General features: G+C 45.3%; 1 protein-coding gene across 1 annotated transcript; it reads left to right on the forward strand.

The window, feature by feature from the left end:
• Window positions 1-76,762: 76,762 nt before the first annotated feature.
• LOC140479518 (immunoglobulin kappa light chain-like) lies at window positions 76,763-194,501 on the forward strand. Its single transcript, XM_072573336.1, has 4 exons — window positions 76,763-76,868; window positions 94,604-94,898; window positions 95,408-95,442; window positions 193,660-194,501. Exons 1-4 carry the CDS (start codon window positions 76,763-76,765, stop codon window positions 193,986-193,988), a joined length of 765 nt encoding a protein of 254 aa, XP_072429437.1. The 3' UTR covers window positions 193,989-194,501.
• The last annotated feature ends 93,857 nt before the right edge of the window (window positions 194,502-288,358 follow it).

The raw sequence follows: 288,358 nt of genomic DNA on the forward strand, positions 1-288,358 counted from the left end.
ATGTTTACTGATCTCTGTTGGAGGATCAAATCAGAAGTAGGCCAACGTTTACTGCTCTCTCTTGGAGGTTCCAGCAGGAAGGAGCCCATGTTTACTGGTCTCTTCTGGGAACTTCAGTGGGAAGGAGGCCCATGGCTCTCTGTCGAGCAGCCTTGTGAACTGAATTCCATGTTTAGTGGACTCTGTTGGAGAGTCCGGTGCGTCATGAACACATGGTGGGTGTGGGGTCAGTTCCTTTCTGTTGTAACTGTGTCATGCTCTGACCTTTATTCCAGTCAAACAGCCTGATTCAGAGACTGATCATGGAAGGGGAAGGAAAAGGAAAAGGATTGGAACATGTTGTGGATGGACAGGCTGAGTCACTGGGTCAGAAAATGTCCTGTCCCTCCAGCTCACACTGATGGCCTGAGGATCTCTTCTCTCTGCTGGGCCTTCATGGAATGAGGTTTGTATCCAAACCAGTCCCAAGTGAGAATAGGCCAACAGAACAGAACTGCCTTTCATTTGACAAGAATCTGTCCGTCTTCCTGAACGAGGTCACACCCTGGTCAATGTGAGAAATGGGGAGTTACTCCAGGAAAAGACATGCTTCTGGGTCAAGGGTTAACATCCATTAGTGGGGCAGAGCAGAGGGAGATTTATCCTTAATTCAACTGTCACCACCTGAGACACTGTGAGAAAGACAGAGAAGCGAGACAGAGAGAGAGGTAGAGGCAAATTGTGTGTGTGATCAAGCGATAGAGGGAGGGACATCTGAGGCAGTGTGAGATATGTGAAGGGACCGAGAGAGGTAGAGGGAGGTAGAAGTAGTGTGGTTGAGGGACAGAGAGAGAGAGAAACAAGATGTGACTGATAGGGATGGATAGAGAGAAAGAGAAAGGATGGGTGTGACACCAAGAGTGAAGGGAATCAAAAGAGAGTGGGTAGGTTTGAGTGTTTGTGTGTGTGTGTGTGTGTGTGTGTGTGTGTGTGTGTGTGTGTGTGTGTGTGTGTGAGAGAGAGAGAGAGAGAGAGAGAGAGAGAGAGAGAGAGACATGAGTATGATAAGAGACAGAATGACAGAGAGGGAGGAGAGAGACTGCAGATTGGGATGCAGAGAGTGACGGAGAGACAGAGAGAGGAATAGAGAGGGGCAATTAACATTTGGAGGCTTTCAATTGAAGCGAGCGATGGAGCGAGTGATAGTGAGAGAAAAGGATGCAGAAATAGAGATTATGAGACGGAGTGAGGAAGTGTAAGTTGGAGAGAGTGGCTACGAGACAGAGTGCGAGAGAAAGAGAGACAGAGGGGCGGGTCCTGGTCACCACATTCTGGGAAGGATGTGATTGGACTTGAGAGGGAGCAGAGATTTCCCAGGATGCTGCCTGGGATGGAGGGTCAGCTATCAGGAAAGATTGGAAAGGTTGGGGTTGTTTTCCTTGCAGCAGGGGACCTGATAGAGGGGGATAAGATTATTCAGGGCAGTGATAGGGTGAGTAGGAAGGCACTTTTTACAAGAGTCAAGGACTCAATAACCAGGGACAGAGATTGAAGAAAAAACAGACATGGACACATAGAAACTGCTGCAGGAGTAGGCCATTCGGCCCTTTGAGACTGCTCTGTCATTCATTATGATCATGGCTGATCCTCTCTCTTGAAGTCACCTTCCTACTTTCTCCCCAATCCCTTCATGCTGTTAAATTGCAAAACAAATATCTTTCTCTCTTTCTCTTGAATATATTCAGTTCCTTGTCCTCCATAGCCTTCAGTGGAAGATAATTCCACAGATCGACCAACCTCTGAGTGAAGAAATGTTTCCTCATCTCAGTCTGAAATGGTCTACCCCGTATCCCCCTGTGACTGTCCACCTGGTTCCAGACTCCCCAACCAGGGGAAACATCCTCCCTGCCCAGCCCTGTTAGAATATTATACATGTCAATCAGATCCCCTCTTATCCTTCTGTGTCCAGGCCCAATCGAGTTGGAGAGTGAGAGGAGAGTTAGGGAGAAATGTTTTCACCCAGAGGCTGGTGAGAGTCTGGAACTCACTGCCTGAAAGGCTGGTTGAGTCACAAACTCTCGTGACATTGGAGCAGTGTTTAGATATTCCCTTGCGTTGCTATTGGCGCCAGGGTAATGGGCCAAGAGCTGGAGGGTGGGATTAGTGTCATCAGATCTTTGTTTAACAGCACAGAAACAATGGGCCAAATGGCCTCATTCAGTGCTGTTCACATCAATGGTTCTCTGAGACAGAGAGAGAGATAGAGAGAGAGATAGAGAGAGAGAAGAGGAAGTGTGAGGGGCTGACCTGGCTCTCTCTGCCTGATGCCATTTACATACTGAGGAACACCCAGTCAGACTCTCACAGGCTGCAGCTTTATAAAGCAGAGCCCAGTGAAGGGAGAGTTTATCAGGAACCAGGCACAGGGACAGGAGCACACACCATGATTTCACACATCCAGCTGATCTGGCCCCTGGCATTCTGTGTCACAGGTACAAAGACACAGAAGGTGTCTCTCCTTCCACCTCGAATCTTTAGCTGCTCTTCATTTCACTCCAAATCCACTGACTTGTGATTGAAGGGAAAATGCTGAAACCAGAAGAATGCCCTGTCTCTCCAACAATCTCTCATTTGACAGGCTCTTTCTGTGAAAGTTCTGACTTCACTGTGTTCCTCTCTGATCCCTCAGGTAGTGGGGACATCATCATGACCCAGTCGCCCCCGGTGCTGTCAGTGGGACTGGGCCAGACAGCAACCATCACCTGTACGGCCAGTCAAAGCAGTAGCAACTACCTTGCTTGGTAACAGCAGAGAGAAGCTCAGAAACCCTCTCTCCTGATCTACAGTGCACAACTCAATTCACAGAAGTCTCCGAGCGAGTAGACCAGGGACCAGTTTCATCCTGACAATCAGCAACGTTCAGTATTACAGCTGGCCTTACGTTCTAAAAGGAACCAAGCTCAGACTGAGTAACTAAACCTCAATCCTCCATTATTTACCCTTTCAATCTCTAACCACAATTTATAAAACACAAATACTGAATTGTTGAAGTGTTGCAGTGAAGGAAATATTTTCTTGAGGACCACCACGTGCCCCCATACGGAGTACACGTGTATCTATTTCGTCCTATAACCCCGTTAAAAAGCAAGATATAATTCCGTCAGTTTTACTCACCGTGTGGAGGAGCTCTGTCCATTTGCAGCCTGTGGTCCCACTCCTGCAGCATTGGGTGAAATCAGTGAGGAGCCTCCTGCCAGTCTCAGTGTGACAGACACGGGCAGAGTTTGATGTGAGCTCTGGCTCCCTGTCCCAGTCTCTGATCTCACTGACCTCAGCAGCAGCAGCAGCAGCAGCAGCAGCACAGTGAGACACCGAGCTCCCACCTCCCCCAGCTTTAACTCTGCTCAATAATCACAGAATTGTTTCAGTGCACAAGGAGGCCATCTTGCCCATCCCGTCTGGACCAGCTCTCTGAATGAGCAATTCATTGAATGTTATTCTCCTGCCTTATCCCTGTCACCCTGCACATTGTTCCTTTTCAAATAACAGTCTCATTCCCTTCGGAATGTTTCAATTGAAGCTGCCTCCACCACACTCTCAGGCAGTACATTGACCAGGCAGTGAGATCTTGACCACTCGCCGGCCAAAAAAGTTATTTCCCATCTCACTTTTGTTACTTTTCCCAATTACTTTCAATCTGTGGTCTTTCAGTCTCAATCCTTTCTCAATTGGGAACATTTTCTCCTTATTTACTGTATCTAGGCCCCTCCTGATTTTAATTCCTCGAACAAACCTCCTTTCAGTCTTCTCCAAAGAAGACAGTCCCAAATTCTCCAAACTATCTTCATAACTGATGTTCCTCATCCCTGGAATGATCTTCGGGAATATTTTTTGCCATTTCTCCAAAACATTCACCTGCTTTCTGAATGATTCACATTATCTATGTCCCTCAAGATTTAATAAACCTCTATGTTGTCACTCCTCAGACTCTTACAATTGAGGGAAAAAAGTTTCAGCTTTTCCAGCTGCTCATAGTCATGGAGTCATACAGCGTGGAAACAGACATTTCAGTCCAACTTGCCCGTGTTAACCAGATATCCTAAATGACCTCATCCCATTTGCCAGCATTTGGCTTACATCCCTCTCAACCCCTCCTATCTATGTTCCCATCCCAATGTGTTTTAAATGGTGTAATTTTATCCGCCTCCAACACTTTCTCTGGCAGTTCGATCCAGACACACACCACCCTCTGCGTGAAAAGTTACCGCTCAGGTCCCTTTTGATTCTTTTACCTCTCACCTTAAACCTATGCCATCTTGTTTTGGACTCCCCTTACCAAGGAAAAGAGCTTGGATATACACCCTGCCCATGCCCCTCATGATTTTATGCACATCTATAAGGTCACCCCGAGGCCTTAGATGCTGCAGGGAAAATAGGCCCATTTCTTCAGCCTCTCCAAACAGCTGAAAGCCCCCAATTCCTGGCCACTTCCTTGTAAATCTTTTCCGCTGCCTTTTAAGTTTATCAACATCCTTCTTATCTCTGGATGATTAGAATTGTTCACGTTATTCCCAAATGCCTGGCCTCAGCAAATGCTGTACAGCTGCAAAATGATGTCCCAACTCCTATACTCAATGCAGTGGCCAATAAAAGCAAGCATACCCAACACCTTCTTCATCTCCCTGTCTACCTGTGACTCCACTGTAAAGGAATAATGCACCTGCACCTGCACGTTCACCCCTGGGTCTCTGTTCAGCAACACTCCGCAGGGCCCTACCATTAACCGTAAAAGTACTGCCCTAGTTTGGCTTTGCAAAGTACAGCACTCACATTTATCTGAATTAAGCTCCATCTGCTATTCCTCAGCCCACTGGCCCAGTTGGTCAAGAGCCCATTGTACTCTTAGGCAGCCTTCTTCACTGGACACAATGCCACCTGAAAATTCATCTGAACAAACTTTCACAACTCTGGCCCCTCCCTGCCTGTTCCACTGCTACTACCCCAGTCTATATTCAAAAATTAAAGAGCCATTTATAATGACTCTATCACGTTTGCAGGTATCTGTAAATTCCTTGCACTTGTATTCCTCTGCATTCTTCCCACTGGGTGGTGACACGGAAGATTCTGTGGTCCTTGGTGTTCCTCTCTGTTATTCCCCCCTGGCTCCCACAGCCCTGCGAAGTTAGCTTAAACCCTCTCCAACAGCACTAGTAAATCATCCCAAAGGAACTCAGTCCCAGCTCTGTTCAGTAACCACGCTGTCTGGTCTGTCCAGGTCCCATCTCCCCCAGACCCAGTCCCAATGTCCCAGGAATCTAAAGTCCTCCAACCTGGATCCTTTTTCCAGCTTCACTTTTACCTGTGTTATCCTCCTGTTCCTATTTCCACTTGGGTGGAGCACTGGGAGCAATCTGGAGATTCCTACTGTTGAGCTCCCAGTGCTAATTCCCTCCAGAGCACCCTAAAGTCTGACTGCAGGACCACATCCCTTTTCTCCCGCTTTCACTGGCTCCGATGTGGACCACGACTGCTGACTGTTCCTCCTCTCCCCTCAGGGTGCTCTGCAGCCGCTCAGAGACATCCTTGACCCTGGCACCAGGGAGACAACACACCATCCTGGATTCCCATCTGCAGCTGCAGACACATCTATCGATTGTCCTCACTCTCGAATCTCCTCTCACTATCGTTCTTCCAGTCTTACTTGTGCTCCCTGTACAGCTGAACCCTCCACCTTGGTGCCAGGGACTTGGCTCTGGCTGCACTTCAGAGATGAAACATCATTCTCATCAGGATTCTGAACTGAATCCTGCTTGGAGAGTGGGATGCACTCAGGGGATTCCTCTCCGAGCTGCTTGGTCCTCTTGGACTGTGTGGTGCTCCCCCATTCTCTCTTTCCCTGCATACTCCGAAGCTGCAGAGTGACCACATCTAGAAACGTGCCCTCTACAGAGCTCTCAGCCTCACAGACTCTCCGCACTGACACCAGCTGCTGCTCAAGCTCCGAAACCCGGAGCTCCAACTGCTGTCACTGACCACACTTCCTGTACTCTGGTATTCCAGGAGCTTGGAAACATTCTGAAGTTCCCACACTGTCTTCACCCTTTGGTCATCTCTTGGCAAAGTTCTGATAACAAACAGTTACAGCAGGGCTCACAGTCCAGTGGGTTCAATGTTCCAGGCTTTTGGGGAAACTCTCCAGAAGACTTTAAGAAATAGGAGCAGAAATCAGCCATTCAGCCCATTGAATCTGCTCTGCCATTTGATCTTGGCAGATATGCTTCTCAACCCCATTCTCCTGCCTACTCCACAGGAACGTTCGATCCCCTAAACAATCACGAACCTATCTATCTCAGTCTTAAATACACTCAGTGACTTGGCCTCCACTGCCCTCTGTAACAATGAGTTCCACAGATTCACCACCCTCTGGCTGAAGAAATTCCTCCTCATCTCAGCTCAAAAGTGTCGGCCCTTCATTCTAAGGCTGTGCCTTGGTTACCGAGTCACTCCTGTTTTTGGAAACATCTTTTCCACAACCACTCTATCCAGGTTGATCATTATTCAGCAAATTTCAATAAGATCCCTTCTCATCCTTCTAAACTCCATCGAGTACAGACCCAGAGTCCTCAACCACGCCTCACATGACAAGCCCTTCATCCCCAGGATCATTCATGTCAACCCCTCCAATGCCAGCACATCGTTTCTTAGAATATGGGTCCCAAACTGCTCACAATATTCCAAATTCAGTCTGACCAGAGCCTTACTCAGCCTCAGCAATACATCTCTGCCCTTGTATTCTGGCCCGATTGAAATGAATGCTATCATTTCATTTACCTTCCCAAGCACTAACTGAACCTGCCTGTTCACCTGAAGAGAAACCTGAATGAGGTTTGTGCTTTAGATTTCCAAATGCTTTCCTCATTTAGCAAACAGTCTTTGTGTTTCTTCTTCCTCCCAAAGTGCATAACCTCACACTGTAACACATTGCATTCTATCTGCCACTTCTTTGCCCACTCTCCCAGCCTATCCAGGACCTTTTTCAGCCTTCCCACTTCCTCAACACTACCTGTCCCTCCACCTCATGTCGTCTGCAAACTTAGCAACAATTTTTTCACTTTCTTCATGTATGACGTGAATAGTTAAGGTCCCAACATTGACACATGCAGAACTCTACTAGCCACCAGCGCCCATCTTTCCTCATTCTCTGCTTTATGCCAACCTGTCCGTCCTCAGACCAATCCAGTACATTGCCCCTAACACTATGGGCTCTGAACTTATGTCAAAGGCGTTCTGAAAAATCCAAATAGATTACTTCCTCAGACTCTCCTTTGGCTGACTGGTTCATCGCCTCCTCAAAGAATTCTAACAGATTTGCCAGGCATGACCTCCCCTTGATGAAGCCATGTTGATTCAGCCCTATTTTCCCATTGCACTTCCAAGTTCTGCAATTTCATCCTTAAATTGAAGTCTAAAACCTTACCAACAATAGTCCAGGCTAACTGACCTATAATTTCCCATCTTCCAACTCCCTCCCTTCTTAAACAGGGCTGTTATGGGAGCCATTTTCTAATCCCTTGCCCCCACCAAATTCCTCCCCACCCCACCGACAACCCCGACTCCATTGATTCCTGAAAGATCAACACCAATGCCTCCACAATCTCCTCAGCAATCTCCTTCAGAACACAGTGATGAAGTTCATTCAATCTGGGTGGGTTTTCCACATTCAAACCTACCAGCTTCCCATGTACCTCCTCCTTAGTGATGGCCACTACACTCCCCTCTGCCCCCTTACAGTTTTGAAGTACTGGTATGTTGCTGGTGTTTTCCATGGTGCAGACTGATGCAAAATATCTATTTAATTCATTTGCTATTTCTATTATTCTTTCTCCAGCCTCATTTTCCAGTGATCCAATGTCTATTTTTGCCTCCCTCTTCCTTTTTATATATATGATAAAACTATTACAATTTTCATTGGCGCGCTTACCCCCACATTTCACCTTCCCCATCCTTAATGCTTTTTCCGTTGTCCTCTACTAATTTTTAAAGACTTCCTAACATTCTGGCTTCCCACTATTCTCCACCATATTGTATACCTTTTCTTTTGCATTTATGCTGTCCTTGACCTCCCTCATCAGCCATGGTTGAATGTTCTCCCTTTAGTATGTTTCTTCTTTTTTTGGGATGAGTTCCTGCTCTGCTTCCTGAATTACCCCCAGAAACTCTGCTGTTTGCTGCCCCACCATCTTACCTGTTCGGCTCCCCTTCCAATCAACTCTGGCTTGCTCCTTCCTCATGCCTTTGCAGTTACCTTGACTCAACTGAAATACTGTTCCATCTGATTGCAGCTTCTCCCTTTCAAACTATAGTGGGAATTCTATCATATTATGGTCATTTATCCACAGGGATATTTTCACCTTAAACTCACTAATCAAGTTTGCCTCATGAGACATCACTGAATCCAGACCTGCCTGTTCCATAGTGGCTCAACCACATGCTGCTCCAAAAACCATCTCATAGACATTCCATGAAATTCTTTCCTTGAGATGTGCTACCCAGTCCACCTATCCATTGAAGTCTGCCATAACATTTTGGATATGGCTTTTCTGTCACCTAATTGATTTCCTTCCCCACACCCTTGGAGATCTGGACATAACTTGCAACAGATTCTTTATTTCTGGCGGTTCCTCAACTCTACCCACCCAGAGTCTGCACCTCCTGACACTCTATCACTTCTTGCTATTGATTGAATTTTATTTCTTACTAACAAGGCAACTCTTACCCCTCTGCCCATCTGCCTGAACTTTTGATAGGACATGTATCCTTGGATATTTAGTTCCCAGCCCGGATCCCCTTACAGCCATGTCTCTGTGATACCCACAACATCATACCTGCCAGTTTCAATCTGCACTACAAGCTCATTGTGTACACTGTGTGTATGTAAGTACAACACCCTCAGTCCTGCATTGACTGCCCTCCTTCCCATCATTGTTCTCTTATCTGCTGTGCTTTACGTTCGACTCGTGATCCTTTCCACACTCTCTGTCTTTTTACATCTTCTAGAAACTTAAATAATCTCCCCTGAGCCTTCCGCCACTTTAACTCATTTAAATTCCTTGGATTTGTGGCATCACTTTGTCTTTCTTACTCGGAATGCTTCGTGCATTTCGTTACAAACTCTTTAAGTTTGATCTATTATTGATTTTCCCGGCACTTCTTTGGTTGCTTTGATTTTGAAAATTCCATCCCTACCTTTTATTTTCTGGTAACAATCAATCCCATCACTAATCCGCAATCGTACCTTCTTCTTCACCTTCGGTTTTCTCATTTTCCATCAAATTGAACCAAATTACTTTCGCTTTGGGTTACCTTCAGGCATGGTGGCTCAGTGGTGAGCACTGTTAGCTCACAGCATCAAGAACCTCGGTTCAATTCCCGTCCTTGGGGAAACTGTCTGTGTGGTGTTTGCACATTCTTCCTGTGTCTGTGTGGGTTTCCCCCAGGTGCTCTGGTTTACTCCCACTGACCAAAGATGTGCAGGTCAGCTGAATTGGCCGTTCTAAATTGCCTACAGTGTGAGGTGAAATAGTCAGGAGTAAATGTAGGGAATGTTTCTGGGTGGGCTGCTGTTCGGAGGGTTGGTGTGGACTTTTCAGGCTGAACTGCCTGTTTCCACACTGTAGGGAAGCTAATCAGGCCAATATTTATCATTAATCCATCATCATTAATGCTCTTTGATCTCAGTGCTTCTACTTGGATCTTGCTGTGTAGAAACTGGCTGACACGTTCCTGACATTGCAACAGTGACTGCTTGTCAAACAGAACTGTCTGTAAATGACTTTGTAAGAGCCTGAAATTTTAAGGGCTGGATTGATGCCCATATCCCTCGAAACTCTTCCTATTTACATATGCATGCCTTTTAAATGTTGTAATTGTACCAGCCTTCACCACCTCCTCTGGCAGCTCATTCTATACATTTAATACCCTCTGAATGAAAACGTTGCCCCTTTGGTCCCTTTTAAATCTTTCCACTGTCACCTTCAACCTATGCCCTCCAGTTCTGGACTCCCCCACTCTGGAGATAAGATCTTCTCTATTCACCCTATCTATGCCCCTCATGATTTTATAAACCTCTATACGGTCACCCATCAACCTGCAATGATCCAGGGAAAACAGCCGCAGCATATTCAGCCTCACCCTTTTATGCAAACCCTCCAACCTTGGCAACATCATTGTAAATCTTTTCTGAACCATTTTAAGATGCACAACATTTTTCCTCCTGCAGGGAGATCAGAATTGAACACAGTATTCCAAAATTAGTCGAACCGATGTCCTGTACAGCCGCAACACCTTCCACTCCAATATACAATGCACTGACCAATAAAGGAAAGCATACCAAATGACTTCGTCACCTACCTACCTACCTGCAACTCCACTTTCAGGGAACTTTTCTTCATTGTTTTGGATGAACTGGGAGTCTTTCAGTTGTGAAAGATGCCATTCCATGGCACTATTGGATGAAGTGCAGGCCGTTCCCCCTGGTGTCCCTGGTCAATATTTATCCCCCAATCAAAATCACTAAAAATCTATTTCACTCTTAATTATCATACTGTGTTTGGGATCTCACTGTGAACAGTCTGCTGGAAAGAGCCATTGGGACATCCTGAGTTGGGGACAGGTGCTACACAAATTCAAGTTTTTCATTAAGGTTGACGTCTCCTGATCTGGGTCCTCATCCATTGACTGCGCACTCTCACCTTCCAGGGGTCATGGGGTCATTAGGAGCAGTGACCCTGTCTTACCCCAGGATATTGAGACTCTTTGCAGTCTCAGCCTTGACCCTCAGGCCAGCAGTGTGCAGTAAGGTTTGAAATGTAATCTGGAACCTTCTAAACAGACACCCCAATGTGACTCTTTCCCGAAGTGTGTGGATCCGATTCTGCTCCAATGTTCTCGGATACATTTCTCCTGATCTGTGGGTGATCGGAGGTTTGTTAAAGAGGGATCGAGCTCCATCGCACTTTCCAGCTCTTGCTCCATAACTCTGGATGTTTCACTGTTTCAAATGAATATCCAAGTGTTTTTTTCAATATGATGAGGGTTTCTGCCTCTCCCACCCTTTCAGACAGTTAGTCCCACATCCCACCAGCCTCTGGGTGAAACCAAATACCCTCAACTCCCCTCTAATCCTGCCCCCAACTGATTTCACTCTCTCCCCATGGTTATTGCCCTCTGTGCTGGTGGAAATCAGTCCTTCCTACCCTCTCTGTCCAGGCCCCTCATCATTTTACACACCACAATCAAATCTCCCCTCGGCCACCTCTGTTCCAAAGAAAACTCTCCCAGTCAAACCAATCATTCCTCAAAGTTAAAACTCCCCATTCCTGACAAACTCCTCCACTGTCCCCGTCTCTCATGGGATCACATCCTTCCTGTAATGTAGTGACCAGAACCGTACACTGTTCCCTCACTGTGCTCTAACTGGGGTTTTATACAGTTCCAGAATAAACAAACTCCTTGCTTTCACAGTCAACCAATAATGAGATAAGGGAGGTGATGGTCTAATGGGATTATTGCTGAACTGTTAACCCAGTGATCCAGATAATGTTCTAGGCACCAGGGTTAGATTCCAGCAGATGGTGGCATTCAAATTCAATCAAAACAAATCTGCAATTTAGAGTCTAATGATGACCATGAAGCCATTGTTGATTGTCAGGGGAAAGCCATCTGATTCCCTAATGTCCTTTCGGTAAAGAAACTGCCATCCCTATCATGTGACCTCAAACCCACAGCAATGTGGTTGACTCTAAACTTACCACGTTCCTGACCTGCATTAATCACCTTGGCCACATCTTCCACCTCCACACATATTTGACTTCCAGCTTCAAACTGATGACAGACATTTCTTCATTATCTGAGAAACAGATAGAAACATCCAAACCTGGAACAGCAGTAAGCCAGTCGGCTCGTCAAGCATGTTCCACCATTTAATATGATCATGGCTGATCATCCAACACAGTCCCCTGTTCCTGCTTTCTCCTCACATTCTTTGATACCTTTAAACCGAACAACTATATCTAATTCTTTATTGAACACGCCTGCATCTAATTCCCTGATGCTGGTAAATTGGATGAGAATTATTGAGTTGTGGTTTTTTGACCAGTATGGACACAATCGGCCTTTGGGTCTCTCTGACTCTATGACTCTATTATATTATATTATGAATAACTGAGTATCAAGGACTGACACATGTGGTACCCTAAGTTGTAATTACCTGTCATTCAGAAAAAAACTCACTCTTTCTGTCCTGTCTGCCAACCAGTTCCCAATCCATGTCAGTACATGACCCCCAATCCTCTTGTTCATTTGGTCTAGATCTGGGAGTCCCACCCTTACTCATTGTCGGAACAGATTCTGAACAATCTCTGTCTCATCCTTCGAGGGCTCCCACTGCCTTGACACTGATTTCCAATCGTATCGTTGGTTCCAATCCACTTTTACCAAAACACCGCACAGTTTAGTAAAATGAAAACTTTACACTTGCTCCATGGTTCTCCATTTCCATCCCTCCCCTCAATCTCACTGAGTTCTGATCACTGTCATTGAAATGCTCCCCCATTGATATACATTCCAGCTGCCCACATTTATTCTATAAACAATGGTCCAAAACTGACCCTTCTCGCTTTGCTGTTTCACCATCACCTTGTCAGGGGCAATTATGGATGGGTCATAAGTGCTGGCCCTGCCAATCACACTCACATCCCAAGAAGCAATTTGAACAGTGCCTGGTTTTTTTGTTGGGTTTATTCTGTATTGACTACAAATATTTAAAAAGATTGAATGGCCGGTGAATATTGGGAGGTTTGAATTCCCTTCCAGTGGTAGGAATTAAAATTGTTTCTTGTCTTTCAGGTGGTCAAAACTCTCAGCCCAAGCTGACCCTGCTGTCCCCCTCCCCGGAGCAGGTCAATGCCAAGGGCACTGCCACCCTGGTGTGCCTTGCCAATCACTTCTATCCCGATGAGCTGGAGGTGCAGTGGAAGAAGGACGGTGCAGTCATTTCGGACGGGGTTCAGACCAGCAACTACCTGCGAGCTTCGATCAGCACCTACAGTGTCAGCAGCCTGCCGACCCTCTCTGAGTCTGACTGGGAGTCCAACGTTCGCTTCTCCTGTGCCCTCACCCACGTGACCCTCCCCTCTCCCCTCAGCAAGAGCATCAGGAGATCAGAATGTGTGTAGAGTGTTTGAGACAGTCCACAAAGGAGACACAACTTTAAACAGATCAGGGCTGACCTGGCAGGACAAAGGTCATTGTCGGCACTGAATTTCAACTCTCTTCCTTCTCAGGATTGCTCAGAGAAACATCTGAGATTTGGATGTTAAAGCTTGTCATTGGGATAGTGGTGATAGAGCTTTACACTGTGTCAAAACTCATACCATCCTGTGAGTGTTTGATGGGGACAGGATTGCCTTGTGATGTCAGCTGCACAAAACAATGTGAACCTCTGAAGTCTCTGCTTCAGTAAACGAGATCTTCTTCCTGCTCAGCCACCAGTTCCAATTTAAGGTTTTGTCACTGTTTAAAGGGACAGGATTCTCATGTTATTGAGAAAATCTCTCTAAGTGTTTTCCTCAAGGTCTATTGTGGCTGTGAATTTGAGCAGCTTCCTCTGTCTGGGCTGTTAATTCCAGTTGTTTCTTTTTCTGTCAATGTGAATGTGGAAAAGGGAATAAAGGTGAAGATTCAGTCTCTGTCTAAGTGTGCTATGGAAATAACTGACCTCCACCCAACCCCTCAATTGATTGGTTGCATTTCAGCAGATTATTGTCACAATTGTTTACTTGGCCTGTCAATCAATTTCAATCATCAATCATTTTCAAATGATCCCTTTGATCAGAAATTTATGTAGGTTACAAGATTCCAAAAAGAACAGAAACTGAAAGCTGTTAGGACTTAATAAGTACAATCTGATACATTCCCTCTTCACACTTTCGGTCCAGGCCCAGCTGATGGGATCGAACTGTGCAATCTCTGCTGTGTGTCAGACAGCCCCTGAAACAATCATTAGCCATTCACAGACATTGCCGGCTGTGCCTCTCTCAGTGTGTGTTCAATTTTGAAATATTAAAAAAAGTGTGTTCAACTTAATGCTGCTTGTCTGCGTCTCTCTGAGTGTGGTCATGTTACTCAGAGAGACACTCACAGGCAGCGCTGAGTAACGCACCCTCATTCAGAGACACCTGCAGGCAGCACGGAGTGTGAGCATGTTACTCACTGCGGCCTGTCCCTCAGAGTGTGTGTATTCCTTCGCGCAACCTGCAGGTGTCTCTCTCAGTGCGAGTGTGTTACTCTGTGCTGCCTGTAGGTGTCTCCCTGAGGTATGTGTCTCCGAGCGATGGATTGAGAATCGGCTTTTTGCTGGGGATTGCAGATGAGGCTTTAATCTTCTCAAATCATGAATGAAAATCAGTTCAGCTGATTCAGTCTGAGATGGCAGCTCATTCAGATGGCCAAAGTTAAAAATCACACAACACCAGGTTTAGTCAACAGGTTTATTTGAAAGTAAAAGCATTCAGAGCACTGTTCCTTCATCAGGTCGCTGGAATGGCAGGGTCTTTGGACACAGAATTTATAGTAAATTCAGATGACAGCTGAAAAAGGTGAATGCTGAGAGTATAATCTCAGTAAGGGAGGGATTTCAGAGGCAGTGGGCACTGTGCTCCCAAATGTGTTGCCGAATTCCGAGAGGATGTTATGGATCGAGGGTCAGAGCAGTCGTTGTTGCTTGCCCAGCCAATGCAGGCTCCCCATAGTCATATTTCAGTGGTTAATTAACCCAATACTGGGTACAGCAATGTTACCTTCCAGGGAGGGGAGCTGTCTGAGGGTAGGAGCTTGAGTTCTTGCAGCCCCAAGAGAGGTTGTGGTGGATTAATGACAGGTATGACCACCATGAAGGTGCCAACTTCTCTCCCCCTGCCTCAGCTGTGATGACCCTCAGGCTAAAAGTGCGACTGCTCTGTAATGATGACCACGTTCCTGGGTGATGGAGGGAAGGTCAACCTCTTCTCAAAACACTCGTACTGGCCTTGACTTCACTCCAGACTCTGCCTCCACTTCTGTCCTCACCCACTCTGCAACCAAGGCTTAGTCTACATTTCACAGAGTCAGCCCTGTGTCCTACTGCCTCTCTGCTGCCAGCCAGCACTCTCACTCACCCTCCTCACTCATACACCCCCACAGTGCACCCTATCCCTCCACTTCTCCCTCTTCACCTCAACCCCACCTTCCCACTCACCCACCTCACTCCACTAACCACCTCCGCCCCAATCTCCTTTCTCTCCCACATCCATCCTCTTCCATTCCCATTAACCTTGCCCCCTCCCCTCCTTCAGCCATCGTGGACCCCCCGATAACCTCGCCCCCACCCCGGGCCTTGCCCCATATTTACTATCCCCCCACTACCTCGAACCCTCTTAGGCCAAAGGGTCCATTCTGAGGAAAGGGCTCACACTCGTTCCCCACCTCAAAAAATTCCGCATCCACCAGGACGTGGAGTTCTTCTTCCGCCGCCTCTACCTCCATGTTTTCTTCTTTAACAAAAGCTCCCAACATCCCTCTGAGGACCCCTCTCCCACATCCACCCTTCCTCCTCCACTTGTTCACCCCCCCACCTCCCACCATCTGATGTGTACACACCCTAGAGCTCTTCATTGCTGACCACTGATGTGACATCAGCCATCTCAATTTCTCCACCCCTTCATCCTCTCCAACCAACCCCACCCCCTCCGAACGTGCAGCAGTCCACTCTCTCTGTACCAACACCCCATTTACCATCAAACCTGCTGACAAAGGTGGGGTTGTGATAGTCTGGGGAACGGACCTCAATGTCGCAGAGACCAAACCCCAACTCTCTGACACCATGTTCTACCTCCCCTTTGCCCATGACCCCACCGTGACACTTCAGGCCAAAATCACTCGCACTGTCAGTGCCCCCATTGCCTCCAGTGATCTCCCCTCCACTGCCTCCAAAATCATAGTCCCCCAGCCCTCCAAAGCCCAGGTCTATCTGCTCCCCAAGATCCACAAGCCCAACTACCCCGGCCGACCAACCATCTCAACATGTGCCTGCCCCACCGAACCCCTCTCATTCGACCTCAACTCCATCCACTCCTCCTTGGTTCAGGCACATTCCACCTACTTCAGCTACACCAACCATGCCCTCCATCTCTTCGGTGTCCAGTCCGCAGGCCTCCAGCTCTTTACCTTCACTATGGACAGTCCTTATACACGTCCATACCCAATAAGATCAGCCTCCTGGCCCTCTGCTTTTTTCTCTCCAACAGATTCATCCACTCACCCTCCACCAATACATTCCTCCATCTGGCTGAACGAGTCCTCACCCTTAACAACTTTTCCTTTAACTCCTCCCAATTCCTCTAAATCCAGGGGGTGGCTATAAGAACCTGGATGGGCCCCAGCTACCCCTGCCCCTTTATTGACTATGTTGAACAGTTCCTCTTCAGTGCCTACACAGGCACTGTGCCCCAGCTTTTCTACCATTACATTGATGACTGCATTGATGCAGTGAACTGGAGCAGTTCATCATCTTCGCCCACAACTTCCAACCCACCCTCAAATTCACTTGGTCCCCCTTGGACACCTCCCTCCCCTTTATTGACCTCTCCATTCCCATCTTCAGTGACAGTGTTCAGATAGACATTTACTGCAAACTCACAGACTCCCATTATTACCCGGAGTATACTTTCTCCCACCCAGTATCCTGCAAGAACTCCGTCCCACTCTTCCAATTCCTCCGCCTCTGCTCTATCTGCTCAGATGAGGAGACATTCCACTCCCAAGTATTACAGATGCCCACCTATTTCGAACAACGTTCTTTTGCTCCCTCTGTCATCCACCTCTATTTCATGTTCCACTGCTCTAAACCCACCCCCCTCCAAACAGAATAAAGACAGAGTCCCCATTGTCCTCACCTATCACTCGAACCAATCTCTATATCAAACACATCATCCTATTCCGCCAACCCCAACAAGACCCCACCACCAAGAATGCTTTCTTCACGCTACCCCTGTCTGCCTTCCACAAGGACTGTTCCCTTTGACAATTCTTGGTTTGCGTCACTCTCTCCACCATCCTTCCTGATCCACAAGGAACCTTCTCCTGCAAAGGAAACGATGCAAAGCCTGCTGGTACACCACCCCCTCCCCTCCATTCAGGACCCCAAACAGTCCTTCCATGTGAGACAGATGTTCACCTGCCTCTCCTCCAACCTAGTTTACTGCATCAAGTGCCCCCGATGTGTTCTTCTCTACATTGGGAAGACCAAACATGAACTTAGGCAGCGGTTGGTCATGCATCTCAGCTGGGCCTGTAGTGGCCGACCAGAGCTCCCAGTCACCACTCATTTTAATTCCCCTTCTCACTCCCTTTCCAACATGACCATCCTTGGCCTCCTCCATTGCCACAATGAACCAAACCGCAAATTGGAGGAACAATACCTCATCTTCCACCTGATCAGCCGACAGCCCAGAGGATTCAATACTGTGTTCTCCAATTTCAAATACCTCCCTTGTCATCCCCTGACTCCCTCCTCAGCCCCTCCCATCTCTTTCACTCTTCTCTGCCACGAAACAGACTCATTCCTTCCATTGATGAACCAGGTCGTGTCCTCTGCCTGTCTTCATCTATCCCCGTTCACCCCCTTTATCTGCAGCTCTCCCTACACCCACCCTTATTCCTGAAGAAGGGTTACATCCGCGACATCAACTTCTTCACCGCCTAATGCTGCCTGGCTTTCTGTGTTCTTCCAACCTCCTGTCTGTCAACATTGAATGGAACCAGCACGAAAGGGTTAGATAGTCAAGGGTCAGGGCCATCAACAAATGGGAATGGGATATGCTACAGATAGATGCATTGAGTCAGTCAATCACAAAGAGGTGACCAAACTGGAAATGAAACGCTCATACACAGTGGACGGAGTTTAACGTCAGAAAGTGTGAGACCATGCACTTTGTTCAGAATAATCGAAAGGCTGACTAGTATTTACATCGTGAGATATTCCAACAAAGTGCAGTACAGAGAGATCGGGGTAGTATTGTGCATGGGACACTGAAAGTTAGTGCAGTTGCAGCAAGGAATTGAGAAGGCAAATGGATTTTTCACCTTTATTGTCTGGAGTTGGAATTTATAAGTAGAGAAATCTTGTTGAAACTTTACAGGGTGTTAGTGAGCCTGCATTTGAAGTATTGTGTGCAATTGTGGTCCCTGTGTTTAAGAAAGGATGGACAGTCATTGGAGTCCCACTCCTGCTTCAATTTCTCATGTCCTTGTGTGCTACAGTGTCCTTCCCTCACAGTTGAACTGGTTTGTTCCCTGCCGACAGTAGCAGCCTACAGTCTCTCGGTGGTACTGCCATGTGATCTGACTTGCCCAGGCTGTCACAATTCCCACATCACAACAATGCCTGTACTTCGGAAGTATTCAGTTGGCTGTAAAACATTTTCCAACATCCTAAGCTCAAAAACGGCATAATAGAAATATAATTCTCTCTCCTTTTATGTTTTGTCTCCAAGCCTTCCCACCTGTCATCCAACAACATCACATACTTGTGTCAAATCTAGTTTGGATCATGAATCTCTGGGAGAACTTATTTTGTGACAACACTGGGACTAATGAACACATCCTCAGTGAGCTTTGAGTGGGAAGGTCAATCGCAGTCTCATTGGGACTTGATCTGGGTTATCTCCAGTCAGTCGGTGTTATTGTTCTGGGTCCAGACAGTACTGACCAACCTGAGACCCCTGTGATCTGATTGAGATGAAGGGTGAGCTGTGCAGGGCTTTCACACATGGCTCACACACACAGTGAAGCAGGGATTCCTCGTTTCAGAAGAGTAAATGGAACGAACAAGCTGGGTAGATGCGACACCCCCACCCTGTCGCCAAGAGAGTGGAGACAGGAACAGTCATATTCTCACACAGAAAGGATGGTAAAACTTGTAACTCACAGAGAGAGAGGGGATAGGAAACGCAATGCTCCCTAACGACAGAGGACAGTATCTGTCTGTTCCCCACATTCTTGTTGTGTTGTGACCTTAGGAAATTGACTTAGCTTATATTTTCTCAGTTGTATTTAGGTTTGATGAGGTGATGCAGTAACAAGGATTCCAATTGCATATTTCCTGTAGCAGCTGATCCATTGAAGATCACAATTTCATTTGGAGTTTGCCTAGGATTCTGTTCAGGCTGATACAGCATGATCTGCCAGTGCTGCTCCTATTGGGCTAAACCATCACACACCAGGGAATCTGACGGGCACTTTCTCTTTGTGCTGGCATAGGGAGAGATTTAGTTTTACTGCGATGGTGCCCAGAGAAATTAGTCAGTAGATGTAGTTACAGCTGAACAGAATGTTCTGTTGTTCATGATGGGATTAACCTCGACAGTTCCCACTTGCCTTTACACGGACAGTGGAACAGGAAGTCACCAAGCAGTGGTCTCCTGGTTCACAATGAGAAACCAAGTTAATGGTAAAACTGCAGAGAGCAAGACAATGGCTTGGACTCACCGAACAACCAGAGGCTTCAGCCAACAACTGGGTCACAGGCAAATGGCGTGTTGTATATACTCTCAGTATCTCAGCGAACATTCATTGACAAACATAACTAAAATATGGAACAGGATATTGTTTATGAAAATTGGCAATGCAAAAATAAAATCCAAACACATTATTTATAATCTCATTTCAAAGACTACAGCATTTTCTTTGGAAACTGGACGATAATCAGATGAGAAATCAAACACCCATCCACTCCGTCACACGGTGTTGAAGACGCACTGCCGTCATCATAACAGGTTTGCAAGCATCTGAATAACAGGTAAGGGGAGAGAAGCATTGCAAACTGTATTATCACGAGAGAAGATCGATTAAAACCGAGAACCATGATGTTAAATGCTCACTGCCATAAACAACACTGATGCATTCACATCATTGGAATGTTAAGTAATTTAAATCTCAAGAGGCATTGATGATTTTTTTCCAGTTCCATGGCAGGGAAGCAGCAGCTGATATATGAACTTGAACAAAATGATAACAGGCACTGAATACAGAGCTGGCTCCTGAGAGAGAATAAATCAACAGCAGATTACTTACAGTGTGGGAAAAGGCCCTTCGGCCCAACAAGTCCACACTGACCCGCCGAATCACAACCCACCCATACCCCTAACCTCACACTCCAGGCAACTTAGCATCGCCAATTCACCTGGCCTGCACATCTTTGGACTGTAGAAGGAAACCAGAGCACCCAGAGGAAACTCACACAGACAATGAGCAAACTCCACAGAGTCATTCACTCTGAGACGGGAATTGAACGCGGGTCTCTGGTGCTGCGAGGCAGCAGTGCTAACCACTGGGCCACCGTGTTTTAAGCAAGACACCAGGTTTCCGGTTAGTTACTGCAGCTTGAAATCTCCAATACAGTCAGAAAGAGAAAAATGACAATGTGTAGACTGTTGAACAGGTCCCTACACCTGGTTCTGAGGCAGGAGCCCAAGTTCCAACACAATGGCCTCACTTCACACCAACCTTCACACAGTGTGGGGTAATGAACTCCAGCCATCAATTCCTCTGGGACCGGGACGGAGTGAGGGAAAAGGGACAATTGTAGAAGAGTCAACAGGGAGTAAAGCAAGATGGAGAGGGTGTTTTGGAAAGGGGTTAGAGGAGAAAATATAATTTGTGCCACTCAGTACTGACATTGTCGACGTATTTCACAGGAGGAAAGAAACAGCACACTGTCAAGACAAACAAAAGTGATATTCGGGGAGAATATCAAATTAAAACAAGTTCCCTCATAGAAGACCGAGATAAGCTGTCACATCAAAGTACTTTTCTTATCACAGGGGATATTTTCATTATGGTGCCCTCAGTACCCTACATCTGAAGCTGCACTGGCTCTCGATGTGTCTCCACAGATTGAGCCTGTTAGCTCCAAGCAGGGCCCCAGTTTATTTTTAACTGATCAGGGACAATGAAGCAGCTGCCCTCTACTGGCGAGAGAGCGCTTGCACGGCTGCTGAGGATTATGGGTAAAGTCCCCTTCCATTCGCGCCCACACAAACCAGCAGCCACTTCAGCTGCTTTGTTGAAAACCACAAGCTTTCAAGGCGCTGATCTTTCAACGGTGGAACTGGACACATGATCATACGAATTAGGGGCAGAGGAAGGAGATTCATCCTCTTGAGCCTGCTCCCCATGGCTGACCTGATTATTCCATATTCGTGCCTTACTCTGATAGATTCTTGAAAGCAATGGCGATCTACTTCTTCACTACAAGCATTGAGAGATTTCATTTCTATGTTTGAAGAAAAGTTCCAAAGACATTATGCAAGAATTTAAAAAATCTGCTTATCTCGGTCTTCTATGAGGGAACTTGTTTTAATTTGATATTCTCCCCGAAAAGGAAACATGGTTTTCACATCCACACTGTATTCTATGTTCATATTGATATAGCATCTGCTTTAATCAGCTGCGCTCTCATGAGAACAGCTGCCTATCCTGCCACCTTCAGTGACTGATGCACATAAACATCCAGGTCCTACTGCTCCTACACCCACCCCATACTTGTACCCTTTAGTTTGTTTTGTCTTTCCACGTTTTCTTCCAAAATGAATCAGTGACGTCTCTTTTCATTAAATTGTTTCTACAGCCATCTGCTTATTCCATTAACTTAGCTACATCCTTTTTGAAGTCCGATACTATCTTCTTCATCAGCTGTAATACACCCAAGTTTCATACCATCAGCAAATTTTGAAATTATGCCTTGTACACTCAGGTTACCATAGATTTAAATATTTAAAACATTTTTTTTAAAATTTGAACTATTTTATAAACTATTGTAAATTAAACCTCAAATTTATTGCCCATCTCTAGTTCCTCGGACTGAGTTCTAAGCCAGATCCTGGGGCCGTTAAGAATGAATCATGTCACTGTGGGACTGGAGTCACAGACCGGGTGGTGACTGGGTTCCCTTGTCCAAACTACATTCATAAACATGACATTGAGCTTCATGGGTTTTTTTGTTCAGATCCCAGCGCCTTCCTTCCCAGATATTACATGGCTCACTACCACCCTCTCCAGGACAATTAGGGAAGGGCAACAAATAGAAGCCACTTTTGTGCCTGCCCATCCCAGGAGAAATCAAAATGAATGAAATACTCTCCAAATGATCAAAGTGGTGAGGCTTGAATTCATCTCTTTGAAAAACTGGAGTCTCGGCTAAAAGTAGAGCCATGACATGGGTGACCCTGGTTTGTCAGACTGAAAGGTGGAGTGTCCTCTGGATTAACACTGGGATCAGGCACAAAATGAATTACACTCAAAGACCGAACAAACGGTTATCAAAGCGTGTCACCAAACTGTAAAGAGCATCAATATATCTGGGAGAACTCAACAGGTATCAGTGGGTGCAAGAGCATGAGGCAGGCAAGTGTCAGATATTGTTGAATACACCAGAAACACAGTCACACAGAAAGGGAAGCTATTGGGATAGAGCAGGGAAACGAGAATAACTGAATTTCTCCACTGAGACCTGGAAGGGGTTTTCTCAATTGTAACTCCTCTGAGAATGATAAAGGTTGAAGGACTGTTTATATTATAAACAACACTGCAGCGCGCAAGAAAGGATGTTGAGTGACATATCTCCTTTAAATTGGAAACAACATCAGAAGTAAAGGTCAATGTGATTTTGGATTGAATATTGAGAGTGAGGCGATGGAGGGGAGAGTGACCATGGCAGCTGTCCTGAAGAATGGTTAGGTCATGGCTAGAATATGGTGTACAGTTAGGGGCTGCTTTGAGGGACAATACAGAATCGGACAGGGACAGGGGATCAAGGGTCACAAGAGATGTGCACGATAGCAAATGTAAAAAGCCATGGAAAATACATGGTTACAGGGATAAGGTAGGGGAGGTGTGGGTCTGGGTGGGATGGTCTTCAAGATTCAGTACAAGCTTGCTGGGCTGTGTGGCCTGCTTTCACCCTGTAGGGATTCCTCGATTCGATGATTCTGTGAAGGCCAGAACATGATCTCAAAATTGGAGGGAGGGAATTCTGATGTTCAAAAATTCTTCAACAAATAAACACAGTAAATGTAGATTTATCATCAGTGCAGACAAAGTGCAAGGCAAAATGACTTATTTTCCAGTCATATGCCAGGTTCAGAAAAGGTATCAGGAAAAATATTTTGATGCAGTTATTGGAACTTAATGATGAATTATGATAAACATAGTGCTCCATTCAAAAAAAGACAGAATTACTTCTTAGAATTTCAACAAGCCTGAATCAAAAAAGGAAATCAGGATCAAATACTCACTTGAGAATATAGTACTTGAGTGAGACAAAATCCTTCTTGTGAAATCATTTCATTTTGCCTTGCTTTCTCTCCATGGATATTGCCTGACTCGTTGGGGTCTCCAGAGTTTTGCTGTGCGATTTCTTACAAATTGTCTTGTTGTGTGCAAGACAAAAGTTTTGACAAAATGTCTTTTTTTTCAGCAACTCTTGAATTTGCATCAGTTTGGCGAGAAAACAGGGCCATGGAAACATCTTTCCCTGCAGGGAGGGAGGGAGTGTGTGTGGAATCTCCCATGGGCAGGGTTCTCCTGGCTGTCACCACATCAGGAAGGCTGGAGCTTGATGATCGAGCTGAATGGACAGGGCTCACTCTCACAGTCCTCAGGGCCATGGAGCCTCTTGTGATGGGAGCATCTGCTTGGTGTCAGGGCAGACAATGACATTGCAGTGGGATTGGAAATGGGACAACTCCACAATGGATGCTGCACAATGGCTGCACTGCCTCTTCCTCTATGCCTGATCCCTCCCCACACACAGCAGAAGCTGCATTCGGAGCATGTTCTAAAGGGCTACAACACACTGCAGCACTCCCGACCTGCAAAGAGAAGACCATTTCTACAAAGACTTTGCCAGGAACAGATATTCCTGCAACTTCATCCACAGATGCCGAACAGACAAAAAACGCGATGGGGACATGCCACGACCTAACTCACTACCCACACTATCTTATATAAAAACATCACAGAATTGACAGCTAGACTTCACCAACCACTCATAAACTGCCCAAAAACTGACAGCCATACTCAGACAACAACTCATGAGAACAAAAGGCCCAATACTCACCGTGTGAAAGACAGATGTAATTTACAAGATTCCATGCAAAGCCTGCACAAAACACCTCGGACACACAGAAATACAACTAGCCATCCACATCCATGAGCACCAATGAGCCACTAAACCCCATGTGCAGCTATCCCGAGTAGCTATACACACAGAAGACAAGGACCACAAATTCGATTGGGCCAATACTATGATCATAGGACATGTTCAACAGAGGGCAGCCAGAGAATTCCGAGAGGCGTGACACTTTTCCATGGGCTCCATCAATAAACACATTGACCTAGACCCAGTATACTGACCACTGCAACGAACATCAGGAACCAGGAACTAGAAACAGCAGGAATGGAACCAAATAAATTCCAGAAGACACAGCACAACAGCGCTTCACAGGAAGAACCAAAGCTCTGAAGATGTCACCTAGACAGAGGACAAAATGTCTACAAATCAACTTCCCAGCTCGGCGAGCATACCCACAACTAGAGCAAGAGTGAGGGGTTTTCCTGTCCTACAGTGCTCTCCAAATCCTTACCTGCCATGTTCATAGTCATACCCTCCTTCCCCTTCCTACACATGGAATTGGACTGCCTGTACCTGAGGCTTATAAGTTCCTTCTGGAAAAAAGTCGCCAGGTATCTCTGCACCTCCCTGATGTGTCACCAATACTTTCAACTCAGCCTCCAATCCAAACACCCTGTGTGGGGGTTGTTGTAGATTTATCCATTCACTACAGATGTGTTTACTCTGAGTCACTTTAACTCAATAAAGAAATGTTGATCCCATTTACAAACGAAAGATGTCTATTCCTCTATCAAACCAGTAATTGTCTTCAGTATCTGAATTAAAGTTTTTGTGCTTTCCATTTATTGACCCTCCTGAATGGGGGTGTCCCGAAGCAGTACAAGAGGACATGAGGATGTCGACGGGCTGGACGGTCAGATGGGCTGATCAGTAACGAGTGGAATTCATTCAGATAAATGTGAGTCGCGTGAGGTGAGGGCAGAGTGACAGCCCTTGACATCAAGGCCTCTTTGATGGTTTGTGGAATCAAGGAGCACGAGCAATGCAGCAGTTTTTCACCTGCTATTCCAGGGAAGGGATCAACATCTGGATCCCTCGGAGCAACTCCTCAGAGTTCTGTCATTCTGAAGGGACACGTTCTCCTCCTCAACTGTGTAAAGACCCACTGCCAGTCCATCAGCAATGAGCCAATCTGCTCTGAATACTCCCTGAGTGAGCTTACTCCATTATGTTCAGATGCACTGCCAGAGAACCCATTCTTCCACTCCAGGGTTTTGATAGCCCTCCCATCACAGAGTCCCCCCATGAACCCCTTCAGTTTGTTCTCCACTGGAGGGGGCTGATCCCAGTGGTTTTGATGGGAGCATCTGTGTGTGAGATGGAAACAGGCTCTTCCCCATTCATCGTACACCATCAGGCACAGGTATTCAGGATGGGTACTGCCCCTTCATAGAACAGAACATAGAACAAAGAACAATACAGCACAGAACAGGCCCTTCGGCCCACGATTTTGTGCCGAACATCTATCCTAGATTAAGCACCCATCCATGTACCTATCCAAATGCCGCTTAAAGGTCGCCAATGATTCTGACTCTACCACTCCCACGGGCAGCGCATTCCATGCCCCCACCACTCTCTGGTTAAAGAACCCACCCCTGACATCTCCCCTATACCTTCCACCATTCACCTTAAATTTATGTCCCCTTGTAACACTGTGCTGTACCCGGGGGAAAAGTTTCTGACTGTCTACTCTATCTATTCCTCTGATCATCTTATAAACTTCTATCAAGTCACCCCTCATCCTTCGCTGTTTCAACGAGAAAAGGCTGAGAACTCTCAACCTATCCTCGTACGACCTATTCTCCATTCCAGGCAACATCCTGGTAAATCTTCTCTGCACCCTCTCCAAAGCTTCCATATCTTTCCTAAAGTGAGGCGACCAGAACTGCACACAGTACTCCAAATGTGGCCTAACCAAAGTCCTGTACAGCTGCAAAATCACTTCACGACTCTTGAATTCAATCCCTCTGCTAATGGTGTTTCAGAGCACCACCATGGTGGATGGGGGTGGGGTGGGGTTATGGATTGAAAGATACCCTCCCCACTTTGGGTATGGGCCTTTCCCATCTACTCTCTGAGTTCAGCTCACTCTCAGCATCATTCTTCAATCTTTCTGAACTCCAACATACCTTTCTTCTCTTCCCCAGTTATTGGGGAAAATTTTCTCAGTGCCCTGTATTCCTGCTGAAAGTGCCCCCTCTGTCCCTAACTGTAGTATTGCCCTCCTCCCACCGGGACCCCATTGCCCTCTCTATTCTCTCCCTCATTTTCCGTACCCTGATGGTGGAGGGTGTCACTTCACACACCTTTCCACTAGTCTTCAGCTCGGGCCATTTCCAAAGCACACACGGGACAGAGACTGAGACAGAGACTGAATCTTCTTCATCTTTATTCCCATTTTCAGATTGACATTGACAGAAAACAGACAGCAATTAACAGCCCACACAGAGGATGCTGCACAAATTCACATCTACAATGTAGCTTGAGGAAAACACTTGTGGAGATTTTCCCAATAACATGAGAATCCCGTCCCTTTAAACAATGACAAAACCTTAAGGTGGAACTGGCGGCTAAGCAGGAAGGAGGTCTGATTTACTGAAGCAGAGACTTCTGAGATTCACATTGTTTTTGTACAGCTGACAGTCTTCAATACCTTTGAAAGATTATGCTTGTTATTACAAGTCAACATTGTCCCCAACAAACAGTCTCCTGGACAGGAACAGAACAGGGTTAGATACAGAGTAAAGCTCTTTCCATCCTGTTCCCACCAAAGACACCCAGGACAGGGACAGAATAAGATACAGAATAAAGCTCTTTCCACACTGACAGGAACAGCACTGGCTGGGAACAGAGTGAATCTCTCTCTACAGTGTCACAGTTACCCGCCTTAACCCTTGAAAATCTGAGTGTCCGAGAGGCCAGTCTCAAGAAAGAAGAGAGTTGAAATTCAGTGCTGACAATGACCTTTGTCCTGCCAGCTCAGCCCTGTTCTATTTAAAGTTGTGTCTCATCTGTGGACTTTCGCAAACACTCTACACACATTCTGATCTCAAGATTCTCTTGCTCAGGGGAGAGGAGAGTGTCACGTGGGTGAGGGCACAGGAGAAGCGAGCGTTAGACTGGCAAAAGTATCATTTTGAATATTTGTATCCAATACCCAACAAACCCGATGTTTTTTAAATTCCTTTTTATTGTGGATATTAAAGTCGCCCAACCAGAGTACATGCTGCGCCCTCACCACCCTCAGAGCTTCCTCCAAGTGCTGTTCAACATCGAGGAGAGACTGATTTATCAGCCGAGGGAGGACAGTACGTGGTCATCAGCCAGAGGTTTCTCAGAATCAGAGAATCATACAGTGTAGGAGAGGTCCCTCATCCGATCATGTCTGTCCCACCAAGGCATAACTAAATCTACTCTCCATCCACTTTCCAGAACTGGGCCCAAGGTATTGAATGTTCGGATATTTCAGGTGCTCATCCAGGTATTTTTTAAAAGGTATATTTTATGGGGATCTGCTCTGCTCATCTAATAGAGTCATGGCATCTTCTACTGGCCGCTGAGTGGGCAGACATCAGAACATCCCATCTGAAAGATGGTCCATGAGAACTGAACCTCTGACAGAGTTGCACTCCCTCAGTATTGACACACCAGCAGTGCAGCTCTCCTTCATCATTAACTATCTGACAGTGCAGGACTCCCACAGTATTGACTTTCTGATATTGCGGCATTCCCTCAGTACTCACACTCTGACAGTGTGGTACAGTCGAAGTACTCACCCTCTGACAGTGCAACCCTCCCTCAGTACTCACCCTTTGACAGTGCAGCACTCCCTCAGTACTGACCCACCATTAGTGCAACACTCCCTCAGTACTGACCCTTCAATAGTGTGGCACTCCCTCAAGACTATCCCTCCGACAGTGTGGCAGTCCCTCAGTACTGACCTTCTGACAGTGCTGCACTGCACTCTCAGCCTGGATAATTTTATTCAGTGATAGAATCTTGTAATTATGGAATCTGTACAATGTTGAAGCAGGACATTCACTCCAATGAGTTCACACCAATCCCCTGAAGAGCATCCCACCCAGATCCAAACCACTGCACTAACCCTGTAACCCTGCGTTTCCCAAAGCTCATCACCCAGTCTGCGACACTGTGAGTGTAAGGGGAGAGTCCTCCCCACTGAGACCAGGCTGACACCTCCCGGTCCAATAGCCTGCCTTGCTTCCCAATCCCAGTCCACATTTGGAGGAATGAGACCACCTGCAGAGGCTAGAGATGTTTCCCAGCCAGAGATAGTGCCTTAAGCAGAGAGATGGTGAACAGATGATCGGGGCAGGGGGCAGTGGGATCAGTTGTCTTGAGGTGGGGTGTAGGACAAATTGAAGCAGGCGTTGGCAGGTGCTGAGCCCTTTCCCCAGAAGACTTTGTAGGTCAATGGGTGAAAGTGGGAGGGGCACTAGAGTAACACCTTTGTTGCTGCTGAAACGCTTGCTGTCTGCTCAGTCACGTCTGAGAGACACACAGACACATCAGACACACAGGAGGCAGCTTTCTGTGGATGTTCTCCTGGGGCAGTCCTCATCAATCACGGAGCTATGGTCAGTAACAGTGTAAGCTGTGCGGCCCTGAAAGCCTGAGCCTGCAACTCAGCTCGGAAAGACCTCAGCTCATTCGTCAAAACTGGTTCTGTCCCTCTGCAGCCTAGCTGGTCTGCCTGGGCCTTTCCACCACTCCCAGGTTTTTCCTTGTGCCACAGCTCATTCTCCTGAGGGACAGCTGTATTCATGCCCAGCACATGATCTTGTCCCACTGTCAGATCCTCTTCGAGAAACTTATGGCTCACCACCGCCCTCTCCAGGATAGTTAGGGAAGGGCAATAAATAGCAGACATATCAATGTCCTTCCCATCCCAGGAGAAATCAAAATAACTGATGAGCAATTCAAACAATCAAACTGGTGGAAAGTGGTTAAATCATTCCAGTGACTACATTTCACCTGATAATTCCTGTCTTAAGTTCAAGGTGAAACTCTCCTGGTGTCTGCTGAATTTAGACCAATTTTCATTGTTAACTTAATACATTTCCATCTTTATTCTTTCTCTCCTAACTGATCCTAATTTGAATGTTTCGAAAAACAAAACATTTTGTTGAAGCTTTTTGCCTTGCATGCATCAGGACAATTTACAAGAAATGCCACAGCGAAGGGAACAATATTTAAACTGGTATGTTCATAGTGACAACACCTCAGCCTGTCAGCACTTTCCTGATATCCAATATAAATGTCATGCTTTTCGCCTTTGATTGGTTCTTTTACAATTATCCTGATGAGGGCAAAATGAAAAGCTTCCAAAAAACGAGCATTTTTCAGGCCAGTTCAATATTCTCAAATGACTATTTGATCCTAATTTGCTCTTTTGCTTCAGACCTGTTCAAATTCCAAGAAGTAATTCTGGCCCATTTTGAATGGAGGACCCAGTTTACCAGCACTCACTAAATTCCAATTTCTAGAACAAAATATTTTTCCTGATCTCCTTCCTGTTCCTGTTGTATGACCAGAGAATGTGTCATTTTGCTTTTCTGTTTGTCGATATTGACAGTAAATCTACATTAACTGTGTCGATTTTATAAAGACGTTTTGTTATCAGAATACCCTTCCTCCCTCCTCGAGATCCTGTTCTGGCATTTCCTTGTAACCTTGTTCCTCTATCCCCGATCCCATTCTGCATTGCTCCTCGTGGAAGCGCCTAACTGTACACCATATCCCAGTTGAGACCTAACCATTCTTCAGTACAGCTGTCCTGGCCACTCTCCCCTCCATCTCCTCACTCTCAATGTTCATTCCAAAATCCCATTGGCCTTTCCCCTTTCTTTTATACGACTTTCTTTCCCAATTTTAAGCATTTATGTTGCTCAACATCCTTTCTTGCCCACTGCAGTACATTGTTTACAATATTGCCCTGCAATATCCCAACAGCTTTAGTGCTTTCAATGACATCTGACCCTTGTCTGTCTTACCCTCTTACACCCACTCTTTCTCTTGAGTTCTTCCTGACAAATTGATTAGATTAGTAACAGCGTGGAAAGAGGACCTTCAGGCCTACAAGTCCACACCGACGTGCCGAAGCATAACCCACCCAGACCCATTCCCCTACATTTACCCCTACACCTAACACTACGGGTAATTTAGCATGACCAATTCACCTAACCTGCACATTTTTGGATTGTGGGAGGAAACCGGAGCACCCGGAGGAAACCCACGCAGACGCGGGGAGAATGTGCAAACTCCACACAGAGAGTCGCCTGAGGCGGGAATTGAACCCAGGTCTCTGGCGCAGTGAGGCAGCGGTGCTAACCACTGTGCCACCGTGCCACCCGTAAAGTTGCAGTTTGGTGACACACCTTGGTAGCCTATTGTTCGGTCTTTGTGTCATTCATTTTGTGCCTGATCCGTAGGGCACTCCACCTTGCAATTTGAAAATGCAGGTTCACCCATGTCATGGCCGAGGCTCCAGTCTTTCAAAGAGATGAATCTAAACCTCCCCAGTTTAATCATTTGAATTGTACGTCATTTATTTTGATTTCTGCTGGGATGGGGCAAGCTTTGATTTGCCTGCTATTTGTTGTTCTTCCCTAATCGTCCGGGAGAGGGCGGTGGTGAGCAATGTTATATCTAGAACATGGAACAGAGACCATGACAGCGCAGTACAGTCCCTTTAACCCTCGATGTTGCACCGTCCTATGGAACCATTCTGAAGCCCATCTATCCTACACTATTCCATTTTCACCTATACGTTTATCCTGTGACCATTTAAATGCCCTTAGTGTTGGCGAGTCTGCTGCTGTTACCGGCTGTGCATTCCATGCCCCAACTAGTCTCTGAGTAAAGAAACTACTTCTGACATCTCTCCTGTATCTATCACCCATCAATTTAAACCTATATCCCCACAGCATCTGAGGAGAAAGGCTCTCACTGTCCACCCTATCTAACCTTGTGATTATCTTAGTATGTCTCAATTTACACAACTCTCAACCTTCTTGTCTCGAATGAAAACAGCCACAAGTCCCTCATCCTTTCCTCATAAGGCCTTCCCTCCATGCCATGCAAAATCCTCGTATATGTCCTTTGAACCCTTAAGTTTTCACATTCTTTTTGTATTGCGGTGACCACAACTGTATGCAATACTCCAATTGCAGCCAAACCAGAGTTTTGTACAGGTTCAGCATGAGCTCATGACTCCTAAGCCCAATCTCTCTATCAATAAAAATTGACCCACCATAAGCCTTCTTCACCACCCTATCAAACTGGGTTGAAAATGTGTTGGTGGAAAAGCGCAGCAGTTCAGGCAGCATCCATGGAGCAGGAGAATCGACGTTTCAGGAATGAAGAAGGGCTTATGCCCGAAACGTCGATTCTCCTGCTCCTTGGATGCTGCCTGACCTGCTTCACTTTTCCATCAACACATTTTCAGCTCTGATCTCCAGCATCTGCAGTCCTCACTTTCTCCTATCAAACTTTCAAGGATCTGTGTACATGAATACCGAGATCTCTCTGCTCATCTACACAACTAAGAATCTTACCATTAGCCCAGTGCTCTTTATTCCTGTTGCTCCTTCCAAAGTGAATCACCTCACACTTTTCTGCATTAATCTCTGCATTTGCCACCTCTCAGCCCAGCTCTGCAGCTTATCCATGTCCCTGTGTAACCTGTAATATCCTTCAGCGCTATACACAACTCCACAAACCTCAGTGTCATCTGCAAATTTACTAACCCATCTTTCGATGCCCTCATTCAGGTCATTTATAAAAATGGCAAACAGCAGTGACCCCAAAAGAGATGCTTGCAGTACACCGCTAGTCACTGAACTCCAGGATGAACATTATCTATCAAAAACCACGCTCTGTCTTCTTTCAGATAGCCAACTTCTGATCCAAACGGCTAAATTACCCTTAATCCCATGCCTTGGTATTTTGTGCAGAACCTTATCAAATGCCTTACTGAAGTGCATATCCACCACATCAACCGCTTTATCCTCATGCACCTGTTCGATCACCTTCTCAACGATCTCAATAAGGTTTGTGAGGCCGGAGCTACCGTGTTGACTATCCCTAATTAACTTATTCCTTTCTAGATGATTATAAATCCTATCTCTTCTAACCTTTTGCAACACTCTGCCCACAACCGAAGTAAGGCTCACTGGTCTATAATTACTAGGGTTGTCGTTATTCCCCTTCATGAACAAGGGGACTTCATTTGCTATCCTCTAGTATTCTGGCACTGTTCCTCTCAACAATGATGACATTAAGATCAAAGCCAAAGCCTCGGAAATCTCCTCCCTGGCTTCCCAGAGAATCCTTGGATAAATCCCATCCGGTCTAGGGAACTTAAATATTTTCACGCATTCCAGAATTGCTAACTCCTCCTCCTTAGGAGGGAAATCAGGATGGCAAAAAGGGAACATTAGATAGCTTTGCTTAATTGGGCTAAGGAGAATCCAAAGGGAGTTTATAAATGCATTAAGGATAAAAGAATAACAATTAACAGAATAGGGCCCCTCAAAGTTCAACAAGGCAGCCCATGTGTGGAACTGCAGGAGATTGGGCAGATACTAAACAAGTACTTTGTGTCAGTGTTTACTGTGGAGAAAGACACAGCAGATATAAAATTTGGGGAAATTGATGGTGACATCTTGAAAACTGTCCATATTACAGAGGAGGAAGTGCAGTATGTCTTAAAATGCATAGAAATAGATAAATCACTGAGACCTGATCAGGTGCACCCCAGAACTCAGTGGGAAGCTAGGGAAGTGATTACTGGGCCACTTGCTGAAATATTTATATCATCGATGGTCACAGGTGAGGTGCTGGAAGACCGGAGTTTATATAACGTGGTAAGGAAAAATCAGGAACCGGTGAGCCTGACATAGTTGGTGGGCAAATTGTTGGAGAGAATCCTGAGGGGCAGGATTTACATGACTTTGGAAAGACAAGGACTGATTCAGGATAGTCAACATGGCTTTGTACCTGGGAAATCATGACTCACTAACCTGATTGAAATTTTTGAAGAAGTAACAAAGATGATTGATTATGTCAGAGCAGTAGAAGTGATCTGTATGCACTTCAGTGAGGCATTCAACAAGTTTCCTTGTGGTGGATTGGTTTGCAAGGTTAGAGCACATGGAAAAACAGAGAGACTAGCTATTTGGGTACAGAAATGGCTTGAAGGGAGAAGACAGAGAGTGATGGAGGAGGGTTGCTTTTCAGACTGGAGGCCTGTGATCAGTGGTGTGCCACAAGGATCAGTGCTCGGTCCACTGTTTTTTGTCATTGACATAATGATTTAGATGTGAAAATAGGAGGTACAGTTAGTAAGTTTGCAGATGACAACAAATTGGAGATGTAGTGGGCAGTGAGGAAGGTTACCGCAGAGCACAATGGGCCGATGAGTGACAGATGGAGTTTAATTTAGATAAATGCGAGGTGCTGTATTTTGGAAAGTCAAATCAGGCCAGGATTTAGATGCTTAATCATGGAATTACTACAGTATGGAAACAGGCTATTTGTCCCAACAAGTCCACAGCGACCCTCTGAAGAGCAACCCATCCAGATCCATTCCCCTACCCTGGTCCTCTACATTTAACCCTGACTAATGAGCCTAACGTATATATGCCTGAACATTTGACAATTCAGCATGTCGAATTCCCCAAACTGCACATCTTTCGACTATGGGAGGTAACCCACGCAGATACATGGAGAATGTACAAATTCTGCACAGACAGTCACCCGAGGCTGGAACTGAACCAGGGCTCTGGCACTGTGAGACTGCAGTGTTAATCACTGAGGCACTGAGCCACTGTGCCTTAATGGTGAGGTACTGGGGATTGTTGCTGAACAAAAAGACCTTGGAGTGCAGGTTCATAGTTCTTTGAAATTAGAGTCACAGGTTGAAAAGAGAGTGAATATGGCATTTAGTATGCTTTCCATTATCAGTCAGAATTGAATACAAGTGTTGGGAGGTCAGGACATTGTGGATGCACAGGACATTGGTTTGGCCACATTTGGAATGTTGTGTGTAAATCTGGTCTCCCTTCTATCGGAAAGAAGTTGTGAATCTTGAAAGGGGTCAGAAAAGATTGACAAGAATGTTATCAGTGTTGCTTTTTTTTTAAGCAATGGGGTGAGGCTGAACAGGCTGGGGATGTTTTCCCTGGAATGTCGGAGGCTGAGGGGTGACCTTATAGAGGTTTATAAAACCATGAGCGCCACGGATAGGGTAAAAAGACAATGTGTTTTCCCTGGGGTGGGGGAGTCCAGAACCAGAGGGCATAGGTTTAGGGTGAGAGGGGGAAGATTTGAAAGGGACTTATGGGGCAACTTTTGCACACAGAGGGTGGTGCGTGTATGGAATGAGCTGCCAGAGGAAGTGGTGCAGGTTGGTATAGTTACAACATTTAAAGGACATTTGGATGGGTGTATGAATAGGAAGGGTTTGGAGGGATGTGGGCCGAGTGCTGGCAAATAGGTATAGATTAGTTTCATACATCTGGTCGATATGGGCGAGTTGGACCGAAGGGTCTGTTTCCGTGCTGTCCATCCCCTATGATTCTGAGACTCTATGAAATGCAGGAAAGCTAACACAAATACACAGACATTAACTGGGTAACAGTCACACCCACACTCAGGGACACACACCAACAGACAGTACTGGGTAGCTGTAACACCCACACTCAGGGACACACAACCTACAGACAGTACTGGGTAGCAGTAACACCCACACTCAGGGACACACAACCTACAGACAGTACTGGGTAGCAGTAACACCCACACTCAGGGACACACACCTACAGACAGTACTGGGTAGCAGTCACACCCACACTCATAGACACACACCTACAAACAGTACTGGGTAGCAGTCACACCCACACTCAGGGACACACAACCTACAGACAGTACTGGGTAGCAGTCACACCCACACTCAGGGACACACACCAACAGACAATCATGTATGATGGAAGATTCTGACTGATCCTCTTTCTGAGCTAAGTTGTCACTCAGTTCAGCTTTGAGCTGTCACTGTGAGGAACAGGCTAGGGTGGGAGAAATGAATGTAATGACTGAACCCTCCAGTGTCTGTGATTGGCCTCAGCTCATTTGAAATGTGACTCAGCAGCAGCAAAGTGGGCATCGTGCGATCCCACCAGCTGGGTCTGGACCAACAGAGTGAAGAGGGAATGCGTCAGATTGGAATGATTGGGTCCCAGCAGATTTCAGTTTCTGTTCTGTTTAGAATCTTGTCAACTTGACAGATTCCAGATCGAAGGGATCTCTTGAAAATGATCAAAGATTGGCTCAAATCCAGTCTTTAGCTGATGTGTCATTGATTGACCATCCAAGCAGCCAACCATGACACCCATTTGCTAAAACGTAGCCAATCAACTGAGGCTGGAGCAGTCTATCTACAAAGCACTCAGAGACAGAGACTGAATCTTCTTCATCTTTATTCCATTTTCCAGATTGACATTGACAGAAAACAGACTGCAATTAACAGCCCAGACAGAGGAAGCTGCACAAATTCGCAGCCACAATGGAGCTTGAGGAAAACACTTGTGGAGATTTTGTCAAAAAAAAGAGAATCCTGTCATTTTAAACAGTGAAGGAACCTGAAATTGGAACTGGCGGCTGAGCAGGAAGGAGATCTGGTTTACTGAAGCAGAGACTTCTGAGGTTCACGTTGATTTTGTACAGCTGACAGTCTTCAGTATCGAGGAGTTTTACTTGACATCACAAGTCAATGCTGTCCCCAACAAACACTCCCAGAACAGGAGTAGTACGGGATTAGATACAAATTAAATGTCCTTTACACTGTCCCAATGACCTGCCTTAACCGCGGAAACTTAGAAGTGTCTCTGAGCCAGTTCCAAGAAGGAAGAGAATTGAAATTCAGTGCTGACAATGATCTTTGCCCTGTCAGCTCAGCCCTGTTCTATTTAAAGTTGTGTCTCCTCTGTGGACTGTCTCAAACACTCGACACACATTCTGATCTCCTGATACTCTTGCTGAGGGGAGAGGGGAGGGTCACGTGGGTGAGGGCACAGGAGAAGCGAGCGTTGGACTCCCAGTCAGACCCAGAGAGGGTCAGCAGGCTGCTGACACTGTAGGTGCTGTCCGAAGCTCGCAGGTAGTTGCTTGTCTGAACCCCGTCCGAAATGACTGCACCGTCCTTCTTCCACTGCACCTCCAGCTCATCGGGATAGAAGTGATTGGCAAGGCACACCAGGGTGGCAGTGCCCTTGGCATTGACCTGCTCCAGGGAGGGGGGCAGCAGTGTCAACTTGGGCTGAGAGTTCTCATGGCCTGAAAGACAAGAGAAACAATTTTAATCTCTGCCATTCAAAGGGATTTCAACTCTATGAACATGAACTGGCAAAACAATCCATTTTGAACATTTGTATCCAACCCCTATCAAACCTCATAAAAGAACAGGCGTTGTTCAAATTGCTTCTTGGGATGTGGGTGTCACTGGCCATTATTGTCCATCCCTAATTGCCCCTGAGAAGGTGATGTGAAATGAGAAGGGACAGTTTTAGACCATCGTTTAAGGAATGAATTTGAGCAGCTGAAAGGGCTCTCAATGGGGGAGCATTTCAGTGACAGTGATCAGAACTCAGTAAGATTGAGAGAAGGGATGGAAATGGAGAACCATGGGGCAAGTGTAAAAGTTTTCATTTGGGAACAAACCATTTTACTAAACTGGGCAGTGACTTGGTAAAACTTTTCTGAAAGACAAAATGCAGGGGTGAAATTAACCAGGACATGAGGAAAGCAAAGATCTGACAGGATGAAATGTATACAAATGAAGTCAGGGAAATCCCAGTGATGTTAATAATCACAGAAAGAACAAGAAGAGAATGAAGGAATGTATGAGGCCCATTCGAGAGGAGGAAGGGAACTTGTGCGGAGGTGGAAGATGGAACAATGGTTCCTCAAGAAAACTTTCCATCTATTTTAACAAAACAGAGGGACAAAGCAGAAACTGTAGTTCAGGAGGAAGCCTGTGCAATATTGGAACGGCATCTTTCACATCTGAAAGACTCCCTGTTCATCCAAAGAAAAGAAAGATTCATGCTGTCCCCAAGACATTTGCAGACAGTGTGAGACTTGTTTGAAATGTGGTCACTGTTGTCATGAAGGAAATGTGGAAGCCAGATTGTACACAACAAGATCTCACAAGCAACAATGAACCAAGGAACATTTTGAGTGATGTTTGTTCAGGGATAAATATCAGTCTGAATATGATTCAAAGAGAAAATAACTGGAACAGTTGGATGGAAAATGAGAAAATGGATGGCAAAGGAGAATGTCGGATTACTGGGTAGTGATGGGATTGATTGTTACCAGGAAATAAAAGGAAAGGACAGAATATTGTGAATGTCATATTATACGAAGGAAACATAAAAGTGCAGGGAAGCTCAACAAAAGAACAAACGTAAAAGTTTTGTCTTTTAACACACGAACCATTTGGAATAAAGTAGACAAAGTGGTACCACACAATCCAAGGTAAATAAGGAAGATAGGGGCTCATGAGAATTTATGAAAGCATCCAGACCATGTAATAGAATGGAGAGTATGGAAAGGATCAGGAATTGAAGTTGATGCCTAGCAGGGTGGAATGGTGGATCAGTGGTTAGCACTGCTGTCTCACAGCTCCTGAGACACAGACTCAATTCCAACTGACTGTCTGTGTGGAGTTTACACATTCTCCCCGTGTCTACTTGGGTTTCCTCCCATTGTCACAAAGATGTGTAGGTTCGGAGGATTATCTATGGGAATTGTAGGGTTGATGGGATACTTTTTGGAGGGTCAGGCTGGGCTGAATGTTCTGCTTCAACACTGTACGGTTTCTATGATTTCTGACGGAGATAACTATGAGAAGGAGGCAGTCAGTGCATGACTGACGGTGTTGTACTTAGATGCATCGAGTATATGAAACAAGGTAAATGAGCCTGTAGTGCAGGGACATGGCTGGAAGGGGATCAGGGCTGGGAACTAAATATCCAGGGATGCACATCCTATTGAAAGGAAATGCCAGGGGATAGAGGGTCAAGTGTGAAGGAGGAACTGAAGATAATCCTTATAAGTTGGGATGTGGTATTGTGGAGACTGACGGTATCAAAATTTGTAATTCCCCAGGGTCTGATGCTCTGCAACTCAGAGTCCTTAAGAAAGTGGGTGTAGAAATTGTGGACACTTTAGTGAACATTTTGCAGCATTCTGTAGACTTTGACAGAGTTCCAATGGACTGGACAGTATCCTATATAACTCCACTTTTTAATAAAAGGAGGGAGAGTGAAAATGAGGAATTATACATGAGGAAAACACTGGAGTCAGTTATTAAAGATACAATAACTGAGCATTTGGAAAGCAGTGACAGGATTGGTCCAAGTCAGTATGGATTTACTAAAGGGAAATCAGGCCTGACACATCTTCTGGAAGGTTTTGAGGATGTGATCTGTTGAGAGTGGACAAGGCTGAATCAGTGGACAACAAAAACAAAAAAATGATGAAAAAGTTCAGCAGGTTTGGCAGCATCTGTGGAGAGAAACTGAAGTTAGCGTTTTGGATTGAGTGACCCTCCCTCAGGACCCAAAGGATGTTGTGTGTATCTGAACTTTCAAAAGGCTTTTGACAAAGTCCCATACAAGAGATAAGCCAGTTTCATTAAACCTCATGGTATTGGAGGTAATGTATTGACATGGAGAGAGAACTCGTTGCCAGATAGAAAGCAGAGAGTTGGAATAAATGGGTTCTTCTCAGAGTGACAGGCAGTGATGAGTGGTGTACCGCAGGGTTCAGTGCTAGGACCCCAGCTGTTCACAATATACATAAATGATATCGACAAAGGAATTGAATGCAATCTCTACAAACTTGCAGATGACATGAAGCTGGGTGACAACGTATGCTGTGAGGAGGATGCTAAGAGGCTGCAGGGTGACGTGGACAGGCTGACTGAGTGGACATATACTTGGCAAGTACAACATAATGTGGATAAATGTGGGATGATCCACTTTGGTGGTAAACAGATTATGAATAAATGGTGTAAGTTTAGGAAAAGGTGAGGTGCACTGAGAGCTGGGTGTTATTGAAAGGGTGCATACAGGTGCAGCAGGCAGTGAGGAAAGCTAATGGCATGATGGCCTTCACAGTGAGAGGATTTGTGTATTGGAGTAAGGATGTCTTGCAGAATTAAACAGGGCCTTCGTGAGGCCTCACCTTGAGTATTGTGTGCAGTTTTGGTCTCCGAGTCCGAGGAAGGACATTCTTGCTCTTGAGGGAGTCCAGTGAAGGTTCACCAGACTGATTCCTGGGACGGCGAGACTGACATATGAGGAAAGATTGGATCGAATGGGCTTGTACTCACTGGGATTTAGAAGAATGAGAGGAATCTCTCAGAAACATATTAGATCCTAATGGGATTTGACAGGGTTGATGCTGGAAGAATGTTCCCAACATTAGGAAAGTCCAGAACCAGGAGTCACTGTCTAAGATTAAAGGTTAAGTTACTCAGATGTTGTGAAACTGTGGAATTCTCTAACACAGAAAGCTGGTGTGGCCAGTTTGTTCGATACATATCAAGAGGGACGTGGTCCTTGAGGATGAAGGGCTTTATGGGAATAGGGGGAGAGTGGGAATGGGAAACTGATATTACATAATCAGCCATGATCATATTGAACGGTGGTGCAGGCTCAAAGGGCTGAATGGCCTGTTCCTGCAGCTATTTTCTATGTTTCTATGTTTCTAATGATCGGTAGATGTGTGAGGGGTGTGAGGGTGGGGCATGGGAGGAGACGGTTTACCCTGTCAGGAAGAACTGAAATTATATCGGCAGCAAGAGGAAATATCGAGTGCGAATGCAGAGAATGCAGTTAGTCAACTTAAGAAACCACAAAGGAACAAAAACCCTGATGGGAGTTATATACCAGCCTCCTCGTAGTCGTCAGGATGTGGATCAGAAAATAAATCAGGAGATAGAAAAGGCATGTAAGAAAGGGATTATTAAAATAATCATGGGGACTGCAATGTGCAGGTGGACTGGGAAAGTCAGTTTGGGAATGGATCTCAAGGAAAAGAATTCATGGAATGTCTGTAAGATGCTTGTTTTGGAGCAGCTTGTGGGACAATACAAGGAAACAGGTAATTCTGGGCTTGTTAATGTGTAATGAGGCAGCTCTGATTGGGGAGCTGAAGGTGAGTGAACCCTGAGGGGGCAGTGACCACAATATGATAGAATTCACCCTGCAGTTTGAGAGGGAGAAGCTGGAATTCTAAGTAATAAGAGGAGTTTATGAGCAAGTTAGACAAAGGAGAGCCAATGGACATGATCTTTTTGGGTTTCCAGAAGGTCTTTGACAGGTTGCCACACAAGAGGCTGCTAAATAACGTAAGAGCCCATGGGGTTTGGCGGCCGGTACTGACATGGATAGAGATTGGGAATAAATGGGTATTTTGCAAGATGGCAGCTGGTGCCTCGTGCAGTTAAGCAGGGGGCTGTGTTGGGACCTCAGCTATTCATGTAACAATTAATTATATATTAACGATCTGGGAAAAGGAACTGAGGGCATTGTTCCTAAATTTGCTGATGACACAAAGATGAGGTGAGGGACAGGGAGAGTTGAGGAAGTAGGGAGGCTTCAGAAGGACTTGGAAAGGCACAGTGACTTGGCAAAGGAGTAGCAGATGAAATACAATATGGGAATGTGTGAGGTTATGCACCTTGGTTGGAAGAATAGAGGCTCAAACTGTTTTCTAAACGGTGAAATTTGGAATATTCTGAAACACAAAGTGGCTTGGGAGTCCTCTTTCAGGTTTCTCTTAAAGTTAGCATGTATGTTCAGTTGGCAATTATGAAGATAAATGCAATATTAGCATTCATTTCAACTGATTTAGAATACAAGAGCAGTGTGTACTGCTGAGGCTGTTTGAGACTCTGGTCAGACTGCATTTGGAATATTGTGAACAGTTTTGGGACCTGTATCTAAGGAGGGATGTGCTTGCATTGGGGGAGATCCAGAGGAGGTTTATAAGAATGACCTTGGGGGTGACAGCCTGGTCTGATGAGGAGCAGTTGAGATATCTGGATGTGTACTTGATGGAGTTCAGAAGGACATGGGAGGATCACATTGACACTTACAGAACACTGAGAGGCCTAGATAGAGGGGACATGGAGAAGATGTTTCCACTAGTAATAGAAACTCGGACCAATGGGCACAGCCACAGAGTTAAGGCATAACTCATTCGGACTGAGATGAGGAGGAATTTCTTCTGCCAGAGGGTGGTTAATCTGTGGAACTCATTGCTGTGGAGGTGAAGTCATTGAGTGTATTTAGTACAGAAATTGATAGATTCCTGATTGGGAAGGTGATCAAACATAATGGGAAGAAGGCAGGAGAATGGTCTTGAGAAACACATGACCAAAGAGCACAGCAGAGTTGATGGGGCGAATGGCCTAATTCTGATGTCTTTTGAAGAGAGTCTGCAAAACCCCAGAACACTGAAAGCTCTGGATTGTGAGTCCTGCTGGAGCTGTTTGTCATCAGAACTTTGCGAAGTGGAGAGAGTGTGCATCCTGTTCCTTGTGGGAACTTCGGAATGCTTCCTAGCTCCTGGAATACCATGAAGTACAGGAAGTGTGGTCAGTGACAGCAGTTGGAGGTCCGGGTTTCGGAGCTTGAGCGGCAGCTGGTGTCAGTGCGCAGAGTCTGTGAGGCTGAGAGCTCCGTGGAGAGCACGTTTCTGGATGTGGTCACTCTGCAGCTTTAGAGTATGCAGGGAGAGAGGGAATGGGGGAGCAGCAGACAGTCCAAATCTATGCCCATTATGATTTTTGAAATCTCTAAAATGTCACCCTGCAGACTCTGAGCTTCCAAGGCAACTAACACTGCCTAACCAGCCTCTCCTTATAACTCAAACCCTCCAATCTCGGTGACATCCTTGTCATCCTTTTAACACTGTTTCCATTTGAATGTTATCCTTCCAATAGCAGGGTGATTGGAAACATGTCCAATATCTTGTGGAACTGTAACATAATGTCCCAACTCCCATACCCGATGAAGGCAAGTGCACCAAATGCTTTCTTCACCACCCTGTCTACACGTGACACCAGGTTCAATCCTCTATGTGCCTCCACCCCTTGGTCTCCCTGTTTGACAACACTCCCCATGGCCCCATAATTAACTGTGTAAGCCCTGGCCTGGTTTTTGTACCAAAATGCAACACCTCGCTATTATCTCAATACATAATGTAAATGTACTCTCAAATAGCCTTCTTCACTGACCATATTGAAGGGCCGTGGGAACCAGGAAGTAATACCAGGGAGGAACATCAAGGATCACAGAATCCTGGAAAAAATTGTTAGCATCAGAGTAAGGAATCGTAACTTCTTAGGCAGGGTCAGATTGAGAGAGAGCCAGCAATAAATTCTAAATCTGGTTGATTGTGCATGTATGGGACTGCACGGCGGGTGGGAATAAGATTGGGGAGTTACAGGCGCAGATTACCAAATGGAAATCTGATGTTGTTGCTTTAACAGATGAGGTTCAAATGAGGACAGGACTGCTTGTTAAATATTCCTGGATCCAAGGTGTTCAGGAAAGATAGGAAAGGGGGGAAAGGGTGAGAGGTGTGGGATTGATTAAGGAGATCGGTGCAGAGCTGGAGAAAGAAGGTGTCTCAAAGGTGTCAAGGACAGAATTGATTTGGTTCAAGATAAAGAACAAAAAGGTGCAATCGGGTTGCTCAGTGCAGTCTGTCGGTCACCGACTCGAGGGAAGGATGTACAGGAATAAACCTGCAAGGAATTTACAGAGAGATGCAAACATTAGGTGATTTTAATTGTCAGAATATCAACTGAGGCAGTAACTGGATCTTGGGAATGAGGAGGTCCAAGTGGATCAAGTGTCAGTGAGAGGACATTTAGGGAAGAGTGATCATTGTATCATAAGGTTTAGGGGGACAGTGGAAAAAGACAATACAGTGCTCCTCAATCAACCATTTCATTCCTTGCAGCTCCCCACTAACACTTTCAACAATTCAGCATTTGTGTTTTAGCAAGTTTTGTATTAAAAGGGTTTACTTACTCAGTCTGAGCTTGGTTCCTTTACCGAACGTTAACCACAGTGAGAACACCCAGTGCAGAGGCCGGACAAAAATCTCTGCTCTCTGCTTCCCTCTGTCACTCTCACCCGCTCCCTACCTGTCTCTGTCTCTCACTTCCTCTCAACTTCTCTTTGTCATTCATGTTTTTCTATTTTTCTCATTCTGTTTTTTTCTCTCCCTCTTTCTCCCTCTCTCTCTCTCTCTCACACACACACACACATACACGCAATCTTTCTCTCTCTCTCTCTGTCTCTCTGGGTTGAGTCCAGCAGAGTTCAGGAGGTTTGTGAACTTTTTATTTTGATGTTAATTCTTGCAGTTGCTCTTCACATGTGACCATGGAATGTAAGAGGGAAACTTGAGGCCTTCAGTGAGCGGTGGACACCACAGGGACTGGAGTGTGTAGTGGACAGTGACAATCCCTGCATGGGGTAATTTGCTCAGTTCCATTTATCTATAACTGTGGACTTGTCAATATAGATGGTGTATGTGTGTGTTCTCTATTATATATTAAATATATACAATTGTGGGAGGTGTCAGTACAGGAGGTGGGACTGTGTGTCCATTATTATATATTATATATAGCAGTGGGATGTGTCAGTACAGGCAGTGGTGCTGTGTGTATTGAGGTTTTTGTATAGCTGTGTGTCACTGTGCCAAGGCAGGCTCTCACTCTGCTGACAGTAATAATCAGCGACATCCTCCTTCTGAACGTTGCTGATTGTCAGGGTGAAGTGTGTGCTGGATACTTGTGTCCCGGTGAATCTGCTGGAGACTCCTGTGTATCGAGCTGTTGCATCGTGGATCAGGAGAGAGGGTTTCTGTCCTTCCCGCTGCTGGAACCATTCAACATCACCACTGGCACTCTGACTGGATTTACAGGTGATGGTTGCAGTCTGGCCCAGTCCCACAGACAGCACCGGGGGAGACTGGGTCATGATGATGTACCCACTGATACCTGAGGGGTCAGAGAGAAACACAGTGAAGTCAGAACTGTCACAGAATGAGTTGAAAAATGAGAGATTGTCAGAGACACTGAGCATTCCTCTGGTTTCAGCATTTTCCCTTCAATCACAAGTCAGTGGAAGTTGAGTGAAATGGAGAGCTGCTAAAGATTCAAGGTGGAAGGAGAGAGATTTGTACCTGCGACACAGAATGCCAGCGGCCAGATCAGCTGGATGTGTGAAATCATGGTGTGTGCTCCTGTCCCTGTGCCTGGTTCCTGATAAACTCTCCCTTCACTGGGCTCTGCTTTATAAAGCTGCAGCCTGTGAAAGTCTAACTGGGTGTTCCTCAGTATGTAAATGGCATCAGGCAGAGAGACAGGTCAGTTCCTCACACTTCCTGTTTTTAATCTCTCTGTCTTACCCTTCCCTGGTTCCTCCCACCCTTTTCCCTTCTATCTCTTTTTCACCTTTTGCTTGAATATAATCCTGTTGTTGATTGACTTACTACCTCTTTTTCTTTTGATCTCCCTTTCCTTCTGTGTTGGTTGGCCTGTCTTTCTCTCTCTCTCTCTTATCATCCATTTCTCTCCATCACAACTTGTTTCTTCACTCATAGAACATAGAACATACAAGAATACAGCGCAGTACAGGCCCTTCGGCCCTCGATGTTGCGCCGATCAAAGCCCACCTAACCTACACTAACCCACTATCCTCCATAAACCTATCCAATGCCCGCTTAAATACCCAAAAGGAGGGAGAGTCCACTACTGCTACTGGCAGGGCATTCCATGAACTTACGACTCGCTGAGTGAAGAACCTACCCCGAACATCAGTCCTATATCTACCCCCCACCCTTAATTTAAAGCTCTGCCCCCTTGTAATCGCTGACTCCATACGTGGAAAAAGGTTCTCACTGTAAACCCTAGCTAACCCCCTAATCATCTTGTACACCTCTATCAAGTCACTCCTAAACCTTCTTTTCTCCAATGAAAACAACCCCAAGTGCCTCAGCCTTTCCTCATAGGATCTTCCTACTATACCAGGCAACATCCTGGTAAACTTCCTCTGCACCCGTTCCAGTGCCTCCACATCCTTCCGATAGTATGGCGACCAAAATTGCACATAATATTCCAGATGCGGCCGCACCAGAGTCTGAGACAACTGCAGCATGACCTCAGGACTCCGGAACTCAATTCCTCTACCAATAAAAGCCAATACACCATATGCCTTCTTCACTGCACTATTTTCCTGGGTGGCAACTTTCAGAGATCTGTGTACATGGACACCAAGATCCCTCTGCTCTTCCACACTACCAAGTATCCGACCATTCGCCCAGTACCCCATCTTTTTGTTACTCTTACCAAAGTGAATCACCTCACACTTAGCTACATTGTACTCCATTTGCCACCTTTCTGCTCAGCTCTGCAGCTTCTCTATATCCCGCTGTAACCTGCCACATCATTCCTAACTGTCTATAACTCCTCCGACTTTCGTATCATCCGCAAACTTGCACACCCAACCTTCTAACCCTTCCTCCAGGTCATTTATAAAAATGACAAACAGCAATGGTCCCAAAACAGATCCTTGCGGAACACCGCTAGTGACGGCACTCCAAGATGAACCTTTGCCATCAACTACTACCCTCTGTCTTCTTCCAGCCAGCCAATTCCTAATCCAAACCTCCAACTCACCCTCAATGCCATATCTCTGTATTGTCTGCAGTAGCCTACCATGGGGGATCTTATCAAACGCCGAACTAAAATCCATATATTCCACATCTACCGCTTTCCCCTCATCTACCTCCTTAGTTACCTTCTCAAAGAATTCAATAAGGTTTGTGAGGCACGACCTGCCCTTCACAAAACCGTGCTGACTATCCTTGATCACATTATTCTTATCCAGATGTGCATAAATCCAAACCGTTACAATTCTCTCGAAGACTTTGCCCACAACAGAAGTGAGACTCACTGGCCTATAGTTACTAGGATTATCCCTACTCCCCTTCTTGAACAATGGAACCACGTTTGCTAGCCTCCAGTCCTCTGGCACTACTCCTGTAGACAAAGAGGCCAATGGTTCTGCAATCTCCTCCCTTGCTTCCCAGAGAATCCTAGGATAAATGCCATCAGCCCAGGGGACTTATCTATTTTCACCCTTGCCAGTATTTCCAACACCTCTTCTCTACATATCTCAAAGCCATCCATTCTACTCGTCCCCTCAATCTCTCATTGCCTCACTCCATCTTTGTCTCTCTCCCTCCAGTTACTCTCTAACTAATCTCTACAGCAGGCGTTATTCCAGGACATTGGAACACTGAGTCCTGGGGCAGCAGTTAAATGCCTCGACTTCTCTGACTCGAATCCACAACGTGCACTTGCTCTCTCTCTCTCTCTCTCTCTCTCTCTCTCTCTCTCTCTCTCTCTCTCTCTCTCTCTGTCTTCTGCCTATCTCTTAATCAGAAGCTCAATGACATGAACAGCTTTTAACGACTTGTACAAATCATCATCGATAATCCCACCTTGGCATTGAGGGAGAGGATCAGCCAGGATCATAGTGAATGACAGAGCAGCCTCACAGGACCAAACCCAAACCCTAACCCTAACCCGAACACTAACCCTCACCCGCACCCTAACCAGAACTTTACTCCTGCTCCCTATTTCTATCTTTGTGTGTCTGTGTTATCTTCAATCTCTGCCTCTGGGTATTGATTCCTCTACTCATGGAAAATATACCTTCCGGTCCACTCTATCTCTGCTCCTCATAATATTATAGCCCTTTATGAGGTCCCCTCTCAACCTCACTCCTCCAAGATAAACAACCCCAGCCTTTCCAATCCTTCCTCACAGCTCAGACCCTCCAGGCCAGGAAGCATCCTGAGAAAGCTCTGCACCCCCTCGACTACAGTCATATTCTTCTCATAATGTGGTGTCCAGAACCTGCCTATCTCTCTCTCTCTCTCTCTCTTTTACTAGGTTCCCTTTACTCCTAGTCTGAAACCTACTCTGCATCTTTCTCTCTCTCTCTTCTCTCCCTCAGTCACACTGTTTCATACTCTATCTCATTCTCTCTCTCTCTTTCTCTCTCTCTCTATTATTCAACCCCACCATCTCTACCTCCCTCTAACTCTCTCTAACTTTGCTCATCTTACATTTCCTCAGACTCACTCTACCTCTCTCTCATTCATACCCTGTCCTTCTCTCTCTCTCCCTCTCTCTCTCTCTCCAACTGTTTCCTCTCCCTCTCTCTCTCTTTCTCTCTCTGTCTTACTCTATCTCCCTCTCTCTTTCTTTCCCACAACATCCCAGGTGGGAACAGTAAAATACAGGGTAAATCTCCCTCTGCTCTGTCCCACCAATAGATGTTAACCCTTGACCCTGGAAGCATGTCTTCTCCAGATGGAAGGTCACAGTTCCCACATTGACCAGGCTTTGGTATCTCTCAGGAACACAGACATATTCTTGCCAAATAAAGAGCAGTTCCGTGCTGTTGGCCTATTCTCACTGAGGACTGGTTTGGACACAAACCTCATTCCATGAAGGCCCAGCAGAGAGAAGAGATCTTCAGGCCATCAGTGTGAGCTGGAGGGACAGGACAGACTCTGACCCACTGACCCATCCTGTCCATTCACAATATATTCCAATCCCTTCTCTCCTTCCCCTTCCATGGTCAAGCTCCAGTTTTACTGTCAAGGGCAGAACCTCCCTGGTCCTCACCTTACACCCCACTGACCTTCGTATACATTGCATCATCCTCCATTATTTCCACCACCTATAAACAGACTCCAGCAACAGAGATATATTTCCCTTCCCATCCCTATGCGCTTTCCATAAAGACCATTCCCTCCGTGACTCCCTCGTCAGGTCCACACCCCCCCCCCCACCAATCCATCGTCCCCAGCTGGCACTTCCCCTGCCATCACAGGAACCTGAGCCCACAACTCACCCCTCACCTCTGACCAAAATTCCAAAGGAGCCTTCCACATCCATCAAAGTTTCGCCTTCACGTCCACACATGTCATTTATGGTGTCCGTTGCTCCCAATGCAGTCTCTTCTACATTGAGAAGACAGGACATCTTTTAGCAGAGTGCTTCAGAGAACATTTCTGGGACACTCGCACCAACCAACCTCACCGCCCCCGGCCAAACACTTCAACTCTGCCTCCCACTCTGCCAAGGACATGTAGGTCATGGGCCTCCTACATCACCAGTTCCGAGCCACCCGACACCTGAAGGAAGAACGTTTCATCTTCCGCCTCAGGACCTTCCAACCCCACGGCATTAATATGAATTTCACCAGGTTTCTCGGTTCCCCCTCCCCATCCTGTCCCGATTTCAACCTTTCAACTTGGCACTGTCCCATCTGTCCCTTCATGACCTGTCCCATCTGTCAATCTTCCTTCCCACCTATCCTCTCTACCCTCCTCTCTGACCTATCACCATTACCCGTACCTCCATCTACCTATCACAAGGTCAGCTTCCTTCCATCCAACTTTGGAATGAGGAGCAGGAAGAGATAATTCAGTCCTTCAAGCCCTGATCTTATCCTCATCTCCACTTTCCAGACTGCTCCCTATTGCCCCCTGTCCTGCTTTTCATCAGAAAGATATCTGGTTCTTTATTGAATCTGTTGATTGATTCTGCCTCCACTGCGGTCTGGGGGCAGTGATTTCCACAGATTCTCAACTGACTGAGAGAACAAGTTACAATAGAACAGAATCCATTCAGTCTGGAAACAGGTCATTTGGCCCAACAAGTCCATAGCGGCCCTTCAAAGACCATTTCATCCAGACCCATCCCCTTACCCTTTCCCTATACCCCAACATTTCCCATGACTGACGAACCTAACCTTCACATCCCAGAACACAATGGGAAATTTAGCATAGTCAATCCTCCTAGTACATACATCTTGCGACTGTGAGAGCAGCACCCAGATAAAACACCCACAGATAGGGGGAGAATCTACAAACTCCACACAGCTGCCCAAGGGTGGAATCAAACCCAGCTCCCTGAACTGTGAGGCAGTAGTGCTAACACTGCACCACCGTGCCATTGTAGTTTATCCTCATCGCAGTTTGAACCTACCTCACCCACTTTATGTCTATGACCTATTTTTCACGACTGTCCCGCAGGAGGGAACAACTGTTCCATGTCTGACTTATCAATCCCCTTTAGCACCGTATATACCTCTCTCAGATCCCCCCTCATGTGACTGAATTCCAGTGAGTAAAAGCCCAAGCTATTCAATCATTCCTCATATTACAGCCCTTTCATCCCGGGAATCAGCCTGGTGAACATCCTCTGAACTGCATCCAGTGCCACCATATCCTTCATCAAGTAAGGAGACCAAAACTGGACACAATGCTTCAGATGTGATCTCACCAATGCCACACAGAATTGTAACAATATTTCTTTATTTCTGTAATCCAGTCCTTTTATAATAAATACCAAGATTCCAACTGCTGCAAGAAATGCCAACATTCCAATTCCATGGGACTCAATTGGAACCTCCAACAGAGATCTGTAAATATGGGCCTCCTTCCATCTGGACTCCAACAGACACCAATAAACCTGGATCTCATTCCCACTGGGCCATCCAACAGAGATCAGTAACCATGGGCCTCTATTCCACTGGAATGTCTAATGGACAGCAATGAGCACAGGCCTCTTTCCCACTGGACGCGCCATATTGGAACTTCAAACCCCACATCCTCTCCATCACGAGGTCTTTTATTTCAATCTCCACAAGATTGATCATCTATGCACTACGTCAGCCCCTTGGCTACATAAATCTTTATTCCTGCTCATCCCACATCCCAACTCTCCCAGCTTAGAGTCATAAAGTTAGAGAGATATACAACACGGAAACAGACCCTTTGGTCCAACCCATCCATGCCGACCAGGTATCCCAACCTCATCTCGTCCCACCTGCCAGCACCCGGCCCATATCCCTCCAAACCCTTCCTATTCACATGCCCATCCAGATATATTTGAAATGTTGTAATTGTACCAGCCTCCACCACTTCCTCTGGCAGCCCATTCCATACACGTACCACCCGATGCGTGAAAAAGCTGCCCCTCAATACTCTTTTATATCTTTCCCCTCTCACCATAAACGTACGCTCTCTAGTTCTGGACTCCTCTACCCCAGGGAAAAGACTTTGTCTATCTACCCTATCCATGCCCCTCATGATTTTGTGAACCCCAAAAAGGCCATTCCTCAGCCTACAACGTTCCAAGGAATACAGCCCGAGCCTATTCAACCTCTCCCGATAGCTCAAATCCTCCAACCCTGGCAACACCCTTTTAAATCTTTCCTTAACCTTTTCAAGTTTCACAACATCCTTCTGAAAGGAAGGAGATCAGAACTGCATAGAATATTCCAAAATTAGTCTAAGCAATGTCCTGTTCAGCCATAACATGACCTCCCAACTCCTGCACTCAATACTCTGACCAATAAAGGAAAGCATACCAAACTCCTTCTTCACTATCCTATCTACCTGCGATTCTACTTTCAAGGAGCTATGAACCTGCACTCCAAGGTTTCTTTGTTCAGCAAAACTCCATAAAACCTTACCATTAAGTGTATAAGTCCTGCTAAGATTTGCTTTCCTGAAATACAGCATTTATCTCTATCAAACTCCATCTGCCACTCCTCAGCCCATTGGCTCATCTGATCAAGATCCCATTGTAATCTGAGGTAACCTACTTCACTGTCCACGACACCTCCAATTTTGGTGTCATCTGCAAACTTACTAACTCTACCTCTTAAGAACACATCCAAAACATTTTATAAATGATGAAAAGTAGCAATGATCGTTGTGCCACTCCACTGGTCACATGCCTCCAATCTGCAAAACAACCCTCCACCACCACCCTCCGTCTTCGACCTTTGAGCCATTTCTGTATCCAAATGGCCAGTTCTCCGTGTATTCGGTGAGATCTAACCTTGCTAACCTGTCTCCCATGGGGAATTTTGTTGAACGCCTTACTGAAGTCCATATAGATCATGTCTACCATTCTGCCCTCATCAATCCTCTTTGTTATTTCTTCAAAAAACTCAATCAAGTTTGTGAGACTTGATTTCCCAGTCAGAAAGCCATGTCGACTATCCCTAATCAGTCCTTGCCTTTCCAAATACAGGTACATCCAGTCCCTCAGAATTCCCTCCAACAACTTGCCCACCAAGACGTCAGGCTCACTGGTCTATAGTTCCCTGGTTTCTCCTTAACACCTTTCTTAAGCAGTGGCACGACATTAGCCAACTTCCAGACTTCCAGCACCTCACCTGTGACTATTGATGATACAAATATCTCAGCAAGAGGCCCATCAATCACTTCCCTAGCTTCCCACAGAGTGATACATGACACCTGATCAGATCCTGAGGATTTATTCATTTTTATGCGTTTCAAGACATCCAGCACTTCCTCCATTGATATGTGAACATTTTTCAAGGCGTCACCATCTATTTCCCTCCATTCTATATCACCCATTTCCTTTTCCACAAATAACTTGCTCAGTATCTCCCCCATCTCCTGCAGCTCCAAACAAAGCTGATCTTTGAGCGGCGCTAATCTCTCCCTAGTTACCCTTTTGTCCTTAATGTATTTGTAATGTCCCTTTGGATCTTCCTCAACCTTTGCTCTGTAAATTCCAAATTGTCTGCAACAGACTAGTCCCTTCCCTGTCTCACACCAAGGAGGAGATTCTCCATCAATAATGATTAAAAGGGTTATGAGAGTTGGGGTGGTCAGAATTGATCAAACAGATGATAGCTTTTACAGTTGAATATCCTGCTGGCAGGCTCCAGCCTTTTACACACAGAATGGGGAAGTGTGCATTGTCGGGCTCCTTGGAACTATCCCTCATCATCAAGTGTCCCTCAGGAGGGGGGAGAGAATGTTCAGGGTCCTGAGCTCCATTTCCCAGCCCAGGCAGTTTGTCTCCCAGTGAATGAATGAGATACCAATTTGGAGCCCAGGTTAGGGACAGTCTCTGCTGTGGACCCAGGTCGACAAGAGGCAACTAGAGATCGAGCTAAAAAGGAAAGATTTACTGAGTTATGGGGAGAGAGAGGGCAGTGAGACTAATTGGATCACTCACAGACATGATGGGCTGAATGGTCTCCTCCTGTGCGAGGGGGAGCAGATTTAGGACTGAATTGAGATGGAACTTCTTCACCCAGAGGATTGTGAATCGTTGGAATTCCCCGCCCAGTGAAGTGGTTGAGGTTTCCTCAGTAAATGATTTTCAAGTTAAGGCAGGTAATTTTTTGAACAATAAATGAATCAAGGGTTTTGGTGAAAAGGTGGGTAAGGGGGAGCTGAGGCCATGAAAAGATCAGCCATGATCTTACTGAATGGCAGAGCAGCCCAATGGGCCAGAGAGCCTGCTCCCGCTCCAAATTTTAATATTCTTATGTGCTGTCAAATTCCAGGGAGTTTAGATGGTTCACAGTTTTCTCCCGTCTCAGTAACAAACGTCCAGCTGCTCCGAGCTCCTTCTTTCACTTCCTCTCTTGGTAAAGTTTCAACCTTGCGATCTGACAGTCTTTGCAGTTATTTTTTACACTGGGGCTTTCTGCTGTGGTCAGAATCTCTAATAATAAGTGTCCAATCAGTGACAATCTCAGCAGCTTAGAGCAGTCTGGACTGAGGAGCCAGGCTCACTGGGAAACACATTGGGAAGATCAAAGCCATCCTCTTCAGCTCCCGGCACGAACTCCATCCCGCTCCCTCAGCACTGTCTGCTGCTCAACCAGACTCTTTGTAAAAACAGAATACCTCAACAGGTCTGGTTATATCTGGTGAAATAAATCAGCGTTAACATTTCGGGTGCCGTGACCTTTCCTCAGAACAGTTCTGCAGAAGGTTCACTTGTCCCAAAATGTTATCTGCTTTCTCTCCACAGATGGTGCCAGACCTACTGAGCCTTTCCAGCAATTTCAGTTTTTGTTCCTCATTTACAACAACCACAGCTTTTTCAGCTTTTATTTAGTATCAAATTCCTTCCAATCCTGGCCTCATCATTGAGGCTGATCTGAGCCCCCAAAACCCTCCAAATCACAGAGATCACTCACTGAAAATCTCAGCCGTTGCTTTGGGATTCCAAACATGATCATTCTAATGTTATACTGGGCCACATCACAGCCACTGCCCTCTGTAAACTTCAGCTCATCCCAAACTCTGCTGCCTGTATCCGAACTCGCACCAAGTCCCATCCCCATCCTCCACTGTCCTCACTGAGCAACATTGGCTCCCGGTCCAACAACACCTCGATTTTCAAATTCTCATCCTTGTTCTGAAGTCCCTCCTTGTCCATCCACCCCCCCCATCTCTGTAACCTCCTCCTAGCTGCCTCACTCAGTGTGGTCAGCAATCTTGGACAGATGACTCTCTGTTTCTTCATCCAAGTCATTGAGAAATATCGTGAAATGCTGTGGTCCCAGCACAGATCCCTGGGGACACCACTTTTCACCTCTTGCTCATTGGAGGACACATACGTTATCCCTCCACTCTGTCTCCTTTCTCCAAATTAATTCCTGACCAAAGGCAAGTGCTTTTCTCTAACTCAATATGTTTCCACGTTAATGAACAGTCTCTCAAACAGTGAAACTAGGAGCAGGAGTAGGCCATTCAGCCCTTCGAGACTGTTCCAATTTTCAATATGATCATGGCTGATCATCCAACTCAGTCGCATGTTCCTGCTTTCTCCCCGTAACCTTTGATCCCTTTCATCCGAAGAACTATGCGTAGCTTTTTCTGGAAAACATTAATTGGTTTGGCTTCTTTCAGTGACAGAAACTTCCATAGGCTTCCCACTCACTGAATGAAAAACCTTTCTCTCCATCTCAGCCCTAAATGGCCTTTCCCGTATCCTTAAATTGTAGTCCTTGATTCTGGACTCCCCAGTCATCAGGAAGATTTGTCCTGTTAGGATTTTAGAGTTTTCAATGTGACTCCCCTCAATCTTCTAACCTCCAGTTAATATAATCCTAATTGATCCAGTTTCTCATCAGATCTAAGTGCTGTCATCCCAGGAATCAGTCTGGTAAACCGTCACTGCCCTCCCCCCGACAGCCAGGACATCCTTCCTCAGATAACGAGACCAAAACTGCACACAATACAATCATAAAATCACACAGTACAGAAGGGGCCCTTCGGCCCATTGAACCTTGACCAGCCAAACTACTCTAAACCTGCATTCATCCAACTTTGCAACACAAGGGCCTTAGCTTTAAATGTTATGATATTTCAAGGGGTCATCCAAGTACTTTTTAAAGATTGTGAGATTTTCCACCTCAACTACTATCCCAGGCAGTACAAACCAGACCCCCACAACCCTCTGAGTGAAAACCTGCTCTTCAAATGCCCTCTAAAGCTCCTATCTTTCACAGTGAATGTGTGCCGACTCCGAATTAGGGGAACAATCCAGTTAGATCCTCCTGTAGCCGAAGACCTTCTTCCTCATTGTCAACCATTTGCCAAACCTCGTGTCATCTACAAACTCAGTCATCATCCACTCACCCCCACCCCTCACCTCTCACATTCTCATCTTCATTGTTTCAATACATCCTGAACAATAAGGGACCCAGCACTGATCCCTGTGGTATCCCACTGCACACTGGGCCCAGTCACACAAACAACTGTTTGCCTCCACCCTCTGTCTCCTGTCACTGAATTAGTTTGGGTTTGAATATTTCAGGTGTGGTCTCACTAAGCCCCCATACAATTACACCAAGACATCCCTGTTCCTGCACTCAAATCCTTTCACTATAAAGGTAACATATCATTTATCTTCTTCACTGCCTGCTGCACCTGCACGCTGACTTTCAGTGACTGGTATACACAGTCACCCAGATCTTATTGCACCTCCCCATTCGCAATCTATCACCATTCAGATAATAATCTGCCTTCCAATTTTTGCTATTAAACTGGGTAACCTCACATTTAACATCATTGTATTTCATCTGCCATCACTTAACATCTCCAAAAATCACACTGATGTATCTCTGCATCCTCCTACACAGCTCCCCCTCCCACCCAGCTTTGTGTCATCTGCAAACTTGGTGATATTACTCTTAAGTTCCCTCATCTTAACCATGAACAAATATTGTGAATAGCTGGATCCAGGCCTGTGGTACCCTTTCAGACAAATTCCAGTTTATTTTTACTCTTTGTTTCCTGCCTGCCAACCAGTTCTCTATCCATGTCAGTCACTGTCCCCAGTCCCATGAATCTTAATATTTTATACTCTCTTCTGTGGGATTTCTTAAAATACTTTTGAAAGTTCCAAATATACCACATCAATTGCCTCCTTCTTGTCAAATTCGCTCTTTCCATACTCAAACAATTCCAGTCAATTTGTTAAGCATGATTTCCCTTTCCACAAACCATGCTGACTCTGTCTAATCCTGTCACTGTCTTCCACGTGCTCAGTGATTAAATCTTTCATAACAGACTTGAGTATTTTCAGGCTGAATGGTCTAAGATGTCCAGTTTCTCTCTCCCTCCCATTTTAAATAGTGATGTTACATTAGCAACTCTCCAGTCAGTGGAAATTATTCCAGAATGTAGAGAATCTTGAAAATCAATGTTTCCAAATATTTTGGGCATTTTCTGAAGTAATCTGAGATGTAGATTATTGGATCCTGTGGCTTTATCAGAATTTAATCCCACAAATTTCCAAAAACATTTCCCTAATAAAGCAAGTTTTCTTCAGTTCTGCTTTCAGTCTATACCCTGTCATCCCAAAATGTTTAGAATGTATTTGAGTTTTCCATTGTATACAAAGATCCAGAATGCAGCACAGGCAGAAATTTCCTTTGCTCTTGTTGTCAGTTTTACTTTTAACAAATCAATTTTGGATACGAATGACACAGTACCTACCCAATCAATGCAATCTCCTGTCCTGGGAAAAGGGTAAAAATCCAACTTTGTGGCAACATTCACGTTCCTACTGTCTACACAGGATCGAATTGAAACATTTAGTTTCAGAACCAACACTACAAGAGAACTCCAATTACTCTTACAGTTCAATCAGGGTACCCTGTCTAGTTTATGATCAGTAATTTGCTGATTTTTAGATGATTTGAATCAACCCCAGATCCATGGTTCTGCCACTGGATTTATTTAAAAATGGCAAATGAAGAAGGCAGTAGATGGGTGTTTCAGGGCAAAAGAATTTCTGCATTTATTCAATACAAAAGGTAAGTTTAATACAGGAGCAAATGCAAATGTAATAATCAGTGAAATTAACAGTATCCATTATACAGAGAACATTTAATTAAATATACTACCAAATTAAACACTGGTTATACACTATTAGAAGCTAGAGTGGAAAAGTGTGGCACTGGAAAAGCACAGCAGCATCTGATGGACAGGAGAATTGATGATTCAGGCATAATCTCTTCATCAGGAAGGATGGGGGAGTGGAAAGGGGGCTGAGCAATAAATAGGAGGGTGGGCGGGGGGTGGAGAAGAATAGCTGGGAAGGGGTTAGATCGATGCAGGTGGTGGTGGAGGTGGTTGTGATAGTTCAGAAGGGATGGTGGAGCAGATAGGTGGGATGGATGATGGATAGATAGGAAAGTTCAAGAGGGTGGTGTCTAGTTGGAGGATTGGAAATTCCTTGGTGGGTGGGGGGGGAGATAATGAAACTAGTGAAAACAAAATTGATGCCGTGTGATTGGGAGGTCCCAAGGTGGAAAATGAGGCATTCTTCCTCCAGACATGGTGGCTCAGTGGTTAGCACTGCTGCCTCACAGCACTAGGGACCCAGGTTCGATTCCAGCCTTGGGCGAATGTCTGTGTGGAGGTTGCACATTCTCCCCATGTGCGGGTTTCCTCCGGGTGCTCCGGTTTCCTCCCACAGTCCAAAGATGTGAAGGTCATGTGAATAGGCCATTGTAAATTGCCCGCAGTGTTAGGTACATTAGTCAGAGGGAACTGGGTCTGGGTGGGTTACTCTTCAGAGGGTCGGTGCGGACTGGTTGGGTCGAAAGGCCTGTTTCCAACTTCTAGGGAACCTAATCTCATCAAAATGAATATGTTAGCTGAACTGGCCATACTACATTGCTCATAGTGTTATGTGCTTTAGTCAGGGCTAAATACAGGGTAAGGGAATGAGGCTGGGTGGGTTATTCTTCGGAGGGTTGGAATGGACATGTTGGGATGATGCGCCTGTTTCCATACTGTAGGGAATCTAATCTAATCCAATCAGACTTCGAATGGCTTGGAGTTGGCAGTGGAGGAGGCCCAGGACTTGCATGTCCTTGGCAGAGTTGGAGGGGGATTTGAAGTGTCCGGCCACAGGGTGGTGGGGTTGTTTGGCGCATGTGTCCCAGAAATGTTCCGCAAGTCGTCCTTCCCAACATTCCTGATGAAGGGCTTCTGCCCAAAACATCGATTCTCCTGCACCTCAGATGCTGTCTGACCTGCTGCGCTTTTCCAGCGCCTCACGTTCCGAATCTGATCTCCAGCATCTGCAGTCCTCACTTTCTACTATTCAAAGCAAAACAGTTTGAATCACACAATCTTTAATCAGGCTCCCTCCCCTTGGGGTCCCAATGCACTATCACCAGCCACCATCTCCTCCCTGCGAGCTCAGATGAAAACTTTGGGGTCTCAGGATTTTCAGCTCAGCACCAAGGAAAATACAGGTTTAAAATGTGTCCTGTTGGTGAGGTTCTCACTGTCGATTCGCTTGGCTCGGGACAGGTCTGTGAGAAAGTGAGGACTGCAGATGCTGGAGATCAGTGTTGAGAGTGTTGTGCTGGAAAAGCACAGCAGGTCAGGCAGCATCCGAGGAGCAGGAGAATCAACGTTTCGGGCATAAGCCCTTCATCAAGAATAAGACCTGGGCTGGGGGCTGAGAGATAAATGGAATGGGGGAAAGACTGGGGCGAAGGAATCGGGGAATGTGTTCGGAGCAGGCCTGTCTCTGGAAGGTCTTGTTCAGAAAGCGTTTGGTTGGTGTTTCTGCTCTCGGGTGTCCTTTGTTGCGATGATGCTCTTGGTTTGGTTCCTGGATGCAGCTTCTCTGTTCGGCCTCTTTGGTTCTTGGTTCTGAAGCTGATTGTTGGGGCTTACTGAAGCTGTTCCTGCAGAAACTTGTTGTTGAAAAGGCTCACCTTCAGATTAGGGCTGTCTGTAACACAGACTGTGTGCCCCGTTATCTCCCCTCAGATCGGTGTTGGTCAATGTGTTTCTGGTGTTCCCTTTGGGGTCAGTTGACATCCTGACAGTTTCGAGTATTTGTGAATGTATCTTGATTGATGTTGACTGCCCAATATCTCTGTGTTAAATATTGATATTGTTGAATGTTCAGTATCTGTACAGGTTCCAAAATGTCTGTGTTAGTAGGCTGAGGTGGAAAAGTGAGGTTCAGTCTGGAGAATGAGGTCTGGTTGGTGTCTCTTTAAGGGTTGAGGTGTGAACTGGAATTCCAGGCAGAACAATCGTTCCAGGCAGCCATCTCCGTGTCTCTGTGTTTTCCCAGAGCTCAGCCCAGCTGCCTCTTTATTTTTAAAACGTTGTTAAAAATCTAGGGTTTTAGATGATTGGGATATTTGCTCAATTCCAACATGGGAGAACTCCAATTACTCTGACAAATCAATCAATTGATTCACAAATAAACATTGAGCTTCCTTTGTTACTTTGGCCAGTTTCTCTGGTTTTAACCAAAATGGCTTTTCTTTTATTGGGTCTGAATTACCTACCTCCACATCATGTTCAATTAATGTGGGACACACAAGTGTATCTTTTAAAGACCATGTATCAGTGCAGAATGTGGCCATTCAGCCCATCAAGTCCACTCTGCCATTCGATCAGAGTTGATTTGTTTGTCAACCCCATTCTCCTGCCTTCTCTCTTACCCTTGATTGGTTTACCAATCAAGAACCTATCTATCTGTCTTAAATACACTCCACAGCACTCTGCAGCAATGATCAATCCACAGATTAACCACTCTCTGGATGAAGAATCTCCTCCTCATCTCACTTCCAAAGGATGGCCCCTTCTGAGGCTGTGCCCTCAGGTCCCAGTCTCTCTGCCAAGTGGAAACATCTTCTCCATGTCTACTCTATCCAGGCCTCTCAGTATACTGTATGTTTCACTGAGATTCCCCCAATCCTTCTAAACTCCATCGATACAGACCGAATACAGGCCTCAACCATTCCTCATACAAACATCTTTGTATTCTCTGAGCAATCTCATTCTGTCCCCCTGTTGGTCTTTCTCCAGATACAAAAATAGTGCCTGAATTCTGTAATATCTCTGAGTTTGTTCACCTCACAGAAGGGAGTTCACTTTGGGAATTGACCAATTCTCTTTGGCTCTCACACTTTTTCTCATCCCCTTTCTGCTGCACTCAGTGCTGGACACACCTCGACACAACTGAATGATTCTTCAAAGACTGGGAGAGGAATTAAGGATGCTGCTTTCATCATATGTGGAGGTTTACCTACAACTTGACAAGTTTTTTTTTAAATGTATTCACTTTGTGGAATGTGAGCATCGCTGGCTGGCCAGCATTTATTGCTCATCCCTAGTTGCCCTTGAGAAGGCTTTTGGTGAGCTGCCTTCTTGAACTGCTGCAGTACACCTGCTGTGGGTTGACCGACAATACCATTAGGGAGGTAATTTCAGGATCTGGAGACAGCAACAGCGAAGGGACACAATACATTTCAAATCAAGATGGCTTGGAGGGGAACGTGAAGGTGATGGTGTTCTCATATATCTGGTGCCCTTGTCCTTCTAGATGGAAATGGTTGTGTTTGGAAGGTGCTGTCTGAGGATCTTTGGTGAATTTCTGCAGTGCATCTTGTAGATAGTGCACACTGCTGCTGCTGAATGTCGGTGGTAGAGGGGATGGTTACAAGTGGATGCAGTGCCTATCAAGCGGCTGCTTTGCCCTGGATGGTGTTCAGCTTCTGAGTGTTGTTGGGGGATTCACCCATCCAGGCAAGTGAGGAGTATTCCATCAGATTCCTGACTTGTGCCTTGTAGATTGTGGCCAGGCTTTCAGAAGACAAGAGGTGAGGTACTTGCTGCAGTATTCTTAGTCTCTGACCTGCTTTTGTAGCCACTGTGTTTATTTGGTGAGTTCAGCTGGCTATCAACTCCCAGGATATTGATCGTTGGGGACACGTTGATGGTAACACCACTGAATGTCAAGGGACACTGGTTAGATTGTCTCTTATTGGTGACAGTCAGAGTTTAGCATTTGTATAACATGAAAGTTACTTATCACTTGTCAGCCCGAGCCTGGATATTATCCAGATCTTATTGCATTTGAACATGGATTGCTCCAATCTCTGAGGAGTTGGAAATGGTGCTGAACATCGTGCAATCATCAGTGAACATCACCCCTTCTGACCTTGTGGAGGGAAGGTCATTGATGATACAGCTGAGGGTAGTTGGGCGAAGGAGACTACCCTGAGGAGCTCCTCCAGAGATGTCTTGGAGCTGAGATGACTGACCTCTTACAACCATGACCATCTTCCTATGTGTCAGGTATGGCTCTAAATACCAAAGAGTTTGCCAATGATATCCAGTGATTCCAGTTTTTTTAGGACCTCGAACCGTTTGTTGACATCATGTGGAGTGAATCGAATTGGCTGAAGACTTTTATCTGTAATGCTGTAGACCACTGGAGGATCATCCACTTGGCACCTCTGGTTGAAGATTGCTGCGAAAGCTTCAGCTTTATCTTTTGCACTGCTGTGCTGGGCTCTTCCATCATTAAGGATGGGGATATTTGTGGAGACTCCTCCTCCTCCAGTGAGATGTTTAATCATCCAACACCACTCATGACAAGATGTTTCAGGACTGCAGAACTTAGACTGGATCCGTTGGTTTTGGAATTCTTTAATTCTGTCTATCATTTGCTGCCTATTCTGTTTGGTATGCAAGGAGTCTTCTTTACTGGCTTCGCCAGGTTAACACCTCATCTTAATGCATGCCTCGTGCTGATCCTGGCATGCCCTCCTGAATTCTCCATTGTTGATCCCCTGGTTTGATGGTAATTGTTGAGTGGGGGATACGCCGGGCCATTATGTTTCAGATTGTGCTGGAGCAGAATTCTGCTGCTGTTGATGGCCCACAGTGCCTCATGAATGCCCAGTCATGAGTTGTGAGATCGGTTGTAAGTCTGTCCCAGTTAGCGTGGTGATAGTGTCACACAACATGATGGATGCTATTCTCAGTGAAATGCAGGAGTTGGCCTTCAAAAAGACTGTGCGACGCTCACTCTGAATGACACTGTATAGGACAGATGCATCTGCAGCTGGCAGATTGGTAAGGATGAAGTCAAGTATGACATTGTTTAAAACTGCACAACATATTTAAACAATTTTTGAACAGTAAAACACTTGATTCTGGATGCCTGTGTTTTCCAAATCCCCATGTTCCTGTCATGGAAATCTGATGTACTCTCCACAATATCTCCCTATGATAGCTGGGTGGGACCACTAGCCAATGTGTAACTGACCATTCTTTATCTGGGAGTCTATGAGGGGGGGTCTTCACTTCCTCATCAGTATGAACTGACTGAGCTCATTTATTTCATTCAGGATCTGCTTTTTGGATCTGCTGTAATTAGGGACATCATACCAAACACTGCAGCTGGATTATCTTCACCCTTTCGGAAAGTTTCAGCGATCCTTTCGCCTGCTTTGGTGTCACATCAACTCTTATTGATGGATTTTGTTTAACCATGGCCCTGGTTACCTGACACAAAGGAGAGAGACCAGGAACCTGTTCCTGTCATTGTTCTGTATCGTGGACCTCCTTTGGGCATTCTGTAATTATCGGGGAAGCTCCTGCCTTTAGTCCTGACAATCATTCCCCAGAAGGAAATCGACTCCCTCAACAAGGAATGGTTTCCCCACTCCGACAATCACAGGCAACATCCTGTTGAATCTCCTCTACACCCTCTCCAGTCCAATCACAACCATCTGACAGTGTCATGAACAGCATGATACACAGTATTTCAAATATGACCTAATCAATGCTGTATAAAGTAACAACGAGACTTCCTTGCTCCTATATTCTACACCCTGGCTAGTGATGGCAAGCATCCCATATGCCTCCTTCACCACCCTGCCTAGCCGTGCTGATACCTTCCGGGATTGATGGACTTGTACACCAAGGTCCCTTTTTACCTCACTATTCCCAAGGCACATAAGAACAGAAGAACTAGGAGCAGGAGTAGGCCTTCTGGCCCTTCAAGCCTGCTCTGCCATTCAATAAGATCATGGCTCATCTTTTCATGGATTCAGCTCCCCTTACCCACGATCTCACTGTATCTCTTAACTCCTTTACTGATCAAAAAAAATCTTAGCTTTGAAAACGTTTACTGAAGTAGCATCGACTACTTCATTGGACAAGGAATTCCAGAGATTTATGACCGTCTGGGTGAAGATGTTCCTTCTAAATTTGGTCCTAAAACTGCTCTCCCTAATTTTGAGGCTCTGCCTCCTGTTTTAGTTTACCTACTCGTCGAAACGTGCTATGTCTTATCTATTCTCTTCATAATTTTATATGTTTCTATAAGATCCCCCACCCCCTCATTCTTCTAATTTCAAATGAATGTATCCCAGTCTACTCAGTTTGTCCTCTCACAGGTCAACCCTCTCAAGCCCTGAATCAACCTAGTGAACCTTCTCTGCACCCCTTTGTGTGCCAATACATCCTTTCTCAAGTAAGGAGACTAAAACAGCACACAGTACTCCAGGTGTAACCTCACCAGCACCCTGTACAGCTGCAACATAACCTCCCTGCTTTTTAAACTCAATCCCTTTTGCAATGAAGGACAAAATTCCATTTGCCTTCCTAATTCCTTATTGTACCTGCAGATCAGCCCTCTGTGATCCATACACAAGGACACCCAACGCATTTACCTTTCATTGTGTATATCCCTCCCTTATTAGACCTCCCAAATTGGATCACCTCGCACTTATCAAGATTAAATTCCATCTGCCATTGATCTGCCCAATTTACCACCTGATCAATATCAGACTGTAGCCTGAGACCCGGTAATCCAAGATGGCAGCAGAGTAGGACTCTTCAGACCGAGTTCACCTGCTCCATCTGTTTCCTTTCCTTGTTTTTCTTCCATTTTTTTTCTTTTCTTTTCTGTTTTTCTTTTGTCCTTCTTTCATCTTTTCTCTCCCAGCCACTGACTCGCAGCCTCAGACACCTGGTCACCGACCAATGCAGGCCCAGTGATACGGCCTCTCAGCTTTGTGTGGCAGTGTCCTGGCCTGGCAGGGAGACCTCCCAGCCCAGAAAGGCAGACTCTCGGTCTGACATGGTGGCCTCTCATTTTAATGTGGATGGCCTCTCAGTCCAGCATGCTGGACTGTCAGCCCAGTGTGATGGACTCTCAGCCTATCATGGCCATCTCTCATTGGCCCAGTGTGGTTGTCTCTCAGCCCACAGGGTGATCTTTTGCTGTATTTAGTGGTTTCTCAGCCCAGCACGGCCACAGCATGGACTTCCGGTTTCAGGGTAACAACTCACAGTATGATCCCATGGTAGCAAAGTGCTTAGGAATGACTAATGATTGAACTTTCAGATTTGTTACTTTATTGTCTTCTTAAACCTAATCTGTACTGGGTATATTTTAACTTTATTCTTTCTTTCTATCTTGTTCTTAAGATTCTGTACCTAGGTCCTTGGACATAAGATGGCACCTTGTGAGGCGACATTACATACTTTTCACTGCACTCCTATACTTTGTACTTGAGTACTTATGACAATAAAATAAAAATCAAATCAATATCAACAACACCACCAATTTATGTGGCAGCTGAAATCTTTCTAATTATACAATCACAGTCAATTTGTTAATGTACATTACAAACAGAAAGGGTCCCAGCTCCAATCCCTGTCACACACCACTGGTCACAAGCTTCCAATCACAAAGACAACCCTCCACCATCACTCTTTGCCTCATATTTGGAAGCCAATTTTAGATCAAATTTGCCAACTTGCCTTGGATCCCATGGGCCCTGACCATCTGGACCAGCCTTCCATGTGGGGCCTTTGTTGACACAATCAATACTGGCATCCCTACCTCTCCAAGTATTGCTTAATACTGTACTTCAGGATTTTTTCTAATAATTGCCCTCACACTGACATCAGACTAACTGGACTGTAATTGCCTGGCCTATCCCTGCTGCCCCTCGTGAACAAAGGAAACACATTGACCATCCTCCACTCTGGCACTTCACCTGTGGCCAGCGAAGTATTAATCAAGGAAAAGGCAATCAAACTTTAAAGGCAATGAAATGAAAAATACAGTGAAGTTAAACCGAAAGATGTGATAGAGAAATGGACCCCTTCTCCCTGTTATTTGAGTACTGGAAAGAAATAATGTTAGATTAGAAAGGATTTTAATTTGCCATTAGTTTTGAAATCTTTTGTATTTGTGTTTTCTGTCTGTATGTTTCATCTTCATTTCTTCTGTCTAAGGCGGTATTATTATTACATCTAAATCATTGTGTGCTTATGCTCCACAGATGCTGCAGACCAGCTGCATTTCTTCAGCAGTTTCTGTTTGTGTTTCAGTCTGAGATCTGTGTTGTCCAATAATACTAGCAGTTGGGATGGGAATAATTGGCTAGCATAATGATTTTCACTCTAATTAGAAATTGGCACTTCATATTTGATTAATCCAACAAACCTTTCCACTGTTTTCACATCTGTCAGTCACCACATCACTGCCACCGCTCCTACCTTTCCAGAATCCAGGCAAATCCTTTTGCTCTCAGTATGTGACTTATGTCCTTAACTTAGGCATCTTTAATTGCAAACTTTCTTGATCAGCTTAATGACTCTTTCTTTCTTCTTCAGCTCCTGACAAGCTACACCCAGCAGACCACTGGATGATTATTGTGGTCAGCAATGCTTTGTATATAGAATAGCCCACTTTCTCCCAATATCCTTCTCACTCAAACTCTCAACTGATTACCTGGGCATCGCGGCAGGTTGCCGTGTTTGAGGAGAAATTGAATCAACTGTTGATATTTCATGTGGATATTCAATTAAACAACAAGTATGCTTACATTGAAATTCATACATTATAAATGTATAATAATTGAACAGACTAATGTCTTAAACTTTGTGGCATTTGAGGGATATAACTTTTGCCAGTTTGTCAAGAGTGCAAGTTCATAAGGTGCAGGTTACAACAAAATTTGCTGCCCATCTTTTATAATGGACTCCAGTATTTCTCCCACTACTGATGTCAAGCTAACCGGTCTCTGTCTCCCTTCTTAAATAGTGGGGTTATGTTAGCCACCCTCCAATCCATAGGAACTGCTCCAGCGTCTAGAATTCTGAAAGATGACCACAAGTGCATCTATTCTTTCTAGTGCCATTTTTTTAAGCATTCTTGGGTGAGGGGATCAGGTTGCCAAAGATATTTCATGGCTCCACTTTGCCCTCCTATTTTTTAAGCACCTCCCCACACTTTCTCTCCTCCTGAAGGGCCTCCCTTGTTTTTGATGCTCTGTCACTGACAAAGGTTTCCTCCTTTTCATTTCCCAAACTATCCATATTCCTTGACATCCAGGATCCCAGGAGTTGCTGACCTTGCCTTCCTTTCTGAGCTGTCCCTGAATTCTCACTGTTTCACATTAAAAAGCTTCCCACTTTCCAAATGTAGACTGACCTGCAAGTAGCTGCTCCCAGTCTATATTTGCCAGATCCTGTCTCATGACATTGAAATTGGCCTTGCCTCACTTTTGATACTTACCTTTCTGCACTACCCTTATTTCTTTCCATAATAACTATGAAACTTATGGACTTATGTTCAATATCGGCAGAATGCTCACCCACTGACTCTTCAACTATTTTACCGGTTTCATTACCCAGGATTGAGTCCAGCACTGCCCATGTATAGAAGGACTATCTACCACTGGCACCAAAAGCTCTCCTGGATGGACTTTAAACATTCCACCATTCACACAAAGGCAATGCCAGTTCATATTAGAGAAGTTGAAACTCCATACTAACATAACCCTATTCCTCTCACACCTCTCTGTGATTTGCCAACAGATCTACTCCTCTCTCTCCATCTGACTATTGGGACGTCTATAGTACAATCCCAGCAAAGTGATTGTTCTTTTTGTATTTTTAGCTTCACTCAGATGGCCTGGTTTGAAATGCCTTCCAAGGAATGCTCCTTAAATCCAGCAGTGATGGTCTCCTTTATCAATAATGCAATACACCCACCTCTCCTGCATTCCCTCTATCCCACCTGAGACTTCTCTAACCTGGAATGTTGAGCTGCCAGTCCTATCTTTGTTCAATCATGTCTCAGCATTTGCAGCAATACGATATTCCCACGTGCTGGTCAATGCTCTCAGTTCAACCACCTTACTCATCAAGCTCATTACACTAAAATAGATACAGTTCAGCTTTCTGGTCCTCCTGTATTCCTGATCCTGTCCTAGTGGTTACCCAGTGGTTTTCTGTGTCGCTCTTATTCTCCCAAGAAGGGAAACATCCAGCATTTCCCCTGTCAAGCCCCTTCAGAATTCTATACATTTCGATGAGATTCCCTCTCATTTTTCTGAACTCCAGGGATCAGATTCCAAACCTGTTTGACCTTTGCCCATAAGAGAATCGCTCTACACCAGGAGTCAGTCAAGGGAACTATCTCTGAACTACATCTAATGCAGCTCCTGTCCTTCTTGAATAAGGAGCCTGGTACTGGACACCATACTCCAGATGTGCTCTCACCAAGCCCCTAACCCGAACCCCTGTACTGCTGCAGTAAAATGTCCCTGCTTTTTGATTGCATTCCCTTTACAAGGGGCACCAACACTCCATCTGCCTCCGGATTCATTTGCTGTAGCTGCGTACTAACTTTGTGATTCTTGTCCCGCACATCACACTCCATCTGCCCAATATTTCCCCAAAGCCCAGCTGTATCTAATATTCAACAGGATGGACCCCTTCACTGGGAAATAGTTGTTTGTGACTAGAATAATGACACATCTCTGAGAATCACATTAATAACTGTTTTATCGATGCTTTTATTTCCTACCCACCATATCACAGCCCTGAATAATCTTATACCCCTCAATGAGGTTCTTTCTCAACCTTCACTGCTCCATGCAAAACAGCCTCAACCTTTTCAATCTTTCCTCATAACTGACTCTCTATTGCAGGCAGCATCCTGGTAAATCTCTGCATCCTCTCAAGTACAATCACATCCTTCCCATAATGTGGTGACCACGACCTGTCCACCTCTCTCTCTCTATCTCCCTTTTTGACTCAAATCTGCCACTTCTTTCTCTCTACCTCTATCTCTCTCTCCCACTTTTAATCTCTTTCATATTCTCTCTCTCTCTCTCCCTCTCTCATAGCCACTCTCTCCAACCCACTCACGGTTCCTCACTCCGCCAGATAATCTCTATTTCTCCATCTCTCTCTGTCTCCATCACTCGCTCCATCACTCGCTTCAATTGAAAGCCTCCAAATTTTATCTGTCCCTCTCTATTCCTCCCTCTGTCTCTCTGCCTCCCTCTCTGCATCCCAATCTACAGTCTCACTCCCTCCCTCTCTGTAATTCTGTCTCTAAACATACTCATGTCTCTCTCTCTCTCTCACACACACTCAACCTGACCCTCTCTCTCCCGATTCCCTTCACTCTTGGTATCACACCCATCCTGCCTCTTTCTCTCTCTCCATCCCTTTCCATCACATGTTGTTTCTCTCTCTCTCTCTCTCTCTCTCTCTCTCTCTCTCCATCAACCACACCATTTCTACCTCCCTCTACATCTCTCGGTCCCCTCACATATCTCACACTGTCTCAGATGCTCATCCCTCTATCCCTGAATTACACACACACTCTCCCTCTAACTCTCTCTTTCTGTCTCGTTTCTCTCCCTTTCTCACAGTGTCCCAGGTGATGACAGTTGAATGCAGAATAAATCTCCCTCTGCTCTACCCCAATAATGGATGTTAAACTTTGACCCCAGAAGCATGTTTTTTTTTCCCTGGAGTAAGGCCCGATTTCCCACAGTGAATGAGGAAGATGGACAGATTCTTGTAAAATGAAGGGCAGTTCTGTGCTGATGGCCTCTTCTCACTGGGGAGTGGTTTGGACAGAAACCTCATTCCATGAAGGCCTAGCAGAGAGATGAGATCCTCAGGCCATCAGTGTGAGCTGGAGGGACGGGGCAGGACATGTTCTGACCCAGTGACCCATCCTGTCCATTCACAACATGTTCCAATCCCTTCCCCTCTCCTTCCCATTCCATGATCAGTCTCTGAGTCAAGGTGTTTCACTGGGATGACGTTCAGAGCATCACAGTTAGAACAGAAGGGAACTTGCCCCACACCAACCGTGGCATCCATGATGTAATGGACACTCCAACAGAGTCCAACAAACATGGAATTCAGCTCACGGGGCTGCCCAATGGAGTGACATGGACCTCCTTCCCACTGAACCTCCCAATTGAGACCAGGAAACATGGGCCTCCTAATCACTGGACTTTACAATGGAGATGAGTGGATGGCTGAGTTTTTGAAGGAGTAAGGAAGAAGGTAGACAAAGGTAGAGCAGTACACTCTGTCTACATGAACTTTAGCAAGGCCTTTGAAAGGATCCCCCCGCCATGGCAGACTGCTCAGTAAGATTATATCACATAGGATCCAGGGAGAGCGAGCCAATTGGATATAAAATTGGCCTGATGGTAGGAGGCAGAGGCTGGTGAGAGGGGGTTGTTCTTCAGACAAGAGGCTAGTGACCAGCTGTCTGCCACAAAAATTGATTCTGGATCCACTGTTGTTCATCATTTATATGAACAATGTGGATGAGAAAATAGCAGGAATGGTCAGTAAGTTTGTGGCTGACATTAAAATTTTTGGCATCGTCAACAGGGAAGAAGGTTATCCAAGAGTGCAATGTCATCTTGATCAACTGGGCCAGTGGGTCAACAAAGCCAGATGGAGTTTAATTTCGACAAATGGAAGGAGTTACCTTTTGGTAAGACAAACTTGGGCAGGAATTACACAATTAATGGTTGAGCCATAGGGAGTGTTGTTGAACAGAGAGACTGAGGGGTACAGGTACATAGTTCCTTGGAAGTGATATCACAGGTAGACAGGGTGAAGAAGGTATTTGACACGTTCACCTTCACTGGTCAAAGCAGGTAGTACAGGAGCTGGGACATCATGTGACAGCTGTATAAGACATTGATCAGGCCACATTTGGACACTGTGCACATTTCTGCTCACCCTGCTATAGGAAGGAAGTTATTACACTGGTTTGGATAAAATAAAGATTAACAGGGATATTACCAAGATTGGAGGGTTTGAATTTTCAGGCAAGGATGGATAGGCCGAGATGTTCTTCCAGGGAATGCAGAAGATTGAGGGGTGACCAGAGAGAGGTTTATATAATCATGAGGGTTATTGATAAGATGAATAGTCAAAGTCTTTTCCCCAGGGTAGGAGCGTCCAGTACTAGAAGGAATAGATTTAAGTTGAGAAGGGAAAGAATTAGAAGGGACCTGAGAGGCAACCTTTTCACACAGAGGATGGTGTGTTTGTGCAATGAGCTGCCAGAGGAAGTGGTAGGGGTGAGTACAATTACGACATTTCCAGGACATTTTTACAGGAACATGGATAGGAAGGATTTGGAGAGATTTGGGCCAAACACAGGCAAATGGGACGAGTTCAGGTTTGGAAACTTGGTCGACATGGATGAGTAGAGCTGAAGGGCCTGATGCCATGCTGTAAACCTCCATAACTCGATGATGATGTCTACATGGTCCATCTTCCCATAGGACCATTAAACATGGACCTCCTTCACACTGGAACCTCCAATAGGCACCAATAAACAACGGACCTCCTTCCCACTGGATGCTTCAGAAGAGACCAGTAAACATGGGCCTCCTTCCCTCGGGACAGTCCAGTACCTGAGCTGCAAACCCCACATACTCTCCATCACGTCGGTCTCTTATTTCAGTCTTAATTACATTGTCCGTTTCTGCACTACCTCAGCCCCTTGACCACAGAAACCCTAATTCCTGTTTGTCCCGCCTTCTAACTCTATGATTCCAATGCCCTCTCCCAGCTTCCTGAAGCCAAATTCCATAACTGCCAGCTTATCTGATATGGCGTGGTCTCTTCCCTGTCTTTCCATGTGTTGTTCCATAATGACCCCTGACCTCACTGCCAGCCAATTGCCTCCATGGCTTTTCTCCTCCCTCACTCTGTGCCCTGCTGCAGACTCACATTCCCTCCCTCCCCCTTCCATCTTCTCTCGCTGGTCTCCTGCCCATTGCTGCTTCCTCCATCCCACCATTGACAGCAGAGCCTTCAGACCCCTAGAGCATGCTCTCTGACCTCGTGCCCTTCATCCCTCCCCCTCTCAATTGTTGTGCTATTGAATATACTGGTGAGTGCCATTACGTTTGGTTCACTGTTCCCTTGCCATTTATTTGCTGATCTAGTCTGGCCTGTTCCCTGAGTTGGTTCAAGAACGTTTTCCTTGAGAAAAGACTCTTCTGTAAACTGGGTTGTCTTTTTCTCCAAGTCTTTGTGTAAAGGTGAGACTAAGTGTGTGTAAGCTCTTATACAGCACAGACAGAGGTCATTGGGCCTCTCGTGACTGTTAGTCAAATGAGTCCAATGAGTACCATTTACCCAGCCCTTCCTGTGTAACCCTGCAATTGTTTCCTTTTAAGATATTTCTCTAAATGCCCTTTTGAAAGTTGCTGTTGAATCCACTTCCACTCACCTTTCACACAATCATCATGAACTCGCTGAATAAAAATGTTCGTATCTTCTCTCTTGTCCTTCAGATCCTTTCTGAAATGTGTGCCTTCTGGTGACTGACCCTCCTGCCTGGAGAAACAATTTGTCCTGTATTTAATGCATCCAAACTCTTTAACTGTGAACCCCTCATTGAGTGAGACCTATTTCCAGCACAGGGGGAGAACATTCAGCCTGTCAGGGAAATGCTGTCATTTCATGGAGCAATCCAGTCAGTCCCACCCCCTCCCCTACTCGACCCCCAGGGCCTTGCAGGTTTATTTCCATCAAGAGCCCATCCAATCTGTCATTGTAATCACTGAGTGTCTTCACCTGCCTCACCTGAATGGGCACTAATTTCCAAGTCATTGCCAATTGCTGCTAAAAACAAAGTTCTTCCTGACATCGTGTATACATTCCCCAAAAAAATGTAACATAATCTCAATGTGAAGATGGGATTTTGTCTCCACACGGACTGTGCGGTGGTCACTCTTACTGATACTGTCATGGACAGATACACTAGCAGCAGGCAGATTGATGAGGATGATAGTGAGTATGTTTTTCCCTCTTGTTGGTTCCATCACCATCTGCCCCAGGTCCAGTCTAGCAGCTGAATCAGTTGGAACGTGACCAGCTTGCTCAGTAGTGATGCTTCTGAGCAGCTCTTGATGGTGGTATTTGAAGTCCCTTACTCAGGGTATATCCTGCATCCTTCCCACCCTCAGTGCTCCCTCCAAGTGTTGTTCAACATGGAGGACTGACTGCACAGTTGAGGTGGAGGGGTGGGCGGTGCTATGTGGTAATCAGCAGGAGGTTTCCTTCCCCATGTTTGACCTGTGGTCATGAGGCTTCATGGGTTCCATAGTTAATGGTGAGGACTCCCAGGGCAACTCCCTTCTGACTGTACACACCACTGTGTTGCCTCCCCTATTTGGTCTATCCTGCCAGTTAAAAACTGAATGAGGGAACAATTCTGTGCAGGTTTCACAGCTTGGAGACAGAGCTGCTGCTGGATTCTGCTTCAGATCTCCGAGTGCAGGCGTGTGTGGTTGTCAGAGAGTGCCTGACACTGTTTCCTTCACTGTGCTGTTTCTGCAAAACAAATCCCAGAACCAGCCTCCTGTGTTTCAGATTCCAAGGAGTGCAGATTTTTCACAGTCACAAACCATCTCAGTAACAAACGTCCAGCTGCTCCGAGCTCCTTCTTTCACTTCCTCTATTGGTTAAGTTTCAACCTTGCGATCTGAGAGTCTTTGCAATTATTTTTTACACTGGGGCTTTCTGCTGTGGTCAGAATCTCTAACAATAACTGTCTAATCAGTGACAATCACAGCAGCTAAGAGCAGTCAGGACTGTGGAGCCAGGCTCAACGTGAAAAATATTGGGAAGATCAAAGCCATCCTCTTCAGATCTTGGTGCAAACTCCATCCCTCTCCCTGAGCACTGTCTGCTGCTCAAACAGACTCTTTACAAACTGGGTCTTCTCTTTGAGAAAATTCTGAGCCCGATATCCTTCATATCACAAAGATGACGGTAGTACAGTGGTTAGCACTGCTGCCTTACACCGCCAGAGATCTGGTTTCAATTCCCACCTCAGGCAACTGACTGTGTGGAGTTTGCACATTCTCCCTGTGTCTGCATAGGTTTCCTCCGGGTACTTCAGTTTCCTCCCACACTCCAGTCATGTGAAGGTTATGTGAATTGGCCATGCTAAATCGCCTGTAGTGTTGGGTGAATGTACGGGAATGGGTCTGGGTGGGTTGTGCTTCGGCAGGTCGATGTGGACTTGGTCGGCCGAAGGACCTGTTTCCACACTGTAAGTAATCTAATCAGCCACTGAAAATCTCAGCTATGTTTATGGGACTCCAAACATGACTCTTCCAATGTTGTGGCTGACACACATCGCAGCCACTGCCCTCCGTATCCTTCAGCTCATCCAAACTTCTGCTGCTCCTATCCAAACTTGCACCAAGTCCCGGTCCCGCAACCACCTGCACCCCATGCCTATATTGGCTCCTGGTCTAGCAACACCTCGATTTTGAAATTCTAATCCTTGTTCTCAAATCCCTCTCTGCCCTCCACCCTCCCTATCTCTGTAACCTCCTCCAAGCTGCCTCACTTCGTGTGGTCAGCAATCTTGGATAATTGCTTCTCTATTCATTCATCCAAGTCATTGAGAAATATCGTGAAATACTGAAGTCCCTGCACAAATCCCTGGAGACACCACTATTCACATCTTGTTCATTGGAGAGAGCACACATTGTCCCTCTTTTCTGTCTCCTACCTCCTTTTCTATCACTGGCTTGATGGTAGGAAGCAGAGGGCAATATTGGAAGGATGCTTGTCAGACTGGAGGCCTATGTGGAGTGGAGTGCTTCAGGGCTCAGTGCTTGCCCCATTATTGTTTGTTATCAATATTAATGCTTTGGATGAGAATCTGTAAGGCATGATTAGTAAGTTTGATGTGCAGGTCAGGTGAATTGGCCATGTTAAACTGGCCGTAGTGTTAGGTACATTAGTAAAAGGGAACTGAGTCGACGTGGGTTACTCTTCAGAGGGTCGGTGTGGACTGGTTGGGCCGAAGACCTGTTTCCACCCTGTAGGGAATCTAATGTCTAATCTTGTACAGTATGTCCGTGAGGTCGCACTTGGAATATTGTATTCAGTTTGGTCACCTTGTTAAAGGAAGGATATTACTAAACCAGAAAGTACAGAAAAAAATACAAGGATGTTGCCTGGACTCAACAATATGAGTTAGAGGGAAAGGTTAGGCAAGTTAGGACTTTTTTCTTAGAACACAGGAGACTGGTTAGGGAACTTTTAGAAGTATACAAGATCATGAGAGACATGGATAGGGTTGGGGAATTGAGGATGAGAGGGCATCAGTTGAGTGTTAGAGTGGAAAGATAAAAGGGAACCTGAGGGGCAACATTTTTACACAAAGGGTGGCACGCATGTGGAATGAGCTGCCAGCTGAAGTGATTGAGGTGGATACATTAACAACATTTAAAAGACATTTGGAAAAATACATAGAAAAGAAAGCATTTGAAGGATATGGGACAAGAGCTGGGAAATGGGTGAGCATGGATGGACATTTTGGTCAGCACGGTCCAGTTTGGGCCAAAAGGCCTGTCTCTGTGCTGAAGAACTCGATGACTCGATAACTCTATAACTCTATAATTCCATATGTTTCCATGTTTATGGACAGTCTCTCAAACATAGAAACAAAGGAACTAGGAGCAGGAGGAAGCCATTCAGCCCTTCGAGTTGGCTCTGCCATTCAATATGACCATGGCTGATCATCCAACTTAGTCCTGTGCTCCCATTTTTTCTCCATAAACATTAATCTCTTTAGTCCTAAGAACTATACTTATCCTCTCTTGAAAATATTGAGTGTTTTCGGCTCAACTGCTTTCTGTGACAGAATATTCCACCAGCTCCCCACTCTCTGACTAAAGAAATGTCTCATCATCTCAGTCTGAAATGGCCTTTCCCTTTTCTTTAAATCATAACTCATAGTTCTGGATTCCCCAGTCATCAGGAACATCCTCCCTGTGTTGTTCTGGTCTTGTCCTGTTCGGATTTTCAAGGTTTCAATGTGATTCCTCTCAATCTTCCAAGCACCAATGAATAAAATCCTAACTGATCCAGTTTCTGGTCAGACATTAGTGCTGTCATCCCAGGAATCAGTCTGGTAAACCTTTCTTTCCCTCCCTCCTCATCGAGAACATGCTTCCTCAGATAAGGAGCCCGAAACTACACACAGCTGAATCATAAAATCACACAGTACAGAGGAGGCCCTTCAGCCCATTAACTGTATACCAGCAAAACTACACTAATCCTATACTAGTCCCATTTTCCAACATGAGACCCACAGCTTGAATGTTATGACATTTCAACTGCTCACCCAAGTACATTTTAAAGTCTGTGAGTTTTCCCACCTCAACTACCCTCCCAAGGCTGTGAATGCCAGACCCACACTATCGTCTGGATGAAAAACATTTTCCTCAAAACATCTTGAAACCTCCTATCTTTCACATTGAATGTGAGCCAACTTGTTAGTGACCCTCCCATGAAGGAGAACAGCTGCTTTCTACCCACCCTGTCCATTCCCCTCATAACCTTATACACCTCGATCAGGTCCGCCCTCCACCTTCTCTGCTCTGAAGTAAACACATCGAGCTGATCCAATTTATCTTCATCACTCAGAAGTTCCATCCCACACAACATCCTGGTGATTCCCCTCTGCACCCCATCCAGTGCGATCACATCCTTCCTACAGTGTGGTGACCTGAACTGCACACAGTACTCCAGCTGTGGCCGAACCAATGTTCTGCTTAACTGCAATATATCCTTCTGCTTTTATAACCAATATCTGACATAACAAAGGCAAGTGTCCCATATGCCTTCACGCTGCTCTGTTAGCCTGTCTTGTCACATTCAGGGTTCAGTGTCCAAGCACCCCAAGATCACTCTGTTCCTTTGAGCTTCCTCAGTTCAAAGAACAAAGAGCAAAGAAAATTACAGCACAAGAACTGGCCCTTCGGCCCTACAAGCCTGCGCTGGTCCATATCCTCCATCTAAAACTGTCATCAATTTTCCAAGGGTCTGTCTCCCTTTGCTCCTTGCCCATCCATGTATCTATCTAGATATATCTTAAATGATGCTATTGTGCCCGCCTCTACCACCTCCACTGGCAACGTGTTCCAGGACCAATCACTCTCTGTGTGAACAACTTTCCACACGTATCTCCCTTAAATGTTTCTACTCTCACTTTGAACTCATGACCCCGAGTAATTGATTCCCCCACTCTGGGAAAAAATGTTCTTGCTATTCACCCTGTCTACACCTCTCATGATTTTGTAGACGTCAATCAGGTCCCACCTCAATGTTCGACTTTCTAATGAAAATAATCCTAATATACTCAACCTCTCTTCATAGCTAGTGCCCTCCATACCAGACAATCCTTGTTAACCTCCTCTGCACCCTCTCCAAAGCATCCACATCCTTCTGGTAATGTGGTGACCAGAACTGTACGCAGTATTCCAAATGTGACCAAGCCAAAGTCCGATATAATTCTAACATGACCTGCCAACTCTTGTAATGAATACCACGTCTGATGAAGGAAAGTACACGATAAATCTTCTTGACGATTCTATCGACTTGTGTTGCCACCTCCAGAGTACAATGGACCGGAACACACAGGTCTCTCTTGCCATGAATATTCCCAGGGCGTTCCATTCACCGTACAGTTTACTCCAGATTTGGATCTTCCAAAATTCATCAGTTTGCATTTGCATGGATTGAACTCCATCTGTCCCATTCTCTGCCCAACTCTTCAATCTATCTATATTCTGCTGTATTCTCTGCCAGTCCCCTTCACTATCTGCTACTCCACCAATCTGAGTGTCATCTGCAAACTTGCTCATCAGACAACCTATACCTTCCTCCAGAACATTTATGTGTATCAAAAACAAGAGTGGTACCAGCACAGATTCCTGTTCTCCATTTTGAGAAACTCCCTTCCAATAATACTGTCTGTCTTCAGTTGCCCACTCCGTTCTCTATCCATCTAGTGAGTACACCCTGCACTTCATGCGAGTTTAATTTCTTTATCAGGGTACCATGGGGAACTTCATCAAACGCATTCCTGAAATTCGTGTGTATGACATCCACAGCCCTTCCGTCATCAATCAACTTCATCACTTCTTCATAAACTTCTATAAAGTTGGTAAGACACGACATTCCCTGCACAAATTCATGCTGCCTATAACTGATAAGTCAATTTTCTTCCAAATGTAAATAGATTCTATCCCTCAGTATCTTCACTAGCAGCTTCCCTGCCAATGACATCAGGGTCACTTGTTGATAGTTACCTGGATTATCTTGGCTACCCTTCTTAAACATTAGCAATTCTCCAGTCCTCTGGGACCTCATCCATGTTCAAGGTTGCGACAAAGATACCTGTTCAGGACCCAGCTATTTCCTCTCTTGTTTCCCTCAGTAAGCTAGGATCGATCCCATCCCGACCTGGGGACTTGTCCACCTTGATGCCTTTAAAAATACCCAACACTTCCTCCCTCCTTAATCTGACTTGACCCGGATTTATCAAACATCTATCCCCCAACTTCACCATCTGTCCCTTCCCTCTCCTTGGTGAATACCGACGTAAAGCACTCATCATGAATCTCATCCATTTTCTCTGAGTCCACACAGAACTTTCCTCCTTTGTCCTTGAGTGGGCCAACCCTTTCACTCGTCATCCACTTGCTCCTTATATATGAATAAAATGCTTTGGGATTTTCCTTAACCCTGTTTGTTGATGATATTTCGTGACCCCTTTTAGCCCTTTTAATTCCTCATTTCAGATTGGTCCTACTTTCCTGATATTCTTTGAAAGCTTTGTCTGTTTTCAGCCACCTAGACCTTATGTATCCATCCTTTTTCCTCTTAGCTAGTCTCAATTTCATCTGTCATTCAGCGTTCCCTAATCCTGCCATTTCCATCAATTATTTTCACAGGGACATGTCTGTCCTGCACTCGAGTCAACATCTCTTTAAAAGCCTCCCACATATCAAATGTGGATTTCCCTTCAAACAGCTGCTCCCAATCTGCATTCCCCACTTCCTGCCAAATTTTGCTACAGTTGGCCTTCCCCCAGTTGAGCCGTCTTCCTTTGGGACCACTCTCGTCTTTGCCCATGAGCATTCTAAAACTTACGGAATTGTCGTCACTGTTACCAAAGTAATCCCCTACTGAAATTTCAAACACCTGGCCGGGCTCATTCCCCAACACCAGGTCCAGTATGGCCCCTTCCTGAGTTCGACTATTTCCACATTACTCTGTAAAATCCTCCTGGATGCTCCTTACAATTTCTGTTCCATCTTAACTTCGAACATTAAGTGAATCCCAGTCAATGTTGGGAAAATTAAAATCTCCATTACCATCACCTTGTTACTCCTATCTCTTTCCATAACCTGTTTACATATTTGTACCTCTATCCCACGTTCACTGTTAGGAGGCTTGTAGGATAGCACCAACATCTACCTTTCCTGTTTCTGAGCTCTGTCCATATTGCCCCACTGCTCCAGTCCTCCATAGTGCCCTCCTTCTGCACACCTGTGATATCCTCTCTGACCAGTAATGCAACTCCTCCATCCCTTTTACCTCCCTCTCTTTATCTGGCTGATGCATCTATATCCTGGGATATTTAGTTGCCAATCTTGCCCTTCCCTCAACCAAGTCTCAGTAATAGTAATAACATCGTACTCCCAGATACTAATCCAAGCCCTAAATTCCTCTGCCTTACCTACTACTCTTCTCACATTAAAACAAATGCACGTCAGACCATCTGTCCCTTTGCGTTCATCATCTGCTCCCTACCTACTCTTAACCTTAGCCATGCTTACTTCAATATCTAGTTCCTTACAGGCTTTAGTTACTCCCTCCTTATTGTCCACTAACCTCCTCAGTTGGTTCCCATCCCTCTGCTACACTATTTTGAACCCTCCCCAAGAGCGTGATCAAACATATCCCACAGGACATTGGTTCCAGTCCTGCCCAGGTGTAGACTGCTCGATTTGTAATTGTCCCACCGCTCCAGGAACCAGTCTCAATGTCCCAAAAATCTGAAGCCCTCCCTCCTGCACCATCTCTCAAGCCACGCATTCATCCTGCCTATACTTTCATTTCGACTCTGACTAGCACATGGCACTGGTAGCAATCCTGAGATTACTACCTCTGAGATCCTACATTATAATATGGTTCCTAACTCCCCAAAGTCTGCTTGTAGGACCTCATCCCATTTATTACCGATATCATTGATAATACATGAACCATCACAGCTAGCTGTTCACCCACCCTTTCAGAGTGTCCTGCAGCCTATCTGAGGCATCCCTGACCCGTGCAACTGGGAGGCAACATTCTATTCGTGAGTCTCGCTTTTAACCACAGAACCACCTATCTACTCCACTTACAAAGTCCAAGTAAACCATATCCACGATCCCCCCTTAACAACTCCACTCACTCCATCCTCAAACAATTCCAGTCAATTTGTTAAGCATGATTTCCCTTTCGACAATCCATGCTGACTCTGTCCAGTTCTGTTCCTGTTTTCAAAGTGCTAAACTATAAAATATTTTACAATGGACTTGAGCATTTTCTCCACTGCTGATTTCCGGCTAATTGGTCAAAAATTTCTTATTTTCCCTCTTTCTCTCTCTCTCTCTCTCTCTTTTTCATTAGACATGTCAAATTAGCTCCCTCCACTATGTAGGACCTATTCCACAGTCGAGAAACAGATAACCATCAACGTTTCTAATATTTTACAACCACTTCCTGAAGCACTCCTGGAAATAGATTATTTGGCCCTGCTGATTTAACACATTTTAATTTTCCCAGAACCATTTTCCTCCAACAACTGATTTCCTTCAGTTCCTTCCTCTGATAAAACTCCAAGTTCACCAACATGTCTGAGATTTATTTGAGAATTCATTTGTGCAGAAAGATCCAGAATATGTTTATCTGTCATCTCTTTGTTACAACTATAACACAATGACACTTGTGTGGAATGTCCTTGAATGTCATCTGGACGTCCATATAAACAACACATTCCCTTAGCTCACACATTAGTGACCTCGTTAAAACATGTAACCAGGTTAGTTAAAGATGTCTGACCCTTTTTAAATTCATCCTGACTTACTCTGATCAGTTCATATTTGTCAGACATTCTGTCTCTAAAACCAGATTCAATTACTTCTCAACAATAGACATTCAACGGAGACGTTATTGTGAGTGAGGTTAGTAAACACTGACACGAGGGGCTGAACAGCCTCCTCCTAGAGTTATAGAGATGTACAGCATGGGAACAGACCCTTCGGTCCATGCCGACCAGACATCCCAACACAATCTAGTCCCGCCTGCCAACTCCTGGCCCAGATCCTTCCAAACCCTTCCTATTCATATACCCATTCAGAAACCTTTAAAATGTTGCAATTGTACCAGCCTCCACCACTTCCTCTGACAGCCCATTCCACACTCGCACCACCCTGTGCTTGAAAATGTTGCTCCTCAAGTCTCTTTTATATCTTTCCCCTCTTACCCTAAACCTATGCCCTCTAGTATTGGGCTCCACCACCTCAGGGAAAAGACTTGGTCTCTTTGCCCTATCCATGCCCCTCATGATTTTATAAACCTCTGTAAGGTCATCCCTCAGACTCCGACACTCCAAGGAAAACATCCCCAGCCTATTTAACCTCTCACTATAGCTTAAATCCTCCAACCCTGGGAACATCCTTGTAAATCTTTCCTGAACCCTTTCAAGTTTCACAACATCTTTCTGATAGGAAGGAGACCAGAATTGAACGCAATACTCCAAAAGTGGCCTAGGTGACCTCCCAACTCCTATACTGAATACTCTGACCAATAAAGGAAAGCATACCGAATGTCTTCTTCATTATCCTATCTACCTATGACTCTACTTTCAAGGAGCTATGGACCTGCACTCCAAGGTCTCTTTGTTCAGCAACACTCCCGAAGACCTTGCCATTAAGTGTATAAGTCCTGATAAGATTTGATTTCCCAACTGCCGCACCTTGCATTTATCTAAATTAAACTCCATCTGCCATTCCTCAGCCCAATGGCCAATCGGATCAAGATCCATTTGTAATCTGAGGTAACTTTCTTCGCTGTCCACTACACCTCCAACTTTGGTGTCATTTGCAAACTTACTAACTCTACCTCCAATGTTCATATCCAAATCATTTATGTAAATGACAAAAAGTAGTTGACCCAGCACCAATCCTTATGACACTCCACTGGTTATAGGCCTCCAGTCTGAAAAACATCCCTCCACCACCACCCTCTGTCTTCTACCTTTGAGCCAGTTCTGTATCCAATGGCTGGTTCTCCTGTATTCCATGAGATCTAACCTTGCTAACCTGTCTCCCATGGGGAACCTTGTCAAATGCCTTACTGAAGTCCATACACATCCTGTCTAATGCTGTTCCCCCATCAATTCTTTCTGTTACTTCTTCAAAAAACTCAATCAAGTTTGTGAGACATGATTTCCCATGCACAAAAACCTGCTGACTATCCCTAATCAGTCTTTGCCTTTCCAAATATATGGACAATCTGGATTCCTTCCAACAACTTCCTCACAACCGACGTCTGGCTCACTGGTCTACAGTTCCCTTACTACCTTTCTTAAATAGTGGCACCAATTAGTGAACCTCCAGTCTTCTGGCACATCATCTGTGACTATTGAGGATACAAATATCACAGTAAGACGATCAGCAATCACTTCCGTAGCTTCCCACAGAGTCCTCAGGTACATCTAATTAGGTCCTGGGGATTTATTCACTTTTACGCATTTCAAGACACCTAGCACCTCCTCATCTGTAATATGAACATTTTCCAAGATGTCACCATCTATTTCCCAACATTGTATATCTTCAATATCCCTTTCCACCGGGAAACTGAAGCAAAATACTCGTTTGGTATCTGCCCCATCTCCTGTGGCTCCACACAAAGGTCGCCTTGCTGATCTTTGAGTGGCCCTATTCTCTCCTTAGTTACCCTCTTGTCCTTAATATATTCATAAAACCCCTCTGGATTCTCCTGAACCCTATTTGCCAAAGTTATCTCATGTTGTTGCCCTCCTGATTTCCCTCTTTAGTATACTCTTACTGCCTTTGTATCCCTCTAAGGATTCACTCGATCTATCCTGTACATACCTGACATATGCTTCATTCTTTTTCTTAACCAAACCCTTGTCATCCAATCTTCCCTATACCTGCCAGCCTTTCCTTTCTCCCTAACTAAAATATACTTTCTCTGGACTCAAGTTATCTCATTTCTGAAGGCTTCCCTTTTCCAGCTGTCCCTTTACCTGCGAGCAACTGCCCCCAATCAGCTTTTCAGAGTTTTAGATTAGATTACTAACTGTGTAAACAGGCCCTCCAGCCCAACAAGTCCACATCGACCCTCCGAAGAGCAACCCACCCAGACCCATTCCTCTACATTTACCCCTACACCTAACACTATGGACAATTTAGCATGTCCAATTCACCTAACCTGCACATTTTTGGACTGTGGGAGGAAACCGGAGCTCCAGGAGAAAACCCACGCAGACTCAGGGAGAATGTGCACATTCCACACAGACAATTGCCTGAGTGGGAATTGAACCCGGGCCTCTGGCACTGTGATGCAACAGTGCTAACCACTGTGCCACCGTGCCTGATACAGGCAAAATTAACCTTCCTCCAATTTTGAACTTCAACTTCTGGATCTGGTCTATCCTTTTCCTTCACAATTTAAAAATGAATAGAATTATGGTCACTGACCAAAAGTGCTCCTCCACTGATACCACAGCCACTTGCCCTGTCTTATTACCCAAGAGTAGGTCTAGTTTTGCACCTTCTCTAGTTGGTGCATCCACATACTGAATCAGAAAATTGTCTTGTACACACTTAACAAATTCCTCTCCATCTAAACCCTTAACACTATTGCAGTCCCAGTCTATGTTTGGAAAGTTAAAATCCCCGACTATAACCACCCCATTATTCTGACTGATAACTGAAATCTCCTTCCAAATTTGTTTCTCAATTTCCCGCTGACTACTGGAGGGGAGCTATCATATAATCCCAACAATGTGATCATCCCCTTCTTTTTTCTCAGTTCCACCCAAATAACTTCCCTGGATGTATTTCCGGGAATATCCTACCTAAGTCCAGCTGTAATGCTATCCCTTATCAAAAATGCCACTCTCCCTCCTCCTGTGCCTCCCTTTCTGTCCTTCCTGTAGCATTTGTATCCTAGAACATTAAATGGCCAGTCCTGCCCATCCCTGAGCCATGTTTCCGTAATTGTTATGATGTCCCAGTCCCATTTTCCTCACAACGCCCTAGGTTCATCTTCCTTCCCTGTTCGGCCTCTTGCATTGAAATAAATGCAGTTTAATTTATCAGTCCTACATCGTTCTTTGCTTTGTCCCTGCCTGCCCTGACTGTTTGACTTGCCTTTGTTCTCAATTGTACCAATCTCAGAATGAAATCTTTCCTCACTATCTCCCTCGGTCGCACCCATGCATCTTACTAGTTTAAATCCTTCCGAGCAGCTCTAGCAAATGTTCCTGCCAGTTTATTAGTCCCCTTCCAATTTCGGTGTAATCCGTCCTTCTTGTACAGGTCACTTCTACCTCAAAACAGCTTCCAAAAGTCCAAAAATGTGAATCCTTCTCCTGAACACCAGCTCCTCAGCAATGCATTCATCTGCTCTCTCTTATTTCTGCCCTCACCAGCTCATAGCACCGGGAGTAATTCAGATATTACTACTCTCGAGGATCACCTTTTTAAATTCCTGCCTAAGTCTCAGCAAACTCCCTTTAGAATCTCAACGTTTTCCCTTCCGATATGGTTCCAATGTGTACAAAGACCTCCTGCTGATTCCTCTCCACCTTGAGAACATTCTGCACCCTCTCTGAGACATCCCTGATCCTGACACCAGGGAAGCAACACACCATTCTGATTTTTCACTGCAGCCACAGAAACGTCTGTCTGTACCTCGGGCTAGAGAGTCCCCTAACACAGTCGAACGTTTGGAACCCGACGTTCCTCTCATTGCATTAGAGCCAGTGTCAATACCAGAAACATGGCTGCTTACGCTCAGTACCCCTGAGTTTCCATCATCCCCTACAGTTTCCAAAACAGCATACTTGCTTGATATGGGTATAGCCGCAGAAGACTCCTACAGTACTTGCCTACCTCTCTTGCCTTTCCTGGAGTTATGGTAAGAGCCCATGGGATCCAAGGCATTTTGGCAAATTGGATCCAAATATGAGGCAAAGAGTGATGGTGGAGGGTTGTCTTTGTGATTGGAAGCCTGTGAACAGTGGTGTAAGACAGGGATTGGGGCTGGGACCTTTGCTGTTTGTAATGTACATTAACAAATTGACTGTGATTGTATAATTAGAAAGCTTTCAGAGGCCACATAAATTGGTGTTGTTATTGATATTGATTTGATTTTTATTTTAGTTTATTGTCACAAGTACTCGAGTAAAAAAGCATTGGAGTACAGTGAAAAGTATGTAATGTCGCCTCACAAGGTGCCATCTTCGGTACAAGGACTTCAATACAGAATCGTAAGAACAAGGTAGAAAGAACGAATCAAGTTCAAAGTTACACGTTGCAGATCTTTTTAGTTTCAAGTAGAAAATGAAGAAATAAAGCTGAAAGTTCAAGCATTAAAGCCTTTCTTAAGAACTTACCTCCCATGGGATCATACTTTAAGGAATCATTTCGAGACCAGAAGTCCGCGCTGAGGCCTTCCCGGGTGGAGAGACCACCATATACAGAAAGGACCACTCTGTGGGCTGAGAGATAGCCACGCTGGTCCACTCAGAGAACACCACACTCGGCCGAGTGACCATCATGCTGGGCTGACAGGCCACCACATCGAACTGAGAGGCCACCATGTTGGACCAAGTGTCTGTCTCGTCGGGCTGGAAGGTCTCCCTGCCAGGCCAGGAGATTGCCACACCAAGCCAAGAGACCACATCGTTCGGTCTGCACTGGGTCAGAGGCCTGGCGACAGAGGCTAGAGGTCCGTGCCTGGGAGACGAAATAAGGGAGAAGGACAAAACAAAAAAAACAAAAGAAAAGGAAAAGAGAAGTGGAATAGAAATTAGAAAAGGAAACAGATGGGGCAAATGAACTCGGTCTGAAGTGTCCTACTCTGCTGCCATCTTGGATTACTGGGTCTCAGGCTGCAGTCTGATATTGGTCAGCTGGTATTTGGGCAGAGCAATGACAGATGGAATTGAATCTTGATACCTCTGAGTTGATCCAACTTGGGAGGTCTAATAAGGGAATGATATACACAATGAAAGGCATGTGCCTTGAGTGTCCTTATGCATGAATCACAGAGGGTTGGTCTGCAGGGACAACAAGCAATTAGGAAGGCAAATGAAATTTTGTCCTTCATTGCTAAAGGGATTGAGTTTAAAAAGCAGGAAGGTTATGTTGCAGCTGTACAGGGTGCTGGCGAGGCCATACCTGGAGTATCGTGTGCGGTAATGGTCTCCTTACTTGAAAAAGCCTGTACTGGCACTCGAAGGGGTGCAGAGTAAGTTCACTGGGCTGATTCTGTGGTGGAGCGGGTTGGCTTATGAAGGGAGACTGCGTAGACTGGGATATATTCATTGGAACTTTGAAGAATGAGGGGAATATTATGGAATCAAATACAATTATAAAGAGAATAGATAAGACAGAGGAAGAAGGGTGTTCCCACTGGCAGGTGAAATTAAAACAAGAGGGTATAGCCTCAAAATTAAGGGGAGCAGATTTAGGACTGAACTGAGAAGGACCTTCTTCACCCAGAGGGTCACAAATCTATGAAATTCCTTGCTCAATGAAGAAATTGATGCTACTTCAGTAAGACAGATTTTTTTTAACAATAAAGGAATTAAGAGATACAGTGAGAGCAAATGCCAGGTCTTGCACTATAGAAAAAAGACTACAGGCATGGTCTATTTTTTAAACGGTGAGAAAAGTCATAAAGTCAAAGTACAAAGTGATCTGGGAATGCTAGTCCCAGATTCTCTAAAGGTTAACTTACAGATCGAATCTGTGGTTAAGAAAGCAAATATCATGTTGTCATTTATCTCAAGAGCAGAATAATGTGTTGCTGGAAAAGCGCAGCAAGTCAGGCAGCATCCAAGGAGCAGAAGAATCGACGTTTCGGGCATAAGCCCTTCTTCAGGAATGCCCGAAACGTTGATTCTCCTGCTCCTTGGATGCTGCCTGACTTGCTGCGCATTTCCAACAACACAGTTTTCAGCTGATCCCCAGCATCTGCAGTCCTCACTTTCTCCTAATTTATCTCAAGAGGGTTGGAATGTAAAATGAGATGTGCTACTGAGACTTTATAAAGCTCTGGATAGGTCCCATTTCGTCCAGTTTTTGGCCCCACAACTCAGGAAGGACATATTGACACTGGACCGTGTCCAGTGGAGATTCACACGGATGAGCCCTAGAATGGTAAGCCTAATATATGATGAACGGCTGAGGATACTGGGATTGTATTCATTCCAGTTTAGAAGGGGAGATCTAATTGAAACTTACAAGATAATGCATGGCTTAGAAAGGTGGATGCTGGGAAATTGTTTACATTAGGTGGGGATACTAGGACCCGTGGGCACAACCTTAGAGTTAGAGGGGATCAGTTTAAAACAGAACTGAGGAGACATTTCTTCAGCTAGAGAGTGATGGGCCTTTGGAATCCATTGCCACAGAGCACAGTGTCGGCTGAGATATTAAATGTCTTCAAGGCAGAGATTGATAAATTCTTAATCTTGCAATGAATTATGGGTGACAGGAAGATGTGGGTAACTGTCGTTAAATGCCCATCACCCATGATTGAATGGCGGAGTGGACTCGATGGGCCAAATGGCCTTACTTCCACTCCTATGTCTTCAGGTCTTATGTGGAGCTCAGTCCATAAAAAGATCAGCCATGATCTTATTGAATGGCAGAGCAGGGTTGAAGGGCCAGATGGCCTACTCCTGCTCCTAGTTCTTATGATCTTATGTTCCTTCGGAGTAGTGAGGAACGGAAGGGACCTTGGTGTACAACTCCATCAATCCCGGAAGGTATCAGCACAGCTAGACAGGGTGGTGAAGAAGGCATATGGGATGCTTGCCATCATTAGCCAGGGTGTAGCATATAGGAGCAAGGAAGTCTTGTTGTTACCTGACACAGCCCTGGTTAGGTCGTGACTGGAATATTGTGCACAGTTCTGATCGTGACACTGTTGGAAGAATGTGATTGAACTGGAGATGTTCCCTGGGATGGAAAGTGTTAGATATGAGGAGAGACTGGATATACTGGGTTTGTTTTCTCTTGGGGGAATCTGATTGAGGTATACAAAAATATGAAAGCCATAGACAAAGTCAATTGTGAGAATCTTTTCCCCATGTTAGACATGACTATGATCAGAGGGAATAAGCTTACCGTGTGAAAAAGTGTGAAATGGAGGGGATTTGAGTTCTTTTTTTTTGCAGAGGGTGGTAGAAATATGGAATGTGCTGCTTAAGAAGGTGGTGTAGGCAGCTACTCTCATAACATTTAAGAAACATCCAGATGAGCACATAAAATGCCAGGGCATGGAAGGTTATGGACCAAGTGCAGGTAAATGGAGTTTGGTGATTACTGATTGGCATCGACATGTCGACAAATAGAAGGGCCCGTTTGTTTGCTGTATGACTCTATAACTATGAAGAGATGGATGTGAATGCATTTTTCATGTTGTTTCAGAGGATAGCAACACAAGCGAGGTTGGACCTTGCCCATGAAAAAAATGAACTTGGGAAGTACAAGACGTTTCTGCATCACTGTCAGAAGAATGTTCTCAGGATTACGAGAAGGTGAAAATGGCTATTCTAAGCACACATGAGTTGGTCCCAGAATCATACAGACAGATGTTTCAGAACTTACAGAAACAGACTGGACAAACCTCTACTGAGTTTAAGAGAGTCCAACAAAATAATGTTGACAGATGGAAAAGAGCATTAACAGCTGAGAATAGTTACAATGCTCTCAAAGAAGTTATCCTTGGAGAAGAATTTAAAACTTCCTTCCCTTCTAGAATCAGAATTCATGTAGAAGCCCAAAGGGAAATGACAGTAAGACGAGCAGCTAGAATGGCTAATGATTATAGACTTTGTTAAAACCAAAACCCTTTGATGCTGGAATCCAAAGTAGACAAACAGGAGTCTGGAAGAGCACAACAAGCCAAGCAGCATCAAGAGGCGGAGAAATCACCTGATGGGAGATTAATCCAGAAATCCTATTCCCATCAGGTCCAGAAATGGGAGAAAAATAAAAATTGGGAGTGTGTGAGGAAGGCAGGTAGCCAGGGGAGAGAATGGACAGTAGGAAACAGCCGGAGAACTCCTGGAAAACATTGGAATGGTCACATTTGGAGTCACAAAGACATGGTTGAGAGTTTCAGTGGCTAATAATTGTGATGTGGAAGATTTGGGCCTCAAATCAGCCCCAAAGAAGAGGCCAAAGTTGCAAAGAGTCTGGTTGAACAGCTTACAGTGGTCAGGGAGAGGGATGGAGTTTGTACCGGGAGTTGAAGAGAATTGCTTTGAACTTCCCAATGTGTTTCACATTGAGCCTGGCTCCTCAGTCCTGACTGCTCTGAGCTGCTGTGATTGTCACTGATTGGACACTTATTATTAGAGATTCTGACCACAGCAGAAAGCCCCAGTGTAAAAAATAACTGCAAAGACTGTCAGATCGCAAGGTTGAAACTTCACCAATAGAGGAAGTGAAAGAAGGAGCTCACAGCAGCTGGACGTTTGTTACTGAGATGGGAGAAGACTGTGAAGCGTTTGCACTCCCTGGAATCTGACAGGACAGGAGGAGGCCATTCAGCCCATCATGCCTTTGAATGACCCAGTTAGTCCCACTGCTCCCTTCTGTCTCCCCATAACCCAGCAAATCATTCCTTTCTAGCTCAATCTCCAATTCCCTCTTACAGATCTCATGTCCACAGAGTGAGACTGCCCTGAACCTGGGTTTCAAATTGGCATCTTATTCATTCATTGGGCGACAAACTGTCTGGGCTGGGAAATGGAGCTCAGGGTCCTGAACATTCCCTCTCCCCTCCTGAGGGATACTTCATTAGGTTTTGCATATTCACTTGTGGGAAGTGGGCTTCAAAGGCTGGGCCAACATTTTTTACCCTGTCCCTCGTTGCCCTGGAGTAGGTGGTAGGAAGCTGCCATCTTGAATTGTTATTGTCCACAAGCTGTAAGTTGACCCACAATGCTTTTGGGGAGGGAATGCCAGCATTTTAACCCAGCAAGGCTGAGGGATCAGCGACATATTTCCAAGTAAGGATGCTAAGCTTTTTCGAGGGGAACTTGCAGCTCACAGTGTTCCCATGTATCTGTTGCTCTTGTTCTAAATGGAAGTGAACATGGGTTTGGAAGGAAACCAAAGTAACGGCAGATGCTGTAAATCCGAGACAAAAATAGAAAGTGCTGAAAAAGCTCTGCAGGTCTGGCAGCATCTGTGAAGAGATATCAGAGTTAATAGTTCATGCTCAACCCGAAATGTTAACTCTGATTTTTCTACAAGATGCTGCCAGACCTTCAGATCTTTTCCTGCAATTTCTAGTTTTGTCCATGGGTTTGGAAGGTGCTATCTGACGATCTGTGATGAATTTCTGCAGTGCAACCTATTGATAATACACATCGCTGCTATGGAGCGTCAGTGACGGTGAGTTGGATGCTTTGAGAATGCGATGACAATCAAGTTGTTTGCTTTGCTCTTTATGGTATCGAGCTTTTTGAGTGGATAAGAAAGACATAGGATACAATAGACATAGATAGGAAATATTTCAAGGGATATGTGTGAAATGCAGGCAAAAAAGATGAGTTCACTTCAGAAAACCTTGGTCAGCATGTAGAAGTTTGGCTTAAGGGTTTGTTTCTGTACTGTATGACTTGTTGACGCTATCAATCTATGAATATTGTTGGAGCTGCACCTGTCCAAGCAAGTGGGGAGTATTCGATCACACTCCTGACCTGGTTGACAGGTTTTGGGGGGATCAGGAGTTGAGTTACTCGATCCAGTATTCCTGGCCTCTAACTTGCTCTTGTAACCACTGTGTTTCTTTTGTAAATCCAGTTGTGTTTCTGGTCAATGGCACCTCAAGAATGTTGACAGTGGGGATTCAGTGATGGTAATAGCATTGATTGTCAAGGGGCGATGTTTAGATTGTCTCTTATTGGTGATGGTGATTGGTCGGTTTTTGCATGGCACCAATGGGAAATGTTACTTCTCAGACAAAACCTCGATATTGTCCAGATACTGTTGCATTTGCACGTGGACTGCTTCAGTATCTGAGGAGTTGAGAATAGTGCTGAGCATTGTGCAATCTTTGGCAATCATCCCCATTTATGACCTTGTCTTATGTTGCAATATCTGTTTGGAGTCTGTCCTGTTTAACAAGGTGATCGTACCACACAACGCAATGGAGGGGATTCTCAATGTGAAGGTCAGACTTAGTTTCTACAAGGACTGTGTGATGGTCACTCTTACCAATACTGTCAAGGACAGATGCATCTACAGCCACAAGATTGGTGAGGATGGGGTTTTTCCATCTTTTTGGTTCCTTCACCACCAGCTGCAGAGCCAGTCCCTAAGCTCCGTCTATTAGGAAGCAAGCAGCTCGATCTGTCGTGCTACTGCTGAGCCACTCTCAGTTGTGGACATTGAAATCCAACACCCTGAACACACTCTGTGCTGTCACCACCCTCAGTGCTTCCTCCAAGTGCTGTCCAACATGGAGGGGAGACTGATTCATCAGCCGAGGGAGCAAGATATCTTGTAATCACCAGGAGGTTTCCTCGCCCATGTTTAAGCTGGTGTCATGAGTCTTCATGGGGTTCAGAGCCAATTTTGAGGCTTCCCAGGGTAACTCCCTCTTGGCTGTAGACCACTGTGTCATCAGCTCTGCTGGGTCTGCCTTTCTGTTGGGACAGGCCACATGCAGGGTCCTGCATTGTCTGTAACGTATGGTTCTGTGATTATGACTGTGTCAGGCTGTTGCGTGACTAGTGTGTGAGACAGCTCTCCTGAATTTGGCACTAGCTCCCAGATGTCAGTAAGAAGGATGGAGCAGGGTCGACAGGGCTGTTTATGTCTTTGTCTTTTCCGTGTCTCGATCGATGCCTGTGGCCTGTCCGGTCTCATTTCTTTGTTGAAACGTTGTCATAAGTGATACAACTGAGAGCCTTGCTCGTCCATTTCAGAGGGCAATACAGAGTCAACCACATTGCTAGCTGACAGTGCCATGTACCCCGGCAGTCCATTCCGACCTCCCCCACTTCCCCATTCTGTATATGGAAGGCTGAAGCCTCTCAGCAGGATATTCAACCACAGGAGCTATCACAGCCCGTGCGCAATTCTGTCCCCACATTAAATCCACGCAAATCTTGAATTCACATAGCGCCTTCAATGCGCAAAGCATTCCAAGAATGTTCATAAAGTTACAGTAAGAGGGATGGGGGAGGGGTAGGGGGAACATAAGAACTAGGAGCAGGAGCAGGCACTTCAGCCCCTCGAGGTAAAAACAATGACTGCAGATGCTGGAAATCAGATTCTGGATTAGTGGTGCTGGAAGAGCACAGCAGTTCAGGCAGCATCCAAGGAGCTTCGAAATCGATGTTTCGGGCAAAAGCCCTTCATCAGGAATAAAGGCATTGAGCCTGAAGCCTGGAGAGATAAGCTCGAGGAGGGTTGGGGTGGTGAGAAAGGAGAATAGGCTACAATGGGTGAGTGGGGGAGGGGATGAAGGTGATAGGTCAGGGAGGAGAGGGTGGAGTGGATCGGTGGAAAATGAGATAGGCAGGTAGGACATGTCATGGGGACAGTGCTGAGCTGGAAGTTTAGAACTAGGGTGAGGTGGGGGAAGGGGAAATGAGGAAACTGTTGAAGTCCACATTGATGCCCTGGGGTTGAAGTGTTCCGAGGTGGAAGATGAGGCGTTCTTCCTCCAGGCGTCTGGTGGTGAGGGAGCGGCGGTGAAGGAGGCCCAGGACCTCCATGTCCTCGGCAGAGTGGGAGGGGGAGTTGAAATGTTGGGCCACGGGGTGGTGTGGTTGATTGGTGTGGGTGTCCCGGAGCTGTTCCTTAAAGCACTCTGCTGGGAGGCGCCCAGTCTCCGCAATGTAGAGGAGAGCGCAACAGAATTCAGTCCCTCGAGTCTGCTCCACAATTTAACACAAAAATGGCTGATCCCATCTCAGACTCAACTCCATTTTCCTGCTCACTCTCCATCATCCTTTAACCCATTACTCATTAAAAATCTGTCCCATCTCCTCCTTGGTGTGAGACAGGGGAGGGACCACTCCATTTCAGAAAAGACTGAGCATGCATAGGGAAGGAGAGAGGTAAGGATTGGAACATGTTGTGAATGGACAGGATGGGTCACTGGGTCAGAACCAGTCCTGTCCCTCCAGCTCACACTGATGGCCTGAGGAACTCCTCTCTCTGCTGGGCCTTCATGGAATGAGGTTTGTGTCCAAACCAGTCCTCAGTGAGAATGGGCCAACAGCAAAGAACAGCACAGAACTCTCCTTCATTTGATAAGAATCTGTCCATCTTCTTGAGAGAGGCCAAACCCTGGTTGACGTGGAAATAGGGCCTTCCTCCAGGAGAAGACAGGGGTCAACGGTTAACATCCATTAGTGGGGCAGAGCAGGGGAAGATTTATCGTGCATTCAACTATCACTATCTAGGACACTGTCAGAAAGAGAGAGAAGCGAGACAGAGAGAGAGAGATGGAGGAAGAAAGAGTTTGTATGTGTGTGTGAGAGAGAGAGAGAGAAAGAAAGTGAGAGAGAGAGAGAGAGAGAGAAGGACGAGCATCTGATACGGTGTAAGGTATGTGAGTGGACCAAGAGAGAGGTAGAGGGAGGTAGAAATTGTGAGGTTGAGGGATAGAGAGAGAAATAAGATGCAAGACAGTGTGACTGAAAGAGACAGACAAAGAGACAAGTAGAGAGAGAGAGAAAGAGACAGGATGGGTGTGAGACCAAGCATGAAGAGAGTTGAGAGGGAGAGTAGGGTTGAGTGAGAGAGAAAGAGAGAGAGAGAGAGAGACATGAGAATGGGTAGATTTAGAATGACAGAGAGAGAGAGGGAGAAAGACTGTAAATTGGGGGGAAGAGAGGGAAGGAGAGAGAAAGAGGGAGGAATAGAGTGTGACAAGTAACAATTGGAGGCTTTTAATTGAAGTGAGAGAGGGAGCGAGTAATAGAGACAGTGAGAGATGGAGAAACAGATGATGAGACGGAGAGAGAAAGCATCAGTGAGTTGGAGAGAGTGACGATGAGACAATGTGAGAGAAGGAGAGAACATGAAAGAGATTAACAGTGGGAGAGACAGAAACAGGTAGAGAGAAAGAAGTGGCAGGTGTGGGTCAAAGAGAGAGAGGGACAAGTCCTGGTCACCACTTTCTGGGAAGAATGAGATTGTACTTGAAAGGGCGCAGAGATTTCCCAGGATGCTGCCTGATTGTGAGCTTTGAGAAAAGATTGGAAAGGTTAGGGTTGTTTTCCTTGGAGCAGTGAAGGCTTAAAAGGGACCTGATAGAGAGGGATAAGATTATTCAGGTGGGTTGGATGGCACTTTTTATATGAGTAAAGGACTTAAAAACCTGGGACAGAGATTGAAGGTAATACAGACATGAACACATAGAAATTTGTGGCAGCAGTAGGCCATTCGGCCCTTTGAGTCTGCTCTGTCATTCAGTATGATCATGGCTGTTTCAATGTTTGAATGTCATCATTTCTTCGAGGGTCGGTGTGGGCTTGACGGGCCAAAAGGCCTGTTTCCACACTGTAGGCATTCTATGATCTATGGCTGATCCTCTCTCTCAAAGCCATATTCCTGCCTTCTCCCCATTCTCTTCAAGCTGTTTAAATGCAAAACAATTATCTCTGGCTTTTTCTTGAATATATTCAGTTCCTTTCTGCCACAGTCTTCAGTGGTAGAGAATTCCACAGGTTGACCACCCTCTGAGTGAAGAAATGTTTCCTCATCTCAGTCCGAAATGGTCTACCCCCTGTCCCCCTGAGATTGTGACCCCTCGTTCCAGACTCCCCAACCAGGGGAAACCTCCTCCCTGCCCCATCCTGTTACAATTTTATATGTTCCAATCAGATCCCCTCATTCTTCTGAACACGAGTGATTGCATGGCCAGGTGAGTTGGAGAGTTGGAGAGTGAGAGGAGTGTTGAGGAGAAATGTTTTCACCCAGAGGGTGGTGGGAATCTCGAGCTCACTGCCTGAAAGGCTGGTTGAGTCACAAACTCTCATGACATTGGAGCAGTACTTAGATATTCCCTTGTGTTGCTGCAGCCTCCAGAATGGGATTAGTGTCATCAGATCGCTGTTTACCAGCACAGACACAATTGGCCAAATGGCCTCATTCAGTGCTGTTCACATCAATGACTCTCTCAGACAGAGAGAGCGCGAGAGAGAGAGAGAGAAAGAGTGAAGAGGAAGTGTGGGGGGCTGATGTGGCTCTCTGCCTGATGTCATTTACATACTGAGGAACACCCAGTCAGACTCTCACAGGCTGCAGCTTTATAAAGCAGAGCCCTGTGAAGGGAGAGTTTATCAGGAACCAGGCCCAGAGACAGGAGCACACACCATGATTTCACACATCCAGCTGATCTGGCCCCTGGCATTCTGTGTCGCAGGTACAAATCTCTCTCCTTCCACCTTGAATCTTTAGCTGCTCTCCATTTCACTCCAATTCCACTGACTTGTGATTGAAGGGAAAATGTTAAAACCAGAGGAATGCTCAGTGTCTCCAACAATCTCTCATTTGACAGGCTCTTTCTGTGACAGTTCTGACTTCACTGTGTTTCTCTTTGACCCCTCAGGTATCAATGGGGACATCATCATGAGCCAGTCTCCCCCAGTGCTGTCAGTGGGACTGGGCCAGACCGCAACACTCACCTGTACGGCCAGTCAAAGCATTAGCAGCAACCTTGCTTGGTACCAGCAGCGAGAAGGTCAAAAGACCTCTCTTCTGATCTACAATGCAGCAACTCGATTCACAGGAGTCTCCGATCGATTCACCGGCAGTGGATCAGGGACCAGTTACACCCTGACAATCAGCAACGTTCAGAATGAAGATGTCGCTGACTATTACTGTATGCAGGAATACAGCTACCCTCGACACAGTGGCACAGAGCTGTACAAAAACCTCAATACATAAAGCACTACCTCCTGTACTGACACATCCATGGTTATATAAAATGCATAATAATGGACACACAGTCCCACCGCCTGAACTGACATATCCCACAGTTAGATCGAAATGAAACTGAACAAATTACCCCATGCTGGGATTGTCAATGTCCACGACACACTCCAGTCCCTGTGGTGTCTCAACGCTAACTGAAGGCCTCAAGTTTCCTTCTTACACTCCATTGCCACATGTGAAGTGCAGCTGCAAGATTTAACATCGAAAAATAAGTTTCACAAACCTCCCGAGCCCAGCTGGAAACAACCCAGAGAGACAGATAGAGAAAGACACATGAATGATGGAGAGACAGAGAGGGGTAGGGAGACGGTGAGAGTGAGTGAGAGACAGCCAGTGACAGAGAGAGGTTGACAGTGATAAGAGGGAAGCAGAGAGCAGAGGTTTTTGTACAGCCGCTGCACTGGGAGCTCTCACTGTGGTACACGTTCGGTCCAGGAACCAAGCTCAGACTGAGTAAGTAAACCTCAATCCTCCGTTATTAACCCTGTCAATACTGAAACACACTTTCTAAAATACAGTTGCTGAATTGTTGAAGGTGTAAGTGGGAAGCTGCAGTGAATGAAATGGTTGATTGAGGAGCACTGTGTCTAACAGGGTGTCCAGCTGTATTTCTTTAGTTCCATTACCCCCTTTAAACAGCAAGATATAAGTCAGTCTGTTTTACTCACCGTGTGGAGGAGCTCTATCCATTTGCAGCCTGTGGTCCCATTCCTGCAGCATGGAGTGAAATCAATGAGTAGTCTCCTGCAAGTCTCAGTGTGACAGACACGGGCAGAGTTGATGTGAGCTCTGGCTCCCTGTCCCAGTCTCTGATCTCACTGACCTCAGCAGCAGCAGCAGTAGCACAGTGAGACACCGAGCTCCCACCTCCCCCAGCTTTAACTCTGCTCAATCACACAATCACAGAATTGTTACAGCGCACACGGAGGCCATTCTGCCCATCCTGCCTATACTGGCTCTCTGAATGAGCAATTCACTGAGTGTCATTCTCCTGCCTTCTCCCTGTCACCCTGCACATTGTTCCTTTTCAAATAACAGACTTATTCCCTTCACAATGTTTCAATTGAAGCTGCCTCCACCACACTCTCAGGCAGTGCATTCTATACTCTAACCACTCACTGGCTGAACATGTTTTTCCTTATTTGACTTTTGCTTCTTTTACCAATCACTTCCAATCTGTGGCCTCTCGCTCTCAATCCTTTCAAGAGTTGGAACATTTTTTCCCCGTTTGCTCTGATCAAACCCGTCCTGATTTTGAATTCCTCGAACAAATCCCCTCTCAGCCATCTCTTCTCCAGTCTATCACATAACTGAGGTTTCTCATTCTTGGAACAATCTTTGGGAGTGTTTTCTACCCTCTCTACAAAACATTGACATCCTCCTGAATTATTTACATTATCTCACCCCATCAGGATTTCACAAACCTTTATCTGGTCACCCCTCAGCTTCCTGCACTTCAGGGTCCAGCCTCTCATAGTCATTGAGTTGTATGGCAGTGAAATAGACCCTTTGGTCCAATTCGTCTGCGCCTACCAGATATCCTAAACTGATTGAGTCCCCTTTGCCAGTATTTGGCCCATATCCCTCAAAATGCTTCGTAGTCATGTGTACATCCAAATGTCTTTTAAATGCTGTAATTGTATGCGCCACATTCACTTCCTCTGGCAGCTTGTTCTATATATGCACCTCCCTCTGCATGAAAATGTTACTCCTCGGACCCCTTTTGAATCTTCCGCTCTCCTCTTAAACCTATGCCTCCAGATGTGGACTCGTCCATCTTAGGGAAAAGACCTTAGCTGTTTACCACATCTGTGCCCCTCATGGTTTTTTAAATCTCTGTAAGGTCACCTCTGAGCCCCAGACTATTCAGTCTCTCCCTCTTGCTCAAACCCTCCACTCCTGGCAAAATCCTTGTAAATACTTTCTGCACCTTTTCCTGTTTAATAACATCCTTCCTGTGCATCCGAACTGCTAGGACTCTGTTCGACAACACTCCCCAGGGTCCTATTATTAATCCCCAGGGTCCTACCATTAATCCCCAGGACCCTACCATTAATCCCCAGAGTCCTACCATTAATCCCCAGGCCCTACCATTAACTGTGTAAGTCCTGCCTTTCCAAAATGCAACATCTTGCACTTATCAAAATTGAACACCATCTGTCACTCCTCAGCCATTGGCCGAACTGATCAAGGTCCTGCTGTACTGTGAGATAATCTTCATTATCCACTTCACCACCAATTTTGATGTAATCTGCAAACTTACTAAACTTACCTACTATATTCACATCAAGATCATTTATTTAAATCATGAAAATAGTAGACCCAGCACTGATATTTATGGCACATCGCTGGTCACAGACTTCCAGTCCAAAAGGCAGCCGTCTACCACCACCCTTTGTCTCCTACCTCAAGTCATTTTTTTATCCAAATGACGAGCTCACCCTGGAAATCATGTGATCTAACCTTCCTACTCAGTCCAGCATGGCTAACCTTGTCAAATACTTTGTTAAAATCCAGGTGGACAATGTCAATTGCTCTGCCTTCATCAATCTTCTTTGTTTCCTCTTCAGAAAAACTCAATCAAGTTAGTGAGAAAGGATTTCCAATCCACAAAATCACATTGACTATCCCTTTATGTACTCCAGTTTCCTCCCGCAGTCCAAAGATGTCTAAGTTAGATGGATTGGTCATGCTAAATTGCCCAAAGTGTACAGGAATGTGCAGGCTAAGTGAATTAGCCACCTTTAAGGGGACCTAGTCACTCCCTAGTTACACTTTTGCCCTTTTCTTATTTACAATATTTCGACCCCATCTGTCTCAAAACAGCCAGGAATTGAGTGCCACTCCACGAATATACCTCGACTGTCCCTGAACTTCGAGTTTATTATTCACTTCAGGACTTTGCTGCAAGCTTTAGCCCCAGTTCATTCACTCTGATGTGTTCTTACCCAACGGAAGTCTGTGTTTTCCCAAGTGAATCATTTCGAAACTGGATTCCTTTTCCATGGTCACCCTCAACCTTATGATACAATGATCACTCTTCCCTTAATTTCCTCTCACTGACACTTGGTTTACTTGCGCCTCCTCACTCCCAAGATCCAGGTGTAACCGAGTCTCCTTTCTCATTGGACTGGAAACACACGGCTGGAGAAAGTTCACCTGAGGACACTCTCACAACACTGGACCCTCTCTGCCCTTCACAATGATGCTATCCCAGTCTATGAGGATAATTAAAGCTCTTCCCCTCCCCAACCCCACCACCACCCCCCTCCCCAGCCCCACCCCATTTATAACAACTCTCTGTCGTGATTTGACAGACCCTGTAAATTCCTTGCACATTTGTTCTTCTACTTTCCACTTGATGGTGATCTTTGGACTACACTGAGGATTCTGTGAACCTTGGTGTTTCTCTCTGATATTCCCCCATGGCTCCCACAGCCCTACCAAGTCAGTTTAAACTCTCTCCAACAGCAGCAACAAATCACCCAATAAGGAACTCAGTCCCAGCTCTGTTCAGGAGCATCCCATTCAGTCTGTACAGGTAACATCTCGCCCACAGCCAGTCCCAATGCCCTAAGAATCTAAAGCCTTCCCTGCTAGACTCTCTTTCCAGCCTCTTATTCATCCGTCTTATCTTGCTGTTTTTATTCTCACTTATTTAGGACACTGGGAATAATGTGCACATGCCTACTTTTCAGCTCCTGCTCTGAACTCCCTCCCGATGTCACGAAATTCTGACTGCAGGACCACATCCCTTTTCTGCCTCTGTCACAGGGACCGATGTGGACCCCGACTGCTGCCTGTTCCCCCTCTCCCCTCAGGGTGCTCTGCAGCCGCTCAGTGACATCATTGACCCTGGCACCAGGGAGACAACCCACCATCCTGGATTCCCATCTGCAGCTGCAGAAACACCTATCGATTGCACTCACTCTCGAATCTCCTCTCACTATCGCTCTTCCGGTCTTCCTTGTGACCCCCTGTACAGCTGAGCCCTCCACATGGTGCCATGGACTTATATCTGGTTGCACTCCCCAGATGAACCATCATTCTCATCAGGATTCTGAACTGAATCCTGGTTGGAGAGTGGGATGCACTCAGGGATTCCTGTACGAGCTGCCTGATCCTTTTGGACTGTCTGCTGCTCCCCCATTCCCTCTGTCCCTGCATACTCAGAAGCTGCAGAGTGACCACATCTAGAACCGTGCTCTCCACGGAGCTCTCAGCCTCACGGACTCTCCGCACTGACACCAGCTGCTGCTCAAACTCCGAAACCCGGAGCTCCAACTGCTGTCACTGACCACACTTCCTACACTCATGGTATTCCAGGAGCTGGGAAGTGTCCTAAAATTCCCACATAGGTGCAAATTCTCTCCACTCATTGGTCATCTCTTGGCAAAGTTCTGATGATAAACAGGTCCAGAAGGGCTCACAGTCCAGTGGGTTCAGTGTTCCAGGGTTTTGGGGAAACTCTCCAGAAGACTTTAAGAAATAGGAGCAGAAATCAGCCATTCAGCCCATTGAATCTGCTCTGCCATTTGATCTTTGCAGATATGCCTCTTACCCCCTTTCTCCTTCCTACTCCACAGGAACGTTCAATCCCCTTAATAATCACAAACCGATCTATCTCTGTCTTAAATACACTCAGTGACTTGTCCTCCACTGCCCTCTGTAGCAGTAAGTTCCACATATTCACCACCCTTTGGCTGAAGAAATTCCTCCTCACCTCAGCTCTAAAGGGTCGGCCCTTCATTCTGAGGCTGTGCCTTGGTTACTTAGTCTCTCCTGTTTTCGGAAACATTTCCACATACACTCTTTCCAGGCTGATCAGTATTCCGTAAATTTCAATAAGGTCCATCCTCATCCTTCTAAACTCCATTGAGTACAGACCCAGAGTCCTCAACCACGCCTCATATGACAAGCCCTTCATCCCCAGGATCATTCTTGTCAATCCCTCCAATGCCAGCACATTGTTTCTTAGAATATGGGTCCCAAATCTGTTCACAATATTCCAAATTCAGTCTGACCAGAACATGACACAGCCTCAGCAGTACATATCTGCCCTTGTATTCCGGCCCAACTGAAAGGAATGCTATCATTTCATTTACCTTCCCAAGCACAAACTGAACCTGCCTGTTCACCTTCAGAGAAACCTGAATGAGTTTTGTGCTTTAGATTTCCAAAGGCTTTCCTCATTTAGAAAACAGCCTTTGCATCTCTTCTTCCTACCAACGTGCATAACCTCACACTGTAACACACTGTATTCTATCTGCCACTTCTTTGCCCACTCTCTGAGCCTGTCCAGGACATTTTATAGCCTTCCCACTTCCTCAACACTACCTGTCCCTCCACCTACCTCATGTCGTCTGCAAACTTTGCAACAATATCTTCACTTCCTTCATTCAGATTGTCAACGCATGACATGAATAGTTATGTTTCCAACATTAACACCTGCAGAACTCTGTTAGTCACCAGCTGCCATTTTTCCTCACCCTCTGCTTTATATCAACCTACCAGTCCTCAGTCCATGCCAGTACCTTGCCCCTAACTCTATTGGCTCGTACCTTATCTCAAAGGCCATCTGGAAATCCAAATAGATTACATCTTCAGACTCTCCTTTGTCTGACTGGCTGGGAGCTGTTGCGGCTGTACAGGACATTGGTTCAGCCACTTTTGGAAAACTGTGTGTAGTTCTGGTTGCCCTGCTGTAGTAAAAATGTTGTGAACCTTAAAATGCTTCAGAAAAGATTTACAAGAATTTTGCCAAGGTTGGAGGTTTTCAGCTACTGGGAGAGGTTGAATAGGATCTAATTTCCCTGGATTGTTGGAGGCTGAGCGGTGACCATTTTGTGGTTTATAGAATCATGAGGGGCATTGAAAGGGTGAGTAAAGAAGGTATTATTTTCAGAGTTGGGGAGTCCAGTTCTAGAGGCATACGTTGAAGGCGACGGGGTAAAGATTTGAAAGGGGCTGAAGGGGCAACGTTTTCACGTGGTGGGTGGTGTGTGTATTGAATGAGCTGCCAGAGGAAGAGGTGGAGGAGGGTGTGATTACAACATCTAAGAGGATTGGTACATGAATAGGGAGGGTTTAGAGGGATATGCGCAAAATGCTGGAAAATGGGACTAGCTTAATTGGAGGTTTGTTAAAGAGATATCGAGCTCCATCCCACTTTCCAGTTCTTGCTCCATAAGCCTGCGGGTTCACTGTTTCAAATGAATATCCAAGTGTTTTTTTTTTCAATATGATGAGGGTTTCTGCCTCTCCAACCCTTTGAGACAGTGGGTCCCAGATCCCACCAGCCTCTGGCTGAAAACAATTACTCCACAATTCCCCTCGAACTCTGTCTCCAATTAATTTCAATCTCTCCCCATGGTTATTGCCCTCTGTGCTGATGGAAATCAGTCCTTCCCACCCACTCTATCCAGGCCCCTCATCATTTTCTATACCTCGATCAAATCTCCCATCAGCCTCCTTGTTCCAAAGAATACAATCCCAGCCAAACCAATCATTCCTCAAAGCTAAAACTCCCCATTTTTGACAAAATCCTCCTCTGTCCCCATCACAAGTGGGATCACATCCTTCCTGTAATGTGGTGACCATAACTGTACACTGTTCTCTCACTGTGCTCTAACTGGGGTTTTATACAGTTCCAGAATAAACAAACTCCTTGCTTTCACTGTCAACCAATAATGAGATAAGGGAGGCAATGGTCTCATGATATAATTACTGAACTCTTAATCCAGAGATCTAGATAATGTTCTGTGAACCAGGGTTAGAATCCTGCCACAGCTGATGGTGGAATGTAAATTCAATAAAAAAAATCTGGAATTAAGAGTCCAATGATGACCATCGTTGATTGTCAGGAAAAAGCCATCTGATTTACTAATGACCTTTAGGGAACGAAACGGTCATCGTTACCATGTGACCCCAGACCCACAGCAATGTGGTTGACTCTAAACTACCCTCTGGGCGATTATGGATGGGCAATAAATGCTGCCGATACAGCAATGCCCTCATTCCATCAAGGGAAAAAGAAAAACAGTTTATCCCATGTGTCTTCTTAACCACCTTACTGACCCGCATTCATTAATCACCATGGCCACATCTTCCACCTCCACTCACATGTGACTTCCAGGTTCAAATTGACAAAAAACATTCCGTCGATATCTGAGAAACATATAGAAACATCAACATAGGAGGCCATTCAGCCCCTCAAGCCTTCTCCACCATTCAATATGATCATGGCCAAACATCCAACATAGTCTCCGTTCCTGCTTTCTCCCCACATTCTTTGATCGTTGAAATATATCTAACTCCTTCTTGAACACATACTGCATCTAATTCCCTCATGCTGGAAAAATGGATGAGAATTATTGGGTTGTTGTTTTTTGACCAATGTGGACACAATGGGCTAATGGCCTTTTATGTCTCTCTGACTCTATGACTCTATTATATTATGAATAACTGGGTACCAATGACTGGCCCCTGTGGTACCCCAACTGGTAACTACCCCAATCCTCTTGTTCGTTAGGATTTCCCTGATTCACTTGGACATATTTCATCCTTACAGCTCTTTGCCTTCCTCAGGTCCTGTTCAATTTTAATCCTGCATTTTCTATCCTCCTCTCAGCTTTCTGCAGGTTTGAACTCCAGATAACCAACATCACCTTCCCTGTTTGGTCTTCCCTGCACTGGTTGCCTTTTGACATCCCAGGCTAAGAGTTTAGATTTGGGTTTCCCACCCTTACTCTTTGTGGGAACAGATTCTGAATGATCTCTGTCTTGTTACTTGAGGGCTCCCACTGCCCTGACACTGATTTCCCATCAAGTCACTGGTTCCAGTCCACTTTTACTAAATTACCGAAACATTCAGTAAAATAAAACCTTTTACACTTGCTCCATGGTTCTCCATTTCGATCCCTAATTTCAATCTCACTGAGTTCTGATCACTGTCACTGAAATGATCGCCATCTTTTAGTTCTCCCAGCTGCCCACATTCATTCCCCAAACGACGGTCCAAAACTGTCCCTTCTCTTTCACCACCACCTTCTCAGGGGCAATTAGGGACGAGAAATAAATTCTGCTCCTGCTAGTGACACTCATATCCCAAGAATCAATTTTAAAAATGTAAATTCTTTTGTCTGGTTTATAAGGTATTGGAGACAAATATTCAAACATTTGATCAGTGAATATTCTGAGAATTAAAATCCCTTTCAATGGCAGGGATTAAAATTGTTTCTCTCTTAAAATTGTTTTTCAGGCCGTGACAACTCTCAGCCCAAGCTGACCCTGCTGCCCCCCTCCCACGAGCAGGTAGATGCCAAGGGCACTGCCACCCTGGTGTGCCTTGCCAATCACTTCTATCCCGATGAGCTAGAGGTGCAGTGGAAGAAGGATGGTGCAGTCATTTCGGACGGGGTTCAGACCAGCAACTACTTGCGAGCTTCGGACAGCACCTACAGTGTCAGCAGCCTGCTGACCCTCTCTGGGTCTGACTGGGAGTCCAACGCTCGCTTCTCCTGTGCCCTCACCCACGTGACCCTCCCTTCACCCCTCAGCAAGAGCATCAGGAGATCAGAATGTGTGTAGAGTGTTTGAGACAGTCCACAGAGGAGACACAACTTTAAACAGAACAAGGCTCAGCTCGCAGGACAAAGATCATTGTCAGCACTGAATTTCAACACTCTTCCTTCTCACGACTGGCTCAGAGACACTTCTGAGGTTCAGGAGTAAAGGTAGTTCATTGGGACAGTGTAGATAGAGCTTTACGCTGTGTCAAACCCCATGCTCTCCCTGTTCTGGGACTGTTTGATTGGGACAGGGTTGATTTGTGATACCAAGTAAAATCTCTTGAAGTTGCTGAAGGCTGTCAGCTGTAAAAAACAATGTGAACCTTCGAAATGTCTGCTTCAATAAAACAGATCTCCTTCCTGCTCAGCAGCCAGTTCCAATTTAAGGTTTTTGTCACTATTTGAAGGGCAGGATTCTCATGTTATTGAGAAAATCTCCACAAGTCTTTTCCTCAAAAGCCATTGTATCTGTGAATTTGTGCAGCTTCCTCTGTCTGGCTGTTAATTGCAGTCTGTTTTCTGTCAATGTCAGTCTAGAAAAGGGAATAAAGTTGATGAAGATTCAGTCTCTGTCTCTGTGGGCTTTGGAAATGGACCACTCCATTCAGCGGATTAGCTGCATGTCAGCATGACATTGTCACAATTGGCTACATGGCCTGTCAATCCGTGGTAGATGATACTGACAGCCAATCAGCAATCAGTTTCAAATAATCCAGTTGGTCTGGAATCTGTGGAGGTTACAAGATTCCAAACAGAATAGAAACTGAAAGCTGTTCGGATTCAATAATTACAATCTGAGGCATTCAGTGTTCACTCTCTGGTCTAAACTCAGGTGCTGGGATCGCACTGTGCACTCTCTGCTGCATGCTGTGTTATACGTGAAATGATCTGAGGCCAATCACTGACACTGCAGGCTGTGTGTCTCTCTGAGTGAGTGTAGTACATAATGCTGCCTGTAGGTGTCACTCTGAGTGTGGGTGTGTTATTCAAAGAGACACCTCCAGGCAGCTCGGGTTGTGTGCATGTTACTCAGTGCTGCCTGATTCTGTGTGTATGTGTGTGTGTGTGTGTGTTAACTCAGTGTTGCCTGTAGGTGTGTCTGAGTGATGGATAGAGAATAGACTTTGTGATGGGGAATAAAGATTAGGCCTTAATCTTCTCAAATCTCAGATGAAGAACAGTTTAGCCTGAGATGGCAGCTCATTGAGATGGACAAAGTTAAAAATCACACAACACCAGATTAGAGTCCAACTGGTTTCTTTGGAAGTACAAGCTTTCGGAGTACAGCTCCTTCATCAGGTGGCGAGTGGGGCAGGATCATAGGACACAGAATTTGTCATGAAATTGAAATGGCAGGTAAGAAAGGTGAATACTGAGAGTGTATTCTCAGGAAGGGAGGGATTTCAGAGGCAGTGCGCACTGTGCTCCATATTGTGCTCCCCAATTACAAGGAGCCGGTGTCATTGCAGTTGTGGTTGTCTGCTCAGCCAGTGCTGGCTAGCCATAGTCATATTTCAAACTCAATTAGCCCTAAACCAGGTGCAGCAATATTACCTTCCAGGGAGGGAGCTGTCTGAGTGAGGGAGGTTGAATTCTTGCAGCCCTGAGAGTGATTGCAGTGGATTAATTAAGGGTGCTACCACCATGAAGGTGTGACCTTCTCTCCCTCTGCCTCAGCTGTGATGACCCTCAGGGTTAAACTAACCACCAGTCATTTCTGTTTGTAATGAGCGAGTGGGGGGAAGGGGAAAGTGAGGACTGAAGATGCTGGAGATCAGAGTTGAGAGTGTGTTGCTGGGAAACCACAGCAGGTCAGGCAGCTTCGAGGAGCAGTATAATCAATATTTTGGGCATAAGCTCTTCATCAGGAATGGAGGGAACGTCAACCTCTCCCAAAGGCAGCACAGGCTGGATCGACAGGGCCACAAGAGTAAGCTTGGGGAGATTGAGGATGACAGAAGGAGGGGGTTGGTTGGAAGGTTGTTATTCAGAGTCAGGTACCAGAGTATCAGTCCTTCTGACACTCCCCTTTTTATCTATCAGCCAGGACTCCCTGATTGGACACGGTTAACAGCTCATCAGGGAACTCATATTATCAGAAAAAATGAAACATTTATCGAACAAGGAGTGCAAGAACTAAACGACACGAGACAAAATAAGTGGTTTGAAAGATTTCATTACAGACATCACCAATTTGGCCCAACAAGTCCACACCGACCCACTGAAGAGAAACTCCCTAAGACTCATTCACCTGCCCTTTCACTCGAAATTTCCCCTGACCGACACATTCCTGAACACTGTGATAATTGTAACATGGCCAATTCACCTAACCTGCACATATTTGGATTGTGGGAGGAAACTTGGAGCACATGGAGGAAATCCACACAGACACAGGGGGAGCGTGCAAATTCCACAAAGACCTGGGGCTGGAATCGAACCTGGGTCCCTGGTGCTGTGAGTTAGCCATGCTAACCACTGAGCCACCATGCCACAAATTTAAAAAAATGCCTAATGAGTTGAGCTTTCGTTAAGCTCCGTGAGCCTGACGTGATATAAACTATAAACATGCAACCCTCTGTCAGGGAAGGTAGTGCAGGGTGGAAAACTTGCAACCTTTAAATATCATGACATTCAAGGATCTGGGATAAGTGCAGGAAATTGGGATGAGAGTGCCTTTGGTGGTAGTTATGTTGGTACAGAATCAATGGGACAAAGGACCATTTCTGCTCTGTATCAATCTGTGCTCCATGTTGAGAGGGCAGTGCAGGTTAATGGTGACTAGGTGAGGCAGTTCTAAGATGGCAAATACATGATCAAGGGTCAGAGGAAATGGCTCAAGCTTCAGTGAAGGCCCAAGTAAGTGCTTGGGAGGAGGGTCAAGGCTAATGGAGACAATGTCAATGGAGTCTGAATGAGGGCACAGGGTGCTGGCTGGCATCTCATTGTGTTGCAGTGAGGCATGTGGGGACAAGAGGGGATCGTGTAGGGAGGGAGTGCAGTTTCAGTTAAAATGTAACCTTTGTCAGCAGCAGCATGACCTTCAGCACCAGGGGGTGTCCCTGACTGTGTCAGGCTCACTGGCTGCTCTCTGTGTGATTCCACACAGCCACCCATGTGGTCACCACTCAAGGTCTTGTTGTGTCTACACTACCATTTACACCACCGTCTGCACCACCGTCTGTACCCACTGTCTGAATCCAGCATCCACAGCCACTGTCTAGTCCCTCTGTTTGCACCCACTACCTACACCCACTGTCTACACCGCTGTCTGCACTCTCCAGCTACACCTCCCATCTTTCTGCTGTTGTACGATTGTATCCAATGATTCCATTGAGATTACTGCACCCGAAGCCTGAATTTTAGAACCGGCAATGATTGTCTTCTAACCCTGACCTACAAAGTCTGTGTTCTACATTGGGCTGATTAATATTAATTACTGGATGGTATTTGATTTCTGTGATGGCAGGCCTGACGTATAAGGAGAGGTTGAGTTGGTGAGGATTGTGTTCACTGGAGTTTAGAAGATTGAAGGAAGGGAATCTTGGAGAAATCTATAAAATTGGAACAGGACGAGACAAGTTAGATGGAGAAAGGCTGTTCCCAATGGTGGGGAAGTCCAGACCCAGGGCACATGGTTTAAGGTTAAGGGGTAAACTCTATAGGACAGAGATGAGGAAAAATGTTTTCACCCAGAGAATGGTGAGCCTGTGGAATTCTCTGTCACAGAAAGTGGTTGAGACCAAAACATGATGTTATCAGGAAAGCTCTTGTGGCTAAAGAATCAAGGGATATGGGGTAGGGATGGATTACAGTAATGTGCTCCATGACCAGCTTCAATCATATCGAATGGCATAGCAGGCTGGAGGGGCCAAATGGCCTACTCCTGCTCCTATCCTCTATGTTTCCACATCATGTAAAATAGATTGCCAGGTGGAGGGCACTCTGTCAGATGGGTAAGTATCCATTCACAGATTCCACCCACACCACTCCCCTTCCATTTTAATTGGGTCCACTCCCTCTCTTCCTATGTCTTTGTTATCTAACCAGTGACCACACCTCCCCTTCACCACTCCGGCAGGGAGCTGTGCTAATAAACCATCGTTTGTTTTAATTTGCTAACTGAGTGATGTGATGGTGGGGTTTTCAAAAACAGGAAGAGCCGAATTCTTATCATCTTTTGTGCTGATTTTTTTGTGTGCCTCCCTCAATATGGGTGACACAGCACTGCTGCCTCACAGAGCCAGGGACCCAGGTTCTAGAGTCACACAGCATAGAGATAGGCCCTTCGGTTCACCATGTCAATGCTGACCAACAGACACTCAACTACACTAATCCCATTTACCTGCAGTCGTCTGTAGCCACCATGCCCTGGTAATAGAAGTGCTCATCCAAATGTTTTTAAAGGTTGTGTAATTTTCAGCCTGCACCACACTCTCAGGCAGCATATTCCATATATCTACCACACACAGGGTCAAAAATACTTCCACCTTAATCTTATAACCTCTGGTCTGAAATAGGTCTGGGTGAGGAGCGGAGGCTGCAGAACAGTGTGAGAGGTCAGGAGTGGAGAGAGGGAGAACAGTGTGAGGGTGAGGAGTGGAGGCTGGAGCAGGAAGACACTTGTGTTCTGGAAAGCAGCACAAATAGGGGAGAGATCCAAGAGCTGATCGGAATAGTCTCCATGCTTCCTAACAGTAGCTTTATGGTGGGAAAGAGAATAAATCAGGAGATAATTAGGGCCTGTAACAAAGGCTGCTCATTCATTACAAATGACTGTTATCCTTGTTGATTATGAATAGTCAAATCTTTCTTTTTCATTCATTGACAGGATGAGGGTGTCACTGCCTAGGACAGCATTTATTGCCCACCCCTAATTGCCCCAGAGGGCAGTTAACAGTCATCCACATTGCTGTGGGATCGGATTTCCATGAAGGCCAGGCCAGGTAAGGATAGCAGTTCCCATCCCTAAAGGACGTTTATAAACCAGATGGGATTTCCTGACAATCCACATGGATTAATGGTCGTTGTTAGACTCGTAATTGCAGACTTTTTAATTGAATTTAAATTCTCCCATCTGCCTTGGTGGGATTTGAGCCTGTCTCCCCAGTACCATATCTGGGTCTCTGTGCATTAATCTCAGAAGGTTAGTATGTAGGTATAGCAAGTCATCAGGAAAGCTCAAAGAACATTATGGTTCAGTGTGAGGGGAAACTGAATGCAAGACTTCATTGAAACAAGCAAGATCCTGAGGGTCCTTGACCAGGTGGATGTGGAAAGGATGTTTCCTCTTGTGGGAGAATCCAGAACCAGGGATCCCTGTTTAAAATTAAGGGAGAATCCATTCAAAACAGAGATTCAGAAACATGTTTTTCTCTCAGAGATTGTTAGTCTTTGGAATTCCCCTCCTTAAAAGGCAGTGGATGCAGAATTTAGAATCCACCCAGTGTGGAAACAGGCCCTTCAGCCCAACAAGGCCACACAAACCCTCCGAAGAGTAACTAATCCAGACCCATTTCCCGACCCTATATTTACCCTAGGAAGAGGTAGATAGATTCTTGATGACTGAAGGGATGGAACATTATCAGAGAATGTGGAGTTGAGGTTAAAATCAAATCAACCACGATCCTATTGAATGGGGGATCAGGTTCAAAGGGCCGAGTGGCCAACTTTTGTTCCTTGCCCATATGTTGCCTCACACACCTTCGCAGATTAAGCTGCTTGTGCAATCGGCCTCATTTGCACAGTGTTTTCTCCAGCCTTTGACTGTGATGTTAAAGATAATGGTCGCATAATCAGTCCATTAACTCTATGAGTTGGTTTATTTAAAACAATAAAATAAATTACAAGTCATGAAACAGACATTACAGTAAGCAATAATAGGCAGCACGATGGCTCAGTGGTTAGCACTGCTGCCTCACCATGTCAGGGAACCGCCTCAGGTGGGTCTGTGTGGAGTATGCACATTCTCTCTGTGTCTGCGTGGCCTTCCCCCAGATGCCCTGGCTTCCTCCCACAGTCTAACGATCTGCAGGCTCGATAAATTGGCCACGTTAAATTGCCCAGAGTGTACATGGATGCGCAGGCTTGGTGGAGTAGCCATTGGAACAAACAGAGATAGGATAGGGGTCGAGATAGAATGACCTTCGGAGGGGCGGTATGGAGTCAATGGGCTGAATGGCCACCGCCACACTATAGGGATTCTGTGTTAAAAATGCAAGTTCCTTCTTTCCATTCTTGCCCTGAAGCATGTGGTTCTGTCTCATATCCACTCAAGAGATGGCAACCCTTTGAAGACAGGAGCAGTCTCTATTATTTAGGAAAGTACTTCTTCCACTCTGTGTTCTTCACAGCCTTGTAGACATCAACAATGAGATCGGGAAATAACCCAAAGCTATAATCTTCTGGACTCTTCATTAAACTGTGGAACCTGAAAAATACAATTAATGTCCAAGTCAATGAAGATATTTCTCAGCAATCCCGAAATGCTGCGTTTTAGTACTCAGCAGGCCCCAGGAGTCAAAATAACTGAGTAGATCATTGCTCTGAATTACTCATAAATGTCACCTTCACATTTCTGGAGGCTTTGATCATAAAGGTTGCTTACTCCTCTTCAAAATACAGCTTAAAATCAGCTCAAACTCCCAACCATCCAGCTGAGAGCAGTGCCCTGTACAAACTGGAACCTGGTCAGTGGGAGCACTGTCACCTCTGTCTCAGATGTTTTGGGGAGTCTATTTTGATCATAGAGTCCTTCAGCACTGGAGCTTGTTCAGGGGATGTTCCCCAGACTGATCCTAGGAATGAAAGGGCTGTCCCACGAGGAGCAGTTCAATAGCTTGGGCTTGTCCTCACTGGAGTTCAAAAGAATGAGCAGGGATCTGATTGAGGGATAGAAAATGTGAAAGGGGATTGAGACGGTGGATGTTGAATAGATGCTCCCCCTTGTAGGACAGTCTGGAACAAGTGGTCATCGATATCGAGTGAAAGGAGGTCGGTTCAAAACTGAGCTGAGGAGAAACGACATCTCCCAGAGGGTTGTGAATCTGTGAAAGTCAATGCACCACAGTGCAGTGGAAGCAGAATCAATCCACAGGTTCAAGAAAGATGTGTTTCTGATGAAAAGTGAGGTAAAGAGCGATGGGGAACAGGCAGGAGAGTGGAGTTGAGACCAGGATAAGATCAGCCATGGTCCTGTTAAATGGCAGAGCGGGCTCGAAGGGCTGAATTGCCTCCTCCTGCTCCTGATTCCGATGTTGAACACACAGTCAAGGCTGACACTGCAAAACTGAGGGAGCTGTTGTCTTTCAGTGAGATACAAAACAAGGGTCCTGCCACTTTATATCGAACTGTACTATCTCCCCCAGTGACAAGTGCTGGAATTTAAATTCAAATCACAAAGCAAGCCTCATTAATGGTGACCACGATAATGATCCCTGATTGCTGTCCAGCGTCAGCCTTACCCAGTCTGGACTTCATGTGACTCCAGCCCCACAGCAATCTGGTTAACTCTTTGGGTGCTTTCTGAGAGGCCACAGCAAGGCCAGCAGTTCAAGGGCAATTAGTCTTGGGTAACAAATACTGATCTATGCCAGTGACAGCCACCTCCCAGAAAACAGAATGCAACAGAGATTGGTGTCAGCCAAAATTGTCAGATCAGACTCTCAATGAGATGGGGAGATGGTTAAAAATGAATTCCGCTCAGTACGGAACAGGTCCCCACTTGTTAACACATCGTCGCTGACCAAATAAGTGAGAGAAAACAGAAAACTAAAGGTGAGAGCACTCAAATGAGGGAATGTCAGTGAAAATTCAGGCAACTGAAGGAAGATATGAAGAACTGCAAAGGAAGACAAAAAGGAGGCAAGAGCTACAGAAAGTGATGGAGAAAGAGACCTATAAGTGGTCACAAGAATAACACAAATGCTTTACATGAAATTTAGAAAATCAAGCGGGCTCCAGTCCAATGTGAGCCCTTTAAAAACAAACTGGAAATTCCATGAATGAGACTAAGGGAATGGCCGATATGTCCAATAATTAGTTGCGTCAGTCTTCACAGTCAAGGAACGGGATAATGCAGCTTCGATTCCAGGGAGGTTAGGGATGAATGGAAGACTGGAATTCATGAAACTTGATATATGCCAGAAAGCAGCATTGGAGAGTGAGCAGCTCTAAAGGCTGACAGATCTCCAGGACCTCAGGGTTTTAAAGGAAGGGGGAGGGGGGAGAAATTTCAGAAGCTTTTCCCATCAGCTTCCAAAGCAGCAACCATTCATTTAATTTGGAAAGTGTCTTGCTCTAACTCCACGGGATCAAGAAAGAAGAGAGAGGGAACCGAGGAAATTATATACTGGTCAATCTAACATCTCTTTTGAGGGTTTCATTGGAATTTATCATTAGCAGCAAAAAGAATGGACACGTGGAGAATTGGAAATAGCCCACATAGATTTGTGACGGGTCGATTCTGACGAACAAATCAAATGCATTGACCAAAATAGTCGATTGGGCAAAAAGTCTCATCAACTTTCAGAAGTACTCGATAATTTCCCACAATACAGTCTGCTGATCAAAGTTAAAACCCATGGGAGTGAAAATGAATGTTTGACTTGGTTATGAGGCTGGTTTTGTGATATACGACAGAGAAAGAAAGAGACGAGTGGTGTTCCACAAGGATTCTGTGGTGAGGCCTTATCTACTTACTGTATGTATTAATGAGAATCATAGTTCCAAATTGACACAAAGACTGATGGAATAGTAAACAGTGCAGATGGTCTTTTTGTTTAAAACTCACTCTAAGCACATGGGTGTTGCTGTCTAGGCCAGTATTTACTACACATTCTGTGTTGCCATTGTGACTCATGGAATCATCATACAGTGTAGAAGCAGGCCATTCAGCCCATCAAATCCACACCAACCCACCGAACAACATCCCATCTGGACTGACCCCATTCCTGTACGGCAGCATTTCCTATGGTCAACCCACCCAGCCAACACATCCCTCGACACTATTTGCAATTTGGCATGACGAATCCACCGAACCAACACATCTATGGACTGTGTGGAGGAAACCCACACAGACATGGGGAAAAGGTGCATCCTCCACACAGACAATTGTTCCTCGGTGAAATTGAACCCAGGTCCCTAGTGCTGTGAGGTAGCAGCACTAACCACTGAGCCACAATTCTGCCATTTGCAAGGTGATGGTGAGCTGCCTTCTTGAACCACCGCAGTCCATGTGCTGTAGATAAACCCACAATGCCCACAGGGAGGGAATTTCAAGATTTTCATCCAGCGACACTGGAGGAGCAGTCATATATTTTCAAATCAAGATTCTATGTGGATTGGAGGGGAACTTGTTTTTGGTAGTATTCTGTGTCCTTCTACATGGAAATGATTGTGGATTTGGAAGGTGCTGTCTCAAGAGACTTGGTATGAATTCCTGCAGTGCATCTTGTAGATGGTGCACACGGCTGTTACTGAGCATCAGTGGAGGAGGGAGTGTATGTTTATCGATGTGGTGCCAAACAAGCAGGCTGCTTTGGACTGGATGATGTCAAGCTTCTTGATTGTTTTTGGAGCTGCACCCATCCAGGCAAGTGGGAAGTAACCCATCACAGTTCTATCCAAAACTTGACTGATGTTTTCTTAATTCATTTACTGGATTGGGCATCACTTGCTATGTCAGCATTTATTGCCCAGAATCAAGTGGGCTGGCACAGCACTGGGACAAGGTTTAATTTCACCCTCGGGCAACTGACTGTGTGGAGTTTGCACGTTCTCCCTGTGTCTGCCTGGGTTCCCTCCAGGTGATCTGATTTCCTTCCACAGTCCACAAACGTGCAGGTTAGGTGGAATGGCCATGGGAAATGCAAGGTAATAGGGGAGTGGGTCTGGGTGAGATGATCTTTGGAGAGGCGGTTTGGGCTGAATGGCCTGTTTCCACATTGTAGGGATTCTGTGAATTTCTTCACTCAGAGGGTTTTGAATCTTTGGGATACTCATCAATAATTAGGCAGTTGAATAAATGCAAGATAGAGATAATACACATGTGGGGAGGCAATGAGTTAATGGTATCATCACTAGATTCTTAATCACATGAGCCAAGTAATGTTCTGGGGGATCTAGGATCACCGTAGGGCCGCACGGTGGTACAGTGGTTAGCACTGCTGTCTCACAGCACCAGAATCCCAGGTGACTGCCTTTTATGGAGTTTGCACATTCTCCCTGTGTCTGCATGGGTTTCCTCCGGATGCTCTGGTCTCCTCTCATAATCCAAAGATGTACTGGCTAGGTTAATTGGTCACGCTAAATTGCCCATAGTCAGGTGTGAATATGGGGAATGAGTCTGGGTGGTTTACTCTTCGGAGGGTCGGTGTGGACTTGTTGGGCCAAAGGGCCTGTTTCCATACGAGAGGGAATCTAATCTAAATCCTGGCACTGTATGGAGTGGAATTTTAAATTCAAAAAGATTCTGCAGATTAAGAGACCAATGACAACCATTGTTGCGGGAGAACCCTGTCGGGCCCACTAATGTCCATCAGATTGTTGTCCTTGCCCATACTGACTGACATATGACTCCAGACCCAGAGCAACATAGAATCATAAAATCCCTACTGTGTGGAAGAACACCATTCAGCCCATCAAGTACAAGCAGCATCTCACCCAGAACCAGCCCCCTCTCCTAACCCTACACTTCCATGGCCAATCCACCTAACCTGCACATCTCTGGACTGAGAGAGGAAACTGAGTCACCCAGAGGAAACCCATTCAGACACAGGGAGAAAATACAAATTCAACACAGATAGTTGCCTGAAGGTGGAATCAAACTCAGGTCCCTGGCACTGTAAGGAAATGGCGCCAGCCACTGTGCCACCCATTCCTCATCTCTGATCTAAATGCCTAACCCCTTATTCCCAGACTGGGACTCTGCTTTAGAATCCCCAGGTAGGGCTTCATCCTTCCAAAATGTACCCTGTCAGGGCCCTGGAGAATTTGAAATGTTTCAATGAAATCTCATCCCAGCCTTCTGAATTCTAGGGAATCCTGACCCAGTCCCCTCTTGCAATCATTAGACAATCCCTCAGCCTGTCAAATGAAGTGTGGCTGGGTTTGATCATCTCAGTAAGAGTTTCAAGGGGGGGGGGAAGGAGAAAGAAAGACTCTTTCTGCTTTGAATCGATGCTAAAAACTGAAAAAGCAGGAAAATATTGTCACTAAATATTGTTCATATACTCTTACTTTTCATCACAGTGCTGGGTGAGGTTTCTTATGAATTTCAGGAGGTCACTGGTGACGTCCTTATATTCTTTATTCTTGCCTTGTCCCTTGTTCATGTCATTGAGGAGAACGGAGTCAACTGAGAAGGAAATGAACAGCAGAGTTTGTTTTTTCTGTTGATTAAATTCACCTTGCTTGCTCCTCTGAGCACCTGAAGAGAGGGCGGGGCTCTGAAAGATTATGTTTCCGACTATAATCTGATTTTTGACCTTGTCCTCTGATCACATTCAGGTTATTCCTACGGGCACTGTATGTTCTTGCTTCTCCAGGCCAGGAGGTGGCGATCTTGACAATGGATTTCACAGTGGTCTCCATCAGACAGGACCCACAAATCAGGGACAGGAATCAGAGATTACAGGCTCCTCAGTCCCAGACCCGAGCACAACGGGCCCCCTGGCATCCCAGGTACCGCTTGTTGCGTCCCGGACCCTGTACATAATGCAAATAGTGCAACTGATCCTTCTGATTTTTCCCAACCTCATCACGTCTCCACAATCATTGAGATTCGTTAAATGCAGCCTTTGCCAATCAAGGACCCTGACGGGAAACAGACTGAAATGGGTCAATAATACAGTGTTGGGGAGTTACAGACACAGATTGCCAAGTGGAACACTGATGCTGTGGGTCTAACAGAGATCGGGCAGGTCTGGGGATTTCTGGATACAAGGTGTTCAGTAAATATAGGAAAGAGGGAAAACTGCGAGAAGTGGTGGGATTCTTCTGGGCCCAGACAGAACTGACCAACCTTAGGCCCTGAGATATGATGGAGATGAAGGGTGAACTGAGCCGGGCTTTAACTCACTGTTACCAGGGAGAAACAGGGATTATCCATTTCACAAGAGAGTAAATGGAACTAACAACCAGGTGCATGTGAAACACCCACCCTGCCCCTGGGAGAGGGGAGACAAAAACAGGGACATTCTCAGACAGAAAGGATACTAAAAATGTTATCACACCGAGAGTGAAGGGTGGGGTGGGGATAGTGACAGCGACACCCCCCAGAGAATGGGGAACAGAGAACATAGAACATAGAAAAATACAGCGCAGTACAGGCCCTTCGACACTCGATGTTGCGCCGACCGAAGCCCTCCTAACCTACACTAGCCCAATAACCTCCATATGCTTGTCCAATGCCCGCTTAAATGACCATAAAGAGGGAGAGTCCACCACTGCTACTGGCAGGGCATTCCATGAACTCAAAACCTGCCGAGTAAAAAATCTACCCCTAACAACTGTCCTATACCTACCACCCCTTAACTTAAAGCTATGTCCCCTAGTAACAGCTGACTTCATTAGCGGAAAAAGGTTCTCACTGTCAACCCTATCTAAACCCCTAATCATCTTGTACACCTCTATCAAATCTCCCCTAAACCTTCTTTTCACCAATGAGAAAAACCCCAAGTGCCTCAGCCTTTCCTCATACGATCTTCTGACCATGCCAGGCAACATCCTGGTAAACCTCCTCTGCACCCGTTCCAATGCCTCCACATCCTTCCTATAGTATGGCGAACAAAACTGCACACAATAGTCCAGATGAGGCCGCACCAGAGTCTTATATAACTGCAACATGACCACAGGACTCCGGAACTCAATTCCTCTAACAATAAAGCCCAGTACACCATATGCCTTCTTCACAGCACTATTTACCTGGGTGGCAACTTTCAAAGATCTGTGTACATGGACACCAAGATCCCTCTGCTCATCCACACTACCAAGTAGTCTACCATTAGCCCAGTAATCCATCTTCTTGTTACTCCTACCAAAGTGAATGACTTCACACTTAGCTCCATTGAATTCCATTTGCCACCTTACTGCCCAGCTCTGCAACTTATCTATATCCCGCTGTAACCTGCCACATCCTTCTTCGCTGTCCACAACTCCACCAACTTTCGTGTCATCCGCAAACTTGCTCACCCAGACTTCAAGCCCCTCCTCCAGGTCATTTATAAAAATGACAAACAGCAATGGTCCCAAAACAGATCCTTGTGGAACACCGCTAGTAACTGCACTCCAAGAGGAACCCATACCATCAACTACTACCCTCTGTCTCCTTCCAGCCAGCCAATTCCTAATCCAAACCTCTAATGTACCCTCAATGCCATACCTCCGTAGTTTTTGCATTAGCCTGCCATGCGGTACTTTATCGAACGCCTTGCTAAAATCCATATACACCACATCTACTGCTTTACCCTCATCCACTTCCTTGGTCTCCTTCTCAAAGAACTCAATAAGGTTTGTGAGGCACGACCTGCCCGTCACAAAACCAAGCTGACTATCCTTGATCACATTATTCCTATCCAGATGTTCATAAATCCTATCCCTTCCAATTCTCTCTAAGACTTTGCCCACAACAGAAGTGCGACTCACTGGCCTATAGTTACTCGGACTATCCCTGCTCCCCTTCTTGAACAAGGGGAACACATTCGCTATCCTCCAGTCTTCTGGCACTATTCCCATAGACAACGACGACATACAAATCAAGGCCAATGGCTCCGCTATCTCCTCCCTAGCTTCCCAGAGGATCCTAGGATAAATGCCATCAGGCCCAGGCGACATAACTATTTTCATCCTTTCCAGTATTCCCCAGACCTCTTCCCTACGTACCTGAAGGCCATCCATTCTAATCAATTGTGACTCAATATTCACATCAGCAACAGTGTCCTGTTCCTGTGTGAATACTGACGAAAAGTATTGATTTAGTGTCTCTCCAATCTCCTCCGCCTCCACGCACAACTTCCCACTACTATCCTTGACTGGACCGATACCTACCCTCGTCATCCTTTTATTCCTGACATACCTATAGAAAGCCTTTGGGTTTTCCCTCATCCTACCAACTAAGGACTTTTCATGTCCCCTTCTCGCTGCTCTTAGCTCTCCCTTTAGATCCTTCCTGGTGACCTTATAACTCTCAATCACCCCAACTGAACCTTCACGCCTCATTTTTACATAGGGCACCCTCTTCCCTTTCACAAGGGATTCCAATTCCTTATTAAACCACGGCTCCCTCACAAGACCCTTTCCTCCCTGCCTGACTGGTACATACTTATCAAGGACACCCGTCAGCTGTTCCTTGAACAATCTCCACATATCATTTGTCTTCTTCCTTGAAGCCTATTTTTCCAAACCACGCATCCTAAGTCATGCCTGACCACATCATAATTTCCCTGCCTCCAGCTATAACTGTTGCCCTGCAGTGCACACTTATCCCTCTCCATCACTAGAGCAAAAGTCACCGAGTTGTGGTCACTGCCCCCGAAGTGCTCACCTACCTACAAATCTAACACCTGGCCTGGTTCATTACCTAGAACCAAATCCAGTATAGCCTCACCTCTTGTTGGCCTTTCTACATGTTGTGTCAGGAAACCCTCCTGCACACATTGGACAAACACCGACCCATCTAACGAACTCGAGCCATAGCTTTCCCAGTCAATATCTGGGAAGTTAAAGTCCCCCATAACAACCACCCTGCTACTTTCACTCTTCTCCTGAATCATCCTCGCAATACTTTCCTCTACTTCTCTCGAACTATTAGGAGACCTGTAGAAAACCCCTAACAGGGTGACCTCACCTTTCCTATTTCCAACCTCCGCCCAAACTACCTCAGATGGCAAGTCTTCCTCCATCACCCTTTCTACTGCTGTAATACTATCCTTGACAAGCAATGCCACACCTCCCCCTCTTTTACCCCCATCTCTGACCCTACTAAAATATTTAAACCCTGGAACCTGCAACAGCCATTCCTGTCCCTGTTCTACCCACGTCTCTGTAATGGCCACAACATCGAAGTCCCAGGTACCAATCCATGCTGCAAGCTCGCCTACCTTATTTTTTATACTTCTGGCATTGACCTATACACACTTCAAACCACCTTCCTGTTTACAGGCACTCTCCTTCGAGATCGATGCTATGTTCCTAACCTCCCTACACTCAAGGTCCAGTACCCTAAATCTACTGTCAAGGTTCCCATGCCCTTGCAGAGTTAGTTTAAACCCTCCCAAAGAGTACTAGCAAACCTCCCCCCAAGGATACTATTGCCCCTCAGGTTCAGGTGGAGACCATCCTGTTTATAAAGGTCCCACATTCCTCAGAAAGAACCCCAGTTGTCCAGAAACCGGAATCCCTCCCTCCTGCACCATCCCTGTGGCCACGCATTTAACTCTTTTCTTTCCCTTTTGCTCAACTCTCTATCACGTGGCACGGGTAACAAACCAGAGACAACAACTCTGTTCGTTCTAGCTCTGAGTTTCCAACCGAGCTCCCTAAAAGCCTGTCTAACATCCTCACCCCTCTTCCTACCTGGAAAGTAGCACTGACACATTAAAAACTGTATTATCACAAGTGAGAATTCAAAGAGCCACCTACTCCATCACACGGTGTTGAAGATGCACTTTCCTCATCAAAACGCGTTTGCAAACCTCTTCATAACACGTCAGGTGAGAGAAACATTGAAAACTGTATTATCACGAGTTAGGGTCCATTAAATCTTGGATCATAATGTGAAATGTTCCGAGCCATAAAAAACACTGGTGTATTGACGTCATTATTCTGGATTAGTGGTGCTGGAAGAGCACAGCAGCTCAGGCAGCATCCGAGGAGCAGTAAAATCGATTTTCGGTCAAAAGCCCTTCATCAGGCATAAAGGCAGAGAACCTGAAGCGTCGAGAGATAAGCTAGAAGAGGATGGGGGTGGGAGAAAGTAGTATCGAGACAATGGGTGAGTGGGGGAGGGATGAAGGTGATAGATCGGGGGCAGGGGAGGGTGAGGTGGATAGGTGGAAACTATGATAGGCAGGTAGGACAAGTCAGGACAAGTCATGGGGACAGTGCTGAGCTGGAAGTTTGGAACGAGGATATGGTGGGGGAAGGGCAAATGAAGAAACTGTTCAAGTCCACATTGATAACCTGGCGTTGAAGTGTTCCTTGGTGTAAGATGAGGCGTTCGTCCTCCAGGTGGTGAGGGAGCGGCAGTGAAGGAGGCCCAGGACCTCCATGCCCTCAGCTGAGTGGGAGGGGGAGTTGAAATGTTGGGCCACAGGGCGGTGGGGTTGATTGGTGCGGGTGTTACGGAGATGTTCCCAAAAACGCTCTGCTGGAGGCGTCCAGTCTCCCCAATGTAGAGGAGACCGCATCGGGAGCAACGGATACAATAAATGATATTAGTGGATGTGCAGGTAAAACCTTGATGGATGTGGAAGGCTCCTTTAGGGCCTTGGATAGAGGTGAGGGAGGAGGTGTGGGCACAGGTTTTACAGTTTTTGTGGTGCCAGGACGGGGGGGGGTAGGTTGAAGGGGGGGCGTGGACCTGACCGGGTAGTCATGGAGGGAACGGTCTAAGCGGAAGGAGGAAAGGGTTGGGGAGGGAAATATATCCCTGGTGGTGGGGTCTTTTTGGAAGTGGCGGAAATGTCGGTGGATGACTTGGTTTATACGAAGGTTGGTGGGTGGCAGGTGAGCACCAGGGGTGTTCTGTCCTTGTTACGGTTGGAGGGGTGGGGTCTGAGGGCGGAGGGGCGGGGTGTGGACGAGATGCGTTGGATGGCATCTTTAACCATGTATTGACGTTATTATCTTATTAAACAATATTAAAACCTCTGCCAAGCATTTTCCTGCAGATTTTTTAAAATATCAAGAGACTTTCCGCATTGTTGGTTTGATCAGTGACGTAGCAAGGAAGCAGCAGCTGCCCCATGAACTCCAACAAAAGAATGAGAACAGGCTCTTCATACGGAGATGGCTCCCGAGAATCCAATTCAACAGCAGGGATTAAAGAACAAGGAACAATACAGCACAGGATCGGGCCCTTCGGCCCTCCAAGTCTGTGCTGACACATTTTGCCCTTCCTCACTGAAACTGTCTTCACCTACAGGATTCAAATCCCTCTATTCCCTTCCTATTCATGCAATAGTGAAGGTATTTCTTGAATGGTTCTATTGTGTCTCCTTCCACCCCCTCCTCTGGCAGTGTGTTCCAGGCACTCAACTCCCTTTGTATGAAATACTTGCCTCGCACATCTCTTTTAAATTCCCCTGCCCCTTGAACCTCTGTTCCCCAAAAATTGACCCCTCCACCCTGGGGATAAAAAGCCTCATATTCTCCACTCTACATATCCCATTCACAACTTTATAAACTTCTAACAGGACACGCCTCATTTTTCTGCGTTCCAGTGAAAACAAACTCAGTCTATCCAACCTTTCTTCAGGACTACTATCCGCCATACCAGACAATATCCTGATAAACATTTTCTGCACCATCTTCAAAACATACACATCCTTCTGATAATGTGGTGACCAAGTGTGGCCAAACTAATGTTCGATAAAGCTGCAGCATAACTTGTCTATCCTTACACTAAATGCACCTTCCAATGAAGGCAAGAAGGCCATAAGCCTTTTTTACTGCCTTACCTCCCTGTGCTGCCACCTTCAGTGATCTGTGAACATGCACACCCAGATCCCTCTGCATATCAATACTCCAAAGGATTCTGCCATTCACTGTAAAATTCCCACCTGTCCATCACCTTTCAAAATGCATCACCTCACATTTGGCTGGATTAAACTACATCTGCCATTTTTCTGTCCATGCATCCAACTGATAGAATATCCTGCTGTATCCTCCGACAATCGTTCTCATTATCTGCAACTCTACCAATCTTTGTCTCAACCGTAAACTTACTCATTGGATCAGCAACGCTTTGCTACAAATCATTTATGGAGATCATGAACACCACTGATCCCTGTGGAACATCACTCGTCACAGCCCTCCATTCTCAAAACTGCTCTTCCATCGCTACCCTTTGTCTCCTGTGACTAACCTAGTTCTGTGCCCAATGCTGGGATCATTGCAGACAAGACAACTTGTTGCCAGCTCGTTACTGCAACTTGATCCAGTTCATTCAGAAAGAGAAAAAGGAGAATGTGCAGATTGTTGAACAGGTCCCTACACCTGGGCCTGAGGCAGGAGCCCAAGCTCCAACACATTGGCCTCACTTCACACCAACCTTCACACAGTGTGGGGTCATGAACTCCAGCCATCAATCCCTCTGGGACCGGGATGGAGTGAGGTAACAGGGACAATTGTAGAACAGTCAATAAGGAGTAAAACAAGATGGAGAGGGTGTTTGGAAAGGGGTTAGAGAAGAAAATATACTTTGTCCCACTCAGTACTGACATGCCTACGTGAATCACAGAATGAACACTGTGAAAACAAACAAAAGTCACACCAAAATACATTTCTTATCACACGGGACATTTTCATTGTGGTGCTTCTGAAACTGTGCTCTCTCTCTATGGGTCTGTAGAGATGGAGCCTGTTAGCTTCAAGCAGAGACCCAGTTTATTTTTTACTGATCAGGGACAGTGAAGCAGCTGCCCTCTAGTGGCAATCCTCTTGCCCTGCTGCTGAGGATTGTGGGTAAATTCCCCTCCCATTCGCGCCCACACAAACCAGCAGCCACTTCAGCTGCTTTATTGAATATCACAAGCTTTTAAGGCGCTGATCTTACAATGGAAGAATTGGACACACAATCAAACGAATTAGGGACAGATGAAGGAGATTCAGCCTCTTGAGCCGGTTACCCATGGCTGACCTGATTATTCCACATTCTTGCCTCACTCTGATAGATGTTTGATCAGCAATGGCTATCTACTTCTTCACTACAAACATTCAGTGGTTTCATTTCTATGTTTGACGAAGAGTTCCAAAGATCTATGACTTTATGCAAGAAGAAAACAACCCTGCTTATCTTGGTCTTAAATGAGTGAACTTGTTTTAGTTTTCTATTCTCCCTGAAAAGGAAGCATTCTTTTCACATCCACGCTGTATTCTATGTTCATGTTGATATGGCATCTGCTTTAATCAGCTGCTCTCTCATGAGAACAGCTGCCTATTCTGCCAACTTCAGTGACTGATGCTCATAAACATCCAGGTCCTACTGCCCCTACACCCACCCATACTTGTACCCTTTAGCTTGTTTTGTCTCTCCACGTTTTCCCTCCAAAATGATTCAGTGACATCTCTTTCCATTAAATTGTATCTGCAAACATCTGCTCATTCCATTAACTTACCGACATGCTTTTTGAAGTTCGACACTATCTTCTTCATGAGCCATAATATATCCAAGCTTCATACCATCAGCAAATTTTGAAATTATGCCTCGTGCACTCAGGTTAACATAGATTTAACTATTTTAGATATTTTTAAAAAATAAACAATTTTATAAATTATTTTAAATCAAGCCTAAAATTTATTGCCCAACTCTAGTTGCTCGGGCTGAGTTCTGAGCCAGATGATGGGGCCCTGAAGAATGTATCATGTCACTGTGGGACTGGAGTCACAGACCGGGTGATGACTGGGTTCCCTTGTCCAAACTACATTCATGAACATGACATTGAGTTTCATGGGGTTTTATTTGTTCAGATCCCAGCGCCTTCCTTCCCAGATATTACATGGCTCACCACCGCCCTCTCCAGGACAATTACGGAAGGGCAAAAAATAACAGCCACTTTTGTGCCCGTCCATCACAGGAGAAATCAAAATAATTAAGATACACTTCAAATGATCAAACGGGAGAAGCTTGAATTCATCTCTTTGAATGACTGGAGGCTTGGCTAGAAGTAGAGCCATGACATGGGTGAACCTGGTTTGTCAGACTGAAAGGTGGAGTGTCCTTCGGATTGTCACTCGGACCAGGTACAAAATGAATTCCACTCAAAGACCGAACAAACGGTTATCAAACCGCAGAGAACAGTAATTTATCCAGGGGAACTCAACAGGCATCAGTGGGTGTAAGATCATTAGGCAGGCAAGTGTCAGATATTGTTGAATACACCAGAAACACAGTCACACATTAGGAGAAACTATTGGGATAGAGCAGGGAAACGGGAATAATTGAAATCTCTGCTGAGAGATAGAAGGGGTTTTCTCGGTTGTAACGCCTCTGAGAACGAGAAAGCTTGAAGGGCCATTTATATTATAGACAACATTGCAGCGCGTTGAACTGCTGCCTTCCTGAACCCGCTGCAGCCATGTGCTGTAGGTAGATCCAGAATGCCCTGAGGGAGAGAATTCCTGATTTTAACACAGTGACAGTGAAGGAAAAGGGATTTATTTCTAAGTCAGGATGATGAATGGTTTGTGAGAAATCTTGCAGATGGAAGTGTTCCCATGTGTGTACTATTTTAAAAGGGGTTTAATAACCTGAAAAAGAGGAATAATAAAGGGAAAGTAATGCTAGAAAGCATTCAACTGGATGTTGATGGATTAATTATTGGGGTGACCTTTTGGGCAGAGTTGGCTGTTCTTGTCCAGCAGCAACATTCTCCATGGTAACGCTTCATTGTGTTCCAAAAGAATACGTTTAAAATTCAAAGCTCTGACCTGAAACAAAGACAGTGTTAATTATTAACAGGTTTTACGACTTTTTAAAAAGTTTCAGCCTTGGCTAAGTTGGTAGAACTCCTTCCATGGAATCAGAAAGGTTTGGGTTCAGTCCACTCTAAGGTGGGTCAACAACGATCTCACCCATCAGTGACAGAACTGCTGGGGAGCTCCTTCTGGTTCATGGGGAGGGCCCCAGTGAGAAACGAGCAGAGCAATGCTTGTTGGAGGCAAGGGCTCTCACTGGAGACCTTGGCTTATTATGGAATCCCAGACCAAATGCAACTAAAGCCAGGTGTGGGTCATGGGAGAGGTGGCAGTTTAACATGAGGACACCATCTGAAGCAAGGTCCCTTGATTGGACACATTGTGGGAAAGCCAAGCTGATTTAATCCCTGAGCTGCCATTAAATCAGGATAGTTTCAGGAATTTAGGGGTCAATTTACTCATCAGTCTAGTTGATATCGTCTGATGGTGGCTGGGAATTCCAGTTCACTACTTCTGTCCTAATGTTCATTGGGAGAACTTTAAGCTGCATTGGGGATATTGAAATGGGCTACTTGAGCGATTAAATGTGCCTGGAGTCATGTTTCCAACTCTATTAAATCTAGCTCAAAGCGTAAACATCAAACCTGATATTTCATTTGCAAAACTGAGTGAAGATGTGCAGGTGAGGTGGTTGGCTGTGCTAAATTACTCATTATGTCCATAGGATATGCAGGCTAGCAAATGGAAAATGCACAGTTACAGGGATAGGGTAGGGGAGGTGTGGGTCTGGGTGGAATGGTCTTCAAAGTGTCGATGTGGCCTTGATTTGCTGAATGGCCTCCTTCCACACTGAGGAAAACCCTCGATTCTATGATTCTATGAAGGCCAGAACAGGACCTCGACAGTGGAGGGAGGGAATTCTGATGTTCAAAAATTCCTAAACAAAGAAACACAGTAAATGTAGATTTACCAGCAACGCTGACAAACTAAAAGGCAAATTGACACATTCTCCAGTCATATACCAGGTACAGAAAGGAGATCAGGAAAAATATTTTGATGCAGTTATTGGAATTTAATGATTATAGACTCAGTGCATTGTTCAAAAAAGGACAAAATTACTTTTTAGAAGTTCAACAGTTCTGAAGCAAAAGAGTAAATCAGGATCAAATAGTCAGTTTGTGCTATTTCTTGCAGATTGTCCTGATGTGTGCAAGACAGAATTTTTGACAAAATGTCCCTTTTTTTAGCAACACTCAAATTCAGATCAGTTTGAAGAGAAAGCAGAGCCAGGAATCATCTTTCCCTGCAGGGAGGGAGGGAGTGTGTGTGGAATCTCCCATGGGCAGGGTTCTCCTGGCTGTCACCACATCAGGAAGGCTGGAGCTTGATGATCGAGCTGAATGGACAGCGCTCACTCTCACAGTCCTCAGGGCCATGGAGCCTCTTGTGATGGGAGCATCTGCTTGGTGTCAGGACAGACAATGACATTGCAGTGGGATTGGAAATGGGACAACTCGACACTGGATGCTGCACAGTGGCTGCACTGCCTCTTCCTCTCTGCATGATTCCCTTCAGGAGTGAACGTGGATGTACAGAATGGCTGGAGACCTTGGTTTTTGAAGAAGGCATGTGCAATGGAGAACTTTTCACCAGCTGACACTCACCAGCTTGGTGCTGGTAAAGGTTCCTTTATCCATTGAGCTTAGAGCCTTGCTCCTCACCCAGCAGATTGGTGTTGAATGGAGTTTCAGGAGATAAAGAGAGACTGAGAAGGGAATGAATGAGCAAGTGAATAAATCTACTTCTCAATCTTCCCAGCAAGATTGAGAGCTCAGGGTTAAGACATGAAGGAGGAAGGGTGGAGAGTTGAAGAATGTTTTTCTCACAGACCGTGTGCATGATTGGTTACAAAAGAAAGAACATTCAATTGGTTTGAACTTAAAAATTAGAGACTGAATTAGGCATTTCCATCATTGAAGACTTCTCTACCTTTCAGTAGGAGCATGGCTGATGTGTTTGTGTCTCCAATTCCACATTCCCATCCATAGAGTCATAGAGTCATAGAGTCATAGAGATGTACAGGATGGAGATAGACCCTTTGGTCCAACCTGTCCACGCTGAGCAGATATCCCAACCCAATCTACTCCCACCTGCCAGCAATTGGTACATATCCCTCCAAACACTTGCTATTCATATACCCATCCAAATGCCTCCTAAATATTGTAATTGTACCATCCTCCACGTCTTCCTCTGGCAGCTCATTCCATACACATACCACCCTTTGCATGAAAAGGTTGCCCCTTAGGTCTCTTTTATATTATTACCATCTCACCCTAAACCTATGCCCTCCAGTATGGACTCCCCGACCCCAAGGAAAAAACTTTGTCTATTTATCCTATCCATGCCCCTCATAATTTTGTACACCTCTGTAAGGTCACCCCTCAGCCTCCGAAACTCCAGGAAAAACAGCCCCAGCCTGTTCAGTCTCTCCCTATAGCTCAAATCCTCCAACCCTGGCAACATCCTTGTAAATCTTTTCTGAACCCTTTCAAGTTTTACAACATCTTTCTGATGGGAAGGAGACCAGAATTGCATGCAATATTCCGACAGTGGTCTAACCAATGTCCTGTACAGCTGCAACATGACCTCCCAACTCCTGTACTCGATACTTTGACCAATAAAGAAAAGCATCCCAAATGCCTTCTTCACTATCTTATCTATCAGCGACTCCACGTTCAAGGAGGTATGAACCTGCACCCCAACGTCTCTTTGTTCAGCAACACTCCCTCGTACCTTACCATTAAGTGAATAAGGCCTACGAAGATTTCATTTCCCAAAATGCAGCACCTCGCATGTATCTGAATTAAACTCCATGTGCCACATCTCAGCCCATTGGCCCATCTGGTCCAGATCCTGTTGTAATCTGAGGTGACCCTCTTCACTGTCCACTACACCTCCAATTTTGGTGTCAATTGCAAACTTACTAACTGTACCTCTTATGCTCGCATCCAAATCATTTATGTAAATGACAAAAAGTCGAGGACCCTCGTCAGTCCTTGACTTTCCAAATACATAGACATCCTGTCCCTCAGGATTCCGTCCAACAACTTGCCCACCACTGAGATCAGGCTCACCAGTCTACAGTTCCCTGGCTTGACTTTATGGCCCTTCTTAAACAGTGGCACCACATTAGCCAACCTCCAGTCTTCAGGCACCTGAACTGTGACTATAGATGATACAAATATCTCAGCAAGAGGCCCAGCAAACACTTCTCTAGCTTGCCGCAGAGTTTTCGGGTACACCTGATCGGATCCTGGGGATTTATCCACCTTTAACCGTTTCAAGACATCCAGCACTCCCTCCTCTGTAATCTGGACATTTTACAAGATGTCACCATCTATTTCCTTGTAGTCTGTATCTTCCATATCCTTTCCCACAGTAAATACTGATGCAAAATATTCATTTAGTATCTCCCGCATTTTCTGTGGCTCCACAAAATGGCTGCCTTGCTGATCTTTAACTCTTGTAATTTTGTGCAATAAAAGTCTGCTACCTCCACTTTTAATATATTCAAATTGTTGAACTTTTGAAACAGTTCTCTCTGAAGGAAATATCCTTTAGAAAGACTGGCAGCCCAGCAGGAAACAGGATCCTGAGAGAAGCCCTTTCAGGTTGCCTGCATGTGCTTAGTGTATCCCATAGCGCTCAATACTGGGTCCACAGCTGTCAATGTCTCTCACTGCCTTCAGTGAGGGAATAAATGGCATGGGGGCAATACTTACAGAGTGTTCAGAGAAAAGGAGGAAAGCATGTTGTTAAGATGACATGACAGGAGACAGACCGATAGGGCTCGGTTCACTGGGGAGACAGAAATCAAGCAGATGGTGTATAATTTGGGAAAATGTGAAGTTGTTCACTTTGACAGGAAGAATCAAAATGTTGTGTATTATTGCAGTGGAGAATGACTGAGGAGTTACACACACAGTGATGTATGAGTAATTACTGGACCTTGGTGAGACCAAATCTCAAACACTGTATGCAGTTATGGTCTCCTTCTTGAAAGTAGAATATAAATGTATTGGAGGTGCTTCAGAGGAGTTTTACCCAATCGATGCCTGGAATGAGTGGGCTGTGTGATGAGGAAAGATTGGAATGGCTGGCCTTGTCCTCACTGAAGTAGAGAAGAGAGAGGGGTTCAAGGTTGGTACATCAGGTGCTGGTTGGCATGGTTGTTGGTGTGTTCGCCGAGCTGGGAAGTTGATTTGCAGACGTTTCATCCCCTGTTTAGGGCTTTGGAGCCTCCTGTGAAGCGCTGTTGCAAAGACTAGAAGAAACAGCCATCCCACAAATCCAACCCAAATTCTGGATAAAATTCTTGGACGACACTTTTATGATAATAAAGAGAACAGAGATGGATAACACACACGGGATTATCAACACCATGTTCTCAGGGGTCAGATTTACGAAAGAGGAAGAAATAACAACAAAATCCCACTTATGGAAATGATGGTAGAAAGAGCACAGAATGGTGAATTCACAACAAAAAAGTGGACAGAAAAGCCAGAAACTGAACTACAACAGCAACCACCCAAACACACACAGGAGAAGCTGCATTAGGCCCCTTTTCCTAAGGGCTACAACACACTGCATCACTCCCGACTTGCGAAGAGAAGAACACTTCTACAAAGACTTTGCCAAGAATGGATAATCCCACAACTTCATCCACAGATGCCTAACAGACAAACAACGTGATGAGGACAAGCCACGACCTAACTCACTAGCCATGCTACCTTATATAAAAACATCACAGAACTGACAGCGAGACTCCTCCAACCACTCATAAACTGCCCGGAAACTGACAGCCACGCTCCAACAACGACTCAAGAGATCGAAAGTTCCAAACCCACCGTCTGAACGACAAATGTAGTTTACAAGATTCCATGCAATGTTTGCACGAAACACCTCGGACAAACAGGAAGACAACTAGCCATCCACATCCATGAGCACCAAAGAGCCACTAAACCCCATGAGCAGCTGTCCCGAGTAGCTGTACACACAGAAGACAAGGACCACAAATTCGATTGGGCCAACACTATGATCATAGGACAAGCTCAACAGAGGGCAGCCAGAGAATTTCTAGAGGCATGACACTCATCCATGGGCTCCATCAATAAACACATTGACTGAGACCCAATATACCGACCACTGCAACGACCATCAGGAACCAGTAAATGGAAACAGCAGGAATGGAAGAAAATACATTCCAGAAGACACAGCACATCAGCACTTCACAGGAGGCCCAGTGCACTGAAGATGTCACTTAGACAAGGGACAAAATGTCTGCATATCAACTTCCCAGTTTGGTGAGCATACCCAAGGCTACAGCAAGAGGGAGGGGTTTTCCTGTCCTACAGTGCTCTCCAAATCCTTACCTGCCCTCCCCATTGTCATGCCCCTGCCCCTTACTCCACGTGGAATTGAAATGCCCCGTCCTGAGGCTTATAATTTCCTTCTGGAACACCTCCCTGATGTGACCACCAATTATTTCAACTTAGCCTCCAATCCAAACACCCTGTATGGGATTTGTTGTCGATTTATACATTCAACGCAGATGTAGTTAACCTGAGTCACTTTAATTTAATTTAATTTAATTGGAATCCTTGTTCCCAACTCACCTCATCAAACCTAAATACAATTGAGAATATATAAACCAAACCTATTTCCCAAGGACATATGTCACAACAGGGAAGTCGGGAGCAGACAGTTCCTGTTCATCTGTCTCTGGGGAGCGTCGCTTTACCTGTCTCCTCTTTCTTTGTGGGATATCATTTTAACCATCCTTTCTGTCTGAGAATATTACTGTTCCTGTGCCCACTCTCTTTAGGGAGCAGGGTGGGGGTGTCACATCCATCCAGTTTGATAGTTCCATTTACTCTCATGAAATGTGTAATCCCTGCTTCACTATGTGTATGAACCATGTGTGAAAGCCCAGCACAGCTAACCCTTCACTTCAATCAGATCACAAGGTCTGAGGTTGGTCCGTAATATCTGGACCCAGAAAAAACACTGACTGACTGGATCACAATCAAGATAACCCAAATCAAGTCCCAATGAGACTGCTATTGACATTCACCCTCAAAGCCCACTGGTGAGGTGGTCAATAGTCCCAGTGTTGTCTGAGATTAAGTTCTCCCAGAGATTCATAATTCATTCTAGACTTTTCATAAGTGTGTGATGTTGTCAGGTGACAGCGGGGAAGACATGGAGATAAACTATAAAATGTGTTATACATTCCTTGAACTTAGGATGTTTGGAAATGTTTTACAGCCAATGGAATACTTCCAAAGTCCAGACATTATTGTAATGTGAGAGCTGTGACAGTCTGGTCAAGGCAGATCTTTTGGCAGCACCACCCAGAGACTGGAGGCTCCTACTGCAGGCATGATCCAACCAGCTCTGATGTGAGAGAAGGATATTGGAGCACACAAGGACATGGGAAATAGGAGCAGGAGGAAGCCTCCAACTGCTGTCCATCCTTTCTTAAATACAGGGACCAAAATTGCACACAATACGCCAAATGCAGGCTCAGTAACAACCTCGATAGTTTTAACAGGACTTCTCTACTTTTAAATCCAACCCACAACAATAAAGGTGAAAAATTCTTTCGCCTTCTCAATTACTTGCTGTACCTGCACTAACTTTCTGTGTTTCATGCACAATACGACCTGGATCACTCTGTACTGCACTTTGTTGGAATCTCTCACAAATTAAATAGTAGTCGGCCTTTAGATTATTCTGACCCAAGTGCATGGTCTCACACTTTCTGACATTAAATTCCGTCCACTGTGGATTAGTCTTTCATTTCCAGTTTGGTCTTCTCTTTGTGATTTACCATCTCAATGCATCTGTCTGTAGCATGCCCCATTCCCATTTGTTGATGGCCCTGACATTTGATGATCTAACCCTTTCCTGCTGGTTCCATTCAGTGACAGGCAGGTGGTTCGAAGATCACAGCAAGTCAGGCAGCATCAGGAGGTGAGAAATTTGATGTTTCAGGTGTAGCCCTTCTTCAGGAATGGGGTGGGATGTAGAGGAAGCTGCAGATAAAGGGGGTAGTGGGGACAGGATGATGAAGTGGGAATTGGTGATGACAGGTAGATGGTACAAATTGGTTGGTCAATGGGAAGAATGAATCTGGTAGGTGACAGGGAGGAGTGGAAGGGAGGGATAGGTTTGGGAAAGGAGTCGAGGGAAGGGAAGAGTGGTTATTTGAAATTGGAGAACTTAATGTTGAGTCATCTGAGCTGTAGGCTGCCCAGACTGAAGATGAGATATTGTTCCTCCAATTTGTGGTTTGGTTCATGATGGCAATGGAGGAGGCTGATGATGGTCATATCGGAAAGGGAATGGGAAGGGGAATTGAAATGGGCGGTGACTGAGAGGTCTGGTCGGCCCCTACAGGCCTGGCTGAGATGCTCGGTGAAATGTTCCCCAAGTTTATGTTTGGACTTTCCAATGTAGAGAAGACCACATCGCAGGCACCTGATGCAGTGAACTAGTTAGGAATGGCAGAAGAGTTGGGGCACAGTGCCTGTATAGTCGCTGAAGAGGGACTGTCGGACATAGCTCAACCGGGTGCCCATGGCCACCCCCTGGACCAGTTTGGCAAGGCGGAGGAACGTATTGGTGGAGGGGGACTGGATGGGTCTGTTGCACAGGAAAAGGTGTCGGTCATGGAGGCCATCCTTGTGGGCTATGGACATATATAAGGACTTCACATCCATAGTGGAGACAAAGCACTTAGAGCTGAAGAACTGGACGTTACTGAAGAGATGGGGGGCATGGTTGGTGGCATGGATGTAGGTGGGCAGTGCCTGAACAAAGGAGGAGAGTTGAGGTAGCCCGAGATGAGTTCGGTGGGGCAGGGGCATGCTGAGATGATGGGTCAGTCGAATAGTTGGGCTTGTGAATCTTGGGGAGCAAGTAGAATTGGGCAATGCAGGGCTGGGGAACTATGAGATTGAAGACAGTGGAGGGGAGATCACTGGAGGCAATGGGGGCACTGACAGTGCGAGTGATTTTAGCCTGATGGGTCACCGCGGGGTTATGAGCAAGTGGGAGTAGATCGTGGTGTCTGAGAGTTGGGGTTCGGCCTCTGTGACATTTAGGTCTGTTCTCCAGACTAACAGCACCCCACCTTTGTCAGTCGGTTTGATGGTGAACAAGGTTTTGGCGCAGAGAGAGTGGAGTGCTCGATCGGAGTGGGTGTGGTTGGAGTGGGTGAGGGGAGAAATGGAGGCGGCTGATGGCACATCAACAATCAGCAATGAAGAGGTCTCAGGTGTATACACAGGTGCTGGTGGGGGGTGGGGGTGCGGTGACCAAATGGAGGAGGAAGGTTGGAGGTGGGAGTAGGGGTCCTCAGAGGGAGGTTGGGAGTTTTAGTGAAAGAAGGATATACAGAGGTAGAGGCAGCGGAAGAAGAGTTCCGTGTCGTGGTGGGTGCAGGTTTCGTTGAGGTGGGGTCGGGCGGGAATGACTGTGAGCTCTTTCCTTAGGATAGACCTTTTGGCCTCAGAAAGTTCGAGGTCAGGGAGGATAGTAAATATTGGGCAAGGCTCAGGGGTGAGGTTTTCGGGGGGGCAAGTTGGCTGAAGGAGGGGAGGGGGGAAGGTTGATGGCATGTGGTGAGTGAGTGTTGGTTGAGATGTAGCACGGGGGAATGGGTGTGGGAGAGAAAGGAGACTGGGACAGATGTGGGTTGTGGAGTGAGGTGGGGAGTGGGAAGATGGGGATGAGGTGAAGAGGGAAAAGTGGAGGGAAAGGGTGCAATGTGGGGGTGGATGTGTGAGGGGGGAGGGCGGGTGTGCTGGCTGGCTGCAGATAGGCAGTTGGACTCAGGGTGACTCTGGGAAATGTAGTCGGAGTCTTGGTTGCAGAGTGGGTGGGGCCAGAAGTGCAGGCAGAGGCTAGAGCGAAGTCAAGACCAGTCCGAGAGTTTTGACCCAGGTTCAATTCCAGCCTCAGGCAACTGTATGTGTGGAGTTTGCACATTCTCCAAGTGTTTATGTAGGTTTCCTCTGGGTGCTCTGGGTTTCCTTCCACAGTCTAAAGTCGTGCGGCTTATGCGAATTGGCTGTGCTAAGTTGCCCATAGTGATCAGAGATGTGTAGATTAGGTTCATCAGTCAGGGCAAAAGTAGAGGTAATGGGATAGGGGATTGGGTCTTGAGTGGGTTACTCTTCCAAGGATCAGTGTGGACTTGTTGGGCCAAATGGCCTGTTTCCTCACAGTAGGGATTCTATGACAGTCCATTCCAGATTCCCACCACCCGCTGAGTGAAAACAGTCTTCCCCAAATCTGATTTGCGGTGTCCATGAGGAAACCTTTCAAACCATTCATTTTGTCTAGTGTCGTTTAGCACTTGAGCTCCTTGTTCAATAAATGTTTTATTCTTTTTGATAAAATATGAGTTCCCTGACAGGAACAGTTAACTTTGTCCAGTCAGGGAATCCTGGCTGACAGATAAAAAGGGGAGTGTCAGAAGGACTGATACTCTGGGACCTGACTCTGAATAACAACCTCCCAACCAACCTCCCCCCTTCTGTCACCCTCAATCTCCCCATGCTTACTCTTGATGCCCCTTCGATCCAGCCTGTGCTGCCTTTGGGAGAGGTTGGCCTTCCCTCCATCACCCAGGAACATGGTCATCATCCCAGAGCAGTCACACTTTTAACTTGAGGGTCATTACATCTGAGGCAGGGGGAGAGAAGGTGGCACCTTCATGGTGGTCACACCTGTAATTAATCCACCGCAACCTCTTTTGGGGCTGCAAGAATTCAACCTCCCACCCTCAGACAGCTCCCCTCCCTGGAAGGTAATATTGCTGTACCTAGTTTTGGGTTAATTAACCACTGAAATATGACTATGGGGAGCCTGCATTGGCTGGGCAGGCAACCACGACTGCTCTGACCCTGGATCCATAAAATCCTTTCGGAATTCGGCAACACATTTGGGAGCACAGTGCCCACTACCTCTTAAATCCCTCTCTTACTGAGAATATACTCTCAGTATTCACCTTTTTCAGCAACCATCTGAATTTACTATAAATTCTGTGTCCAAAGATCCTGCCATTCCAACGACCTGATGAAGGAACAGTGCTCCGAATGCTTTTACTTCCAAATAAACCTGTTGACTATAACCTGGTGTTGTGTGTTTTTTTAACTTTGGCCATCTGAATGAGCTGCCATCTCAGACTGAATCAGCTGAACTGTTTTTATTCATGATTTGAGAAGATTAAAGCCTCATCTTCAATCCCCAGCACAAAGCCCATTCTCAATCCATCGCTCGGAGACACATACCTCAGGGAGACACGTGCAGACAGCACAGAGTAACACACTCGCACTGAGAGAGACACCTCCAGGCAGCACTAAGTAACACATGCACACTGAGAGAGACACCTACAGGCAGCACAGAGTAACACACGCACACTGAGAGAGACACCTAGAGGTTGCACTAAGTAATACACACACTCTGAGAGACAGGCCGCGGTGAGTAACACACTCACACTCCATGCTGCCTGCAGGTGTCTCTGAATGTGGGTGCGTTACTGAGCGCTGCCTGTGAGTGTCTCTCTGAGTAACATGCCCACACTCAGAGAGACACCGACAGGCAGCATGAAGTTGAACACGCTTTTTTTAATATTTCAAAATTGAACACACATTGAGAGAGGCACAGCCGGCAATGTCTGTGAATGGCTAATGATTGTTTCAGGGGCTGTCTGACATACAGCAGAAATTGCACAGTTCGATCCCATCAGCTGGGCCTGGACCAAAAGTGTGAAGAGGGAATGCATCAGATTGTACTTATTGAGTCCTAACAGCTTTTAGTTTCTGTTCTTTTTGGAATCTTGTAACCTACGTAAATTCCTGATCAAAGGGATCATTTGAAAATTATTGATGATTGAAATTGATTGACAGGCCAAGTAACCAATTGTGACAATGATCTGCTGAAATGCAACTAATCAACTGAGGGGTTGGGTGGAGGTCAGTTATTTCCAAAGCACACTGAGACAGAGACTGAATCTTCACCTTTATTCCCTTTTCCACTTACACATTGCCAGAAAAAGAAACAACTGGAATTAACAGCGCAGACAGAGGAAGCTGCTCAAATTCACAGCCACAATGGAGCTTGAGGAAAACACGTGGAGAGATTTTCTCAATAACATGAGAATCCTGTCCCTTTAAACAGTGACAAAACCTTAAATTGGAACTGGTGGCTTAGCAGGAAGAAGATCTCATTCACTGAAGCAGAGACTTCTGAGGTTTACATTGTTTTGTGCAGCTGACATCACAAGCCAATCCTGTCCCCATCAAACACTCCCAGGACAGTACGAGATTTGACCACTATCCCAATGACAAGCTTTAACATCCAAACCTCAGATGTTTCTCTGAGCAAACCTGAGAAGGAAGAGAGTTGAAATTCAGTGCTGACAATGACCTTTGTCCTGTCAGCTCAGCCCTGTTCTGTTTAAAGTTGTGTCTCCTCTGTGGACGGTCTGAAACACTCTACACACATTCTGATCTCCTGATGCTCTTGCTGAGGGGAGAGGGGAGGGTCACGTGGGTGATGGCACAGGAGAAGCGAGCGTTGGACTCCCAGTCAGACTCAGAGAGGGTCAGCAGGCTGCTGACACTGTAGGTGATGTCCGAAGCTCGCAGGTGGTTGCTGGTCTGAACCCCGTCCGAAATGACTGCACCATCCTTCTTCCACTGCACCTCCAGCTCATCGGGATAGAAGTGATTGGCAAGGCAGACCAGGGTGGCAGTGCCCTTGGCATTGACCTGCTCCGGGGAGGGGGGCAGCAGGGTCAGCTTGGGCTGAGAGTTTTGACTACCTGAAAGACAAGGAACAATTTTAATTCCTGCCACTGGAAGGGAATTCAAACCTCCCAATATTCACTGGCCATTCAATCTTTTTGAACATTTGTAGTCAATACAGAATAAACCCAACAAAAAACCAGGCATTGTTCAAATTGCTTCTTGGGATGTGAGTGTGATTGGCAGGGCCAGAACTAATGACCCATCCCTAATTGCCCCTGAGAAGGTGATGGTGAAACAGCAGAGAGAGAGGGGACAGTTTTGGACCATTGTTTATAGACTAAATGTGGGCAGCTGGAAAGGATATCAATGGGGGAGCATTTCAATGACAGTGATCAGAACTCAGTGAGATTGAGAGTAGGGATGAAAATGGAGAACCATGGAGCAAGTGGAAAAGTTTTCATTTTACTAAACTGTGTGGTGTTTTGGTAAAAGTGGATTGGAACCAACGACACGATCAGAAATCAGTATCAAGGCAGTGGGAGCCCTCGAAGGACGAGACAGAGATCGTTCAGAATCTGTTCCCACAATGAGTAAGGGTGGGACTCCCAGATCTAGACCAAATGAACAAGAGGATTGGGGGTCATGTACTGACATGGATTGGGAACTAGTTGGCAGACAGGACAGGAAGAGTGAGTTTTTATCTGAATGACAGGTAATTACAACTTAGGGTACCACATGCGTCAGTCCTTGGAACTCAGTTATTCATAATATCATATAATAGAGTCATAGAGTCAGAGAGACCCAAAGGCCGATTGTGTCCATACTGGTCAAAAAACCACAACTAAATAATTCTCATCTATTTAACCAGCATCAGGGAATTAGATGCAGGATGTGTTCAATAAAGAATTAGATATAGTTGTTCAGATTAAAGGGATCAAAGAATGTGGGGAGAAAGCAGGAACAGGGGACTGTGTTGGATCATCAGCCATGATCATATTGAATGGTGGAACATGCTTGACGGGCCGAATGGCTTACTGCTGCTGTAGGTTTGGATGTTCCTATCTGTTTCTCAGATAATGAAGAAATGTCTCTCATCAGTTTGAAGCTGGAAGTCAAATGTGTGTGGAGGTGGAAGATGCGGCCATGGTGATTAATGCAGGTCAGTAAAGTGGTAAGTTTAGAGTCAACCACATTGCTGTGGGTTTGAGGTCACATGATACGGATGGCAGTTTCTTTACTGAAAGGACATTAGGGAATCAGATGGCTTTTCCCTGACAATCAACAATGGTTTCATGGTCATCATTAGACACTAAATTGCAGATCTTTTTGATTGAATTTGAATGCCACCATCTGCTGGATTCTAACCCTGGTCCTGAGAACATTATCTGGATCTCTGGGTTAACAGTTCAGCAATAACACCATTAGACCATCACCTCCCTTATCTCATTATTGGTTGACTGTGAAAGCAAGGAGTTTGTTTATTCTGGAACTGTATAAAACCCCAGTTAGAGCACAGTGAGGGAACTGTGTACGGTTCTCGTCACCACATTACAGGAGGGATGTGATCCCATTAGAGATGGGGACAGAGGAGGAGTTTGTCTGGAATGGGGACTTTGGGCTTTGAGGAATGATTGGTTTGGCTGGGAGTGTTTTCTTTGGAACAGAGGCGGCTGAGGGGAGATTTGATTGTGGTGTGTAAAATGATGAGGGGCCTGTACAGAGTGGGTGGGAAGGACTGATTTCCACCAGCACAGAGGGCAATAACCATGGGGAGAGATTGAAATCAGTTGGGGGCAGGATTAGAGGGGAGTTGAGGGTATTTGTTTTCACCCAGAGGTTGATGGGATCTGGGACTCACTGTCTGAAAGGGTGGGAGAGGCAGAAACACTCATCACATTGAGAAAACACTTGGATATTCATTTGAAACAGTGAAACCTCCAGAGTTATGGAGCAAGGGCTGGAAAGTGGGATGGAGCTCGATCCCTCTTTAACAAACCTCCGATCACCCACAGATCAGGAGAGCTTTATCCAAGATCATTGGAGCAGATTTTGATCCAAACATTTCAGGAAGGAGTCACATTGGGGTGTCTGTTTAGAAGGTTCCAGAATACATTTCAAACCGAACTGCACACTGCTGGGCTGAGGGTCAAGGGGGAGACTGCAAAGAGTCTCAATATCGTGGGGTCAGACAGGGTCACTGCTCCTAACGACCCCTTGACCCCTGGTAGGTGAGAGTGCGCAGTCAATGGATGAGGACCCGGATCACGAGACGTCAACCTTAAAGAAAAACTTGCATTTGTGTAGCACCTGTCCCCAACTCAGGATGTCCCAATGGCTCTTTCCAGCAGACTGTTCACAGTGAGATCCCAAACACAGTATGATAATTAGCAGTGAAATAGATTTTTAGTGATTTTGATTGGGGGATAAATATTGACCAGGGACACCAGGGGGAACTGCCTGCACTTCATCCAATAGTGCCATGGACTCCCAGTTCATCCAAAACAATGAAGAAAAGTTCCCTGAAAGTGGAGTTGCAGGTAGGTAGGTAGGTGACGAAGTCATTTGGTATGCTTTCCTTTATTGGTCAGTGCATTGTATATTGGAGTTGGAAGCTGTTGCAGCTGTCCAGGACGTTGGTTAGGGCACTTTTGGAATACTGTGTGCAATTCTGGTCTCCCTGCTGTAGGAAAAAAGTTGTAAATCATAAAATGGTTCAGAAATGATTTACAAGGATGTTGCCAAGGTTGGAGGGTTTGCACAAAAGGGTGAGGCTGAATATGCTGAGACTGTTTTCCCTGGATCATTGCAGGTTGATGGCTGACCGTATAGAGGTTTATAAAATCATGAGCAGCATAGATAGGGTGAATAGAGACGATATTTTTTCCAGAGTGGGGGAGTCCAGAACTGGAGGGCATAGATTGAAGGTGACAGGGGAAAGATTGAAAAGGGACCAAAGGGGCAACGTTTTCATTCAGAGGGTGTTAAATGTATAGGATGAGCTGCCAGAGGAGGTGGTGAAGGCTGGTACAATTACAACATTTAAAAGGCATGCATATGTAAATAGGAAGAGTTTCGAGGGATATGGGCATCAATCCAACCCTTAATATTTCAGGCTCTTCCAAAGACATTTACAGACAGTTTTGTTTGACAAGCAGTCACAGTTGCAATGTCAGGAACGTGGCAGCCAGTTTCTACACAGCAAGATCCAAGAAGAAGCACTGAGATCAAAGAGCATGAATGATGATGGATTAATGATAAATATTGGCCTGATTAGATTCCCTCCAGTGTGGAAACAGGCAGTTCAGACTGACAAGTCCACACCAACCCTCCGAACAGCAGCCGACCCAGAAACATTCCCTACATTTACTCCTGACTATTTCACCTCACACTACGGGCAATTTAGAACGGCCAATTCACCTGACCTGCACATCTTTGGACAGTGGGAGTAAACCAGAGCACCTGGGGGAAACATACACAGACACAGGGAGAATGTGCAAACACCACACAGACAGTTTCCCAAGGACAGGAATTGAACCCAGGTCTTTGATGCTGTAAGGTAACAGTGCTCACCACTGAGCCACCATGCCTGAAGGTAACCCAAAGAGAATGTAATTTGGTTCAGTTTGATGGAAAATGAGAAACCGAAGGTGAAGAAGAAGGTACGATTGCGGATTAGTGATGGGATTGATTGTTACCAGAAAATAAAAGGTAGAGATGGAAATTTCAAAATCAAAGGATCCAAAGAAGTGCCGGGAAAATCAATAATAGATCAAAATTAAAGAGTTTGTAACGAAATGCACGAAGCATTCCGAGTAAGATCGACAAAGTGATGCCACAAATCCAGGTAAATTGAGTTTCCAAGGAATTTAAACGAGTTAAAGTGGAGGAGGGCTCAGGGTAGATTATTTAAGTTTCTAGAAGATGTCAAAAGACAGAGAGTGTGGAAAGGATCTGGAGTCGAACGTAAAGCACAGCAGATAAGAGAACAATGATGGGAAGGAGGGCAGTCAATGCAGGGCTGAGGGTGTTGTATTAAATACACACAGGATACATAATGGGCTTGTAGTGCAGATTGAAACTGGCAGGTACGATGTTGTGGGTATCACAGAGACATGGCTGTAAGGGGATCCCGGCTGGGAGCTAAATATCCAAGGATACATGTCCTATCAAAAGGACAGGCAGATGGGCAGAGGGGCAAGAGTTGCCTTGTCAGTCAGAAATAAAATTCAATCAATAGCAAGAAGTGATAGAGAGTCAGTAGGTGTAGACTCTGGGTGGGTAGAGTTGAGGAACCTCAAGAAATAAAGAATCTGATGCAAGTTATGTCCAGATCTCCAAGGGTGTGGGGAAGGAAATCAATCAGGAGACAGAAAAGCCATATCTAAAATGTTATGGCAGACTTCAATGGATAGGTGGACTGGGTAGCACATCACAAGGAAAGAATTTCATGGAATGTCTGTCAGATGGTTTTTGGAGCAGCTTGTTATTGAGCCACTATGGAACAAGCAGGTCTGGATTCAGTGATGTGTAATGAGGCAAACTTGATTAGTGAGTTTAAGGTGAAAGTATCCCTGTGGATAAATGACCATAATATGATAGAATTCCCCCGATAGTTTGAAAGGGAGAAGCTGCAATCAGATGGATAAGTATTTCAGTTGAGTCAAGTTAACTGCAAAGGCATGAGGAAGGAGCTGGCCAGAGTTAATTGGAAGGGGAGCCGAACAGGTAAGATGGTGGGGCAGCAAACAGCAGAGTTTCTAGGGGTAATTCAGGAAGCAGAGCAGGAACTCATCCCAAAAAAAGAAGAAACATACGAAAGGGAGAACATTCAACCATGGCTGATGAGGGAGGTCAAGGACAGCATAAAAGCAAAAGAAAAGGTATACAATATGGTGGAGAATAGTGGGAAGCCAGAAGGTTAGGTAGTCTTTAAAAACCTGGAGAGGACAACGAAAAAAGCATTAAGGATGGGGAAGGTGAAATGTGGGTGTAAGCACACCAGTAATACAAAGAAAATTGTAATAGTTTTATCAGATATATAAAAAGGAAGAGGGAGACAAAAATAGGCATTGGATCACTGGAAAATGAGGCTGGAGAAAGAATAATAGAAATAGCAAAGGAATTAAATAGATATTTTGCATCAGTCTGCACCATGGAAAACACCAGCAGCATACCAGTACTTCACGACTGTAAGGGGGCAGAGGGGAGTGTAGTGGCCATCACTAAGGAGGAGGTACTGGGGAAGATGGAATGTTTGAATGTGGATAACTCACCCAGATTGGATAAACATCATCACTGTGTTCTGAAGGAGATCGCTGAGGAGATTGTGGAGGCATTGGTGATGATCTTTCAGGAATCAATGGATTCGGGGTTGTCGGTGGGGTGGGGAGGAATTTGGTGCGGGCAAGGGAATAGAAAATGGCTCCCAAAGCAGCCCTGTTTAAGAAGGGAGGGAGTTGGAAGATGGGAAATTATAGGTCAGTTAGCCTGGACTATTGTTGGTAAGGTTTTAGACTTCAATTTAAGGATGAAATTGCAGAACTTGGAAGTGCAATGGGAAAATAGGGCTGATTCAACATGGCTTCATCAAGGGGAAGTCATGCCTGGCAAATCTGTTAGAATTCTTTGAGGAGGCAATGAGCCAGTCAGCCAAAGGTGAGTCTGAGGAAGTAATCTATTTGGATTTTCCAGAACGCCTTTGACATACGTTAAGAGCCCATAGTGTCAGGGGCAATGTACTGGCATGGACTGAGGACGGACAGGTTGGCATAAAGCAGAGAATGAGGAAAAATGGCCGCTGGTGACCAGTAGAGTTCTGCATGTGTCAATGTTGGGACCATAACTATTCACGTCATACATGAAGAAAGTGAAGACATTGTTGCTAAGTTTGCAGACGACATGAGGTGGAGGGACAGGGAGTGTTGAGGACGTGGGAAGGCTGAAAAAGGTCCTGGATAGTCTGGGAGAGTGGGCAAAGAAGTTTCTGACAGAATGCAATGTGTTACAGTGTGAGGTTATGCACTTTGGGAGGAAGAAGAAACACAAAGACTGTTTGCTAAATGAGGAAAGCCTTTGGAAATCTAAAGCACAAACCTCATTCAGGTGTCTCTTCAGGTTAACTTGCAGGTCCAGTTTGTGCTTGGGAAGGTAAATGAAATGATAGCATTCATTTCAATAGGGCCAGAATAGAAGGGCAGAGATGTATTGCTGAGGCTGAATAAGGGTCTGGTCAGACTGTATTTGGAATATTGTGAGCAGTTTGGGACCCATATTCTAAGAAACGATGTGCTGGCATTGGAGGGGTTTACATGAATGATCCTGGGGATGAAGGGCTTGTCATGTGAGGCGTGGTTGAGGACTCTGGGTCTGCACTCGATGGAGTTTAGAAGGATGAGGAGGGATCTTATTGAAATTTTCTGAATAATGATCAACCTGGAGAGAGTGGTTGTGGAAAAGATGTTTCCAAAATCAGGAGAGACTCGGTAACCAAGGCACAGCCTCAGAATGAAGGGCCAACACTTTTGAGCTGAGATGAGGAGGAATTTCTTCAGGCAGAGGGCGGTGAATCTGTGGAACTCATTGTTACAGAGGGCACTGGAGGCCAATTCACTGAGTGTATTTAAGACAGAGATAGATAGGTTCGTGACAGTTAAGGGGATTGAACGTTCCAGTGGAGTAGGCAGGAGAATGGGGGTGAGAAGCATATCTGCCAAGATCAAATGGCAGAGCAGATTCAATGGGCTAAATGGCTGATTTCTGCTCCTTTTTCTTAAAGTCTTCTGGAGAGTTTCCCCAAAATCCTGGAATACTGAACCCACTGGACTGTGAGCCCTGCTGTAGCTGTTTACTATCAGAACATTGTCAACAAATAACCAAAGAGTGGAGAGAGTGTGCATTTAGGTGGGTACTTCAGAATGTTTCCCAGCTCCTGGAATACCAAGAGTGTAGGAAGTGTGGTCAGTGACAGCAGTTGGAGCTCCGGGTTTCGGTGCTTGAGCAGCAGCTGGTGTCAGTGCGGAGAGTCCGTGAGGCTGAGAGCTCCGTGGAGAGCACGTTTCTAGATGTGGTCACTCTGCAGCTTCAGAGTATGCAGTAAAGAGGGAATGGGGGAGAAGCAGACAGACCAAAAGGCCTAGGCAGCTCGAAGAGGAATCCCCTGAGTGTATCCTACTCTCCAACCGGGATTCAGTTCAGAGTCCTGATGAGAATGATGGTTCATCTCTGAAGTGCAGCCAGAGCCAAGTCCCTGGCACCAAGGTGGAGGGTTCTGCTGTACACGGGGCACAAGTAAGACTGGAAGAACGATAGTGAGAGGAGATTCGAGAGTGAGGACAATCGATAGGTGTGTCTGCAGCTGCAGATGGGAATCCAGGATGGTGTGTTGTCTCCCTGGTGCCAGGGTCAAGGATGTCTCTGAGCGGCTGCAGAGCACCCTGAGGGGAGAAGAGGAACAGTCCGCAGTCATGGTCCACATCGGACTCAGTGACAGCGGGAGAAAAGGGATGTGGTCCTGCAGTCAGACTTTAGGGGGCTCTGGAGGGAATTAGCACTGGGAGCTCAACAGTAGGAATCTCCGGATTGCTCCCAGTGCCCCACCCAAGTGGAAATAGGAACAGGAGGATAACACAGGTGGATGTGAAGCTGGATAAAGGATCCAGGTTGGAGGACTTTAGATTCTTGGGACATTGGGAGTGGGTCTGGGGTAGATGGGACCTGGACAGACCAGACAGCGTTGTTCCTGAACAGAGCTGGGACTGAGTTCCTTTGGGATGATTTAATGGTGCTGTTGGAGAGGGTTTAAGCTAACTTCGCAGGGCTGTGGGAGCCAGGGGGAAATAACAGAGAGGAACACCAAGGACCACAGAATCTTCCGTGCAGTCAATAAGTTACTACCCAGTGAGAAGGATGCAGAGGAATACAAGTGCAAGGAATTTACAGATACCTGCAAACGTGATAGAGTCATTATAAATGGCTCTTTAATTTTTGAATGTAGACTGGGGTAGCAGCAGTGTAACAGGCAGGGAGGGGCCAGAGTTGTGAAAGTCTGTTCAGATGAATTTTCAGGTGGTGTCCAGTGAAGAAGGCTGTCTCAGAGTACAATGGGCTCTTGACCAACTGGGCCAGTGGCCTGAGGAATAGCAGATGGAGCTTAATTCAGATAAATGTGATTGCTGTACTTTGCAAAGCCAAACCAGGGCAGGACTTTTACGGTTAATGGTAGGACCCTGCGGAGTGTTGCTGAACAGAGACCCAGGGGTGAACGTGCAGGTGCAGGTGCACTATACCTTTACAGTGGAGTCACAGGAAGACAGGGAGATGAAGAAGGTGTTGGGTATGCTTGCTTTTATTGGTCACTGCATTGAGTGCAGGAGTTGGGACATCATTTTGCAGCTGGACGGCAGTTGCTGAGGCCAGGCATTTGGGAATAATGTGAACAATTAGATCATCCTGAGATAGGAAGGATGTTGTTAAACTTAAAAGGCAGCGGAAAAGATTTACAAGGAGGTGGCCAGGAATTGGGGGGTTTCAGCTGTTGGGAGAGGCTGAAGAAATGGGCCTATTTTCCTTGCAGCATCTAAGGCCTCGGGGTGACCTTATAGATGTGCATAAAATCATGAGGGGCATGGACAGGGTGTATATCCAAGCTCTTTTCCTCGGTAAGGGGAGTCCAAAACAAGATGGCATAGGTTTAAAGTGAGAGACAAAAGAGTCAAAAGGGACCTGAGCGGTAACTTGTCACGCAGAGGGTGGTGTGTGTCTGGATCGAGCTGCCAGACAAAGTGTTGGAGGCGAATAAAATTACACCATTTAAAACACATTGGGATGGGGACATAGATAGGAGGGGTTGAGAGGGATGTAAGCCAAATGCTGGCAAATGGGATGAGGTCATTTAGGATATCTAGTGAACACGGGCAAGTTGGACTGAAATGTCTGTTTCCACGCTGTATCACTCCATGACTTTGAGCAGCTGGAAAAGCTGAGACATTTTTCCCTCAAGTGTAAGAGTTTGAGGAGTGACAACATAGAGGTTTATTAAATCATGAGGGACATAGATAATGTGAATCATTCAGAAAGCAGGTGAAATTTTGTAGAAATGGCAAGAAATATTCCCAAAGATCATTCGAGGGATGAGGAACATCAGTTATGAAGATAGTTTGGAGAATTTGAGACTGTCTTCTTTGGAGAAGGCTGAAAGGAGGTTTGTTCGACGAATTAAAATCAGGAGGGGCCTAGATACAGTAAATAGGGAGGAAATGTTCCCAAATGAGAAAGGATTGAGACTGAAAGACCACAGATTGAAAGATTGAAAGTAATTGGGAAAAGTAACAAAAGTGAGATGGGGAACAACATTTTTGGCCAACAAGTGTTCAACATCTGGAATGCACTGCCTGAGAGTGTGGTGGAGGCAGCTTCAATTGAAACATTCCGAAGGGAATGAGACTGTTATTTGAAAAGGAACAATGTGCAGTGTGACAGGGAGAAGGTAGGAGAATTACATTCAGTGAATTTCTCATTCAGAGAGCTGGTCCAGACAGGATGGGCAGAATGGCCTCCTTGTGCACTGTAACAATTCTGTAATTGTGTGATTGAGCTGAGTTAAAGCTGGGGGAGGTAGGATTTCGGTGTCTCACTGTGCTGCTGCTGCTGCTGCTGAGGTCAGTGAGGTCAGAGACTGGGACAGGGAGCCAGAGCTCACATCAAACTCTGTCCGTGTCTGTCACACTGAGACTGACAGGAGGCTACTCACTGATTTCACTCCACGCTGCAGGAATGGGACCACAGGCTGCAAATGGACAGAGCTCCTCCACACGGTGAGTAAAACTGACTGACTTATATCTTGCTGCTTAAAGGGAGCAATGGGACTAAAGAAAAATTGGTGTACTCCGTATGGGGGGACGTGGTGTTCCTCAATAAAATATTTCCTTCACTGCAACACTTCAACAATTCAGTATTTGTGTTTTATAAATGGTGGTTAGAGATTGAAAGGGTTAATAATGGGGGATTGAGGTTTACTTACTCAGTCTGAGCTTGGTTCCTTAACAGAACGTAAGCCACTGTGAGAGCTCCCAGTGCAGAGGCTGTCCAAAAACCTCTGCTCTCTGCTTCCCTCTGTCACTCTCAACCTCTCCCTGCCTCTCTCTCTCTGTCTCTTACTCAGTCTCACCCTCTCACTGCCCTCCCTCTGTCTCTCTAGGTAGTGTCCAGCTGGGCTTGTGCAGTTTGTGAACTTTATTTTTCGATGTTAAATCTTGCAGCTGCTCTTCACGTGTGGCCATGGAGTGCAAGAGGGAAACCTGAGGCCTTCAGTGAATGGTGGTCACCACAGGTACTGGAGTGTGTCGTGGACAGTGAGAATCCCAGTATGGGGTAATTTCTTCAAGTTCATTTACATTTAACTGTGGATGTATCAGTGCAGGAGGTGGGACAGTGTGTATGTCACAATAATGTGGAATGTGTTAGTCCAGGTGGTGGTGCCATGCACATTGTGATTTTTGTACGGCTCTGTATCACCGTGAAGGCCAGCTGTAAGACTGAACGTTGCTGATTGTCAGGGTGAAACTGGTCCCTGGTCCACTCGCTCGGAGACTCCTGTGAATCGAGTTGTGCACTGTAGATCAGGAGAGACGGTTTCTGACCTCGCTGCTGGTACCAAGCAAGGTAGTTGCTACTGTTTTGACTGGCCGTACAGGTGATGGTTGCGGTCTGGCCCAGTCCCACTGACAGCACCAGGGGAGACTGGGTCATGATGATGTCCCCACTGATACCTGAGGGGTCAGAGAGGATCACAGTGAAGTCATAACCTTCACAGAAAGAGCCTGTCAAATGAGAGATTGTTGGAGACACTGAGCATTCCTCTGGTTTCAGCATTTTCCCTTCAATCACAAGTCAGTGGAATTGGAGTGAAATGGAGAGCAGCTAAAGATTCAAGGTGGAAGGAGAGAGATTTGTACCTATGACACAGAATGCCAGGGGCCAGATCAGCTGGATGTGTGAAATCATGGTGTGTGCTCCTGTCCCTGGGCCTGGTTCCTGATAAACTCTCCCTTCACTGGGCTCTGCTTTATAAAGCTGCAGCCTGTGAGTGTCTGACTAGGTGTTCCTCAGTATGTAAATGGCATCAGGCAGAGAGAGCCACGTCAGCCCCTCACACTTCCTCTTCTCTCGCTCTCCGCCTCATTCTCTCTCTTTGTCTCAGTGAGTCATTGATGTGAACAGCACTGAATGAGGCCATTTGGCCCATTGTGTCTGTGCTGGTAAACAGCGATCTGATCACACTAACCCAATCTTCCAGTTCTTGGCCCATTACCCTGGAGCCTACAGCAACACAAGGGAATATCTAAACACTGCTCCAATGTCATGAGAGTTTTTGACTCAAACAGCCTTTCAGGCAGTGAATTCCAGACTCCCACCACCCTCTGGGTGAAAACATTTCTCCCTCATTCTCCTCACTCTCCAACTCGATTGGGCCTGGACTCAGAAGGATAAGAGGGGATCTGATTGAAATGTATAATATTCTAACAGGGCTGGGCAGGGAGGAGGTTTCCCCAGGTTGGGGATTCTGGAACCAGGTGGACAGTCTCAGGGTGATACGGGGTAGACCATTTCAGACTGAGATGAGGAAACATTTCTTCACTCAGAGGTTGGTCGATCTGTGGAATTATCTTCCACTGAAGGCTATGGAGGACAAGGAACTGAATGTGTTCAAGAGAAAGAGAGAGAGATATTTGTTTTGCATTTTAACAGCATGAAGGAAATGGGGAGAAAGTAGGAAGGTGACTTCAAGAGAGAGGATCAGCCATGATCATAATGAATGACAGAGCAGTCTCAAAGGGCCGAATGGCCTACTCCTGCAGCAGTTTCTATGTGTCCATGTCTGTTTTTCCTTCAATCTCTGTCCCTGGTTATTGAGTCCTTGACTCTTATAAAAATTGCCTTCGTACTCACCCTATCACTGCCCTGAATAATCTTATCCCCCGCTATCAGGTCCCCTGCTGCAAGGAAAACAACCCCAACCTTTCCAATCTTTCCTCACAGCTGACCCTCCATCCCAGGCAGCTTCCTGGGAAATGTCTGCACCCTCTCAAGTACAATCACATCCTTCCCAGAATGTGGTGGCCAGGACCTGCCCCTCTGCCTCTCTCTTTCTCTCTCACTGTCACTCACTCCATCGCTCGCTTCAATTGAAAGCCTCCAAATGTTAATTGCCCCTCACTATTCCTCTCTCTGTCTCTCCCTCCCTCTCTGCATCCCAATCTACAGTCTCTCTCCTCCCTCTCTGTCATTCTGTCTCTTACCATACTCATGTCTCTCTGTCTCTCTCTCTCTCTTTCACACTCAAACCTACCCACTCTCCCTTGATTCCCTTCACTCTTGGTTTCACACCCATCCTATCTCTTTATCTCCATCCATCCCTATCAGTCACATCTTGTTTCTCTCTGTCTATATCCCTCAACCACACCACTTCTACCTCCCTCTACCTCTCTCGGTCCCTTCACATACTTCACACTGTCTCAGATGCCCCTCCCTCTATCGCTCGATCACACACACAATTTGCATCTGCCTCTCTCTCTGACTCGCTTCTCTGTCTTTCTCACAGTGTCCCAGGTGGTTACAGTTGAATTCAGGATAAATCTCCCTCTGCTCGGCCCCACTAATGGATGTTAACTCTTGACCCAGAAGCATGTCTTTTCCTGGAGTAACTCCCCATTTCTCACATTGACCAGGGTTTGACCTCATTCAGGAAGATGGACAGATTCTTGTCAAATGAAAGGCAGTTATGTTCTGTTGTAGTGCACAGCAGTTCAGGCAGCATCCAAGTAGCTTTGAAATCGACGTTTCGGGCAAAAGCCCTTCATCAGGAAGAAAGACAGTGAGCCTGAAGCGTGGAGAGATTCCTGATGAAGAGCTTTTGCCCGAAACGTCGATTTCAAAGCTACTTGGATGCTGCCTGAACTGCTGTGCTCTTCCAGCACCACTAATCCAGAATCTGGTTTCCAGCATCTGCCGTCATTGTTTTTACCTCGTTATGTTCTGTTGGCCTGTTCTCACTGGGGACTGGTTTGGATACAAGCCTCATTCCATGAAGGCCCAGCAGAGAGAGGAGATCCTCAGGCCATCAGTGTGAGTTGGAGGGACAGGACATTTTCTGACCCAGTGATCCAGCCTGTCCATCCACAACATGTTCCAATCCTTTTCCCTTTCCTTCCCCTTCCATGATCAGTCTCTGAATCAGGCTGTTTGACTGGGATAAAGGTCAGAGCATCATACAGTTACAACAGAAAGAAACTGACCCCACACCCACCATGTGTTCATGACGCACCGGACTCTCCAACAGTGTCCACTAAACATGGAATTCAGTTCACAAGGCTGCTCGATAGAGAGACTTTGGCCTCCTTCCCACTGAAGTTCCCAGAAGAGACCAGTAAACATGGGTTCTTCCTGTTGGAACCTCCAAGAGAGACCAGTAGACATTGGCCTACTTCTGATTTGATCCTCCAAGAGAGATCAGTAAACATAGGCCTCCTATTCATTGGACTTTCCGATTCAGACAAGTAGATGACTGAGTTTTTGAAAAGGTAATCATGAAGATAGATAAAAGAAGCGCAGTACCATCTGTCTACTTGGACTTTAGCAATGCCTTAGACAAGGTTCCTCATGGTAGATTGCTCAGTAAGATTATATCATATAGGATCCAAGGAGAGCGAACCAATTGGATATAAACTTGGACTGATGATAGGAGGCAAAGGCTGGTGAGAGAGGGTTGTTCTTGAGACTGGAGGCGAGTGACCGGCCATCTGCCACAAGAATCAATCCTGGATCCACTGTTGTTCATCATTTATATGAACAATTTGGAGAGAAAATAGTAGGAATGGTCAGGACGTTTGTGGCTGACATTAAAATTGTTGGCATCGTGGACAGGGAAGAAGGTTATCCAAGAGTGCAATGTCATCTTGATCAACTGGGCCAGTGGGTCAACAAATCCAGATGGAAATTTTGATAAATGCAAGGAGTTACATTTTGGTAAGACAAACCAGGGCAGGAATTACACAATTAATGGTAGAGCCATGGGGAGTGTTGTTGAACAGAGAGACCAAGGGGTGCAGGTACATACTTCCTTGAAAATAGTGTCACAGGTAGACAGGGTGAAGAAGGTTTTTGGCACGCTCACCTTCACTGGTCAAAGCAGGGAGTACAGGAGCTGGGACATCATGTTTGAGATGTACAAGGCATTGGGAAGGCCAAATTTGGTCACCGTGTACACTTCTGCTCACGATATAATAGGAAGGAAGTTATTACACTGGTTTGAATAAAAGAAGGATTAACAGGGATGTTACCAAGATTGGAGGGCTTCAATTATAAGGCGAGGATGGATATGCAAAGATGTTTTTTCAGGGAATGCAGGAGATTGAGGGGTGACCTTATAGAGGTTTACAGAATCATGAGGCTCATAGATAAGGTGAATAGCCCAAGTCTTTTCCCCAGGGTAGGAGAGTCCAGAACTAGAAGGAATAGGTTTAAGTTGAGGGGGTGAAAGAATTAGAAGGGACCTGAGAGGCAACCTTTTCATACAGAGGTTGGTGTGGATGTGTAATGAGCTGCCAGAGGAAGTGGTAGAGGGGAGTACAGTTACTACATTTCAAGGAGGTTTTTCCAGCAACATGGATAGGAAGGATTCAGAGAGATTTGGGCCAAACACAGGCAAATGGGATTACTTCAGTTTTGGAAACTTGGTCGGAATGGATGAGCTGAGCTGAAGGGCCTGATGCCATGCTGTAAACCTCTATCACTCTATGATGATGTATACATGGGCCACCTTCCCACAAGACCAGTAAACATGGATCTCCTTCCCACTGGAACCTCCAATAGACACCAATAAACATAGACCTCCTTCCTACTGGAACCTCCAACAGACACCAATAAACATAGACCTCCTTCCCACTGGAACCTCCAATAGACACCAATAAACATAGACCTCCTTCCTACTGGAACCTCCAACAGACACCAATAAACATAGACCTCCTTCCCACTGGAATCTCCAATAGACACCAATAAACATGAACCTCCTCCTCACTGGTTGCTTCAGGAGAGACCAGTAAACATGGGCCTCCTTCCCACTGGACTGTCCAGTACTTGAGCTGCAAACCCCACATCCACTCCATCATGAAGGTCTCTTCTTTCAATCTCAGAGACTGTCTGTCTCTGCACGACTTCAGTCCCCTAGCCACAGAAACCCTAATTCCTGCTTGTCCCACCTCCTAACTATTGATTCCAATGTCGTCTCCCAGCTTCCTGAAGTCACATTCCATAAACCCTAACTTGTCTGATATGGAGTGGTCCCTTCCTTGTCTGGCATCTGAAGTTCTTCAAGAATGGCCCCCGAACTCACTGCCAGCCAATTGCCTCCATGGTCTCCCTCCTCCCTCAATCTGTGTCCAGCTGCAGACTCACACTCCCTCCCTCCCCCTTCCATCTTCTGTCTCTGGTCTCCTGCCCATTGCTGCTTCCTCCATCCCACCATTGACAGCAGAACCTTCAGGCCCCGACAGCGAGCTCTCTGACCTCCTGCCCTTAATCCCTCCCACTCTCAATTGTTGTGCTATTGAATATACTGGTGAGTGCCATAACCTTTGATTCACTGTCTCCTTGCCATTGATTTGCTGATGTAGTCCAGTAAATCTAGTCTGGCCTGTTCCCTGAGTTGGTTCAAGTGTGTTTTCCTTGAGAAAAGACTCTTCTGTAAACTGGGTTGTCTGTTTCTCCCAGTCTTTGTGTAAAGGTGAGACTAAGTGTGTGTAAGCTCTTATACAGCACAGACAGAGGTCACTGGGCCGAATTGTGACTGCTCGTCACATGAGTCCAATGAGTCCCATTTACCCAGCCCTTCCTGTATAACCCTGCATTTTTTTCCTTTTCAGCTGTTTCTCCAAATGCCCTTTTGAAAGTTGCTGTTGAATCCACTTCCACTCACCTGGCAAACAGTCATCATGAACTCGCTGGATAAAAATGTTCCTATCTTCTCCCTTGTCCTTCAGACCCTTTCTGAAATGTGTGCCCTCTGGTTACTGACCTTCCTGCCTGGAGAAACAATTTGTCCTGTATTTACTGCATCCAAACTCTCTAATTGTGAACCCCCCATTGAGTGAGACCTATTTCCAGCACATGGGGAGAACATTCAGCCTGTCAGGGAAATGCTGTCATTTCATGGAGCAATCCAGTCAGTCCCAGCCCCTCCCCTACTCGACCCCCAGGGCCTTGCAGGTTTATTTCCATCAAGAGCCCATCCAATCTGTAATTGTAATCACTGAGTGTCTTCACCTGCCTCACCTGAATGGGCACTCATTTCCACGTCATTACCAATTGCTCCTAAAAACAAAGTTCTTCCTGACATCCCGTATCCCTTGCCCAACAAAATGTAAGGTAATCTCAATGTGAAGATGGGATTTTGTCTCTACACAGACTGTGCGGTGGTCACTCTTACTGATACTGTCATGGACAGATACACCAGCAGCAGGCAGATTGGTGAGGGTGATAGTGAGGATGTTTTTCCCTCTTGTTGGTTCCCTCACCACCCACCCCAGGTCCAGTCTCGCAGCTGAATCAGGTGGATCGTGACCAGTTTGCTCAGTACTGATGCTTCTGAGCAGCTCTTGATGGTGGACTTTTAAGTCCCTTACTCAGGGTATATCCTTTATCCTTCCCACCCTCAGTGCTCCCTCCAAGTGTTGTTCAACATGGGGAGGACTGACTGCTCAGTTGAGGTTGGAGGGGATTCAGGTGCTATGTGGAAATCAGCAGGAGGTTTCCTTCCCCATGTTTGACCTGCTATGATGAGGCTTCATGGGTTCCATAGTTAATGTTGAGGACTCCCAGGGCAACTCCCTTCCGACTGTACACAACACTGTGTTGCCACCCCTGCTTGGTCTATCCTGCCAGTTAAAAACTGAATGAGGGAACAATTCTGTGCAGGTTTCACAGCTTGGAGACAGAGCTGCTGCTGGATTCTGTTTCTGATCTCCGAGTGCAGGCATGTGTGTTTGTGAGAGAGTGACTGACACTGTTTCCATCACTGTGCTCTTTCTGCAACACAAATCCCAAAACCAGCCTCCTGTGCTGTCAGATTCCAGGGAGTGCAGACACAGTTTTCTCCCGTCTCAGTAACAAACATCCAGCTGCTCCGAGCTCCTTCTTTCACTTCCTCTTTTGGTGAAGTTTCAACTTTGCGATCTGACAGTCTTTGCAGTTATTTTTCACACTGGGGCTTTTTGCTGTGGTCAGAATCTCTAATAATAAGTGTCCAATCAGTGACAATCACAGCAGCTAAGAGCAGTCAGGACTGAGGAGCCTGCACTCACTGTGAAACATATTGGGAAGATCAAAACCATCCTCTTCATCTCCTGGTGCAAACTCCATCTCTCTCCCTGGGGTTCTGCTGCACAACCAGACACTTTACAAATATGGCCACATCTCTGAGAATAATCTGAGCCCAATATTCGCCATATTAAACAGACCAGCCACTGAGAATCTCAGTCATGCCAGTGGGACTCTAAACATGACCATTCCAATGTTGTTCTGGCACACATCACAGCAATCGCCCTCTGTAACCTTCAGTTCATCCCAAATTCGGCTGCCTGTATCCAAACTTGCATCAAGTCCTGTTCCCCCAACCCCCGCACCCTGTGTCTACATCAGCTCCTCTCCAGCAACACCTTGAATTTCAAGTTCTCATCCTTGTTCGCAAATCCCTCTGTGCCCTTCACCCTCCCTATGTCTGTAACCTCCTCCAAGCTGCCTCAGTAGTGTGATCAGCCATTTTGGATGTATGGCTCTCTGTCTCTGCATCCAAGTCATTGAGAAATATCATAAAAAGCTGAAATAGTCAAACAGAGTGATCTTGGATTTCAGCTGCATGGTTCTCTGGAAGTTGAGTCAATGTTCGAAAGGGCGGTGAGGAAGGCTTTTGACACACTGGCCTTCCTCTGTCAGGGCATTGAGTATAGAAGTTGAGCAGTTATTTTACAATTGTACAGAACGTTGGTGAGGTCGCACTTGGAGTATTTGGTCACCTTGTTATAGGATGGACATTATTGAACTGGAAAAAGTTCAGAGGAAATGTACAAGCATGTTGCCAGGACTCGACAATCTGAATTTTTGTGAGAGGTTGGACAAGCTAGGATTTTTTTCTGAGAGTGTAGGAGAATGAGGGTTTTTTTTAGAAGTGTATAAGACCTTGAGAGACATTGATAGGGTGAGTGCCCTCAGTCTCTTTCCCAGGGTTGGGGAATTGAGGATGAGAGAGCATCAGTTTTCGGTTAGAGGGGAAAGAATAAAACGGAACCTGAGGGGCAACTTGTTTACACAGAGGGTGGCACACATATGGAGTTAGCGCTGAGTGGAAGTGATTGAGGCGGGTATATTAACAACTTTTAAAAAGGCATGTGGACAAATACATGGATAGGAAAGGCTCCAAAGGATATTTGCCAAATGCAGGGAAATGGGGTTAGCATGGATGGACATTTTGGTCAGCATGGACCAGTGTGGACCAAAAAGCCTGTCTCTGTGCTGCAGGACTCAATGACTCTTTGACTCTATAATTCCATATGTTTCCATGTTTATCGACATTCACTCAAACACAGAAACAAAGGAACTAGGAGCAGGAGTAGGCCATTCAGCCCTTCGAGTGGGCTCTGCCATTCAATATGACCATGGCTGATCATCCAAACAAGTCCCTTGTTCCCACTTTTTCCCCATAACCTTAATCCCTTTAGTCCTAAGTCCCTTTGGACATATCTCCTTCTTGAAAACTTTTAATGTTTTGGTCTCAACCGCTTTCTGTTATAGAATATTCCACAAGCTTCCCACTCTCTGGCTCAGGAAAAGTCTCCTCATCTCAGTCTGAAATAAGCTTCCCCTTTTCTTTAAAATGTAACTCCTGGTTCTGGATTCTCCAGTGATCAGGAACATACTTCCTGTGTTTTTCTGGTCTTGTCCTGTTAGGGTTTTAAAGGGTCCAATGTGATTCCTCTCAACCTTCTTATCTCCAGTGAATATAATCCTAACTGATCCAGTTTCTCATCATATCTGAGTGCTGTCATCCCAGGAATCAGTCTGGTAAACCTTCACTGTCCTCCCTCCACAGCCAGAACATCCTTCCTCAGATAAGGAGACCAAAACTGCACTTAATACAATCATAAAATCACACAGTACAGAAGAGGCCCTTCAGCCCATTAACTGTGGTCCAGCCAAACTACACTAAACTTACACCAGTCCCACTTTCCAACATGAGGCCCATGGCTTGAATGTTATGACATTTCATCTGCTCACCCAAGTAGTTTTTAAAGTTTGTGAGTTTCCCACATCAAATACCCTCCTAGGCTGTGCGTTCCAGACCCCCACCACCCTCTGGGTTAAAAACACTTTCCACAAAGCATCTTGAAACCTCCTATCTTTCATATTGAATGTGAGTCAACTTGTTAGTGACCCTCCCATGAAGGAGAACAACTGCTTTCTCTCCTTCCTGTCCATTCCCCTCATAACCTTATACACCTCGATCAGGTCCCCCCTCCACCTTCTCTGCTCTGAAGAAAACAACCCGAGCTGATCCAATTTCTCTTCATCACTGAGAGGTTCCATCCCACGCAACATCCTGGTGATTCCCCTCTGCACCCCATCCAGTGCAATCACAACCTTCCTACAGTGTGGTCACCTCATCTGCACACAGTACTCCAGCTGTGGCCTAACCAATGTTCTGCTTAACTGCAACATATCCTCCTGCTTTTATAGCCAATACCTGAAATGACAAAGGCAAGTGTCGCCTATGCCTTCCTAAGTGGTCTGTTAACCTGTCTTGCCACATTCAGGGATCAGTGGACAAGTACCCCTAGATTACGCTGTTCCTTTGAGCTTTCTCAGGTCCAAGAACAAGGGACAAAGAAAATTACTAAACAGGAACAGGGCCTTCGGCCCTCCAAGCCTGCCCTGATCCACACCTTCTGTCTAGACCTATCATCAATTTTCCAAGGATCGGCATCCCGCTGCTCCCTGCCCATTCATGCATCTATCTCGATACATCTTTAATGATGCTGTCATGCCCACCTCTACCACTTCCGCTTCCAACTTCTGCGTAAAGAACTTTCCACACATACCTCCCTCAAGCTTTTCTCCTCTCACCTTGAACCCATGGTCCCTAGTAATTGAGCCCCTCACTCTGGGAAAAATCCTCTTGCTATCCACCCTGTTTATGGCTCTCATGATTTTGTAGACCTCTAGCAGGTCCTCCATCAATCTTCAACTTTCTATTGAAAATAATGCTAATCTACTTAACCTCTCTTCAGAGCTCATGCCCTCCATATGAGACAATTCTGGTTAACCTCCTTTGCACCCTCTCCAAGCATCCACATCCTTCTGGTAATGTCGTGACCAGAACTGTATGCAGTATTCCAAATGTGGCTATGCCAAAGTCCGATACAATTCTGACATGACTTGCCTACTCTTGTACCCCAACCGATGAAGGAAAGCATGCCATCTGCCTCTTTGACCACTCTATCAACCTGCATTACCACCTTCAGGGTACAATGGATCCGAACATCCAGATCTCTCTGTGCATCAATTTCCCCCCGGGCTTTCCATTCACCGTATAGTTTACTCCAGAATTGGAACTTCCAAAATTCATCAGATCACATTTCCTCAGATTGAACTCCATCTGTCCGTTTCTCTGCCCAGCTCTCCAATCTATCTATATTCTGCTCCGTTCTCTGATAGTCCCCTGCTACTCCACTAATCTTAGTGTCATCTGCAAACTTGTTAATCAGACCACCTATACCTTCTTCCAGATCATTTATATATATATATCATAAATAAGAGTGGTCTCAGCACGGATTCCTGTTCTTCATTTTGAGAAACTCCCTTCCACTACTGCTCTCTGTCTCCTGTTGCCCAGCCTGTTCTCTATCCATCTAGCTAGTACACCCTGGACCCCATGCGACTTTAATTTCTCCATCAGGCTACATTGTGAACGTTATCAAACACCTTACTGAAGTCCATGTGTATGACATCTACAGCTCTTCCCTAATCTATCAACTTTGTCATTTCTTCAAAACCTTCTATAACGTAGGTAAGACATGACAATTCCTGCACAAAATCATGCTTCCTATCACGGATACATCCATTTTCTTTCAAATCAGTATCTGTTCCAGCAGCTTCCCTTCCACTGACGTCAGGCTCACCGCTTGATAATTACCTGCATTATCCTTGCTACTCTTCTTATACAAGGAGACAACATTAGCTCTTCTCCAGTCCTCTGGGACCTCACCCATGTTCAGGATTGCTATTAAGATAGCTCTTAAGGCCCCAGCTATCTCCTCTCTTGCTTCCCAAAGTACCCAGGGACAGATTCCATCCTGACATTGGGATTTGTCCACCTTAATGCCTTTTAGAATACTCAACGCTTTCTCCCTCCTTAAACCAACTTGACCAAGAGTGATCAAACATCTATTGCCAACTTCAACATCCATCTTTTCCCTCTCCTTGGTGAATACCAAACCAAACCACTCATTAAGATTCTCTCCCATTTTCCGTGACTCCATGCATAATTTTCCTCTGTCCTTGAGTGGGTCAACCCTTTCTCTAGTCACCCTCTTGCTCCTTATATATGAATGAAAGGCTTTGGGATTTTCCTTAACCTATTTTGCTAATGATGTTTTTTGACCCCTTTTAGCCCTTTTAATTCCTCATTTCAGATCGGTCCTAGTTTCCCAATATTCTTCCAAAGCTTTGCCTGTTGTCAGCCACCCAGACCTTATGTATGCTTCCTTTTTCCTCTAAGCGAGTCTCACAATTTCACCTGTCATCCAGGGTTCCCTAATTTTGCCACTTCAATCCCTCATTTCCACGAGGACATGTCTGTCCTGAATTCTAATCAACCTCTCTTTAAAAGCCTCCCACATACCAAATGTGGATTTACCCTCAAACAGCTGCTCCCAATCCACTTTCCCAGCTTCTGCCGAATTTTGCTATCGATGGCCTTCCCCCAGTTTAGCCCATTTTCTTTCAGAACACTGTCATCTTTATCCATTAGCGCTTGCTGTTGGGAGGCCTGTAGTACAGCCCCAGCATTGTTGCTGTACCCTTCCTGTTTCTGAGGTCTGCCCAAATTGCCCCACTGCTCAAGTCCTCCATTGTGCCTTCATTCAATACAGCTGTGATATCCCTTCTGACCAATAACGCCACTCCTCTACCCCTTTTACCTCCCTCTCAAACCCATCTGATACATCTGTATCCTGGGGTATTTAGTTGCCAATCTTGCCTTTCCGTCAACCAAGTCTCAGTAATAGCAATAACATCATACGACCAGGTACAAATCCAAGCCCTGAATTCCTCTGCCTTACCTACTACACTTTTTGCATTAAAACAAATGCACCTCAGACCACCTGTCCCTTTGCGTTCATCATCGACCTATTCTTACCCTTAGTCACACTGATTTCATTACCTAGTTCCTCACAGGCTTTAGTTCCTACCTCCTTACTGTCCACTAACCTCCTCATTTGGTTCCCATCCCTCTGCTACATTATTTTGAACCGTCCCCAAGAACGTGAGCAAAAGTAGCCTGGAGGACATTGGTTCCAGTCCTGCCCAGGTGCAGACTGTCTGATTTGTAATAGTCCCACCTCCCCCAGAACCAGTCCCAATGTCCCAAAAATCTGACCCCCACCCCACTCACTGCACCATCTCTCAAGTTACTCCTTCATCCTGCCTATTCTTCCATGTCTATTCTGACTAGTACGTGACACTGTTTGCAATCCTGAGATTACGACCCCTGATGTCCTTATTTTTAATGTGGCTCCTGACTCCCTAAATTATGCATGTTGGATCTCATCCCATTTATTACGTATATCATTGCGGCCTACATGCACCATCACAGCTCGCTGTTCACCCTCCCCCTTCAGAGCTATTCAGGAGACTTGTTTTTGACCACAGAACCACGGATCTATTCCCCTTACAAAGTCCAAATAAACCGCATCAGCTGGCTCCCCCTTATCAAATCCACTCACTACATCCTCAAACAATTCCAGTCGATTTGTTAAGCATGATTTTTCTTTTGACAATCCATGCTGACTCTGCCCGAATCTGTCACTGTTTTCTCACTGCTAAGCTATAAAATATTTTGGAATGAATTTGAGCTTTTTCTCCACGACAGATATCCGGATAATTTGTCTACAATTCCCTAAAGTTAATGCTCAATGTTTCCCTTCATGGGAAAGTAAGGGCTACACAGAAAATCACTGAGTGACCAATAGGACAGGATCCAGAACACAGGAGGATCAGAAAGCTGAACTGTAGCTATTTTAATGTAAGGAGCTTGACCAGTAATGTGGTTGACCTGAGAGCATTGAACAGCACGTGGGGATATAGAGTCATCGAGACATAGAGATGTACCGCATGGAAACAAACCCTTTGGTCCAACCTGTCCATGCCGACCAGATGTCCCAACCCAATCTAGTCCCACTTGCCAGCACCCGGTCCACATCCCTCCAAACCCTTTTTATTCATGTGTACATCCAAATGCCTTTTAAATGTTGCAATTGTACCAGCCTCCACCACTTCCTCTGGCAGCCCATTCCATATACGTACCACCCTTTGAGTGAAAACGTTGCCCCTTACGTCTCTTCGTTATCTTTCCCCTCTCAACCTAAACCTATGCCCTCGAGTTCTGGACTCCCCGTCCCCAGGGAAAAGACTTTGTCTATTTATCCTGTCTATGCCCCTCATAATTTTGTAAATCTCTATAAGGTCACCCCTCAGCCTCCGACGGTCCAGGGAAAACAGCCCCAACCTTTTCAGCCTCTCCCTTTAGCTCAAATCCTCCAACCCTGGCAACATCCTAGTAAATCTTTTTAGAACACTTTCATGTTTCACAACATCTTTCCGAAAGGAAGGAGACCACAATATTTCAACAGTGGCCTAACCAAGTTCATATACAGCCGTAACATGACCTCCCAACTCCTGTACTCGATACTCTGACCAATAAAGGAAAGCATAGCAAACACCTTCTTCACTATCCTATCTACCTGTGACTCCACTTTCAAGGAGCTATGAACCTGCACTCCAAGGTCTCTTTGTTCAGCAACACTCTCTCGGGCCTTACCATTTAGTGTATAAGTCCGAGTAACGATTGCTTTCCCAAAAAGCAGCTCTCGCATTTATCTGAACAAAACTCCATCTGCCACTTCTCAGCCCATTGGCCCATCTGATGAAGGTCCTGTTGTAATCTTAGGTAACCTTCTTTGCTTAAAATAAATCCCTGAAGAAGGGCTTATGCCCGAAACGTCGATTCTCCTGCTCCTTTGATGCTGCCTGACCTACTGCGCTTTTCCAGCAACACATTTTTAAGCTCTGATCTCCAGCATCTACAGTCGTCACTTTCTCCTAACCTTTTTTGCTGTCCACTACACCTTCAGTTTTGGTGTAATCTGCAAACTTACTAACAATACCTCTTATGCTATTTCATTTGTTGTTGCATTGTCTTTTTGGAATATCATATTGTTGCAATTGCTGAGACATGATTGAACAAAGATAGGACTGGCCGCTCAACATTCCAGGGTAGACAAGTCTCAGGTGGGATAGACAGGGTGCAAGAGAGGTGGGTGTGTTGCATTATTGATAAAAGAAACCATGACTGCAGTGTTGCTACTGAAGGAGCATTTCTTGGAAGGGTCTTCACATGATGCCGTCTGGGTAGAGCTAGACAAAAGGACAATCACTTTGCTGGGATTATCCTATAGACTCCCCAATAGTCAAATGGAGAGAGAGGAGCAGATATGTGGGCAAATCACAGAGAGCTGTGAGAGGATTGGGGCGATATTAGCAAGGAATTTCAACTTCTCTAACATAAACTTTATGTTTGACTTCACGTGAATGGAATTTTTAAAGTCCAACCTGGAGAACATTTGGTGCCAGTACGTACATAGTCCCACTAGACATGGGCAGTGCTGGGCTCAGTCTGAGGTAATGTCAAATTGTTGAAGAGTCAATGGGTGAGCATTTTGGAGATAGTGAACATAACTCCGTATGTTTCCTAATTATTATAGAAAGGAATAAGGGTAGCGCAGAAGTTGTGTCTAAAGTGAGGCAAGGCCAATTTCAATTTCATTAGAAAGAATATGGCAAATACAGACTGGGAGCAATTACTTGGAGGTCAGTCGATATTTGGAAAGTAGGGATGTTTTCATGTAGTTCAGGGCCAGCTCAGAAAGAAAGGCAAGGACAGCAGCTCCTGGGATCCTGGATGTCAAAGGACATGGATAGTTTGAGAAAGAAAAAGGAATAAGCATATGCCAAGTACAGAGCATCAGAAAGAGGGAGGCCCTTAAGGAGGAGAGAAAGTGGGGGGAGGTGCTTAAAAAATAGGAGGACAAAGAGGAGCCAGAAAATATCTTTGGCAGCCTGATCCCCTCACCCCAGAATACTTAGGAAAGTGGTATTAGAATGAATAGATGCACTCGTCGTCATCTTTCAGAATTCTAGACTCAGGAGCAGTTCCTATGGACTGAAACGTCGTAAACATAACCCCACTATTTAAGAAGGAAGACAGGGAGAACACAGTGGGTTTTGTAGACCGGTTAGCTTGACGTCAGTAGTGGGAGAAATACTGAAGTCCATTATAAAAGATGGGCAGCAAAGTTTGTTGTAACCTATACATTATGAACCGGCACTCTTGAGAAGCCGGCACAAGCTAAAACACTCAAATGCTGCAAAGTTTAATTTATCATTCTGTCCAATTATTATACATTCATAATTTATTAACTTCAGTGTAAATATACTTGTTTTTCAACTGAATGGCCACATGAAATACCAACAGTTGATTCACTTTCGAGTCAATTTCTCCTCAAATGCAGTGACCTGCCGCGATGCCCAAGTAATCAGTTGAGAGTGTGAGTGAGGAGGATATGGGGAGAAAGTGGGCTATTCGAGATACAAAGCATTGCTGACCACAATCATCATCTAGTGGCCTGCTGGGTGTAGCTTATCAGGAACTGAACAAAAAGAAAGAGTCATTAAGCTGAACAAGAAAGTTTGCAATTAAAGATGCCCAAGTTAAGGACATTCGTCACATACTGAGAGTAAAAGGATTTGCCTGGATTCTGGAAAGGTCGGAGCGGTAGCAGTGATGTGGTGACTGACAGATGTGAAAACAGTGTAAGGGTTTGTTGGATTCATCAAATATGAAGTGCCAATTTCTTATTAGAGTGACTGTCATGATGCTAGCCAACTATTCCCATCCCAACTGCTGGTATTATTGGACAACACAGATCTCAGACTGCAACACAAACAGAAACTGCTGAAGAAATGCAGTTGGTCTGCAGCATCTATGGAGCATAATAACGCAATGCTGATGATTTAGATTGAATAATAAGACCTCAGTACACAAAAGAAATGAAGATAAAATAAAACATACTGACAGAAAACACAATTTCAGTAGATTTCAAAACACGGCTAAATAAAATCATTTCTATTCTAACATTTTTGCTTTATTGTACTTAAATAACAGGGCAAAGGGGTTCATTTCTCTCACGCGTCTTTAGGTTTAACTTAACTGTATTTTTCATTTCATTGTATTGGAAGTTTGATTGCCTTTCCCTTGATTAATACTTCACTGGCCACAGGTGAGGTGCCAGACTGGAGGATTGTCAATGTGGTTCCTTTGTTCAAGAGGGCAGCAGGGATAGGCCAGGCAATTCCAGACCAGTTAGTCCGATGTCAGTGTCAGGGAACTTATTAGAAAAAGTCCTGAAGTACAGGATTAAGCAATACTTGGAGAGGTAGGGATGCTGGTGTTGATTTGTTTGACAAAGACCCCACATGGAAGGCTGGTCCAGATGGTCAGAGCCCATGGGATCCAAGGCAAGTTGACAATTGATGGTGAAGGGTTGTCTTAGTAATTGGAAGCCTGTGACCAGTGGTGTATGACAGGAATTGGGGCTGCGTCCTTTCTGTTTGTAATGTACCTGAATGAATTGACTGTGATTGTACAATTAGAAAGTTTTCAGTTACCACAGTAAGTGGTGGTGTTGTTGAAGATGGTTTTATTTTTATTTTATTGTTAGATGGACTTAAGTACAAAAGTATTGGAGTACAGTGAAAAGTATGTGATGTCACCTTGTAAGGAGCCATCTTAGGTACAAGGACCAAGGTTCAGAATCTTAAGAAGAAGTTAGAAAGAAAGACTAAATTAAAAAGTTACACGTTACAGACTTCTTGACCTTTTTAGTTTTTGGAAGAAAATAAAGAAATAAATCTGGAAGTTCATTCATTACAGTCTTTCTTAAGTGCTTAGCTACCGTGGGATCATATTTTGAAACATCAGTTCGAGACCGGAAGGCAAACTGAGGCTGTGCTGGGCTGAAAGACCACATTATACAGCAAAAGACCACCCTGCGGGTCTAGAGACAACCACGCTGGGCCACTGAGAGAGCACCATGCTAGGCCGAGAGTCCATCATGCTGGAATGATAATTGAACATACTGAGCCGAGAGGCCACCACTTTAAACTGAGAGCTCAACACGTCAGACCGAGAGTCTGTCTCAACGAGCTGGGAAGTCTCTCTGCCAGGTCAGGACTCTGGAAAACCAAGTCAAGAGGCCGCAACACTGGGACTGCACTGGTCAGAGGCCTAGCAAGTGAGGCTGGGAGTCCGTGGCAGGGAGAGAAAAGAAGAGAGAACGACAAAAGAAAAACACAAAAGAAAATAAAAGCCAGTGGAAGAAAAAGCAGAAAAGGAAACAGACGGAGCAGATGAATTCAATCTGAAGAGTCCTACTCTGCTGCCATCTTGGATTACTGGGTCTCAGGCTACAGTCTAATGTTGATCAGCTGGTAATTGTGCAGAACAATTGCAGATAGAATTTAATCCTGACAAATGTAATGTGATCCGATTTGGGAGGTCTGATAAGGGAAGGATATACACAATGAAAGTTATGTGCCTTGGGTGTCCTTGTGCATGAATCACAGAGGGTTGGTCTGCAGGTACAACAAGCAATTCGGAAGGGAAATGGAATTTTACACTTCATTGCTGAAGGGATTGAGTTTAAAAAGCAGAGAGGTTATGTTGCATCTGTACAGGGTGCTAGTGAGGCCACACCTGGAGTACTTTGTGCAGTTTTGGTCTCCTTACTTGAGAAAGGATGTACTGGCAATGGAAGGGGTGCAGAGTAGGTTAATTCCAGGGTTGAAGGGGTTGGCTTATGAGGAGAGACTGAGTAGATTGGGATATTTTTATTGGAACCTAGAAGAATGAGGGGATCTTATAGAAACATATAAAATTATGAAGAGCATAGATAAAAAAGAAGTAGAGAGAATATTTCCACTGGCAGGTGAAACTTGGACAAGAGGGCATCGCCTCAAAATTAAGGAGAGCAGATTTAGAATTGAGAAGGAACTTCTTCACCCAGAGAGTCGTAAATCTATGAAATTTCTTGCCCAGTGAAGTAGTTGACGCTACTTCAGAAAACATTTTTAAACATTTAAAGGAATTAAGAGATAAGATGAGAGCGCCGGTAAGTGGAGTTGAGTCCAGGAAAAGATCAGCCATGATCTTATTGCACAGTGGAGCAGGTTCGAACGGCCAGACAGCCTACTCCTGCTCCTAGTTCTTATTTTCCTATGTTCCTTGGGAGTAGTGAGGAACAAAGGGACCTTGGTGTTCAACTCCATCGATCCTGGAAGGTATCAGCACAGCCAGACATGGTGGTGAAGAAAGCATATGGGATGCTTGCCATCACTAGCCAGGGTGTAGAATATTGGAGTAAGGAAGTCTCGTTGTTAATTTATAGAGCATTGGTTCGGCCGTTTCTGGAACACTAGACAGTTCTGGTCATAACACTGTTGGAAGAACATGATTGGACTGGAGAGTGTGTAGAGGAGATTCACTAGGATGTTGCTTGGGATGAAAAGTATTAGTTATGAGGACAGAGACTGGATCGACTGGGTTTGTTTCTTCTGGAGCAGAGGAACCATGGGGACGGGAGGTGGGGTGGGGTAGTGAATCTGATTAAGGTATACAAAATTCTGACAGACATAGACAAAGTCAATCGTGATCATCTTTTCCCCACGGCAGACATGTCTATGACCGGAGGGAATAAGCTTAATGTGATGAAAAGGTGGTTTAGAGTGGAATTGAGGATTGTTTTCTTTCCCCAGAGGGTGGTAGAAATATGAAATGTGCTGCTTGAGAAGGTGGTGGAGGCAGCTCGTCTCACAATATTTAAGATACATCCAGACGAGCACAGAAAATGCCAGGGCAGGGAAGGCTATGGACCAAGTGCAGGTAAATGGGATTAGTGCAGTTTGGTGTTTACTCATCGGCATTTACATGGTGGGCAGAACGGCCTGTTTGTTTGCTGTATGATTCTGTGACTATGAAGAGAAGGAGGCATTTTTCATGTCTTTTGAGAAGATATTTAAACAAGTGAGGTGAGGAAAAACAATGGAGCTTGCCCATGCAAAATGAACTTGGGAAGCACAAGACGTTTCTATATCCCTGCGAGAGGAACATTCTCAGGATCACGAGGAAGTTAAATGGTGAAAAGCGCATATGCATTGATCCCAGAAACATACAGACAGATGTTTCAGAACTTACAGAAACAGTCTCCACAAACTTCGACTGAGTTTGAGAGAATTCAGCAAAATAATGTTGACAGGTGGATAAGAGCATTAAAGGCTGAGAATACTTACAATGTTGTTGGAGAAATTATTCTCTGAGAAGGATTTAAAACTACTTTCCCTTCTAGAATCAGAATTGATGAAGAGGAACAACAGCATGACAAGCAGCTAGAATGGCGAATGATTATCGACTTCATTAAAGCCGAAACCCTGCAGATGCTGGAATCCAAAGTAGACAAACAGGAGGCTGGAAGAGCACAACAAGCCAAGCAGCATCAGGAGGTGGAGAAGTCACATGATGGGAGATCAATCCAGAAACCTAATTCCCATCAGGCCCAAAATGGCAGAAAAATAAAAATTGGGAGAGTGTGTGGAAGGCAGGTCGCCAGAGTAGAGAATGGACAGTAGGGAACAGCCCGAGAACTACTCTTCAGATTGAGAAATTGCTGTGGGTGGAAGTGATGATCAGAAGTTTAAATGATTCTCTTGGAATAAGGTGAGCCATATGCATATGGAATGTTGCAAGCTGTGAGGTAGACCCAGGAGATTTATGGGAGTTATTTAAAATGAGTCAAAGGAGGGAATGCAAACAGATAATCCCATGGAGCAGGTTGTAGCTGTAACTATAACAAAAAGGCTGGAGGTGAATTCTGTCATTCGTAAAGGAAGTTGGAACTTAGATGAGAGGTGGACAGGACTTTTATCAAAAAGAATGGTGACTCCTTTTTCTTCAGCTAAACCCAGAATCAAACTGAGAGATACAGGGGCAAAACAATCACTTTTACTAGAGAAAGAATTGATTTTCCCTCTAGAGAGCTCGATGGATTCTAAGGTGTTCATCAATGGGATTGGTGGAGAATGTATTCCACTTCCACTTGAAAAGTACAACTGGAATGTGATTTGTTATCAGGAGACGTAATTGTCGGAGTGGAGAAAACATTCCCTGTTGAGGGAGTTGATTTCCTTCTGGGGAATGTTTTGTCAGGATTAAAGGCAGTATCTTCCCCGAATGATTGCAGTATGTCCAAAGGAGGGCCAAGAAACAGATTAATGATAGGAACAGGTTCCTGTTCTCTCTCCATCGTGTGAGGTAACCAGGGCAATGGTTAAACAAAATCCATCAATAAGGGCTGATGTGACATTACAGCAAGTAAAACGATCGCTGAAACTTTCCGAAAGGGTGAAGATAATCCAGGTGGAGTGTTTGGCATGATGTCCCTAATCACAGCAGATCCAAAAAGCAGATCCCGAATGAAATAAATGAGCACTGTCAGTTCATACTGAGGTCGAGGCTGGAGGGGTTTCAGAATGCTATTATCTTCAGAATGGAGCACTGATGAGAAAGTGGAGACACTCCCGCGCCCCGCCCCCTCCATGGACCCCCAGATGAAGAATAGTTGGTTAGACATTGGCTAGTGGTACCACCCAGCTATCATAAGGAGCACATCAGATTTCCATGACTGGGCCATGGGGATTTGGAAATTTTCCAATTGTCCACAGGCATCCATTATCAGGTGTTTTATAGACCAACAATTATATAAAGATGTGGCGCAGTTTTATAAATGTATCATACTTGAACTCATCTTTACCAATCTGCCAGCTACAGATGCATCTGTCCACGAAAGTATCAGTAAGGGTGACCACCGCACAGTCCTTGTGAAGACCAACACCCACCTTCACATTGAGAATAGCCTCCATCGTGTTGTGTGGCACTATCACCGTTCTAACTGGGACAGACTTACAACCGATCTCACAACTCATGACTGGGCATCCATGAGGTACTGTGGGCCATCAACAGCAGCGGAATTGTGCTCCAGCCCCGACTCGACCATTATCATCAAACCAGGGGATCAGCACTAGTTCAATGGAGAATTCAGGGGGGCATACCAGGAGCAGCACCAGTCATTCACCAAGATGAGGTATTCCTGTATACCTGATGAAGGGTTTTTGCCCATAATTTCGATTTTACTGCTCCTCGGATGCTGCCTGAACTGCTGTGCTTTTCCAGCACCACTCTAATCTAGACTCTGGTTTCCAGCATCTGTAGTCATTGTTTTTACCAAGATGAGGTATTTACCTGTGAAACCACCAAACAGGACTACTTGCATGCCAAGCAGCACAAGCAGCAATTGACAGACAGTATTAGACAACCCACAACCAATGGATCGGGTCAAAGCTCTGCAGTCCTGTCACGTCCAGTCATGAGTACTGGTGGATGATTAAACATCTCACTGGATGAGCAGGCTCCACAAATATCCCCATCCTCAATGATGGAAGAGTCCAACACATCAGTGCAAACGATAAGGCTGAAGCTTTTGCAGAAACCTTCAGCCACAAGTCCTGAGTGGATGATCCATCTTGGCCTCCTCCAGTGGTCCTCAGCATTAAAGATAACCGACTTCAGTCAATTCAATTCACTCCACGTGTTATCAAGAAATGGTGGGGGCACTGGGTACAGCAAAGGCTATGGGCCCTGACAACATTCTGGCAATAATACTGAAGAGTTGTGCTCCAGAACTTGCCACTTCCCTCGCCAAGCTGTTCCAGGACAGCTATAACACTGGCATCTGCCCAACAATGTGGAAAATTGCGCAACTATGTCCTGTACATAAAAAGCAGGACAAATCCAAGCCAGCCAGTTACCGCCCCATCAGTCTGCTCTCAATCATCAGGAAAGTGATGGAATGTGTCATCAACAGTGCTATCAATCAGCACCTGCTCAGCAATAACCTGCTCAAGTGATTCCCAGTTTGGATTCCACCAGGGTCACTCAGCTCCTGGCTTCATTACAGATTGGTTCAAACATGGACAAAAGAGTTTAATTAGGGATGAGCAATGAATGCTGGCCTTGGGCAACTGGGGATAAGCAACAAATGGCAGTGATGCTCACATTACTCAAAATGAATAAATTTTTTAAAGCACGTGTCAAGTTAAATGTAAACCTCAACATGTGATTGAAACAACATCCTTAATTCCTCTCCCAGTTTTTGAGTGACCATTCAGTCATGTATACATGTGTCAAGTAGTGAGTATAATGGAAGAGGGGATGAGAAAAAGCATGAGATCCAAAGACAATTGGACAATTTCCAAAGTGAACTTCCTTCTATGAGGTGAACAAATTCAGGGATATTAGAGAATTCAAAAACTGTATTTTTGCATCTGGAGGAAGATCAACAGAGGGACAGAGTGAGATTGCTCAGAGAATACAAAGAAGTTTGTGTGAGGAGTGATTGGGGCCTGTATTCGGTCTGTACTCGATGGAGTTTGGAAGGATGAGGGGAAATCTCAGTAAAACATACAGTATACTGAGAGGCCTGGATAGAGTAGACATGGAGAAGATGTTTCCACTTGGCAGAGAGACTGAGGGCACAGCCTCAGAGTGAAGGGACCATCCGTTGGAACTGAGATGAGGAAGAGATTTTACATCCAGAGAGTGGTTAATCTGTGGAATAATCATTGCCGCAGAATGCTGTGGAGGCCAAGTCATTGAGTATATTTAAGACAGAGACAGATGGATTCTTAATTGGTAAAGGGATCAAGGGAAATGCAGAGAAGGCAGAAGAATGGGGTTGACAAACAAATCAATTATGATAGAATGGCAGAGCAGACGTGATAGGCTGAATGGCCTAGCTCTGCACTGATACATGGTCTTTAAAAGATACACTTAGGTGTCCCAGATTAAATCGAACATGATGTGGATGTAGGTTATTCAGACCCAATAAAACAAAACCCATTTTAGTTAAAACCAGAGAAACAAGTCAAAGTAACAAATGAAGCTCAAGACTTGTTGGAGAATCAATTGATTGAACTGTCAGAGTAATTGAGTTTTCTTGAGTAGGATTGAGCAAAAGTCACTATCATCAAAAACCCGAATTTTTTTGTAAAACATGGCTGCCTGGAACTATTGTTCTGCCTGGAATTCCAATTCACACCTCAACTCTGAAAGGGACACCAACCAGAACACATTCTCTTGGCTGAAACTAAATTTTACAACTTGGACTACTAACACACACTACCAACAAGCAGCTTTAGAACCAAGAAACACAGAGGCCGAACACAGAATCTGAATCCAGACACCAAACCAAGAGCATCATTGTAACAAAGGACACCCGAGAGCGGGAACACAAACCAAACGCTCTCTGAACAAGACCTTCCACACACAGGCTTGTTCTGAGCCAAGAGAACCGACGGTGAGAACCTCAGCAACAGGACACATGTTAAACCTGTACTTTCCTCAGTGGTGAGCTGAAAATTCTGAGACCCGAAGGTTTCCCTCTGAGCTCGCAGGGAGGGGATGGTGGGTGGTAACAGTACATTCGGACCCCATGGGTAGGAAGCCTGATTAAAGTTTCTGTGATTAAAATTGTTTCGCTTGTAATTGTAGAAAGTGAGGACTGCATATGCTGGAGATCAGAGTTGGAAAGTGTGGCACTGGAAAAGCACAGCAGGTCTGACAAACAGGAGAAATGACTTTTTGGGCATAAGCCCTTCATCAGGGATGTGGTGAGGGGGACAGTGGAGGACACAGAATGTTTTGGAGAACGTCTCTGGGACACACGCACTAACTAACCCCACTGCCCTGTGACCGGCCACTTCAACTCCCACTCTCACTCTGCCAAAGACATGCAAAGACATGCTGGACCTCCTCCACTGCCAAATCCAAGCTATCCAATGACTGGAGGAAGAATGACTTATCTTTTGCCTTGGGAACCTTTAATCATATGGCATCAACATCGACCTCACCAGTCTCCTCATCTCACCTTCCTCCACCTCAACCCACATCCAACCCTCCAATCAGCCTTCCCACCTATCCACTCCACCCTCCCCTCTATAACTATCACCTCTCACCTGTATCTGCCTATCACCTTCCAAGCTACCTTCCCTCCATCCCGACCCCCACCCTCCTATTTGTCTCTCAGCCCCCATCCCACAGCCTCAACATTCCTGATGAAGGGTTTATGCCCAAAACATCAATTCTTGTTTTCCTCAAATGCTGCCTGACCTGCTGTGCTTTTCCAGCACCACACTTTTTAACTCAAACTTCTAATAGTATTTAACCAGTGTTTAATTTTATCCTGCATTTAATTACTGTCCTGTGTGTAAATTAGTAACACTTCTACAAGTGTTTACTTTGACAGTGTATTTCATTATTGTCGTCAGTATCATTGATCGTTTTAATTTCACTGTTTATTACATTTGCATTTGTTCTTGTATTATACTTATCTTTTGTATTGAATAAATGAACCTGGCTACTGCCTTCTTTATTTCACATTTTAAAATAAGTCGATTTGCAGAACTCGGGATGTGGGGATGATTCAAACCACCTAAAAATCAGCAAATTACTGATCACAAACGAGAGAGGGTTCCCTGATTGAATTGTAAGAGTAATTGGAGTTCTCTTGTTTGGTTCCTCAGCCAGATGTTTCAATTTGATTCTGTGTACACCGTAGGAAAGTGAATGTAGTCACAAAGATGGATTTGTATCCTATTGCCAGGTCAGAAGATTGCATTGAAATGGTGGGTGGTGCGTCGTTCCTATCGAAAATTGATTTGATGAAAGTATATTGACAAGTACCGCTGACAAGAGCCAAGGAAATTTCTGCCTTTTCTGCATTCTGGATCTTTGTACACAATGGAAAACTCAAATACATTTGAAACATGTTGGGAAGACAGGATATAAACTGAGAGCAGTACTGAAGAAAATTAGTTGTATTCGGGAAATGGTTTTGGAAAATTTATGGGCTTAAAGTTTGATAAATCCGCAGGGACCAATAACCTACATTTCAGATTATTTTAGGAATTGCCCAAAAAGTTTGGAACCATTGATGTTCAAGATTATATAGATTCTGGAACAGTTCCCAGTGACTTGCGAATGTAACATCACTGTTTAAAATGGGAGGGAGAGAGAATACTGGGCATCTGAGACCCGTCAGCCTGACATTGGTATTGGGGAAAAAATTCAAGTCCGTTGTGAAAGGCTTAATCACTGAGCACATCGAAAATGGTGACAGGATTAGACAGAGTCAACATGGTTTGTGAAATGGAAATCTTGCTTGACAAATTGACTGGAATTGTTTGAGGATGAATTGAGCGGATTTGACAAGGGGGAGCCAATGGATGTGGTTTATCTGGAACATTCAGAAGGTTTTCTTAAGTCCCACAGTAGAAACTAGCGTATGAAAGTAAGACTCATGGGACTGGGGGCAGTGTACTGAGATGGATAGAGAATTGGTTGGCAGGCAAGAAACAAAGAGTAAAAGAAAAACAGGCCTTTTTCTGAAAGGGTACCACAGGCCTGTATCCAGCTAGTCACAACATTTGTTCATGGTTTAGATGAAGGAGCGTCAGAGTAATATCTCCAAGTTTGCAGATGACACAAAGCTGGGTGGGAGGGGGAGCTGTGAAGAAGATTCAGAGATGCCTGTGTCCATGTATACCAGTCACTGAAAGTCAGCATGCAGGTCCAGCAGGCAGTGCAGAAGGTAAATGATATGTTACCTTTATAGTGAGAGGATTTTAGTACAGGAACAGGGATGTCTTGGTGTAATTGTATGGGCCTTAGTGAGACCACACCTGAAATATTCAAAACAAAACTGGTTCAGTGACAGGAGACAGAGGGTGGAGGCAGAAAGTTGTTTGTGTGACTGGGCCCAGTGTGCAGTGGGATACCACAGGGATCAGTGCTGGGTACCTTATTGTTCAGGATGTATTGAAACAAGAAAAAAGAGATTGTGAGAGGTGAGGGGTGGGGGTGAGTGGATGATGACTGAGTTTGTAGATGATACGAGGTTTGGCAGATGGTTGACAGTGAGGAAGAAGGTCTTAGGTTACAGGAGGATCTAACTGGATTGGTCAAATGGGCAGATCAGAGTCAGATGGAACTAACCCCTGATAAATGTGAGGTGATGAACTTTGGAAGATGTAACAGGTAAATAAAGTATTTATGAAGGTAGACAGAACACTTACCTTTATCATTTCAGGTACAGATGAGAAGACCAGGTCAGATATGTTGGAGCTATACAGAACTTTGGTTAGGCCACAGCTGGAGTACTGTGTGCAGTTCTGGTCACCACGCGATCAGAAGGATGGCATTGTACTGGAAGGGTTGCAGAGGATATTCACAAGGATGTTGCTTGGGATGAAGCATTTCAGTGATGAAGAGAGGTTGGATAAACTTGGGTTGTTTTCTTTGAAGCAGAGATGGTTGAAGGGGACCTGATAGAGGTATGAGGGAAATGGACAGAATGAATAGAAAGCAGTTGTTCCCCTTACTCAGAGTTGGCACACATTCAATGTGAAAGACAGGAGCTTCAGCGGGGATTTGAAGAGGAGATTTTCACCCAGAGGGTGATGGAGGTCTGATATGCATTGTCTGGGCTGGTAGTTGAGGTGACGTTTAAAAAGTACTTGGATGAACCCTTGAAATATCATAACGTTTAAAGCTATGGGCCTTGTGTTGGAAAGTTGGATGATTGCAGGTTTAGTGTGGTTTGAATGGTACACGGACAATGGGCCGAAGGGCCTGTTCCGTGCTGTGTGATTTTATGATTGTATTGTGTGCAGTTTTGGTCTCCTTATCTGAGGAATGATGTTCTGGCTGTGGGGGCTGGGCAGTGAAGGTTTATCAGACTGATTCCTGGGATGACAGCACTTAGATCTGATGAGAAACTGGATCAGTTCGGATTATATTCACTGGAGGTTAGAAGATTGAGGGGAGTCACACTGAAAACTCGAAAATCCTAACAGGACAAGTCAGGATGTTCCTGATGACGAGGGAGTCCAGAATCAAGTATTCAAGTTTAAGGATACGGGAAAGGACATTTAGGGCTGATATGGAGAGAAATGTTTTCATTCTACAGGAAGCTTGGAGGAGTTTCTGTCACTGAAAGTAGTTCAGCTCAAATCTCAGAATGTTTTCCAGAAAGGGCACGATACAGTTCTTAGAATGAAAGGGATCAAAGGGTATGGGGAGGAAGCAGGAACAGGCAACTGATTTGGATACTCAGCCATGATCATATTGAATGGCAGAACAGGCTCGAAGGGCTGAATGGCCTATTCCTGCTCCGACTTTCACTGTTTCAGAGACTGTTCATCAACGGGGAAACATATTGAATTAGAGAAAACCATTTGCCTTGAGTTAGGAATTAGTTTGGAGATAGGAGACAGAGTGAGGGAATAATGTGTGTGTCTTCCAGTGAGCAAGAGGTGAATAGTGGAGTGCCCAGGGATCCATCTTGGGACTTTAGCATTTCACAATATTTCTCAATGACTTGGATGAAGGAACAGAGAGCCATATATCCAAGATTGCTGACCACACTGAGTGAGGCAGCTAGGAGGAGGTTACAGAGATGGGGAGGGTGGATGGACAAGGAGGGACTTCAGAACAAGGACGAGAATTTGTAAATCGAGGTGTTGTTGGACCGGGAGCCAGCCTAGGTCAGTGAGGACAGTGGGGGATAGAGATGGGATTTGTTGCGAGCTCGGATACGACCAGCAGAGTTTGGGATGAGCTGACGTTTACAGAGGGCAGTGGCCGTGATGTGGCCCAGGACATTAGTATGATCACGTTTGGAGTCCCAAAGAAATGACCAAGATTTGCAGTGAGTGATCTCTGTGATGGGGAGGATTTGGGGCTCAGATCAGCCTCAAAGATGAGGCCAAGATTGTAAGGAATCTGGTACTAAATAAAAGCTGAAAAAGCTGCAGATGCTGCAAATGAGGAACAAAAACAGAAATTGGAGGAAAAGCTCAGCAGGTCTGGCACCATCTGTGGAGAGAAAGCAGAGTTAACATTTTGGGACAAGTGAATCTTCTCAGAACTGTTCTGAAGAAGGGTCATTTGACCCAAAAGGTTAACTCTGATTTCTTACCCCAGATGCGACCTGATCTGCTGAGGTATTCTGTTTTTGTAAAGAGTCTGGTTGAGCAGCAGACAGTGCTCAGGGAGAGGGATGGAGTTTGTACCGGGAGCTGAAGAGGATGGTTTTGGTCTTCCCAATGTGTTTCCCAGTGAGCCTGGCTCCTCAGTGATGACTGCTCTGAGCTGCTGTGATTGTCACTGATTGGACACTTATTCTTAGAGATTCTGACCACAGCAGAAATCCCCAGTGTAAAAAATAACTGCAAAGACTGTCAGATCGCAAGTTTGAAACTTCACCAAGAGAGGAAGTGAAAGAAGGAGCTCGGAGCAGCTGGACATTTGTTACTGAGATGGGGAAAAACTGTGAACTGTCTGCACTCTCTGGAATCGGACAGCACATAAGAACATTAAAACTAGGAGCAGGAGCAGGCTCTCTGGCCTCTCGGGCTGCTCTGCCATTCAGTAAGATCATGGCTGATCTTTTCGTGGCCTCAGCTCCCCCTTACCCACCTTTTCACCAAAACCCTTGATTCGTTTACTGTTCAAAAAATGACCTGCCTTCGCTTGAAAATCATTTAATGAGGAAACCTCAACCACTTCACTGGGCGGGTACCTCCATCGATTCACAACCCTCTGGGTGAAGAAGTTCCTTCTCTATTCAGTCCTAAATCTGCTCCCCCTCGCCCACGAGGAGGCCATTCAGCCCATCGTGTCTGTGAGTGATCCAATTATTCCCACTGCCACCCTCTCTCCCAATAACACAGCAAATCTTTCCTTTTCAGCTCGATCTCCAGCTGCCCCTTGTAGACCTGGGTCCACAGCAGAGACTGCCCCTAACCTGGGCTCCAAACTGGCACCTCATTCATTCACTGGGAGGCAAACTGCCTGGGCTGGGAAATGGCGCTCAGGACCCTGAACATTCTCTCTCCCCTCCTGAGGGACATCTGATGCTGAGGTTTAGTTCTGTGGAGCTGTACAATATATTCCTACCATACACACTTCTCCATTCTGTGTGCAAAAGGCTCGAGCCTGCCAGCAGTATATTCAACTGCAGGAGCCGTCATCAATTTGACCAATTCTGACCACACCCACTCTCCGTTAACTTTCAACTAATTTACTAATATCAAATCTGTCCATCTCCTCCTTGGTGTGAGACAGGGAAGGGGCCACTACATTTCAGACCATTTGGAATTTGTGGAGCACAGATGGAGTAAGCTGAGAGAGGACATCAGAATGATGGAGTTTGAAGGTGGGATGAGCAGGAATAAGAGTTTCTGTGGTCAAGGGGCTGATGCAGACCAGAGAAGGACAATGTTGTGGAGTTTGAAATAAGAGACCTATGTGATGGAGAGGATGTGGGATTTGAAGCTCCAATACTGAAGGGTCCGGTGGGAAAGAGGCCCAGGCTTATTGATGTCCATTGGACATTCCAGTGGGATGGAAGCACATGTTCCCTTATCTTTGTTGGAGGTTCCAATTGAGTACCATGGAATTGGAATGTTGGCATTTCTTGCAGCAATTGGAATCTTGGTATTTAATATAAAAGGACTGGATTCCAGAAATAAAGAAATATTGTTCCAATTCTATGAGGCATTGGTGAGACCACATCTGAAGCATTGTGTCCAGTTGTGGTCTCCTTCCTTGGTGAAGGATATGGTGGCACTGGAGGCAGTTCAGAGGATGTTCACCAGACTGATCCTTGGGATGAAAGGGCTGTCATTTGAGGAATGGTTGAATAGCTAGCTTTTGTACTCACTGGAATTCAGTCGTATGAAGGGAGAATCTGAGTGAAGTATATAAGATGCTAAAGGGGATTGATTGGTCAGGCATGGAACAGGTGTTCCCTCTTGTGGGCCAGTCTTGAACAATAGGCCATAGATATAGAGTGAGAGGAGGTATGTTTAAAACTGGGATGAGGAGAAACTACAGGTGGCACAGTGGTGCAGTGGTGAGCACTGCTGTCTCACAGTGCCAGGAACCCAGTTTCGATTCCACCCTTGGGCAACTGTATGGAGTTTGTACATTCTCCCCCGTCTGTGTGAGTTTTATCTGTGTGCTCCGATTTCCCATCCACAGTCGAATGATGTACACATTCGGAGGATTGGCCATGCTAATTTAGCCATAGTGATCAGGAAAGTGTAGGTTAGATTCATTAGTCATGGGAAATGTAGGGTTACAGGGAAAGGGTTCCGGAATGGCTCTGAGTGGAATGCTCTTTGAAGGTTCGGTGTGGGCTTGTTGGGTTGAATGGCCTGGTTCCAGACTGTATGGAATCTGTTCCATTCCAACTCCTTCTCTCAGAGGGTTGCGAATCTGTTGAAGTCAGTGCGCAACACCCACCCCCCAGCTCTCCCATCCCCCTCTTCCTCAAGTACAGTAGAGGCAGAATCAATCAACAGATTCAAGAAAGAAACAGATATCTTTCTGATGAAAAGCAGGCTAGAGGGCAATTGGGAGCAGTCTGGAAAGTGGAGAGGAGGTTAAGATCAGCCATGATCATGTTAAATAGCAAACGGGCTTGAAGTGCTGAATTATCTATTCCTGCTCCTCATTCCGAAGTTCAATCTTGCTAAGGCAATGAGATCCTTCTTGTTTACTGGTCTGTATTGGAGGATCCAATTTGAAGCTGGTCCATATTTACTGATCTGTACTGGAGAGTTCAAAGAAATGGAGGCCTTTCTCTCCTGGTTTTTATTGGAGGGCCCAGCAGGAATAAGGTCCATGTTAACTAGTCTCTTCTGGAGTATTCAGTGGGAAATAGACCCATTTTTACTGGTCTCCATTGGAGGCTCCAGTGGCAAAGAGGCCTATGTTTAATGGTCTCTACTGGAGAGTTCAGTGGGAATAAATTCCATGCTTACTGGTCTCCACTGGACAGTCCAGTGGGACATGAATACCGGAGTAAGTGTGGGCCCCATTTCCTTTCCGAAGTAACTGTGTGATGGTCCAATCCTTATACCAGTAAAACTGGAGCTTGACCATGGAAGGGGAAGGTGAGGGGAAAGGATTGGAATATGTTGTGAATGGACAGGATGGGTCAATGGGTCAGAGCCTGTCCTATCCCTCCAGCTCACCGTGATGGCCTGAGGATCTCCTCTCTCTGCTGGCCTTCACGGAATGAGGTTTGTGTACAAACGAGTCCCCAGTAAGAATAGGCCAACAGCACAGAATTGCCGTTCATTTCACAAGAATCTGACCATCTTCCTGAGAGAGGCCAAACCCTGGTCAATGTGGGAAATGGGGCTTTATTCTAGGGGTAGACATACTCCTGGTGTCAAGAGTTAACATCCATTAGTGGGGTAGAGCTGGAGCAGATTTACCCTGTATTTAACTTTGACCATTTGGGACATTGTTAGAAAGGCAGAGAGAGTGAGACAGAGTGAGTGAGAGGGAGAGAGAGAGAGAGATTGTTGGCGAGAGGCATAGAAGGACAGGGTGTGCAAGTGAGAGAGAGCGGGATAAAGAGTCTCAGGCAAGGTAAGATGAGTAAAAGGGGGAGAGAGAGTGGTAGAGAGAGGCAGAGATGGTGGGGTTGAAGAATAGAGATAGAGCAAGATAGAGTATGAGACAGTGAGACTCAGAGAGATGGGACAGAGAGAGAGAGACAGAGAGAGAGACGTAGTAGGTGTGAGACAAAGAGTAAAGGCAATCCAGTGAAAGAGAGAGACAGACATGCAGACAGGTCCTGGTCACCACATTATGAGAAGGATATGACTGTACTCGAGAGGGTGCAAAGATTTCCCAGGAGGGTGTGAGCTATGAGGAAGGATTGGAAAGGCCAGGATTGTTTTTCTTGGAGCAGTGAAGGTTGAGAGGGAACCTGCTGAAGGGCAAAAAGATTATGAGGGGCAGGGATAGAGTGGACAGGAAGGCAACTTTTTCCATGAATAGAGGGATCAATATCCAGGGGCAGAGATTAGAGATTACACAGACATACAGAGATAGAAACAGATAGTAGGAGTAGGGTTAGGGTTAGGGTTAGGGTTAGGGTTAGGGATTGGCCCTGTGAGTCTGCTCTGTTATTCAATATGACCATGGCTGATCCTCTCCCTCAATGCCAAGCTGGGATTGATGTTGCTAGAGCATTGATGACCAGTACAGACTTATTAAATGCTATTCACGTCATTGAACTTCTGATGGAGAGAGAAACAGAAGATATATGAGAGAGAGAGAGAGAGAGAGAGAGAGAGAGACCGCAAGTGTACATTGTGAGATTGAGTGAGAGAGGGCGAGGCATGTAATTGCTGCCCCAGGACTCACTGCTCCAATGTCCTGGAATAACGCCTGTTATAGAGATCAGTTAGAGAGCGACCGGAGGGAGGGAGACAGACAAAGAGAGAGTGAGGCAATTAGAGATTGAGGGTATAAGGAGAGAATGAGTGAGGAAATAGTTAGTTATATAAGTGAAGGAGAAAAATGAATGATAAGAAAGAGAGAGAGAGAGAGAGAGAGAGAGAGAGAGAGAGAGAGAGAGAGAGAGAGAGAGAGAGAGAGAGTGACCAACCAACACAGAAGGAAAGGGAGATAAACAGAGTGTCAAGCATACATGGAAAAAGGGAAAAATATAAATGGTTATATAATTGGGAGAGGACAGAGCCGGAGACGGAAATAGAAAAAGAGGGAGAAAGTCAACGAATAACTGGAAATTATCCAAGAGAAAGATGAGAAAGAGAAAAAAGGGAAAAGGGAGAAAGGAAGGATGAAAAGGAAGGATGAAAGAGAGAGAGAGAGAGAGAGAGAGAAGAGGAAGTGTGAGGGGCTGACGTGGCTCTCTCTGCCTGATGCCATTTACATACTGAGGAACACCCAGTCAGACTCTCACAGGCTGCAGCTTTATAAAGCAGAGCCCAGTGAAGGGAGAGTTTATCAGGAACCAGGCACAGGGACAGGAGCACACACCATGATTTCACACATCCAGCTGATCTGGCCCCTGGCATTCTGTGTCGCAGGTACAAAACTCTCCCCTTATACTTGAATCTTTAGCTGCTCTCCATTTCACTCCAGTTCCACTGACTTGTGATTGAAGGGAAAATGTTCAAACCGGAGGAATGCTCAGTGTCTCCAACAATCTCTCATTTGACCGGCTCTTTCTGTGACCGTTCTGACTTTACTGTGTTTCTCTCTGACCCCACAGGTATCAATGGGGACATCACCATGACCCAGTCTCCCCCGGTGCTGTCAGTGGGACTGGGCCAGACCGCAACCATCACCTGTACGGCCAGTCAAAGTATTAGCAATGTCCTTGCTTGGTACCAGCAGCGAGAAGGTCAGAAACCCTCTCTTCTGATCTATGCTGCAACATCTCGATACACAGGAGTCTCCGACCGATTCACCGGCAGTGGATCAGGGACCAGTTTCGCCCTGACAATCAATAATGTTCAGAATGAGGATGTCGCTGACTATTATTGTCAGAACTACTATAGCAGCTCCACTCTCCACAGTGATACAAAGCCATTCAAAAACCTCAAGACACACAGCACTACCTTGCACTGACACATGAATCACTTATATAAAGTGTATAATAATGGACACACAGTCCGAACTGACACGTCCACAATTAGATATAAATGAAACTGAACAAATTACCCCATGCTGGGATTGTCACTGTCCACGACACACTCCAGTCCCTGTGCTGTCCACCACTCACTTGAAGGCCTCAAGTTTCCCTCTTACACTCCATGGCCACGCGTGAAGATCAGCTTCAAGATTTAATATCGAAAAATAAATTTCACAAAGCTCCCAAGCCCACCTGGACACAGAGAGAGACAGAGACAGAAAGATACATGAATGAGGGAGAGACAGAGAGGGGCAGAAAGAAGCTGAGAGTGAACGAGAGACTGGGAGACAGGGAGAGGTTGAGAGTGACGGGGGGAAGCAGAGAGTAGAGGTTTTTGTACAGGCTCTGCACTGGGAGCTCTCACTGTGGTTCACGTTCGGTAAAGGAACCAAGCTCAGACTGAGTAAGTAAACTTCAATCCTCTGTTACTAACCCTGTCAATACTGAAACACACTTTCTAAAATACATTTGCTGAATTGTTGAAGGTGTTAGTGAGAAGCTGCAGTGAATGAAATGGTTGATTGAGGAGCACTGTGTCTAACAGGGTATCCAGCTGTATTTCTTTAGTCCCATTGCCCCCTTTAAGCAGCAAGATATAAGTCAGTCAGTTTTACTCACCCTGTGGAGGAGCTCTGTCCATTTGCAGCCTGTGGTCCCATTCCAGCAGCACGGAGTGAAATCAGTGAGTAGCATCCTGTCAGTCTCAGTGTGACAGACACGGGCAGAGTTTGATGTGAGCTCTGGCTCCCTGTCCCAGTCTCTGGTCTCACTGACCTCAGCAGCAGCAGCAGCACAGTGAGACACCGAGCTCCCACCTCCCCCAGCTTTAACTCTGCTCAATCACACAATCACAGAATTGTTACAGCGCACAAGGAGGCCATTCCACCCATCCTGTCTGTACTGATTCTCTGAATGAGCAATTCACTGAGTGTCATTCTCCTGCCTTCTCCCCGTCACCCTGCACATTGTTCCTTTTCAAATAACAGTCTCATTCCCTTTGGAATGTTTCAATTGAAGCTGCCTCCACCACACTCTCAGGCAGTGCATTCCACACCTTAACCAACTCACTGGCTGAACATGTTGTTCCCCATCTCACTTTTGTTACTTTCACTATTTACTTTCAAACTGTGGTTTCTCGGTCTCAATCCTTTCTCAATTGGATACATTTTCTCCCTATTTACTCTGTCCAGGCCCCTCCTGGTTTTAATTCCTCAAACAAATCTCCTCTCAGCCTTCTCCTAAGACGACAGTCCCAAATTCTCCATTCAATCTGTATAACTGATGTTCCTCATCCCTGGAATGATCTTCAGGAATATTTTTTGCCATTCCTCCAAAACTTCACCTCCTTCCTGAATTATTCACATTTTCTATGGCCCTCATGATTTTCTAAACATCTATAAGTTCACTTCTCAGACTCTTATGCGTCAGAATAAAAAGTCTCATCTTTTCCAGCCTCTCATCGTCATGGAGTCAACAGACCTTTCAGTTCAACTTGTCCATGATAACCAGATATCCTAAACTGACCTCATCCTATTAACCAGCATTTGGCTTACATCCCTCAAAACCATTCCTATTAATGTACCCATCCCAATGTGTTTTAAATGCTGTAATAGTATCTGCCTCCAATACTTTCTCTGGCAGCTCGATCCAGACACACACCACCCTCTGTGTGACAAGTTACCCCTCAGGTCCCTTTTGAATATTTTGCCTCTCACCTTAAATCTATGCCATCTTGTTTTGGACTCCCTTTCCCAAGGAAAAGGCCTTGGATATAACCCTGTCCATGCCCCTCATGATTGTATAAACATTTATATGGTCACCCCGAAGCCTTAGATGCTGCAGGAAAAATAGGCCCCGTTTCTTCATCCTTTCCCTATAACTCAAACCCTCCAATTCCTGGCCATGTTCTTGTAAGTATTTTCTGCAGCTTTTTAAGGTTAACAGCATCGTTACTATTGCGAGGTGATCAGGATTGTTCACATTATTTCCAAAGTGGCCTCACTAATCTCCTGTATAGCTGCAACATGATGTCCCAACTCCTATACTCAAATCAATGACCAATAAAGGCAAGTGTACCCAACAACTTCTTCATCACCCTGTCGACCTGTGACCCCACTTTCAAGTAATAACGCACTTGCATCTTCACTCTGAGGTCTCTTTGTTCAGCAAAACCCCACAGGGCCCGACCACTGTATAAGTTCTGCCCTGGGTTGCCTTTCCAAAATGCAACATCCCACAGGCATCTAAACTGAACTCCATTTGGCACACCTCTGCCCATTGCCCCATCTGATGAAGGTCCCGCTGTACCCTGAGATGAATTTCTTTACTATCCACTATCTCACCAATTTTAATATCATCTACAAACTTTACTGAGACTCCTATATTCACATCCAAATCATTTCTTTAAATGATAAAAGTAGTGAACCCAGCACCAATGTTAGTGGCACACAGCTATTCACAGATCTCCAGTCTGAAAAGCAACCTTTTACCACCACTCTCTGTCTCCTCTCTTCAATCTAATTTTTTTTATCCCAATGGCTCACTCCCCCTGTATCCCATGTGTTCTAACCTTACTAACCGGTCTATCATGTGGAACCTTGTCAAACACTTTGCTAAAGTCCATATAGATTATGTCTACTGTTCTGTCTTCATCAATCTTCTTTGTCACCTCCTCAATCAAATTCAGGAGACATGATTTCCTATGCCTAAAACTACATCGATTATCCAAAGAATGTAAATGCTATCCTACAGAATCCACTCCAACATCTTACCCAGCACTGACATCAGGCTCACTGGTCTATAGTTCCTCTGGCTTTTCCTTAGAGTCTTTCTTAAATAATGGCATAACATTAGCCAACCTCTCTGGCTCTCCAGCACCTTACCTATAGTTGTCGGTGATAGACATTTCTCAGCAAGGGGCCCAACAATCTCTTCCCTAGTTTCCCACAATGTTCTGGGATACACATGATCAGGTCCTAGGGTTTACCTACTACCTTTATGTGTTTTCAGATCTTGACCGTCTCCTCTTTTGTGTGTGACCTCTTTTCAAGACATCACTATTTTTCCAAATTCCCGAGCTTTCTCCACAATAAATACTGACCTGAAATATTTGTTTGGGATCTCACCCATCTCTTGTGTCTTACCAAAATACAGCACTCACATTTATCTGAATTAAACTCCATCTGCCATTCCTCAGCCCACTGGCCCAGTTGCTCAAGATTCCATTGTATTCTTAGACAGCCTTCTTCGCTGCCAATAATTAGATTAGAGTCTCTACAGTGTGGAAACAGGCCCTTCGGCCCAACGAGTCCACACCGATCCTCCGAAGAGTAACCCACCCAGACCCAGTTCCCTATTAGTAATGCATCTAACACTATGGGCAATTTAGCATGGCTAATTCACCTGACCTGCACATCTTTTGACCATGGGAGGAAACCAGATCACCCGAAGGAAACCCATGCGGACACAGGGAGAATGTGCAAACTCCACACAGACAGTCATCCAAGGCTGGAATCGAACCTGTGACCCTATCACTGTGAGGCTGCAGTACTAACCACTGAGCCATCGTGCTGCCCCACCTGAGCCACCACTGAGCCACCGATGCCACCTGAAAATTCACCTGAACACACTCTCACAACTCTGGGCTCTCCCTGCCCATTACACTGCTACTATCCCAGTCTATATTCAGAAACTAAAGACCCCCCCGCCCATTTATAACAACTCTATCATATTTGCAGGTCTCTGTAAATTCATGCATTTGTATTCCTCCACATCCTTCCCACTGGGAGGTGACTTGTTGACTGCACTGAGGATTCTGTGTTTCTTTGTGTTCCTCTCTGACATTCCCTCCTGGCTCCCACAGCTCTGCCAAGTTCGTTTAAACCCTCTCTAACAGCACTAGTAAACCACCTCACAAGAGTATAATGCACTCCCTCAGGGATCCTCTTTCCAGCCCCGCAGTCACCTGTGTTCACCTCCTGATTCTATTCTCAGCTGCGTGTGGCACTGGGAGTAATCTGGAGATTCCTACTTTTGAGTTCCTGCTGCTTATTCCCTCCAGAGCTCCCGATCTTCTGACTGCAGGACCATGTTCCTTTTTTCTCCATCCATCACTGGGACCAATGTGGTCTACGACTGCTGCCTGTTCCCCGTCTCCCCTCAGGGTGCTCTGCAGCCGCTCAGTGACATCCTTGACCCTGGCACCAGGGAGACAACACACCATCCTGGATTCCCATCTGCAGCTGCAGAAACACCTATCGATTGTCCTCACTCTCGAATATCCTCTCAGTATCACTCTTCCAGTCTTCCTTGTGCCCTCCTGTACAGCTGAGCACCCCACTGTGGTGCTCGGGACTTGGCTCTGGCTGCACTCCCCAGATGAACCATCATTCTCATCAGGATTCTAAACTGAATCCTGGTTGGAGATTGGGATACAATCGGGGATTCATGTAATAGCTGCCTAGTCCTTTTGGACTATCTGCTGCTCCCCCATTCCCTCTCTCCCTGCATACTCTGAAGCTGCAGAGTGACCACATCTAGAAACGTGCTCTCCACGGAGCTCTCAGCCTCACAGACTCTCCGCACTGTCACCAGCTGCTACTCAAGCACCGAAACCCGGAGCTCCAACTGCTGTCACTGACCATACTTCCTGCTCTTATTGCATTCTAGGAGCTGGGAAGCATTCTGAAGTTCCCACCTAAATGCACACTCTCTCCACTCTTTGGTTATCTGTTGACAATGTTCTGATGATAAACAGCTACAGCAGGGCTCACAGTCCAATGGGTTCAGTGTTCCAGGGTTTTGGGGAAACTCTCCAGAAGACTTTAAGAAATAGGAGCAGAAATCAGCCATTCAGCCCATTGAATCTGCTCTGCCATTTGATCTTGGCAGATATGCTTCTCAACCCCATTCTCCTGCCTGCTCCACAGGAACTTTCCATCCCCTTAACAATCACGAACCTATCTATCTCTGCCTTAAATACACTCAGTGACTTGGCCTCCACTTCCCTCTGTAACAATGAGTTCCACAGATTCACCACCCTCTGGCTGAAGAAATTCCTCCTCATCTCAGCTCGAAAGAGTCGGCCCTTCATTCTGCGGCTGTGCCTTGGTTACCGAGTCTCTCCTGTTTTTGGAAACATCTTCTCTGCATCCACTCTATCCAGGCCGATCAGAATTCAGTAAATTTCAATAAGATCCCTCCTCATCCTTCTAAACTCCATTGAGTACAGACCCAGAGTCATCAAACACGCCTCATATGACAAGCCCTTCATCCCCAGGATCATTCTTGTAAACCCCTCCAATGCCAGCACATTGTTTCTTATAATTTGGGTCCCAAAAAATGCCCACAATATTACAAATGCAGTTTGACCAGAACCTTACACAGCTTCAGCAGTACATCTCTGCTTTTGTATTCTGGCCATATTGAAATGAATGCTAGCATTTCATTTCCCTTCCCAAGCAAAAACTGGACATGCCAGTTAACCTGAAGAGAAACCTGAATGAGGTGTCTGCTTTAGATTTCCAAAGGCTTTCCTCATTTAGCAAACAGTCTTTGCATCTCTTCTTCCTCCCACAGTGCATACCCTTACACTGTAACACATTGTATTCTATCTTCCCCTTCTTTGCCAACTCTCAGAGCCTCTCCCGGACCTTTTTCAGCCTTCCCACTTCCTCAACACTACCTGTCCCTCCACCTATCTCATGTCACCTGCAAACTTAGCAACAATGTCTTCACTTTTTTCATCCAGATTGTTAATGTATAACGTGAATAGTTATGGTCCCAACATTGATGCCTGCAGAACTCTACTCGTCACCAGCTGCCATCTTTCCTCACTCTCTGCTTTATACCAACCTGCCAGTCCTACTCCTCAGTCCATGCCAGTACATTGCCCCTAAAACTATGGGTCCTTATCTTACGTCAAACACCTTCTGGAAATCCAAATATATTACTTCCTCGGACTCTCCTTTGACTGGCTCATTGCCTCCTCAAAGAATTCTAACAGATTTGCCAGGCATGTCCTCCCCTTGATGAAAGCGTGTTGACTCAGCCCTATTTTCCCATTGCACTTCCAAGTCCTCTGCAATTTTATCCCTAAATTGAATTCTAAAATCTTACCAACAACTGAGTCCAGGCTAAGTGGCCTATAATGTACCATCTTCTACCTCCCTCCCTTCTTAAACTGGGTTGGTATGTGAGCCATTTCGTTATCCCTTACCCCCACCAAATCTCCACCTCCACACCCTGACTCCATTGATTCCTTAAAGATCATCACTAATGCCTCCACACTCTCCTCAGTGATCTCCTTCAGAACACATGGGTGTTGTTCATCCATTCTGGGTGAGTTATCCATATTCAGACCTTTCAGCTTACCCAGTACCTCCTCCTTAGTAATGGACACTACACTCCCCTCTGCCCCCTGACAGTCTTGAAGTATTGGAATGCTGCTGGTGTTTTTCATGGTGCAGACTGATGCAAAGTACCGATTCAATTCCTCGGCTATTCCATCATTTCCTACTATTCTTTCTCCAACCTCATTTTCCAGTGATCCAATGTCTATTTTTGCCTCCCCCTTCCTTTTTATATATCTGCTAAAATTCTTGCAATCTTCTTTTATATTACTGGCGAGCATACCCCCACATTTCACCTTCTCCACCCTTAATGCTTTTTTCGTTATCCTCTATAGGTTTTTAAAGACTTCCTAATTCTCTGACTTCCCACGATTCTCCACCACATTGGATGCCTTTTCTTTTGCTTTTATGCTGTCCTAGACCTCCCTCATCAGCCGTGATTGCTTTGTCGTCCCCTGAGTATGTTTTTTTTTATTTTTTGGGATGAATTCCACTCTAATTCCTGAATTACTCCCAGAAGCTCTGCTGTTTACTGCCCAACCATCTTACCTGCTCGGCTCCCCTTCCAATCAACTCTGGCCAGCTCCTTCCTCATGTCTTTGTAGTTCTGTTTACTCAACTGAAATACTGTTCCATCTGCTTGTAGCTTCTCCCTCTCAAGCTACAGGGGGAATTCCATCATATTATGGTCCCTTATCCACAGGGATACTTTCACCTTAAACTCACTAATCAGGTTTGCCTCATTAGACATCACTGAATGCAGACCTGCCTGTTCCATAGTGGCTCAACCACAAGCTGCTCCAAAAACCATCTCGTAGATATTCCTTGAAATCCTTTTCTTTAGACCACTCCCCATGCCATCCATCCATTGAGGTCTACCCTGACATTTAGTTTATGCCTTTTCTGTACCCTGATTGATTTTATTCCCCACACCCTGATTACTGCTTGGAGAACTGAACATAACCTACATCAGATTCTTTATTGCGGTTCCTCAACTCTACCCACATAGATTCTACACCTTCTGACTCTCTATCACTTCTTGCTATTGATTGAATTTTATTTCACACTAACAAGGCAACTCTTCCCCCTCTGACCATCTGCCTGTCCTTTTGATAGGACATATATCCTTGGATATTTAGTTCCCAGCCCGGATCCCCTTACAGTCATGTCTCTGTGATACCCACAACATTGTACCTGCCAGTTGCAATCTGCACTCCCAGCTCATTGTGTATACTGTGTGTATTTAAGTACAACACCCTCAGTCCAGCATTGACTGTCCTCATTCCCATCACTGTCCTCTTATCTGCTGGGCTTGATGTTCGACTCTTGTTCCTTTCTGTACTCTCTGTCCTTGTACGTCTTCTAGAAACTTGAATAACCTCTCCTGAGCCCTCCTCCACTTCAACTAGTTTAAATTCCTTGGACACTCAATTTACCTTGATTTATGGCATAACTTTGTCTACCTTACTCGGAATGCTTCGTGTATTTAGATACAAACCCATTAAGTTTGTTCTGTTATTGATTTTCCCTGCACTTCTTTAGTTCCTTTGATATTGAAAAAATCCATCCCTATCTTTTATTTTCTGGTAACAATCAATCCCATCGCTAACCAGCAATCGTACTTTCTCCATCACCTTCTGTTTTCTCATTTTCCATCCAAGTGAAACAAATTACTTTATCGTTGTGTTGACTTCAGGCATGGTGGCTCAGTGGGTAGCACTGCTACCTCACAGCACCAAGGACCCTCTTTAATTCCTGCCTTGGGAAACTGTGTGTGTGGTGTTTGCACATTCTCCCTGTGTCTGTGTGGGTTTCCCCCAGGTGCTCTGGTTTACTTCCACTGTCCAAAGACGTGCAGATCAGGTGAATTGGCCGTTCTAAATTGCCTATAGTGTTCGGTGAAATAGTCAGGAGTAAATGTACGGAAAGTTTCTCATTGGGCTGCTGTTCGGAGGGTTGATGTGGACTTGTCAGGCTGAACTACTATTTCCACACTGTAGGGAATCTAACCAGGCCAATATTTATCATTAATTCAACATCATTAAAGCTCTTTGATCTCATTGCTTCTAGTTGGATCTTGCTGTGTAGAAACTGTCTGCCATGTTCCTGACATTGCAACTGTGACTGCTTGTCAAACAAAACTGTCTGGAAATATCTTTGGAAGAGCCTGAAATGTTAAGGGCTGGATTAATGCCCATATCCCTCTAAACTCTTCCTATTTACATATGCATGCCTTTTAAATGTTGTAATTGTACCAGCCTTCACCACTTCTTCTGGCAGCTCATTCCACACATTTAACAGCCTCTGAATGAAAACGTTGCCCCTTAGGTCCCTTTTAAATCTTTCCCCTGTCACGTTCAGCTTATGCCCTCCAGTTCTGGACTCCCCCACTCTGGAGAAAAGATCTTCTCTATTCACCCTATCTGTACCCCTCATGATTTTGTAAACCTCTATACGGTCACCCATCAACCTGCAATGATCCAGGGAAAACAGCGTCAGCATATTCAGCCTCTCCCAAGAGCTCAAACCCTCCAACCTTGGCAGCATCCTTGTAAATCTTTTCTGAACCATTTTAAGATTCACAACATTTTCCCTACAGCAGGGAGACCAGAATTGCACACAGTATTCCAAAAGTGCCCTAACCAATGTCCAGTACAGCCGCAGCAGCTCCCAACTCCAATACTCAATGCACTGACCAATAAAGGAAAGCAAACAAATGACACTTTGTCACTCCCCCCACCTCCGCCCCCCACCACCCCCTCCCCCCCCCCCCCCCCCCACCGACCTGCAACTTCACTTTCAGTGAACTATTCTTTTTTTTGGATGAACTTTCAGTCTTTCAGTTGTGAAAGATGCCATTCCATGGCACTGTTGGATGAAGAGCAGGCAGTTCTCCCTGGTGTCCCTGATCAATATTTATCCCCAAATCAAAATCAGTGAAAATCTATTTCTCTGCTATTTATCATACTGTGTTTGGGATCTTTCTGTGCACAGTCTGCTGGAAAGATCCATTGGGACATCTTGAGTTGGGGACAGGTGCTACACAAATGCAAGTCTTTCTTTAAGATTGAAGTCTCCTGATCCGGACATTCACCCATTGTCTGTGCACTCTCACCTTCCGGTGGCATGGGGTCATTAGGAGCAGTGACCCAAAGGACACTGAGACTCTTTGCAGTCTCACCCTTGAACTCAGCCCAGCAGTGTGCAGTAAGGTTTGAAATGTAATCTAGAACATAGAACATAGAACATAGAACATAGAAACATACAGCGCAGGACAGGCCCTTCGGCCCTCGATGTTGCGCCGACCGAAGCCTACCTCACCTACACTAGCCCAATAACCTCCATATGCTTGTCCAATGCCCGCTTAAATGACCATAAAGAGGGAGAGTCCACCACTGATACTGGCAGGGCATTCCAGGAACTCACAACCCGCTGAGTAAAAAATCTACCCCTAACATCTGTCCTATACCTACCACCCCTTAATTTAAAGCTGTGTCCCCTAGTAACAGCTGACTCCATACGCGGAAAAAGGTTCTCACTGTCAACCCTATCTAAACCCCTAATCATCTTGTACACCTCTATCAAATCTCCCCTAAACCTTCTTTTCTCCAATGAGAAAAGTCCCAAGTGCCTCAGCCTTTCCTCATACGATCTTCCGACCATGCCAGGCAACATCCTGGTAAACCTCCTCTGCACTCGTTCCAATGCCTCCACAACCTTCCTATAGTATGGCGACCAAAACTGCACACAATACTCCAGATGCGGCCGCACCAGAGTCTTATACAACTGCAACTTGACCTCAGGACTCCGGAACTCAATTCCTCTACCAGGAAAGCCCAGTAAACCATATGCCTTCTTCACAGCACTATTTACCTGGGTGGCAACTTTCAAAGATCTGTGTACATGGACACCAAGATCCCTCTGCTCATCCACACTACCAAGTAGTCTACCATTAGCCCAGTAATCCATCTTCTTGTTACTCCTACCAAAGTGAATGACTTCACACTTAGCTACATTGAATTCGATTTGCCACCTTACTGCCCAGCTCTGCAACTTATGTATATCGCGCTGTAACCTGCCACATCCTTCTTCGCTGTCCACAACTCCACCTACTTTCGTGTCATCCGCAAACTTGCTCACTCAGCCTTCAAGCCCCTCCTCCAGGTCATTTATAAAAATGACAAACAGCAATGGTCCCAAAACAGATCCTTGTGGAACACCGCTAGTAACTGCGCTCCAAGATGAACCTATACCATCAACTGCTACCCTCTGTCTCCTTCCAGCCAGCCAATTCCTAATCCAAACTTCTCATGTACCCTCAATGCCATACCTCCGTAGTTTTTGCATTAGCCTGCCATGGGGTACCTTATCGAACGCCTTGCTAAAATCCATATACACCACATCTACTGCTTTACCTTCGTCCACTTCCTTGGTCACCTTCTCAAAGAATTAAATAAGGTTTGTGAGGCACGACTTGCCCTTCACAAAACCATGCTGACTATCCTTGGTCACATTATTCCTATCCAGATGTTCATAAATCCTATCACTTACAATTCTCTCTAAGACTTTGCCCACAACAGAAGTGAGACTCACTGGCCTATAGTTACTCGGGCTATCCCTGCTCCCCTTCTTGAACAAGCGGACCACATTCGCTATCCTCCAGTCTTCTGGCACTATTCCCGTAGACAACGACGACATAAAAATCAAGGCCAATGCCTCCGCTATCTCCTCACTAGCTTCCCAGAGGATCCTATGATAAATGCCATCAGGCCCAGGGGACTTATCTATTTTCAGCCTTTCCAGTATTCCCCAAACCTCTTCCCTACGTACCTCAAGGCCATCCATTCTAATCACTTGTGACTCAATATTCACATCAGCAACAGTGTCCTGTTCCTGAGTGAATACTGACGAAAAGTATTGATTGAGTGTCTCACCAATCTCCCCCGCCTCCACACACAACTTCCCACTACTATCCTTGACTGGACCGATACCTACCCTAGTCATCCTTTTATTCCTGACATACCTATAGAAAGCCTTTGGGTTTTCCCTAATCCTACCAACCAAGGAATTTTCATGTCCCCTTCTCGCTGATCTTCTACACAGACACCCCAATGTGACTCTTTCCCAAAGTGTGTGGATCCGATTCTGCTCCATTGTTCTCGGTTAAATTTCTCCTGATCTGTGGGTGATCGGAGGTTTGTGAAAGAGGTATCGAGCTCCATTCCACTTTCCAGCTCTTGCTCCATAACTCCTGAGGTTTCACTGTTTGAAGTGAATATCCAGGTGTTTTCGCAATGTGATGAGTGTTTCTGCCTCTCCCACCCTTTCAGACAGTGAGTCCCACATCCCACCGGCCTCTGGGTCAAAACAAATACCCTCAACTCCCCTCTAGTCCTGCCCCCAACTGATTTCAATCTCTCCCCATGGTTATTGCCCTCTGTGCTGGTGGAAATCAGTCCTTCCTACCCTCTCTGTCCAGGCCCCTCATCATTTTACACACCACAATTAAATCTCCCCTCAGCCTCCTCTGTTCCAAAGAAAACACTCCCAGCCTAACCAATCATTCCTCAAAGCCCAAAGTCCCCATTCCAGACAAACTCCTCGTCTGTCCCCATCTCTAATGGAATCCCATCCTTCCTGTAATGTGGTGACCAGAACCATACACTGTTCTCTCACTGTGCTCTAACTGGGGTTTTATACAGTTCCAGAATAAACAAACTCCTTGCTTTCGCTGTCAACCAATAATGAGATAAGGGAGGTGATGGCCTCATGGTACTATTGCTGAGCTGTTAATCCAGAGATCGAGATAATGTTCTGGGGACCGGAGTTAGAATCCAGCAGATGGTGGCATTCAAATTCAATCAAAGAAAATCTAGAATTAAGAGTCTAATGACGACCATGAAACCATCACTGATTGTCAGGAAAAAGCCATCTGATTCCCTAATGTCCTTTAGGGAAGGAAACTGCCATCCTTACCATGTGACCCCAGACCCACAGCAATATGGTTGTTTCTAAACTGCCCTCTGGGTGATTAGCGATGGGCAATAAATGCTGCCAATCCAGCAATGCCCTCATTCCATCAAGGGAAAATGAAGAACAGTTTATCCCATGTGTCTTCTTACCACCTTACTGACCTGCATTAATCACCATGGCCACATCTTCCACCTCCACAAACATTTGACTTGCAGCTTCAAATTGACAAGAGACATTCCTTCATTATCTGAGAAAGAGATAGAAACATCCAAACCAGGAGCAGCAGTAGGCCATTCGGCCCCCAAACCTGCTCCACCATTCAATATGATCATGGATGATCATCCAACACTGTCCCCTGTTCCTGCTTTCTCCCCACATTATTTGTTCCCTTTAATCCGAAGAACTATATCTAATTCTTTATTGAACACAGCCTGCATCTAATTCCCTGATGTGAGTAAAATGGATGAGAATTATTGGGTTGTTGTTTTATGATCAGAATGGACACAATGGGCTGATGGGCCTTTTGGGCCTCTCTGACTCGATGATTCTATTATTATACTTTATGAATAACTGAGTACCAATGGCTGACCCCTGTGGCACCCTAAGTTGTGATTACCTGACATTCAGAAAAAGACTCCTTCTTTCTGTCCTGTCTGCCAGCCAGTTCCCCATCCATATCAGTACATGACTCCCAATCCTCTTGTTCATTTGGTCTAGATCTGGGAGACACACCCTTACTCATTGTGGGAACAGATTCTGAACAATCTCTGTCTCGTCCTACGAGGGCTCCCACTGCCTTGACACTGATTTCCCACAATGCCGCTTGTTCCGATCCACTTTTACCAAAACACCACACAGTTGAGTAAAATGAAATCTTTTTACACCTGCTCCATGGTTCTCCATTTCCATTCCTACTCTCAATCTCACTGAGTTCTGAGCACTGTCACGAAAATGCTCCCCCATTGACAGCCCTTCCAGCTGCCCACATTCATTTTATATACAATGGTCCAAATCTGCCCATTCTCTCTCTGCTGCTTCAGCATCACTTTCTCTGGAGCAGTTAGGGATGGGTAATAAATGCTGGCCCTGCCAGTGACACTCACATCCCAAGAAGCAATTTGAACAATGCCTGGTCATTTGCTGGGTTTATTTTGTATTAACGACAAATGTTCAAAAATATTGTATGGAGAGTGAAGGGTTGAATTCCCATCCAGTGGCAGGAATTCGAATTGTTTCTCTTGTCTTTCAGGCCGTGAGAACTCTCAGCCCAAGCTGACCCTGCTGCCCCCCTCCCCGGAGCAGGTCAATGCCAAGGGCACTGCCACCCTGGTGTGCCTTGCCAATCACTTCTATCCCGATGAGCTGGAGGTGCAGTGGAAGAAGGACGGTGCAGTCATTTCGGACGGGGTTCAGACCAGCAACTACCTGCGAGCTTCGGACAGCACCTACAGTGTCAGCAGCCTGCTGACCCTCTCTGGGTCTGACTGGGAGTCCAACGCTCGCTTCTCCTGTGCCCTCACCCACGTGACCCTCCCCTCTCCCCTCAGCAAGAGCATCAGGAGATCAGAATGTGTGTAGAGTGTTTGAGACAGTCCACAGAGGAGACACAACTTTAAATAGAACAGGGCTGAGCTGGCAGGACAAAGGTCATTGTCAGCACTGAATTTCAACTCTCTTCCTTCTTGGGACTGGCTCAGAGACACTTCTGAGGTTTGGATGTTAAAGCAGATCATTGTGGTAGCGGCAAGAGAGCTTTACACTGTGTCAAATCTCATCCTGTCCTTGTCCTGGGAGTGTTTGATGGGGACAGGATTGCCTTGTGATGTCAGCTGTACAAAACAATGTGAACCTCAGAAGTCTCTGCTTCAGTAAACCAGATCTCCTTCCTGCTCAGCTGCGAATTACAATTTAAGGTTTTATCACTGATTAAAGGGACAGGATTCTCATGTTATTGAGAAAATCTCTCCAAGTGTTTTCCTCAAGGTCTATTGTGGCTGTGAATTTGAGCAGCTTCCTCTGTCTGGACTGTTAATTGCAGTTGTTTCTTTCTGTCAATGTGAATGTGGAAAAGGGAATAAAGGTGAAGATTCAGTCTCTGTCTCTGCGTGCTTTGGAAATAACTGACCTCCACCTCCCGACCCCACCCCACCCCACCTCGGAGTTGATTGGCTGTATTTCAGCAGGTCATTGTCACAATTGGTTACTTGGCCCGTCAATCAATTTCAATTCTCAATCATCAGTCATTTTCAAACGATCCCTTTAATCAGGAATTTATGTAGATTCCAAAAAGAACAGAAACTGAAAATTGTTAGGACTCAGTAAGTACAATCAGATGTATTCCCTCTTCACTCTGATGGTCCAGGACCAGCTGATGGGATCGAACTGTGCAATCTCTGCTGTATGTCGGATAGCCCCTGAAATAATCTTCGGCTAATCACAGACATTGTTGGCTTCGTGTGTCTCTCTGAGTGTGAGTATTTAACCTCATACTGCCTGCAGATGTCTCTCTGAGTGTGGGTGTGTTACGCAGAGAGACACCCACAGACAGCATTCAGTTATACACCCACATTCGGCGAGACACCTATTCGGAGTATGGAGTGTGAGTGTGTTACTCAGTACTGCCTGTCTCACAGAGTGCATGTGTTGCTTAGTGCTGCCTGGAGGTGTCTCTCTCAGTTTGAGTGTGTTACTCTCTTAAAAATCACACAACGCCAGGTTATAGTCCAACAGGTTTAATTGGAAGCACACTAGCTTTCGGAGCAACGCTCCTTCATCGGGTGATAGTGGAGGGTTCGATTGTAACACAGATTTTGTCACGATCTGTGTAACGATCATAATTCTGTATTACAATCGAGCCCTCCACTATCACCTGATGAAGGGGCGTTGCTCCAAAAGCTAGTGAACTTCCAATTAAACCTGTTGGACTATAACCTGGTGTTGTGTGATTTTTAACTTTGCACCCCAGTCCAACACCGGCATCTCCAAATCCTGTCTCACAGAGTGCATGTGTTACTTAGTGCAGCCTGCAGGGGTCTCTCTCAGTGTGAGTGTGTTACTCTGTGCTGCCTGTAGGTGTCTCTCTCAGTGTGCGTGTGTTACTCTGTGCTGCCTGTAGGTGTCTCTCTCAGTGTGCGTGTGTTACTCTGTGCTGCCTGTAGGTGTCTCTCTCAGTGTGCGTGTGTTACTCTGTGCTGCCTGTAGGTGTCTCTCTCAGTGTGCGTGTGTTACTCTGTGCTGACTGCAGATATCTCTCTCAGGGCGAGTATGTTACTCTGTGCTGCCTGTAGGTGTCTCTTTGAGATATGTGTCTCCGAGCGATGGATTGGGAACGGGCTTCGTGCTGGGGATTGAAGATTAGGTTTTAATCTTCTCAAATCATGAATGAAAAACAGTTCAACTGATTCAGTCTGAGATGGCAGTTCATTCAGATGGCCAAAGTTAAAAATCACACAACACCAGGTTATAGTCCAACGGGGTTTATTTGGAAGTAGAAGCTTCCAGAGCGCTGCTCCTTCATTAGGTATCTGGAGGGCAGGATTATTGGACACAGAATTTGCAGTGAAATTGAGATGGCAGTTGAAAAAGGTGAATATTGAGAGTGTATTCTCAGTAAGGGAGGGATTTCAGAGGCAGTGGGCACTGTGCTCCCCAATGTGTTGCTCAATTACAAGTGGATTTTCTGAATCCAGAGTCAGAGCAGTCATGACTGCCTGCCAAGCCAATGCTGGCTCCCCATAGTCATATTTCAGTGGTTAATTAACCCAAACCTAGGTACAGCAATATTACCTTCCAGGGAGGGCAGCTGTCTGAGTGAGGGAGGGAGGTTGAATTCTTGAAACCCCGAGAATTCTCTCCCCCTGCCCCAGCTGTGATGACCATGTGGGACTATGCTCCTCTGGGATGATGACCACGTTCCTGGGTGATGGAGGGAAGGTCAACTCCTCCCAAAGGCAGCATAAGCTGGATCAAAGGGGCATCAAGAGTAAGCATGTGGAGATTGAGGGTGACAAAAGGAGGTGGTTGGTTGGCAGGTTGTTAGTCAGAGTCAGGTACCAGATTATCAGTTCTTCTGACAGTCCCCTGTTTATCTGTCAGTTAGGGCTCCCTGATTGGACAAAAGTTAACTGTCCCTGTCAGGGAACTCATATTTTATCAAAAAGAAGAAAACATTTATTGAACAAGGAACACAAGAGCTCAATGACACTAGACAAAATGAATGGTTTGAAAGATTTCATTTGGACATCGCAAACGAGATTTGAAAAAGGACTTTTTCACTCGGGAATCTGGAATGGATGTCATAGAATCCCTACAATGAGGAAACAGGCCATTTGGCCCAACAAGTCCACACTGATCCTTCGAAGAGTTACCCACCCAAGACGTTTTATCGTATTACTCTACTTTTCCCCTGATTAATGAACCTAACCTAACCCATCAGGCCAAAATCAATTGTGGGCAGCACGGTGGCACAGTGGTTAGCACTGCTGCCTCACAGTGCCAGAGACCTGGGGTTCAATTCCCGCCTCAGGCGACTCTCTGTGTGGAGTTTGCAAATTTTCCCCGAGTCTGTGTGGGTTTCCTCCGGGTGCTCTGGTTTCCTCCTTCAATCCAAAGCACCGGTTAGATGAATTGGCCTAGCTAAATTGCCTGTAGTGTGAGTTGAATGGGTAAATGTAGGGGAATGGGTCTGGGTGGGTGGCGGGTCTGCGTGGACTTGTTGGGCCGAAGCACCTGTTTTCACACTGTAAGTAATCTAATTTACAAATCCCTGATCACTGTGGGCAATTTAGCATGGCCTATTCATCTAACCTGCATGTCTTTAGATTGTGGGAGGAAAACAGAATACCCAGAGGAAATCCACGCAGACATGGGTAGGACATGCTCACTCCACACAGACATTTGCCTGAAGCTGGAATCGAACCTGGGTTAAAACACTTGGATTAGCCTTGACTTCACTCCAGCCTCTGCCTCCACTTCTGGCCCCACCCACTTTGCAACCAAGACTCAGACTACATTTCCCAGAGTCACTCTGAGTCCAACTGCCTACCTGCAGCCAGCCCGCACACTCGCTCTCCTTCCTCATCCATCCACCCCCAAGGTGCACCCTATCCCTCCACTTTTCCCTCTTCACCTTATCCCCACCTTCCCACTCCCCCACCTCACTCCACAACCCATCTCTGCCCCAATCTCCTTTCTCTTCCACACCCATTCCCCATGCTATACCACACCACATGTCATCAACCTACCCTCCTACCCTCCTTCAACCAACTTGGGCCCACCCGAAAACCTCACCCCTGAGCCTTGCCCCATATTTACTGTCCCGCCCCGAACTCGAACTCTCTGAGGCCAAAATGTCCATCCTCAGGAAAGGGCTCACAGTCATTCCCGCCCGACCCCACTTCAACGAAACCCGCACCCGCCACGAAGCGGAGCTCTTCATCCACCGCCTCTACTTCCGTGTCTTCTTCTTTAACAAAAACTCCCAACCTCCCTCTGAGGACCCCTCCTCCCACCTCCAACCTTCCTCCTCCCCTTGGTCACCCCTCCAGATGTGTACACATACCTAGACCTCTTCATTGCTGACCAGCCACCTCAATTTCTCCACCCTCCCCCCCCCCACCCCCACCCTCTCCAACCACAACCCCGCTGAAGGTGCAGTGCTCCACTCACTCTGCACCAACCCTCGGTTCACCATCAAACCCGCTGACAAAGGCAGGAGCGGTGGTAGTCTGGAGAATGGAACTTGATGTGCCTGTGGCCAATCACCAACTCTCCAACACCACGTGCTACCTCCTCCTTGCCCATGACCACATCGCGTCCCATCAGGCCAAAATCACTCGCACTGTCAGTGCCCTCATTAACTCCAGGGATCTCCCCTCCACTGCCTCTAATCTCATAGTCCCCCAGCCCCGCAATGCCCAGTTCCACCTGCTCCCCAAGACCACAAACCCAACTACCCCGGCTGACCGATCATCCCAGCATGCTCCTGCCCCACTGACCTCCTCTCATCCTACCTGGACTCCACCCTCTCCTCCTTGGTTCAGGCACTTCCCACCTATATCAGCTACACCAACCACACCCTCCATCTCTTCAGTAACCTTCAGTTTTCTGGCCCTGAGTGTTTTATATTCACGATGGATGTGCAGACGTTACATATGTCCATACCCAATAAGGATGGCGTCCAATCCTTCCACCTCTTCCTCTCCAACAAACCCATCCAGTCCACCTCCACCAATACCCTCCTCAGCCTCGCTGAACTGGTACTCACGATCAATAACGTTCCCTTTAAGTCTTCTTCCTTCCTCCAAATCCAGCGAGTGGCCATGGGCACCCGCCCGCCTCTTTATCAGCTAAATCGAACAGTCCCTCTTTAGTGCCTACACAGGCACAGTGCCCCAACTCTTCTGCCATTACATTGATGACTGCATGATGGAGTGACCTGCACCCAGGCTGAACTGGAGCAGTTCATCGACTTCGCTCACAACTTTCACCCCACCCTCAAATTGACTTGGTCCATCTCGGACACCTTCCTTCCCTTTCTTGACCTCTCCATTCCCATCTCTGGTGACAGTGTTCAGACAGACATTTACGACAAACCAACAGACTCCCATTACTACCTGGAATCCACCTCCACCCACCGAGTATCCTGCAAGAACTTCATCCCATTCTCCCAATTCCTCTGCTTCTGCCCAATCTGCTCGGATGAGGAGACATTCCAGTGATCACAGACGTCCACCTATTTTGAACAACGTGCTTTTCCTTCTTCTGTCATCCACTGCACCATTGCCATTTCCCATTCCATTGCTCTCAAACCACCACCTCCAAACACAATAAAGACAGAGTCCCCATTGTCCTCACCTATCACCCCACCAATCTCCGTATCCAACGCATCATCCTTAAACACTTCTGCTAACTCCAACTAGACCACACCACCAAGTACATCTTTCTCTCCCCACCCCTGGCTGCTTTCCACAAGGACCATTCCGTTTGACAATTTTTGGTTTGTGTCACTCTCCCACCAACCCTCCCGAATCCCGTGATACCTTTCCCTGCAACCCAAAAGGAAGTAAAGCCTGCTGGTACATCAACACCTCACCCCCATCCAGTACCCCAAACAGTCCTTCCAGGTGAGACAGAGGTTCACCTGCCTCTCCTCCAACCTAGTTTACTGCATTAGGAGCTCCTGATGTGGTGTCTCTCCATCTGGAAGACCAAATGTAAACTTAAGGAATGGTTCATCAAGAATCTTATCTGGGCCTGCAGGGGCTGACCAGACCTCCCAGTCACCACCTATTTTAATTCCCCTTCCCATTCCCTTTCTGACATGACCATCCTTGGCCTCCTCCATTGCCACAACGAACCAAACCGCAAATTGGAGACTGAATCCCCCATCTTCCACCTGGGCGCCTGACAGCCCGGAGGGCTCAACATTGACTTCTCCAATTTCATATAACCACCCTTCCCATCCCATGTCTCCCTTCCCAAACCCTCTCCCTCCACTCCACTCCTTCCTGCCAGGTACTAGATTTATTCCTCCCATTGACCAACCAGGTCATAACCTCTACCTGTCTCCACCAATCACCACTTCATCATCCGATCCCTGCCACCCCTTTTATCTTCAGCTCCCTCTACACCCACCTCCATTCCTGAAAAAGGGTTACACCCGAAACGTCAACTAGGGTGGCACGGTGGCTCAGTGTTTATCATGGCTGCCTCACAACACCAGGGACCTGGGTTCAATTCCCGCCGCCTGTGTGAAGTTTGCACATTCTCCCATGTCTGCTTGGGTTTCCTCCAGGTGCTCTGGTTTCCTCCCATAATCCAAAAATGTGCAGGTCAGGTGAATTGGCTGTGCTAAATTACCCATAGTTTTAGGTGTGTTAGTCAGGGGTAAATATAGGGTAGAGAAATAGGTTTGTGTGGGTTATACTTCAGAGGGGTTGTGCAGACTTGTTGGGCTGAAGGGCCTGTTTCCACACTGTAGAGAAGGGGGCAGCATGGTGGCTCAGTGGTTAGCACTGCTGCCTCAGAGAGCCAGGGACCCAGGTTTGATTCCATCCTCAGACGACTGACTGTGTGGAGTTTGCACATTCTCCCCGCGTCTGCATGGGTTTTCCCCACGTGCTCCAGTTTCCGCCCACAGTCTAAAAATGTGCCAATCAGGTGAATTGGCCATACTAAATTTCCCATAGTGTTAGGTGCATTAGTCAGAGGGGAAATGGGTCTGGGTGGGTTAATCTTTGGGGTCAGTGTGGACTGGTTGGGCCGAAGGGCCTGTTTCCACACTGAAGGGAATCTAATCTAATCTACTCCGCTGCCTGGCTTGCTGTGTTCTTCCAGCCTCCTGTCTGTCTACATTGAATGGAAACAGCAGAAAAGGGTTGGACAATCAAGTATCAGGGCCATAAAAAATGGGACATGCAACAGATAGATGCATTGAGGTGGTCATTCACAAAGAGAAAACCAAACTGGAAATGAAACATTCAGACACAAAGGACTGAATTTAACATCAGAAAGTGTGAGACCATGCATTTTGCTCAGAATAATCTAAAGGCCGACTAGTATTTAAATTGTGAGAGATTCCAACAAAGTGCAGTACAGAGTGATCTGGGTGTTCTTGTGCATGGGACACTGAAAGTACGTGCAGGTGCAGCAAGTAATTGAGAAGTTCAATGGAATTTTCAACTTTATTACTGGGGGTTGGAATTTAAAAGTAGCGATAGCCTGTTCAAACTGTACAGTGTGTTATTGAGCCTGCATTTGGATTATTGTGTGCAATTTTGGTCCCTGTTTTTAAGAAAGAATGGACAGCCATTGGATTCTCTCTCCTGCTCCTATTTCCCATGTTCTTGTGTGCTCCAGTGTCCTTCCCAACAATGGAGCTGTTTGGAGCCTGCCTGCAGTAACAGCCTCCAGTCTCTGGGTCGTGCTGCCAAAAGATCTGCCTTGCTGTCACAGTTCCCACATTACAACAATGTCTGGACTTCAGAAGTATTCCATTGGCTGTAAAACATTTCCAAACATCCTAAGTTCAAGGATGGTATAACAGAAATATAATTCTCTCTCTTTTTATATTTTATCTCCATGCCTTCCCACCTATTACCGAACAGCATTCCACACTTGTGTCAAGTCTGGAATGAATCATGAATCTCTGGGAGGACTTAATCTATGACAACACTTGGATTAATGACCACCTCCTCAGTGGGCTTTGAGGGTGAAGGTCAATAGCAGTCTCCTTGTGACTTGATCTGAGTTGGTCTGAGTCAGTAAGTGTTATTGTTCTGGGTAGAGACAGTACTGACCAACCTCAGACCCTGTCATCTGATTGAGATGAAGGGTTAGCTGTGCAGTGCTTTCACACATAGCTCATAAACATAGTGAAGCAGAGGTTCCCCATTTTGCGTGAGTAAGTGGAACTAACAAAATGGGTGGGTGTGACACCCGCACACTATCCCCAAGTGAGTGGGGATAGGAACAATAATATTCTCAGACAGAAAGGATGGTAGAAATGGTACCCCAGAGAGAGAGAGAGAGAGAGAGAGAGAGAGAGAGAGAGAGAGAGAGAGATGGCAGGAAGCATGACTCTCCCCAGAGACAGGCGAACAGTAACTGTCTGCTCCCCACTTTCTTCTTGTGACATATATCCTTGGGAAATGGGTTTGGTTTATATTTTCTCAATTGTATTTAGGTTTGATGATGTGATTCGGGAACAAGGATTCCAATTCCATATTTTGTGTGGCAGCAGATCCACTGAAGGTCATGCTTTCATTTGGAGTTTGCCCAGGATTCTGTCCAGGCTGATACAGCATGGTCTACCAGTGCTGCTCCTATTGGGCTAATCCATCACAAATGAGGGAATCTGACAGACACTTTCTCTTTGTGCTAGCAAAGGGAGAGATTTGTTTACACTGTAATTGCGGCCAAAGAAATTAGTCAGTGGATGTAATTCCAGCTGAATATAATGTTCTGATGTTCATGATGGGATTAACCTTGACAGTTCCCACTTGCCTTTACACCGACAGTGGGGCAGGAAGTCACCACGCAGTGGTCTCCTGGCTCACACTGAGAAACCAAGTTGATGGTACAACTGCACAGAGCAAGACAATGGCTTGGACTCACTGAACAACCAGAGATTTCAGCCAACAACTGGGTCACAGGCAAATGGCCTGTTGTGCAAACTCTCAGTATCTCAGGGAACAAGCACAATTACTGAGCTATAAACTTGTACAGGATTTTTTATGAAAATTGGCATTCCAAAAATAAAATCCAAACACAATATGTATAAAAACTGATTGCAATCTCATTACAAAGACTACAGCATTTCCTTTGAAAGCTGGACGATAATGAGATGAGAATTCTAACAACTACCCACTCTATCCCAAGGTGTTCTCATCATTATACTTTGCAAGCCTCTTAAAAACACGGAAGGAGACAGAAACATTATAAACTATATTACCACGAGTGAGGACCCATTAAAAACTAGGACCATGATGTTATATGCTCCCAGCCAGAAATAACACAGATGCATTCACATCATTAGTTTGTTAAATGATGTTAAAAAGTCTGCCAACCACTTTCATGAAGATGGAGTATTTAAATCTCAAGACGCGTTGATGACTAATTTCCAGTATCATAGCAAGGAAGCAGCAGCTGACATGTGAACTCTAACAAACTAATGATAACAGGCACTGAATACAGAGCAGGCTCCTGAGAGAGAAAAAAAAATCGACAGCCGAGGTCTGTCCAGTGCTGGGAGAATTTTAGACAAGACACCGTGTTGCCAGCAAGTTACTGCAGCTTAAAAATTCCAGTACGATCAAAAAGAGAAAAAAAGACAATGTGCAGATTGTTGAACAGGTCCCTACACCTGGGCCTGAGGCAGGAGCCCAAGCTCCAACACACTGGCCTCACTTCACACCAACCTTCACACAGTGCGGGGTCATGAACTCCAGGCATCAATCCCTCTGGGACGGGGATGGAGTGAGGGAACAGGGACAATTGTAAAAGACTCAATAAGGAGTAAAGCAAGATGGAGAGGGTGTTTTTGAAAGGGGTTAGAAGAGGAAGTATACTTTGTGTCACTCAGTACTGACATCATCGACATGTATCACAGAATGAACATAACAGCACACTGTGAAGACAAGCAAAAGTCACACTGAAGTACTTTTCTTATCATAAGGACATTTTCATTGTGGTGTGATAAGTACCCTACTTCTGAAGCTGTGCTTTCTCTCTATGGGTCTGTGCAGATTGACCGTGTTCGCTCCAAGCAGGGCCCCAGTTTATGTTTTACTGATCAGGGACAGTGAAGCAGCTGCCCTCTAGTGGCAAAAGAGCGCTTGTACTGCTGCTGAGGATTATGGGTAAAGTCCCCTTCCATTCGCGCCCACACAAACCAGCAGCCACGTCAGCTGCTTTATTGAACACCACACGCTTTAAGGCGCTGATCTTTCAACGGTGGAACTGGCCACACGATCATACGAATTAGGGACAAAAATGAAGGAGATTCATCCTCTTGAGCCTGCGCCCCATGGCTGACCTGATTATTCCACATTCTTGCCTCACTCTGATAGATTTTTGATAAGCAATGGCTATCTACTTCTTCACGACAAGCATTCAGAGGTTTCATTTCTATGTTTGAAGAAGAGTTCCAAAGATCTATGACCTTATGCAAGAAAACAAATCTCTGCTTATCTTGGTCTTAAATGAGGGAACTTGTTTTAGTTTTATATTCTCCCTGAAAAGGAAGCATTCTTTTCACATCCACACTGTATTCTATGTTCATGTTGATATAGCATCTGCTTTAATCAGCTGCTCTCCCATGAGAACAGCTTCCTCTCCTGCCACCTTCAATGGCTGATGCACATAAATATCCAGGTCCTATTGCCCCTACAACCACGCATACTTGTACCCTTTAGTTTGTTTTATCTTTCCACGTTTTCCATCCAAAATGAATCAGTGACTTCTCTTTCCATTAAATTCTACCTGCGACCAACTGCTCATTCCATTAACTTACCTGTATCTTTTTTGAAGATCGACACGATCTTCTTCATGAGCCATAAAACATCCAAGTTTCATACCATCAGCAAATTTTAAAACTATGCCTTTTACACGCACGTTAACATAGATTTAAATATTTTAAATAATTTTTAAAATAAACAATTTTATAAACTATTGTAAATCAAGCAACAAATTTATTGCCCATCTGTAGTTCCTCGGACTGAGTTCTGAGCCAGATTATGGGGCTGTTAAGAATGAATCGCGTCACTGTGGGACTGGAGTGACAGACCGGGTGGTGACTGAATCCCTTGTCCAAATTACATTCATGAACATTATATTGAGCTTCAATGGTTTTTTTGTTCAGATCCCAGAGCCTTCCTTCACAGATATTACATGGCTCACCACCGCCCTCTCCAGGACAATTAGGGTAGAGCCACTTTTGTGCCCGCCCATCCCAGGAGAAATCAAAATGAATGATACATTTCAAATGATCAAACTGGTGAGGCTTGAATTCATCTCTTTGAAAGACTGGAGCCTAGCCTAGAAATAGAGCCATGACATGGGTGAACCTGGTTTGTCAGACTGAAAGGTGCCGTGTCCTTCGGATTGACACTGGGATCAGGTACAAAATGAATTACACTCAAAGACCGAATAAACGGCTATCAAAGCGGGTCACCACACTGCAAAGAGCAGCAATTTATCTGGGAGAACTCAACAGGTATCAGCGGGTGTAAGAGCATTAGGCAGACAAGTGTCAGATATTGTTGAACACACCAGAAACACAGTCACACAGAATTGGAAGCTATTGGGATAGAGCAGGGAAATGGGAATGACTGAAGTTCTCCACTGAGACCTGGAAGGGGTTTTCTCAGTTGTAACTCCTCTGAGAATGATAAAGGTTGAAGGATTGTTTATATTATAAACAACACTGCAGCGCTCAAGAAAGGATGCCGAGTGACAGATCTCCTTTAAATTGGAAACAATATCAGAAATAAAGGTCAATGTGATTTTGGATTGAATATTGAGAGTGAGGAGATGGAGGGGAGAATGACCATGGCAGCTGCCCTGAAGAATGGTTCAGTCACGTCTAGAATATGGTGTACAGTTAGGGGCTGCTTTGAGGAACAATACAGAATGGGGCAGGGTCAGGGGATCAAGGGTCACAAGAAATGTGCAGGATAGCAAATGGAAAATGCCATGGAAATGCATGGTTACAGGGATAGGGTAGGGGAGGTGTGGGTCTGGGTGGGATGGTCTTCAAAGGGTCAATACGAGCTTGCTGGGCTGGGTGGCCTGCCTCCACCTGTAGGGATTCCTCGATTCGATGATTCTGTGAAGGCCAGAACAGGATCTCAACATTGGAGGGAGGGAATTCTGATGTTCAAAAATTCTTAAACAAAGAAACACAGTAAATGTAGATTTACTATCAGTGCAGACAAACTGAAAGGAAAAATGACTGATTCTCCAGTCATATACCAGGTACAGAAAAGAGATCAGGAAAAATATTTTGATGCAGTCATTGGAACTTAATGATGAATGATGATCAACATAGTGCTCCATTAAAAAAAAGACAGAATTACTTTTTAGAATTTCAACAGCCCTGAAGCAAAAGAGGAACCAGGATCAAATAGTCATTTGAGAATATAGTACTTGAGTGAGACAAGATCCTTCTTGTGAAAACATTTCACTTTGCCTTGCTTTCTCTCCATGGATACTGCCTGACCCGCTGGGATCTCCAGAGTTTTGCTGTGCTATTTCTTACAAATTGTCTTGTTGTGTGCAAGACAAACGTTTTGACAAAATGTCTTTTTTTTCAGCAACTCTTGAATTTGGATCAGTTTGGAGAGAAAGCTGGGCCATGGAATCATCTTTCCCTGCAGGGAGGGAGGGAGTGTGGAATCTCCCATGGGCAGGGTTGTCCTGGCTGTCACCACATTTGGAAGGCTGGAGCTTGATGATCGAGCTGAATGGACAGGGCTCACTCTCACAGTCCTCAGGGCCATGGAGCCTCTTGTGATGGGAGCATCTGTTTGGTGTCAGGGCAGACAATGACATTGCAGTGGGATTGGAAATGGGACAACTCGACAATGGATTTTGCACAATGGCTGTCCTGCCTCTTCCTCTATGCCTGATCCCTCCCCATACACAGCAGAAACTGCATTAGGAACCTGTTCTAAAGGGCTACAGCACACTGTAGCACTCCCAACCTGCAAAGAGAAGAACATTTCTACAAAGACTTTGCCAAGAACGGATATCCCGCAACTTCATCCACAGATGCCTAACGGAAAAACAACGCGATGAGGACAAGTCACGACCTAACTCACTACCCACACTACCTTATATAAAAACATCACAGAATTGACAGCTAGACTTCTCCAACCACTCATAATCTGCCCAAAAACTGACAGCCATACTCAGACAACAACTCACAAGACCAAAAGGCCCAATACTCACCGTGTGAAAGACAGATGTAATTTACAAGAATCCATGCAAAGCCTGTACAAAACACCTCGGACACACAGGCAGACAACTAGCCATCCACATGCATGAGCACTAAAGAACCACTAAACCCCATGAGCAGCTGTCCCGAGTAGCTATACACACAGATGACAAGGACCACAAATTCGATTGGGCCAATACTATGATCATAGGACAAGCTCAACAGAGGGCAGCCAGAGAATTCCGAGAGGCGTGACACTAATCGATGGGCTCCATCAATAAACACATTGACCTAGACCCAGTATACTGACCACTGCAACGAACATCAGGAACCAGTAACTGGAAACAGCAGGAACGGAACCAAATAAAGTCCAGAAGACACAGCACAACAGCGCTTCACAGGAAGCTCCAAAGCTCTGAAGATGTCACCTAGAGAGAGGACAACATGTCTACAAATCAACTTCCCAGCTCGGCGAGCATACCCACAACTACAGCAAAAGTGAGGCGTTTTCCTGCCCTACAGTGCTCTCCAAATCCTTACCTGCCATCTTCATAGTCATACCCTCCTGCCCCTTCCTACATATGGAATTGGACTGCCTGGACCTGAGGCATATAAGTTACTTCTGGAACAAAGTCTACAGGTATCTCTGCACCTCCCTGATGTGTCACCAATACTTTCAACTCAGCCTCCAGTCCAAACACCCTGTGTGGGGGTTGTTGTAGATTTATCCATTCACTACAGATGTGTTTAATCTGAGTCAATTTAACTCAATAAAGAAATGTTGATCCCATTTACAAAAGAAAGATGTCTATTCCTCAATCAAACCAGTAAATGTCTTCAGTATCTGAATTAAAGTTTTAGTGCTTTCCATTTATTGACTCTCCCGAATGGGGGTGTCCCGAAGCAGTACAAGACGACATGAGGATATAGATGGGCTGGAGGGTCAGATGGGCTGATCAGTAACAAGTGGAATTCATTCAGATAAATGTGAGTCAGTGGACTGAGGTCTCCCTGACCTTCCGAGTGAGGTGAGGGCAGAGTGACAGCCCTTGACATCAAGGCCTCTTTGATGGTGTGTGGCATCAAGGAGCCTGAGCAATGCAGCAGTTTTTCACCTGCTATTCCAGGGAAGGGATCAACATCTGGATCCCTCGGAGCAACTCCTCAGAGTTCTGTCATTCTGAAGGGACACGTTCTCCTCCTCAGTTCAAACAAACAGCAGCAAGTCGCCACACACAGTGTCCAAACTGTTTGGGGGAGCTGACCTTAACTCTCACAGCCCTTGTGCCATGCTCTGCTGGAAGATGGAGGGACTATTGGGGAACCCTTGGGGCAGACAGCTCCATCAATATTGTTGGTCTTTAAACGTGAAGGTGAACTTGTCCTGGTCCTCAGCCCTCCCTGACTCGATATGGACCAGAACACGTTCAAAATGACTAACTGTGTAATGACTCACTGCCAGTCCGACAGCAATGATCCAATCTGCTCTGAACACTCCCTGAGATTGCTCACTCCATTATGTTCAGAGACACTGCCATTGAGTGCCCAGCGAGCCCACCCTTCCACCCCAGGGTTTTGATAGCCCTCCCATCACAGAGTCCCCTCATGAACCCCTTCAGTTAGTTCTCCACTGGAAAGGCTGGTCCCAGGGGTTTCGGTGGATGGATGAGATATAACGGGGTCTACTCGATATGTTCCTTGAGCCCCACCCACACACGTATGGACACCGGCTCTTCCCCATTCATCGTACACAATCAGGCACAGGTATTCAGGATGGGTACTGCCACTTCAGAGGACCACCATGGTGGATGGGGGGTTATGGAGTGAAAGGTACCCTCCCCACTCTGGGTTGGATCTTCCCCATCTACACTCTGAGTTCAGCTTTCGCTCGGCATCATTCTTCAATTTTTCTGAACTCCAGAATACCTTTCTTTTTTTCCTTATTTATTGGGGATGATTTTCTCAGGCTCTGCATTCCTGCTGAAAGTGCCCCTTCTGTCCATAAAGTGCCCTCCTGCTCCAGGGACCCCATGGCCCTCTCTATTCTCCCCCTCGTGTTCCGAGCCTTGAGGGTGGATGGTTTCACTTCGTACACCCTTTCCCTGAGGCTTCAGCTCGGGCCATTTCCAAAGCACACACGAGACAGAGACTGAATCTTCTTCATCTTTATTCCCGTTTCCAGATTGACATTGACAGGAAACAGACTGCAATTAACAGCCCAGACAGAGGAAGCTGCACAAATTCACAGCTACAATGGAGCTTGAGGAAAACACTTATGGAGATTTTCTCAATAACCTGAGAATATGTCCCTTTAAACAGTGACAGAACCTAAAGGTGGAACTGGTGGCTGAGCAGGAAGGAGATCTTGTTTGCTGAAGCAGAGACTTCTGAGGTTCACATTGTTTTGTACAGCTGACAGTCTTCAATATCTTTGAAAGGTTCTGCTTAGTCTTACAAGTCAGCACTGTCCCCAACAAACAGTCTCCTGGACAGGGACAGAATAGGGTAATATACAGAGTAAAGCTCTTTCCATATTGTTCCCACCAAAGACACCCAGGACAGGGGCAGGATAAGATACAGAATAAAGCTGTCTCCACACTGTCCTCTTCAAATACTCCCAGGACAAGGATAGCACTAGGTTGGGTACAGAGTGAAGCTCTCTCTACAGTGTCACAGTAACCTGCCTTAACCTCTGTCCTGCCAGCTCAGCCCTGTTCTATTTAAAATTGTGTCTCCTCTGTGGATTGTCTCCAACACTCTACACACATTCTGATCTCCTGATGCTCTTGCTGAGGGGAGAGGAGAGGGTTACGTGGGTGAGGGCACAGGAGGAGCGAGCGTTGGACTCCCAGTCAGACCCAGAGAGGGTCAGCAGGCTGCTGACACTGTAGGTGCTGTCCGAAGCTCGCAGGTTGTTGCTGGTCTGAACCCCGTCCGAAATGACTGCACCGTCCTTCTTCCACTGCACCTCCAGCTCATCGGGATAGAAGTGATTGGCAAGGCACACCAGGGTGGCAGTGCCCTTGGCATTGACCTGCTCCGGGGAGGGGGGCAGCAGGGTCAGCTTGGGCTGAGAGTTCTCACAGCCTGAAAAACAAGAGAAATAATTTTAATCCCTACCATTTGAAGGGATTTCAACTCTTCAGACATTAACTGACAAAAGCATCATTTTGAACCTTTATATCCAATAACTAGCAAACCCAACAAAAGAATGGACATTTATCAAAATTCATTTTTAATGTTGGACATTGAAGTCCCCCACCCAGAGTACATTCTGTGCCCTCACCACCCTCAGAGATTCCTCCAAGTGCTGTTCAACATGGAGGAAGAACTGATTCATCAGCCGAGGGAGGACAGTATGTGGTCATCAGGCAGAAGTTTCACAGAATCAGAGAATCATACAGTGTAGAAGAGGTCCCTCATCTGATCATGTCTGACCCACCAAGGCAAAACTAAATCTACTCTCCATCCACTTTCCAGAACTGGGCCCCAAGCATTGAATGTTCAGATATTTCAGGTGCTCATCCAGGTATTTTTTAAACGGTTGTGAGGTTTCCCACCTCAACTTCCCTCCCAGGCGGTACATTCCAGACTCCCACATTCTGGGGGAAAAAGGTTTTCCTCAACTCCTCTCTAAAGCTCCTGTCTTTCACATTGAATGTGCCCCAACTCATTATTGACACTCCACCTAATGGGAGTAGCTACTTTCCATTCCCCCTGTCCATCCCCCACATTACCTTATACACCTCTGTCAGAGCCCCACTCAACCATCTCTGTTCCAAAGAAAACAACCTGAGCGTCTCTTCACATTTGCGATGGTCCATCCCAGGCAACTTGGTCTGCACCCCATCCAGTGTAATCACATCCTTCCTATAGTGTGGGGACTGGAACTGCACACAGTACTCCAGCTGTGCCATAACCAGTTTTGACCAGCACCAACATATCCTCCTTTATCCTGCAATTCGTGCATGAAATGATAAAGACTGCACCACCACCTCTGCTGGATCTGTCCTGTTGATATGCCCAGGACAGATCCAGGGATGGTGATGGTGGTGTCTCCGACATTGTCTGTAAGATATGATTCTGTGAGTATGACTGTGTCAGGTTGTTGCTTGGGTAGTCTGTGAGCTCTCCTGAATTTGGCACCAGCCCCCAGATGTTAGTAAGGAGGATGTAACAGGGTAGACAGGGTTGTGTTTGATGTTGTTTCCGGTGCCAAGATCGATGCCATGAGGCCCATCAGGTTTCATTCTGTTTCTGAGACTTCCCAGCGATTGTTAGAATGGAGGGCCTTGCTCAGCCATTACTGAAGGTGGGTAACAGTTAACCTCATTGCTGTGGGTCTAGAGTCACGTGTAGGCCAGACCAGGTAAGGACAGTAGATTTTCTTCCCTAAAGGACATCAGTCCTTTACCTCAATATCTCCTTAACAAACCCCCAATCACTCACAGATCAGGAGAACTTCATCCGAGAACATTGTAACAGACTGGGATCAACACACTCCTGGAAGGAGTCATGTTGAGTGTCCATGTCGAAGGTTCCACTGGGCTGAGGTCAAGGGTGAGGCTGCTCTTCATGACCCCATGACCCCTGGAAGATGGCAGTTCTCTGACAATGGGCGATGGTCAGGATCTGAAGACTGCAATCTAAAAGAAGGACTTGCATTTGTGTAGCACCTATTGCTACCTTAGAATGACGAATGCCCCACACTTCTGATTGTACACAGCAAGATCCCAGCATGCAGTCTGACAATGAGTAGAGAATCAGGTTTTCGCTGATGTTGATTGGGAGATAAATATTGACCAGGACACCAGGGGGATGTGCCCTGCTCTTCTAATATGCAGTGGCATCTTCCACTGCCCTCGAGATGGCAGACATCAGAACATCCCATCTGAACACGGTCCCTCAGTGCTGAACCTCTGACAATGCTACACTTCCTCCGTATTGACACACCAACAGTGCAACACCCCCTCAGTATGAACTGTCAGGCAGTGCAGCACTCCCTTCGTACTGAACCGTCTGATAGTCCGGCAATCCCTCAGTGCTGAGACTCAGATTGTGCTGCACTCCCTCAGTACTGTCCCCCTGACAGTGTGGCACTCCCTCAGTACTGACCCCCTGACAGTGCCGCAGTCTCTCAGCTCTGACCATCTGACAATGTTGCACTTCCTCAGTACTGACCCCCTGACAGTGCTGCACTCCCTCAGCACTGCATTGCACTCTCGGCCTGGATAATTTGCTTGGTGTTAGAATCATGTAATGATGGAATCTGAACAATGTCTTAGCAGGCCATTCACCCCAATGAGTTCACACCCATCCTCCGAAGAGCATCCCACCCAGATCCAACCAATGACTCTATCCCTGTAACCCTGCATTTTCCAATGGCTCATCCACCCAATCGGCAACATTGTAAGGGGGAGGGGAGAGTGCTCCCCACTGAGACCAGGCTGACACCTCCCGGTCCCGGCTGACACCTTCCCCATCCCAGCTCACACTTGGAGGAACGAGACCACCTGGGGAGGCTGGAGCTGTTTCCCAACCAGAGATAGTGCCTTCGGGAAAGAGATGGTGAACAGATGATGATTATGTGTGTGTGTGTGTGTGTGTGTGTGTGTGTGTGTATTGGGTGTGGGGGTGGGTTGGGGGGGTGGGATATTGAAGCAGGCGTTGCCAGGTCCTGAGCCCTTTCCCCAGAAGAGTTTGTAGGTCGATGGGTGAAAGTGGGAGGGGCACTAGAGTAACACCTTTGTTGCTGCTGAAACCCTTGCTGCCTGCTCAGTCACGTCTGAGAGACACACAGACACATCAGACACACAGGAGGCAGCTTTCTGTGGATGTTCTCCTGGGGCAGGCCTCATCAATCATGGAGCTGTGGTCAGTAACAGTGTAAGCTGTTCTGCCAAGAGGTGGGCACTGTGGAGTGTGGAGTGTTTTATTTCCCACTAACTCTATTTTGATTCACTCCCTGCCCTCCCCTTCACCTTTTGATCACGTAGCATTGGCTTTTGATGTGAAGGACACTGCTTGTCACTGGCCACTCAGGTATTCCCTTTCTTCCTGGAGGTGGAAAATGAATAAAGAACATAGAACATAGAAAAATACAGCGCAGTACTGGCCCTTCGGCCCTCGATGTTGCGCCGATTGAAGCCTACCTAAACTACACTAGCCCAATAACCTCCATGTCCTTGTCCAATGCCCGCTTAAATGACCATAAAGAGGGAGAGTCCACCACTGCTACTGGCAGGGCATTCCATGAACTCACAACCCGCTGAGTAAAAAATCTACCCCGAACATCTGTCTTATACCTACCACCCCTTAATTTAAAGCTGTGTCCCCTGGTAACAGCTGACTTCATTAGCGGAAAAAGGTTCTCACTGTCAACCTTATCTAAACCCCAATCATCTTGTAGACCTCTAACAAATCTCCCCTAAACCTTCTTTTCTCCAATGAGAACAGCCCCAAGTGCCTCAGGCTTTCCTCATACGATCTTCCTACCATGCCAGGCAACATTCTGGTAAACCTCCTCTGCACTCGTACCAATGCCTCCACAACCTTCCAGAATATGGCGACCAAAACTGCACACAATACTCCAGATGCGGCCGCACCAGAGTCTTATAGAACTGCAACATGACCTAAGGACTCCGGAACTCAATTCCTCTACCAATAAAGCCCAGTACACCATATGCCTTCTTCACAGCACTATTTACCTGGGTGGCAACTTTCAAAGATCTGTGTACATGGACACCAAGATCCCTCTGCTCATCCACACTACCAGGTAGTCTACCATTAGCCCAGTAATCCATCTTCTTGTTACTCCTACCAAAGTGAATGACTTCACACTTAGCTACATTGAGTTCCATTTGCCACCTTACTGCCCAGCTCTGCAACTTATCTATATCCCGCTGTAACCTGCCACATCCTTCTTCGCTGTCCACAACTCCATCGACTTTCGTGTCATCCGCAAACTTGCTCACAAAGCCTTCAAGCCACTCCTCCAGGTCATTTATAAAAATGACAAACAGCAATGGTCCCAAAACAGATCCTTGTGGAACACCGCTAGTAACCGCGCTCCAAGGTGAACCTATACCATCAACTACTACCCTCTGTCTACTTCCAGCCAGCCAATTCCTAATCCAAATCTCTAATGCACCCTCAATGCCATACCTCCGTAGTTTTTGCATTAGCCTGCCATGGGATAGCTTATCGAACGCCTTGCTAAAATCCATACACACCACATCTACTGCTTTACCCTCGTCCACTTCCTTGGTCACCTTCTCAAAGAATTCAATAAGGTTTGTGAGGCACGACCTGCAATTCACAAAACCATTCTGACTATCCTTGATCACATTATTCACATCCAGATGTTCATAAATCCTATCCCTTACAATTCCCTCTAAGACTTTGCCCACAACAGAAGTGAGACTCACTGGCCTTTAGTTACTCAGGCTATCCCTGCTCCCCTTCTTGAAGAAGGGGACCACATTCGCTATCCTCCAGTCTTCTGGCACTATTCCCGTAGACAACGACGACATAAAAATCAAGGCCAATGCCTCCGCTATCTCCTCCCTAGCTTCCCAGAGGATCCTAGGATAAATGTCATCAGGCCCAGGGGACTTGTCTATTTTCATCCTTTCCAGAATTTCCAACACCTCTTCCCTACATACCTCAAAACCGTCCATTCTAATTAATTGTGACTCAGTATTCACATCGGCAACAATGTCCTGTTCCTGAGTGAATACTGACGAAAAGTATTGATTTAGTGTCTCACCGATCTCCTCCGCCTCCACACACAACTTCCCACTACTATCCTTGACTGGACCGATACCTACCCTAGTCATCCCTTTCTTCCTGACATGTCCAAGAGAAAGCCTTTGGGTTTTCCCTAAGCCTACCAACTAAGGACTTCTCATGACCCTATCTCGCTGTTCTTAGCTCTCTCTTTAGATCCTTCCTGGCTACCTTATAACTCTCAATCACCCCAACTGAACCTTCACGCCTCATCTTTACATAGGCCGCCCTCTTCCCTTTCACAAGGGATTCCAATTCCTAGTTAAACCACGGCTCCCTCACAAGACCCTTTAATCCCTGCCTCACTGGTACATACTTATCAAGGACACCCATTAGCTGTTCCTTGAACAATCCCCACATATCATTTGTGTTCTTCCCTTGAAGCCTATTTTTCCAATCCACGCGTCCTAAGTCATGCCTCACCGCATCATAATTTCCCTGCACCCAGCTATAACTGTTGCCCTGCAGTGCACACTTATCCCTCTCCATCACTGGAGTAAAATTCACCGAGTTGTGGTCACTGTCCCCGAAGTGCTCACCTACCTCCAAGTCTAACACCTGGCCTGGTTCATTACCTCGAACCAAATCCAGTATAGCCTCACCTCTTGTTGGCCTGTCTACATATTGTGTCAGGAAACCCTCCTGCACACATTGGACAAACACCGACCCATCGAACGAACTCGAGCTATAGCTTTACCAGTCAATATCTGGGAAGTTAAAGTCCCCCATAACAACCACCCTATTACTTTCACTCTTCTCCTGAATCATCCTCGCAATACTTTCCTCTAATTCTCTCGGACTATTAGGAGGCCTGTAGAAAACTCCTAACAGTGTGACCTCACCTTTCCTATTTCTAATCTCCGCCCAAACTACCTCAGATGGCAAGTCTTCCTCCATCACAATTTCTACTGCTGTAATACTATCCTTGACAAGCAATGCCACATCTCCCCCTTTTTTACCCCCATCTCTGACCCTACTAAAAGATTTAAACCCTGGAACGTGCAATAGCCATTCCTGTCCCTGTTCTACCCACGTCTCTGTAACGGCCATAACATCGAAGTCCCAAGTACCAACCCATGCTGCAAGCACACCTACCTTATTTCTTATACTTCTGGCATTGAAGTATACACACTTCAAGCCACATTCCTCTTTACAGGCACCCTCCTTCGAGATCGATGCCATGTTCCTAACCTCCCTACACTCAAGGTCCTGTACCCTAAAGCTACACTCCAGGTTCCCATGCCCCTGCAGAGTTAGTTTAAACCCTCCCAAAGAGTACAAGCAAACCTCCCCACAAGGATACTGGTGCCCCTCAGGTTCAGTTGTAGACCATCCTGTTTATAGAGGTCCCACCTTCCCCAGTAAGAACCCCAGTTATCCAAATACCGGAATTCCTCCCTCCTGCACCACCCCTGTAGCCACGCATTTAACTCCTCTCTATCCCTATTCCTTGACTCTCTATCATGTGGCACGGGTAACAAACCAGAGACAACAACTCTGTTCGTTCTAGCTCTGAGCTTCCAACCTTATCCAACGAAAAGTACGTACCTATCAGGCAGAGAGGAAAGGGTCGTGTGAGGGAGCCGTGGTTTAATAAGGAGTTGGAATCCCTTGTTAAATGGAAGAGGGCGGCCTTTGTAAAGATGAGGCGTGAAGGTTCAATAGGGGCGATTGAGAGTTATAAGGTAGCCCGGAAGGACCTGAAGAGAGAGCTAAGAGCAGCAAGGAGGGGACATGAAAGGTCCTTAGTTGGTAGGATTAGGGAAAACCCTAAGGCTTTCTATAGGTATGTTAGGAATAAAAGAATGACTAGGGAAGGAATAGGTCCAATCAAGGATAGTAATGGGAAGTTGCGTGTGAAGGCTGAAGAGATTGGGGAGGCGCTGAATGAGTACTTTTCGTCAGTATTCACTCAGGAACAGGACATTGTTGTCGATATGAATACTGAGACACGAATAAGTCGAATGGATGGCTTTGAGATATGTAGAGAAGAGGTGTTGGAAATTCTGGCAAGGGTGAAAATAGATAAGTTCCCTGGGCCTGATGGCATTTATCCTAGGATTCTCTGGGAAGCAAGGGAGGAGATTGCAGAGCCATTGGCCTTGATTTTTGTGTCCTCTTTGTCGACAGGAGTAGTGCCAGAGGACTGGAGGCTAGCAAACGTGGTTCCCTTGTTCAAGAAGGGGAGTAGGGATAATCCTAGTAACTATAGGCCAGTGAGTCTCACTTCTGTTGTGGGCAAAGTCTTAGAGAGAATTGTAAGGGATAGGATTTATGCACATCTGGATAAGAATGATGTGATCAAGGATAGTCAGCATGGTTTTGTGAAGGGCAGGTCGTGCCTCACAAACCTTATTGAATTCTTTGAGAATGTGACTAAGGAGGTAGATGAGGGGAAAGCGGTAGATGTGGTATATATGGATTTTAGTAAGGCGTTTGATAAGGTCCCCCATGGTAGGCGACTGCAGAAAATACAGAGATATGGTATTGTGGGTGAGTTGGAGGTTTGGATCAGGAATTGGCTCTCTGGAAGAAGACAGAGGGTAGTAGTTGATGGCAAAGGTTCATCTTGGAGTGCCGTCACTAGCGGTGTTCCGCAAGGATCTGTTTTGGGACCATTGCTGTTTGTCATTTTTATAAATGACCTGGAGGAAGGGTTAGAAGGTTGGGTGAGCAAGTTTGCGGATGATACGAAAGTCGGAGGAGTTGTAGACAGTGAGGAAGGATATGGCAGGTTACAGCAGGATATAGAGAAGCTGCAGAGCTGGGCAGAAAGGTGGCAAATGGAGTTCAATGTAGCTAAGTGTGAAGTGATTCACTTTGGTAAGAGTAATAAAAAGATGGATTACTGGGCTAATGGTAGACTACTTGGTAGTGTGGAAGAGCAGAGGGATCTTGGTCTCCATGTACACAGATCTCTGAAAGTTGCCACCCAGGTAAATAGTGCAGTGAAGAAGGCATATGGCATACTGGCTTTTATTGGTAGAGGAATTGAGTTCCGGAGTCCTGAGGTCATGCTGCAGTAGTATAAGACTCTGGTGCGGCCGCATCTGGAATATTGTGTGCAGTTTTGGTCGCCATACTATAGGAAGGATGTGGAGGCGCTGGAACGGGTGGAGAGGAAGTTTACCAGGATGTTGCCTGGTATGGTAGGAAGATCCTATGAGGAAAGGCTGAGGCACTTGGGGTTGTTTTCATTGGAGAAAAGAAGGTTTAGGGGTGATTTGATAGAGGTGTACAAGATGATTAGGGGGTTAGATAGGGTTGACAGTGAGAACCTTTTTCCACGTATGGAGTCAGCTATTACAAGGGGGCATAACTTTAAATTAATGGGGGGTAGATATAGGACTGATGTGAGGGGTAGGTTCTTCACTCAGTGAGTCGTAAGTTCATGGAATGCCCTGCCAGTAGCAGTAGTGGACTCTCCCTCTTTATGGGTATTTAAGCGGGCATTGGATACGTCTATGGAGGATAGTGGGTTAGTGTAGGTTAGGTGGGCTTTGAACAGCGCAACATCGAGGGCCGAAGGGCCTGTACTGCGCTGTATTCTTCTATGTTCTATGTTCTATGTTCTTTCTCCACCTTTCCCTTCTGTGCAACGGGGACAGGCTCCGTGCCAGAGGCCTGAACCTTGTTGCCTACCCCTGGTAAGTCCTCCCCTCCACAAGTATCCAAAACGGTATACTTGTTCTTGAGGGGAATGACCGCAGGGGGTCCCTGCACTGGCTGCTTCCTCCCACTCCCCCTCACTGTCACCCATCTCTCTATAACTTTCGGAGTAACTACTTCCCTAAAGCTCTGATCTATGACCACCTCTGCCTCCCGAATGATCCGCAGTTCATCCAACTCCAGCTTCAGTTTCCGACCACGGTCTTGGAGGAGCTGGAGATGGGTGCACTTCTTGCAAGTGTAATCAGGAGGGACGCTAATGGCTTCTCTCACCTCATACATGTTGCAAGAGGAACATTGTACTGCCTTCGCTGCCATCCCTCTAAAAGGTAAACTTTAAAAACTAGATCTAAAGAAACAAACAAGCAAAATGCAGCACTTACCTGCTTATCACAACGGGTCGTATTGTTAGGTTAGAGGTTGAGGGAGGGTGGGAGGCTCTACCCCTGTAGTGCCTCGGGTTCCTTGCCTGCGCGCTTTTATAAGAAAAAAGACCTTCCCAGGTAAGCTAGCGCGACACCAGCTTCCGGGTCCGCAAGGCGCTTAAAAACAACTTTAAATTTTAGCCGTTAAAAAAACAATAACTGGACGAAACCGTGACTTAAAAAAAACACCTCCAGACAGCCGTTACCTGCTCTGCTGAGAGAGTGAGCTCTGCGCTTGTCATTTTTCACTGTGTCTCACACCTGCACACACACAATGTGGGTGCTGGGGAAAAATTATGCACCACCATTTTTAGGCAGCTTTGTGGGGGTTTTAGAAAAGTAGAAAAAAATAAAAACTGTGCTGCCCTGAAAGCCTGAGTCTGCATCTCAGCTCGGAAGGATATCAGCTCATTCATCAAAATTGGTCCTGCCCCTCCGCAGCCTAGTCAGGCTGCCTGTGCCTTTCCATCTTCCCAGGTTTTCCCTTGTGTCACAGCTCATTCTCCTGAGAGTTGGCTGTACTCAGGCCCAGCAGCACATGATCTTGTCCCACTGTCAGATCCTCTTCGATAAACTCATGGCTCACCACTGCCATCTCCTGGGCAATTGGAGAAAGGTAATAAATAGCAGACAGGTCAACACATTCCCCATTCCAAGAGAAATCAAAGTTAATGATGTAGAATTCAAATGATCAAACTGGTGGAAGATGGAGTGGATCAGCTCCGTGATTACATTTCACCTGATAATTGCTGTATTAAGTTCAAGGTGAACTTAAGGCGGTCTCTGCTGAATTCAGATCAATTTTCATGGTTAACTTTCTCTCCAAACTGATTCTAATTTGAGTGTTGCTGAAAAACAAAACATTTTGTTGGAGCTTTTTGTCGTGCACGCATCAGGACAATTTGCAAGAAATGCCACAGCGAAGGGAAACAATATTTAAACTGGTGTGTTCATGGTAACCTGTCAGCACTTTCCTCTCATGCAATATAAATGTGATTTTCTCTTTCGATTGGTGTTTTTGCAATTGCCCTGATGAGGGAAAACCGAAAAGCTTCCACAATATTCTCAAATAACTATTTGATCATAATTTACTCTTTTGCTTCAGACCTGTTCAATTTCCAAGGAGTAATTCTGTCCCATTTTGGATGGTGGACTCAGTTTATCAGCACTCACTAAATTCCAATATCTGCATCAAAATATTTTCCTGATCTCCTTCCTGTACCTGGTGTTTGACTGCAGAATGTGTCATTTTGCCTTTCTGTTTGCCATCATTGACAGAAAATCGACATTTACTGTGTTGATTTCATTAAGGAATTTTGAATATCAGAATTCCCTCCCTCCCTCCTCGAGATCCTGTTCTGGTGTTTCCTTGTAACCTAGATCCCCTATCCCTGCACCATTCTGCATTGCCCCTCATAGAAGCCCCTAACTGTCCACCATATTCCAGATGTGACCTAACCATTCTTCAGTACACCTGTCCTGGCCACACTCTCCTCCATCTCCACACTCTCAATATTCATTCCAAAATCCCAGTGGCCTTTCCCCTGTCTTATTCTGAAAATTTTCCCAACTTTAAGCATTTATGTCACTCGCCATCCTTTCTTACCCGCTGCAGTACATTGTTTACAATATGAGCTGCACTTCATCATTTATCGTTCTGAGTCATTACAAGCAGGAACGCTTCTTGCCAACTCTCAGTAGAGAAACTCAATTGATCCCATTGCCCTGCTCTATCCCAATCGCTTTAAATTGTATTTCTGGTGTATTCAACAACATCTGCATTACAGACTTACGCCCACTAATGGCTTTCTGTTGTCTCTTGAGTTCTTCATGATAAACTGTTAATTTTTTGCAGTTTGGTGACATTGTTTTTGTACCCGTTTGTTAGACCTTTGCAATTCATATTGTGCCTGATCCCAGTGCCAATCGTTGGGGCACTCCAACTTGTAATCTGAAAAAGCAGGCTCCAGTCTTTCAAAGAGTTTAATTCAAGCCTCCCCCAGGTTAATCATTTGAATTGTCCCTCATTTATTTTGATTTCTCCTGGGATGGGGCAAGCGTTGATGTGTCTGCGATTGGTTGCCTTTCCCTAATTGTCCTGGAGAGGGCGGTGGTGAGCAATTTAATATCCGGGAAGGACGGCGCAGGGATATGTCCAAACAAAAACCATGAAACTCAATGTCATTTTATGTATGTTCTTTAGGCAAGGGAATCCAGTCATCACCCAGACTGTGACTCCAGTCCCACAGTGACATGATTCATCCTTAACGGACCCATGATCTGGCTCAGCAAAGAACTCAGTCCGAACTGCTGGAGATGGGCCATAAATATGAGGCTTGCCAATGATATTAACACCCTGAGAAGGAATAATGCTGCTCTTTGCTGTCTGCCTTTTAGCTTCTGAGCCACCACACTCTCACTGTTAAGGGTCTCTAATCCTCTCACATTAATATATTCAATGATGGCAATATGTGAAGAGCTTTTATTTTGAATTGTCAGTTCTCATTTCCCATGCCTCTCTCCTCTTCAAGGGGGAGGGAGGGAAAACAGCTTTTGAACTAGGATGCTTATCACACCCCAATGAAATGTCACCTGTGATATGATTATCTTCACATTGTGTTGTTTTGTTCATTCTGTAATACACGTAGACAATGTCAGTATTAAGTGGGACAAAGTATATTTCCTCCTTGAACCCCTTTCCAACACACCTTCTCCAACTTGCTTTACTCCTTATTGACTCATATACAATTGTCCCTGTTCCCTCACTCCATCCGGGTCCCAGAGGGATTGATGGCCGGAGTTCATGACCCCGCACTGTGTGAAGGTTGGTGTGAAGTGAGGCCAGTGTGTTGGAGCTTGGGCTCCTGCCTCAGGCCCAGGTGTAGGGGCCTGTTCAACAATCTGCACATTGTCCTTTTTCTCTTTCTGAATGAACTGGATCAAGTTGCAGTAACGATCTGGCAACAAGGTGTCTTGTCTAAAATGTTCCCAGCACTGGGCACAGAGCTTCATTCACCTAGACCCCATAGTTTCTGTTTTTAAACAGTCTGCCATGGGATCTCTCGTCAAATCCAAGTAATTCACATGCAGTTACAGGTTAGTGCCTCCGACCGACAGTCAGATTAATTACACACGATCTTCCTTGACCAAATCCAGACCGACTGTCCTGGAGTCCCTGGGACTTCCTCAGTGACCGTTTATTCACTCTCAGAGTTCCAGCCTCGACCTATTCACTCAGTCCCTTGCTCCACAGTAAACAAAGTTGCAGTATTAGCCATTTTCCTGTCCTCCAGCATCATTGCTGCATCCAGTGAGGATTGGATAATGTCGGTAAATATAAGGCAGGGGATTTTCCCTGCTCCTTTTAACAGTCTGGAACATTGTGTTACCCCTTTTTTGAGGATTTTCATCTCCTGTATAATTCTCCACTCCAAGTTTGTTGCTCCCAATATTTCATCCCTGTTTTGATTCAGACAGACAGAGGCCAAAACCATCTTATGATATGGTCAAGTATCATTTTCATCTGGTTTCATGGAGGGTTACTCTCCACCAGGTGAAGTGCATTTTCTCATGATACGATCACCAATCTGCCTCATTAACTACTCTCCCTGCCCACGTGGTCTTCCTCTCATCTGATACTCACACAATGATTTTTCCCCTTCGTCATAACAGCTGCCCTCTGACTGGATATCCCAGAATGCACCGGCCTCCCTGTTTCCAGTAGCCATGTTTAAAAAGTCATTTTACTCTTGAATTGTGAACCCGAAACTGGCCTGGACATGGCAGAGGGGGTAAAACTGGGCTCCCCATTGTGGACAAGACCCTGGTCCTGGTGTATGACATGGTGCATGAAAGGGACATTATCTTCCTCCAAGGCTGGCAGGGGAAGCTATGACACCAGACCCTTCCAGCTTGGTCCGAGGCTGACCCCTGGGTCAGTGTGATTCCAGCCTTCTGGGTGAATGCCCAGCAGTGTAGGAAGGAGGTCAGTGACCTTTTCCCCTCTACCAGGGTAAGTGGCATCATCTCCACTTCTCCCACCCTCAGTGAATGCAGCACCTTCTCTCAGTCTCTCTCTAATCTCTTCTCTGCCCCTCTGCCCAACTCTGCCTGGTGTCTGTGCTGCCAACTCCCTCAGTCAGAACACCTCGACAACTTTCCCCCAACTGTCCCAGCACTAACAACTGTACCAACCACTTCCATTTCACGAATCCTACTTGGTAATTCTCACATTCCGGAAGGAACTATCCCACACTAGGGCACAAAGAGCTAAGAGGGATATGGGGCAGCCTAACATTCATCTCCTCACCCCCTCACAGGGGAAGAATCCTGACCCCACCAACCATGAGAGGCTGACAGACCATGCCCAAGCTCCCGAACTGGGATCTGAGGCTCCCCCTGACTCCCTGTGCTGGGCACAGTGACTGACTGTGGACAATGAAGTCAAGCTTCCTGGTTTTTGTATCTGCTAACACCAAGACAATACAGCAGACAGGTCAGCCTGGTAGCTGTGGCTGAGGGGAAACGCTGCAAAAGGAAGGGTAAAGCAAGGCAATAATTTTGTGAGCATTGAAGTCAGTTCAAAGTGAGTGTGTACAAACACGGAGTGAGCAGCCCAGAGGGACAGTCCATGAGCTGGGTCCCTGCGCACAGTGTCCTTGCAGCAGCATTACAATGTGAGTTGTCAGCGCGCCCTGAGCTGCAGCATTGAAGTAGAGAAGCGTGGTATCAGTGAGTCAGAGATGTGCTGGGATGGCATGGTGAGGCCGGCATGTGTCAGATGCCAGCATTGGTGGGTGTGGAGTACATGCAGCTTCTGTCAGTGCAGTTTCCCCCGAGACGTTGGTATCCAAGAAAAAATGACGCAGGAGCGAGGGTCAAGATGGCGTCACCAGGTACCAGCTCAGACATTCATGTCAAATTCTCAATATTGAGTTTCCCCACGGTGGGGTAGGATGTGAAGCTACAAGTTAATGAGGGGAGGGATCCACAATAATAAGGCTGTTGGTAATCAGTAATCATTCAGTGAGCATCTCGCCACTCCCGGGCTCAGATCTTGTCATAAAGAACGGTCCAGCTCAGGAACAGGCCCTTCAGCCCAGCAGGCCCGCACTGACACATGATGCCATTCTAAAGTTAAAACAAAAGTTTTTGCTCCAATACCTCTATGTCATTCTATTCCCTACTTACTCATACATGTGCCAAGATCCCTCTTAAACCTTGCTATATTGGCTTCTTCCCCTCTATCCGTGCATTCCAGGCACTTTCACATTCTGTCTGGAACAGCAAAAAAAAATACCTATCACATCTCCTGAACTTTCTCCCTTTTACCTAAAACCTACGGTCCTGTGTAGTTGATATTTCTACTCTGGGGGGTGGGCGGGGGGGGAGGGGGGGGGGGAACTGTCCTTCTATCTATACCTCTGATAATTTTCTTAATCTCTATCAGGTAGCCCCATAGTGAATGATGCCCAGGTGCACACGAACCATGTTTGTTCAATTTCTCCTTCAGGCTAATACCCTCCAAATCAGACAACATGCTGGTAAAACTTTTCCATACCCTTTCCAACACTTCAACATCGTTCCGCTGGTGTGGCAACCAGTACTGTACACAGTATTCTAAATGTGCCCGAACTAAGTTTCTCTGCAGCTGCAATATGACCTGCTAACTTTCATACTGCATGCTCTGATGCCTGTCTGCAAGTTTGCCATCAGTCTTCTTGATCACCCTATCCACCCGTGTTAACACTTTCAGGGAACTGTCGAGCTGTAAATCTAGGTCCCTTCGGATATTGATGCAGCCAGTAGTTTTCCCATCCACTTTATACTTCTGTCCTGCATTAGACCTTCTAAAACACATCACATCGCAACTGCCCAGATAAAGTTACATCTGTATTTTCTCAGTCCAAGACTGCAGCTGACAGTGGGAGGTGTGTCGGTCGGTGATGGTAACTGTACAGTGCGAGGTATGTCGGGGTGTGATGGTTACTGTACAGTGGGAGGTATGTCGGGCCGTGATGGTTACTGTACAGTGGGAGGTATGTCGGGCCGTGATGGTTACTGTACAGTGGGAGGTATGTCGGGCCGTGATGGTTATTGTACAGTGGGAGGTATGTCGGGCCGTGATGGTTACTGCACAGTTGGTGTGAAGTTGCATACTGTATGCGCTGTACGGGGTATGATTCTGCTGCTGATGGCCCTCTGCCCCTCATGGCCGCATCATCATTAATTATTCAATCTGTTTAAATTCTGTCCCATTCAGTCCTCAAGGGGCTACATATCATGGTGAGGAGGGTCTGCCAAATGTGAAGGTCCCCCTTGCTCCCCATTGTGCAGTGACCGTTCTTACTGATATTTGAGATGGAGAGATGTATCTGCAGCAGGCAGATCGGTGATGATGTGATCAATTATATGTTTCCCTTTTATTGATTCCACCATAACCTGCTGCAGAGCAGTCTAGCAACCACAGGATCCAGCACTATCATTAGATTTGATCCCTTTCAGGATGGGCACAGGCCTTTCAGCTCAACCAGTCCACACCGACCTTCCAAAGAGCAACGCACACATCTCTGACTAATGCACTGAACATTATGGGCAGTTTAACATGACCAATTCAACTGAGGTGCATATCTTTGGACCGTGGGAGGAAGCCCACGCAGACAGAGGGAGAATTTGCAAACTCCACACAGGCATTTGCCCGAGGCTGGAATCGAACCTGGGACCCTGATGGTGTGAGGCAGCAGTGCTAGCCACTGAGCCACCACGCCACCACACCACCACACCACCACACCACACTATATTGACTGCATACCAATGAGCAGTCCCCCCTTTGCCTGGCTGTCTCCTGTCAGTGGGACAGAACCTTCCAGAGAGGGTGGTGATGTTGCCTGGGACATAGTCCTGTTCACAGAATCCTGCTTTACAGACAATATCTGACTGTTGCTTGATTAGTCCATGGGAAATATATACCTGGTCTCTTTCACATATTCTGTAATGAAGAGTTAATATCACTTTATTTCTTATATATTTTAAAATAAACCAACCATCATTGTTTTTCAGTGGAAAACAATTGAAGTGAACAATAATTGAAATACCAGAGCGCACACCTAACTATTACACAATTCAGTAACTATAGTAAACAGCCGATTCATGTACAGATCAGTGAACACACCATCTTACAGGCAGCAAAGCTGTTGAAATGTCTTTGATGAAAAGCCTGAATTCAGATACAGTGTTATTGGGTCTCACCAGGACCTCCAAAACACTTGCCATCTCCAAAATCTGACAAAGAGCGTCCAAACTGGAGCTGGGCAGTTGCACACACACTCCCTCAGAATAGACTGGTTAGAGGTACACCTGAACAACAGGGAGATGTCTGTGGTTCAGACTGGTCAATGGACTAGCACATGGCACTGGTCCAGATGCAGTTCAATATTTATAACAATGACCTATAAACAGCCATATCTTGCAAGTATATCTCTTCTTGCGTGCCACCTAAACTCTGTAATTCTGCTCCTTGGACCCGATCCTGAATGAATGTGTTATAAAGGTGATGGGCTCCTGCAGCACATGGCATCTTACATTGAATCCCTCATAAACCATATCCAGTGTATGTTAGCCCTACATTGTCAGTGTCTAAACAGAATTGTGCAGTCCCATTGATGGCCAGCGTGATCCCAGCCCAACAACCTTGTGTGTGACTTGAGCTGGAAATCTCTGTGTAAATGTTTGCAGCATTGTTCTAAACATTAACAGCAAAGTCTCTTTACTAAAGGTCCGATATCCTTTCATAATTCCAACTTATAGTTTGTCCAACAAGCACAAAATCCACCCATTTATTCAGTACACTGTTATAACAACAATATGATGAAAACTCACAGTAAGCAGCATTGAAATGATGAGTCTCATTGCCACACCCAAGAACAAATTATAATCAAGTACAAGAACTTTGGAAATATACGATTATTTTCCCTTGTATTAATATTGTTAACTAATAGTCGATTCTCCTGCTCCTCAGATGCTGCCTGAACGTCTGAGTTTTTTTTTCAGAATCACATTTTTTGACTCTGATCTCCAGCATCTGCAGTCCTCACTTTCTCCCTGCTAATATTCACTCATAATAATTTTCGTGGCAACAATATCACTGTGTGTTTAAACAGTTCCAGTCAGATATGAGTATTTTTCAGTTGCTTTTGTCTATCTCAAAGCTCAATAATGTGGGATGAGAATGCCAGTGTCTGTGTGATGTTCGGTATGTAGGCCATGACTCTGAGAGACTGACAGATTGTTTCAAACAGCATATCCCTTCTGCTGTTCACAACATGCAAGGTACTGCCTGGACCAACTCGCCTGAGCTTACAAAACCCAAAACACAGTGTCCAGTATTGAACAGGTTGAGTCAAAGTTTTTCTGTTAATTTATTCATGAAATGTGATTTGCACGGCATTTATTGATAGATAGGGAACTTAAAACAGTGACACTGAAGGATCAGCAATATACTTCCCAATCAGAATGGTAGATGGCTTGGAACAGAACGCGAACATGGTGGGGGTCCCGTGTATCTGCTTCCCTTGTCCTTCTCGATGGTCGGGGGTTTCAGAGGTACGTTGTAAGGAGCCGTGGTAAATTTCTGCAGAGCACTGAGTAGATGGCAGTTATTGCTGCTACTGATCGTCAGTGGATGAGGGGTGAAGCTGCACTCACACAGGCAATTGGAAGTATTTAATCACACACACACATTCAACATGTGTCTTAGCAATAGGTGACAGGCTTTTGGAAATTTCGGAAATTTTGAGGTGAGCTATTCCTGCAGTCTAGTCCCTGACATATTCTTGTAGCCAATGAGCGTCAAAAAGTGGCGCTGGAAAATCAAAACAGTTCAGGCAGCATCTGAGGTACAGGAGAAGTCAATGTTTTAGCATAAGCCCTTCACAGGAATAGGTAATGAAATCATATTGTCAGTCCAGTTCAGGTTAATGATAATCCCCGCGATATTGTTTGGTGTGTGTTCAGTGATGGTGGTGGAATTGAACGTTAGAGGATGTGGTTCAATTTTCCATTGATATCAGTAATCGTTGTCTGGCACATGTGCAATGGAAATGAAATTATCATTGTTAAGCACAAACCTGCATGTCTCCAGGTTCTGTTACATTTGGACAAGGACTGCTTCAGTATCTGAGTAAATCATGAATGGTGTTGAATACTGTCCAATCATTGGCAAACATCCTCACTTGTGATTTTACAGTCATTTATGAAGCAGCTGAAAATTATCGGGCCTAGGGCAGAGAGCACTCTTATAGCTCACTAATACTGTCCCTCTCTCTGAGCTCGGAAGCTGGCTTCTCGTTCCACCTGCTCTAAAGGTGTTTACCAACATATCTTAATGGAATAATATTACAATATCTATCACACAGAGTTGCGTGAGGATTTGGTTAGCTCAATCAGTTGGATGGTGGGTTTATAATGCAGATTAATGCTAGCAGTGTGGGTTCAATTCCTTGGGTGACTAAAGGACTGTCCGAATCAATCTCTCTCTTACTTGAGGTATGATAACTGTCCAGATCAACTGCCGCCAGTTGCCTCTATCATCCTGTAGGAGTATGGTGTCCTACCTTTAAATTTTGATCTACAGGCATACCCAGAAACCCACGTCCCTGGGGAACTGCGGTGAAGCTGAGATGGCTGCTCTCCACCAACCCCAGCCACCTTCCTTTGTACCAGGTATAACTCATGCCAGTGCAGACGAATCCTATTTGCTCCAGGTTTGCCATTAATCCTGGATATGACATTTGGTCAAATACAGTTATGATCATGTAAAAAGTGCAGTAACTGTCATCTCACCTCTCGAATTCAGCTATGTTCTCTTGTTGTATATCATTAAACGAAGGCTTCAATGAGCCCAAGGGATGAGAGCCCAAACTGAGCTTTAGTACTAACCGAGCAGGTTAGTAGTGAGGAAGTGCTGCTTGATCCCACTGTAGATGACATCTGCCATTCCTTTATTAATGACAGGGATTAGAGCAATGGGGAAGTCACTGATTGTCCGATGTTTTGTCTGTGTATCTACAGAACACACCCGGATAGTTTCCAACATTGTCATGTAGGTCCCAGTGCTGTATCCCAGCAGGAACAGCCGAAATGGAATGTTATCATGGCCCATAGCCTTTGCATTCTCCAATCCCTCCAGCTGTTTGTAGATGCCACACAAAGTGAGTCGGATTAGCTGAAGACTGCCATCTGGAGGAGACTAAAATAGATCATCCCATCGATATTTCTGTCTGAACATTGCTATGAATGTTTCAGCCTTAGATTTCTATTGTTGTGCTAAGCCCTTCCATCATTCAGGAAGGTGGTATTGGTGGATACTTCTCCTCCAGTGAGTTGTGTGATTGTCCACCACTGCTCACCCGGATTGTAGAGATTAGGTCTGATTCACTGGTTACATCTGTGTCTCATTTGCTATTTATACCATGTGATGAGTATGTGGCCCAATTTAGTAACTTCATCTCATTCTGAGGTGTATTTGGTGCTACTACAGTCAGGCCTTCCTGTTTTCTCCATTTATCAAGGGTGTATCCCTGGCTTGACGGCCAGGATAACGTGAAGTATATGCCAGGCAGTGATAGTGAAAATTATACTGGAGTACAATTCTGCTGCTGTTGGTAATGACCCGAACCACCTCACTCAGGCCAGTGCAAAATTCCAAAATCTATTGTAAATCTGCCCTGTTGAGCACAGTGATGGTGTCACATATACACAGGGGTCGTCACAATGTAAAAGTGGAAAATGTCTCCGTAAATACTGAGTGCGGTAGTTCACCATTCCCAATACAGTCATTGAACAATGTGTTTGCAGCCGGTAGGTTGGTGATGGTGAGGTCAAGGATGTTTCTCCCTATCAGTCGTTCCCCCTGACCCGGTGCAGACGCAGTGAAGCAGTTGTGTCCTTTTGAAATCGACCACCTCGATCAGTAATGCTGCTGCTGAGCTCCTCTTGGTGGTGGTTTTGAAATGGCCCACACAGTATACATCCACCAGCTCTGTCAGTCTCTGTGCTTCCACCAAGTGTTGTTCAATATAGAGGGACACTGAGGCAGGGGAGGCAGCAGGAGGTTTCCGTGTCAGTGTTTGATCTGACACCGTGAGGTCCGTGTCAGTGTTTGATCTGACACCGTGAGGCTGAGGGCGGGGAGTCAGCAGGAGGTTTCTGTGTCAGTGTTTGATCTGACACCGTGAGGCTGAGGGAGGGGGGTCAGCAGGAGGTTTCTGTGTCAGTGTTTGATCTGACACCGTGAGGCTGAGGGAGGGGGGTCACCAGGAGGTTTCTGTGTCAGTGTTTGATCTGACACCGTGAGGCTGAGGGAGGGGGGTCAGCAGGAGGTTTCTGTGTCAGTGTTTGATCTGACACCGTGAGGCTGAGGGAGGGGGGGGGTCAGCAGGAGGTTTCTGTGTCAATGTTTGATCTGACACCGTGAGGCTGAGGGGGGGGTAAGCAGGAGGTTTCTGTGTCAGTGTTTGATCTGACACCGTGAGGCTGAGGGAGGGGAGTCAGCAGGAGGTTTCTGTGTCAGTGTTTGACCGAACACCGTGAGGCTGAGGGAGGGGGGGTGTCAGCAGGAGGTTTCTGTGTCAGTGTTTGATCTGACACCGTGAGACTGAGGGCGGGGCGTCAGCAGGAGGTTTCTGTGTCAGTGTTTGATCTGACACCGTGAGGCTGAGGGAGGGGGGGGTCAGCAGGAGGTTTCTGTGTCAGTGTTTGATCTGACACCGTGAGGCTGAGGGCGGGGAGTCAGCAGGAGGTTTCTGTGTCAGTGTTTGATCTGACACCGTGAGGCTGAGGGAGGGGAGTCAGCAGGAGGTTTCTGTGTCAGTGTTTGATCTGACACCGTGAGGCTGAGGGCGGGGAGTCAGCCGGGGGTTTCTGTGTCAGTATTTGATCTGACACCGTGAGGCTGAGGGAGGGGGGAGTCAGCAGGAGGTTTCTGTGTCAGTGTTTGATCTGACACCGTGAGGCTGAGGGGGGGGGGGGTAAGCAGGAGGTTTCTGTGTCAGTGTTTGATCTGACACCGTGAGGCTGAGGGAGGGGAGTCAGCAGGAGGTTTCTGTGTCAGTGTTTGACCGAACACCGTGAGGCTGAGGGAGGGTGGGGTGTCAGCAGGAGGTTTCTGTGTCAGTGTTTGATCTCTCACCGTGAGGCTGAGGGAGGGGGGTCAGCAGGAGGTTTCTGTGTCAGTGTTTGATCTGACACCGTGAGGCTGAGGGAGGGGGGGGTCAGCAGGAGGTTTCTGTGTCAGTGTTTGATCTGACACCGTGAGGCTGAGGGCGGGGAGTCAGCAGGAGGTTTCTGTGTCAGTGTTTGATCTGACACCGTGAGGCTGAGGGAGGGGGGGGTCAGCAGGAGGTTTCTGTGTCAGTGTTTGATCTGACACCGTGAGGCTGAGGGGGGGGGGTAAGCAGGAGGTTTCTGTGTCAGTGTTTGATCTGACACCGTGAGGCTGAGGGAGGGGAGTCAGCAGGAGGTTTCTGTGTCAGTGTTTGACCGAACACCGTGAGGCTGAGGGAGGGGGGGGTGTCAGCAGGAGGTTTCTGTGTCAGTGTTTGATCTCTCACCGTGAGGCTGAGGGAGGGGGGTCAGCAGGAGGTTTCTGTGTCAGTGTTTGATCTGACACCGTGAGGCTGAGGGGGGGGGGTCAGCAGGAGGTTTCTGTGTCAGTGTTTGATCTGACACCGTGAGGCTGAGGGGGGGGAGGGGTCAGCAGGAGGTTTCTGTGTCAGTGTTTGATCTGACACCGTGAGGCTGAGGGCGGGGAGTCAGCAGGAGGTTTCTGTGTCAGTGTTTGATCTGACACCGTGAGGCTGAGGGAGGGGGGGGTCAGCAGGAGGTTTCTGTGTCAGTGTTTGATCTGACACCGTGAGGCTGAGGGCGGGGAGTCAGCAGGAGGTTTCTGTGTCAGTGTTTGATCTGACACCGTGAGGCTGAGGGAGGGGAGTCAGCAGGAGGTTTCTGTGTCAGTGTTTGATCTGACACCGTGAGGCTGAGGGCGGGGAGTCAGCAGGGGGTTTCTGTGTCAGTGTTTGATCTGACCCCGTGAGGCTGAGGGAGGGGAGTCAGCAGGAGGTTTCTGTGTCAGTGTTTGATCTGACCCCGTGAGGTTGAGGGAGGGAGGGGGGTCAGCAGGAGGTTTCTGTGTCAGTGTTTGATCTGACACCGTGAGGCTGAGGGCGGGGAGTCAGCAGGAGGTTTCTGTGTCAGTGTTTGATCTGACACCGTGAGGCTGAGGGAGGGGATTCAGCAGGAGGTTTCTGTGTCAGTGTTTGATCTGACCCCGTGAGGCTGAGGGAGGGGGGTCAGCAGGAGGTTTCTGTGTCAGTGTTTGATCTGACACCGTGAGGCTGAGGGAGGGGGGTCAGCAGGAGGTTTCTGTGTCAGTGTTTGATCTGACCCCGTGAGGCTGAGGGAGGGGGGGGTCAGCAGGAGGTTTCTGTGTCAGAGTTTGATCTGACACCGTGAGGCTGAGGGAGGGGAGTCAGCAGGAGGTTTCTGTGTCAGTGTTTGATCTGACACCGTGAGGATGAGGGAGGGGAGTCAGCAGGAGGTTTCTGTGTCAGTTTTTGATCTGACATAACGAGATTCAAACCTCCTCCATACCTACCCCCTTCGCTATCTCTCTTTCCTTCCCCAAACCCTACGTTCCTCTCTATCTCTATAACCTCCTCCAAACCTTCCACCCATCCCATCTATATAACTTCCTCCAGCCCCTACTGCCTTTGCTATCTCTATAACACCCTCCATGCACTGTACCCCTTTTATATCTCTCTAACTTCCTTCAAACCCGACACCCCTCCCTATCTCCTTAACCCTTTCCAAATACTGCACCCTTTCTTAGCTCTCTAAACTCCTCCAATCACTACTCCCTTCCCTATCTCTTCAACCAACTCTAGCCCCTGCACCACACTCTATCTCCTTAACCAATTCTAAACCCTGCTCTCCTCCATATATTTCTGAACCCTCTAAACCCTTTACTTCTCCCTACTTACTGAACCCCACCAAACCCTTTCCCTATCTATCTAATCACATCCAATCCCTACACCTTTCCCTATCTCACTAACCAGTTCCAAACCCTATGCTACTCCGTATCTCTCTCAAACCCTGCACGCCTCCCAATCTCTCTAACCCCTCCAAACCTACACATTTCCCTATCCGTTTAACCCCTTCCAATCCGTAACCCTTCTCTATCTCTCTAACCTCCTTCAAACCCTATACTACTCCATAACTCTCTGAAACCCTGCACACCTCCCTATCCCTCTAATCCACTCCAAACCCAACACCCCTCCCTATATCTCTATTACCCTCCCAAATCATATACTACTCCCTATCTCTCTCAACCCGCTCATACTACCGCTAATGTTTTATCACGCCTCATATTTACGCTTCTACTTCTGTTTTAAGTTTAGCCTTACACATATGGTAGTTCCCTCCATTGACCTGCTCAATTTGTACCTGCGTTAAGCTTCTCTTTCCGATTTAATCCCCTTCTTCCTGCAGCAACTGACTCCATAATGACTAATAATGCATCACCACCTCATCCTTTACCCCTCTCCTGTGCTGCCTATCGTTCTTGCACCGCAGAATATTGAGTTGTCAGCCCTGACCTCCCTCAAGCACATCTCTGTAATCGCAACAATGTCACAATTCCACGTGTCAGCTCGTTCCCTTATCACATCTGTCTGTCCGATAACATACCCAACCTTAAGGGAAAGCACATCCAGGCTGGAAGATATCACCTAGAATACTCTGTACTTCAGCATTCTTCAGTCATTGACTGCTCGTTATCAAGCTGCCTAATTCATGAACCAAAACTGTAACTCTGGGACTGAATGAATATTTGCTGAATAGTAATTTCGTTTTCAGTAAATGTATTCATCAAATGCAACTTTCCAGAACTGAACGGTCAGCTCTAAATACAGCGAGTTTCTGCTGATTAATTGCCTGCTTAGTGTGCAGAGGAGACAGCCCTTTGTAATGAAGGAAGTGAGACCTGGAGACGCTGGTGATCAGAGTCGAAAAGTGTGGCGCTGGAAAAGCACAACCAGTCAGGCGACATTTCAGGAGCAGGAGTGTCAAAGCTTTGGGCATCAGCCTTTCATCAGGAAGGCATTGGCGCCTTCCCATGTTTTCCATTCCATGATTAACAGGTTATGAGCGACCATATGTGTTCAGGAAAGCAGCACTGTATAGAGCCCTGAAATGGAAAGCAGTCAATCTGATGGTTGGACAGTGGTTAGACATGGTGAGGTGAAGTACAGACTGATTGAAATACAAACATAGGGATAGATAAATCTCCTAGGCGAGACGGGATCCACACTGGCATACTACAGGAAGAGAGGGAAGAGATTACTGCACCTTTGGAGATGATCTTTGCGTCCTCACTCTCCAGTGGGGTCGTGCCAGATGATTGGAGGGAGCAAGTGTTACTCCCTTGTTCAGGAAATGGGATAGGGATAATCCTGAGAATTACAGACCAGTCAGTTTACATCAGCATTGGGCAAATGTTTGCAGAGAATTCTGAGAGACAGAATTTATGATTACTTGCAAATCATAGTTTGATTAGAAATAGTCAGCATGGCTTTGTGAGGGGCAGGTCATGCCTCACAAACCTTACTGAATTCTTTGAGGATTGGATCAAACACATTGAAGAAGTGAGAGTCGTGGATGTGGAGTACATGGTTTTTAACCAGGCGTTTGGTAAATTTCCCCATGGTAGGTTCACTCAGAATGTAAGGACGTTTCGGATACAGGGAAACCGGTCTGTCTGGATGCAGAATTGACTGGCCCATAGAAGACGGAGTGGGATGGTAAATGGCAAGTATTTATTCTGGAGCTCGGTGTTCATTGGTGTTCCATTGGGATTGGTTCTGGGACCTCTGGTGTTTGAGATATTTATAAATGACTTCGATGAGGAAGAGGGTAGGTGGATTAGTAAGTTTTTTAAATTTAACAAAGCATGGTGGAATTGTGGGTAGTGTGGAGGGCTATTGCAGTTTGCACAGGACATTGGCAGGATGCTGAACTGGGCTGATAAGGGACAGTTAGAGTCCAACCTGGAAAATTGTGAAACGATTCAGTTTGCAAGGACAAATTTGAATGCATAATACATGGTTAAATGTAGGATTCATACATTTTGGAGTTACAGTGGGATCTGATGATTCATGTCATAACTCCCACAAAGTTGCCACCCAGGTTGATAAGGTTCTTAAGAAGCCGGATGGTGTTTTCATTAGCAGGGGATTGAGTTTAAGTCGTGAGGTTATGCTGCAGCTCGAAGGAACTCTGGTGAGATCACGCTTAGAATGCTGTGTTCTGTACTGGTCGCCTCATTATATGAAAGATGTGGAAGCATTGGTGAGTGTACTGAGGAAATTTATTCGGATGCTGCTTGGACTGGAGGGCAGGTCTTGCAAAGAAAATTCAAGGAACTAGGTTTTTTTCTCATTGGAATGGAAAAGAATGGAACATGACTTGATAGAGGTGGACAAGATGATTAGAGGCATAGATAGAGTAGATAGCCAGAAACTTTCACCCAGAACGGAAATGGCTATGATGAGGGGGCACGAATTTAAGGTAATTGGAGGAATATTTATGGGAGATGTCCGAGATAGGTTCTTTACGCAGAGAGTGTGTGTGTGTGGATAGGCACATGAATGATCGTATAATGAAAGGTATGTAGGTTAGTCTGATCTTAGAACAGGATAGAATATCAGCAGGACATCAAGGGCTGAAGGGCCTGTACTATGATTCCTGTTTCACCAAGCTTGTAAGTTCTCATCAATTCTTCAGTGTGTGAGGGAGTGAAGTGTGTGAGATCAGGAAGCTTTGACGACGTGTTAGGTCAAAACTTACATTTACGTTGTGCATTGTTACAGTCACCTGAGTGCCAATATGTGTATGTCACCACACACCAAACAGAATCCGCCAAGTTTAGTTATTAACGTGCTTCTAGGCCTGCCGTTTGCTGCTGTTTTCTTCAGATATATTCTGTTTGGTGAACCGTGTATTAATCTCTGGTCATCCACAGAGATGTAAAATTTCATTTTGATACTGGTGATAATGAAGGTGAAATTTATTGTGTATGGTTTCAGAGGTTTCTTTGTGAGACTCAAGATAGTGCATCAGACTGTCAACTTTTTAACGTCTTTTCCCAGCATCCGTTCCAGGGTGCAGATGTATGGAGTCTGGGAGGTCAGCACCATCAGTAAGTTGTGCGGTGTGATTCTGACACTGCATGTCGACACATCTGCCCACTTGGCCAGGCTCTGACTGAAGATGATTTTTTTAAATAACATGGTTTCTGGTCAGCCATTGATATCTAATTTGGACATTATTTGTAGCTACACTGAGACCAGTGATAGTCTGTTAGCGAGCTCCCACCTTTCCCAGGGTGGATTCCAAGTTATTTGTTGTGAAGAAATGTTTGACTGACTGCCCTGACCCAGGTTAGAAACTCTTTGCACAGATTTAGGAGCAGGTCAGTGTGTCACTCAGCATCACAGGCAACTGTGAATTCCAGTAACACTGTAAATGATTTCAAATCTTCTGGAAGCCATTTTTAGCGTAGCTCATTGCAAGGTGTTGAGTTTACTGACCCGAACAATAATAAGCTGTTAGCTATGTTTCGTGAATTGGGCAAAAATGAGATATGAAGTATGATTATTCAACTGATCTATAATCTCTGAAAACAATTAGGTCGATTCTATATTTATGGGAGTAAAGTATAAGCTCCTATCGATTTTTTCTAACACAAAAATAAAGAATGCACATTTTATTTTATATCGAATAAAGAACATGTTGTGATCAGAATTATATATTCAATGTCAGGATTCAAAACAATGCATTGCCACTCCAACATTTTGAAAATGGTCGGCATCTGAATGATTACATGTTCAGAGTGAGTAAACCATTGGACAATCAAATAGAATTAGCGTTCTTATACATTTATATATAATCAATCAGTTAAATTTCTCAGTGAAATGTACGAGCTTCAGCTAATAGCCAGTAATTTAGAAATGGCAATGATTCAACATGCACCGTGAATGATTTAGGTTCTCACATTATAGCGAAGAATAATTTGAAAACTGCCGATTTTTAGAAAGAATGATACTTAATATGAAATGTGGACAGTGAAACAAAAGGACATATTATGGTGTGAGGGGAAAGTCAGAGCTTTTCAAAGAGATTTGTGCCAAAACAATGATATATTTGTTTTCGTTATCAGAACATAACATTTAAAATATTCATGTTCTGCGTAATAAATAGACTACATAATGAGACTGACCTTGCAATATTTGCATTTTAAATGTTTATCATGCACCAAATAATCAGATACTTGCGAGCACTTAAAACGGGAAATAATCCAATACTGATTTTTATTTGCCTCAGACACATGATAGAGTACAAGCGTTTAAAGTACAGGAGGAGGCCATTGGCCACTGTGTGTGCACTAGCTCCAGTAATGTTTCCCAAGCACCTTCCATTTTCCAGCCCTACCTCTGTAGCCTATTAAATTCATAATTTCCATTTATATATGTCCAATTCTTTATTGAATCGTCATCTACAACTCTCCCAGGCAGTCTAATCCGAATGCTAACAACTCTCTCAATAAAGAAATATTTATGGATCTCAGTCCCAGCTCTTTTGCTGACCAATTTGAAATGCTGTCATCATTGATCATTGTGATCAGGAATCATTGATGCTGTTATGCCAACAAACGGAAACAGAGTTTTCCTGTTTTACTCTGCAATATTTTTTCATACTTTTGAGCACCGTGATAAGTTTACATCTTTGTCTGTTCTTCTCCAGGAAGAATAAGCCTTGCAAGTACTGTAACAAACACTACGTCGGAAAAACAGGCAGAAAACTAGCCACCTGGATGCATGAACAACAACTAGCAAGAAAAAAAGACAGCACCCAATATCACTAGATCCTTACATACGGATGAGGAAGTATATCATTTTGACTGGGTCAGCACATCCATCTAGGACAAGCCAAACAGAGACACGCACGAGAATTCCAAGAAGCATGGCAATCCAACCGGAACTCTATCAACAAACACATCGATTTTGATTCCATCTACCGCTCTCTGAGCAAACGGAGCAGGCATGAAATCACCAATACTGAAAATGACATCACTGAATCAAGGAAACCTAAACACTTAAATAGAAAGTGGGACATAAACTAGCATTTCACCGGAGTCTCACTGATAATGTTCACTAGGGTAGTTTTGATCCATCGGAAAATGAACTCTCCAACTCAGCGAGCAAACTGACATCCAGAAGAAATATAATTTATCTCGTCCTTTCTTTAACTAAATCCTTCATTCCAGTTAACATTCTGACTATTTATAAGGTTATTGGTATTCTTCTGCAAAGTATTGCAGTGTCGGTCTGATTGTGTGTGTGTGTGTGTGAGAGAGAGAGAGAGACAGAACAATCCTCTGTAATCTCTGAATTACTCCCCGTGCCATATGGAAAAGAGGTAAGGATTAGGACGGCGGTATAGCTTAACATGTTGTAAAAATCTAGTTCCGGGTTGCTGGTTTCAGATTTTTGGATTATTGGGATTTCTTCCAGGACAGGTGGGACCTGTACAAAAAAGACAGATTGCATCTTAACTGGAGGAGCAGCAACATCCTTTTGGGGAGCTTTGCTAGTGCATGTCGAATGGATTTAAACTAATAAACCAGGAGTTTGGTAACAAAGCAGCGGGTCAGAAACTGAGTAGAAGGTCGAGATGAATAGCACATCAGGCATGGCCAGTCTAATGACCATGCTGAGGGAAGGAATCATATCAGTTCACATTGTGAGATGGAAGTTGGAATAAATGATAGAGATGAGGCTCAGGTTTATCAGCGATTCACAAATGAGGATGGAGAGTGTGGGGGATGTGAGGGATTGAGGTGTGAGAGACAAATAAACTCTGCCCTTCCTAATACCTGCCAAAACCATGGATGACTTTGTCCTGTTGATAACATCAACATTTATTATGTTTTCACAGTTTTGTCTAAAATCTCAGAAAAGTAAGACTTTGCTGTTTGAGTGTCACTCCAATGAAATCAGGGCATTACAATAAGATTACGTTCATTTTCATTCAGTTACTTCCTGAGGACTGATCATGTGATTGCAGTGCCAGTGATATCAACATTTTATCTGTGCAAAAGCATCACATCTCATTGGCTCAAGGCTGCACCACTCCCCAATTCTATTTCTTTCTCCGCTCATTCGCCATGCTCATCAGATGTATGAGGCGCACAAGATGCAAGAACACAGAGATGTCTATGACCCCTTGGAACCTGCCTCCCCAGCCGTGGCCTACACTCTGACTGCATCCCCTACCCCAAATGCACCTCCTGTCGTACCTTCACCCTCCCTCCTACCCTTCCACACTCTGATGTTGAATGTTCTGGACTTAACAATGGTCTCAGCGTTATCCCGCTGTTCCCCGACTTTAATTAATTTCGGGGACGGCATGACGTTGAACTCTTCTCCCACCATCTTCTCCTCAGTGCCCATTTCTTTGGGCAAATATTCTGTTCCCTGTTCCACAGACTCTTCGCCGAGCTCCAATACTCTTCCTCCACCTGGACCTCTCACTCTGCTATTTGCTTGAACTCAATCTGTTCATTGAGAATGTTCGATGTGACATTGGTTGTCTAAATTTCTCTGCATCCCCTCACCCAATCCAACAAATCACCCTCTGAACAGGCTGTACGCCGTGTGCTTTGATCCAAACCTGACTTTGTTATTCAGCCTGTGCTGGTAAGGGTGATGCTGCTGTAGTCTGGTGGACTGACCTCTCCATTGCAGAGACTAAGGGCCAGCTCTCAGTTATCTACTCATATCACCTGCTGGACCCGACCATGACCCGACCATGGCACATCAGGCCATTGTATCAACAATGATAATTGACCACATTGCATCTGGTCATTCACACCCTACTTGCCCCCACCTAACGGTCCCAAAGCTGATTGTCCTCTGATTGCAGAGCTCACTTCTATCTCCTCCTGAAAATCCACAAACAGAACTGTCCGGGCAGACCCATTGCTTCAGCCTACTCCTGCCACACAGAGGGGGTGCATGGATACACACGTGGGCTCCAGTCATACCTGTTTCTTCAAGGGGTACATAGACAATTCCCTGTTCCACTTCTATTCCAGACCCATCCACAACTCTTTCTCCAATGCATAGATTATATCACCGATTCTGCTTCTCTCTCTTGTCCAGTATTTGAAAAGAAACATCGATCTCACTTCCAATTTGCATCCCTCCCTCCCTTTCACCTCGTCTTTGTCTGACTCATCACTTCCTTACCTCGGCATCTCTGTTTCCATTTCTGGGGATCGACAGGCCACTAATATCCAATATTAACTATCCGACTGCAACTGCTACCTGGAGTATACACCCTCACAACCTGTTTCTTGCTAATACTCCATTCCATTCCACCAATTTTTCTGTCTCCACCGCATTGCTTCTGATGATGTCAATTTCCAAAATGTCCATCTTCTTCCTCAATTGAGAATTTCCCAGCACTGTTCTCGAGAGGGCCCTCAACCAGGTCTGACCCAACTCTTGCATTTCTATTCTCACCGTCTCTCTACCCTCCTGCAACAGCGAGAGAATTCCTCTTGTCCTGGCCCACCATCCCACCAGCATTCACATGAAGTGGATCATCAGCCGCCATTTCCCCCACATCCTGCAAGATGCCATCACCAGTTACATATTTTCCTCCTCAAAATTTTCCGCATACTGGAGGGACCAGAACACCCTGGTTCACTCTTTATTCACTCCCATTACCCCGCCATCACCCCCACCACAGGCCCACTTCACTTGCCCCTGCCGAAAGTGTAACATGTTCGCACTCCTGTCCTCCTTTCTCACTATCCAAGGGCCCAACCACAGCATACCGATGAAGCAGCACCTTTCCGAAATTTCCCACAATTAATCTACTGGATTCGCTTAACATAATGTGGCCTCCTCTACATTGGGGAAACTAACGGTAGCCTGGATGACCGTTTCACTGAACATCCAAGGTGTACCTATACAAATGACCCTTAACTTCCAGTTGCCTGCCAGTTTAATACCGCACCCTCTTCCCTGGCTAAAACCTCTGTGTTAGGCTTGCTGCTGTGTTCCAGGAAAAGTCTATGCAAACTGGAAGAACAACGCCTCATTTACCATGTGAGGACCCGACAGCCCTTCAGACTCAAAATCAAGTTCAATAAGTTTCGGCCCTGAACTCCCCAATGTCCTCGCCCCCAACCAAAAATTCACCAGGCCTCGTGCTCACATCGCCTTTCATTACACACCCGTTATGATTAGCCACTAACAATCTCCATTAACAGCTGTCCAGCCCCTTCTGCATATCAACCAACATTTTTCTAGCTCCCATCAGTTCTGATAAAGCGTCACTGAACCTGAAACGTTAAATGTGATTTCTCTTCACAGATGCTGCCAGACCTACTGAGCTTTAGTAGCAAATTCTGTTTTTGTTTCAACATTTTCATGGCACGTTTTCACAATCCAATACGTCATCAATATTTAGAGCCTTGTCAAACATAGGAACTTTGTAATTTTTCATTTAATGTCCATAACAAATTACTCGAGATCTAAGTGAGACAGGGGCTTTGCTGTTATCGTTCAGATCAGACAATTTGTCACAGTTCAGAAAGAAAAAGAAATCGAAAGAGCTGGAGCAAAACTCAACAAGTCTGGCAGAATTTGACCAGAGATGCATAGCATTAACCTTTGACTTTTCAGAAATGTCACATCATAATCAATATGTTAACTCTGTTTCTATCTGCAGATACTTCTTCACGTTTTTATTTCGTTTCTCCACCATTTTCAGTTTGTATCTCATGTTTGCATATCATTATATCTCATGTTTCTTGACAGGTCCATTTGCTGACCTTGGTTATATTTGAACACTGTGGTCCTATTACAGTTGGTGTCTGTGACACGTGTATTAAGGCCGAAATCTGTTTCTTCTATAAGATTCAAAGAGAAAAAAAACATGTTTCTGAATATCCTGTAAATCTCAGAAAACCACTTTGTTTTAAAACACTTTTCACTGCAACTGAACTTCATGACATAATAAGAATCGATTTTTGTTGATGGAACAGTCTGTGTCCTTTATTGAACAAGCTTGTCTCCCCTCCTCCATAGGCTTTCAATATATATCACAGAATTATAACAGCAAAGGTTGAGGAAACTCAACCCATTGTCTCTTCCAGCTTAGAATGAGCTGTATCTCTTACTGTTATTCTGTATACTGGCAACTGAAAGCATTCTATTCGTGTGACATGGTAACTGCTCTGCCCAGGACCATAAGGAACTACAGACGGTTGTGTGCACAGCCCAGACCATCACGGAAGGCAACCTTCCACCATTTATACTTCTTATTGTCACTGAAACGCTGATAACATTAAAAAAGCTCTCCCAAACGGGTAATGATCTCCGACAACCTCTTCCAACAGGAAGAAGATAGTGAGGCTTGAAAACATGGACCAGCATACTCAGGAACACTTTCTTCCCTACCGTAATTAGACTGACGAATTGACATCACGAAGGGGTTTAGATTAGGGGTTTGACCCTAATCTGTCATCGAATGTGGAACACCTTTCCAATAACAGAAAGTTCTAAAATATTCACTATTAGAAACATTGTTTTCCTGTTCGTGTTCAAATCGGATAGTCTGTCTCATCGAGATGCTCAACTTGAAAGTATTTGTTTAAAAAAATATTTTTTGGATGTGGGCATCACTGGACGGGCCCAGAATTTCTTGCCCGTCCCGAGTTGCACTTGAGAAGGTGGTGGTGAGCTACCTTCTCGAACTGGTGCAATCTACGTGCTGTGTGTTGACCCAATAGTGATTAAGGATGGAATTCTAGTGGTTTGAAACAGCAACAGGGAAGGAACAGGGATATATTTCCAAATCAGGATGTTGACTTGTTTGGAGGGGAATTTGAAGTTGGTGGTGTTCTCAAAAGTCTACTGCCCTTGTCATTCTACATGACACTGTTCGTGAGATTGGAAGGAGTTCTCTGAGGATCTTTGTGGAATTTCTGCATTGTGTCTCGTAGATAGTACGCACTGCTGTTCCTGAGCGACCGTGGTGAAGGGAGTGAATGCTTGTGGATGTGATGCAAATCAAATGGGCTGCTTTGTCCTGAATGGTGTCAAGCTTCTTCAGTGTTATAAGGGTTGCACTCAGTCAGGCAAGTGAGGATTATTACATCTCATTCCTAACTTGTGCCTTGTAAATGTTGGACAGGTTTTGGAAAGTCAGAATGTGAGTTAATTGCGCAGTATTCCTCGTCTCTGATCTGCTCTAATCTGTGGTGAGTCCAGTTGAGTTTATGGTCAATAATACCCCCCAGGATTTTGATAGTGCGGAAATTTAGTTATGATAATGCTGCTGAATAACAAGTGGTTATATTGTTTCTTATTCGTGATGGTCATTGTCTGGATTTGTGTGGCACGAATGTTACTTGCAACTTGTCAGCCCAAGCCTGGATAATCCCCACTCCCGACCTTATGATGGAAGGAAGGTCATTGTTGAAGCTGCTGAAGATGTTTGGACATAGAACATTATACTAAGGGACTACTGCAGAGATGTTCTGGAGCTGAGATGACTGACCTCCAACAACAATGACCATCTTCCTATCTGTCAGGTATGACTCCAATAATGCAGTGTTGTCCGAAGATACCGTTTTTGTTTGGGGTCCTTGATGTCACGTTTGGCAGAATGCAGTCTTGATATCAAGGGCTGGAATTCAGTTCCTTCTTCTATGTTTGAACCAAAGCTGTGATGAGGTCAGGAGCTGAGTGACCCTGGTGGAACACAAAATGGGCGTCCCTGAGCACGTGCTGCTTGATAACACTGTTGATGACACCTTCCATCACTTTACCGATGATGGAGAGTAGACTGAGGAGGCGGTATTGGGTCGGGTTGAATTTGTCCTGCGTTTTATGTACAGAACATACTTGAGCAGTTTTCCCCATTGTCTGTTTGTAACCGTATTGGAACAGCTTGTCTAGGGAAGTGGGAAGTTCTGGAGTACAAGTCTTCAGGACTATTTTCGGCATGTTATCAGGGCACATAGCCTTTGCAGTATCCACTATCTATAACCGTTTCTTGATATCAGTCGATCGAATCTGCTGAAGACTGCTATCTGTAATGATGGGGAACACGGGAGGAGGCCGAAATGGATCATCTACTCAAAACCTCTGACTGAAGATTGCTGCGAAAGCTTCAGCCTTAACTTTTGCACTGATGTTCAGGGATCTTCCATCATTGAGGATGGGGATATTTGTGGAGACTCCTACTCCAGTGAGTTGTTTGATCATCCACCACCATCCATGATCAGATTAGGCAGAGTTTAAATCTGATGCATTCGTTGTGGGATAGCTCAGTTCTGTCTGTCCCTTGCTGTTTATATTATTTGGCATGCAAGTATTTCTGTTTGGAAGCTTCAGCAGATTAACATTTTATCTTTGTATATTCCTGGTTCTGCTCGTGGCATGCCCTCCTGCACTCTCCATTGAACCAGAGTTGATCCTCTGCCTTGATGGTAATGGTTGAGTGGGGGAATATGATGGGTCGTGACATTACAGTTTGTGCTTTTGGACCCGACCAGCGTGATCAATAGTACTGCTGCCAATCCATTCTTGGTGGTCGACTTTGAAATCTCCCAGCCAGAATACGCTTTGTGCCCTTGCCTCAGTCAGTGCTTTCTCCAAGTGTTATTTAACAGAGAGGAGATCTGATTCATATGAGGAATGACTTTACATGGTAATCAGTAAGAGAATTCTTTGTCCATGTTTAATCTGAAGCTATGGGACTTCATTAGGTCTGGAGTCAATTCTGGAGACTCCCAGAGCAACTACCTACCGACTATATCTCACTGAGCTGCCCCCTCTGCTGGATCGGTCCTGCCTTTGGGGCAGGACATATCCAGGGATGGTGATGGTGGTGGCTGGGTTATTTTTGTAAGGTATGATTCCGTGAGTATGACTATGTCAGGCTGTTGCTTGAATAGCCTGTAAGGCAGTTGTCCCAGTTTTGACACTACCCCTTAGATGATAGTAAGGAAGACTTTGGAGCTTCTACAGTGATGTTTCTAATGTTGACTTTTCCAGTGCACAGTTTGATGCCAGGTGGTCCAGCCGGTTTCATTTCTTTGAGAATTTGTAACCATTGGGACAAGTGAATGACTCACTGGACCATTTCAGGGAGCGATTGGGAGTCAATGACGTTGCTTTGGGTCTGGATTTGCATGTCATCCAGACCAGGTGAGGATAGAAGATTCCTTCATTGAAGGATATTAATGATCCAGATGGATTTTTCTAAAAATCGGCAATGATTTTATTCTCATAGATAGATTCATAATTCCAGGGATATTTTAAAATTATTGAATGTAATTTCCACCATCTGCAGTGGCGGGATTCGAACCTGGGTCCAAAGAACCGGAGCTGATTGTCTGGATTGATAATCTATCGGTAACACCATGAGGCCTATTTGGAACCACATGTTGTACTCAGCTGCTATTTCTTGTGTTGCCCTGTTTTTCATTCATTGATTATGTTATTCTGGAATTTCATCCATTATTAAATCCTGATTGAAATACACAGTCATGAACGTCGTCTCGACTGCTTGAATTTCATTCAATCTGTTTTGTTTGAACAGACATTTCAAGGCAGCTGCACATCAGAAAAGAACAGGAAGTAAGAATGGCTGACTGTGCACTGTACCTGTCACCGGACCAGCATGTCTGGGTATGTCAGTTAGTCTGATCTTTGAGTAGGATAAAAGATTGGCAGGACGTCAAGGGTTGAAGGGTCTGCAATGTGCTGTACTGTTCTGTGTTTTACGTTTCACCCAGCCTGTGGATTCTTATCAATTGTTGAATGTGTGAGAGAGTGATATGTTAAGATCAGGAAGCTGGGGAGGGGCGTTAGCCCAAAACTTCCAGTTATGTTGTTCACTGTTCCATTCACCTGAATGCCAGTATGTGTGATGTCCTACACCAGGCAGGCTCCGCCAAGTTCAGTTATTAACGTGATTATTGACTTGTCATTTGTTGCTCTTTTCTTCAGATACAATCTGTTGGGTGACCCATGTATTAATCAGATGTTTGCTAAGTTGAGTGAATTAGGCAAAAATAAGACATCAACAATGATTATTCAACTGAACTATAATCTCTGAAAAGAATTAGGTTGATTCTATATTTATGGATCAAAAATAAAAACTCCTGTCAAGATTTTCTAACACAGAAATAAAGAATGTACATTTTATTTTATATCGAACAAACAACATGGATGTAACTCCTGCCCCTGAGAAACCCATGTCTCTGTTATGGCCACAACATCATAGCACCAGGTACTGATCCATGCTTTAAGTTCATCACTTTTATTCCTGATACTCATTGCGTTAAAGCAAACACACTTTAACTGATCCCTTGGTCCCTTCCCAGGAAAATCCTTCCCACTAGCTGGTCTACCTCTTGCTATTACCTCATCTGCATCACCTCTCTCCTCAGGTATACATCTCAGGTTCCCACCCCCCTGCCATACTAGTTTAAATCCTCTCAAACTACTTGAGCAAATCTTCCACTCAGGACATTGGTCCCCTTGCAGTTCAGATGCAACCGTCCTTCTTGTACAGGTCCCAACTTCCCCTGAAGGCATCCCAATTATCTACATATCTGAAGCCCTCGCTCCGACACCAGCTGCACAGCCACGTGATAAGCTGCACCCGCTCCCTGCTCCTTGCCTAGCTATCACGTGGCACCGGTAGTAAACTCGAGAACACTACTTTATTCGTCCTGCTTTGCAACTTCCATCCTAACTCCCTGAAATCACTTTTTATATCCTCAATCCTTTTTCAGGAATATCATTAGTGCCAATATGTAACACGATTTCTGGCTGTACGTCCTCCCCTTTTAGAACCTTCTACACCCGATCGGAGACGTCCCGGACCCTGGCACCAGGGAGGCAACATACCTTCAGGGAATCCCGATCCTGACCACAAAATCCCCTGTCGATTCCCCTAACTATCGAGTCCCCTACCACGAGTACTTTTCTATTCTGGCCCCTTCCCTTCTTTGCCACAGTGTCAGGCTCAGTGCCAGAGACTGACTGCTATGGCTTTCCTCTGGAAGGTCATCCCCCCCAGGGAGTATCCAAAATGGTATACTTATTGCTGAGGGGAATGTCCACAGGGGATCTCTGAACAGTCTGTTCCCTTTCCATTCCCCCTAACTGTACCCCATCTATCGTTGTCCTAAGCCTTAGGAGTGACCAACTCCCGGTAACTCCTCTGAATTGCCCCCTCAGCCTCCCGAATGATCTGTAGTTAATCCAGCTCCAGCTCCAATTCACTAACAATTCAATAATAAATTCATGTTAACATTCATTAACATGAATTCCCTGCCTTGTTTGCTATACCCCGTGTGAATGCTTTTTTTGATGTTTCCCAGACAAACATTTAGGCGACTAAATGGATGATGTAGCTCTTTGATTTGTAACCATAAGCAACCCCTTATCAAGTTAACCAAATTACAACGACCCCACAATTTGTGGGGAGTAGATCTCCCGGATATTAAAAGCTATCAATTAAGCTCTTTGTCACCCGATGTTAGTGAGGCCTCAGCGTCAATATGGTTAGATATTGAAGCCTCTCAGGCAAAGTGCTCTCTCATTAGATTGCTATTCATAGACAAAATGAGGACAGTTACGAAGTATTGTCATTTCGCAATAAGTATCAATAATTTTAAAGTAGGGAGGGCAATATGTCCGAGCGAGTACAATGTAGTCAAACCTCTTACACTTAAACGTGGTGTACCGTGTTTCTGACGGGGATACTGGATTCCATGTTTAAACTGTGCGCAACTCGTGGGTGTATCTTGCTTTTATGATTTATCTGAGGGAGAAACAAGGATGTCCTTTGATCAAATAATTCGTAACTATAGACTACCAAGTAGAGATCTCTTCTGTTTTCTTTTTATAAGATCAGAGATGTTATTCAAAAAAGAACCACGCTTTTAATAGACCCGCACAGATCCGATACAGAGAGGAGGGTGCTTAGTGCTAAGAACACACTCTCTGTCAGTACCCTTTATCATTTGTTGGAGTGTGGCCCCTCAGACGAGACGTTGTGCCTTTCTGAGGTCTGCAAAGAGAGTTGGGGTTTGCGATCTCTTCGCACAAAGGGGAGGATATTTGTGAAAATGCAAGAAGTATTTCGATCTGTAAGAAGACTCTTGCCATGTAGTTGAAGATTCTTCATAGAGTCTATCTGGCCCTAGATCCTCTCTCAAAATTCAAGATGGGAGTATGTCTTAAATACAGAATGACAATGGGAACTCTTACTCACTGCTTGTTGGCCTTCCACCGGCGTTATAGGAGCGGTGTGTTTGCTGGGATGGAGAGGATCTTGCGGACCGAATTGGAGATGGATCAGGTTTCCCGTTTCTTGGGCCTTCCCAGTCTACCTTAGTCAAATGTGCATAGGAAAAACACTTTAATACCCTCACTCTCTGGGTTCAGAAAAAAAAAAAGTTCTGTTGTGTTGGGTGTCTGAAAACCCCCTGGGTCTGTTCGGTTGTCGTAACCTCGTCATGGAGTATATCCCTTTGGACTTTTTTAAAGGTATGTTGCACCATAAAATAGAGGATTTTTATAAGACATGGCAGCCCTTTTTGATTTACCAATGTACAGGCTGTCTGCGACTCTAATAAGGACTTGTATATAACTATGACTAACTTGACCAATGAATCTAATGTCCAGAGAGGAAGAATTATGAACAAATGAACGTTTATTAGTTAATGCTCTTGAAGTTTGAGAGTTATAGTTTTGTTACACTGAGTTCTATTATTCGTTTTTAATTTTTTTTTGTTTTTCTTCGGTCCGTTGATTTACCTTGTTTTTCTTTATGTACATCCACATGGGTGTAATTGTGTTCAATTTGCATTGCTTTTTGAGTTGGATACTTATTGGTTCATTGAAGCATTAAAAAGATTTTCTCTGAATAAAAAGTATTTTTGAAAAAATTAAAATGTTAACATGGATAGAATAGAGTCCCAAAAAACCACTTTCTCATTAGTGAGACCACAAATTATGGTTTATCATAAGGGTCATCACACCTCGGGTGATAGGAGGATGTTGAGAGAGCGTCCCCTTCATGGCAACCTCTGTATGAGTGGTGAATTGAACATGCGCTGTTGGCTTTCCTCTGTATCACAAACCAGCCATCCAGCCAACAGATTGCGAGACTGTGTAACTGCTATCGACAGAAATAGCCAAAGTCAAAGTAAAATATAACTTTGATAAGAAGGAAAAAAGGTACAATTCAGATAACGGTCAAGATAATAGCTGAGGAAAAAAAAAATACTTCGCTGGAAATTGTATTTTATAGCTGCCCAGTTGATTGGATGCTATCTTTGTATGAATAAGTTGACCAAGTGAAATAACCAGAATTACTAATTGTGATTAGATGTCGATTACTGTAAAATATGAGTACATTTTTGATTGGTCTGTGTGAGGCATGCTAACCATTGTCGGAAAGTAAAAAGCTGATGGAATATATTTTTTGAGGGTTGGTCGCAATGGGAAATGCCTCCCGAACACATGCTTGAAGAAACCCAAGGTAGGAAGTGGGTGAGTGTTGACTGGTCAGTGACAGGGAACCAGAGGCTGAAAATGATTGAAAGTTCCTGCAACGTGAAGCTCAGGAGACATTCAGATCACCCTCGATCTTATGAAATGGTACAGCACATTTGAAGGGCTGAATGGACTCATGATGCATTTTAGTTGCATGTGATTTAAAAAGAAACAATCTGTTCCTTCACCTAATGTTTTACATACTGGGGCACTACCATTTTCCTGAAACTGGGAATTATTTGGAATATTATTTGGAATATTACATAATCAGCATTCACCAGAGAATTCTACCATCTGTTGGGATATTACAAAGGCAAGAGACACAGAGAGAGAGGGGTGGCTGCTGCATGCAGGAGTGAGAGTGGTGGAGCATGAGCCTTGTTCGGGTGTCGGTGCTGGAACAGACATACATTTAGCATGAGGGACCAGACAGCATACAATGACCTTATCCTCGCAGAGTGGGGAATGTTATCGATGTTTGTCCTGTATTGCTGGACATTGCTACAGATCGCAGGTACTGCACTGAGCTGGGTGGTGAGCTCAGATAATGCTCGGTGTGTCTGGTGGTGTGGCCCACTCTGTGAAGAGATGTACTAACCCATCCACCAGGATATCTGTGACCCAGTTGACAAACCGTGGTGTAATTGATTCTTATCTGCTATGGTCTGGGTAAACTGTACATGGCAGCTCCAAACTGAGGGAAGCTCAATCGAGTGCCCATTGTCCTTTTAAAGGTGGCACCAGTGCAAGGGATAATGGAATATCCAGGGGCATCTGGGCGATGCTGGATACCTCCAGCCAAGATGGGTGGGAGAATGGGGCTAGCATTGAATGAGAGGGACACAATGGGGTAGGAAGGGTAGTTAATGAGGTGAGTTCGATATGATAGCATCAGGAAACTAGCTCGGCCTCGTGCAGACAATCCCCCTGTCACATTCAATGAAAATCACTCCAAGATAAATTATTGTTAGATTCAGCCCGACGAGTTGAAGACTCTGCTGACCCCATCCACAGTTACAGAGCTGCAGAACAAGTCCTCATCCACAACACTCCATCATCTGAACTCATTGCTATATTCCATTTACCATCACTCCTAGTAATACTGGCTTATTTTGCCGGATGTTATTGAAATGTCTATATCTCAGCATTCTGAAACCTGTGAACACATCCTTCCAAGACATTGTTTCTCACTTTCACCCTCTATGTCTATACCCAAAAGCACTTTCATTTACAGTCATGCACAGACACAGGCCATTCAGCCAAAACTGCCAACCAAAATGTCTGTCCACATTAAAAACATTTCCCTGCACTTGGCCCATATCTTTCTCTGCCTTTCAATTCATATATTGTTCGAACAAAGTGCAGCGGGGTTTTGTGATGTCAAGAAAGGCCTCAGGAAAGATCTCACTGAATCTAACATTCATCTCACCCCAGCAATAAGATTACACAGAAACAATTTGACTGGAGGTTATAAACAAGAAGTATCAGCAAACACTGGTGGGAGATGTGTATGGAAGTCAATACTTCAGGGAAAAAATGCGTACGTTCTAAACAGGAAATTAGATATACAAGCGTTTGCAGGCAAAACTTAACGGGTCTGGTACCATTTGAAGGAATAAAGTCGAAAGTGTGGCCCTTAAAGAGTTTATCGGGTCAGGGCGCATCCATGGAGCAGGAAAATCTATGTTTTGGTCATAAGCCCTTCATCAGGAATTCATTTCAGAATTCACTTTTTCCTATTCCTCTGTAGGAAGACAGTGAGTCAAATTTTTTAATTTGGGAATTCTTCATCAGAACAGCTTTTCTTTTCGATCTCCAGTATATGCAGCTCTTTGTTTTATTTTAGATCAGCAATTATCTTGCATGCTGCAGTATTAATGGACAACTTGGAAGAAGGGGAAGGGGTGAGGACAGAAGAGCAGGCAATGTGTCAGTCACAGCTTAAGGCCCTGTCCACCACCACGTGAATCCTGAGGTGAAGGTAAAGTAGGGCTTGTCAAAAGCACCGCACTGGAATTGGACATCATTTGAACAGATATGACAGATCCAGAGAAAGTAGGAGGATGCAGTTTCTCTCGCAGCTGGTCATTGAGTGGCACAGTGGCTAGCAATACTGGTTTACAGCACCAATGACCTGGGTTCGATTCCACCCTTTGGTGATACTCTGTGCGGTGTTTGTACCTTCTCCCTGTGTGTGCGTGAGTTTCCTCTGGGTGCTTGGTTTTCCTCTCACAGCCAAGAATGTCCAGATTAGATTCAGTGACCTCACTAAATTACTTCGCAGTATCCAGGAATGTGCAGGTTCACTGGATTGTCCATGGTAAATGTAGAGTTACCGGGGTAACCTTTGGGTTTATTGGTCGAGATGTTATCTGGAGGGTCAGTGTGGACTCGGTGGGCCAAATGGCCTGGTTCTACACTGCAGGGCTTCTATAATTTTTATGTAGCTGTCTGTTTGAAAACCCTTCCCAGGAGCCTAACTATAAGTGCTAATACAATTTGCCTCAACAAAATGTTACATCTACGGTTGTCTGACATGAACTCCATCCGCCACTCCTCGGCCCTTTAGCCTATCTGGTCAGCGTCCCGTTTTACTCTGAGTTAACCATCTGCACTGTCCACTACCTCACCAATTTTGGTTTTATCTGCAAACTCACAATTCCTACTGTATTCACATCGAAATTATTTATATGAACTGACAAAATCCATTCGATCCTTGTTGTCCACTGCTGTCACAGAACTCTAGTCCAAAACTATATAACGGTTCACAAATATTTCCTTCGTCTACTATCCTTCGAGTCAATTACCTCCAACTCTCCCTGGATTCCATGTGATCTCACTATGCTAACCAGTTTACCACGCAGAATCCTTTTGAATGCCTTACTATAGTCTATATTCTATCCACAGTTCTAATTCTGTGCCTTTGTCAATCTTTTTCGTCACTTCTTCAAAACGATAAATCAAATTAGTGGGACACGATTTCCCACACACAAAGTCATGTTGATATCGCTAATCGGAATTTGCATTTCTAAACACAAGTAAATCCTGTCCCTCAGAATCCCCTCCAACAACTTACCCACCAATGACATCAGTCCCACTTGTCTACAGTTTCCTGCCTCTTCCGTACCAACTGTTCCTGAACAATGGTGCATCCTTACCTGTGACTGTCCATGATACACATATCTCAGCCAGAGACCGAACAATTACTTCTCTAGCTTCCCAACAGATCTGGGGTACATCTGATCAGTTCATGGATCATAGAACAGTACAGCACAGTACAGGCCCTTGAGCTGTTGATGCTGTGCCGGCAGTTTATCCTACTCTAAGGTCAGACTAACCTTCATGTCCATCATTGTACTAAAATCCACATGCCTAACCAAGAGTCACTGAAAAGGTCAGAGGGGATTATCCACCTTAATACACTTTAAAACATCCAGCTCCTCATCTTCTGTAATATAGACAATATTCAAGATATCACTATTCATTTCCCCAAGTTCTCTACCTTCCATATCCTACTCCACAGTAAATACTGATGCAAAATATTTATTTAGTATCTCACCGATCTCCAATAGTTCCACACATAGATCAACATTGCTGATCATTAAGGGGTCCTGTTCTCTCCCTAGTTATTCTTTTGACCTTAATGTAGTTGTAGAATCTCTTTGGAATGTCCCTTACCCTATTTTCGAAAGATATCTTATGTCCCCATTTTGCCCTCCTGGTTTCCCTCTTGAGCATTAGCCCACATCCCTGGTACACCACGCTGGAGTCACTCGATCCCTACTGTCTGTACCAATCACATACTTCCGCCTTTTCTTGAACAGAGCCTCAATTCTGCTCGCCATTCAGCATTCCGTACACCTACCTGCCTTACCCTGCTCATAGACAGGAACATGCTGTCGCTCGACTCTGTAACTCATTTGTGAAGGCCTCCCACTTTCCCGCCAATAGCTTCTCCAAAGCAGCTTTTCAAAGTGTCAAAATAAAACCTTCAAAGTTGGCCTGAGTCAACTTACAACATTAAAATTTATATTAGGAGTATTTTTCTCCGTAAGTATTTTACAACTGATAGTTACTGCATAACAGGCTCAAGAAGCAGAATGGCCTCCTCCTGTCCCTCTGTAACAAACCTGAGATGATAGGTGGCCTCCCCCTGTCCCTTTGTAACAGGGGCATGGGGACAGAATTACTTCCTCCTGTCCCTGCGCAGCAGTCTCGATGCTCTGAATGATGTCCTAAGGATATGGAAGAATTTGACAACAGTGCACATAAAACCAAGAGCAACATTACACAAAGTAAATGGACAATAAATATATACACTGGTTTATTGGCTCTGGAAATTACCCCACCTGTCACCTTATGCAGCGGGTCTGTTACTTTTTCACTCTCGCCGTTTATAAACAGTATGTAATATACACAGTCCTGCAGTGTTCTGGCTCTACTCCCACATATATGGAAGAAATAATAAGAATATTGAAAGATTTATGGTCCAACCCTAAGCAACGCCCATCCATTCCGCCCACACCGAGTAAATGTTCACTTTTATTGGGATATGAAAAGTGATGTCAGGAAGGGGTTAACTGGACCTGTTTGTTCAGTGACTATGAATAATGTTAGTCTCCATGGGTTGCAATTATCCCAGTGGACGGTTTCCATCTTTTAATGATAAGTGGGCTCCGTTCAATGTGTTATCCCACAGTATGGTGAGAGCATCACCAACAGTGTTAACAGGAATGAGCAGCTCCAGAGAGACAGGGGGGAGAGATCAGAGTCTGAGCACAAGAGTCTGGAATCTTTCAACAATGAATATGTATCTGAGAACATTAGACTGGAATGTTACAGCAATGGATAACAATCTGCGAACATTAGACTGGAATGTCACAAGAATGGACAGGAGTTTATACAGGGATGTTTGGCTTCTTTCTACATATTATGATCGAAGGTCATTATCGTGGCGGATCAAATATGCACTTTACATTATACAATATTTTTATTATCCAATCCTGGCTTCCGTTGGTGTACCTGGTAAGTCTCACTGTTCAGTTATTAATTCAATAAATCATGTTTGACAATAATACTGTTCTTTCATTTACTCTACCCTCCTTGCCACTGTTATCGTTCATGCTAAGACTCTAAATCCACATATTCACTTGACAAACCACGACTAAATTGTGAATTCACTCTCTCCCTCCTTACTTCTGGCAGTGTTACTCATGGGTTGCTATGTTGACTTGCTCAGTTTCAGCTGTGAAACATGATTCCTTGTATCACTGCACTTGCTGTCTAAATATTGAAAGCATTGAGGTCACTATCTTCTTTTCTGGTTACAATTTGCATTTCCTTCCTCTGACTCCATCTCATCCCTGGCCAATATCTGAAGCTGAAATAGACAAATAACAACAGTGGTGATCCCTTTGGATATGAACCAATTCCTGACACTATACCCTGACCATTCCTAATTATAACTACTGATAAATCCGGTATATACTTCACTGGCTTATCCCATCAGCTCGTTGAACCATGAGCTGTGAAATACAGTCTAAAAGATGGCATTCGCCTGTTGCTGACACTCACAGCTGCAAACCTGCAGAAACAACTCTGAGTGAATACTCCACAGCTCATATCTGATATCATACAGAACTCCCCATCCATCCATGGAATGTAAAATCTTCTCAACGTACAATATACCAAGGTGACATGTTGGAGAAGATATTTGTAGGTTCCTTACAGTCCAAAACCAACGAATAGAGAACAGGAAAATGGCAGACTATGAAGCATCTACTTCAGTTCTGCCTTTATGATAGGATTTTAAAAAATGCTTCCAATCAATTCTAGGTCTACTGAGAAAGAAAAGAAATACAATCAAATTACTAAATAAGCAGTTTTGGAGAAATTATTTGCACTGAAGTCTGATAAATCCCCATGGAATGATAATCTATATCTCTGATTCTGAAAGGAGGTGGCCATGGGAATAATGGATACTTTGCTTGCCGTCTTCCAAATTCCAGATGATTGAATTGACAGATTTGAGAGCAGCAAATGTAATCCCAAAATTTCTAAAGGAGGCAGGGAGACACAGAGAATTAGTCTGCTGAGCACCAGAGAAGCAGTCAGGACAACACAAGAGTCTATTAGACTGAATGCTTTGCCAGGGAACTTTGAGAATTATGTTAATTTGAAAGTAATGAACAGGGATCAAGTTAATATCAAATTATTAATGGAGAATCATATTTAAGAATCCGACTGCGAAATAAATTATGGCGAATCAATATATGCAGTGAATTTGAATTTTCAGAAACATTTTTGATGACGTCCCAAGTGTAGTGTTGTGACAATGCTACTCCTTTAACAAGGTTATGCTGTCCTTGTTTTTCTTTCATAGCAGTCTGAAAAGCAGCGAATCCAAAGAGTCTGGTTTTGACTACTCGGGAGTGCTTTCAAGTCGAAAATTAAAACACATAAAATGAGGAGTGAGCTATGCTAGATCCGGTCCTGTGTCATGAGACAGGAATAATTAATGACCTCATAGTTAGGAATCAACTTGGCAGGAATGATGACAGTATGGTTGAATTTAAAACACAGATGGAGAGTCAAGATAAAATTCAATACCAGGGTCGTGTGCTTAAACGAAGGAGACTACAACATAATGGAGGAAGGACTTGGCAAAAGTCGACTGGAACAAATACTTTATGGTGAGAGTTGACGAGCAGTGAAGGATTTTCAAAGTAGTTTTTCAAAGTCCTCATCAAACGTATATTCAGTGAAAAGGAAAGACTGTAAGAAAAGGGGATGTCTGCCGTGGGTGTCTAAGCAAATACGCAAGGCTATCAAATTAAAAGAGATGGAATGCAAAGTGGCCAAGAACAGCAGGAACCTAGAAGATTGGGAAAAGATTAAAGGTCAACAGAAAGCCACGAAAAGAGCTATAAAGAAAAGTAAGATAGAACACGAGAAAAAAAATCTCGCACAGTATATGAAGACAGATAGCAGATGATTCCCTAAATATATAAAATGAAAATGAGTGGCTAACTTAAATGTTGGTCCTTGAGAGGATAAGAAGGAGCATTTATTTACAGGATATGATGAAATGGCTGAGGCATTGAACAGGTATTTTATGTCAGTCTTCATAGTGAACGACACTAATAACATGCCAGTGATCGGCGAAGAGATGAAGATTCTAGATTAGAGTGGTGTTGCTAAAGCACAGCCGTTCAGGCAGCATCTGAGGAGCAGAATCATCGACGTTTCAAGCAAAAGCCTATCATTAGGAATGCTCTGAACTGTTGTGCTTTACCAGCTCCACTCTAGAATCTGGTTTCCAGCATCTGCAGTCCTTGCTATTACCAAAGAGATGAAGGTAGGTGAGGACTTGTGAACAATCATTATTACAGAGGAGGTAGCGTTGGGCAAGCTAATGGAGTAATGGAGCTAAGGTTAGACGAATCCCCTGGCCCTGATGTAATGTATGCCAGGGTAATAAAAAGATATCAGGAGAAATAACAAGTGCACGTGTGGTAATTTTCTAAAATTTGCTACACTCTGGGGCAGTCCCAGCAGACTGAAAAGCGGCAAATTGGACGCCATTGTTTAAAAAGGCAGGTGGATTAAAGTTGGGGAATTATAAGCCAGTTAACTTAATCTGTGTAGTGGGGAAGATGTTTTGACTGTATTATCAAGGAAGAAATAGCGAGGCATTTTGATAGAAAACGGCCCATTGCACAGATGCAGCGAGGATGCTTGAAGGGCAGATCATGCTTAACAAGTCTTTTGGAAATCTACGAAGGCATAACGAGCAAGATAGACAACGAGGCCGCAGTGGATGTGGTGTATCTAGGTTTCAAAAAGGCTTTGACAGGGTGCCACATAGTAGGCTGCTGCATAAGATAAAGATGGATGGCGTTACGGCTGAAGTATTAGCATGGATAAAAGATTGGTTGACTAACGGGAAGCAAAGAGTGGGTATAAACGAGTGCTATCCTGGCTGGCAATCAGTGCTGAGTGGTGTGCCTCAGGGATCAGTGTTGGGGTTGCAATTATTCACAATTTATATTGATGATGTGGAGTTGGGAGCATGCGTAGTTTATCAAAATTTGCAGATGGCACGAAGATGAGCGGTAGACCAAAGTGTGCAGAGTACTGTGAAAATTTGCAGAGGAAAATAGGTACAATGCATGAATAGGTAAAGGTCTGGCAGATGGAATACAATGTTGATAAATATGAAGTAATTTTTTTTGTTAGGAGTACCAGTAAAAGGGATTATGACTTGAATTGTAAAAAGATGCAGCATGCTGCTGTGCAGAGGGACCTGGGTGTCCTTGTGCATGAATAACAGAAGGTTGATCTGCAGGAACATAAAATAATTAGGAAGGTAAATGGTATTTTGTTCTTCATTGCAAAAGGGGTTGAATTTAAAAGCAGGAAGGTTATGTTACAGCTGTACAGGGTGCTGGTGAGTTCATACCTGGAGTATTGTGAGCAGTTTTGGCCTCCTTCCTTGCAAAGCGATGTACTGGCAGTGGAGGTGGTGCAGGGGAGATTCAATCTGGTGAATCTGGAGTTGAGGGGGTTGTCTTATGAGGAGAGACAGAGTAGATCAGCATTATATTCATTGGAATTTTTAAGAATGAGTGGAGGATCTTATAGAAACATAAAAAACATTATGAAGGGAAGAGGTAAGAAAAAAGTAGAGAGGATGGTTCCACTGGCAGGTGAAGCTAGGACAAGATGGAATAACCTCAACATTAGAGGGAGCAGATTTAGGATTGAATTGATAAAGAACCTTTCCACCCAGAGGCTTGTAATTCTATAGAATTCCCTGTCCAGTGAAGTAGTTGACGCCACTTCAGTAAATGTTTTTCGAGCTGAGATAGATATGTTTTGAACAATGAAGTAAATTACGGATACAGTGAGAGAGCGGGTAAGTGGATATGAGTCCACGAGTCGATCAGCTTCGATCTTACAGAATGGCTGAGCAGGTTAGAAGGACCAGGTGGAATACTCCAGCTCCCAGACCTTCTGTTCTTATGAAAGGGGAGTGGCCAGTTCTCCCAGCGCAGACCCTCTGCTTTGATTTGTTTGGACTGATCCTTCACAGACTGGCTGTTTACTGAAAGCAGGAGGCCAGTTGTGAAGCTATCAGGCCAAAGAAGAAGGTCCATGCTGATCCCCCCCGCCCCTCCCTCTCTCTGATATCTCTCCTGGAAGAACCTGGGTTTGATGTTTCCTTTCGAATTTTCCATGGGGTGTTTATGGGGATTGTTTCAAGTACTTCGAACAACACCTTAGATTATTTGGATACAGATTACTTAGAGTGTGGAAACAGGCCCTTTGGCCCAACAAGTCCACACCAACCCCCCAAAGAGCAACCCATCCAGATCCATTTGCCTACATTTACCACTTCACCTTACACTACATGCAATTTAGCATGGCCAATTCAGCGAACCAGCGCATTTTTGGACTGTGCAAGGAAACCAGAGCACCCGGAGGAAACCCACACAGACACGGGGAGAATGTGCAAACTCCGCACAGACAGTTGCCTGAGGCGGGAATTGAACCCGGGTCCCTGGCGCTGTGAGGCAGCAGTGCTAACCACTGTGCCACGGTACCACCCAATGGCTTTCAACCATTTTCAGATTCTCAGTTGAGAAGTGGAGTGCTACTGAAAACCAGAAAGCTTCACCTGGAAGATTAGTTGAGTAGCCAACTTTTAATATTTTTAAATATTTATTTACAAAACTTTAAAATGACAAAAGCTGGGAATAGTCACTTGAGTTCTACTTACTGTGGAACTAATAGCATGCATATGGCTTCTAATTGGCTGCCTCTTGACATTGTCATCCCTAATCAAGTTACAGGGTAATGCCCTACATTTTTGTCGGCTGGATTGAAAGTCAGTTCTTGGTCTTCCCATGTACCCACTCCTTATGAATTTAATTTGCTAACATCATTAAATTAGGATAATCTGTTGGGTTTTCGGATAGATTGTTATTCTGCATGCTATTCTCTTCTGTTTGTGTTTCATTCTGTAACCTTGAAAATAAATTCTGTTTTATTTAAAACTAAGTGGCTTGATCAGCTGCGTCACTCCTAGAATATCTGCCTTACACCTGCTTAAGGCAACAAGCAAAGTTTGAGTCTGCACTACTTACTTGAAATGACTCGAGGTGGTCTGTCCTGGCCCATAACAGTGTGCAACAGTGAGATCGAATATACTGGCATGGGTTGAGAATGGTAGAGAGCTGAAAGAAAAAGTGAGTCAGAATAAACAGCTCCTTTTTGGGATGGAAAGCAATTACGAACAGGATGATCCTGGAATTGATGTTTGGCACCCATCTATTCAGGAAGCAGATTAAACATCTGTGCGAGGGTACTAAAGGTAATCTTTCAAAATCTGCTGATGGCACCAAACTGAGAATTGATTGGGTGAGGCGGATGTAAAGAAGTTCAAGGTAATTGAGACACGTGGAGGGAATGGGCAAATACGTGGCAGATGAACAGCAATGTGGATGGACGTAACACTGAATATTTTGGTTGGAAAAATATAATATCAGGCCAGTATTTCAAAAGGAATTGATGTGAAAATGTTGATCTGTGAAGATACTAACGTGCATACTTTTGTTGACTTCTTCACCGAACTCTGAGTTCCATTCACGGCAGTGAATTCTGAAACCAGATGTCAACACTGGGATTGGAATTGGCACGCTGCCCAGTGTACATAGACCCACCAAGTGAGTATATGTAACATTGAAAAGGATCTGGATCTCCCTGTACACCAGTCACTCAAAGCATTATTGGAGCAACTGAAAGCATTTATGAAGGTAAATGATGCGTTGAGCTTCATTTCCGGGGAATTTGAGTCCAGGCATAAGGGTATCTTATTACAGCTCTACTTGACCTTGGTGAGACCCCATCTCGAACATTGTGCAGTATTGTGTGCAGTTTTGGTCTCCTTAACTAATAAAGGACAAACCTGACATTGAGGGAGAGCAGCAAAGAATGACCAGACTGATCTCTAGGATGACGAACTTGTTGTGGTAGCAGAGTTTGGGGCGACTGAGTCTGTATTCCATGTGGTTTAGGAAAATGAGTGGAGATCTCAGTGAGATATATAATACTCTGACAGGGCGAGATATATTGGAAACAGGGATGATAATTCACCTGGCTGGGACGTCTAAAACAAGCGGCCACAGTATTCGGAACAGTCAGGGCACTCTGCATTGAGATGAGAATAAATGTCTGAACTCACAGACTGGTGAATCTGAGAATTCTATGCTACACAAGCCTGTGGAAGCCAAGGCACTGAATTTCGTTAAGTATTTCTTGACACTAAAGGGACGAGGTTGCAGCAGAGGTTTCGTGTGGGGAGAAAGGATCAACCATCGTTATATTGAATGGGAAAGCAAAATTGATGGACCGAAGTTCCTAATTCATATTGTTCGAATAATTAATCACTTCAAAGGATATACAGTATGCAGGTTTGTGAAAAAAATTGAAGATATGTTAGACCAAAAACTAGAATGGGGGAGGCTCAATGTGTTGAATGACCTACTCCTTTCCTACTGTTTCTGTGCAGTCTGTGGGAAAACTCTGTATATGTGTCACAAGCTCTCAGCTGTTAGGAAGGCGGCATCTGCTGGATCAACAGGACTGTTTTTCACATTCCCTTTTCTGATACCGAGACTGGTGCTGGGTGTTCTGTCCAATTTTATTCATTAAGGGCTCGGAACAGTTTGATACAATAGAATGTCTTGCTAGGCATTTTAGAGATCGTTGAAGAGTTTGCTACATGTCTGTCGTCTGGAGGCACTTTACGGCCAGAACAGGAAAGCAGGGGAGATTCACTCCCTGAAAGTACATTGGGAAGGCAATTGGTGTTTGCAATCGACATTGGCTTCAAGGTAACTGTTACTGACAGCAGAGTTTAGATTTCGATATCTTATTAGTTGATGCTAACTTCCACCAGCTGCCAGAGCATTAGCCTGGTCGGGATTGGTAATCCAGTGACATTTCCACAACAGCACCATCTCCACATGGGGACCAATCAGAAACCACACTGAGCAGATAATTTCTGTGCTGCTTGACAGCTCTGTCAAAAATAACTCACACCATTTTGTCTATCGTGATGGGACTGAGGGGGTGGTAAATGGTCAGATTGTAATTTTCTTCTCTTAAGGGACTGGACATAGTTGAGGAATTTTCCACGTTGTCAGGGAGATGTCAGAGTTGGAGCTAGAATGAAACAGTTTCCACAGGGACACGTCTTGTTGTGCAGCACAAGTCTTCAGTCCTATTGCAGGAATGGTGTCAGAGCCCATTGCCTTTTTCGTACCTACTGTGTTTCTTCATGTGAGGTGCAGCGAATTGAATTGGTTGGAGACTGGCATCTGTGATTCTGTAGGCATCATCTAAAGAACACTTCTGGCTGAGGATGGTGCAGACATTGCATACTGTCTTTTACACTGATGTGCAGCAAAGTTCCATTCTTTCGGGGAATGGCAAAGTAATAACCGAGTGGTATTGAGCTGTTAGTCTAGCGACCCAGGCAATGCTCATGTGACCTGAGTTCGAATACTGCCACAGCAAAATAGTGGAATTCAAATCCAATAAATATTTGGAATTAAGAGTCTAATGATGATCATGAAACAGTTGCTGATTGTGTGGGAAACCCATCTTGTTCGCAGATGCCCTTTCGGGAAAGAAGCTGCCGTTCATTCCTGCTCTGGCCTACTTGTACCTCCAGACCCACAGCAATGTGTTTGACTCTTAACTACCCTCTTGGCAATAAATGATGATCTATCCAGCGACACAATCCGCTTCTTTCGTCAGTTGTTTCATAGTTCAACTCCATTTCTAACTGGCTGTGGCAGGACTGCAGAGCTTCGATCTGATCTGTTTGCTTTGTAATCATTTCGTCCTCTCTATCAGATGTTAGTCCTGCTGTTTGCAATGTATGTGAGTAGTCAAGTGTGGTAGCTTTAAATGGGTTGTCATCAGTTTTAGGTCCACACGGTTCTGACCCTGGTCTGTTCACCTACGCTCGTGACTGAAACATCATTCAGTTTAATGGGAATAATGGACTGAGGAATTATCCTGGGCAAAAATTTACAGATTATAACTCAGTACAATTCTCCTTCTGTCCAACTGTGATCTACACTAGATTAGATTAGATTACTTACAGTGTGGAAACAGGCCCTTCGGCCCAACAAGTCCACACCGCCCCGCCGAAGCGTAACCCACCCATACCCCTACATCTACATTTACCCCTTACCTAACACTATGGGCAATTTAGCATGGCCAATTCACCTGGCCTGCACATCTTTGGACTGTGGGAGGAAACCGGAGCACCCGGAGGAAACCCACGCAGACACGGGGAGAACGTGCAAACTCCACACAGTCAGTCGCCTGAGGCGGGAATTGAACCCGGGTCTCAGGCGCTGTGAGGCAGCAGTGCTAACCACTGTGCCACCGTGCCGCCCACTATTACATGAATTCCCGGGTTTGAGCTGCAGTTTCTGCAATGCAATTCTGCTGTCTGTCGCCCAATTCATTCCGAGACCCATTGACCCGTACCCCGTGAGCTACTCTGGTTTCTGATCTGGTAGCACTTCCATTTTCACATTCTCATTCCTCTGAGCGTTTGTTTATTGTGTCACACCTCTAACTTGTCATGTTTTCCAAAACTCCAAACACATTCAGTGAGGTATCACCAAGGCTCAGTGTTTCGTGCTGCTGCCTCAAAGGGCTAGGGACCCCAGGTTTGATTCCATCCTCTAGCGACTGTCTTTATGGAGCTGGCACATTCTCCCTGTGGATGTCTTCTGAGTGCTTTGGTTCCCTCCCACAAACCAAAAATTTCCAGGTTAGGTGCATTCGTCCGGGGTAAATATAGGATAAGATAATGGGTGTGCTTGGTTTACTCTTCAGAGGATCGGTGTGGACTTGTTGGGCTGAAGGACCTGTTCCACAGTGTAGCGATTCTAATTGTAACATTCATCTGAATGTTTTCCCTTGCAGTTATGCCACTTTCGGTGTTTAAATTGAATGTGCTTCACTCTGCTTCTCTCCATGACTTTCATTAAGAACTCTGTAGTGTCAATGATTCCAGTCGTATGTAGTTTCAGAACCAAGATATTTGTGCATCTTTTGTTATTTTACACTTCCCAGTGTATGGCAATCAAAGTGGGTCAGGACATTTGAGCGGCTTTGACATATGTGGGCGGCACGGTGGCACAGTGGTTAGCACTGCTGCCTCACAGCGCCAGAGACCCGGGTTCAATTCCCGCCTCAGGCGACTAACTGTGTGGAGTTTGCACGTTCTCCCCGTGTCTGCGTGGGTTTCCTTCGGGTGCTCCGGTTTCCTCCCACAGTCCAAAGATGTGCAGGTCAGGTGAATTGGCCATGCTAAAATTGCCCGTAGTGTTAGGTAAGGGGTAGATGTAGGGGTATGGGTGGTTTGCGCTTCGGCGGGGCGGTGTGGACTTGTTGGGCCGAGAGGCCTGTTTCCACACTGTAAGTAATCTAATCTAATATACGTTTGAACATGTTCAAAACATGTTCAGGAGAAACTCAGCAGGTCTGGCAGCATCTGTGCAGATAGAGAAACAGAGATAGCGTTTCAAGTCCAGCGTGGCCCTTGTTCAGAACTTAAAAGGGCTGCTTAATGCCTTGGCAAAAGTGGACGAGGGATGATAGGAAACAGAGCATGTGGAGACGCAATGGCACAGAGGAATGGGCTTTTAATTGTGCTGAAAAAGACACAGATATAAAATTGGTGTAAATTAAAGTGTAGATGGCAGACATGGGTTGTCTCTATTGAGTGCAGGATAAACAAGACACAGATGAGATCATTGGGAGGCCAGGAAATAGAAAACATGAAAAATGGAGGACAGCCATAATGGAGTCAGGCTGTGAATTCGGAATTGTGTATTAACTCCTGCAGGCTGTAATACATCAAATTGTAAAGTGAAGTGTGACTCGAGCTTGGGCGGTGTTTCATTCGAACATTTCAGCAGCTCAGGACCGAAATCTTAGGATGAGAGCAAGGTCGGTTATTGAAATGGGAAGCAATGAGAGGCTCAGGGTTATTCCTACAGAGTGAAAATGGTCCTCGAACAAGTCTCTGTTTGGTCTCGCCAATGTAAAGGAGACAGCATTGTGAGCAGCAATGACAGGAGACCGGATTGAAAGAGGAAAAGTGAAATGCTACTTCACCTGGAAGGTGTGTTTGGGGTCTTGGACAGTTGGGATGGAAGAGGTGAATGGGCATGTGTTGCAGCTTCTGTAACTGCATAGGAATGTGTCATGGGGAGTTGGGAAGTGTTCGGGATGATGGAGGGTGTTACAGAAGAAATGGTCTCTGTGAAATGCAGTCAGTGGTCGCGAGAGGAAGATGTGTTTCATAGTGCTGTCCCATTGGAGATGGTGGAATGGTGGAAGATGATTCTGTGAATGTGGATTCTAGTACAGTAGAAGTGAGGACGAGGGGAGATCTATCATTGTTCTGGTAAGGAGGGGACGGAGTGAGGACAGAAGCGCGGGAGATGTGATAGTCACAGCTGAAGGCCCTTTTCAACGGAATTAGCGGATTTCTGATTTGAAGGAAAAGGAGGTCACATCACAGGCAGTTCACTGGAATGTGGTGTCATCAAGCAGAAACAACAGAGATGGAGAAACTGGGAGAATGGAGTCAGCCTCCGTTGATCATATGTACAGCTACATGCAGAAGTCCCCCCTGAATGATTGAAAAGAACTAGACATCTAAATTGAGGCTTTCTGTCTCACATCTGATCTGAAGCAGGATGTGGAAGTAGACCCAGAGGAAGGTTAGTGGGTATACCTGGGCAGACATTCAAGCAGATATCCAATAACGTTCAGAAATTGTTGTTTCTGTTCAAAAAGAAGGACTCAATTAGAAGATGTACCACCCATGGTTGACAAGGATACTATGATGAGCATTAGTGTAGGGCCAGATTTAGGATGTTTATTTCAGGGACCATAAGCAGATGCTGGCATGACTTTCAGCTGTGGTTCCTGAATTCCCCCAGAAACCCCTGCCATTACTGTTCCATCCTCTTCCCTGCTCCTCTCCCCTTCCTGATTCCAGGTTCTCCATCTCAAATTACAGAGCACATTCACTCACATTATGGTCCCTCCCCATTTCACCTGAAGCTCTTTGATCCAGTCTACCTTCCCTGCACTAGCATCAAGCTGCGTTTTGTGCTGCCACCTTGCCTCTGGTCTGAGTGTGGCTCGGCCTCTCCATTCATGCTCTTTTAGACCTCCAACTCACATCTCATTCCGCAAAGTTTCATTCTTGGAGCAAACCGTATTGAAAACATAATTCTCCCTTTGCACTGAATTCACACTGGGATCCCAAATCCAAAAAGTACACTCAGCCTTCATCTCACTCTGCTAAAGGTGCATGCTGACCATATGGTATAAGAATTCCGTTTTTTACATAGAACTAGCCAAAGATACGTTTTCCCTTTAGAGATCAACACCCCCCTCAGACAAAGGAATTTGTTTGCTTGACGTCTTATTAACACTAGTAAGAGTTTCATGCTGCCTTAGTATTGTAACATAGAGAAAAAACAAATCACAGGGTGAAGTTTGAGATGAGTGTTGTTTACCTGTCATTTTTAATACTGTTACAAATGTGCAGTGCTTATCTTTAAATGCTTGCTCTTGAAGTTAGAATCAGATGGAGTGTTGAGGAGTGACATTCTAGAAGTTTTAATATCATGGGAGGCATGGATAGGGTGTATCGCCAAGGTGTTTTTGAGAGGATAGGAGAGTCCACACATAGATGACGTAGCTTTAAGGTTAAAAGGAGGATATTTAAAAGGGACAAATGGACCACGTTTTCACACAGAGGGTAATTTGCTTATGGAATGAGCTGCCGGAGGAAGATGCAAATGCAGCTACAACAGTTCAAAGACATTTGGACAAACATATAAATTGGAAACGTTCAGAAGCATATGGGCCAAATGCAAGCAGATGAGACCAGTTTAGTTTGGAAAACCTGGTCAGCATGGACAAGTTGATCCAAAGGGTCTGTTCGTGTGCGATATGACTGTACGAATCTAGAAAGCAAGGAAAGGGGAAGAAAAGATATGATGTAAGCAAACTGGCAAAAAATATAAAAGCAAGAAGCGCAAGCTTTAATGTGTATATAAAGAAAGTTCAAGATGAATGTATGTCCTTTGGTAGAAATGAAGTCAGGAAAATATATTGAGGACTTTTGGATGGTACGCCTAGAGGTTTCAGGCAGATAATTTACACCAGAATTTTATATCATTCCTCACATTAGAATGCACTGTAAGTATTACAATGATATTATCAAAATAACAATAGGAGGGAAGTTCTTGAACTGCCTCTAACAAAAGGAACAAGGCATTTTAGTAAACAAATCAGCGTAAGGGTACGCACTTCAGCAGTAATTGACAGTTGGTTTTAAAAGCGGCGGTTACAGAGTGACTACTGCTGTTGTGAGAAATATTTCATAACTCTTTGGATTTCAGGACTGTTCCAGTGGAACTGGAGACCCTACAATGTGGCGCCTCTTTTCAAGAAAACAGCGAGACTGAAAGAAGTAACCTTTTAGCCTCAATATTATTGTTGGGAATCTGCTAGAGTCTATTATTAAGGAAGGAATTGCAGGGCATTTAGAAAAGCTTCACGCAAAGTCAAAATGGTTTTGTGAAAGGCGATCTATATTTTGCCTGTAAAATCATGCAAAGTTTTTTTTCCTGGAGATCCCTGAGAATGTAACAAGCGGACATGATAAAGGGGATCTGGTAGACACGAGGCTTTCTCGAGATTTTCATAAGGTTTCACGAAATAAAACTTGTTACACAGGACAGAAGCTCATAATTTGATAGCTAATATATTAGCATGGGATGACGGTTGGTTAACACATAGAAATCGGACTGTCAGGGTTAATGGATCTTCCTGAGGAAATATATCTGTATCACAAATATCAGTCCAATACAAGATTTAGTTAGAATCTATACTGAAAGTTGGAGCTGAGTGCAATATATAACCGAGTTTGAGGATGAAACTGAGAACCGAAAGGCAGGCTTTTACTTAATGGAGAGGACACCCACAAAAGGAACAGTGAAAAAGGACGGGATTGTTTTTGTGTCTGAAACATAATGTCAGCATTCTGATGCAGCAAGTAACTAGGTTGGTTCATTCGGCGGGTTCCTGGAATGAACGGGATTAATTATTGAGTACATCTAAAATGGTGAGGCGTTTATTCATTGTGGTTGAAATTAATGTGGATGATATTACTGAAATGGGCAAGATGCAGATGGGGCTTGACAAGGTAGCTTTTGAGAATGTGGATCAATTCCAGGGCAGAGAGTCGGACTCAGGGTTGTAGATACAGAATAAGGGATATCGATTTCAAACTGAGATGCAAAGAAACGTCTTCTTTCAGAAGGTAGTGAATGCCTGGAATTCCCTAACCCAGAGGTTGTGGAGACTGGGTCACTGAATGTATTTACAGACTGGCTGGATTGGGTTTTGACATATCAGCGAGTTGAGGGATACAAGAGGTTAGCAGGAAAGTGGAGTTAAGACCTGAAGTAGATCAGCCATGTTCTTATTAAATGACAGTGCAGGTTTGAGGAGCCGAATAGCCTGCTCCTGTTTCTATTTCTTACGTTCTTATGTTATTCTTCTGGAAAGTAACTGGTTATTTTCCTGAAAATGGTGTTGTACAATGTTGCATTCAGGGAGAGCGGAGGATTTCTTTGAGCTAACACTGGTAGAGGGCTGTATTCACAGCGAATCTGGGTCAGTAACATGACCCACATCTGGAGCAGGTGTTACAGACGGGAAGCCTGAAAAGAGGGATTGGGGTGCGGGTCAATTCCTGGCTCAGTCTGGATTTTCCAATTACATTTCCCAAACTACATCTAACCATCGGGGTGGCCTCGATCTGCCCCTGTGTAGCAGGTCGGAAGGGCTGAATGGAACATTAGAACATAAGGCTGAGGGACACGAGTGGGACATTCGGCCCTTTGACACTACTCCACCAGTAATTAAGGTTGTGGCTCACCTCATTGTGGTCCCAGCTGCACTTTTCTTTCCATGCAGCATTATCCCTGATTCAACTTTCTATGGAAAATCAGATATAATATAAATTTTCAGTCATCCCATACTTCTGCGAAGGTGAATTCCTACGTGAATAAATTCCCACTTTATGAATTTCTCCTCACTCCGGTTCTGACTGAGGTTGGAGGGTGTCACTCTTTACTTTTCTAGTCCCAATCCTTCACTAAGTACATCACATTTTAAATGTGACCAGTTTGGTGATATGGCCAATGATAAAAGTCTTAGATTGGGTCAGGTTCAATGATAAGAACAAGTCAAGCAGATTTCTTTAATCAGACACAAGTAACTAATATAAATAATGGAGGAGCATGATGGATCTGTGTTTCGCACTGATGCCTCACATCACCAAGGAGCTGGGTTCAATTCCAACCTCAGGGGTCCTGTATGTGGAGGTTGAACTTTCTCCCCGTGTCTGTGTGGGTTTCCTCCCAGTGTTCCAGTTTCCTTCCACAATCCAAAAATATGCAGCCTAGAGTGGATTGGCCATACTAATTTGCCCATAGTGCCCAGGGATGTGTATGTTAGGTGAGTTAGTCTTTCGAAATGCAGGGTTACATGGATAGGATGGAGGGCAGGTCTGTCTGGGATGCTGTTCGCTGGGCTAGTGTGGATTTGATGGGCAGAATGCCCTGCCTCCACACGGTTGAAGTTCTATAACAATATCAAGAAGTTTGGACGATTCAAATACCCAGTGGGTATCTACCTGATACACTCTGCTGAAGGTCTTGTATGTTTCAGTAAGACCACCTCTCTTTCTATGAGTAACTATCATATAAGGCCTTCATCCCTGGAATACATGAAGTGAAACATCTATGAACTGCTTCCAATGTAATTATATCCAATCTCAGGGAAGTAGGCAAAAAATAACCTCACACCCCAGGTGAGGCTTTTTTTTTGTTTTCTCAGTGCTATAACTTTTTGGAACTCTCTTCCCCGCAGTCCATTGGAGGCAGAGATATTGAATATTTTTGAGGCACAGACAGAAGCTTCATAAGTAGCAACAGAGTCAAGGATTATCAAAGAATGGGCAGGGATGTGCAGCATGGGGAAGTGTTGACTGTGGTACAAAATGACACTGCTTCACAACATCTGGCAAAATGAAATGGTAATCTAGAAAACATTTTAAAATGCTAACAGTGATAGAACAGAGTTCCAAGGACCATAGAGCTGCTTTGTCATTAGAGAGAGACCACTTGTGGTAGTTTAAGCTGAGGGTCACCACACCTCGGGTGATGGGTTGAGGGTGAGACAGCGGTAACCTCTGTCAGTGTGGTGAATTGAACCGGCGCTGTTGGCCTCCATCTGCATCGCAAACCAGACGTCCAACCAACTGAGTGGGAGACAGTGTAACTGTTACAGACAGAAACAGTCACAGGCAAAGGGCAAGAGAAATTTTCATAACAAGGAAAATGGTACAATTCATATAAAGATCAAAATAACGACTGAGGGTAAAAATGTTCTCTGCTAGAAATTGTATTTTATAATGAGACAAGTATTTCAAATCTGTCTTTGGCTGAATACGGTAAGGTGAGACGAATGAAATAACCAGAATTACTAAGTGTGGTTGGAGATCGATAACCATAAAATAAGTATGGACTTTTGGTAGGTCTGTGTAAAATATGTTTACCATTACATAGAGAAAGCTGATGGAATATATTGTTGGGAGATGCGTCCCTTGGGAAATGCCCTTTGGCAGGCGCTTGAAGAAAACCCGGGTAAAAATGCCTGAATGTTGTTTGCTCAGTGACAGAAACCCAGGGAGTTGAATAACTGAAAGTTCATGTAACATGGAACTGAGAAAAGCATCAGATCAGCCACAATCTTCTCAAATGGTCCAATACGTTTGAAGGGCTGAATGGCCTCGTGGTGGATTTGAATTGCATGCGATTTGAAAACTGTATAACTTTATATCTTCCCCTTCTGTGTTACATGCTGGGGCATTGACACTTTCTTGAAAATGGGAATTATTTTGAACACTAACTTGAACATTCCAAAATCAGCATTCTTCAGAATATTCTATCAAAACATGGGAGTATTGCAAAGGCGAGAGAGAGAGAAGGCTTTGCATGCAGTAGTGAGAGTTGTGGACCATGAATCGTGTTCGGGTGTCGGTGCTATAACCAACATACAGTAAGTGTGAGGAAGCAGGGAGAATATGGTGCCCTTATCCTGACAGAGTGGGGAAGGTTATTGAAGCTTGTCCTGTATTGCAGAACATTTCTTCAGACCACAGATACTGCACTGAGTTGGTTGAATGGTTCAGGCCATGCTTGGTGGGTCTTGTGGTATGGCCTCCTCTGGGAAAAAAAATGGTCCCCCTCTGTACAAGCACTTCCACCAGGACCTCCATGCCCCTGTCAACAAACCGCAGTGTAATTGACCCATATCTGCCATGCTCAGGGTAAACTGTGCAGGGCAGCTCGAAATGGAGAGAGCTCAATCGTTTGCCCATTAGCTTTTAAAGATGGCACTCATGCCAGGGAGCTCGGACTATCGGGGCTTCCGGCCGGTGGTGAGGAACTCCAGCCATGATGGGTGGGATCGGGCTGGCTTTGAATGACAGGGACACTATAGGGTGGCTGGGTAGTTAATAAGGTGAGTTCGATATGATAGTACCAGAAAACTAGCTCAGTCTCTTGCAGAAAACCCATCTGTCAGACTCAGTGAAAATCACACAAAGATAAATTACTGTTATATTCAGCCCAATGAGTCATAGACTCTGCTGTGCCCACTTTCAGTTACAGAGCTGCAGAACAAATGCTCATTCAAAACTGTCCATCATCTGAACTCACAGCAATATCCGGTTCACCCATCAATCCTGGGAATACTGGCACATGTTGCAGGGTATTGTTGAAATAACTTCATATCAGCATGCTGAAACGTGTGATCCTCAATGAAATATTCTCTCAATCTCCCTCTCACTTTTTCCCAAAATTCTTTTGTTTGTTGTTATTTAAACTGATTTCCCCACCATCTCTCTCCGGCAGTGATTTTCATACCCACAGCACCCGTTGTCATGGCACAATGGAGATATGGAGATGTAAATAGATGGGAGCTGCACATCCTTTCACTTCCAGTATGGGCTGCACGTTTCCCCATGCTTGGCAGTGATCTAACACAGTGTTACTGAACAATGCACTGGGGTGGTGTGCACAGCTCTACATGTTGGGAGGATAACTGCTCCCGGTTTACAGACCAATTCACTGCTTGTCACTGTACAGCTACCCATACTGAACAGAAACCTGTTTATAAAGCAAGACACTAGTGTGGGCTGCATATCACCTAATGCTGGACAGACCGTTTCATCTGAGTTACTGAATCAATGCCCCAGTGTGTCTGTGCTGGTCCCCATGTTGGACAGATAGCCAGTGGCCTGGTGAGACTTACGCAGTTTTCCATCCTGGAGAGATTGCTGGGTTGTACTGAGCCTCGTCTGCACAGTGCTCCATCCTGGAAGATTGCTGAGTTGTCTTGAGCCTTGGTCTGCGCAGTGCTCCATCCTGGACAAATTGCTGGGTTGTCCTAAGCCGGGTCTGTACAATGCTCCATCCTGGAGATTGCTGTGTTGAACTGAACCTGGTCTGCACAGTGCTCCTTGCTGAGCAGGTAACTCATCGAGGTTTATACATGCCTGGGCTGGATCTGGGAAGTGGATTGAGTATCCGGTATAATTCCTTATCGAGCTATCACTCCTTCAGCTCGGCGCAGTCCGCTGTTAAACCCCGTATTTCTGCAACATGTTGTCCATTAAGTAATTAACCAATTCAAACATGAATATCTGTCCTTCTTGCGATGCACATGAGCAGATGTACCTGAAAATATATGATGAAGGTCGTGTCAATCCGAAAGTTTTCTTATTTTAAAGGTAAGTATGAGGTGCTCTGTTTCAGATGCAATTTGCTTGGTCAAAATATTCGACATTCAGCAAAATATAATATATTCAAACACTGTCAATAAAATACAACAAAAACAAGAACAACTTGTCATAACTTAATTCTATTGGAAAACATAACAGAATAATAGATTATTTAACTAATATACAGTAACTACTCCAAAATGGCAGCATCAAATAAACACCCGCTTTTCACAAAACAAATTCAGGAAACAAATTGTCTCACATGCAGTTCTCCAATCCAGGAGGAACGAACATCAAAGGACAATTCTGAGAGAAATTTCAGAGAGAGAGTGCAGCAGCCGGGAGAGATTTCCTGCCTTCCAACCCTCCTGAGACCCTACCAATAACTGGAAAAAGGTAAAACTATAAATCCTGCTTCTAGGAGAGCTTGGCCATCACTCCACAGGACCAGGCTGCAGCCTCAAAGACCACAAGGAATGGAGTGTATCTATGCCGGCTATGACACTGCAGGAGGCTGTCAAAAATGCCTAATCCCACCGAAACCGTTAAATGATGGTAAGATGAATGTCAAAGTTAAACATGAATAAATAAAACGAAAGCATGCAGCAGGCCTGGTGATCAGTCATAGATGGTCTCGGGAACCCAGCAATTCCTACCCTGTCAAAACACAGTGGAATCATCAAGCTTGTGAAGAGAAAACATCATCTCTCTCCGTCACCTCGAACTTTACAATTGGAGATGTGCCATTTACCCAATAGTCAGCGATGTCAATACCCCACCCAGATAAAGTATTATTATGATCTATACGGGATGCAGTGAACTGGGTTAACTGGAGCTGTTTGTTCAGTGACTATGATTGATGTCAGTCTCCATGGACCCTAACTGTGTCACCGGAGAGTTTCCCTCTTCCATAATTAAGGGCTTCTTTGAACCTGTTGTCCCGTAGTATCAGGGGCAGCATCATCCTCAACATGATAGGGATCAGCAGCTCCAGAGAGAGGGAGCGGAAGTGAATCAGCTCAATAGACTGAAATGTTCCAGCAATGGATCCGAATCTGAGAATATTACATTGGAAAGTCACTACAAAGAACGGGATTTATCTTTGGGTCTTTACTGGCTTTCTCAAGATTGGCCATCGTCAAAGTTGCGGATCGAAGCCGTACTGAGGATTATTCAAGCTGGTTACTACACCATACTCGCTATTATTGGTGTTCCTGGTAAGTCTATCCCTGTCAATTCTATAAACTATGGTGAAAATCATTGCTAATTCTGTTACTTATATCTCGCAAAGACGTAGAGTATTTTATTCAGTTTCAGTCACAAACTCCACTTCCTTTAAATTAAATTCAGACTCTTCACTCATAAACATTTCAGAAGGAACATGACTGCTCATAACCTCAACCTGACTTTTGCCCTGAACTGTTCTATGTCTCGGTATTCCCTCTGTCATCGAGCCTGCCCACACCCAAGTCGATAATATCCCAAGTCTCGACCTTTGCCTCAATGCTGTTGCTGAATTAAACATCATCTAGCCCTTTGTTAACTTCAGAATTTATGGCTCCCGTTGTATTCTGACCCCGCTACGCGTGACAAATATTTTGACCACAAACTTGTTGCCGTCAATATAGGTACTTCACAACAGGTACTCTGTATGAGATTCATAATGTCACTGCACGTGCAATTCAGAGGCAAAGGTGATAACTCTAAAGGCTTTGTTTAAAATCCTACCATAGCTGATGACTGAACTTAAAGTCGAATGACAAAACTTGGAATGAAATTTCACTGATGGAAAAAAATAAACAATCAGCCTTTCTTTTAATATTTCACTGATAGCCTTTGGTAAAGAAACTTAACATTATTGCCCGGTCTGGAGTATGGGCCAGTTTAGTTCCACAATAAAATGGTTGGCTCCATGTTGTCTTGACAAATGGCCTCACAGTCAAGGGAAATTAGGATGGACAACACATGCTGCCCTTGCCAGTGGTGCTGACTTCCATGAAGCAACAACATTAAAGGTGAAATAAACCAAGGAACCGTGGATAATGGAGATCTGAAATAAAATTCTCCAGTGTCCAGAGAGAGAGAGAGAGAGAGAGAGAGAGAGACAAAGGAAAAGAAAACAAAAGGATTGCTGATGATGGACCGGAAGGAAAATAGAATGGGAAGCTATTTTAACATTCCTGACTTTCCCATATTCCCGAATATCACGTCCATTTCGGTATGTCCCTGATTAAAGTGAGTTATGTTCCCTCTGTCGCTCTTCTCTGAGTGTGATGATCTATTCCATTGGCAATACTGGTGCTGCCCTGACAGTTGCTGAGATACAGAAGAAGGAAATGTTACAGAGTCAGCTGCTTCTTTGGAGAGAGGAACTGTTACTGTGGGGCTTTACAGAGATGCAACGGCTTTGTCAGCCAGGAAGAGAAACTAAGGAGAGGGAGCCATTTTCAACACTGAATGGGTGCACCATGTGTGTGGGGCATTGACTTGCTGCTGTCATTAGAAGGTCAGTGGAGTTTCTGTGGATGGTGTTCTCAGGTTTGTTTTGTCTGCTGCTGAGTTCGTTCAGGGAGACCCGAGGGTCTGGTGACCGCACTCTGGACACTGCATTTGCAGCGTGTCTGGGTCCATGGTAAACAAATGGAGCGAAGACTACACAGAAGGGAAGCCCTGGAAACAAGGACAAGCAAAGTACTGCAACTTCCTTACTGGGATTTCCAGGAACATTTGTCTAAGCTGGACCCATTGAGGAGTAAAGTGTGAAACCAGCTTGTTTCAAACATGAGGTGCTGACTGAGCTGTGTCCTTCCTTCAGTATAACCTGTAGCCTCACACCAGGGACACGACTGTGCTGACTCTCACTATGAATTGACATGTTTTAATTCTGGAACTTTCCAGGCAGGAGTGGGTAATGTATCCACCATCTCTGAAGTGTAGTCCTCCGATATATAATGAGCTGACAGATGCCACCTGCCTGCTGAGAGGAATGCATTGGTTCCATCTCCACAGGGGAAGGTACAGAAACCAACTTCCAGATATACCAGAGAGAAGGGGGACTGGTGAAAATGAGCAAATGCAGGAAATTAGAATTAATGCAGGTAATCGTTTTGTAAATATAATTGAACTGAAGTTTAATAAGTTGCTGCATCTGATGAGTTACATCCCAGAGTATTGAGGAGATGAAAACAGAGCCAGTGAAAAAAATATTGATTATTCTTCAAGGCTAGTTAGATTCTGAAAAGGATCCTACAGACTGGAAAGCAGCTATTGGAAATATAAAAAATTAAAACAGGACAGAGAGGGAAAACATAAAACTAAATAGCTTGATGTTAGCTGTGAGAAAAAAAAAAGTCATTAGAACCTTTTATAAGGAACGTGACAACTAGACACTTGGAAAATAATGATATGATTTGGTAGAATCGGCCTAGATTCAGGAAAGGGAAATGGTCGTCGATAAACCTTTTTGTGGAGATTGTGCATTGTGCCATCGACAATTGAGAACCAATGGGAGTGGAGTATTGGAGTTTTTAGAAGACGCTTGACCTGATTGAATACAGGTGAGTGGGGAATGTGAGAGTCCATGGGTATGTCGGGGAGGAATATATACCATATGGATTAAACATTGGTATTGGAGATATGAGAAGAATACTGTTTTTCTCTGGACTGAAGGATTGATGGGTGGCAGCAAGAGGAACAACTTGTTCTAAACATTTTGTAAATTTCAGTGAATATCCCCACTTCTGCTCAGTTTTGACTCATTGGCTGAAAGGCCTCCTTCCAAACTGCAGGATTCCCCGCTGACAAACAGAAGATGCCTGGGCTGAGGGAGCTACCTTGTGGATCTCCTGCAGAGATGCCCCATGGCCGAGATGATTGATGCCCACCAATGGTAATCATCTTCCCTTGTGCCGTGAATGACTCCAAACAGCGGAGAGGTCACAATCGATTCTCATTAAGTGTGATTTTCCTCAGGCTCCTTGATCTCATCCTCAGTCAAATACTGCCTTGAGTTCAGGTCCAGTCTCTCTTACCTGAGCCTCTGTGTTCCCTCTTTTGCTCATATCAATAGGTCATGATATAGAAGCAGAGAATGTTTTCTTCAAATAGAGGGTAGTGAATGTCAGGAATTCTCTTACACAGAGAGTTAGGGGAGCGAGATCACTGAAAGTGACCAGTGATGATCTGCAGGGAGCGGCTCTCGGACCCCTACTCTTTGTTATTTCTATAAATGACTTGGATGGGGTGTTGAATAGTGGGTTAGCAAGTTTGCCAATGACACAAAGGTTGTTGGAGTGGTACAGAATGTGGAGGGCTTTTGTAGGTTGCAACGGGATATTGACAGGATGCAGAGCTGGGCGGAGAAATGACAGATGGAGTTCAAACTGGAAAAGTGTGAAGTGAATCCCTCTGCAAGCTCAAATGTGAATGCAGAATACATGGTTAAAGACAGGATTCTTGGCAGTGTGGAGGAACAGAGCGACCTCGAGGTCCGTGTCCACAGATCCCTCAAATATGCTCCCCCAGTTGATGGTGTGGTTATGAAGGGATATGGTGGGTTGACTTTCCTCAGCAGGGGGTTTGAGATTAAGAGCCGTGAGTTTATGCTGAAGCTCTATAGAGCCCTGGATAGACCACACTTGGAATATTGTGTTCAGTTCTGGTCACCCCATTATAGGATGGATGTGGAAGCTTTAGACCAGAAATTTACCAAGATGCTGCCTGGACTGAAGGGGAAGTTATATGAAGAAAGCTTGAGGGAGCAAGGGCTTTTCTCATTGGAGGAAAGGAAGATGACAGGTGACTTGATAGAGGTGTGCAAAATGATGAGAGGCATAGACAGAGTGAATAGCTAGCGACTGTTTCCTAGGGCAGAAATATCTATCACAAGGGGTGATAATTTTAAGGTAATTGGAGGAAGGTTTAGGGGAGATATCCGAGGTTAGTTCTTTAGACAGAGAGTGGTGGGTGTGTGGAATGCACTGCCAACAGTGGAAGTAGAGTCAGTTACTTGAGGGAAACTTAAGAGAATCTTTGATAGGGATATGGAAGAACGTGAATGGAAGCATGTAGGATAGTCTGATCATAGAGTAGAATAAACGGGTGGTAAAACATCGAGAGTCGTATGTCCTGTACAGTGCTAGACTGTTCTTTGTTCTGTGTTCTATGGAAGTATTCATAGAGGTTGGAGACGGATTTTGATGTATCAGAGGGGTGAGGGCTATGAAGCCATGATCTTAGTGAAAGGCAAGGCAGGCTTGGTAGGTGAACGACCTGCCTTTGTTTCTGATATTCTCACATTCTGTTATTGGAAAGTTAAATTAGATTAGATTAGAATAGATTAGATTAGATAAAATGAGATTACTTACAGGAAGGTACCTGGAAGGTCTGTTATGGGATGTTGCAGTCAAGGAGCCCAGACGACTTTGTGACCATCTCTGGGTGAGGTATGGGGGCTGTATCCACAGTGAATCTGGGTCTACCCACAAATGGAGCACAAGTTGCAGAGAGGGGAAGCTCTGTAAAGAGAAATGACGGACCGCTGTCATATCCAGCCTGTGTTATCCAATTACATTTTCCAAATCTCCCAAACCGTGTGTGACAGTCATGAGGGAGTGAATGTTCTCCTCTGTTTCTGTGCACCAGGTGATAGCAGTAACTGGCCTCCAGATGCTCCTATACAGCGGGTTTGAGGGTCTGAATGGAACACAGAAACAGGGGACTGAGGAGTAGGAGTGGGTCATGAGATACTTTGAGCCTTCTCCACCAGGCACTAAGATTGTGCCTGATCAGGTTTGGTTTCAGCCCCACTTTCTTGCCTGTATCCAATTAGCCATGACGCAGTCTCTGTGAAGTCTTTAACTCAGCTGTGAATACTTGCAAACAGAGAGGCACCACAAACTTCTGGGGAAGAGACTTCCCATTCAAAAGCCCTTTTAGCATTTTTCATTATCCCTGTGATAGAATAGGAGAGTCATACAGCATAAAAACACATCCTTTTGTCCAAATTCTCCATGCCGATCAGACATCCTAACCTGACCTACTCCCAATGCCAGCATTTGGTCCGTATCCCTCTGAACCATTTCTGTTTATGGATCTATCCAGATATATTTTAAACACGTAATTGTACCTGCTTTCACCACAGCACTTTCCGTGCACCCACCAGTCTCTGCATGAAACAGTTTCCCCTCAGGTTCCGTCTAAACCTTTCCCCTGTTATCTTCAACCTCTGCCGTCTAGTTCTGGAAGGCCCTACACTGGGAAAAAAAGATGTTGGCTATTGAGACTATAAATGGCTCTCAGGATTTTAGAAGCCTCTGTCATGTCACTATTCAGACTCCAACAGTCCAGGGGGAAAAGCCTTAACCTGTTCATCCTCACCAGCCGCTAAATTCCTCAGGTTCTCGAAAATCCTTGTAAAGTTTTTCTGCACCCAATCAAGCTTAGCAACAACCATCCTTTAGCAGTGCCAACTGAAGTGTATGCAGTATTCTTAACGTGGCCTCACCAACGTCCTGTAGAAGCGGAATATGCTACTCCATCTCCTGTACTCAATGTTCTGACTGAACATTAATACTCTGTCTACCTGCTACTCCACTTTCAAGTAACTATGAACTTGCATCCGTAAGTCTCTTTGCTCAGCAACATTCCCCAGGATACCACCCTGCTTTAACGTACCAAAATGCAAAACCTCACAAATGTCTACATTAAATTCTATCTGCCAGTCCTTGGCCCTTTGTCTGTCAAGGGTGCCGTTGTACCCTGAAATAATCATCACTGTCCACTGCCCCATTTTTTTTTAATGTTACCTATAAACCTTTAACCATGTCTCCGATAATCACAGACAAGTTGTTTATATACATGATAAAAAAACACTGAGCTCAGCACTGAATCTTTCAGCACACCCCGGCCCACAGGCCTACAGTCTGGAAAACAACGCGTTACCTTCAATCCAATTTTGTATACAATTGGTTAGCCTTTCCTGAATTCCATGTGACCTAACCTTAGTATTCTGTCTACGAGGAGGAACCTTATTAAATGCCTTGCTGAAGTCTGTGTGAACAATGTATACCAGAGTGCCTTCCTCCACCTTCTTCGTCACTTTTTCAAAATACCAATCACATTAATGAGACATGATTTCCATCGTACAAAGCCATGTTGACTATTCCTAATAAGTCCTCGTCTTTCTAAATGCATGTAAATCCTATCCCTCAGAATTCCTTCAACAATCTCCTCTACACTGGCATTAGGCTGACTGAGTCGATAATTTCTTGTGTTTTTGGATCGCTGTTCCCTTTTCTAGTCCCACTCATCCACTAGCCACAAAAAAAATTATAACTAGATTGGTGATATTGTCAATGATATAGTCCTCAGAGTGTCTCAGGATCAGTGTTAGGAACAAGTCAGACAGATTTCTTTAATCTGTTAAAACAACTTGTATATGACCAAAGCAAAGTTGCCCAAACTATGATGGAAAGAAGAATGACAAGTGGATATTGCAAATATGTAATTTGATATTACCCTTTGCAAAATACTGCAGAAGACACACACACACACACACACACACACACACACACACACACACACAAACACACGTCTGTTTGATATCAAACTGAAAAGGAAAATCTCTGCAAAGTTATCTTGAAAGAACGTTGTCCAAGTATTGTTCGAACTCATGATCATCTTATTATTATTTATTATTGTTTGTTATTATTTATTTTAATAATTATTATTAATAGTTGTTTTTAGACTGGAACGATTGCATGACTTTGTGAGTGGGAGAGTTTGACCCAAATGCTATTCTACTTATGGAGTCATCAAGTCCTACAGCATGGAGAGAGGCCCTTTGGGCCTAACTGGTCCATGCTGACACAAATATCCATCCACATTAACCTCTTTTCCTAGCACATGCCACTTGTTATCCTTTCCTGTCCATGTAATTGTCCAAATACCGTTTAAATAATGTTAATATAAATGCTTCAACCATTTCCGCTGACAGCTCATTCCCTTTGTGTACCACTCTCTGTGTAAAACAGTTTCCATCCGTTTCACTTTTATTCTTTCCCATCTCACCTTAAATTGATGCTCTCTAGTCCTCAATTCCCCAACTCTGGGAAAAAAGGTTCAATCCATTCACCCTATCCATGCCTCTCATAATCTTGTACACGTCTATAAAATCCCCCTCAGACTCCTAAGCTCGAAAGAAAAAAGTTCTCACTTGTCCAACCTCTTCCTATAATTCATACTATTGAGTCCTGGCAACATCTTTGTAAATTCCGTCTGCACACATTTCAATTTAAAAACATCCTTCTGATCGCAACGTGACCAAATTTGAACACAACACTACAAGTGCAGTCTCACCGACATCCTGTATAACTGCAACATAACTTACCAACTTCTGTCCTCCATGTCCTGACCGTTGACTGCCAGTGAGCCAAAAGCCTTCTTCACTGCCATGTCTACCTGTGACTCCACTTTCAGAGAACGGTGGACCTGAACTTCATGGTCCCTCTGCTCAACGACACTGCTTAAGGCCTTACCATTCACCATGAAACTCCTACATTGATCTAAGTTTGCAAAAAATATTCCTCAGCCCATTTCTCCAGTTGATCAAGAACCTGCTACAATTTCTGATAAGCTTCCTCACTGTCCACGATACCACCAATTTTAGTGCCACCTTCAAATTTATTAATCATGCCTTATACATTCTGAAGAATATAATTGAAATAGATAATAAACAACAATGGGCCCAGCACTGATCACTGAGGCATTTCATGTGTTACAGGCCTCCAGTCGGAGAGCATCCTTCCACTATAACCCTCTGTTTACTACCATCAAGCCAAATGTGCAGCCAATTTGTCAGTTCCCTCTGGATTCCATGCGATTCTAACCTTCCAGACCAACCTATCAAGAGTAATCTTGTCAAAGGCCTTACTGAAAACCATACAGACTATGTCGACTGCGCTACCCTCATCAACATTCCTGGTCACTTCATCAAAGAACTCAAACAAATTTGTGAGGCATGATCTCCCACTCACAAAGTCATGCAATCGTTCCAGTCTAAAAACAACTATTAATAATGATTATTAAAATAAATAACAACAAACAATAATAAATAATAGTAAGATGACATTTTCAATGGACAATAAATTATCCATGGTTTATGGCATTGGAACGTGCATCATTGGTGAAGGGCAGAATAGATTTTGTGGAGAAAGTGAGGACTGCAGATGTTGGAGATCAGAGCTGAAAATGTGTTGCTGGAAAAGTGCAGCAGGAGAATCGACCTTTCGGGCATGAGCCCTTCTTCAGGGAGGGCTTCAGGATGATTCCTGAAGAAGGGCTCATGTCCGAAACGTCGATTCTCCAGCAACACAGAATCGATTTTGTACCTGTGTCATTGAACTGCGTTGAAAAAAAGCAAGGGTGCCATGGCGGCTCAGTGGTCAGCACTGCTGCCTCATAGTGCCACGGATCCACGTTTGATTTCAGCCTCGCGTGACTCTCTTTTGGAGTTTGCACATTCTCCCTGTGTTTGCGTGGGTTTCCTCTGGGAGCTTCATTTTCCTTACACAATCCAAAGATGGAGAAAGTGAGGACTGCAGATGCTGGAGATCAGAGCTGAAAATGTATTGCTGGAAAAGCACATCATGTCAGGCAGCATCCAAGGTGCAGGAGAATCGACGTTTCGGGCATCAGAAGGGCTGATGCCCGAAACGTCGATTCTCCTGTTCCTTGGATGCTGCCTGACCTGCTGCGCTTTTCCAGCAACACAACCCAAAGATGTACAGGTTAGGTGAATTGGCCACCGCCTTATGTGCATTAGTTAGGGGTAAATATAGATTAGGGGCATGGGACTGGGTGGGTTGCTATTTAGAGGGTCGGTGTGGCCTTGTTGGGCCAAATGGCCTGTTTATATACTGTAAGTAATTGAGAAAAAATAAACTATTTCGAATCAAACCCTGTCTTTCCAAACGTGTGCATATCTTATCCCTCAGAATCTTCTCAATAACCCATCGACTCCAGATGTTAGCCTTCCTGGTCTATAGTTCGCAGATTTTTCTTTGCTTCCCTTCCTGAATAATAGCACAACGTTTGCTACTTCTTCAATATTCTGGAACCTGCGACTAACGATGATACAAAAATATCACGCAGGTCCCCGTAGTTTCTTCTGTAGCCTCTTGCAGCATTCTTGGATGCATCTGTTTAGGACCAGGAGATTTATCCACTTTCATACATTCTAATGAATCCAACACTCCTCTCCTGTGATATTGACTAAGCCCAAGATATCACCACGACCTTTGTTAACCTCCCAAGTCTTCATGTATTTCTCCACAGTAAAGACAGAGGAGAAATATCCATTGAGAATCTGACACATCTCCTATGGTTCGAGACATGCATGTCCAGTTTGAACGTTGAGGGGTCATATTCTCATGTAGTTATTCATTTAACTTTAATATACTTAAACAACCTCTTTGTATTCACCCTAATCTTCTCAGACAATGCTATCGTAGAACATAGAACATAGAACATAGAACAATACAGCACAGAACAGGCCCTTCGGCACACGATGTTGTGCCGAACTACTATCCTAGATTAAGCACCCATCCATGTACCTATCCAAATGCCGCTTAAAGGTCGCCAATGATTCTGACTCTACCACTCCCACAGGCAGGGCATTCCATGCCCCCACCACTCTCTGGGTAAAGAACCCACCCCTGACATCTCCCCTATACCTTCCACCCTTCACATTAAATTTATGTCCCATTGTAACACTCTGTTGTACCCGGGGAAAAAGTTTCTGACTGTCTACTCTATCTATTCCTCTGATCATCTTATAAAACTCTATCAAGTCACCCCTCATCCTTCGCCGTTCCAACGAGAAAAGGCCGAGAACTCTCAACCTATCCTCGTACGACCTATTCTCCATTCCAGGCAACATCCTGGTAAATGTTCTCTGCACCCTCTCCAAAGCTTCCACATCTTTCCTAAAGTGAGGCGATCAGAACTGCACACAGTACTCCAACCGTGGCCGAACCAAAGTCCTGTACAGCTGCAACATCACCTCACGACTCTTGAATTCAATCCCTCTGCTAATGAACGATAATACACCATAGGCCTTCTTACAAACTCTATCCACCTGAGTGGAAACTTTCAAAGATCTATGTACATAGACCCCAAGATTCCTCTGTTCCTCCACCTGACTAAGAACCCTACCATTAACCCTGTATTCCACATTCTTATTTGTTCTTCCAAAATGGACAACCTCACACTTGGCAGGGTTGTACTCCATCTGCCACACCTCAGCCCAGCTCTGCATCATTTCTAAGTCCCTTTGCAAACGACAAATGCCCTCCTCACTGTCCACAACTCCACCTATCTTCGTATCATCTGCAAATTTACTGACCCACCCTTCGACTCCCTCATCCAAGTCATTAATAAAAATTACAAACAGCAGAGGACCCAGAACTGATCCCTGCGGAATCCACTTGTAACTGGGCTCCAGGCTGAATATTTACCATCTACCACCACTCTCTGACTTCGACCGGTTAGCCAGTTTTCTATCCAATTGGCCAAATTTCCCTCTATCCTGTGCCTCCTGACTTTCCGCATAAGCCTACCATGGGGAACCTTATCAAATGCCTTACTAAAATCCATGTACACTACATCCACTGCTCTACCCTCATCCACATGCTTGGTCACCTCCTCGAAGAATTCAATAAGACTTGTAAGGCAAGACCTACCCTTCACAAATCCGTGCTGGCTGTCGCTAATCAAGCAGTGTCTTTCCAGATACTCATAAATCCTATCCCTCAGTACCCTTTCCATTACTTTGCCAACAACAGAAGTAAGACTAACTGGCCTGTAATTCCCGGGGTTATGCTTATTCCCTTTTTTGAACAGGGGCACAATATTCGCTACTCTCCAGTCCCCTGGTACCACCCCCGTTGACAGTGAAGACGAGAAGATCATTGCCAATGGTACTGCAATTTCCTCTCTTGCTTCCCACATAATCCTAGGATATATCCCGTCAGGCCCGGGGGACTTGTCTATCCTCAAGTTGTTCAAAATGTCCATCACATCTTCCTTCCTAACAAGTATCTGTTCTAGCTTACCAGTCCGTTTCACACTCTCCTCTTCAACAATACAGTCCCTCTCATTCATAAATACTGAAGAGATGTACTTGTTCAAGACCTCTCCTATCTCTTCCGACTCAATACACAGTCTCCCACTACTGTCCTTGATCGGACCTACCCTTGTTCTCGTCATTCTCAGGTTTCTCACATACTCATAAAATGCCTTGGGTTTATCCTTGATCCTATCCGCCAAGGATTTTTCATGCCCTCTCTTAGCTCTCCTAATCCCTTTCTTCAGGTCCCTTCTGGCTATCCTATATCCCTCCACTGCTCTGTCTGAACCCTGTTTCCTCAACCTTATGTAAGCCTCCTTCTTCCTCTTTACTAGACATTCAACCTCCCTCGTCAACCAAGGCTCCCTCACACGACCATTTCTTTCCTGCCTGATAGGTACATACATATCAAAGATACGTCGTATCTGCTCCTTGAAAAAGTTCCACATTTCCACCACATCCTTCCCTGACAACCTATGCTCCCAACGTATGCTCCTCAAATCCTGTCTTACAGCATCGTAATTTGCCTTCCCCCAATTGTAAAATCTTCCTTGTTGTGCGCACCTATCTCTCTCCATCACCAAGGTGAAAGTCACAGAATTATGGTCACCATCACCAAAATGTTTACCCACTCACAAGCCCACCACTTGTCCCGGTTCATTACCGAGTACCAAATCCAATATGGCCTCCCCTCTGGTTGGACAATCTACATACTGCGTTAGAAAAGCAAACGATGATGCAAAAAATCATCGCGTGCCCCCTTTTTACCCTTCTGATTTCCTTCTTCGGTAAACTCCTGTATTCCCTGTACACCGCCAGGGATTTCCTTGATCCCAGCTGCATGGATCTCAGCCACACCTCCTTTTTGCCTGTCAAAGGCTCAATATCTCCTGACATCCAGGGTTTCCTCTTCCTGCCAACTTTGCCTTTTACCCTCACAGGAACATTTCGACCTTGAACTCCAACCATTTCACTTTTAAAGGCCTCCCACTCGCCGGAGGTCCCTTCACCTCTAAACAAATTCCTCCAACCAACCCATACAAGCTCCTCTCTAATTCCATCAACATTCGCTTTCCCCCAATTTAGAAATGAAACATGCGGGCCAGTTTTGTCCTTCTCCATAAGTATTTTAAATCTATGGTCACTGGTCCCAGCGTGCTCCCCCACTGTCACCTCAGTCACCGGTCCTGCCCTATTTCTTAGAGTAGGTCAAGTTTTACCCCTTCCCGAATTGCTCCCTCTACATACTGCTTGAGGAAACATTTCTGAACACACTTAATAGATACACCCCATCTCAATCCTTAATTCTATTTAATTCTCAGTCACTGTTAGGAAAATTAAAATCTACGACTATGGCAATCTTATTGGCCCTGCAAGTCTCCCCAGTCTCTCTACATATTTTAATTATTCTAAGTGCCGTTTACTATTAGGGGGCCTATAGTACAACCCAAATAATATCATAATTCCCTTTTTATTTCTTAGCTTCCCCCACAAATCCTCAATGGATTATCCATTAGTTATTTTATCTCTGATTACTGCTGTGGTACTCGCCTTAATCAAAAATGAACCCCCACAACTCCTTCCACTATCTCTGTCTCACATAAAGCACCTGTACCTTGGTACATTAAGCTGCCAGTCCTGTCCCTCCCTTAGCCATATTTCTGTAATGGCTATAATATCGCAGTCCCACGTACCTCTCCACGCACTGAGTTCATCGGCCTTACCTGTCAGCCATCTTACATTGAGATAGATGCAATTTAATCCAACAGTCACTCCTTGTTCCCTGTCGTGTTCCTGCCTAACCTGTCTCTGCACTTTACTGTTTGTGATTGCGGTATCTCCTTCCAGCCTCACACTTGCAACCCTGCTGTTGAGGATCCCACGCCTTCCCCCACGCCAGCCAATCTCGTTGAAAGCCTCCCTTGTAGCACTAGCAAGCCTGCCTGCCAGGCCATTAGTCCCCTTCCAATTCAGGTACAACCCGTCCTTCCTGAACATGTCACCTCTGCCCCACAAAAGATCCGAGTGATCTAAAACTCTGAATCCCTACCTCCTGTACCAATTATTTAGCAACGCATTCCGCTGCCACGTCCGCCTGTTCTTACCCTCACTAGCAGGGAACACTGGAAGTAAACTGGATATTACCACTGTCGTGGTCCTGACTTTTACCCTTTTTCCTCGCTCTGTATAATCACTCTGCATGACCTCATCACTATTGCTACCTGTGTCATTTGCACCAATGTGCACAATGACTTCTGGCTGCTCCACCACCACAGTGAGGACGTCCTGCAGCCGCTCTGAGACATCCTGAACCCTGGCACGTAAGACCATAAGACCATAAGACATAGGAGTGGAAGTAAGGCCATTCGGCCCATCGAGTCCACTCCGCCATTCAATCATGGCTGATGCGCATTTCAGCTCCACTTGCCAGCATTCTCCCCGTAGCCCTTAATTCCTCTAGACAACAAGAACCTATCAATCTCGGCCTCGAAGACATTTAGCGTCCCGGCTTCCACTGCACTCTGTGGCAATGAATTCCACAGGCCCACCACTCTCTGGCTGAAGAAATGTCTCCGCATTTCCGTTCTGAAATGACCCCCTCTAATTCTAAGGCTGTGTCCACGGGTCCTAGTCTCCTCGCCTAACAGAAACAATTTTCTAGCATCCACCTTTTCAAAGCCATGTATTATTTTGTACGTCTCTATTAGATCTCCCCTTAATCTTCTAAACTCCAACGAATACAATCCCAGTATCCTCAGCCGTTCCTCATATGCTAGACCTGTCATTCCAGGGATCATCCGTGTGAATCTCCGCTGGACACGTTCCAGTGCCAGTATGTCCTTCCTGAGGTGTGGGGACCAAAACTGGACACAGTACTCCAAATGGGGCCTAACCAGAGCTTTATAAAGTCTTAGTAGTACATCTCTGCTTTTATATTCCAACCCTCTTGAGATAAGAGACAACATTGCATTCGCTTTCTTAATCACAGACTCAACCCGCATGTTTACCTTTAGAGAATCCTCGACTAGCACTCCCAGATCCCTTTGTGCTTTGGCTTTATTAAGTTTCTCACCATTTAGAAAGTAGTCCATTCCTATATTCTTTTTGCCAAAGTGCAAGACCTCGCACTTGCTCACGTTAAATTCCATCAGCCATTTCCTGGACCACTCTCCCAACCTGTCTAGATCCTTCTGTAGCCTCCCCACTTCCTCAGTACTACCTGCCTGTCTACCTAACTTTGTATCATCGGCAAACTTCGCTAGAATGCCCCCGGTTCCCTCATCCAAATCATTAATATATAATGCGAACAGCTGTGGCCCCAGCACCGAACCCTGCGGGACACCGCTCGTCTCCGGCTGCCATTCTGAAAAAGAACCTTTTATCCCAACTCTCTGCCTTCTGTTAGATAGCCAATCCTCAATCCATCCCAGCAGCTCACCTCGAACACCATGGGCCCTCACCTTGCTCAGCAGTCTCCCGTGTGGCACCTTATCAAAGGCCTTTTGAAAGTCCAGATAGACCACATCCACTGGGTTCCCCTGGTCTAACCTACTTGTTACCTCTTCAAAAAATTCCAACAGGTTTGTCAGGCATGACCTCCCTTTACTAAATCCATGTTGACTTGTTCTAATCAGACTCTGCTCTTCCAAGAATTTAGAAACCTCATCCTTAATGATGGATTCTAGAATTTTACCAACAACCGAGGTTAAGCTGATTGGCCTATAATTTTCCATCTTTTGCCTTGATCCTTTCTTGAACAAGGGGGTTACTACAGCCATCTTCCAATCGTCCGGGACCTTTCCTGACTCCAGTGACT

Source organism: Chiloscyllium punctatum, chromosome 7 (assembly GCF_047496795.1).
Source record: "Chiloscyllium punctatum isolate Juve2018m chromosome 7, sChiPun1.3, whole genome shotgun sequence".
Classification (NCBI taxonomy): domain Eukaryota; kingdom Metazoa; phylum Chordata; class Chondrichthyes; order Orectolobiformes; family Hemiscylliidae; genus Chiloscyllium; species Chiloscyllium punctatum.

Excerpts from the sequence above, each read along its gene's own strand:
- LOC140479518 (XM_072573336.1), top strand. The coding sequence starts at position 76,763 with ATGGGGAACTTCATCAAACGCATTCCTGAAATTCGTGTGTATGACATC. Across the intron at positions 76,869-94,603 it reads CATAAACTTCTATAAAGTTG|GTATCAATGGGGACATCATC; the intron begins GTAAGACACGAC and ends TTGACCCCTCAG. Across the intron at positions 94,899-95,407 it reads ATGCAGGAATACAGCTACCC|GTACACGTTCGGTCCAGGAA; the intron begins TCGACACAGTGG and ends GCTCTCACTGTG.